This window comes from Agelaius phoeniceus, chromosome 5 (assembly GCF_051311805.1).
Source record: "Agelaius phoeniceus isolate bAgePho1 chromosome 5, bAgePho1.hap1, whole genome shotgun sequence".
NCBI lineage: Eukaryota > Metazoa > Chordata > Aves > Passeriformes > Icteridae > Agelaius > Agelaius phoeniceus.
Window position 1 is genome coordinate 4,033,503 of NC_135269.1, and position 228,125 is coordinate 4,261,627.

Below are 228,125 nucleotides of genomic sequence, written 5' to 3' on the forward strand. Positions count from 1 at the left end.
ATAGCGAAAAAGCAATCATCATTGTTACACACAACATTTTCTATAAGTTCAAGAGGCATATAATGTTAGATAGAGATTTTTAGGGGATGATTTAATGGTTGTCCTTAATTTTTTAAACTCTTTGTTTAATGCTTCTCCATAATTTTTTTACTCCTTGTTTAAAGCTTCTCCATAATTTTTTTACTCTTGGTTAGAAAAGTTATCATTGACCCTCAAAGCAAATAAAAATGTGCTTCTGATCCTTGTTTGAATTGAAAAAATAGCTTGAAATCTGAGTGATTCTGGGCAAAAGACTCAACACCTCTGTGAAAAAGAAAACCAGCCTAGGTCTGAAGTCTGTTTCCTATCTCCTGCCTGATTCCCCAGTAAATTTCTACAAAGAATGGGAGCTTAATTTCTCCTCACTCAAAGTCACACCCATTCCTGAAGGAATGCCTTTATTCCCATTGTCCATTTGAAAAGTCAGAGTGTACTGCACTGCCTAAAAATGATGTATACTTGCAGCTTAAGGAAAGAGGTTTTGAAATAGATCTAAATTAGCTTTAACCATCTCTCACACATCCCAGCCTGAAGGAGCACCCTAGCAACAACCTTCAGCATTTTGCAAACATTTGCTACTAATTATGGGTTCTTAGAACAATAATACAAGGCTCCATGCTTTACAGAAAGAGGCCAAAAACAGCCTCAAAAGTAAGCCTTAGGCTTTAATTTAAACCAGTGCCATACAAATTCTCAAATATACATTGCAAAAGCTTCCCAAAACACTGCTCTGATTAATGGCTCCAGAAACTTGTAAAAGCTCAGCTGTCAAGCATTAAAATGTAGGCTGAGAAAAAGCTCATGTAGAGCAGCTAAATAAAAATCCTTTGAAACAGCTTTTCCCTGCACCTTAAGCAATGGCAGCACAACAGAGCAGCCCACAGGCAAGCTCCCAAGAGCTGTGGGGCTTGCTCTGAGCTGGCTCAAGGGCTCCCATACCATTAATCAGACCCTGGCACAGCCCAGGATGCCCCATCCACCCCATCTCTGATCTCTCAGCCAGCCTTCCATGGCTCATCCATTCACATCACCAGGCACTCCCTAAATCTCCTCTGTTACTGCCTGAGCTCCTTTCAGCCTTCAAGAGCTCTTTACTTCCCTTGACCCTAAGCAGGAGACAGGCACAGAGGCAGCATTATCCTCTCCACATCCCTCCTGCTCTTATTCTCAGATATTTTTGCCTCAACAAGCAGCCAAGCAGTGTCCAGCCCTTCTCCTCTGGGTGACACCGCTTGGGCAAGATGAAGTTCTGAGGTTCTTCCAACCTCAACCCTTCTGTGACTCCCATTAGCTGGGCTTAAGAGACACATCTGCCACAGAAAGCTCAGCCATAACCCCTGAGAAGATGCACTGACAGGAACCCCTTTAGCAAGAGATTCTGGAAGATGCAGCATCTGCTCAGGATGCACCTGGGTCTTAAGAGAAAATAACATCCTTGCTGAAAAAATAAAGGGTCAATTTTTTTGTGGTTATTTTTTATTTGTTCTCTTCTCATTGTGTTCAACATTTAACTGTTTAACACACACTATTCAGCAATTCCTGGGTAATTTTTAGTTAAACAAATTTGTGACCACAGCCTCTGTGATGCATCTTGAGTTTTCTCTATGAAAGGAAAAGGAAGGTGTTACAAAATTGTTCTCTTTGTCTTTAATGCAAGAACTGCATTGGCTCAGACACTTTAAAAGCAGGATGACAGAAGAGAGTAAACACAATAGATTACTGGCATTGACTACCACATATTCTAACGATTTAAATGATGGCAGAATTACTTTTACTCATAGAAACTGAGAATATGAGAAACATCAAGGAATAAAAAGAGTTTGCTTAAATTGGAGCTTCCTTCCATGGGTCTAATGGTGGGTTTCAGCATCACAGGCTTTCTGTGTGTGGAGAAGCAGAAAGGAAAAAGGAAACAGCAGGATGGTTTTAGGATGTAATACATTGGGAAAGGAATGTCCCTGCAGTGAACCAGCTACTTTGTCCTGTGAGACTGAAGCTTGTTCATACTTTGCAAAACTTCCCACAGCAGACAAAACTGCCCTCAGATTTCCCTGGATCTGACAGCTGATTTACTGCCAAACATCCGCCACATCTCACAAAATTCCAATCTGTCCCTGCTGCCTGAAAAACCACTCCTGATATGCTGTGGAAAGGAGGGATTAAAGCCTTTCTCTCCCACTCCCAAGTACTGTGTGGGACAGCACTCCCCTGGCTACTTTACAAACTTACTGGAAATCCACTGTTTGTGTGAGGGAGGAGAAGAAAAGAGGAGCCAGAGGCCTCCTAGAGACACAGGTTTGATATCCCTATAAAAAAAAAAAAGCCCAGGGGCTTTTTCAATGTTTCATCAAAACACTGAACCTGCAACTGTGTGATCATTGTCCTGTTGTGCCTTAGGATTTTATTTGGAGGATTTGGGTAGCTATAGAGGTGAAGCAAAGAAAAAAAACACTGCTGGATCTGATCTTCCCCCAGGCATAAAAAAAACCCAAACAAAAATCATTGGATCTGAGTCTTCTGGAAGTTTGGGAAAAGCTAAACTCCAAGTGCTGCAGTTCTGGACAGTCCCCACCTAAAACTTGCATTATATTCTCACAGGTCTGGGTTATCATGAGATCACATAGATATTGAATTAAAAACTGCTGGGTTCGAAAAATTTGATAGTGATGGCAAAACAATGAATTTTTTTTTCCTTGTGCTTCAGGGGGAAAAATGCATTCCAACAAAAGTAGGCTTCTACCCAAAGGCATCTCAAGATTCCACTAAATTATGGGTTCGGTTTATGAAACAGAAGAGTGTATTTTTAAATGGCAAGAATTTTTGCTTTGTGTCACAAAACCAGAATATACATTATACAACAAAAGTGTCTTGCTGAATTGTTTGGAAATGGCAGGTATGTGTAACTCTCTGAAAAACACTGCTGATAAACTCCTTGCATTATTACCTTTGTGACAGCCAGAAAACTGGCCTTTAAAATGAGAATTTTGTTAAATTTCAGCAGTAAGTGTACTGCGTGCTATGATTTATCATTAGACAAAGGCTGAGATGACACAGCTGCTACAACGTTGAACAATCCAACTAGAAACATGAAAGGGGACAACGTTTGCCATCAGATCTGAAATTAATGATAAACACACCTTTTTCCAGTGCACCATTTAAAACATACCTGGTGGGGCTAATTTTTGAAGATACCATAGTAATTATTTTAAATTTTGGCTTTTGAGGGGCTAAAACAACAGCAGAGCTTCTGTTGCCCAGTCTGCTCTGCTGCTCATCCACATGGCAGCTTGGGATTCACAAACAACTCCTTGTCCACCTCTGACATCCTCCATCCTCTGTGTTTGAGAAGACAGTGCTTCCAAACAGGTCAATATTCAAGCTGTGAGGCTTCCTGTTATTTGTGGCTCTTTGCATGTCTCTCCCAGCACTTCCAGGGGCTTTTCCTAATTAACCCAGCCTCAGTCCCTGCAGCAAGCACCAGCATGTGTTTTCCTGGTGTGATTCATGCCTGGCTGCTTTGCAGATGACATGAAGGCTGGAGATACAGCCCATAATACTGAAGCCAACTGCAAAGCAGGGCAGGTGCCATTAAAGTATGAGTCAATAAAGAGGGATGGGACATTCGTGGCTCTCACATCCCCCTAGGAGGGAATAAAAATAAACAGCCCACAATGGAGGACAGCTAAAAGCAAGTAAAGGCACTGAATTATTTAAAGGGAATAATTTCCTATCTGTTTTCTTTCTTACTTTCCGAAGTTTTGAAGCTGTTAATTCCCACAGGTAATGGACTCCTGTTGCAATAATGCAGAAGGTAAAGAGAAGTTCTTCTGCTTGAAACAATTAATTGCTCTTTTCTCTTGCAAGCCGGGGCTTAGGGTGCAAATCAGGGCTCATGTGTGTTTTTTGGGTCAAGTACTATCTTTCAGTCTCTCTCAAGCTACAGAAAAGGTTAAAAGGGAAAACCCCCTTGCACTGTTGGAGTGGCATTGTGTTAAGGAGGTGAACTGTCAGAAGCAGGAGAAGAGGACAAAACAGCAGCACCTGTTACCTGTTGCTGGGTCTAATTATCACCATTACCATGTTCTTTTTGCCTTCTTTTACAAAGAGTTTATACCTGAAGAAGGGGCAGTGGGGTCAGCAGATGACCCATGTGGATGCTCTACAATGGGCGATATGGCATGTCCCAAAGCTTCTAAACATTCAAAGTTCCACTGCTTTAATTGTAAAGATGTTTTGATAATTATTTTACAACTCTGTGGAAGCTCAGCCCTACAGCAAGGCTCTCTCCTAGTTTTGATGTCCACACAGCAGCCACATCCCCAAGCATTGTGTAGCATTCATTTGTGCATCAGAGTGGGGAAATAAAGCTTGTTAATCCTACAACTGCTCAACACCAGCAGTCAACAATTGAGATAAGCAAGAAAAAATAAGCAAGAAAAACTAAGTCTAAACTAACCCTTGGACCTTGGTAAAAATTCACAGAGGAGCACATTTTCCTTTGGAGTGCACATGCTATTCCATGTTTTCCACAAGTTTTACATTGCTGGAAACACCTACCTGGCTTGGCCAGTCTGCAGGTAAATAAAGATCCTTGATGCTATCAGCCCAATGCATCAAAACTTACACTTTTCTATTTACTGGGAGAAAGTTACCTGCAAATAAACACCTTTTGGTCAGAGTTTTTCCCTCAGCAACATACATTTGTTCAGAGTGAGACCTTAAATGAAAATATATTTCCATGCTATTTTTTTTTCCTGGTGTAAGAAGAGGAATATTTTTTTCAGCATTCTTAAAATGGAAGCAAATGGCCTGGCTACAAAGTTTTCTGCAGCAAAGGTTTTAGTCTTACTAGCTGGAGTATTTTGAAACTTCTTTTACATAACAAAGACAGGATAAAAGGAAATGTCTCAATATTATTAATTTAGGTGAAGTTACTGTAGTATTTTATAGTGTGAAGTTATCTCAATGTTTTGCTTAAATTTAAAATTTAACAAAAGGAAACTTGGGTTTGGGGTTTTTTCTGCCTGCTGGAAAATTTAAGCTATCTGTACTTGGAGAGATTTATATGAAGTGATTTTGTCAAGGCAGGGAGACCATGGGGGATTTCCAGATTCCAGAAGCAACCTGGGACCTACCAACTCACAGACACTAGAATTTTACAACTGCTTAGAGCCCCTAGTTAAAAGAGAGAGTAAACAAGGCCTATAAATACTTAGTTCAATTTTTGGCCCCTTCACCTGCTTCCATCTTTTTGTGCTACTATTTACTATGTATTTCCCCCGGTGGAGCTCCTCAGCTCATTTAAAACGTGCTTTTCTTCACACATCCCCAATATTTAAATGAATTGCCATATCAGAATCCTTAATAAACAATCCATCAGCAGTGCTTAGTGAATTTCACTTACTTTGACAAGCGAAATTCAAATAAATGGCAATATGAAAAACTTACAGGTGAAATGAATCTTGTGTAGATTTCCTGCCAGTTCCAGCTGCAGCTACAGAGCTGGATTTGTTCTCCTGTGAGGAACCAGCCAAAACCATAAATCTGCAGCACTCCCAGGTGGGTCACAGGGGAACAGAAGCACTTGGCTGACAGGAGCACGAGGCTTCCATTAGCTTCAGTCCCACGACTCGGAGGTGCCATCTTCCAGCATCTCTGACAACTTCTTCTGACCTGCAGCAAGACAAAAGGAAAACTGAATATAGAAGTCAAAGGTTTCCAAATATAAGTGAGGTGAACACGCTCGAGTGCTTTTTCAAAACAGCAGGACAGGCAAACACAAAAAATGACCTTTTCAGTGTATCCCCTATGGATGCCAGATTATTCTTCTCTGCTTTTTCCTTATGTGCTCCAGTCAGACTTGAAGAATAAGGCAAGATGGATTATACAAGAACTTTTTGGTGTTAACTCCTCGTGCCTCTTTGTCTCCAGCATGCAGCAAGCCCAGAGGTAACAGGACACCAGGAGGAGATTAAATAGCCATCAGTCTGAGCAAATGCATCTAAAACACAAAGGGGTGATGAAACAGGGGGAATGTCAGTGCAGATTCAGAGTTTGGGGCTTAGGCAACAGAGTGGGGGAGCAGCAGGGGTCATGCCTCACTCCTGGGTCACTGTTCTCCAAGGATTTCCAGCAAAGGGGCTGCTCTGTGGGGAATCCTGCAGGGTCTGCGGGGCTTGCAGGCACACGCAAAGCCCTGACCCCACAGACCCCATTGTAAGGGGGAGCTCTTGGAGACAGTTTTGTCACAGCCAACCCTCTGTGCAAAAGAATTCCACCAGCTCCCAGGCAGAAATGACCCAGCTGAAGGGATCCCAGGGAAAATAACAGTGGCCAGATACTTTTATATAAAACATGTAGTGGCAAAAATAAAAGTAAAATCGAAGAATGGATTGCCAGAGGTGAGCACTGCCACATCCTCACAGAAGCAAGAGAGGCAAGAGAAGCCATGCAAAATAAATCTCTGCACTGACAGGACAGCAAAGGACTTCAAAGCAGAACTGGCAACACACAGAGTGGGTACAAAAGGAGCTGAAAAATAAAAGAAAGGTCGATAGTGGTACAAAAGTTTGAAACTTAAAAAGGGGAAAATGCACTGAACAATGCAACCCTGCAAAAAACAGCTGAATTTAAGTCTCTGAATGATGGGGATGAAGAATTATTTTACAAAGCCCTGTACCACAAACTCGACGAAAAATAAGGTCCCATCTTTGTATTTCCTCAGGATCCCTCTGGGTTTGGAAAATAAAGTTGATCTGTGACAGGTGTGAAAACCAGAAAGTACAGACAATCTTCCTCTTAGTCACAACAAAGAGCCATTAGACAGGAGGCCCTGCTACACATCATGGTCTCTATTTAGTGTGAGGAACTGTTTGTAGGTTTTGTGGTATTGTGTTGAGTGTGGTTTTTGTTGTTTTGGTTTTTAAATGGTGACTTTTTTAACAAAAAACCCCACAAAACCACATATTTTAATGGCCAAAGGGAAGTAAGTAAATAAATTTAAGTAAGGTTAAATAGAGGAATTGAGCTTGATAGATTCCACAAAAAAATCAAACTCGTGATCTTCCTGTGAAAAGGAAAAACTGTTCATTGGCTTTATACACCTGAGCAAATTAGAAAATTGCTGAGTTATGCCTCTCTTGAACCAGCACCTCCCTTCTCTCACCCCTTTCTCACTAACAGCAAAAAGTTTAAAACTGTGGTAAACTGAGAGACTCTTGAGCAGAGTGTTGTCATTCCTGCAAAACGCAACAATAAATTCAAATTCTGTTTAAACAAGTCATAACAGAGCCACTAACACAAAGTACAAATCAAAAGTTAGAACAAAATCCTGTGTTTTTTAACAAGAAAGCTCAGTGAAAACATGCATTTGAGCAGACTTTGGGGTGACCATCCATAAGCAGGGTCAGACACACAGCTACAGCAATGCACACAGATGTGTGCAGCTCCCAGACTTATCAAATAGTGACATTCCACCTCTCCTCACCCCACTTTTAACTGGCAATTCCCACTCTCAGAGGGGCATGGCCAAAACGTTGCTTCAAGTCCTAAGACTGCATTGAAAAGTTAGGTTTCTATGTACCAGAATAACTTTTTAAACACTTGGGACAGACCCAAGTCAAAGAAGGCTGTTGCCTTATTTACCTCACCCCTGTGGAATTCTGAAGTCTACCGAGGTTATTTATAGACAAATATTCATTTTGCTATTGTTCAGCATTTTTGCAATCCAAGTGTTGTCTGGTAGTAGCCCAACTTCCAAAATCCCAAGTGCCATACTCACAGTTAGATTTCCTGACAAACACAATCATGTAATTTTGTGGTGGCAGTTATTCCAAAGTAATTTTTTAATAACGACCAGGAAATGTGGGAAAGACATAAAATAAATAGCATATCACAGAATAATAATAATAATATGAATCACACAGCACATTTTTTTTATGTTAGCAATGTGTAAATGATCCAGTTTAAAGTTTAGCTGAGGCTGCTGCACTCTCTTCATTTTAACTGATCTGGAGCACCACCAAGAATAACATGTCCTGACTGTAAGTCAAGGTGAGACAACTTATGTAAAGCCTTAGATGTTATTCCTGTCCATGATTCTCCTTCTCTTCATCCCTGGCCCTTTTGGATCCTGGGGGTTTGTTCTGGCCAAGGAAAAGTTGTTTTTTCCCACCAGCCTGCACTACTTGGGTGGGGACTGCCGTGTCCTTGCCAAGCAGCCTGAACCCTGGGGTTTTGCTCCAAGTGCACCAAAGCTTTCCAAGAGAATATCACCTCACCATGAAGCTGTTTCCAGAATCCTGTAACAGCAGAAGATAAAGGATTCTCAACTTCTTCAGCTTCTAAATGTTATTTGAAATAAGCCGATTTCATTCCAGAAGCCAAACCATCTCAATTTAGAATATTCTCAGCAATTACACATTCAGTCACTTGGTTTAAACTTAAGCTTGTTAGAAAACAAGGCAACTTAAAATATCAGTATTTGGAGTTGGTGGATGAACAAATACATCAGGAAAACAGGAAATGGTCCTAACACTTGCTTAAAGAACATTTGTCTTTGCACCATGGCTGGAAATACATCACAGAACTGTAACCTTTAATGATAAACAAAGGTTAAAGTCTTGCAAGATGCTCTTCCATACTTTTGATTTTGTGAAAGCCCTGTTCTAAGACTCACCTGTTTCCTTTGTTAATGCACAGGACCCAGCACTGCTGGTCAGGGATTGATGCCCCCCTACTCCATCTTCACTGCTTCCCCACATGAGCTGCAGACCAAAACCCAACCCTGGCTCCTGGCAGCCCTTAGAGGTACAATCTTATATTAGAGGTATAATCTCCTGAGCATTTTGAGAATCAGAACACCTGCAAAACATAACTGAGGGACACTTGAATTGTGAGGCAAGGAGGTGAAAGAAACCTTCAGCTAATTCACCTCACTGGCATGCCTGAAACCAACCATAATATCTCTTAATTGGTGCTCAAGGAAAAAGTCAGAGATGCTTGAAATAAATCATAGACTTTTTCAAAGGTTTACCCTGCAACTTTTAGTTAAATATTCAGCCTTACTGTTGACCTTGTTCATGTTCTTGGTCTCCATTACTACTTGGCTTTCTTTCACCTAATTACTTGCAAATAGACACTACAAGCTGAAAAAAAAATCAGATATCAGAGGATTAAAAGAAAAACACAAGAATTGTCTATTTTATACTCTCTTCCTCTTGTTTCTGTGATAATGTTTTACTGGTAACCTTTTACCAGCAGAGAAATTAAAAAGAGCTTGTGGCAGGACCTCAGCTGTGGAAGAAAGGGAGGGAAATGTCACTCAAAGCAGCAGCTTCTGTGTGCTTCAAACTGCTCAGAGACACCCAAAGGGAGTGGAGGAGCTTCCCCTGCCACCAAGGAACACAATCCACGCTGGAGGAATTATAACTGATCCTATTGCTCCTGCAAACACGAGGGGAGCTGATGAATGGAGCTGGAGCTCAGCAGCATCCAGGATTTATTTTCTAGCATTGTAATATGTCAGGTGAAAAAGCCAGACAGACTCTGGTACCTATTACAGTGCTAAATGTCACAGACAAGCTGAGTAAACAGGGTCACACCAGGCATTTCTGGAGGTAAAGACTCCTCTCCTTCAATTTGTACATAGTGCAAGAGTGGGCTTGACCAGAGATGCTCTGGCTGCCTTAGGACTGCAAAATCTCCCACATCTGCTCTTCCCACACCCTTAGTGAGTCCAACAGGCTGCTTCACCAAATTCCCATCACAAAATCCAACCTCTCAGTAAAACCACCAAGTACTCACAGAATCTGTGACATCTCTTCATGGTTCCTACCTCCAGCATTAGGACAACGTATTTTTTCCATACTCTTTATTTTTCTCTGAGGAAAACAGAGAGGCCCAGATGAACACTGATTGTCCTTTGAACTGCGAGGTGGAGGGAGAATTTAATTTTTAAGAAAGGATTAAAAATATTACAGAGATATTTTATTTGCTTCTTGAGGTTCCACAGGATATTTGTAGAACAAGATAAAGATACAGGGAAGCAAGCTAAATTTGCTTACATGTTTATTCTAATTAGTGAACATAGTGGGATAAATAGCACATGTAACAAATATCTGAGCATCATAAAATGGCAAATCTAAAGTATATAAGGAAAAATACCTTAACTATTGACTTTTTAATTTTACCTCATTTTCTGGGTCTATTTCCAATATTAACAGCTCTGAGTTACTTATACAAGGCAGTCATACATTACTAAAGTACCCCTTGTGTTTTTTCTGTTTTGTCAAATCTAAAGCAAGAAAATCTTTATGTTCCATCTGAGAGCTGCATTTTTACTCCTCACAGCTGAGCACAATGTCATGGGCATATATTTCCCCAGAACCAAAAGAAGGATCTAGTAACACCTGCAGCTCTTCATGGAGCAAATCAAAACACCAAGAGCACAGATGGAGATGCTTCTCTGTATATCCACAGCACTAAACAAATTCGAGCCTGTTTTGGTTGGCTCAGTGCTCTTGAAATAAAAAGCAGCTCTAAATTCAGATCTCAAGTTACAGACAAGCATTCAAAGATTCTCAGACTGTGACAAAGTTTAATTTTCTGCAGGGAAGGTAAGATGGGAAATAGGGTTTCTGGAAAGAAAGGAAGTAATGAATGCTGAACTAAAGATGTGAGCTGGGGAGATCAAGAAAGGAACCTTAAAACCAACATCATGATGGATTGCCAGTCTGGATTGCACACCCAGACTATCTGAAGTGCTGCACATGGGGAAAACCAAACCAAAGGGCTGGGAATGACCCCTGCTGCAATCTGAGCATGGAGAAACTGGAAAACAGGCTCCCAGGAAGGTGTGGGATCATTTTGAGCATTACAAAGAACCTAAGTACTGCAAACCAGTTACTGCAGGCAACTCCCTGATAAGAATGAACACCCCACTACATTTTTGGAAGGATTTATCCCTTTGCCAAGTGAGATGCACTCAGGTTCAGGAGGGGAATTCAGGTGATCAAACTCCAGCTGCACAGACTTAGTTAAGCAGACCCCACCTGACAGCAACCAGCTTGCACAGGTTCTTACCTACAGGTCAGGGCTCAGCCACCTGCCCTAGGGTGAGGTGAATCACCGTGGGGAGGGAGCTCTCATGGCTCTTTTGCCTGCCAGAGCAGGCTGTATGGGTGGGTGAGATGCACCATGAAGATGTCTCAAAGCACTTGCACCGTCATGTCCCATTAATCCCTGCACTAACTGGGTGGCACCAGCAGCATCAGAAGCCAGGGTGGGCAGGACATTTTTGTTTTCCTTTCCAGGGACAGGAGCCAGCTCCCACCCCAGTCAGTGTAGCTGTCAGCTGCAGAAACCCAGAATTATAGCTGGTTTAAAATAACCCCCCTCCTCTCAGGAGCTGGTGCAGCATCATTCCCCACTCAAAAGCTGTTCAGCAGCTTTGGGAAAAGAGCAAGGCCTATTTGCATCAACTTTCAGAATGCAGCTTATATAATGCCTCACCAGCCTTTTTGAGAGAAAGGACAGCAGCTGTGGAAGTTCTGGAAGTGTTTTGCAGCATGCACCAGGTTGGGAAGAAGCATAAGGGAAAGCTCCTCTTTTAAGAATTCTCTCCTTCCTTTCTGCCACAGTGACCATGTCAGCTGAAATCAAATTAGGAAGGTACGAGCCAGATCCCACAGGTGGGGAAGTTCAGATCTGAGATGATGATAGGCAGTTGCAGAGCTGAAGTACACCTACAGAATCAGAAAGAAGATTAATGCAGCAGCATCCATCCATTTGGCTTACTCTGATCCAGGCTGCTGTCAGGGGATATCTTTAATTTATAATCCTCATTAAAGATTGCAAGGAAAAAAATAAATAAAAGAGAAACAAAAAGAGAAAGAGAGACAAGGCAATCTTCCCCCACAGACAACTCAGCCCATCACTTCAATCCTTTCTTCACAACTTACTGCAAGTCTAAACAACTTTGGGGCTTAAATAGAAAAAAAAATTAAAAGGAAGAAAAAGAATCAATATGTTTCAATATAGCTGCCTTTTGCTCCTGTCTCCATTCTGTTCTCCAGTGAAAGGCATGGAAGATGTGCCAAAATAACACAAAATTACTGTTCTTCCTCCCATGCTCCCAAGGAAGACAGGAAACACTATGGCCTCATGAGAATATTTTTTAAAAAACAACTGTGGCTGATCCTGCACTGAGCTCCATGGAAACAACAATGGAACTCATTGCTGGACTGCAGCCTAAATCTGGGGTTTAGCTCCATTTTTTTTGAGTTTGTTCTCATTTTGTCCAAAACAGCCTACAGATCTCTGGTACAGCTCTGCTGATCCATGAGGAGCTAAGCTGAGCCCTCCAACTCCTTTTTAAAGAAGATACCAAGCAGCCATGAAATGGTAATGACTTTGAGTACTTGGCCCAGTAACCCACAGGAGGAATGCAGGTAAAACTTGGTTGACTAATGCTGCACTATGTAAAGCCAGGATCAGATAAGTGCTGATATTTTTTTCTATGCTTGCCACAATAAATAAAAGCACACAAAGCTTTATTTCAAAATATAAATGAGGTTGGGCTGAACAATTCCTGTAGCTCTTTTAAAAATTAGGCAGTTGAAAAAGAATTGTCAATCAATTTTATAGGGAACAATGAATGCTAAACCTCATTCAAGCCTGTTTCTGTACTGGTCTTATTTTCCTAGCATAGAGTGCATTTTGATCCACATATCAGATGGTATCTTTATACCCTGCTCTTTGAATGATTTCATCTTTTGTGCACAAAGCCACAAGAGAATCCTGAAAGACCTTTTCAATTTGTTGATCTGAAAGAGTGTTTGAATACTGGAGAAGCCCAGCTATTCTATATCCTTGACTTCATTATTTTTACAAAGTACAGCAACATGTGTTCCACTTTAGCCAATAAGGATGCCATTGAAAAGTAGAAATATGCCACTCAGTATGCAGGGCTTTTTTCCCTGGCTGCAACAAGATGTTCTGCCAACTAATTCACATTTGCATGACATTGTAATATTTCCATTAGCATGGCTGATAAAAGTTTTGAAGGTCTGCACATTCTGGCAACCTTCACCAATTTTTTAAGAAACTTCTGCCCTAACTCTTCTTGAGGAAAGGAAACAACAAAAGAGCCGAACTAAAGAACTAAAGCAAATCATCTTGACTTAGAAAAACGATGGGTTTACTTTAAGTTTTATATTTGTTTTAGGTAGGAAAGCAATTCCATTTTTTAACATTCTGCTGTTTTAAATGTTTTGAAGAAATTGGCATCACAAGCAAAACAGACATTGAGAAAAGTTGGGCATAAAGCCAGAACTGGTCACACTTGTGAGTCAGTGCAGTCCAGAATTCTCCCATGCACAAAGACATGAGTCAAACACTGAAAGCAGCCAAAGGCCAGAAGGATGAGATAAAGGATAGCAAGGAGATAACTTTGAGCAGTTCCTACTTTATAAATCCTAGGAGGAGTTGGCAGACCTTGTCCAGAGAAACCCAACCTTGGATGAGCAAACAGGGCCCACAAAAAGAAGTCGACTCCTTCAAACAGCAAAAGGCGAAAGCACCAGAAATTCATGCAGCACAGGAAAGAATAAATAAGGAAATAGATATTTCTGATGGAAAGTAAGCAGCCAATCAGGATGCTAAAGCCTCTGCTGCTCTAAGAAACAGGGGTCAAAGAAATCACAGGGGGTCATTGCTCTGTTTGCATCCTCAGACCCCCTCATGTCACCTGAGATGGGCTCACAAATCCTGCTAGAGGGAAGTTATTTTTTCTTCTTTCCATAAATAAAGCCAACTAAAATACAAAGCTTGAATAAATACGGCAAAAAGAATAAATTCAGCTCAAGAATATTGGACAAGAACCCAGACAAAGAACACCAAAACCTCCTTTCTCCTCACTCAGAGCTTCAGACGCTGCTGCTGGGGGCAAGGGGAAAGAACACAATCCCTAAAAACCTCACAAGTTTCCTGTTGTGAGGCAACATTAACCACCTACTTTAATACACTGAATAACCACAGATTGAGGCACTCAACTTCACTATTAATTAGCTCATCAACATCTTGCAATCAGTAGTGTGCAGCACAAACAATTCCAGCCCTGCTCCACTCAAAGCTAACTTAATTCTGATGAGTATTTTGTGCATCACTGATTGTAAGTGTGAGCTCTTTTCAGAACTGATAATTGAAGTCTCACTAAGTGATGGAGCTGGAGCATTAATTTTTCTGGAGTGTTTCACAGGGGTAATATTTGGGGCTTCTAGAACCATCATAAAGATGAGGAACTCAACCTATTCTTTCATGACAGCATTTCTTTCAACATGGAAACATTCATAAAGTCTTTTTACTTACAGTCTACACATTCATAACGTCTTTTTACTTACAGTCTGAGCACACAGCGCTGCAGGGCACTCATTACCTGTAAATTCTTGTGCCCATCTATTGCCCCACGTAACACAGCAGAGTCTCACACCAGAGCAACTCAACCAACTCAACCAGGCTCTATGTAAGGCAATATCTTAGAGCCTGAAGTCATGTTTCTACTTAAGAATTTTAATGCTCTGCAAAGGTCCCTGGCCAGTGGAAGAAAGCTGCTTTTGCTTCTTTTGCTCTTGGTCTGCAAGGCAGACCTTGCCCCCGCTGGAAAGCCCCAGTTTTCACTGGGATCATCCCAGAGATTACACTGCTGCTGCTGCATTAAATCCTTTCTTAAGGAGCAGGAATAAGGAGGAGCACATTCCAGCAGATCTCTCATTTGTGGCCACGCAAAAGTTCTGGTAGGAAGCAGTTTAGAGGCCCACATTCATCCCCCCACTGCAGGGCAGCACGATGCTCCTGTTAATTTGAGTCAATTTAACCTTTGGGTTTACACTTCGTCATGATTTTGCCACTAATTTGTTCACACTGTTCTTATGAATTGAAAACAAGCCTTTGAGGGACCTTTTCAAATGTCTTTACATGTCCATACCATTAACTCAGACCAAGAATAGCTCCAACCTAACTAAATACAGCTTTTAACATCTCCAACAGCAGTGGGTGAGAAAGAGCTACACCTAATGAGCCTCAGCCCACCAGAACATATGTTTGTCACTACTGCAGATTGATGCCAGGATTTATTATGTAAATTATTACACAACCATTTCTTGAGTCTCCACTACTAATGTCTTGCTGTGAAAATAGATCATAAACAGAAAAAGAAAATCAAGAAAGAAACCACATTATTCATATCTGAGTGTTTTTACTTCTGCCATCCATTTCCTAGCCAGAGCAATTCTTGAGATAAATCCTTTAATCCACTAGTGACTGCCAATGAGTTTCTGTGTTTGTGTCAGCAAAGGGGCCTAATAATAGTACAGGCAGTGTGGTACACACTGAGAACCAGAAAGGGAAATAACAGAACCTCTGACTCAGAAGATCATCTCACTTTGTACCCTTTGGATTCCATAAGGAAGTATGTTTACACAGCTCATTAAAGATCTATTTTTTTACAGGTGATGGTGCCATCCATTCGTGGCCTAATGTTTCAATGACTGCTGTTCAGAAACCTCCCATTTAAAGGTACAAATTCTGCATAATTTTGAAATTGTTTGCCAGAAAGAAAGGGTTAAAAATGTATGCTCACAGCAGCACTCTTTCCACAGGTGTGTAACACCTGCCATGGAAGCAAAGGCAGGCAACATGAAGCCTGGAAAGAATGTTTTGTAGTGCCTCAGCTCCTTGCTGTGGAGCTCACCCTTTCCAAAGCACCAGTCAAAATTCCACATAAGTGAACATTTACAACCAAAACCATCCTTTCCTATTGTTTTGATTTTTATATCTGCTCCAAGTCCCACCCACTTATTTTTTCTTAGTTAAAAAAAACCAATTCATTCTGACCTCCTCAGAAAGAAACACATTTCAAGTCAACAAGCTACCTTTAAAACATCTCTGCTGCAGTCTTAAAAGTGATTGACAGATGAGCAGTTCCCAGTCCTCTGCTAACTAATTTTAGACACTTAACTGCTGTCACCCTAAGCACTCTAGGAAACAGCAAGGCACCTCCTGACAGCAGCTGAGATCATGGTGGGGCAGGCTGCTCATTTCTCTCTCTGACTGCAGGGGAGACAGCACAATTATTTTCCTAACTGAAGTGCATTAATTATATACCTAAAGCTATCTATCCAGGCTTATGCAGACATAACATTCACAGAGAATCACTGCTCCTAAAGCACTTCTGTGGAGAGCTCCTTCTTTCTAAGAGTTTTTAAAGCCCCTGATACATCTTCAGGTACGTCATTCCCACTGAATTAACTGGGAGCTGGTAAACACCACTTAATGAAGACCTTTCCCCAAAGCACCTGTGAAAACCTTTTCACCTGTTTTGGGAGTCTGGGCACAGCAACAGAACAACAGAGCACCTAAGGAGAACAGGTAGCAGGTGATGGGAGTAGGAACAGCTGGGGAAGAGAGAAAATTGAGTTGCCTTATAGGCATTTCCAGCACCTCAGAGGTTCCTGGAGAATCCTGCTGGCTTTGTGATTGATGTAATTCGTGAAGGTCAAGAAGGCAGGAGCAGCAGCTGTGGATGGCACAGCTGACAGTGCTGCACAGGGGCACAAGGCAGTGACAGCATGCACAGTTTCCCTCCGTGGGATGCAGCACTTGAACCCTTCATTAAAGCATGCTAAGAGGGGGTTGGTGCGTTTATCTGCAAGAGAAAATCATCCTTTTGGCAAAAATAAACTGTTACAGCCCAAACAAAACTTGTTGAAGGTAAACAGAGAGTTAGAGGAGAAAAGCAGCGCACACACATGAAATTGGCCAGGCTTATTTAAGCTTGCAAAAAGAGAGCTGAGGATTTACCAGAGCAGATCTGATAACATCCCATATGTAATTAGAAAAAGGAAAACAAATGCATCCTACTGTATCTAGCACATCTCCACTGTGTGTTATGGGAAAAAGTGCAATCTCCTTCTGCCTGCTGAAAGGGGCCATTTAAACCAATCAAAATATGTCAGCTGGGTTTTAATGTGTATTTTCACACTAATAAGAAGCATAACACAAAATACTGAGAGGTGTAGGCAAAAAAAAATTGGGAAGGAACATCCAGCTCCACACTTCCTACAGCTTCCAGCATGCAAAGAATAAGATGGAATATCAACTCAATCATGCAATACCAGCCCATCCTTTGTCATTAATGACTTAGGAAAAATAATGAGTTAGGAAAAAAAGTGTTATCCCATTGGTATGAATTTCAACTACATCTCCAGGTGATCTGATCCTTAGCTCTAAAATGCCCAGCTTTCCAAATGCCAGACTCTTCAGTTCAGACACAGCTGACAGAATTTAATCTTTTGCTTTAATACTAGGATACACTACAAAGCAATGTGCAACCTAATGTGAAAGGATGATTTGACAACCTTGGGTCACTGCTGCCAATATTTACTTGTGAAAGTGGTAGATAGAGGTTTTCCATGGAGAAAAGCCAATTCTTTACTAAATAATTTGTCACAAAGTGTAACATAATCCATTTAATTTTTCTAAGACACAGCAAAATATGTTGCACTGGGCATGCTCCTAAATGGGGTGAAGGGTGGAATGGCCATACCCTTCTAGTTTAAATTATATTTAATTATGTTCTTTATTCTGGCTGAGCCAAATGTCTGCATTCAGCCATGAAAAATGCTGCATCAGGCTTCCTGATCCTGCAGCTGCAGGTGAATGTGGTTTATAGAAGCTGAGGTAATATTGGAAACTCCTGTCAGCACTTAGCTGGAGGAAAAAAAAAAAAAAACTTCAGGGCAAGGCTGCTCATTGTATTAAATAAAGGCTGGATTTTAAGAAAGTTGTGGTCCATTTTCTTCATTATAACACATGTGATAGCTGGGCCCAGTAAATAAAAAAGCTTTGAACAATCTCTAGCCCACAGCAGGTTATGTTTCTACAGCAAAAATTAATGACAATATCTAATAATCTCTGCAAATCTCTAAAATTTCCTGGACCTAATAGCTCCCCTCCATGAAACAGATTTGACATGTATTACCCTCACACAAACAACCTGATGATGAAAAATATTTCTTCTATCTAACACTTCTTTCAAGGAAAAAGAAGTCCTTAAAAAAAGATTAAAAACCTGATGGGTACATGAGCTTGATGGAAGCTCAGGCACATTTTCCCTCATGAAGAGAAGACACGAAACACCTGCTCGTATGGGACACAGTAGGGCCTTCTGGCCTCTCTTTGTAAATTCGCTCTCTGCTGGAAGCTGGAGGCTTTTTAGCTCTTTGCCGAGGTTTGCGGTGGCCTCTAGTGGTGTCCCTGGGAATGGGACACTTCCCTGTCCCGGCTGCCGGCACATCCCAAGGAAATCCCAACCATCCCTGCTCCGAGTTCTCCCATTCTCCTAAACGGGAAAGGTGTGAAAGAGCTGATCAGGAAAGCTCTTCCATAGTGTACGCTTTGGGATGACCAATACAGGCTCCTTGAATGTGAGTAAATAACTTGATTTGCTCTCTGTCTCTTTGCAACAAGCTCAGCAAATCCTTACTTTAGATATCTAAATCTTTTATCTTGGTGCCACAATTGAATTAGTCCTCTTCCCTAGAGTTTCCCCCACAGTCTCCAGGGCCTGTGGTCCTTAACATGTACCTGACTTCACCCTCAGTCCAGGGATAAAGAAATCTGGGGATGCTCTTTCCTGACAGAGACACAGGTGAACTCCCAAAACTATTGGGACACAGTCTGACTGTGCTGCAAGAATGATAAAGACAGATTTAGAGTCTGACTTGCTCCCAGGAGAAATGTTTTTGAACTTCATTCCTTAAGCTGTCTTTTAAACATTCCTCAGGTTGATTTCAGAAGCAGAACACTACCCTCTGCTGAGAGAAGCAAACACATTTTTCCTCACACCATGCAAGGAAACATTTCTGCATACACTCTCAGGCCTCAATGACTTCTTTGTCAGATGTCATTTATCATTTCTCTCTCACCTGTCTTAAAATCATCCTCATGAAAAGACTTAATCACCCAAACCCAAGTCTCTGCTGTACCACTGCAAAAATCTTTTTGGTTTTTCTTCTTCCTCACCTCAGACCTGCAGTAGTGAGAGGCTCTAAAACCAGCATGAATTTGTAGCAGCCATTTCACCGTTCACTTCAGCCACCACATTATTTAGTGGCTCTGAGACAACTTATTCCCAAGGCACTTGCTAGCAGAAATCAGGAGCACAGAATGCTGTCAGAGGTGTTTGAACTAGATGTGCTGGGGGTGAGCCTAATGAAAGGTGAATTTTTCCAAAACACACAGAGTTGGGTTTTTTTCTTTTTTAACTCTCATTTCTTCAAGGGCTTACACAGAACTCATTCTGTTCAGCTTTTCATTTCATCTGAAATATAGAGCATTGAACAGACAATTTAATAATGAGATGCTGCCTTTCAGCAGCTCAGCCAGGCTCCCAGAAGAGCCAGAAGCCCCCCTGGAGGAGCCCAGGGAAGAGCTTTGAAGTGAGGACTTTTGTGGGCTGGGAAACTGAGTCACAGATAGAAAAGCACACAGATAGAACGTGACAAGGTCAGAAATAAACTCCAATTTTCCCAGTTCCTAGGATCCCATCCTAATCCCTGAACATATTCCTCTTCTTGAGATGGTTATTTCATAATGAAGCCTTAAATCCCACCACCGTTCTCATCTTCCTCTGGCCAAATGGTATCCCATGTTGCTTTCATTACTGGTTTGTGCTATATGTTTGGCTCTCCTGCTCCACTCCAGATCACTTGGCTTGGCCCACAATCTTTCCAAAAGCACAGTGCAAGTATTAATTCTGTTCTTTGCAAAGCTTGCCTAAATTTGTGGCAAGGAAAAGGCTGCAGAAGAACTGTATCGTGTGACTCCCAAATGAAACCAGCTGCCTGTGATTTCCATGGCTGTAACTCTAGACCAAATTCTGTGAGCTGGAAAGCCAATCTTTGGCCACCCTTTGACAAAGGGAGTGTTTATAATTCTTTTTATTTACATTTTGCACTGTTAACATGGAAATTTGATTGCAAATGTGACCTTGTTATCATCTCCTCTCACTCAGCCAACTTTGCTGCTGAGCTAATTACAATGGTATGGAAAATTTGCCTTAATGGGTCATTTCACTGTAGCTGTCAAGTCTACTAATAAGAAACCAAAATTCAGTGGCACCACCTCCCATAGGTCATTGCAAAGCTCTCCTGCAGTCCTTGCCCTGCTTCCTGGCATGTTGTCAACTTTATTGCAAAAGTTCCGTACCTTCTTGGTGATTTCTCATGTGCAGCTCCTCACAGCACTGACTCCTTCTTCTTCCCAGCACAGCCAACAAACTCCAACTCTCCCCTCACCCAGCTAACCCACTCCTTTGTAGCACTCATCTTCTTATTGGACACAGCTGTGGCCCATAAAGGGCAGGGCTGTTCCTAATCTTTGGTGATCAGTACAGCTGCAACTCCTCAGGTATGAGATTACCTTCTGCACTACCTTTATTTTCTTACATTCTATCCCTCCACACTGGCAGGCTGTGAAGACTTCTGCCAAACTCCATGCTACTACAGACCATCCCTGTCTGTAACCACAATGACTGATCTAAAATTAAATTGGGGTTATTAGGTGTAATATTAGACCAGAGAAGGATATTGGCACCATGGACTCTCTGAGAGTAGCTGGGGGTCACTATTGTCACACACTCATCTACAAATATTCTGAGTCTTCCAAAGAGCCGTTCTCTCTCTCTCAAACAGACAGCTAATGCAGGAACTGTCCCATGAAACATTATGGCCAGAAGTCTGAAAGGTGTAAATTAATAACTTAATTCTCTCTGTGATTATTAAAGCACATTGTTTTCTCTTGAGCCTGTATGTTAATTTCAGCTGCTAGAGACGAGTGCCTTATTTCACCTCAAGCATCAAAACTTCAGCTCAACCTTCAAAACTTCCTTCTCCTAGTTTCTTTATGCTTGTGGGGAGGCAGAGATGAGAAGAAATGGATATTTTCCTCATTTTTTCCCACCTTACTTCCTACACACTGTTCTTACTCACTTGTGAAATATGAAATCTTTGTCTGCCATTGTCAGCAATCTTGCTCTGGCTCTGATTATGATCTGAGCTGCCGTAAAAATTGTTTTTGGAGATCTGTAAGGATAAGAAAATCCATTTGATTATCAGCAAAGGATCTCTCATTGAGGTGTCCCATTGAAATATGAGACCATGCAATTGCATTTTTTCTCCCACAACTGCAAGAAGAAATGGCTGTGGCATCACACAACTACATGCTTGTCTTTGTTGAAGGGCTCAGAAACTTTCTCAAAGGCTTCTTGGGCCTCAGGTGTGAGGGTTCTGGGTTTCTTCTGCCTGAGGAACCTGGGTTCCTTCTGCCTGGGGTCTTGCAAGGACTACACCTGAAAGTAAACTGACACTGGTCCCAAAAATGACACTATTTCCCAAAGTCAGGCTCTGGCAGTTTGAGGATGAGTACATGAAACAGCTGCAACAGAGCCCTAGCTAGTGGCTTTAACCAAAATTAAAATTTCTGCACACAGGAGCTGCATCTCTTAAGGCCCTGAGTACCAAAACCAAGCTGTGATCCACATCTCTTACCTCACTGCAAATGGTCTGTGTCTACAGCTCATCTGAACTGCATGGACTTCTCTTTTTTGTGCTTTTTCACTTCTTACCTTTTCAGAAGCCAAAGACCCACACAGTCAATGCTCAAAATGGCTTCTGCAACCCAGTGAGAGATAGGCAACCTGAATGAGGCAGCAGATTTGTAGCAGACAGAAATAACAGAGGACATGAGATATTTTACAGTATTCCAAAGAAGGAAGAAGGTATCTGCCACTGGTATTATGGGAAATGTGAGTGTCCAGAAATAGAAGGTGGTGGAAGCAGGATGATGCCTCAGTGCCAGGCCTGAATTGCTATGGTCCATTCACAGCCAGCACCTTGAGGCTCCCAGTAAATCCTGCAATATATTTCCTTCTGAAAAGAATTTATGGACAGGAAGAAAGCTGGCTAGCAGTATGAACTCATTGTAAAACAAACACATGCACAAATCCTGCTACTCTTCAAAGGGTAATAGATTCAAATTGACTTCCATCCAATTATTTCTTCATTTTCAGAGGGCACAGTGGAATGAAAGTGTTCAGAGGAATGAAAGTAGTGAAGCTTTATCTTAACCCTGCCAGATCTGCATAAGAGAATGTGGTTTATAGCTTAAGGCAAAAACACAGTTATTTGTAGAACCTTTGGCTTCCTGGCTGCATATCCCACAGGCTGTGAGCATCCCACATCCTCATCCGACTCTAAGTCTCCAGTTCAGCAGATCTCCAGCAGAGCATACCAGAGAAAGTGAAAAACTCTCAGTTACCCAGCAAGCAAGGCATGCAACAAGCTCACCATCTCTTCTGACAACATGAAAGTGCAGAAGATGTCCTTAGCATTCCCAGAATAATTATCTTTAAATTTCCAGAAAAATAAATTCAAAAATAAAAACATCTAAGTTGAGAACAGCAGCAACAAAACCCAGATGTGAAAATCCTAGATCCTATGCTCACAGATTTTGCCTTTCAGAGATAACTCAGAAGAAACTTCCCAAATCTTCATGGTTCTGCAGATTTCATTTTCTTGCATAGCTTTGCCAGAGTTTTAGGGTTTGAATGTCAGCACATGACTCTCTGGAACATGCTAAGTTATGAAAGTCAACCTTGTAGTTCTAAATTAATATATGCACATATTTCTTAGATATATATTTACCTAAGTATCAAGCTGATAAATATGCTGATAAACATGCAAACAAGTTCTGGAGTGTGTAAATTATAGCATGCTTCTGGCAGAGTCAGTAATCATTTGGATGGCTATTGATTTTCAACCCCTTGCTCTTTCTTATATACTCACTGCTTCTAAAAGCTTGCTTGTATTATAATATCAGCACTGATGGCTGTTTTACTAGCACCTGCAGACTAAAGCCTCTTACTCGTACATCCTGTGTGCAGCAGACAGGAATGCTCTGTGATTGGTTTTAGAGGTGTCTCTGAGCTCTTGACGTGACCATAATCCAACTGAGCCACATGGGCTCAGCCAAGCCCCAGCTCAGACAACCCTTCCCACTGCCTCTGTGCCCCATGCAAGGGACAGGAGCAGAATCCTGCCAGGATTTTGGCAGTTCACAGCACCTAGAATACACATGCTACTGCAGGGTTCACAGATTATTGTTAAGGCAAATTCCCATATGCTTCTGCTGTGATTTCTTCTGGCTACAACATCTTCAATCATTTAAGCTTGCTTACACTTAAAACTAATTTTCTTCATATCTTTTTTTTTTTTTTTAGTCTTGAAAAAAAAAGATCATAGCAATTCCTTTAGTTAAGCAATCCACACTAAAGTGGCTGAAGCAAAGGTATTTTTTATAGAAACTTTGCAATGAATAAACAACTTGAAAACACCTCCCCACCACCATCCCTCTTTCCTGACAACTTTTCACATGGGATTGTTTCCTACTGTGGAGCCACCTTCACCTTATCCCTTTGGATATGTCAGGTCAGCCCCAAAACAGCCAGGGAGGCTTTTGCAAAGATGAAATAAAGAGAATAGAGGCAGGCACAGAACAGGTAACTGCTGCTGCAATCCAAAAGGCAGTGCTTCAGGAATAAAATGTAGCCTGAAAATATTCCGGTCCTTCTGCTTTCCCACTAAACTTTCAGAACACAGCTAAACCCTCTAAAGTGGCAGTGCTGGACTTGCACCCAGCTCTGGGATACCCAGCCTGAAGCTCCAGCTTGCACAGACAGGGTTTGCAGCCCAGAATTACCACCACAGCAGATGAAATCCAACCTGGTCTTGGTGGACACAGCCATCACAGTGTTCCCAGCACCGTTACAATATTTCATAGGGGAAAAAAAATGTTCCCAACAGATCTGAAGATTTCACTCCTATGTCTAACCCTAGACACCACTCTTGGATTCTCTTGAAAATGGCTTGCTCCACAGAGCCTGCAATTATGTGTTTTCAGTCTTGCATTTTTATTATTCCCATCTTATCCTTTCAATAAAGTTAATAAATAGTAAAATTTAACAGTACAATAAAATTTTCCCTCACTGCTTCAGTTAGTGTCTCTTCAGCCAATCTCAATATACAAACTTACTATAACCAATGCAACATGAATGGAAGCTTATTGAACACTTGAACAGCCCATTTGAACAGCAGAAATTCTAAACCAAATAAGACTCTTTATAAAGGTTTGGGAGTTTTTCTGTTTTAGAACAAATGCAGGAGTTTGCTCCACTGTTTTCAGAGTCACTATGACCAGGCTCAACATTTCTGGCCCATCAGGCTGCAGGACCTGATCCAGCCACTAAGATAATTTACTCTGTTAATAGACCTAATTTCTAAGCCTTAACTCACCTTTGACACAGCAGATTAAGTGCTAGCAAGTGCCAAGCCATGTGGTGCTGTGCTTTGCTGCTCCTCACAGGAGAAGCACTTATTTTTACCTTGTACAACAATCAGAGTGATGATTACAGGAGGAAGCTTCTTATTATATGGAATTACAGGCTGGGGATCTAGACTGATTCTCTCCACTTTTCCCTACATGAAAAGAAATCGAGTTCAGCTTGGGCTGGGTCACACTGCAAGCACTCAGAGGCAGCGTTTGACCAATATTGACCACAATAATTCTTGTCTGCACCTTCTGATCCCTGTTATCCCAGCCACAGCAACATCTCATCTCAGAAGAGACAAAATATTAGTTTACTAGTTTCATCCAGCAATTTGCTGTAAATCATTTAACATTCTCAAGCTACATTGAGGCTGAGAGGGTGTAAGGCTTCAAACATTTTGTTCCCTTGCCTCTGACTCCATGTTGGTCATGACTAAAAAGACTCATTTAACTTGAAAATAAAGATATTTATTAATAATACGCTACCTCATTAAAATGATAAATAAGATGGACAAAGTAAGCCTCTTTCACAGCTCTTGTCTCTAAGTGAAATAAGCTGGAAAAATGATGAGGCTCTGGTTGAAACTTCAAAGCACCTGAAGGCCCCCACTGACTTAATAAGGCCAAGTATTTTATCATTTCCAATTTCTTACTTTATTATTTTTTCCTACTTCCCTTTGAGCATACAAAACTAATAAGTATTTTTTATCACAGAGAAATAAAGTAGCACTGCTGAAATCTGCAAGAGCAAGTGGGCATAGAAATGCCTTCTTTTTTTTTTTTATTAAAGCTTTAATAAAGATGTATGTATAAGCCTTGAAGCTCTTCAGTAAAAGCCTGAGCCTGCATGATGCTACAGACCTCAGCTTCCCCTGAAGTTGGCAAACTATTTCACAGGAAACAATCTTGTGCTGGTCCCAAGGCAATGAGCAATATTGTCTGATATATCTTTTCTATCTTGAACTTCTGTGGTCAGGTCCTTAATTATATCAGTTGGAGACTATTAGGAACAGAGGAGAGTGGATATGCAGATCCCAGGTATTTTTTCTCCTTGTACAAGAGGTGGGGGACATACTCCCAGTCTTTCCCAGTGGGTGCTGGGGGAAGAGAAAGCTCCCAGGGTCCCCATCCACTCTGCCCTGCCCTGTGCTGCTGCAAAAATCCTTCAATTGCAGACTCTGGTGTAGGAACGTGGCAGCCAAGGCCTTGGTGGCCAACAGGACTTGCTGCTACACAAGGTGTTAGGAACCAGGAGCCAGGGATTCATTAAATCATTTAGGTTGGAAAAGAGCTCTGAGATCACAGAGTTTGATTTACCCCAGCACTGAACCACATCCCCAGGTGCCACATGTACACTCCTTTTAAATCCCTGCAGGGCTGGGGACTCGACTCTGTGGCAGTGCCAGTTGTTGGTTTCTCTGGGTCTGGATTGAAGGCACTTGAGACACTAATTCATGTTGGGACTCAGGTGTTTATTATTTATCAGTAAAACAGCCTCACTGCTGTGAGTTCTGCAGCAAGGCACAAAATGGCCAACAGTCTCTTGTTCCAAGGTCTTTTAAGACTAAACTATCCAATTAAGAACTGACACTTAGATTATTTTCCCTTTTAACCCAATAACTGATCCCAAAGAGCCCCCAGTGCAGACTTTTCTGCCCAATCACAAAATGCCACTCAAACCCATGGAGAAGAAGCATGAAGAAGAAACCCAGGACAACACCCTGTGCCCTCCATCTTGCTTCCACCCACAACCCACTAAAAACCCCAAAACCTCAATTTCTCACCAAGTGATGCACCTACACTGCTGTCTATAATCTATTTCACACTTTTGTGGGTTCCAGTCTATCTTGAAGTTTAGGAAACTTTCTCCATGAATGAGGGTCAGAGTCAGTGCTACCCTGGGGGTCAGGGCACCCCAGAGCAGACAGAGAAATATTCCCTGTGCCCTGGGTTTCCACACCACTCCTTGGAGACTGCTCCAGTGCTTGACAACAGTTTCTGTGAGGAAATTGTTCCAATATCCAACCTAAACCTCCACTGGTGCTACTCCAGGCCATTTCCTCTTGTCCTGTTTCTTTTCATTTGGAAAAAGAAACCAACTCTTAGTTGCAGTAAGCAGTGAATATGTTCCAGGAGGAGTATCTCAAAAATAATTTTGGAGCCAGTCAAATTGATATTTTTTCAAAGTAAAGGAATCAATACCGGTAGCAAGAAATTTCTGTTTCAAAAGGGAAGATTTGCTAAATTGGAAGCACCAGTTAATAAAATTAACTAGGCTAGTCAACCAGACAGAGAAACCTGGGGATCTGAATGCCTGCCTGCAATTTCTGCAAGTTCATAAAAGCCACATAAACTCATAAATTCACAGCAAGTTCATAAAAAGCTTTATAGCACACACTGCCTGTGAGAGCAAGGAAGATCTTTCCCTCCTCCTCCCAAACCATCCCTCATGCTCCAGCCTCTCAAAGGGACTCTCAGACCTCACTGGTGTCCAGCCACCAGCTCAGGCACAGATATCCTCAGCACAAGGAACAATTCTGGCTCCAGGCCAGAGGAAAAGCTGGAATAAAATTTTGTTTGTCTTGTTTATGGCTTCGACACACTCTGCTCAAAACGGAACTCCAGAAAACTCAATTTACATTAGGGTTTTTGAGAAACATCTTATTTGTGTTTGTATTCAAAATTGTGCTCAGAGCTGATTTACACTGTAATAAAGAAGTAATATTCCTCTGGCAAGTATTGCAGCTACTTAAATATTCCAGTGAGAGCATTTTAATGAAAGCAGAAACAGTAAGAAAAACAGACAAACAATTTTCTCTGCCTGTTGAACTGTGACAACAGTTTTACCTCCTATCAACCTCCATTAACAGGGGGAACAGTTTTATCCAACAAGTATTTACAATAAAACCTGTAGGCAGCTCCAAGTTTGTGGAAATCAGCACTTTGAATTTAATTGCAGAAGCTTTTTAGTACAAAAAAAATTAAAAAATTAAAAATGGAAAAAATTAAAAGTTGTGTGCTACAAGACACATCCAATTAAGGAATAAGCAGATTAGTTATTTGCCAGAAGAACTGATTCTCTTTTAAGGCTAAGTCACACTTTACACCACTATAAAGGGTGCAATACACAGATTTACAGATGTGGGAGGCCAGGCTGGAGGTATGGAATAGAAACAGCATCTGAAAAGATGTCTCCTTCCATGAATCACTCTGACAAGACAGAGAGTTCTACTGTCTTTTACTGTTCTACTGTCTTTTACTGACATCTTTTTCAGATTGCAGAAACACTCAGAGGAGCAGGGTATGTGAAACTGAGACAATGATGAAAATGGATTTTAGTAGCAACCAGCCCAGACAAGTGCTGCTGTGCCACAAACAGCTTCACTTGGGTTCAGGTAAAACCAGGAATCTGCAATTCAGTACTTGAACAAAAGTTAAATATAAGGTATTGCTGTTACAGCCTGCTAAAAACCATGGAAAATTTACAGAAAATTTAATTTCTGAGGCTCAGGCATATAACATGTCAACACACTTCTCCCTTGTGCCTCAGTTTTACCATTGCTACCAGATAACCAAAAGAGCCAAAACTGCAGAGTTCTTCAAACTTGGCTTTAATCCTCTCTTTTGACACTTATAGAAACTGAACAAAAGGTGAGCACTTCAGAACACTGGGCAACAGGACAGAAGGCACAAAACCCAAAAAGGAACTCCTGATTCTCCAACTACTTAGTGTCACTTTCAAGTCCAAGAGGTAAAAGGTACCAGCAAGAAAATGACAACCACTAAAACACAAAAGCTGGGAGCAGAAAATCTCATGCATTGTATAAATTGAATAATAAGCAGCCACCGTAATTATGGGCCCTGAAATGTATAGAAAAAATAATTTGTAGGTATGACACTATAAATTAGTTTTCTTCTTGAAAGCAATCTGGATGCAAAATAAAAACTAGATCTGTGAGGGATTGCTGAAGAAAGGCAGAGGAAAATAAAGGTTCTAATTTGCAATCCATTCCAAGCATGCTGCCTCCAAGGGACCTAATTTAGTAAAAAATCTAGATCTGTGTGTAAAGACAATCTGGATGCAAATCTAATCTGGATGCAAATAAATCAGGTATTTACATAATCTTTACATGATCATAATCTTATTGCTACAGATTGTGCATAAAAAACTCAAGTATACTTAACTGCAGGCTTTAGGAATAAGGGGGGAGAGAAACAATAAAACAGAAAAGAAGCTGCCCATGTAAAAGCCTTGTCTAGTGTGAAATTTTATGAGCACAAAAAGCTTGCCTACCTTCTGATTTTGGGATTTCCACAGCAAAGCTCACCACTTGGACACCCACCATACCCAGTGCCTGCATGGGAGGATGTTCTTGTTGGATTTTTTGGGGGGGATATTTTTTTTTTAACACAGTGGGTCAGCACAGAGTATAGGAAAGTTATAGCTATTTTAGAGGGGAAAAAACCCAAACCAATAACTGAGTTATCAGTATCCTGATGGTATCAGGTGAACTCACTGTGTCTGATCAAGCCAAGTCACCATATGCTCAAAGAGGGAGTGTAAGAAAAGCCAGGTGAGGCTGCCTGGAGCCATTAAGGCTAATTTGCATCCACAGGGTCCTGGCCCAAATATCTCCAAGTCTCTTTCTCCCCACATTTTGCTTATCTTAAGATAATTGCAAAGGAACAAGCAGGGTATTGTCTTCTCTTCCTGAAATGCAAAATCTGCCCTGTGTTCAGAAGTGAAATCCAGGTGTTGTCCTGGGCCAGAAGTTCAATTTAGTATCAGAGTTAGATAAGAACACATTTTCACTTGTGCTGCATGAAAAAACTCCCATGACACAGTCACTTTTACAGCCCTGGTGACTCACAGCAAAGGATGCATAAATTGAGGTAATCTGGCTGTTCAGAGCCACAGCAACCAACTGAAAGGAAAACTGTGCCCACTGGAGACCCAGGCAAGTGATTTATGTTTAGAAACATTTAGCTTTTCAAATAGATTTGAGCCAAAAAGCAGCTAATTTCTCAGGTGTTGTCAGGAGTGCAGAGAGAAGGAGAACTTGAATGTGCTAGAAAAGAGGAGAGGTCACTGGCTGCTTTGAGCAGAAGGACAAGGATTTGACTTCTCCAGACTCAATTCTCCAAGCATGGACCTCTCACAGTCAGGCTCATGGCATGACCATCTCCCTACTGTTATTTTTTTTTTTAATTTATATGTGGTAGAGTACCTGCCCTTAAGAGTTTAAAATGGGGAAGTAGATAACAGCAACAGGAAAAAAGAGGGGAACAAAATCCAGCAAACAAACAAAAAACTCCAAACTACTGTATGCAGTTCTGGCACTGCTGCTTTGAATTAAATCAGGGGAAAAGTGTTACAGAAATTTTCATTGTGGGCAGAAACAGAAGGCTGACTCCATGACCAAAGCATTGATTTGATGCCACACCATATAAACCTTATTTTAACTGTGCTTTTCGACAAAGCTAAAAGAAGCAGCAAGTCCAGCAACAAATGAGACTTTAGAGGAGATGAATGCAAGCAGGAGGAGAAGAAAAGGGAGAGGAGCTGCACAGCAACCCAGGGGGAGTGTGGCAAAGGCTGCCATGGTAAGAGAGCCATGCAGCTCATGGGAACTGACTGCAAGTGCAGGCAAGAGACATTCTAAAGGCACCTCATCCAGCCAGCTGAAAAGCTCTTCCTATCTGCTTTGGAGGCCCCATTGTGAAATCCTCTACACATAAATTTCCTTTGGCTGGAGAGTGCTTTCCACTTGTAGCAGCTTTCAGAAAAGCTTCCAAAAAAAAAAAAGCACTAAAGGTAAGCATCTCATGGGACATAAAACAACAAGGAAGAGCCACACACAGCTGTGGGACCAGGCACTGCACCCTACATAAAGATGATCAGACTGCAGGCTGGTATTTAGATGAAATTATCAAGCCCACAAAACAGAGAAATGTTCTCTACCATTAGCAAACCAGACCAATATTTCATTCAGCTCTGGGTGCAGTTTCCTCAGAGCAGTCACAGGCTGCACCTCCCACAGAATGCTGTTACTTAACAGAAATTACAGATAACAAATCATCCTGTTTGCTTTGCTTGTAATCTTCACAGCATTATCCAATTAAGAGCATGAAGTAAAAGAAAAAAATCAACAGGAAGACATGATGCCATAAAACAGAGTGAAAGTAGCCTGGTGTAAGTGCCAACATCCCTGTTCCCAAGGATCATATAAAGTCAATCCTTCCCTCAAATTAAATTTGAATATTTTTGAGGGGGACTCTCCTGTGTAAAAGGAAAATGTTCTGAGTGGAAACTATAGGCCAAGCTGTATTACCATGGATCTAGAGGTCAAGAAAGACTCTTGTTAGTTGAAGTCTTGAAAACTTGTTAGTTGAAGTCTCAGCTAGTCAAGAATAATTTTCTTCTTCCTTATCCACCTACCACACCAGTAGTCGTCACCTCTGCAAATAGCTGATAGTTGTGTGGGGTAGTACAACAAAGGCTGTCATCTTCAGAAATGAAAATGCACAAACGTTTCTCCACTCTCTGTGGACCTGATTGCAGCCTGTAAAGATTTGGATGAGAGGAAAAAGAAAAATAATCACATGGTAACACATATCATGAGTTCTTACAGGAGTGCTGGAGAAACCTGACATGATTTTCAATAGAGACGTGTTAGCATTAGAGAAACTATTCTGAAGCTGACAATTGTAAGGAAGACTAGATAAATATTACAAGGCTACTTTGTGCCATTGGCTCAAAGAAATATGAATTAGCCAAGAGAGAAGATTTGTGATTTGTAGTGATATGGCAAGGATTTAAAAATCCACCAGAAAGATGGGAAAGGAAGAGAAAAAAATAGCAATTTCAAAAGTTTCCATAAAATTAAAAATCTTCCTTTGTGACTATGAGGAGGTGTCAACTAAAAAGGCTAGAGAAATCAGTGAAATTGCAAATGTAAAAAGGTATTTACAGCTAAGTTACAACAGCAGAATAACAAGCACAGCTGTGATGGTGTGGTCAGAACTTCAGAATCACATTAAAAGAGACTCCGTGCCCAAAATGACACACCAGTCTCTAACACACCTGACTGTATGGATGTTTTCCAGCATTTATAACAAAACACTTTGATGCAATCAGGTATTTTATCTCATCACATTTTCCTGTCATCTTCTGTGGGTCAAATTAAAATAGGCTTTGTTTGCAAATCAGCAGCACAGGAGAAATTAATTCCATGCATAAACCCAACAAACGTGAAATAAAAGACTGTATAACAAAGCTTTTATGAATCTGCATCCAGCATTTGGGGACACTAATTATTTATGGAAAAGATAGAGGAGCTTCTTCTCAAGAAGTCAGCAAAATGACATTTGCAACGCTCTGATAAAACACGAAGAACCGTGTCATCTTCTTGAGCCTGCTGGAGTGTAAAATTGCAACATCCATAAAAGTCATTAGAATTTCAGAAGTGGATTGTTAAGGAGACTTGTGATTTTTTTTTTTTTTTCCCAATTGGTGTTAACATGTTAACAGCAAAATGGAACTTCTGTAAGTTTCTGTCTCCACCACTAAGCCAGAATCATACAAGGAGAAACATCAGAGAGTTTGTGATGCCAGCCTACAGCAGCAGCTCAGGAGAGACAAATTCTTCTCAGCCTTTCCAGAACACACAGCTGAAATCTCCCACTCAGGCTGATCTTCTGACTATCAAGGAGATCAGCAAGGCACTGAGCAAATCTAAATATTCAGATCATTTGCAGTAGATATATTGTGCTTATTCTTATTGCCTTTTGGTATTCTGGTTTTTGGTATTTTTCCCTGCTGCACAAGAAGTGACCAAGCAAATGGCTTCTCTTTTACACAGTATTTAACTTTGGAATTTCTAAACTGAAAAGGAGAAAGATGATTGCTCTTTTAATAACAGCAATCTATTTTTAAGATGTAGTGAATGTTCAAAGCCCAACAGCCATGAACTTCTGTTATTCAGAGAGGACACAAAGTACCTGCACAAGTAATGAGGGTTGCCTTAAAAAGCTCAAGTTTTCTAAATGTTTTTTAAGAAAACATCTCAGTGGGTACAAGTACTACTTCTGCTGGGGAGAAAAAAAAATCAATCAGCATGACACTTAGAAATAAACATGCCAAATGCCCTTAGTTAAAGGCAGTACAAAGAGTTTATCTTCATTAAGCTATAAAATGTTTCATTCTAGAGAGCTAATTCAGTGTAAAAAATCAGCAAAAATTAAAGCCTGTGTTGTTTTTATGTGAGCTATTTAGTTAGGATAACATCTATAAAGGACTGACTGAAGTGAAAACTACCATCTGCTCTGCATTAGTATCTTACCACCCAGTCTTTCTGAAGTTACTTTTTTATTTTTGAAGTCACTTAGCAAATCCAGTGCCAAAGGATTTTTCTGTCTCCCTGCTCTAATCCAGTTTGCTTCCTCTCTGTTAAATCTGTCAAGCACTGAATGGTTGGTACATTTCTGTGCATGTTTTAGTTCAGCTGGTCGTGGCAACAGAGCTGACACCCACCCACTTTTGGGCTACTCCCTTTTTGAAAGAGCTGCTGGGGAAAAAAAACCTACTTTGCTCAAAAGCTGTCTTCACATCAACTTTGGATTAGCTTTTCCTCCCTCCCTGGCATCAATTGCTCCAAGCCTGTGGCTCCAGCTGCCATTGAGAACTCCAGTGGCAGCAGCACCTGCCTTTCCATAAAGTTGTCCTTCCCCATCTATAAAAAAATTCCTTCCCTTCACAAACACAAACATTCCCTGTCTTTTCAAATGGCAAATTCATTGCAGGAGCACCACTGGAAGTACCAGAAACGTTCCAGGTTTTATAAATTATTTCTTGCAATAAGAGATTTGTTGCTGAATTGAGTCCCTTGGAGGCAGCATGCTTGGAATGGATTGCAAATTAAGACCTTTATTTTCCTCTGCCTTCCTTCAGCAATCCCTCACAGATCTAGTTTTTATTTTAGAATTCTTATTTATCCCTGTTCCCTATTCCACTTTTGACGGATGTCAAATTACCAAGTTCATATGAACCTCTATCAGTTTCCTTAGTATAGTAAGTTTTTAATAGAAAAATGAAAGAATCAAAAACATCAGCAAAAAGGACTAAAATTAATGGGGTTTTTGTTCTCTTATCAAAGCTCTCTGTCAATTCTCATGCCCTAGGATACATGGAAAATAAAATTAACACTGCAGCCAGATTTCTAAAAGTGTCAGCTGATAATAAAGAATGTAATGACAATATCTGGAAACAATAAATTGTCCTACAGAGAATATTACCCAAGGATGCATATAATCCCTCTGGCTTCCCCTTCTTACCACTCTGAGCTTAATAAAATATTAGTTATTGCACTGTCAAAATAATTGCACTTCTCCACTCAGGCCAGGCTGGCCTTAAAATTCTGGCCTGGAGCTGTGTCCAGCTGAGGCTGCCACCAGCCACCCACACTTGGGGCACAAAGAGGAAAGAGAGGAAGAGGAAGAGGAAGAGGAAGAGGAAGAGGAAGAGGAAGAGGAAGAGGAAGAGGAAGAGCCCTGGCTGCTCAGAGAGGAGATTCTCCTCCACGCACATAAATAAATCTCAAGGCACTGTTTCATCTTCCATCAGGTGTAGCTCTGTCTGGGCCCTACAGAGGCTCTCTCATGCACTCCTGTGTATTTTTCATTAATTAACAAAGAAACCTGCAGAGTAATTCCCTGATCCTGAGGCCTCCATCACCTAATGTGCCATGGACTGCTATAAGCTCCAGCACCAGTGTTTTCCCTGCCCCCTTCCTGGCTCTGCATGCCCTGGGAGGAACTGAGCATTTTTACAGCTGGGAGCCCCCACCTTTCCCACCTGTTGTATTTGTGGGGTTCCCAGATGAAGGGAGGAACAATGGATCTGACTCCATGCTCTCAGGAGGCTAATTTATTATTTTATGATACTATATTATATTAAAGAATACTAGACTATACTATACTAAAGAATACAGAAAGGATACTTACAGAAGGCTAAAAAGATAATAATGAAAACTCGTGACTCTTTCCAGAGCCTTGACACAGCTTGGCCCTGACTGGCCAATAAGTCAAAACAATTCACATGGAACCAATGAAACAATCACCTGTGGGTAAACAATCTCCAAACACATCCCACAAGTGAGCAAAACACAGCAGAAGCAAATGAGATAAGAATTTGTTTTCCTTTTTCTCTGAGGGTTCTCAGCTTCCCAGGAGAAAAACCCTGGGCAAAGGGATTTTTCCAGAAAATGTGACTGCCACACCCACCCAAGGAAGGGCCACCCTGCAGCTTCTCACACCCCTCTCTCTAACTTATTAAAATAGAAATATCACTGTTTTATAGCAGAGCTGCAGATGGGTACATAATAGGCCCCAAGCCTTGAATCTTTCCTTTGTGAAGAGTAGCACTTCTCCTCCCTACCAAATTATATAATGATGCTGTGTTCTTCCTTGCAGGTCTAAACCTTGCAATTCCTGGAATTAAAGAAGACAACAAGATTATCATTATGATGTTAATACAGCTACTGAAATACTGCCCTAATAATGTCTTCAAATCAAACAATTTATTTACAATTAATCATTTTCATCTTAGAAAACTGCATCCTCAGACTTAATCAGAGTTATTAAAAATCTCCAAATAAAAATTACACTATCTAAGCAACTCCTTTTGAAACTCCTGACCAAAAGACTTGCACTGGGTAGGAATCAGAGGCAAGATGAAATTTTGCTACTGTTTTTCAGCAGAATCAAGGCCAGCCTCAAGGAAGGTTTTCTGTTCTCTCCAGTATCACCATCATCTGCAGCCACTGAGAACATGAGGGTCTGTGCTGGGCCTTGGCACAATTTTGCTTCTTGACCTCCTTGGTTGATTTTATATTTTTTTGGTTGATTATTTTTTGGTTGGTTTCTTCCCCCATCCACCCAAAGATGAGATATAAGCAGATCAATGCAAACGAAGTTTTTGTTACAGCCAGAAAACTAATGAACTTTGCCTAAAAAGAACCCTACAAAGAACTTTGGCCAAATACAGACACCCAAATTTAAGTGCACATTCATTCCTACACAAAGGCTAATCATGCAAATCCCACCAATCTCCAACAATATTGTAACCCAGCCCTTTCACAGCTGGTATGAAGACTATGAATTAAAAACAAAACACAAATGATCAGAAATAAACAAACTGAAAAAAAAATTCCTTTTTATGAAACAAGGGAAGTTAGACAAGTTAGACAAGTTTTACCACCACACAGTAACAACTTTCTCTCGCCCCTCCCTTGGCAGGTATTTTAAGTTTGAGGGATTATTTCCCTAATAATACTGCTCTAATTGAGTGGTAGTGAAGCATTTGTTTTGATTTGCAGAACAGAATGACTTTCTTTGAAAGCAGAGAAGCTTTATCCCAGAAACCCCTACACTTTAAAAGCAGTTTTTTGGCCCACACTTCCTCCCATTGAAGACCTCTGCTAAAACACTGAAAATAAATGAAGAGAAATAATAATAATGTCTCAGCTAGTTTATTCTGTTGTTCTAGATACTGCTGAAGTCATGTGAAAGTAAAGTGTGTAACCAAAGCCATGTAGTTTATCACTTACCTCCACTGTTTCCATGACATGAAAGAAACCACTTAAAGATGGAAGCAAGAATTCCATCAGAAACTGTTAGCCAGAAGAAATACCCAGGTTAAAATCAACCAGAAAGCAGAAAAACAGAGATGATGAAGAAGAAAGCATCCTGTTAGGGAAAGAGAGAAGAAGGGACTAAATTGCACTAAGCTAGAAAGAATTTCTGAGCACTAGGTGCAGCTATTGAAGACTAAAACACTTCTGCCAATTAAATGGCAACAGCCCTAATTTCAGTAATAAATGCTTTTATCTGCATTTTTGTTACAACGACATTTCTAGAGATGATCTTGGTGCTGATGAAGAGTTGCTAGAAGTTACCAGAGAAGCAAAATGCACCAGGAGAATGAAATAATTCTGCTTCTTCTAAGCAAAGTGGAGATTTTGCACCCTCTGCAGGTCCAGGAAGATATAAAGAACCTAGAAATATACCATCCTGTAGTAAAATGCATTTTATACTTTATTTATCAGTGCTGCCTTGCTGTGGCAATGTCTGTTTTCCCCCTTTAAGACATCCCTGAGTGTTGTCCTTCCCAACCCAAGCCACACAGGATATTTCTTTTTCCCTTTCTGTTTTGTCTCTAGCTCAGAGCACTTCCCTGCCAGCTGGGTTCAGGGCACTTGCAGGGACCACAGCCTTCTTTAGACAATGTTCTTTTCTTCCCTACTTGGAAATATTAGAAGGAAGGGGTTTTAAATGACCAAAGGCTATGGTACACATAGCCTCACCTAAACATGATGCACTTGTACTCCACTGTATGTTGGTTATTTTCTTCATGTTCTAGTTAAGATTCTTTGTGCTTCTCTGCATGAGACACTTTTGACCACACACAGACTGAAAAAACAGCAGTCATCACACAATTCCTTGTAGAAACAAAATTATTTCAGGTAAAGTACACCTTTTCCCAGAAAAAAAAAAAGGGACCAATTTTTTTAAGTTAATATATATCAATTTAATAATTTAATAGAAGTTCACTGTGTAAACATCATCTAACCTAATACACTGTCACAAAATATCAATATAAATAGATATAAGGAATTCAATCAATGGACTTTGAACTTTATTTCCTCAAAAGCAAGTAATCCTCTAAAATATTAAAAGAGAAAAATCTTGACAGTGTCTGAGAAAAAAAAAGGAAAATAAATAACACTGTATTTAAGATGAAAGTGGGTTTGATGGATTTGGTAAAGCCAGTTATATATTACTGTGCACCCTTATCTGATACAGCTGCTCCAGTACATGTCCCACTGCAGCAAACATAAACAAAGCCAGCAATTGATGATTAAAATTTGTGATGAAAAGACATATTGGACTAGTCTCAAGTATATTCCAGGGAAAAACTCTACACCACTTTTCCTGATGACTTCAACGTGTGTTTGAAGCAGGCAGCTGCTTTCAATTGCCTTTGAAACCTCCATTGACGTCAGTGAGAAAACAATGTCAGCAAAAGATCTATGATAAAATAAGATGAGCTTTAAGAGCAACTGTGCTTTTGGTTATTTATTTTTAAAGTACTTTGTTGCTTCCAGCGGGACTCAGATGAATAACACATTTACTTTTAAGGGTATGACTCCCTTATTTTTCCTGCTTCTCTCCCTTTTGGATCCCTCATTTCACACCCGGCACCTCCTACACAGAAGCTGTTCCTAAGCCTTCCCCTGGTTTCCCCACCAGTTACAATTCCACTTTCCTTCCAATTTACTAAAGATCAGCAATAAATTTGTTCTCCTAAAGCACTGTTATCAGGCTTTATAGAATATCAGCCTAAGGAAGAACTAAGAAAACTTAGAAAAGAATATGCACGAGGTTTAAACACTGCAATTTAATTTTCACAGTCAAAAGACCTACAAGTATAATACTTTCTTATTAAAAGTCCACAGCTGACATCCAGGTAATGCTAATGTTCTATGGGCGTCACATAAATACATTAGGAAGGTTGGAACACATCTCCAGCTAAGGGAATAGCTTTAAGATTAAGGGCAAAATATGCCAAAATTGAAGGATGAATGGCAGCACACCCTGCCCACAATCTAGGGAAAGGTGGGGCCTGACATGTTCATTCTTTTATAACAGCAGCCAGGTTTGCAAGCTTTCTTACACTTTTAACAGTGAAAAGAAGGAAAACCCCCTTTTTTCCCCCTCTTTTTTACTTAAAACATGGTTAAGTTGGCTGGTTTTCCTAAAGGTATTTAAAAGGTGCACTCTTTGTCACAGGATTGTTAGCATAGTCCAGCTTTGCTGATAATTTGATTTTCTGAACAGAAGAAAATAAAATTGTCACTTTACCTGCCCTGAACTGGTTTCAGCACATGGTTGTCTTCTCTTGCCAAAGAAGTTACAAAATTCCATTTGGAAACTGATCTGCAGGCAGTTACAAAAACCCCTCCTTTTTACCCATATGCACCAACCATACTGAAAACTCTGCTGTAAAATACAAGAAGATATGTGAGAAAAAAAAAATGTGAACTTGAAGTGTAGCAGTGTAATAAAAACAAACAACTCTGTTTACATAAATGTGGTTACTCACCATTTCTACATGTGTGAGTCAGCTGGGACTGCCACAAACTCAGAACAAGAACACAAAGAGAATGTTAATTTCTGTCACTTCACCCAGAGGGGGATGCTCGAAGCAGCACCTGGGCAGAGGGACAAGATGAAAAGGCAAAAGGCAAAAAGGGAAAAAAGGCAAAAAGGCAAAAATCACTGTTAAACTTTGTCCATGCTGGAGGACCACTGGCCTGCTGTTCACACAGGTTTTTCAAGAATTATTCCCACTGCAGGGTCACCTGAGCATATTTACAATCTCCAGTCTTCCACTTTTAGCTCACCCCTCCCAAGATGAGTGCACCTCCTTCTTGCCACAAGAGCACCTATTTTAATAAGGCCATTAAAGCTCCTTCCTGGGATGTGACACTTTTGTTTAGTCCTGGTAATCTACAAGAGCCTGCACTTGTTGCAGCCAGGCTGCAGTATCAGGTTTCTGTCACAGAGTTCAGAAATTCAGTTTTGGACATTCCCCCATCTACTCAAACTCAACTATCTGCTGCTTCTTAGCATTTACAATTTAAGCTATTTTTTTTTTAACCATGACTGTTATTCACTTATTCTTGTATCCAACCAAAGTGGTTGTGGGTGCAAAGTTAGTGAGGTGAGTGTGGAGAAGGATGGGCAGAGCAGATTGTTCATTAATGTCATCCCCAGGTGGACATGTGGGGACTGCAGCAAACTGTGCCATGCCAGGAAAGAGCCTCAGAGACCTTCCTGCCCTTGCTCCAGACCAGGACTGATGTGTCCTTGCATCAGTGCATTTTAGAGAGCTGCTACTAAATGAAAGAAGCCAAATAGTGTTTACATCAATATCTACTATTCAGAGCCAGTTTTCTTTTTTTATTTTGCTTTCCACCCTTTGGATTTCTTTGATTTTCTCCTTGATTATAGAAGCTCCAATTAATAAAAGGCTGACAATTCTCTTCTAGCAGCAATGACAACATCCACCCTATTTAAAAGTCCACTATTCCCAGTTAGTAAATGTAAATATCTTCTCAGGGATGTCATCCTAGCGTATCTGTTTGTTCATATTCACAAACAAGGGCCTCTATCAACACTTCAGAGTGCAGAGAGTTGGATTCCTGCCAGACCAGTACATTTCCTCATCCATCACAACCTTCCTACACTCTTCTCCAGGAGCAGCCACCCCCGCTTCCTTTGTATGGCTAATCTCAGGTGATCTAAGCTGTCAGCGTTCTTATCTGGATCAAAGGTGTTGTCTCAGCTCTTTTCAAAAAACTGCGATGGAAGAGATCCAAGATTCAGAGGGGGAAAGGCCCTAAAAAAGCAAGGAATAAGCAGCAATCAGACTGTACAACTCGAGAAAGCCCTTACAGGATTTAACTCAAGGCTCTTCTGAACACAGTTAAAGTGTGTGCTTATGGATGTGGCAAATGAATGTGTTAGGCTGCTTAAAGGTATTAGTGAAAGCAGGTTTTAACATAAATTTGTAAAGATGAAATTTAACAGAGCTCACTGGCAAAACTGACTCCATTACTTAGCACACAGGTGAAGCATACAAAGGAAAATTGCATTAGAATCAGTTCAGAATAATTTACACGGGGAGCAAAAAAGAAAAGGTGCAAAGGGTAATGGTGCAAAAGGGTAAGGTGCAAAAGGGCTTAACAGCACTTAGTCATTGACTAATTTAATATTTATAAAGTGATTAGACAGGATTTATTGCAATTACTAGAATGACCTAGTTACAGTTTCAAGATAGCACCATTGCTACTGAAGGGGGTATTTTAATTAATTCAGAGGCATGCATAAACAGAGATACCTATATCTATCTGTACAAAGGTACCAGTTCAAAATTCCCCGAGTGCAGTGGAATACTCACATTTGATGCCTTTGCATCTTTCAGGGGTGGAGGAATGGAGTTATCAGCCCAGGCCCTGTCATCAACTTTCAGCAACAGCCTTCCAAGGATCAGACTTAAGGGCTCATGAGCTCTGACAGGATTCCTACTCACAGCAAGGTGCTGGCACAGCCCACTGTGGTCCAGGAGAGCTCAAAAGGCCTCACTTAGGGCCTAACAGGAATCCTAAAGGTTGTAGAGCAGCCCAAAGGAGAGGGGAGCAAATGCACCACCACACTGGAGAAACAGGACATAGCTCGGGATTCAGTGGACACAGCTCTGGTGATTCTTTCCAAGGAATTTCTAACCCTGCTCTCAGAGTTTTGGTGAAGCGTTTCGCTTCAGTGTTACTGAAATTGGTGTCTTGCAACCACTCCAAAGGCAGCTGCAGGGAAATTATTTCAGTAAAAATGCACAGCTTGCTGATAAATGTGGGTACTGTCCATTGCACTCACTGAGGAGGGAATCAACCATTTTACAGATGTTTCTCTCACACAAAAACCTTTTTCACTGCTGATGCACCACTTCCTACTGACATGGTCAGATCCATGAGCATGATGTTGTGCAAGTAAGAGTGACAGTAGATCTGTCTCAGCAAGAGCAGACCTCTCCTGCTCTAAGTTACTGGGGTTGGTTTACTTTTGGTTTTAGAGACAGGCTGAGAGCATGCACCAATTCAGAAACATGCTGAAGACTGGGACAGAGTATAGCATGAAAGGGAAAAATTTGGGTGCCACAGGCATCTCCAAGAAGGGTCTCTGCAAAATGGTCATCTCCTGCACAGTGCCAGCTACACTTGGCACAGCACTGCCCCGTTCACCCTGCCCACACCCAAAGGCTGAAATTTGGGGGTGCACAGGGCTGGGTGTCCCAGGAGGGCTGCCCAGGGCATGACAGGAAGGTCATTCAGGCAAAGCACAGAGAATTAATTAATTCATTAATTAATTAAGGGATTAAATCCTCCTCCTGTTAGGAGAGACTGGGAGAGCTGAGGATCCTTACTCTGGAGAGCAGAAGGTTCAAGGGGGTCTTGTCAATGTACATAAATACCTGAAGGGAAGGTGCAAAGAGGACAGAGCCAGGCTCTTTTCAGTGGTGCCCAGTGTCAAGATGAGAGTCAATGGGCACTAAGTGACACAGAGGAAGGTCCCTCTACCATTACAAAACATTTTTCCACTCCAAAGCTGACTGAGCATTGGCACAGTTTGCCCAGAGATGTTGTGGTGTCTCCATCTGGACACAGCTCTCAGCAACCTGATCCCAGTGGCCCTGCTTGAGCAGGGAAGAGGTTCAAGATGAATTCTAGAGGTCCCTTCCCATCTCAGCATTCTGTGATTCTGTGCTATGTCTCAATCTTCTCTACCCATTGCATATCCTGAAAAGGTGCCCAGTATGCCTTTAGATTCACAGGAAAAAAACCCAAGTTTACTAAAATATAAATAGTGATACTTACCTTCTTAGCAGTTAAAAAATCACATTTCTTGTTTCACTGTTGTTGCAATCAATACATTGCAATGTTTTGTCAGCTCTGCAGGAATAGACATTTGTGACAGGCTCCTTAGTTCAGGAAAATAATGCAAATTGTTTCACCAAGGAACCTTATCAGCCAGGCTGACTCATGTTGGGACTTTCTACCTAAAAACTTTCGTGTCTAACAGCTGGACCTGATGGTCTGGGAGATATTTTCCAGCCTTAATGGTTCTGTGATTGTCACCATGATATTTTCTGAAAAATCCCTTCGCCAGGATTTCTTCTCCTGGGAAGATGAGAAGCCTCAGCTTCTCCATGTTTTGCTGCTCTGGAATGTGATTTAGAGAATTGTTTACCCAGCATGTGAATTGTTTTAACTTAATGACCAATCCCAGTCCAGCTGTATCAGGACTCTGGTCTGTCACAGGTTTTTATTATTCATTCTTGTCCAGCCTTCTGATGTATCCTCTTTCTTTCTTTAATATAGTTTTGGTATAGCATTTCTTTTAATATATCATAAAATAATAAATCAGCCTTCTGAGTACTTGGTGTCAAATTCTCATCTCTCACCTCATCCTGGGGACCTCACAACACCACATATGATTCTGTCTAGACAAAACACTCCCATTGCACTGCCCACGTAAGAGATTTGCCTTTTTTGCCTTTCATCAAAATCTGCTGATGAAGGAGCACCATTACCCTCTAGAAAAGTCACTCCAAAGGAGGGACAGCTCCAAATCAGACACAGGTAAATTTCCAGTCAGGTGGTAGCGACCCATGGGCATGATTAACAAGGTTGTGGACAAGTCACCACCTGTACCTGCAGGCTCTGATTCATTAAATATCATGGCAGGGTGCCCGAGGGAGCTGCCAGGCTCTGCAAGGAGTGAAATCACCGTGACTCAGCTAAAAAGTTGAGGTGAGTGGCCCCCAATCACCACCCATACTGCACCCAGCAAATAATAGCAGTTAGAAAACAATTAAAGCCTTTTAAACCTTCATAAAGTCATGTTTTATGTGGCTTTGAATGATGAGTTGCCTTTCTCCATGCAGATAAAGAAATCAGAACAAAAATGTTGGAGCAGAAAAGCCTGTACATGTAACAGAGTCCTTCTAGCAGTTCTCCTCTGCCAGCCCATGCTGGGGCTGAGCTGCCAAAATCTCTCCCTGCTCCTCCCTGGCCTGCAGGAAGTTCACTCCAAAGTCATTAATGTCTTCAAATAAAAATTTATAGGGAAGGAAAATTGTTGATGGCTCTGTTAAACAAGTGGAAAAAAAAAAGGCAATTATGTGGGGTTTATACCTTCCACACCAAGATTTATTGCGATTAAAGCAATAAACAGCAATTAATAGCTCCATCTCAGCATTTCCTAGTTTAATCTGTACATAATTTTAATCAGTTCCTATTGCTGTTGCAATAGGAGCAAGCACCCAAGTGCCTTTGATAAAAATTAGGTAATAGGGATATGACATAGCCTTGGTATAAAATCTTTTCAATATAATTGGAGATCAGTGTAAGAAGAATAGTGTGGTCCTTTCTAGCCTCAAAAACAATGTACCATCACTAAATTTATAAAAATCTCAACAGACTTTTCTATTTTTTTTTAACATCTTTCTTTTCTGTCAAATTCATCTCATCTCTCATAGTAGTTTTGTCTTTTTCTTGTTTTGGGTGGGGTTGTATGATCTATGTGTTTTTCATATTTGTTTTCAGTACAAGACACCTCCTCTCGCTGCTCCAGTTTGACCATACTGGAATTATCAGCCACTTTGAAAAATCTGATTCCCTGTTTCTCTGTCTCTACTTCATATCAGTTTGGGGGTTTTTTCCCATTCTGGAATGTGTGATGACATCCAAGGCAACAGAGAGATGACAATAAAGCTTGGTTACGCCAATGGCTTAGAAACCAGGCCAAGGAAACCAGGAAGAGATTTTGTTTATATTTAAACCCAGAACGTGCATTTGCTAGCCAACTGAAAATACTGTCCCATAAAAGGAGTTTAAATAATGAAAATGCACATAAATTTTAACAAATCACATCAAACATCACAGTTAATGGCTCAATACTTCATGGTTGCTTCTACATTTTGGTAGGCAAACATTAAAATCTAAGTATAAAATGTTTAATTCTCGCTTACACCATAGAAGTCACAAGATGACACCAGTGGAACTTCCACAGCATTTAAGTTGGTGGTCAGGGATCAGCAGTGAGCAAGTAGGAGTTTTTAGCAATAAAAGGAAAAGAAAAAAAGCAGACTCAAGCAGCAAAGCATCCCTGCTGTGACAACTAAACACAAAGTCTCTGTGACATGTGAGATGCCTAAGGTAGGGTGTTGAACTTACATCAGCTCCACGGTGTGAAGCATCTTCTCTTCCAGACAGCTGCCAGCCAAGCAGCCCAGTCCCCCCAGGCTCTGCCTCCTCATTTCTGAGGCACTGCACTCATACAGAGTCTCCTGCCAGCTTTAAATATCACCTAATATCACCTCTTGTGGAAGAGGTTTTACAGCAACTTCTGTGAGCCGCAGGGAAGTTTGATAAGAGGATCCATGTTTACCCCTGAAAGCATTTCCTACCAAGGCTGTTGACATAGAAATCAAGAAAGAAAGAAAGATAAATAAGAGAAACCTGCAACTGTCTATTCCAATAACCACTTTTTCTTTCCTGACCAATGAGTAAAGTGTAAACTTCTGAGTTTTGTAAGAGTGTATAAAAACTATGCATGTTATAATAAAAATGGGTTTGAAAACTTCTGAAAATGGAGTGTGGCTTTGTATTGTGACCATCTCAACTAAGACAACTCTTCACTCTATGCAAAAAATCAGGGGGGTTTTTTGGACTAAAGCACCCTGTGTTGACAAGCTGTAATCACAAATCCCTTGTGCAGCATCTGACACCCTACCAGGGCTGGGTAAAATTTTAACTGGGGGTCAGGGAAGAGATTCCTTCACACAGACTGATGGTCCAGCAGGGAGCCCAGCCCTCTGCAGAGACAGGGAACACAGAAATAAGCTCAAAGGTAAGGCCACTTTGCCTTTTAATGAATTTCCTCTCTGAACAAAAGGCAAGCCTAATATTTTTGAAGAAAAATATGAAAAATTCAGTCCATTTGCCACCACTGGAGAAAATCCTCCAATGTGCACCCATTGCCTTGGGAAGAAATTCTCCTGGCAGCCAACAGGCTTTGGCAGCTGTGGTGCCATAGAGTGATCAGGGCTGGAAAAGACTCCAAAGTAATTGAGTCCAACTGGTCCCCATCACATCTGCCACCAACCCACGTCCCCAAGTGTGGATGCCATGGGACAGAGACGGAGAAACAGCAAGCGTTTCTCACAAAGGCTTGAGAGAATGTTTAGGGAGTTGTAAGGATGTGATAACCTGTTAAGTATAAACAACCTGCAGGTGGTGTTTTCTACTTCATCTTTCTGTTCTTCTCAAGGACAGTGAAGAAGATGGTTTTTTAGTTAGCCAATCAGACTCTATCATATCACTCTATAAAAACCATGCGGTTCTCTAGAATAAAGCTTCTTTGCTTTTTCTACAACACTGCCTCCTGCCTGCTCCTGTGTCATTCTCAGCACAGGAGTGGCACCCAAGTGCCACATCCATGCACCTTTTGAGAGCTTCCAGGGGTGCTGATTCTGCTGATTCTTTGCAACAGAACGCATGCAAAAGCGTGCCAGCTCGGCTGCTGAGACGTTTTGCTCTGGGTTTGCTCATCCCTGCAGCCTCAGAGGCTGACGGGCATCCCGTGTGTGTCGCCGGTGACGAGGCGGGGAGGGGCGAGGCGGGGCCGGGCCAGCTCCGGTCCTTATAGCGGCTCCGAGCGACGGACGGACAGACAGACGGACAGCGGCAGCATGGCCATCCCCTGCGTGGAGCTCAGCAACAAGATGAAGATACCCGCCCTGGGGCTGGGCACCTGGCAGGTACCGGCGCAGGAGAAAGGCAGGGAGGGAGGGTGGGGATGCGGCGGGAGATGCCGAGATGCGAAATGAAGTTAAAGACAATAAAATAGAGAAGGAACCAGTCCTCCAACAGCGGGATCCGTGCCCTGCGTGAGCAGGATACGGCCGATGGCGGCCGCTGCTTGTGTAACCGGGCGGGATGCCAGGAGCGGGGCGGGGGGAGCAACAGGCGAGGGGAAAAGGCAGAAAAAAATATAAATTAGGGGCTGGAGAAGGTGGAAAGAGGTACAGAATAAAAGAAAGAAACCCAGCAAAAAGAGCGAGCGGCAGCGCTCGCAGCCCCGGGATGGGGTCGCGGTCGGAGGGGTCTGGGCCCGCCCCGGCCGGGAGGATTTGGGGAAGGCAAAGTGGCGAAACTCCTTGGGCAACACAGGGAGCAAAAAGGGGAAATGGCAGCGGAGGCTGCGCTGCTGGCAGTAGCAGAGCTGGAGGTCTTGCAGAAACAAACTCCTTCCCTGCAGGAACGCTGCTGTGCCTGCAAACTCTGCCGGGTTCCAATTAAATGCAGGTGATGAGCAAACGCCAGGAGCAGATGGAAAAGGGGACTGTGAGGTGTCGCAGCACCGGGACCTGCCAGGGGGACATGGCAGAGCTCATGGCTGGCTTCTGTTTGCTTCCAGGCTCCTCCGGGAAAGGTGGAAGAGGTGGTGAAGTTTGCCATCGACGCTGGCTACCGCCACTTCGACTGTGCCTACTTCTACCAGAATGAGAATGAAATCGGAAACGCAGTCCGGCAGAAGATCAAGGAGGGAGCTGTGAAACGGGAAGACCTCTTCATTGTCACTAAGGTACAAGGATGCAGGATTATTGGGGCATTTAGCTTGTCTTGCAGAGAAACCCTTAATGTAGAGCTGTAAAGTCACATAGGGACCTATTCCCTTCACTGACATTCACTTCAAGGTTTTCTTGTTATGCATTTGCATCTCATCCTGTATTTGCAATTTGGACTTGGCTTTATCAGGAACTGCTGTCAACTTAGGAAAGATATCACAGCTATTACTGATCTAATAATTTCCTGACATCGATTAAGTCAATTGTACCGGATGTTCAATTGGACACACCCAAGATAAAGGGGGAAAAAGTAAAAAAAAAAAAAAAAAAAAAAAAAAAAAAAAAAAAAAAAAAAAAGGCAAGATAGTTGTCTGGATTCATCAGTGCTAAGCAAGACATTTGTAAACTCTGTCATGTAAAAATGTTAATCCTGAAAGGGAGAAGAAATCAAAGTATTTTATAGGTGTTTTCTTCATTCCTTCTGTCATCCACTTGTCCCAGACGTGCTCCTTAACAAAAAGAACAGTTCAGCTAACAAACTGGGGGGTTTTCACCAGCAAAACCAGGAAAATTTGAGTATAACTAAGATTTCCCACCTTAAACTTCGTTTTTGTTAAAGCACATGGTTTCTTTTAATAATACTTGCTCTTCAATTTAAACAACTTGAATTCTGATTTCAAAAATGAAGCAAAATTGATAACTGTCCTCAGTGTGGACAGTTAAAAGGGACAGAAAGAGGTGCTCAATAGTCAAAATTTAGGCTGAAAAAAAAAAAAATTGTAACACTAGCAGCTTTGCTGTGTCAGGTGCCAGATTGTTACATTCATACCTGAGAATATCTTCTCATAAATGGGAATCCTGACTCCACCTTCATGACAGTTGGCTTTGGGGTATGTTTGTCCTGCCTTAACAGTGAAATGTTACATCCTCACCTTCAGCACGCACTGACTTCAGTGGGGAGGGAGTTTTCCTCCCAGACCTCCAAGTGAGAAGCTTCTGTGCCCTGGTGTGCGCTGTGGGAGCTGTAAAGCGACAGTCAGGCTTGTCCTCTTCCCACAGCTCTGGAACACCTTCCATGAGAAGTCCCTGGTTAAGGTAGGGTTCCAGAAGAGCCTTGCTGCCCTCCAGCTGGACTACCTCGACCTCTACCTGATGCACTTCCCCATGGGATTCAAGGTATTCCTGCTCTCCATGCCTTTCCTCCTTCCCTGCCCAGGAACACGCTGAGTTCTCTCATCTTTGCTGTGGCCATCTTCGTCACACAGCTGGGATTTGGGGTTCATTTGGCTCTTCCCTGATCCCTGTGGTAGCAAGAATTAGGTGTATTTTATCACAGGGGTCTGGCTTTGCATGCCTTTTGGAATGAGATGTAGGTGTGAGCACCCTGGGCCCTCTGGTAACCAGCACAGGTTATAGCATGAACATCTAGGTTTTTGGGGATGTTGGCTTGGCCTGAAGTAACCAGCAGTGAAAAATGAAGCATAGCACAGAAGGAGTGTGTTTCTTCCCCCAGTCTACATCTGTGTAAAATAAATAAGAAACTAGAATAAAGGGGCTGTGGAATGTCAGTTCCCTCCTATCCAGGCCTGCCAAAGTTACATAATTATTACTAATCCCCACACTCTTTGCACGCAGGCACTGATTTTGCAAAATATGGCCCTCATCCAAAAAAGAATACTAATGGACAAGAATCATTTTTAGTTATGCAAGATGTTTAAACAACCTGCTAACTTGCTGCCAGTAGATGCAGTCCAAAGTGCAGGCACACTGTAGGCAATTACACACTTTAAAAAGTCTGTGTATTACCTGCCTTGGTTTTACAGGCTGGTGAAGAGTTGCATCCCCTGGATGACAAGGGGCACAGTATTCCCAGTGACACAGATTTCCTGGACACATGGGAGGTAAGTCACTATTTGCCCTTCAGAGAAAGTATCAGCTCTAAAGATGGAGCAGAGATCTGTGTGCAAAATGAAACTGAGGGATATGTTTGGGTGTGAAGGACAGCCACACAAAATTGTATTTCAACCTGCTGGTATCTCTTGTTTTGGAGAGCAAGGGGATGTTTTTAGTAAGGCTAAAGAGAAGGAAGCTATCAGCTCTGTAGTTACTGTTCCTAAAACATTTGGATACACACAATGGTAAAACCAACCCTTCAGATTAATCTAGGTGTGGCTGTTAATTTACTGGGTGTTCATACATTAGGATTCTATTTTCCTTTATGAGCTGAGATACTTTTATGTAATCTAATCTAGAGTGAGTTGTTTGTTCATTTGCCACAAGCTTGAGAAAAATAAAATAATGTAGTTTGACAGCGATACCACCAACTCACACCCACCTTGGTTGTCCTTACTCATTAGGCCATGGAGGAGCTGGTGGATGCTGGCCTGGTAAAAGCCATTGGAGTCTCCAACTTTAACCATGAGCAGATTGAAAGAATCTTGAACAAGCCAGGACTGAAGCACAAGCCTGTAATGAACCAGGTGAGAATTTTTTCCTTTCCTCAGCTAACCTTGGAATCATAGAATTGATTAGGATTGCAATCATAGAATGGATTAGGATTGGATTGGAATCCATACTTTAAGGATTGTCTAGATCCCCCTTCCATGAGGCTGAAACCTTCCACTTAGAAGTATTCCTAAATATATTATGTGTGTGTGTGTATATAATCAGAGTATACCTAAATTCATATAATATATAATATACATGTTCTATAAATAATATAAAATAGATATTTAAAATAATATATAATAATATATGATATAGAAATATATATTTAGATATATAAATAATATATAATAAATATTTAGAGTAATCTTAAATATATTCAGCAAAATCCCCACTGGAAGTTTCTGCATCAGCATGGGACTATACAGGGATGCACAGGACTTACTCATTTTTCAACATAAAATAAACCACTCAGCTTCATTATAGAAAGGAGGTTGAAGAGTACAATTACATAACAAATTCTCACCACATACCTCATGAATGTAATCACAGGACAGCAGCAGCTTAGGGACCTTCTGATTTTCTTCCATTTCCAAAACTCTTTGCACGCAGCTGAGGGTGCTAAATGCCCATCTCTCCCAGATGGGGAGTACCCAGGGCAATCCCCACACCAGCTAGGTCTAAGTTAACTACTGTACATGTTTTTTATGTCACCACACCTGCTAGTGAAGCTCCAGTGTTAGAGACAGCTGGGTGTGGGCACAGGGCCACGTGAGGAGCACAGACACAGCCCCGTGGCCATGCCATGGCTTGGGCAGCTGAGCAGCATCCCCATGGAGCTCCTGTTGCTTTCAGGATATCTTAGACAAATATCTGTTTGCAACATGAGCTTGCTTCCTTAGGGTAGGCTCAGATCATCTCCCCAAGCTTCTTCAGGAATGAGAGAGGCTCCTTGAGGCAAGGAGAGGTTGGGTGCATCAGAGCAGAAAATAAACTTGAGGTATTCTGAGCTGCCCCTCTGACGATGCAATCCTGCCCTGCAGTAGCCCAGGAAGGCTCATTTCCCAGATTCCAAACAGATAACACTCTTCTCATCTATTTCTTGCTTTCTGTGGGTAATACAGAGCATGAGAAAGCTCTATTCTCTGGTAGCCCTCTAGATACTGCTGTGACTTTAATAACTTTTTTATAAGATAGATTTGAATCATGATACTGGAAGTCAAGTCTTCACATTTTCTTTGACACAAGAGGATTTAAAATTTAATGCTCTGCAGCTCAGTAAGGTCTGCCTCTTTTATCAACCATCTTTCTGTGCTTGCAGGTGGAGTGTCATCCATACCTGACCCAGGAGAAGCTGGTCAAGTACTGTAAATCCAAAGGGATTGCTGTGACAGCCTACAGCCCCCTGGGCTCTCCTAACCGCCCGTGGTAAGAGAGCACCGCAGCCTTTCTGAACACAAAACACTGCGGTAGAACTAGGAAGATTATTGTTATTGTTATTGGTAAATGATAGAGTTAAAATGAGAAGTTCTGTTGTCTTGATGCAGATTGTCACATGATGTCACAATCCTACAGGGAAGCCATCACCTTTCTCCTACCACCATCTCTATTTTTTAACAGGGCTAAGCCAGGGGAACCCACACTTATGGATGACCCCAAGATTAAAGACATTGCAGCCAGACATCATAAAAGCCCTGCCCAGGTAAGTTCCTCCTCCTTGGATGCTTTACAAGCCAGTCCTAGCAGATGCTGCTTTCTCTAGAGCTACATTATAATGTATGACTCTTCGTATTTGAAGAGTCTCTTCATATGTGAAGAGTCAAATTAATGACTCTTCATTCTGCCCAAGTTCTTAACAGCATTCATAAAAATTATCAGCTATTTTCAAGGAGGTCTTGAGTGCCAAATTTTGGGTTGGACTGATCAGCAATAGTACATGCTTACCTCAGGTGTTCACCTTACTAAATTTTTATTCCTTTCTCCAGCTAAGTTAATCTTCAGTAATTTGGAGACATATTTGATTGCCTCCAATCTGCTTGTGTTCACAAAGAATTATTGAAAGCTGCTTGATTATTTAAGAATTTTTTTTCTCTATATTAGTTTGCTAGTCACACAATTTAGTTGTTGCCTGGGGTGTGCAGAGACTGCACTTCAAACAAAGCCACATGTTCACGTGCAATCAAAGACAATCATATTTTAAGACAGGTAGAGCAGGATGAAAATATTGGATGCAACAGTTGGGGTTTTTTGGTAGGGGAAAACTTTTAAATTCTGTAAATATGTTTTTCCTTTTATGGACTTCCAAAAGCGGAACCTTTGTGAGTACTTACCTGTGAGCCCAAAATAATCTGTAGTGTCATTATGCTCATTGAGTCTGAGCACTCACGTAATACAAGCCAGAGCATCATCATTTTTCTCCCCTTGCTACTACCCTAAACAAAACCAAACCAAATCCTGCAAAAGCCACAATGTAGAAACAACATAGGCTAGAAAAAAATTATGGACTTGCAAGTCTTCTGTCAAATACATGAGCAAATCCTGAATATCAAACTCCTGTGTGCAAAGTGGTAGTCTTCCAAAGAGTGAAAAATAAATTGTAGACTAAAAGAAAAAAAAATCCACAAAATGTGTTTGAATAGATTTCTTGGGACCTCAGTGTTCATCTCCTCCTTGTTCTTTCCTAGGTCCTGATTCGATTTCTGGTGCAAAGAGACATCATTGTCATTCCCAAGTCTGACAAACCTCACCGTGTTGAGGAGAACATGAAGGTGAAATTCCCTTGGGAAATGCTGCTGCCTGGTTTTGTGCAGGATGGGCACCCACACCCACAGCCCCTCTGTGTTTCCAAGCAGCACCTGGGGCACTGGAAGGGTGGGAACAGATTTGAAAATCTGGGGAAAAGTGCTTTGTACCTGCTAGGAGAGAAATGGGTTACACCAGGGCTGTCTGAGCTGTGCTGCTGCAGAAAGGGAGCCCCAGGTCTGGACTTGCCCTTGGGGAAAAGGTTAACAAGTCCTTAGGGTGTAAAGGAACACGCTGAGAACAAACACCAGACCTGTTAGAGTTTGTCTCACTGTGAGGCTGTGGCTCCCCTTGGCAGTGAAGTTTAGCTGGATGTTTGCTCATAAGGTGTGGCATCTTATACAATACCTCTGTATTGCTTTCAATCCATGGTGAGAGGGTTTGGAGTTATTTTTCCCATGAACCCCTATCAATAACTCTTCAGATGATGACCTGTGAGGCAACTATTTGCAGTGGATACCCAGTAGACCTCTCTGGTAGCAGAAAATTTACCTCCAGTTCCAGTATTTGTGACACATCCTGAGCACCTAAAGTCTCTGTGTGCATTACAACACAAAATGCAGCCGTGTTGGAATTCAGCCACCCAGAATTGTAAGACCTTGGTATGAGCAGCACCTCAGAAACAAAAGGACTGTCTTGATGACTTCAAGGGTTCTTATTTGCCTGAGAAATAAGAGGATTGCTTAACTGTGCTTAATGCATTCCTACCCCAAGTCCTAAGTGCATGAAGTACACTTAGGAGCTAACTACTCACAAACCTCACTAAAAAGAGCTTCTTTTTTTTTTTTTTTTCTCTCTGTCCCTGATAGGTGTTTGACTTTGAACTGTCCAAAAAGGATATGGATGTCATCCTCAGCTTTAATAGAAACTGGAGGGCAGTTCCAGTGATCCAGTATGTTCCTTATTATCCTTACTATCCATTTCTCCTATTTCTTTCTGTATTTTCACACATCCCATCTTGAAAATGCACATGACCAAAACCAAAACTTTAAACTTGAATGAGGCATGTCCTGGATCTTCAGGAGGGAGATTTATTTGGAGTGTTCCCTCCAGCATGTTGGTGTTCCAGGGGCTTCTCCAGGCCTGTGTTCAGTTTATTTACAGCTGCAGAGTACACTGGCATTTGGGGAGGGAGGCTGCAACAGGGAAATGCTGCCCAGGATACTTTCTCACTGCTTGAATAACAAACTCTTTCTCTTTTCAGAGCTGTCAACCACAAGGACTACCCATTCAAAGCAGAGTATTAAAATGCAGGTGGTTCCTGCAGGACCTCCATTTACCTCCTTCCAGATTAGATGTGCTCTGCAGCTTGATCTTCATTTCTTCTTCTGTACTTGATAATTGTTATGACCAGTTACTTTCTCCTCCTTTTTTTTTAAGGAGGAGACCACTAACTGATATAAGAATGCAGCAATAAGGGTGGGGTTTTTGTAAAGATGCTTAGCAGAAATCTGGTTTTGGTTAGTAGTAAAAAGAAAATGTTTTTCCTTTCCTTTTTATCTGGTCTTCCTTAATTAGAGACATGCTTAATAAAAAACCAGGAACTTAAATGGAGTTTTTTATATGTTACTTCCAGAGGGGTCAGTCATACTGGCTCCTGAGTTACTGTCAAAGAATGCTCTAATTGCATTGCTTTTTATATATTTGTGATTTTCATAGTGAATTTCTAATGCTTTAAAATTTTATATGAATAAAGTTTATCAACCACAAAAGTTGATCAGTGTAGTCCTTAAATTGTTTTATATAGTTTTTTCTAAAGTCTGGGGTTTTACAAATTTGAAATCAGATAGACATAAGTTTCTATAATTTCTGTACTAGGACATACAGATCACTTTGTGGCTTATTCTTCAAAACAGGATTGTGCTCTAGGTAGGACCCAAAGAACAAAAGTTGCCTCACACAACCTTTCCTCTGAACACCTAGAAACTGAACTCCTGTGTGATTCCTGGGGAAAGCTGAAGGCAGCATCGTGGGCAGGGATAACTCACAGTAAAACCCAGCCAGCTGAACACAAGGGCTGCCTCCAACATCAGACTGGGAGTCTCAAACATGAACTTAGATTTTTGCAGCTCTGCTGGCAGCACCCAGGACATTACACTCAGACACAGGCTGGCTTTATCTAAGGAAAGCACAGAAAAAACTCTTCTTAAAAATCACCAAAGCAAACCCTGAGACAGCTTCACAGTTAATTGCTCTGAAATATTTTCATATTCAAATTCAAGTACTGTCATATTCAAATTTTTTTTTTCAGATTTTGCTAGGCCAAAGCCAAGCTAGTTTGTGGCATCAGGAGGGGCATCCTTAGGGGTTCTTCACGTTATCTCACAGGGACTAATTCCTACCCCACTTACAACAACTGCTCCATTCCTGCTCATTAACAAATGGGGCTGCTGATGGAAATATTACATTTATCGCAGATGCAGTTTCAGAATACATTGTTTGAACAAATGGTTTTTATTGCAGCTATCAGATGTATTTGAAAGACTCAGAGGAGTGTTTACAAAACCCCCAAACAAAAACCATGACAACCCACAGACAATGTCAGGCACAGTTTCACCCCCTACAGATAACTTTGTGCATCCCTAGATGTAAACAAGATGTTTCAGCCAAGCAGGGGAGCCCAGCTTTGGGTTGAAATAGAAATTTACACTTCTTGAGGAAGAAGCCAGATGCTGTAAGACATGGAAGTGGTGATGAGGGAGGTCCTGGGGGTTCTGGTGCACAACAAAGCTCTTAACAACATGCTCAGGGGCTGCTTGAGTTGCTCAGTTTATGCCACCCGTACACTGTAGGATGTAAGTGCTAAACTGTAGGGCATGTAAATCCAAACCAAGCTGACGTCCTAAAGCCATGTGTTTGCTATATACAAATGAAAACATCTGTAAATAAGATATTCAGGGGAGAGAGGTAAAAAGAAGCGTCACAAAGATAGAGGTTTACTTCATTTTCTCTGGACCTGGTGTAGGGCACTGATGGATGGCACAATTTAGTGTACAGTCATTTGAAACAAGCTCCAACTCTGTTTACATTTTTTTCTTTTTAATTATGGTAGTTTTATATAAATTAAACTACAATGTTTTATACAAGTGACCTATTTTTGACCCTCTATACCCTTACCTTTTCCTCTTTTAAAAACTATACTTTCTTTTTAATTACCCATTACTGGGCAACTGACATTTAAATTTTTTTAATACTTATCTCACCATACCTCTAATGACAATTATGAAATCTTACTATTAGAAAAGTGTGTGATTTTGTCTTTATTTTTTTTAAGCTGTGATATTGGCTAATTATGTATGTTTATTGCTAAATATAATACTCTAGCACATATTAAAGCATTCTACCATTAGTAGTGCCTTTAGGCTAAACTTTGTAAAGCTATGTGTGTATATATATTCTAGATTGCATTCAATTACTAGTCACTAACAACAAAAAGAAATATCAGTACCGCTGTCAGCTAACATAATCATCCAAATTTAGGTATTAACTTAAACTAGAATGGAAAAAATTGATACTTAAAAAAAAGTATAAAACAAAAAAAAAAATTAAAACACGTTATTGATGCAGTATTTCTCATGACATGGGCAACTTACAGAAAATATTACATTGTCAACTAAAGATATTTCTTCCATGCCTTAGTCTAAAGTGCAGAAAGAAAAAGACTTCTGTATTACAAAAGTAACCACTGGTTTTATAGGTTTACTGCACACCTTTCCCAAGCAACTTCACTTTACATGTGTTTTGGGTTGACCTCTAATGCCAGCTGAAATCACTGTTCAGATACATATTTATGACTTTCAGTAGGAGAGTCTATATATTTCACAGCATGGGTTTCTTTAGGAATAAAGGCTCTTGTGCAAAGGCAGTACTATTCTGATGAATGTCTAGACTGATTATTAAATACAGTGCTAATATACATGGTTTTAACTGGGATAATGCAAAAAAAAGACATTTTGGTAAATAAACATAAATATAAAAAGAACAATTTAGCACTTTTTCCTTTTTTTTTTCCCCCAAACTGATTGGTCCAGCGTCTTTAGTGGCCTTCTAGGGTTCTTTCTCAAATTGTCTCAAACCTGCTGAGAAAGAGACAGATTAAATATGGCTTGAAACCACCCAGACATCTCTAGAACAGAAAAGGCACATCTCTCTAGTTGAGCATGTAAGAAGGCAGGACAGAGCTGGGTGCTGCTCTGCTCCTGTACTGGCTTTGTCCCCAGGAGGACAAAATTCAGGGTTTCAGCCTCTGGGGAGAGGCTCAGCAGTGTCCAAACCCCTCTGCCAGGACTGCTCCTGTGGGTGGAGAGCACCTTCCATGGGAGCAGGGCTGCACTAACCCTGAGCCAGCCCAAAACCCCCTCTCCTGACACTTTGGTTTGAAAAAGGACAAGAGGAGCAAAACAATTCTGCTTTGCACGGCTCTCAGCCAAAAAGCAAAGTTCACAGGTGCACCATACATCTGGATTCACATAAAAACACTAAAAATGTGTGGGCACACATTAAGGTGTAGAAAACCAAGAGTTTTTCTCTATTTGATCATTTCACTCTTAGCAAAGAATTGAGAGATGCTGCAAAGCATCCTTAAAGCTATTAAAGTGGTCAGTGAACTTCCATTCTTCCCCACCGGTTCTTAGCCATACAATTAGTTTAATTTGCTTTATTTGGAGTGCTTTAAAATAAAAAATATTTTAAAAAATAAATACATATTAAATAAAATTTAAAATAAAAATAAAAAGCTAAGAGGGCTATTTTACTGACTTCTTTCAGTAAAACTAGGTCATGTTTCACCAACCAGTGGTTTCAAAATGACAATAGCATAACTATTTTTGCTCTGAAAAGACTCCAATGCACAGCTCCAGCAAAAGCAGTTTCTCAACCATTCGTGTTTCAATGATATTTTAATGGAGTTTTTGAAAGGCAAAGGCAAAAAGGGGTTTCTGCATGAATGTGAACAGCTGCAGAATTTTAAAACACAGGTACACCTATGCAAAAATGTGGCAAAAGAGTTCTGTATAATAATAGGTATTACAATGTTTGCATTGTATTATTATATGTACATCAGCAAATATTGTATCATTTTATTAAATATACTTATAATATATCAATAGCAATTAATATTAAGTATAAAATATATTAATTAAATTACTACATATTAAAATATTAATATATTACTATTGATATTTAAATATGTTAAATATCCTTTAAATAGTAATTTTTTATTAAATATATATTATTTTATTAAATATAATATATTAAATAGTGTATGTTAACATTATATGCATAACATGATTATAACTATATATATATATATATGTAATAATATGTATTAAACTATAGAAACAGGTGCAATATATGATTATGGCACTACTTACCATTAGTCTCTGATTTTTTCCCTGTAGCTGATACCTGTTTGAAAAAGCAAAAACACATTTTTAAAATCCCATATAGGAGAAAATTGTTATTTATAACAGGGAAAAAAAAAAATCAACAGATGTCCACACATAACACAGCTCTGCCAAACAGGAACATAAAAGTGATACACTGCTTTCTGAACCTCATTGTGCTTTCTTTTATAGACAATAAGGTGGGTTAGCAACAGAATATTATCCTCTAACTGCTGCTCAGAAGTATTATTACCTTAGAAGCAGCACCTGGCTTCTCCACTGACTGCTTCTCCCAGAGATTACGTTTGCCAGACACATCTCCTGGTCTTAAATCCTGTATTTTTAATGTCAGAGAACAGAAACCAACATTAGTTCAGGTTTATTTTCACTTGTTAAAGAAAAAGTTAAAATGCAACTTCCTCACAAGAGAAACTGAGGAACACCCACCAGAGGTAAACATTACATTGTCTATCAGTTATAAAGAATTCTATTTCATAAAATAACTCCACACATATCCATGTTTTAAGACAAAAACCAATCCTGTTTCATCTATTTCATACGGCACAGACTGGTCTTAACTCAGTATGTTCAATTTAGGGAGTGCAGAAAAGAGTTACTGCACCCTCAGATTGTTACAAAAAAACCAAATCCAATTTTTTGGAGAAAAAACCCCACATTTTTAAGGAAAGTATTTCTGCTAGGGAGGAAATCAAAAGTAGCTTTTCTTGGTTATTTTAGATCAAAATAAAAATATTTCATTTTAAAAATTTTTATAAGAAAAGAGTTAGAGTTTTTATGCAACTGAAGAGCAGATCATGCTCTACATCCTTAAATACAGATTTCAGCACTTAGCACTGTAATCCTTCATATCCATTTAAATTTCAATTGCACCCTTTGCAACCTTAGGATGTGCCAATCACTAGCCTGATAGGAAAACAAAAAAACAAACAAACCCCAAAAAAACCCAAACAAACAAAAAAAAAACAGATAAGGTAAAGTGATTAAAGAATAGAATAGTAGTAATCTCTGAAAATGAGTGCATTATTGAGACTTTAATCAAAATTCCATAAAAAAGTCAATTAGCTTCTTGGGGAAAAGGAGGGCTGCAAATGAAAATGAAAAGTGCTGGGCAGCTGGATTGATTCTACCTCTGTGCATGGCAAATAGGAGACTCAAACATTTTTGGACACAATTACTCTCCTTTTCAGCAAATATTCAAGTCCTGCATGGCTTCCAGGATTTTCTACTGCCCGTCCATAGGGAGATAAGTTTTCTGCACATGAGAATTTCTACCCGTGAAATGCTCAGTGATAAATGGAAATGAAATTCCTGCAAGGGGTATTTGCACCCAGCAGAGACCCTCTAGAACTGATTATAATTTGCAGCCACACAGGGTTGCTGATGTTTAAAATTTGAAGGCAATTCTGCTCTTTAAAATGGCAGTTCAGTAGTAACAGAGGAAGGAAGAAAGCAATTTTGACCTTATCACAAAGTCATTTGCAGGGGACATCATCACAAATCCATTCCATTATTTCCACAATCCTGAAATAATTTGGGATCTGTGACTTTGGTTCACTGTAAAACTGAAACCTTTGCTCTGCCTTGAATTCAATATTTTTCTAAAATCCACAAGAATCTTGATGGTCACAAAAACTTTGAACATTCCATTACTTTGGTGGAATGTTGTTGATGGGGGTGAGAATTTATTTGTTTAAATAAGAAATTCTAGGCTTCCCTTCGATTTATCCTGATTAAAAAAATAGTAAAAATCACACATTATAGATGTATATAAACCTTCATAGTCAATTATAAACAGGTTTACCTGACCAACTTAGCAAACAGACCCCCAAAGAAGAAGAATAGGAGGAGGGCGCGTTCCTTCAAGCAGAGACATTGAAAGAAGAAAGAACAATCTATTGAGAAAGAGGGAAATCAAGACATAGATAGAAACAGTTGGCTGAGGGAAAAACAAGAGATTAGTTTTACATTGTCTAAAAGATGCAACTTAAAAGAAAAGAGAGAAAAATCTGGAGGCAGATTCCATAGCGGACAATGCTGCAAATTTCAAACTCCTCTTTAAGACAAACAGGAGTGTGAATTGAGAAAGTGTTTTTCAGGCTGCACTTTTCATAAGGGGCAGCTGAACTGGCAGAAAAACACTGCAGAAGGATACAGGTAGAAATCAGGTCTTTAACAAAATCCTGAAGTTGAATCAACATCACAAACAATTCTCCAATATGGATATTTAGGTTCCTCATCCTTACCCTTCCCCACCCCACAGTTACCTCTTCCTGCTGCTTCCCACATTCCCAGTTTGTAACCTCAACAGCATTTTCTGCTCTGATTCTTGCTGAACTAATGGGCAGGCTAAAGGGCCTTCATTAGGAGTTACATTTAGGCTCATAAAGGACTAAATTATTTCAGTTGTGCTTTAAAACATACTTGGAAGATTTTTACAGGGCAAGGGCCAAACTCCAAGTGTGTGTAAGTGTGCAGCCTGGGGTCTGTGGCTGGTAATTTCTAAATTAATGGTAAGCCTTTCACAATAAAGGCTTACCAGTAAATAAAGTCATCCTCTACCAGAGAAGTGCTCTCTGAGCTTTAAAGTGAAAACTGCTCTGTTTCCTCTCCCCATTTTCTGACTACAAGGAGCCAGCAGCCAGAGGGCTGGGAGCTGCCAAGAGGACACAAAGCAGAGTTCCTCCAAAGGCCATCAGCTGGTGGAGGAAGAACCCCCTGCCCCAAGAGAGCCCACCTACTGAAGAGATGGCTGTTCCAAGTTTACTTACAGAAGGTTTTGGAGCAGGGGATTTGTTGCCCTCTGGGGTCTTGGTCAACCACTCGTTGATACGACTGGAGACACCAACCTTCAGCCCAGCAGTTTCCTGCAAAATGATAAAATTCAGTGAGAAGACCTTCAGAATGGCTTTTTGCCCTGTTTACCATGGTTTAGATTTAAAAGCAAAGCCAAGCCTGGGTTTAATAGAGAGGTCCTCACTGAGCCTGTGGCTTGCTCAGAGACAGCCTGTGTGCTCTGAAGGGTTTGTCCCTGTGAATTACACAGTGCTGCTGCCCCCTAGTTTACAAAAATAATATACATGGACTGACAAAAACATCTCCACTTTACTGCTACCCAAGTAATAAATGTCAGACATAAACATGCTGTTTCTACCACAAGCCCAAACTCCAAAAGTCTTTAGCTTAATAGAAGAGACATCAGTTCAAATCTACTTCTTTCCTCTTGTTATACTAATTTTTTTCAAAAGAGGTACACAATAGAGAAGCAGCCTAAAATTTAAAACATTAACTCTTTAAAAGGCTAGAACAAATTATTAAAATTTAATTATTATCTGTAATAACCCACTTCAACCCACAGCTCATCATTTTGCCTAAGATAAATGCCCAGCAACTCACATCAATTTATAGAAAGAAAATATTGCTTTAAGGATTTACACAGAAAAGATAAAGGTCTCACAAATACTTCTATGAATTATCTAGAAAATATCATCACTATCCTGTCTATTCAAAGCTCTTCTGTTCCCCAGAAGAATTTTGCCCTACTTAAAGAATTTCTTTGTACTCTGCTTGAATGGCCCAGATGTATTTTTCTAAGATATCTGATGTGGCTCTGGAATGTCTCATAACTGAGCTCAGTAGGTCACTAAATTCTTCCATTATATTCAATATTGCAGCCACACCATCTTGTGGCTTTCTGAGGCCTTCAGGATCCTTTGGGATATCCTTCACCAGTGATGCCAACAGGAGCAGACAGGCTTACTCACAGGAATATGAACGCAAGGCCAGGTCCTTAACAATAAGAGCACAATTCTTTACAATCACTAGGATAATTAAACACATACCTTATTTGGTGTTCCTGTCCCAGAAGGTGATGAGAAAACATTCCCTTTCTCCCACATGCTCTTGATATTACGGACGCCCTCGGCCGGAACGTGCAGGTCGGAAGCTTTAGGTCTTGAAGCCTTTGTGCCCTGGGGAAAAATTGGGGCCAGTTGGTGTTTGGCATTGAGAGCTGGATTTACAGGGTGGTTTGACTCTGGGGAATGCAGCATTTCCACGTGGCTCTAGCACTGATCATGCAAAGATGAGCAGGAGTACCCAGCTCAAGAAGTGCCACTGAGACTCTCTCAGCTTTTTGATTTGCAGTTTCACTCTTGATACAACCAGCTGTGAAAGTGGCATTCCCTTATTTTTGTGTTATTACCTTTCTAAAACCCATGGCAAACCTTAGGTCTGCGCACAACTTCTCCAAGGGTTTAAAATCTTAGCTTCTACCTGGCTCCTGGAAGCCTGAGCTAGGGAATCCCTTTGCAAGGGCAGGGGGAAAGGCTGTTCTGTCATTCAGCATCAGACTTCTCCATCTACCCCAGACAACAGAACCTCAGCATTCTAGGTTCAGTTGTAATCTCAGCAATCACAATATGTTTGGAAAAAGGTGGTCTTTTGAAGAGTGGAGAATTGGGTGGGAGTTTTTGGCTGTTTTTTGGGGCAAATGTGTCTTTTGCATGGTTACTAAAAACACTAAGCCAAATTTGTCCTCTTTCTTCTTTTCAAAATTCTTGTACATTTTACATATCATAGATTGGATGAGAATAAGAACCTGTATGAGTGATGCTTTGCCTCCCTCATTGCAAAGCAAAGCAGATTTGGCAAGTTCTGGACAAATCAGAAACTCAGCAAAGGAAATATTTCAAGTCAGATGGCAGCTGGATACTGTGGTGTCAATCTCTTCTTTTACCTTGGACTATGGACAGAAAAAGCCCTCAGTTCTGGCTCTTAGGGACAGTTCTCAAAATCACCCGGGGTCAAGTTCTGCATTTTAATGTGATTTTGATTTCCCTTTTGTCACTGCTTAACTGATTCTCTGTCTTTGCCAAGGAATTTCACTGTCGGGTGGCAGCCAGCAGCACAGAGCCAGTTCCTTGTTCTCCTAAATCAGCTGCTAGGTCAGATCTGCCCAGGATAACCATCAGCTCTGTGCTGACAGGTCTCTCACCAGCCAAGCAGAGGATGTGACTGCCACTCGAGATGCTGGCTGAACCCTCCAAAGCTACTGCCAGCTTACAAAACAGTAGATTACAGCATGAAAGCGAAGACCCAAATCTGAGGCTTTGTTTAGATGCATCTCTAGATGTTGGTTACACATGTGCCTCAAGCACTTTGTTCTTGAAGTCACATTAAAGAAGAGTTTGTGATCAGAAAACCCTGCAATTCTTGAACAGCAAAACAAAGGCTGATTAAAGGCCCCAAAGCCATTAGTAACCAGATCCATTTACTGGAATTTACTTACCCCAATTGCACTAGTGTATTGCTCAAGTCTACTGTCAATCTTTGAGACAACTGCTGTTGTCTGGGTGGGCTTCATTCCACTGTAGGAAGTAGGGAAGAAAAAAAAAAAACAAGAATTATTATTCCCTCCACTTAAACACTGCTGTTTGAACACAACTTACTGTTTCTTTGATTTACCTCTTTTGAGCAGATTTGTTCAAAAATTCTGTTCGCTCCTCTATCTAGAAAAGAGAGGAACAAAAGCTTTAAGTTTAGAGTTCATAAAGGGTCAGCCTGTGCAAGGCTAGCCTGAAATGTCATTTTAAATGTCAAAAAAGTCAATCTGAAAGAGATGCATTCCAACAGAAATTTCACAGACCACACAAAGGTTTTATAGACGGGAGCCTGTTATGCTACAGATTCATAAGAGTGGATGTATTTTCTGCATGAATGTTTGCATCCTACACGTTTCCTCAGTGCCTCATATGTAACGAGAATAAACGAACAACACAGAAAGAAGGGAAGAAGTCTATCTCATGGAAGGGACTGATATGCACAAAAACCTATGTCACCCTCACATCTCCCACACAAGAGCAAGTATGTATCTCGAGACAGACAATAAAGTTTGTATAAATTAAATAAAGTTTTTCTGAGCTGAGGGATCAGACTAGGCCAGGTTTGGAGCTCAGCCACAAAACCTCCCTTACTCACGTGTGTTTGGAGGACACGATCAATTTAAATTTGGGCTCCAAAAACCCATCAGTGTAAACCCTGCTCATGTTCAGGCAGGGTCACTGCTGAATCTGTATCTACCAGCTGTAATTATACAAACTGGTATCTGACATTTCATCATTATTTTCTACTCTGTAAATACGAAAATATTGTGACGTCTCCAAGGAGGAAGACTCATGAAAGTCTCATATGGTTTCTGTCAAATCTCTCAATACTTCGAAAACAAAAAACTCGATCCCTGAATAAAGCTTTAAAACATTTCACTCTGGGTGGTGGGAAGATGGGGAGTGTGTGCATCTATTTGTATTCAGGGTCAAGAAATATTTTCATCAAACTTCCTCAAGTCTTATCAACATTGCATTGTTCCACTTCTCATGCCAGGCTCTACAGTTTCACTTAAAAGTAAAATACATGCAAGCAGCTCCAGGGGATTGAAATGATTAATAATCAGCCTGGCTGGATTCCTGGGGATTCCCCACTCTCAGCAGGGGCTCTCCATTTCCAATTTACTTTAACCGTGACTGCTCTGGCATTTGTGCCTTTAAGACAAGGCAATGACAGCCATTCCTTTAAATGGTTCTCTTCAGTGCCTTTAGCATCCAAGGCTATGCCAGAATACCAAATCCCACAGCAATCCCATCAAAGGGCATGCACAGTTTATTTCTCAAGCCCTTGCAAGCAGGCAGTTCACTTGAGCACAGAATTTGCCAGAGGAGCTCACTGGAGGAGCTCCAGCTACCACCCACCCAGCTCAAAGGCACCTTGAAACTCTAAAACATACATACAATTTACAGAGTCATTTCCATCACCAGCTTTAGCTGCCAAAACACGAGCTAAAAGCAGTCCTGAGTGCAAAGATGGGCTTTGCCAGGACAAATCCCCTGTTTCAGTGGAAGGATGTCACAAGGTGGCAGCAAAAGACCGGCAGGAGCAGGAGCCCTGCACACCCGCAGGAAAAGGTCACAGCTCTCTCACCCAGAGGAGCTGCAGCTGGCAATGCCACAAAACCAGCAGGGAAATGGCTCAAAAGTGACCAAACAGATCGAGGATGGTCACTTGAAACACATGGCCTCACTTCTGCTATGGTACAGTAGGAGTTTCCCCAATGCTGACTTCTGGGTCATAACCAGCAATGCAGGAAAATGATGAGTTATTCCAGCAAGAGCCTCCAGCTTATCTCCAGATAAACATCAGTGAAACCCTGGTGGGCAGCAAGGACAAATAATATGGACTCTCTCAAAGATCCAGGACTTATGGCAACTGCCTAATAATTCATTTATAGGATCTTCTCACTCTTTTTATGTGCAGGCAGGGGAGATGCTGCTGCACAACAGGAAAACCAGGCTTGAGTGGGCACTGGGGGAAGAGTTGGGAAGGAACAGGAACATTTTTCTTGTGGGGGTTGTTCTTTACCTACTAGTAACAGCAGTTCTCAGTTACCAGTTATCACTGTGTATTACTCAGTTATTACTCAGTTATCGGCTGTGGGATCAGGAAAAAGTCAGGGGTTGTTCAGAAGAGGAAAATGGAAAAGCAAAACCAGAAAATAAACAGAAAAGAGTTAGGAAGAAACCCTCAGAGCTGAGCAAGGCCCTCTGGCTGGGGAAGCATGGAGGGATAAAATACCTTTTGCACATTTATGTGAGGATTTATTCTAGAATATCCCCCTCAAAAGATAGCAGAAGCAGACATTGAATACATCTAGGGCAAACAAACCTCTACACATGTGTATTCAACATAGAAGTCTAACACATTTAGACTGCACAGCAACATCTAAAGGTCATTTACCCACTGCACATCACACAAACTCCATGCAAAGAATTTAAACCGTTTGGCACATACAGTAAACAGTATGACAAAATAGATCTGTAAAAGAAACAGGCAAAGCAAGGTGGTTAACATAAAATTCAAGATGTTTTCTCAGTTTTCAGGAAATAATAATCTTTTTACTGCATTCATCTTATCAGAATCTTGTTAAATAGCTTGGACTATATTCTGTGACCATGGAATACTTTCAGAACACACATATACTCAAAAAAGTCAACTCTAATTAAATTATGACCAGAAAGAATGAGTTAACACACAATATGAGACCATGACTTGGGAAACAAAAATCATTGGATATTCCCAGTAAAACTTGTTTCAGAAAAAGGTATTACATTGATTCATAGGAGTTTTAAACTGTGTATTGGATATTATACAACAGAAAGTTGTAAATTGACCTATCTCCAAAAAAAAAGGTTACGGAGGAAATGGAATAAAAAACAAACACGGAAAACCCTGTATTTTAATTTTGCCTCCTATCCAACATGTGGAAGGACCTAGTGGAAATCCTCTGGAGCAGCAGTCCCTGGGAGAGGCTTCTCCTTATCCCCCCCGAATGGCTCACTCAGCCCCTTGCTTCACTAAGCACAGCTATGCTTTTCCCTGCTGTCAGCAGCACCTGAGCAGAGTCTGCCAATTCAGCTCAGTTTACCTACCAGACTCCAGTGCTGCCATCAGCGTCAAAGACTGGGAAAAGCAAATGTCACATATCCTGTTCTTACCATTCTGTTTTCCCTCTGCCTCGAGAATAGCTCATCTAGGGAGAACTGATTGTGTGGAGTTTAATTCTTTCCAATACCCCAGCTGTCAGGTACTGAGAGCAATAATGAGATAAAATAAGACAGGTCTTTAAAGAAAAAATTTTTGTAAAGTCCCGTCTGCTGGGTTAGCTGTCAGCAATGCCTTGCAGAGAGTGCTGGCTGCCACATCAGTCCCTGCTTCCCAGGAGACATTCTCTCCAAAGACAGGGATATCCCAGCCTCCTGCCATTGCTCCCTCCCCTCAACACCTAACTGCTTTTGCACTTCTCTAGTGGTGGTGCTCATCCCCAAGAGGAGACTTAGTATTGAAATATCCTGTACTCTCCTGATTTACCCAGAGAATAGAATAAAAAGACTCAATAACCTTCCTTCTCAAAAAAAAAAAAATATGAGGAATGAACTTTTCTGAAGAGCAAAATGATCAAAGATTTTTCAGGAAACGACATTCTTTGAATGCATCATGTTTTGCATTAACTAAATTAGGCAAAGGACAAGCTAGAGGCAGATGGGAGAGCAGCAGAGCTTGTTCCAGGCTTTGTCCTTATTTAAAAAAAAACCAACAAGATACAGGAGAGAGGTTGAACAGAAGTTTGGTACCACTGCAGACCACAGGGTGTCCACCCAGCCCTGAGAAATGCAAGCTGCTTCTGTCCCTGAGCTAGGGATGAACTTGGCCTGCATTTATTAGGCTTGTTTTCTTTTCACTGTACCCTCAGAAGGAACCAGCCCTCGAGCTGCCACTGAAGGACTCCACACTGTGGTATCTCTGCTGAAGTGTTGCCTCAGGTTTGAGGGAAACTCTGTATTTACCAGTTAAAACAACAGGAGCTGTCAACACTGATTTTTAGAGGCCAGACTAGACAATCCCAGCAGGTTCTCCTCAATATAAGCACATATGTATATTTTGTCCATGTTCATGTATGCACATTTACATTTGGGCATCCATGAGCTGTGTCATACGTGGGGAGGAGCTGCACATCTTGGTCTCTCAGTTCTGAGTCTGCAAGCCAAGCCAGCCCATGGCCTGCCTAAGGACAGATGCAGCACCCATGGGATGGCAATATGCCACCCTGCTGCTCAGTTAGGCTCCCTTCTTCCCTTTGTTCTTGTAGTCCCCTTGGCAATCAGCACCACCCTCCTTCCCTCATACTAGCCACTCCTATGAACTTCTTCTTCTTCTTCCCAAAGCTTATCACATCAGGAAGGACAGGGAAGGAGCAAAAAATGTGCTTTGCCGGATTGTTACCCAGGAGAAGTCAGAATGTGCACATGTATCATGCATTAATTTTACACAGAGCCTCCCTTTTTTCAGTCTTAATTCCAACCACCCACCCACCACTGTGCATTTGGGATTCTCACATGACTCATGGCAGATCTGAGCTGATACATCCATCACAGGAGAAAAGCTGTGCCAGATGCTTTACAAATCAAGAGATAACTTGGGCAGTGCAGAGCAGACAGTGAGAGAGCTGCATGCCAACCAGCTGAGACCAGCCTGGGAAGTCAGTCCAAATTAAAGGTAACAAAATAGACTGCCTTCTCATAACTGGATTTTGACATCAAGTTTCACATCAGGTTAATAAACTCAGATTACACTCCCCTCAGCTCTTGACCACAGGATTCCAAGAAACAGTTTGGGGTGTGAACTTCTACAACATTACACATCTACACTGGCCACCCACAGACACTGGGCTGGAATCTGCAGAGTATCACCAATTTCTCAGAGACAGAAACAGAGAAAGAGGAAAAAATGTGCAGAGCTCCATATATCAGGTTTTGTAGCAAACAACTTCTACCTAAAAAGACACGAAACCCAGCATTAAAAAATGTACCTTGCAGCCTAACAACATTTTAAAAATGTCAGCTTTCCTCTGAAAATACACTTAGAATAGTTTACATCTGTACAAAAGGTATCTGAAAGCTTTCAGCCTCCTGCCAAGTCCAGTGTTTTTTCACACTTTCCCCAAAACTAGGACCTATATCCTTTTTACTTTGTGTGTTCAAGTACAATTTCCTCCATTCTGAGCCTTCTGTGAGTCAAAGCTCCATATGTATGTCATAAAAGGCATCTCAATAAACAGAAGAAAAGGAAGCCCGCCCAGGAGGGCTGGGAAGAAGCTGTACATTTATAGTGTCTGTTATAGACATCATCTTTAGCAACCAAAATGGCAAGACCAGGTTTAACTAATCAGACTAAGTCATGAAGCTTTGCAATCTTTGTTTACAACTGTGTGCATTCTCTCCCAGTATTTCAGGTTCAAATGGTTCAAATCATTTGGACTCGGTATTTGCTAGAACTGGACCCAAAACAGACCCAAATCCCCAGATTGAATCAAAGTGTAGCTAAAACTAATTTTGTCCAAATGCAATTTTTCACTCAGTAGTTACAGTTTTAATCTCATGGAGATGCAATTTATGGTTCAATGGGCTCCTATCTGATTCTTTTCCCTCCTATTTCCCACTAAGTGGCCCTTTTGACAAATGTTTTGGATTCTTAAATGACTAATGACACAAAATGCAAAAAGGAAAAGAACTTTGAAAACATTAATAGATCTGCAGAGCTGAGAAATTAATAGATTTGAGCTGAGAAAGCAACTAGACTGAATTCCAAAACAATACTCCCAATAATTTCAGTGGGGCCAGGATTCCTCTTCCATGCTGAAAGACCATTTAATTGATTTATCACACTTCTAATATAATATAGGCCACAAAAGACCATTTAGAAATCCTGCAGCAACAGAAGGGTGAGGTTTGTAATTTTTGTTATGTAAGAAAATGAAATCCAGCCCAGTACTTCTAGATGTTATTTTTAGGGGGATTAGACATAAGCTAGAATTCCCATGCAGGTCAGTTACAATTAATGATGATTAGGCTGAATATGCTTAAGGACAAAGTAATCTGGCAAGCAAGACAATAACTGTGGATGTGGAAGGAGTGAGAACATTTGTGACTTAATGCTCTTAAGAGATCTTTTCCAACCTAAATGATTCTGTGATTTTACTCCAGTTCACAAAGCACTCCTATAATAAATTTAAAACAACACAGTATTACTGCTCTAAGTTTCAAAAATAATTTTCTCATGGAGGTGAAGATCCTTTTTGGAGATTCTTCATCAAGAAGGGACAGTTGCCAGTCTATTCTCTATTTCTAAGCAGGAATTCTAATTTTCAATCATCCCAATGAATGAAGTCTTTCAGCTAGAGGTTTCAGGCTAAGTCTATCAAAGCATTTTCCTGGGTTTGATTACAAGGATTTCAACATTGCTTTTGATGTTGGCCTGTTGGTTTGGACTACAAACTCCACTGCTTCTTATGTCCTGTATAGATGCTAGTGGAGAGGTTACCTTGAGAGATGAACCTTTAGGACTGAGACATTTAAATGGCTTCTTGTCTTCCGACACACCCTCTTCTGGCATCTTTTGGCGTTTCTCAGCAGCTTCAGCCCTTCTTCTTTCGATTTCTTCCTTCATCCTCCTCTTTTCCTCCTTGAAAAATATGAATGTTTACTCATTCTTTCAGAATCTACATCACCATCACAGGGCTGTGCAGCCCTGCAAATATTTACCAGATTTTCTAAAAACAGGTTTTTATGCCCGTTGAAAAAGTTCAGTGATCTGCCTGAAATTTATAAAGGTGTTAATGCCAATCCATCAGTGTTAAAGATGCCAGAAGACAATTAGTATGGGCTGTTCTAGTGCCTCCTCACAGTAAAGTCACCAAATTTACTGTCATGGAGCTCCACTTAAACAGAGAAAAAGGCTCAAGCTCAGTTTCTCTGTATTCTCATGTATCTCATTGGTATTGTTCTTCTGTCCTTCTACTCTGACATTTATTGTGCCAAGGTTAATATTTAACATGAAAAAATCAATAGGTGGCCAAGAAACCCAAGATTAAACGCTTTCAGATCTCCCTCCAGAGATGAGTTTTGCTTCACAAGCTGCAAGTTAAACCAGGAGCCCTTAAAGCAACACCACTGTGAGCACTGGTCAGTGGGGTCTGACCAGCAAGGCATTGTGCAATCTTGGCATCTGCTGAGTTCTGCTGTAAAGAGCTCAGAACATTAAAGGAATTGGCATTCAGCTGCCAGATACTATCAGTATTATTCATTTACCATTTGTTTTCCAAACAACTAGGATTCCTAAATGATGCACCAGAGACTTGGAAATCCTATTTGTAGAGTCCCTTGGCAGAGGAAGTACAAGAAAACAGATGTGTTGGATACTCAATATTTAAACAGACAAGAATATCTCCCTAATGAGATCTAGCCCATTGTAACTATATATAACATTAGCATTCCAGCCCATCTGCAGCAGATAAATTTTGACATGCACTTTGTAATTCAATCTGCATAATGTATAAAAAAAAAATCTGTGGCTATAGCACTGCCCCAAGATTCTGAATCCCCAAGAAGATAAGAAATTTGCAGCTATCTCAGAGGAAATCCTGACTCTAAAAAACAGATTTTAGAGCCCTGTCTGTCCTAAGGCTAGAATTAGAACATTTTTTCATGCCCTGGATGTTGTGGTGTGTTTTTACTCTTAATGGTATGTTCTGTTATTGCCTAAATTTATGGTTTGGTCCAAATTATCAATCTACCCTGAGTTCCCTGTCAATCCTCCCTGGTGCCAGTACCCTGGCTTGGAATTCCCCTTCAGAAATCCCCTAAAGTAAGACCTCCCATTAGTCCATGTGACCCAACCTCCCCTCCACGTCCATGTGGGGTCCTTGTGGCCCTTCCCTCATTGGAAGATGCTTTTGTGAACCCTGCCCTTTCCTCCTATCCAGGATTATCTCAGATTAGCTGCTGATTTATCCCCTCCCCTAGAACCGCCCCCATTTAAAAACCCCTCCACACCTATGTTCTGTGTCTTTGGTCCCTGACCCTTCCATAGAATAAATCCTTTTGGAAACCAACCTAAAGACCTCTCCCTTGTCCTTGCTCCTGCTCTTGAGGATTATCAGCTTGTGCTGTAGAGATAAAGCCCCACAGCTGTATCCCAGACTGTGCTGCTTTCTGGGAACAGCCCACCTTTGGCATGGAGCTGTGAGCTGGCTGGGGAAAAGCCCAGCACCACATCACCTGGATGCTGCATGTTTTACCTCAGGTCATCACTAGACAATGCTGCAAAGAGCTGTTGACTAACGCAAGGAGAGTGAAAGTAAAATAGTAATTGTTACTATCATATTTTCTGAAAAATCCCTTTGCTAGGATTTTTTCCACTGGGAAGATGAAAAGCCTTAAAGAAAATGAAAACAATAATTATTTGATTTGCCTTTTTTTGTGTTTTGTTGCTTTGGAATGTGGTTTAAATACTGTTTACCAACTGGTCATTGCTTGATTAGTTTCATGTGAATTGTTTAACTTTAATTTAACTTCCTTTAACATAATGACCAATCACAGCCAGCTGTGTCGAGGCTCTAGAGAGTCACAAGTTTTCCATTAGTATCTTGTTAATCCTTCTGTAAGTATCCTTTCTCTATTCTTTAGTATAATTTAGTACAACATTCTTTAATATAATACAATAACATCATAAATTAGCCTTCTAAGAACATAGATTCATTTCCTTCCTGCCACAGGGCACCCTAAAAACACCACAAGTAATAAATGGAATAAGCCCAAGTGCAACACTCCGTACTTCACACTCACCTCCTCTCTGATTTTCCTCTCAGCCTCCTCCTGCTTCTTCTTCTGCTCCTCTTCCTCCAGGATTTTCCGGCGCTCCTCCCGCCTTTTCTTCAGCTCGTCCAGCTCTGCTGCCGCCTCCTGCTGCTTCTCCTTCAGCTTCTCCAGCTCCTCACTCTCACTCTCGCCCCGGCGGCGCCGCTGATCCTCCAACCTCTTCAGCGCCTCCACGCCCGGCTTCGCCTCCTCCTCTGCGCCCTTCGCGCCGGAGCGCCTGGGAAGGCAAGGAAAGGGGAAATGGTGCCATGTTGTGATTTCAGGGTTTACCCCAGAACCTCGGGTCCCTCCCCTGAAGATTCCCTCCCAGGTGTATCAGTCACCTCTCCTTTCCCCTCCCTGACCCCTGCTGAGCACTGTCTGTCAGTCCTGGAATTCCAGAAGGGTGTGGAGTGATTGGCACATTCAAAGGATGCCCTCTACCCCTGGGGGGACATTGGGCCATCCAAGTGTCCTTTGTCCCTTAAGACCTCCTTCTATGTACCTGGTTGGTGGCTCCCTACCCTTCCCTCTCCCTGGGGTTAAAAGGAACAGCAACCACGAGGTTCAGAGAGTTCTGTTGGAGCTGTTGCTGCATTCAGAGGCCTCTGGGCCAGAAATAAAACTCTGGAATAAAAACCTCCATCAGAACTGACTCCTTTCCCTCACCATCGCCTTAAAGCTTCTCTGCCAGAGGGAAACCTGAGGAGCTGACCCTGTTATGGGGGAAAGCTCCATCCCAGAGCCACCAGAGCTCCTGCAGGCCTGGACTTGTCTCCAAGTGTCCAGCTGCAGCACCCAGCCAGCCAAAAGTGTCTCTGGGGTGAAACACCACAGTGCCAGTGTTTGGTTCAGCACCAAGGGCCAAACAAGCTCAGGCACGTCCCATCCAGCTATATTGGTAATTATTCCTATACATAGGAACAGGGGAAGGAGCCAATGGGGTCTAACAGCTTTTTGAGGGAAGCTTCTTGTGTCTCCCTAGACCAGGGAATGCGCCGCACCCCCCCCCAGGGTCTCCACAATTACCCATTTTTTATATTATTAAGAAAGCTTCTCTGAAGGATCAACTGAATCAACAAAATGACAAAACAATCAAAAGCGCACATAAGACAATTTTCAAAATGCAAACAATTCTGTGTCCCCAATGTCTAAACAGATTTTCTTAGAGCTGGCATGGCAGGAGGGATGCGGGGTTTTCTTAGCATGGTTTATCAGGAAACCGAGTCAGGAGAAGGTTCCTTCAGCAGGGACTGGTTCTCTGCCACCTGAGGCAGTGTTGTTGGCTGTAACTGGGTCTGTACAAGGTACAGAGTGGTGTGTCTGCTGGAAACTCCATCCTGGGGGGCCATTCCCTGGTCTAGGGAGACACACACGGGAGCAAGGTGCTGCCTTCTAAGACTTCTTGCTCCTTGCAAGCTGTGGCTGGCCCAAAACGTTTCCATTGGGAAAACAGAAAATGGAGAAAGAGGAAAGACTGTGTAGAGCTGAATATGTCAGGTTTTGTAGCAAACAACTTCTACCTAACAAGATAAAAAAACCCAGCATAAAAATAAAAACAAAATTTACTTTGGATGCTTAACAACATTTTTAAAATGTCAGCTTTCCTCTGAAAATACACTTAGAATAGTGTACCTGTACAAAAGGTACTTTTGTACCTTTTGTACCGAAAGCTTTCAGCCTCCTGCCACATCCAGTGTTTTTTCACACTTTCCCCAAAACTAGGATCTCTATCCTTTGCACTTGGTGTTTTCAAGTACAATTTCCTCCATTCTGAGCCTTCTGTGAATTAAAGCTGCTGTTAGGCTGGGATATTACAAGGAGCACCTCTCCCATCCCTGCCAGTGAGGAAGGAATCTCTCCCACACACACCACTGTGCCTGAGAACTTGTGCCACCCCTCTTTTGTGTTCTGTGTCATAAAGGATGCACTAATCCTTTCCTTTCAAGGGCAAATATTTTTAATAAACCCTCTAGAAAAAGACAAGTATCTTTGGGGACAGAACAATTTACTCGACTTGGGGAAAACAGAAGGAAATAGAGAAGAGGGAGTTTTCCAGTTTCAACAGTATTTAAAAAAAGAAAAAAAAACTAAAAAGATTCCTATCTCATCTATAACACCCATCACTCTAACTCCACCAGCATGTATGAACAGAAAGGTTCATCAGATCTTTTCCTTACATTTTCTAGGGAAAATATGACATTTTAGTAAGGAACTGGAAATTATTAATGGTAACTTTCCACAGGAGAAAAACAGGAGTTTTCCAAGCAGCTGTAATACATGAGACAGAAAGAAAGAATGCCAAAAAAAATCCCCCAAACCTAAAGAATTTGCACAGGTGAAGTGCATGCTTCCAACAGAGTCAGATAGCATCACCTTGTTAAATAATTACCACATCAGTGTTTAGACAAATGTCCGTTCCTGAAGTGTGTTTAATGTTCCTGCTGACAAGGAGATAGGTACTGAAGATTTCTAAGTGTGCTATTGACAAAAAGACAGAAGATGAATGTATTTATGGAATTAAAAATAAAAAAAACCTTTCTGCATTGTTGGCATCTTAAAAAAAAATATATAAATGACTTCATTAATGCAACCAGAGTGCTGCAGAGTATAATACCACAAGACAGTATAAATCAAAGATTCCAACAGTAACTGTTAGAGAGATGACAACGTAAAAAACAAATTCCATATAAATTTGCAATCCAGTCAATCACACCCAATCCAGCAAAGATGCTCTTCATTCAGACAGATGTCTCCTGCAGATGGAGTCAGCCACATAAAAGAGGCTAAATTATTTGTAGTTTCTATATCATAATAAAATCTACTAACACAGAGTTCTCTGCCCCCACATGATCTCACCAAATTGAATGAAATTTGGTTCTAGCACAGCACACATGATTTAGGAACTGTATCACTAAAAAAATATATGACAAGTTAATTTAAGTGGCCACAATAAGGGCTTGCATCAGGTAGTGATGCCAAATTACAGTAAGGAGCTCCTGCTTTTTTAAATGAAAAATACATATGCAATTGATGTAGTAGTGTGAGAATACATTGGAAATTCAATTTGAAATCTCATTTAGCCTTTCAAAAACAAAGGGAAGAGCAACACCTGAGGTGTGATTTTGAGTGGGTGCCCAGCCTGGAATACCCCCTGGTTGAGTCTGCAGAAGTACTGAGAACCCAAAATATTCCACAAGCCTCTCCAAGGCACTATGTAATTTCCAAAGATCCAATGCAAAGGACAAAAGAAATCCCTGGGTATCTTAGGGCTTTCCTCTTTCATTGCAAGGTTGTAGCCCCTCCAGCAAACAAACTCAGGAACCTCAATTTTTTTTTTCCTTTGCCTCTTGGTCTCTAAATCTGTGTTGCCACCTCACCAAGACCTGCAAGCTTTGGGCCCAGAGAAGGTGCAAGAAGTCACATCAGATGGACAAAATGATCCCCCTGGCAAGGGCAAACATTTGGCTTTCAGAATGAAGGGAATGAAGAATGTTTGCCAAGATTTTGCTGAGGAAGAGCCACTTCATCAGCACAGAAGGAAGGTAAGCCCTCAGTGCAGTGAGACTCAATGAAATCAGCAGCTACTCAGCTGATTGAGCCAGTGGCAGAATTTACCCTGAACATTCTTGCTTGCAGACCTTGGGTGATTGCTTTGGCCTCCTTAAAATGAAGGATATTTTAAGTTTTGAAGTTACTTTATTCTTAATGCTGCTCACAGCTCTTCCCTGACTAGTTCTGCATAATCCAAAATAGCAGACAATACACTGGCAGTAATAATCCTTATTTTCCTCCACATCCAACTCCTCTGTTTTCAACAGATTGTGGGAAAATCTGTGTTCTCTGCTGTCAACATTGGGAAATTAGTATTGAGGTGCTGGGTGGAGAAAGAGTTTTGTAAGAACCTCTTTGGTATTAAGAAATGAAGCTGGTTGCCAGATTTCAGACAAGGAGGAAAAGGAAAGACGTGGCCTGTGGGAGCCAAAAACATCAGAACAATGTGAAAAAACATGTTACATCACATTTAGGACTTTTGCAGTCCTGTATGAGAGTAGAGAGGAAGGCAGGTGGGAGGGGAGATGGGAAGGGGAAGCCATAAAATGGGATTTTATTCTGTATTTCTCTTACTGACTGACGTAGGCCAAAAGAGAGAGAACACTTTTCTTTAGCCTCCACTACCCTACTTTGTTCTCAGTTCTCACCACTGAAAGTTAGCCAAGTTATATTTTTTCTAAATAGAATCTGATGTGTGCATTAAAAAAAAAAGGAACAAAGGACAGTTCCAGACAAAGCCCAACTCTGTGGGGGCAGTTCATTAGAAAATAGCCCTAATTGATACCTAACAACCCAACAAACATTGGCACCTCTGCTGATGCTGCCAACCCAAATCTTCTACTCAGCTGGTAAAAGGTCATTGAACAGGCTTCTTCACAATTTCATGAAACAGAAGAAGAAAAACAGAAATAGAAAAAAAAACAAGGAGTGGAAACTCAAATCTACATTTTGCCACTAATGCCTGTCTCCCACAGGAAATAAAGCAAATGAAAACACATCAAAAATATTTTTAGAAAATCATTCTTGTTATTGATGATGTGACCCAAGTTTTGAGCAAGGCCAATTTCCTGCTGTTCTATCTCCATCACTGTCTGTCTTTTGGCCTTAGGTCAGGGTGTCTCCAGGGTCTTTTGAACTGCATTTTATTTTGAGAAAGTTTGTTCTTCCCGGCAGAATCATGAGGGGAATGCTGAGATACAATAGCAAATCCCATCTGCCATGCTCAGATTTCTCAAAATGCCTGGAGAGCTTAACCTTTCCTTTGCCTGTGTCAATGTAAAAGAGGAAGAGAGATGCAGAAGGAGAAAAAATTTGATTTCTAACCTACTCATTCCTGATTTCCTGCTAAAAGGAAGAACTTGATTTCTATTTCATGTATCCCATGCTTTTAGCAGGCAGGATCCTTTTAAATAAAATTTTCACTAGAAAATTGTTACCTTCTTTGAATTTCCCAATATAACCACAAGCCAAATATTTCCTTTAAAAAAAAAAAAATCAAACTCTGACACAGATTATAAAAAGGAAGGGGGGAAAAAAGGAAAAAATATTATTTTGGCTAGGAGAGGTTTTTACCTAACTGGAAAAACACTTTTCTACAGAAGCCATTAATTTCAATGTTTGCCTTGAAATGAAGAGGGAAGCTCTTTCTAGAGCTTCTCTCTTGGACATTTGAGAAAGCACATAAAGCACAACTGGATTGTGCTTTATTCTGTTGATTAAAGATAGGTGGGTAATTGGAAATAGGTTACTACAGTAAAAGTTGAGATTGGACTAAAAAAATTAGAGAACACAAAATATAGGGTTTTCTCACTATTGGTCTCTGTGTAGATATTAGAAATAAGAAAGGAAGTAAAGCTACAGCAGAGCAAAACCAGGCCTCTTGTCTCTGCTAGGGGAGCCAGGCCATTTCCAGCTGCTTTCAGAACTTGATGCTTTTCCTGCAGCAGAGTGGGGACAGCTCAGCAACTGCAGAACTGCAGCCCAGCGAACACCTGAGCCACTGCTGATGGTGCCAGCCCAGCTCCTCCACCCAGAGCCCCAGAGGTGGCCCCTGTAGCAGGAGCAAGCCCAGTTCTCCCTTGGCACTCACCCAAAAGCATTCTCAGTACGTTTCAGTTTGGAGGCAGGGGGCTCACGCTCCCCGTTCTGCGCCTTCTGATCAGGAACGCCCTTCTTGCGATCCCAGACACTTTTCATTTCCTCTTTGGGGGCTTTACCTTTGTCATCCTGTTCAGAACACAGCACAAATCACAGAACAAAAGACAAGACACACCAAAAAAAGAAAAAAAAAAAAGTCAGAACGAGGCATTCTAAATAACAGCTGAGAAATACAAATTTCTTGGGGAGATTGGGAACTGCCTTCAAACTGTTCATGTGCTGTAGGACAGGAGTGGTCTACAAAGCTCTAAACTGTGATCAACTGTCACTTTGCTGTCCTGATCTGAATTCCAGGTCAAAGCATCTTGAAAATAAGATTATCAGTCTTCTGTGAAAGTTGGCTGTGACCATGGGACTATGACACCACACTGCTTCACTCTGCAAATGCACCCCCAACTCTTCCTCCCACTGCAGCATCATTCACCTCTTGCTTCTCAAGATTGTGGGTTGCTAACTCTCTGGGACTTGCCAACACATTTTTGGTACCAGGTTTAGGGCATTGGTGTAATAAAAATAACACAAAACCTCCAACAAATGTCAAGTTTGTGTGACAAAGTTTATGCTCTTTTCAGTGTGACAGCAGAGGGAAACTTCATTACTGCAAGAATAATGGCCAAAACACAAAATCATCTTGATATCAGAGCAGAACTTACTCTGACAAAAAGCACAGTCCTGGCCTGGGGTTGGTCATGGGTAGCATTATCAGACATAAATATTTAAACCTGTGAAGAAGGAAATGCTCTGGAAAACACGAGTAAAAATTCCCTTTATCCTTAAAAAGTTTTGTCTTATGATTCTTAGTAGTAATAAAGAATATTTTGTGCATAAATTTAATTCTCCAGTATCTCTTTGGAGTTATGAGCTTGAAGTATTTATCAATATCACAGATGGCATGACCCCAGCATGCTGAGTCATGGCTAGATGCTGGTAAGGGAGAAAGTGAACTGATTTAAGTTATGCATCCTCAGGTAGAAATATTCTCTGTTAGTTAAGACCACCAGCCAAAACCAACTTTCAACAGCAGATGAAAAATTTACCTCCAAAGTATTTATTTGCTTTCCCCAGCTCTGCGCTGAAGGAAAGTTCTAGCTGGCAAGCAAGAAATACCTTCTGTGTAGAATTCAAATGGAGACCTTTCAAGAATAAATACTTTGGAAGCCTGCTGCAATCCCATTTGCTAACTAGAAAGATAAAGAACTTCTGTAACAGTCCTGTGTGCAACACAGCTGCTCTTAAAGGTGTCTTAAGATGCACCTTGAAATGAAAAAGTAGCACACAGCTTCACACCCCAAATCAAAAGAAATTTCTGTTCTTCCTCATCAAAGAGGAAGAACATCCACCCATCTCAACTCCTGGAGAAGCAAAATCTTTACCTACAAAGGATGAGTTCAGAGCCTTCAACGCCAAGATCCTCCTAAGGCTGGTGCAGAGTGAAGCCCCAGAGTCAGAGCCCGACTCTACCTGAGGCCAGTTTGCTGCCCAGAGGAACTGAGCAGTGGATGCCACCATGGCAGCACACATTAGAAGTGAGCACAGGATGCTTAAACCACTTCAGCAAATTTGCTGCTGGTGGGGGATGTTGGGCACAACCAACAGAGGCATTTGCTCTGCTCTGAGAGCAGATTTTCCCACCCTCTCCTTCCAACCAGGCCTGGCAGCAGCTCCCTGAGGGACAAGAGGGGAGCTTAACTTCCATGGCTGTGCATTCTTTGGCCATGATGCTGCAAGAGAGGGCCTCAAGGAATGGTCCTGCTGGGCTGAGACAAGCAGGGCTATTCATTTATCCTGCTGAATGCCACCAGACAGCAGGATCATCTTCTGGGCCTTCCCAACTCAAATGGGTGACCATGTTCACAGCAGCAATCTCCCAACCCTTGAGCCCCACTCAGGGTGATGCTGAAACAGGCTGTGCTGACTGGTGCAAGATTCCTTGTGCCAGGATGTCTGTCCTGGGGTTTTGAGAGCATAAGATTTCCTTTGCTGAGATTTTCATCAAGACCTTCCTAAGTCTTCTTTAAAAAGCCAACACTTCCAGCTGCCTCATGGATTCAGGTCCACTGGGGAGGGTTGTATCTCTTACATCTTAATTGAAATCACTGAGAAAACTAATATTAAAACAATATAGTTTAAAAATTATAAGGTTAGGAAATAGCATTTCAGAAGCCAGTATGATTTATGACAATGTGTCTGCATTTGAGAAAGCCATTAACGCAGCTTGGCCTCTTCATTCAAAAAGATGGTAAAACAAGATATTACAAATAAATTTCACATCTTTTGGGCTCAATCCTTCTCCTAGTAATTTAAATACCAAAGCAGAGATTGATTGGCAAAGAAGCAGCATCCTTTGTATTTCATTCCAAAGGCAGGCAAAAAAATAAGTTCTTTGCCTTGTCTCACTGCTTCCCTAAATTACAGACTAATTCAGCTTCTGCTGAATTCAAAAAGGACTCCACTTGGAGCAGACAGGTGATATTACCTGAATTGAAATAGCTCACCTGTGCTCACATGTGGCAAAGCTCACAAATCTTAATATCAAGCTACAACATGACCAAAGGCATGTTTCACAAATTTCCAGCTTTATATTTGTATTTTTATCTTTTTCCATACTGCCTCTTTTCTGTTTGATTTTTATGCTATTATTTGAGAGCTGAGATTTCTGAATCTTGAGCTTGAACACCTTCAGACTGAAGCAAATCAGTTACTGAGGTTGGGGCCCATCTGGGGCCAAGTCCTTACTTGGGCTCAGTTATTTGGGGAGTTAAAAGCTGTGGGCATCTGGGTCTGGGGCTCCCCTGTAGAGTCAGCTGCCACCCCCAAACACCATGAGAAAAGCAACTGCTGCAGCATGTCTGGCCAAACTGGAAGCAGGAAATACCAGGAGTCTCACATCATGAGAAAGCTTGCTCTTGTGAACTTCTCAGGTCACTTTCAAGAACGAAAAACTGTGCAGAAGTTCAGAAAAAGAGACAAATTTTTTCTTGCCAAATTAATCAAAACCTGAACTCTGAGGTCCAAAGCAAAAGCAAAACCTGATTATGCAGATACATTCTGTTCCCTCTGGGTCCTGTTCATGGAACACTGGCATCCTCTTAGCTGCATGCACATTCAGAAAGAGACCTCACTGAATTTTTGTGTCCTGGAAAGTGGGGGGGAGAAGTGGAGCCTGATCTTCCCTGATCATCATTTTTGTTCACAAGTAAAGAAGCAACAACTGAAATTTTCAAGACATTTTCAATGCTCAGGATGGGTATTCAGCATTGCACTAGAAGTGGGATTCTATTAAGTTCTCTCAGCTTCAGCATCCAAAGATGGAAACACTAAAAATCACAAGTAACTTTTATAAGTCTTGCCAATTTCCTGGAATAATCTAGCCCAGTGGGTAGGGCTTAAAAGCATGATGAGATCTCCAGGGAGAGCTGGCCGAGCTCTCCCTAAGAACAAGCAGGACAACTGTGTCTCAAGTTCCCACAAATCAAAGTTTGTGGTCAGCTACAGACTCCTCTTTACATTTACTTGTGATATTCAAAGACTGCATGCAAAAGTGAATAGTGGAAATTAATTTTCTGTCTTCTTAATATAATCCATCCCTTTTTTTTTTGTGCAGCTATTTCCTCACTGCTCTGTGAGGGTAAGCTAAGCATGTTCCAAACTCATCTGCTAACTAAGGACCCTGGAGTGGACCCTCCCCAGCCCTCAATGGTCCCAATCCACCAGACAGAAATCTGTGCTGTGTCTCCCTTTGAGCCACACAGTCTTGCCTGAACCCAAATGTCTCCAAATTTCCAAGGCTCTGACCAGTCTCTGAGCAGTCTCCCCTAACCAGGATCAGAGGCTGGTTTGAAAGCTGCTGCACTGACCCAAAACCACTGCACAGCACTGAGCATGGCTCCCTGTGTCCATCTGCACCCTGAAGAGTAAATGGTCCCCAAATCTTATTTACTTACCATACAGTAAAACACCATGGCACCAGCTCCTGTGTTTACAGTGGAAATGCAATGCAGTAATTTTGGTGGATTTTTCTCTTTAAAACAAAAGAAGAATCTTGGGTATGCACAGTTTACATTATGGGGTGTTGCAGCTTGCAGGGGAATTATTAGTTGAGGCAGTCTGCTGGCCAAAGGGCCTAGATTATTATTATCATTATGATGATGATTATCAATTATCATGATGATGATTATTAGAGTAGGTTTTGTTCATAGGGGAAAAAAGTTCACAGTAAAGTGAGAGGAAACCAGAGAAGGATGATTAGTTGATACTGTCCTGAAAAATTCATCCCCAGAGGGAAAACCATACTTGTGTTGTTGACTGAACTGAGTTTCCTGAAATATTTGTTTTAAGACAAACAGGAATTGGTCCTAAAGCCCCAAAAGAACAAACTACTTAAGAATTTACTTAATTTTAAGCACTTAAGGAGCTTCATCCCTATTTATTTCAGCAGGATTACCCATGTTCTTGAAGTGGAACACAAGCTTAAGTACTTTGCTGAAGAATCAACATTCACTTATAGGTGCCTTATCTGTTTTCATATCTCAAGTTTCCCTATCACATCTAAATCAGTGCTTTATGAGTTACCTGATCTTGTATGGAGGTAGCTTGGAGCTTCTCTTCTGGCAGCTTTTCCTTTTTAGCTTCCACTTTTTCTTCCTCCTTGGTTTTTGGGTTTTCAATAATTTATTTTTAAAGATAAAAACATCGCACACCTGTTTGCATTTCTGTTTCTCCACGCTGTGTTCACGTACCAATCCAGTGTGCAGCCACCACTCCATCATGTGCTGCTGTGCCCACACCTCTGTGTGCAGCTGTGCCCCCTGCACCCTCTCCAAATCCTCCCATGCCCACTCCCTCCCTTTGGGCCTTTCTCCCTGGAGTGGCATCATGCTCACGTGTCCCAGTACAGAGCCCTTTCCTGTGACTGCACTTAGCACACAGCATTCCTCACACACTTCAACAGGTGCTCATAATGTTTTCTGCCAAGATGTGTGTGCCTCCACCTCATGGGTTACTGCATTAGGCCAGTTTTTATAGCAGCTGATGGGGGGAAAAGGCAGCAAAAGCACATGCAGAGGTCTGAACATGCAAGGTTTTCTTTGAATGATGGGGTGAGGTCAGGCCCATTGTGCACTGAACTATTGGTAAGCAGGAGGGAATTTATTTTTAAAAATAGAGAGCAACAGCACAAGTATTAGTAACTTCAGTACAGGACTAGATCTGTGAGGAAATTCCAATTCAATCTGTTCTTGCATTACATTCCACACAAACCACAGGTGTCTTATTTTGGTGCAAAATGTTTACTGTACCTGTTTTTTTGAGACAGCTGCTTGACGTTTTTCATCTTCTATTTTCTGTTCTTCCATCTTTTGTTTTTCCTTTAATTTCTCTGCTTCTAGCTTAGCCTTTTCCTCAGCTGCCCTCTTTTCCTCTTCTGCCTTTGCCCTCTCCTCAGCTGCCCTCCTTTCCTCCTCTGCTTTCTGTTTTTCCTCAGCTGCCCTCCTCTCCTCTTCAGCTTTAGCCCTCTCTCTTTCCTCAGCTGCCCTCCTCTCCTCTTCAGCTTTAGCCCTCTCTCTTTCCTCAGCTGCCCTCTTCTCCTCTTCTGCCTTAGCCCTCTCCTCAGCCGCCCTCTTTTCTTCCTCTGCTCTCTGTTTTTCCTCAGCTGCCCTCTTTTCTTCCTCTGCTTTTAACCTCTCCCTTTCTTCTGCTTCCTTCCTTTCTTCCTCAGCCTTTTCCTCATCCCTGAGCTTCTCTTTATCTACAGCATCAGTTACACTTTGCGTCCCTTCTGGCACAGCATTTGTATCATTCTCTGCTTTGTGTTCCTCTGCATTTACAGTTACTCCCTCTTCTTTATCAGTGGATTTTTCTGCTGTCACATCTACCTGATTTTCCTCTATGGTTTCCTCCTTTGGTTTCTCCTCCTCCTTGTCTTTTTCTTCTTTTTTCCCCTCTTCTTCCCCATCTTGCCTCCAGTTGTTCCTTTGGTACGACTTGGTAACTGTTTCTGTCTCCTCAATCTCACAGCGTCCTCGGCGTGTTTCAGCCTTTTCCTCTTTGCCCGTGGTCTCATTCTCTTCCACGTTGTTTACTTCTCTCCTGCTGGGCACTGACAAGCTCCCATCTGTGATCGTGGGGTCCAATTCCTTCTGGCGTTCCAGGGCCTCCTGCAGGCGTTTCTGGCGCCTCTCCTCCCGCCTCGCCAGCCTCTCCAGCAATGCAGCTTCATCATCTGTGGAGCGCTTGCTTTCCTCTCCTGCCACACTGTGCAAAAGGGACAGGCTTGCATTAAAAAAAAAACCCAAAAAAATCTTTCTAACAACATATGCACTTCACTCTTTCTAGGAAAAAAGCTTGCATCATTGTTCAACGGTTGGAAAACTCAACAGGTTACACGCTTCAAAATTTAGCTGCTGCTTTGATCTCTCTATCCATTCTCCTTGCCTTAAATTGCTTCTTGTGCTTGATATCACTTGCCACCATAATTTTGGTTTATTTCTATCAGCTATGGCCAGTGGAAATCTGGGTATACTGTTTATATTATTATTTATAGTATTATTATTTATGTGAAACTAAACAAATGATGGACGGACAGGAAGGCCATCTCTGGACAGACAGGGAGGCCACTCAGCTTGTGACAAGTGGGTGGTGATAGCAGTGATATGGTGTAATGCTTTAGGGGCTGCAGGGGCACTGCTGGGTTGATAGTTAGACTTGATGATCCTAAAGGTCTCTTCCAGCTTGGATAATTCCATGATTTCAAGCGTCACCTCCTTCCATGAGCTTTTCTCCTCTTTATACCTGCCTGACCCTGACAATGCCAGGTGAGTTGCTGGGCTCTGGAGCTCACACCCAGCACCTTGCAAGTGTGTTGCAGCCACAGCTTGAGGACTGGGTGCCCCCAGTGCTTTGGCCCCACGGTGCCATGACCCCTGTGAGCAGAACCAGAGCTGCGGTGTTTTGTGAGGCCAGATGCACTCATGCCTGAGAGAATCTAAGAGCCTCCATGAGCCTCGGCTGACTTACCCCACAGACAGCCTTGAGAACACCTGGATATGTGCCATGAGCCAGATGTGTGATGCTCCCACCCTACTACATAGACACAGCCAGGCTGATCCTCACTGTGTGAGGTCCTTCTTCACTTTAAGGATGGCCAAACTCAAACACCACAGCACTTCAAACTCATGCACCACAGCAAACCTCCTCCAGGCACTTCTCTGAACAAAAACTACCATTGGCTTGTCAGTAAACAACATCAGACATTTACCTGTTCTGGGCATTGACCTCAGATTTGTCTGTTGCTTCTCCTGAGAGATCTCCTTCCTCCTTTTGCCTCAGCCTCTCCTGCCGAGCCCGCCGGCGCCGTTCCCTGGCAGCTTCTTCATCATCATCATCGTTCCTCTGGTAGGACAGCCTGCAACAGGGACAGGGAAACATTGGTGCTATGGCATATTGGACACTTAAAAAAAATCACATAAAGCAGTTTTCAAGAGCAAAGTAAGTATGGCTACAGCAGCTGCTCCATGTCCTATTGTGAAAATAGGCTGTGAAATTGAGACACATAATTTCAAACCCTGGTTTTCTTTTGTTTCTTAGAAGAGAACTTGAGAAAATAGTCCCTGTGAAGATAGCAGCCACACCATACTGGCTGCTGGCTCCTAGAAAACACCAAATCCATAAAAGCCCAGCTCTGTAGCTGAGCAAACATTCTGCTAGCCTGCACCACAGTCCTGTTGGAGCACTCACAGCAGCATTTGAGCAGAGTTGATCAAACCCATACAACTGAAACTGGAATCAGCAAACCAGCTTTCCATCAGTCTCCTCTAAACATCGCATGCTGAAAATGGTGACAAAAATCTACATTTTAAAGACTAGAAAACAGGGAGACACAAGTATGACAGCAGCTCTCAGTGGTTGGCTCTGAGTGTCAAACATCTGACACTCACAAAATTTTTGTGAGCCCGGAGCCCTGCCAGGCCAAATCACACAAGATCTCTGCTGTGATGAAAGCCTACAGCTGAGAACCCATTGTATTCATCTGCCCCAACAGATGATTACATTTAGTTTCATCCTGCTTGAAAAGGAAAGCAAGACCTTAAAATCCTAATAATCCTGTGTCCCATTCAAATCTTTGCTGAGGTTATTACTGTGGGAGATAAAGGGAGACGCCTGCATTCCTCTTATCTTTTTGAGCAGGGAAAGTGAATTAGGAAGCCAACATGTGCCAGACCCAGTCAGGACATTCATTTACTTTGCTTCTGGCAGTGGTCTGAGACATCATGGTTAAGAAGTCTCCCTTTTTTACACAGTCACATATTTAAGTTAGCAGTGCAGCCATGAACATAGAAAAAAAACAGAGTTCTGCACTGACTAAAACCAAGTACAGATAATGTTAGTTTTGCAAATATTTAAACATTAAAAGCAACTAAATTTGGTTTAGCCATTAATCAGACTCTTTGGGGGCAAACCTCTCCCATCACCATGTTTTGATGCTACTTTTCTCCTTTGCTGAAAGGGTGAAAGTATAGGTTCAGCAGGGATTCAGTACCCAATTTTGCTTTAAAAATTTTAAGTGGAAAACATGGCTGAGCCACTTGCCAGAGCTAGAACAGCATTTTCATCCTCAGTGCACCAAAGGTTTTAATTTGCTACTTTCATGCTTTGCTTTAAGAGGTTTTTCTTTGTAGAAACAACTCTTCTCAAAGAGAGCAACCCATGAGCAGCAAGGCCATGAGGGAACACAGTGGGGAATGAGGAAGAAAGGAAGGAGCTGAGTTAAAAGCACTAAAGGTGTGATGCAGGGAAGGCAAGGAAAAACACTTCCTGCCATTTGCAAGCAACTTCAATGGGTATCAGCATTTCATGTAGGTCTCCTGTTCTGAAAGGTATCCTTTCAGAACAGAAAGGATATGAATACAATAATAAACCAGTGGGGTCTTTAATTTCCACAGGACGGAGACTCTGGAATAAAACTGCATTAGCAAACTGACCAGACACCCCCCTCATTAGTAAGATGTTCTGGCTCCAAGAAGCCTGTGATCTTTTCAACTCTGAAGTCCAGCTGTAAGGGCACAGGAGAGGACACACTGCTCCCAGCCTGGGGCAGCTGGACAATGGCCACAACTGAGTCAATGCCCAATGGCTATAGCTCAGGATTTGTCTTTGCAGTGAGACCACACAAAGATGAAGATGATTATTCCACTCTCTCTACCCACACAGAGTACCCCTACATAGCAAGGAGAACAACTGCTTCTAAAAGCCTCTTTAAAATGCCTTTTTTAAACCACCAGTTGCTCAGCAAACTAAAAAAGGAAATAAAAAGAATACCCTAAGCAAAAATTCCCACAAAATCTTATCTATTAAACAGATATGTACTTCCTGTCCTTGGACACTTATCACATAGATCATCTGTTAAGAAAGCTGAAAATGTCTCTTATTATGATTCTAAACACATCCATGGCCTTGCTACATATCACAGCAGTTTCCTTCAGTGAGCAAGTACACCAGCTACTTTCACCTTAAGAATCCTTAAGTATTCATTTCTGTTCACCAAAATTCCTGCAATCTGCCCAGTAATCAGGAAACAGCCATAAGGAACAACTAGTTGCAGTTTTTTAGGAGATGTGTTCCTTGTTTTCCTTACAATTGTGTTAACATTGCTTACAGTGTAAGAGGTGACCCTTATTCTCTCATTGCAACAGATCTCTGTAGCAACCACCACAAGCAAAATCAATTTTGGAGCTCGCCAAAGTTTATCTTCCAATTGCCTATATCTTCTGACATCCTTCAGACTAAGAGTAAATAAATAATAAAAAGTATATCTCCAAGATTTCCACTCTGTTTATCAGACAGATGGAAATCTGATGATGCACACTGGCCTGTGCTGTTTCTCCATCCTTGGAGAGCAGCCTTGCTGCCCAGCACACACCCAGCAACTCAATTAAACTGAACTTCTATCCATTTGTCACCCTCCACGTGGCTTTGCAGGCAAGTATCTCTCCACAAGCAGCTGTTCCAGCTGTCTCAGGCAGTGAGACCACAACACAGCATGATCTCCAAGAGGTATGCCAAGCCTGCTGATAACACTCCCTTGGGGAATATTCAGATCACAGAATATTCTGAGTTGGAAGGGACCCACAAGGAACATCAAGTGCAGCTCTCAAGGACTGAAATCCCAGACCTGAAGAACTCAACAACAAATCTCATTAACATCTGAGTAAGTGTAAAAATGTGGCCCTCAGATTGAATGGCGGGGATTTTGAGTGAAAAATAAATCTGCTGCATTGGGAATAGAGGAGATGTGGCCATCTGCTTCAGACCTTTTTCAGAGAAATACAGCCCCCTGTATTTTACACCAAATACTGAATTTATGTAAAGTTATAACCCAGCAAGAAACTTGGTAATAGCTGGGAGGATCATGGGGCTGAAACCATTTAATACAAGCCAGCTTTAACTGGTTTCCACTTGAAACCTCAAATCAGCCCAAGCATTATCTAAGGCACTTTGGGTTTGGAGTTCCTTGCCCAGTACTAGTACATTATTATTATTTTCTGAATTATGACAGCACTGAAATTTCCTGATCAAGCTCATGGGCTTCTACACTAGGCAATTTATGAAGATAGGGCAAAATCTGGTCTCCATTCTAAAGAGTGTGTATTCTGATTAAAGAGAAATCTTATAATTTGTAGCACAATCTGTCCTCAGTGAGTCCAAAATAAACCTGATGAACCTAAATTCTTTTTTTCGTTTTTCACAGGAGTAGAAAAAAACCTGCCTAATTTGAGCTGGATCCCACTACTCCATTCTAGAGGAGGCGGGGAGACAGAATTGCTGAGGGTCTGAACTCTGACTCCATTTCAAGAGTCAGAAATACATGAAAAAATTCCAAACAGAACAAAAGCCTTTAAGATTTTTAAGCAGTTCATATGTGCCTTTTCTTTCCTCCATGGTTCACTCAAATATCAGTCTGGATTTTATGCCTGCAGAAACACCTTGCATCCTCAGCAGTGCCCTCACAACAGGGGCTCAATTAGACACAATTGCACCTATTCAGCAAGCTCTTTCCCACACTGCTTTGTTATCCTGGAGCTCTTACATGTATTACAGATTGAATTTGCCTGTGGTCCATCCCAAGAAATGAGATCATCCATCCTGTACCAAACTGCTGCACCTCCAGCTTGCAACCTAACCTACTTCTAAGACCTCTGCCCTTTATTGCGTAAGACCACAGCAGCTGAGGTGATATCTGCTGATTTGTGTCTCCAGATTTATGTCAGATGGAGGATGTCAGTAAAATGTCCTCAATGACAGATTTCACTGCCAGACTCAGCCCATAAAAGCTGAATTTGTTGGCCTTCTGTGCTCTTAGAAAGTCTTTCTATTTACCCAGGCTCTTCCTGAAAGGATGGGTGGGGTGAGGATGGACTTTGTTAAAATACCCACTGGGGAGTGCTCTTTGTGTCACTGTTGACATTCAGTCCCATTTTATTTATGATGAAATATGTTTTTAGTCTTTTTATTGTTTGCTTAATTTGTGTTATGATAGCACACTTCAAAACCTGAATATAAACAACTGATCAATCTTCACCTCAAAATAAAAAATAAAACCATAAGAAGGATAATGCTTCCATAGAAGGCTGTGCCTCTCTCTTCCAAGCTTTGCGTGTCAATCTCAGCTGTATTTCATTCAAATCATACCTAAAAATGTGCTGAGTGTTGGGGGGCAGTTGTGGGGAAAACTGTTTTTTCTAATCATTCCTCCATCATTCAGTGAGAGCTGCCAGCATTCTGCTCAGACCTGCTCAAGAAGATTCATTTTTTTATGAGGGAATGAGCAGAATTTCAGTCCAAAATGTTCATGCTTCAAAAAGATGTGAGTGAAATTAATAATGGTGGAAATAATTATGGATTATGGTGGAAACACGCAGCCATGCCACCACAGTTCTCAGTCCAATGTTGTGCATGAATGCTGCTATTAACACCCATATTTTTCACATAGTTCTCAATTTGACATGCCCCTTTTTTTTTTCCCCACATTGAATGTAGGAGAGACAAGTGGATAAAATTAACCAATGGCTGGGAATGAAACCCAGACAAATTAAAACTGGAAACTAAGCACATGTTTTGAACAGTGAGGATAATTACACACACAACAAATGATGGAACATTCATCTCTTGCATCTCTGCATAAAGATGGAAGTTATACTGCAAAATAATACTGATTTTTGGGTTCATTGTAGATAGCTTGGTGAAATTCCACCAACACTTATGTATAGGAAGTTAGACTAGATTATATGGCAGCACCTGCTGGACTTAAACACTACAGCCTTCCATTTCAAAACAGTACATGTTTCTCCTTTTGCCCACAACTTATCTCTGTCTCAGAAATATTTTTACTCTGTTTATCCATCCATTCTCCACAAGTACACAGCCTGTTCTTCTGAGCAGGCAAATTACCCAGATATGCCCACAGTACTTGGGCCAAAACAGACACTGATGCACCTTTCAGTGTATTATATTCTCCTTCACTTCATTTTCATACTGTGCTCCTGATACTTTCTTCTTTTTCATAGCTCCAAAGATTTCAAGGATTATTGGTTTTTTCTTATGAAATACGTTTTCAGAAGAACATTTTCTACTGTCAGATCTGACGTACCTAATTTCCTACTACACCTTTAGAAGCATTTCCTCTACCTTAAGCCTTGATCTAAAATACCTAAAGGCTAAAACTTTTTGCCACTTTAAGAGCACTTTTTTTTGTTTCAGCTGAGCAAAATCTTTGGATTATTTACTTGGGTTAAGGACTTGGCTAGGAGATTGTTATTTTGTTTACATGACAAAACAGTTAAGCATGGGAAAGAAAAGGCCTTCTGAGAGGTTCAGTTTGTGAATTTTTTTTTTATGGTTTCTTTTTTTGATGTTTTTGACATTTGGGTTTTTATACAGGTAAGGAAAGAGTAGGTGCATTCATCCCTCTAACAGTGTGATTCTGAAATCTAAGGTGCAAGCCATCCACACCAAAGAATGAAAGATAAAAAGTGACATGCAAAGTAGAAACCACAAGGAGAAAGGACTCCATAGCGCCAACAAAAATCCTTGGTGACTATCAAGTAATTAATGCCAAAACCATACAGAGATTTGATTTCTTTGCTGGGGATGGTGCTGAAGCCTCTAGGAAAGTCCCTGGCTTCCCAAATTACCGGTTTCCATTGAAAATGCAAATTTCAGTTTTGTAGATGTCCAAGATTTCCAATGCCCTGTCTCTTTTCCTTTTTCCTGCTCATAACAGCAGAGTCCCTTTGGCTTTAGACTCAAGCCCTAAACCTGGGCCTCGCAGTTAGATCCATCTGTACCATCACAGCATCGCTCTGCACAAAGGCAGAATGACTCATGCACCAGCCTATTTTTCTTTTTTTTCTTTTTCTCCCTTTCCTCATGGCTTAAAACTGATGATCTGTTTCATAATATGAAATGCAAGCAGATTCTGCAACCACAGCCACATAGCTCTGGTAAATTGCCTCTGAGCACCTCAGCATAAATCCAACACAGGGCTGCAAACATGAAGGGTAAAACCCTTCCGCTACCAAAACAATGTCAAATTTGCCTCCAACGTATATTATATTTAGATAAAAGTGCTTGCTGGAAATGTACCAGGGGGAAAGCACATAATTCTCTCAATATGTGAAGCCTAATGCTCTGCAGTTTTACTGCATAACAATAGACATGGCATTGACCTGCCAGTGAGCAGAGCAGCTTATCCAATCCGTTCTAATTTAGAATTTTCACATGGAAAAAAAAAAAGAAAACAGGAAAAAAAAAAAGAGCAGAAAACAATAATTAGCCAAGTGCCTTCTACCTGATAATTTTTTACTGTTTTCCTTGAAGCTTGGTGGAGTTCACCCAGATCTCTGTTTCCCTGGCAGAGATGGCAAACATGCAAAAAAAGTGTACAAAACAAGCTTGCTTTTCCAAACGTGAAAAAGTGGGAGCAAATCCCAATCAGTGTGCATACCACTGTGGTTAATGTGGTATTTGTTGACTCTGGAGCAAATTGCTTGCTGCCACCACCTCCAGCTTCTAGTGCTTTATTTCATATAAAATCCAAAATAATTTATGCCACAGCCTTACCCAGTAAGTAATATTTCAGGCACATGACTTGAGAACAATGGGCATCTTGCCTAGCTGAGGCATAAGTCAGGCTTTACAGGATTTGCCCTAGAATGCACAATCCACAATTTCTACAAAGACAAATAAGAAGTTTTCTTTCTTGTGGTTTTGGGCTGCTATATTTAATATGGCTTTCAAGGCAATTTTATATGTCAAATTGCTAGCTTACTGATTGCATCCAAAATCAAGACCTGACTCAATGTGCATTTTAGCCCAGTAGCTGCAGCAGGCAATATTTTTTGAAAATATGTAGTTTCAACTTAAAAAAAAATAATTTCTGGTGTTACTTTTTTTATTTTTATTTCAAAGTTGCATCCTGAGAAATTAGCAAACAAAAACAAATTGATGATTTCAGGCAAGCACAAACTGAACTACAATAAATCATGTATGAATTCCTGACCTGGAAACCAGCCTTCAATTTCATCTGCTGATCTACTTTCACCCTGTTTACCAGTTTTGAAGGCTTCTTTAATGCAGCACTCTAGGAAATAGAGAAACTCTTAACAAACCAGCAATTCCACTTCATTTCCTCCACAAAGATTAATAGGATTGCTGCATTTTAAGAGTGCTGTATTTTAAAAGGAAATGCAGGACCATGAGGATAAGGTCTCATACACACGAAGCTTCTTTAATTTCAACCTGCTCTTGCTCCACTGAATATCATGTAAGGACAAAGACTAACAAAGTTAACTCAGAGAATCACTTATTTGAGGAATGAAACATTAATATCCAAACCAACCTCAGTCACACACCCTAATCCTCCATCACCATGCCCAATCTACTCACAATCAACTTCCAGCATATATTTATTCACCATCCACCCTGATAAAACAAGAGATTTGTGAAACTGGAGATGGAACAAGGCTGTGGTTTTCAAAGATGACAAATTTCTGAGCAGAACTGCCTTTTGCACTAGTACAGTTTCTTCTCTTTGCAGGGTATAATGAAGGACCACAAGCCAGAACTCTACAGAGGGCAAGTGCTGAAAGCATCCCCTGGATTGATATCAAGGACAATGCCCACCAGTAGTGCTGGAAGCACCCTGAAGGAGGTTTTTCCTCTATCAGTGAAATGCTGCCATGCCTGGGGTGGATCAGATTGTGGATGGCTTCATGCCCAAACCAGCTGTCTCTGATTTAGGACTGACCCTGAAATTCATTCTGGATTTGGGACAGAGATATTAAGTGGGGCAGGAAGGAGGAATGTGGAAGCAGGACTAGCAGGCTAGGTCTGTAGCACAGGAACAAGAAATGTCCCTGGACTGTGGGCAGGGAGAAAGGAGACAGACCACAGGAAATGGATCAGGAGCCTCCATCCCTGCAGTGGGGGGTGGAGAACATTGATAGAGAAGTACTGGGAGAACAGGGAAAAGGGAAATAGATCCATAGATCCTTCCAGGAATAGCAAGGATAGGGCAAGTGGCTGTCACCAACATCCAGCCAGCTCCAGAGGGCTGTCCAGGGCCTGGAAAACCAAAACCTTCCATGACTGGTGGAAGGGAAACTGTAACACTGCAGGTTTTGACTACCCAGGTTACACATCACTCAGTAACCTCAGCCTGGACTGAAGTGTTCTGTGGTCTGAAACACCTACAAACAGCCAGAGCCCAGCATTTCTGTTGCTTGCTCCATTGAAGGTATGGGTGTTAGCATTAGTCTGGTCTCTGTGAAGCATCAAAACTGCTCTGTCTTTCCCAGGGGACTAGAGATTGTCATTAAATGACTATTGCTCAGAGCCAGACAGGTCCCTGGGGATGTCTGCTGCAGCTTTCAGAAATACACCAAACACTGTGCTGACCAACAAAGTACAAGGCATGTACAGGGAGTCTGGAAAAATAATTTTACCAGATAATTCTTCAGATAATAATAGAATAATCTTTTTTTATCCACTCTTCCCAGCATAAAATATGCCCTAGGAGGACAGGGCCTTAACATAGCACAGCAGACTATTGAAATAAATGCCACAAACAGGATAGCAGACAAAATGCAAGGCCAGAACATGCACCAAAACAGAGCAGACTGTGAACCCTTATGCTAACTCAAATAAACCACTTGAGGGGAAATATGGCATTACAAATACATCCAGTGCTGCAACATGTGGTGAATGGAAAAAAAAAATTAATGAAAATCAGATGTCTCAACATTTTCTGGTACTGATTCCCCACGCACACAACTCACGGATGCTGTGCAGGTGTGGATTTTGTTTCAAGGGAAATTCATGGCTGTTTGCTTTTAGCATGGGCAAGCATGTCTCTCTTTCTGAGGTGTTTAAGAAGCCTACTGTCAACAGCCAAGGTGATTAGGAGACACTTTCAGTGAGGCAGCAGAGGAGTTATTAGTGCAGATCCCGTCATTTGCTAACAGGATTAGGGGCAGATGCATTCCATGAATCCCTGTGAAAGCTAATCCTGATGTGTCGTTCACCTTCATGAAAGGTAAAGAACCCTTCCATAAAACAGGCCTGTACAGATCTGCAGGGTCATGTACAGCACTTGGAACAGCACACTAATGGTACAACAATTTGCAGACATCGTATAACAGCACTGTGCAAATTAAACAGCTGGAGGTTTGAAACGTAGCCATTGTAACTACACCCACACAAACACAATAAAATATCCTGGCTTTATCCTTTCAATTAGTTTTCCCTTAGATGTGCTTGTTCTTCTCATATTGCTTCACTGGAATCCTTATTCCAGAGATGTTACTCGTAAGAAATTACCAAACTCAGTACTGGAGACACTGTCTGGGAAGCTGACTGAGCTCATGAGAGCTGATTAATCACACTGCAAATACAAATACAAAAGCCACTGTTCTTTGAAAAGTGGGGGTGCAGGGGGGAAGAACAAACCTTTTCACAGAACTCTAGCATCCAACAAAAACCTATTCCATTTCAAAGACTCACTAACAAATTATCCACAATTTATAAGCTGTTCACAGAAGTATCCAGATAAAAACTAGGAATCACAAGAAAACAACAATTTGCTTGCCCTAAAAGTGCCCTCAGCTTGGACCCTTCCAGAGGGACATAGGCAGCTATAAAGAGGCACCTAACACAGAGAAACTGCCCTGTGGAGATATGGGGACAGGGTGCAATATTCAGTGTGATTTCAAACCACAGCAGTTATTATGGCACCCTTTTTGTTGTTGCTGCTGCTAATTTCAGTTTCATTCTGGAACAGCAGCTCCACAAAGGAAGCCAGTCAGCAATTGTAATAGTTTCAATAGCCAGTCAGTTGCAAAATGCTTTACACAGGTGGGCAACAAGACAGGAAGGACAGCAAAGAGCTGCTGTGATAAGAAAGCAATACAACCACTGGAAACAGACTGCAAGGGCTGCCAAAAGAGGATCTGATCCCAAAGATGAGAGGAGACAAGCCGTGATCATCACCAGTTTCCATCACCAAGAAGCAAAGCTGTCCAACAGATTCAACTGACATTTTTACAGAGAGGGTAGTAAAGAAATTCATCATTAAATGTACACACCCACAGATGTTTAAAGCAAGGCTTCTGGTATAATCCATTAGATTCCAGAAGTGAATGCAGACTGATGGCTATTTCCCCTTTGTTATCATACCAGTTCTTGGCACTGGTTAAATTCTTTCCATCAAAAGATCTCAACATGTTTTACAAATGTTAAGCAATCATTGCAACCCTTCTGACTTCTGTGTGGTGAGAACCATGGCTGTTATAATGCCAGTTTATGGAATGAAAAAACAGATATATGGATGAATATACTACTTTTAGCCTAAACAGAGCAGTTCTGGCTCTGTTTTGGCTGCACTACTTCACACCTGCTCCAAAAACTTGTTGAAGCTCCAAGGAGCTCTTCCAGCAATTTCTGAAGGGAGTGGTTGTGGGTGTGGGGACTCCTTCCTCCCAGCCCCATCTCCAACAGCTGCACTGTGCTGACTTCCACTGCTGCCCTGACAGAAATTACCCTGAGATAGATATTATCAGAATACCCATGTCCTGATCATCTGTCAGTGAAAGCCACTGACAGAATTATCCTGAGATGTCTTTTTCTGGCATACTGAACAAAAAGACATGCTCCCCTGAGCTCTGTCTGATCAAGTGATGGCCTGGCTCTCCTCTACATTTTAAATAAAGCCTTCTGTTGCTAGGTATTTCCAAGTCAGTAGTCTACATTTTTTAAGAAAGAGGTTTGCCTGCTGGGAAATAGGAAAGGAAGGGCCAAAAGCAAGTTTAACCCAGGGGATCCTGTGGCCTTGTCACTGCAAAAGCACCTCAGAATTTCACAGGGGTCAGCAGGGCTCAGCACAGTCTGGAACCTTTTGGAGCACTTGGTTTTGAACTGAGATACACTTCAATCCCTGAAAGTATGAAAGAAATGGGATCATCATTGGGAAACAAGGAGTGGAAACAAGGTGTGACCTGCTGCCACACCCTTCTGCTTCTCAAGCTTCTACAGGTACAGAAAGCTCAGTAGGACTTTGTGAGGCAGGACTCCCAAAAGCTGGTGGAGTGAGAAAATCCCTGCTCTGCACCAGAGAGGTTTTGGTCCTAGAGAAACTGCAGGAAGACAGATGGAAATGCTTCTGTGCATTTCCACAGCTCTCAGTGCTCCCTCTCTGGTCCCACAGGGGGGATGGGACTGACCTGAATTCCAGCCAACCCTTCCAACACCAACTCTTGCAGGATTGGTCTCGATTCAAAGTCAAAACTTCTCCCCTCTCTCACCTGGACTGCAAGACAGAGTGTTTTGGGGTGTCACTGAGACTTCTACAACATTTTCACATCAGATGGATCCCATAAATAACACCAGAGAGCAGACCTTACATTCGATCCAGCCAGGCACTGCTCATCCGAGTATCCTCTTCCCAACAATCCATTGGAGCCATTCACAGACACACACCAAGGCCATTGCAAGGGAGATGCAATTCCATCTATCCTTTCATCAAAGTTCTCACTGAATTTAAGTCATGCAGCCTGAAAGGCACTGGGAGAGGCCAAACCACAAGCACTGGATAGTAAATTTACATTTAATATACTTTTGTGAAAGTACAACATTTGTAAAGCGAGGATTTGGCAGCGTAAAAAGACAAATACTTGGCACAACAAAGAATTAAGAGAAGTGTAACAGAATTTGAATTCCTACTCACACAGAATGGAGTAGGAATACCACATTTCAACTGAGATTACTGAGTAAACAAGAATATGGTCATTATCTCTCTGAAGAAGATAACCTTTAACAGCTACAAGGTAACAAAAAGGTCTAGGGATCAGCAACACTCAATTGGAAAAGTAAATTAAGACTGCTCTCAATTCAAGCTATTTTAATTCCCAATTTAATTTAATTCTTAATTCACGCTATCTTAATTCTACCATGAGGTGCTCTTGGATGTACTTAGGGGCGTATCTGCCAGCTCAAGATGAGCAAGAGACAGATTGCCAGTGCTGGTGCACAGCTATAATCACACACAAACAGGTTTTCAGGACATTTGACCAAAGTTTGCTCAAAATACCACCACCCAAAATTGTTCAGGGGCAATAAACATAGGGCTGGGTGGGAGACACTGCCTCCTACCTCAGCACTTCAGAGGGTGTTGGGTGAGTTTGAAAGACAGAGAAGAATTCAGGGATTCAGGTAGGTAATTAACCCCATGGCTTTCCCAAAATGCCAAAGGACCAAATGCAGCTCTTAGAGATGCAAGAAAGTAATATTTGTTCCCAGCTGAATGGGCTGCAAATTATCACTAATGCACATGCAGTCAGTGAGAAGATTTCACAGCCATAGAGATAAGGGCCATGGGAACACCAAGATAGCTCTGCTACAGCATTAAGAGAGATTTTTACCATTACTTAAGTTTGGTAAGCCTTGAGTAAAAGCTATGTTTTCAGAGAACAACAACATTGCTTTGCTACAGCCTTTATGGCAAATTTGATGCAGGAGCAAGGAGAAAATTATTCCTCAAACTTCATCTTTCTAACTAAAGTAAAAATTTAGCTGGTTTTGGAAACAGATGTGGCCTCTGGTAGTAAGGCTTTTGGGCTTTTTGCAATCCTGAGAAAGAAAACTGCTGATATGATGTGTCTGACCACTCCTGTTCCAGGAGGGGGGAGATGACTAAGGCCAAGATGCACAACACCATCTTACACACCCAGAGCGCATGCCAGTGATTTTCCTCTTGCAGGACAAAGAATCCTAAAAAAAAACCTTCAGGCTTCACAGAGGAAAGATGAGTGTAACACAGAATACACACCCTGATTTAAAAATGGGATTCTTTTATAGACATCAGTGTGCAAGAGAATACAGTAAGGTTAGAACACATTTCATTTGGGCTTTGCAAAATAATCAAATAAAACACAGAGATGACTGAAAGGGAAAAATAAAAAAAGGGGGGAAAGGAAACACATAACAATGGAGGATGTCACTGTAGCAGATGGGAGGTGGAAAGCCAGGAACAACCTGAAAATGACCCAAGAGACTGCACAGGTTCCACCCCAGCCATCAGTTTGTGATGATGGTGGCACACACCATTTATGGATGCTGAAAGCCACAGCGCATTGAGCTTGTGAGGTTCACCCATCCCACAATCCTCTTTCTGAGTCACAAACTCCACTAAATCAGGTACAACAAAAGAAGTACAAAAAAACAAGCAAAAACAAACTCAAAACAACAAAAAAAACCCCAAAAAACAAAAACCCATGATAAGGCAGGAGCCAGGACAGCAACAGTTGTGATGTTAAAAGGTATTTCTGTAATGACACCACAGCAACTCCAGTGCTGAACGAATTGCAGATGCAATCTGGCAAGCCAAAAACCTCCTGTTCAGAAACATGTAATATATTTTTATGCTTAAAAAGGCCTGTGGGCAATTTGGCTTCAGCAAACCAAACAGAAGCCAGAATTTTACATCCTGTACTGTCAAGTGCATTGGTCTCAAGGACACACCTCTAGGACAGGCCTCCACATTTCCAGAAGAATCGTGGGAAGAAAAACAAATGTACATGGATGGCTTCTCCAGGAGCCTTTTTCTTAATTTTTTAAAATACATAGCACACAATATAGGAGATATTCCTCAATCATGTTCAGTCTGGAACCAGAATCATCTTTTATTTTTTTGTTCTGTACTACAGCAACATCTGCCTCAAGGACCTGCTGGAGGACCAGATCCTGCTAAAGAGAGGAATAAAGCAAATTGAAAGCGATCTGAAAAAGATTCAGTGAAACTTCTTGCAGGGAGTTAATCCTCTCCACTTGGTAGGCCAGGTTCTGCTGGAGCCAGTCTTGCTCATGAGAAACTGAATATTTCTCACTGTTGCTTAGTCAAGGTATGTGGAAAAGTGATGGATGGAAATTAAAAAAGAAGACAAAGTTAGCCAAGTTCCCGATCTTCAAGAGAAATGCTGGCTGAGGAAGGGTCTGAACACAAACAGGCATCTTGTTAAAAAAAAAAAAAAAAAACCCAAACCCACCAATCCCCCAAAAAAGATTGTTTATTAAGCTTTTGGGAGTAGTCCACACCTAATGGTGTATCTGTATATTTTGCTTAATGTGAACTGGTACCTCCAACCCCTGCTACTAAAGCTGTTTATTTTCCTTTTCTGTTTTATTATTATCCATTTGTCTTTCACATCGTTTCCATACAGTAAGCTAACCTCAATTATGACAGGATATGTACTCTAGGATTACCACGGTGGGGAGCAGAGGAAAAAAATTGCTTCACAAGTGATGCCAGCAAATGTACAGCATTCAGAAGAAAATAAGCAAGAGAGTGACAGAGAAAACTGGGTATTAGTTACTAAGTTGACCATTATTCCTCCTACAATCAAAGAAACACACCAGAGCACCAGGTGGAAAGGGGGCAGCCACTTTACATCCATGTCAGTCTCCTGATGCAGCACAAAGTGAATTTAGGCAGAGCCAATACTTAGCTTAGTATTCTTTTACCAAGAGATAAACAGAGGCTGAGGAACAAAAAAACGCAAAACACCAGCTTCTGCCCTCATTTGAAACTTTGTTCACCATAATTCAGCTTAAAAGTCAAGGAACTACATTGAGTTCAGATGTGAAGCCTGTACTTAAGCCTGGGATGTGCAGCTCATCTCTGGAATTCAAAATGCACATTCAAAGCAATTGGAAGGAAAAAACAGATGAGCCATCAACTAAACCTTGCAGCTAGTACTTTTCTTCAATAGTGGGTTTTGGAGAAGAGAGAAATTGTATTGAAATACTTTGGAGTACAGTGTGATTTTTCTGACAGCTTCAAAAATGGCTCAAATGCTTTAGAGGTAAAAAAAAAGCCCACATGGAAAACAGTTTTCCAAAGCGCTTGCTGTTCCCCAAAAAGGTGATTACAGCATTGCACTGCTGGACTCACAAAAATGTCTCATTACCACATCCAGCTTGAGTGTCAGGGTGAGACTGCACAGCAGCAGCTGAGCACTTGTGAAAAGGAGAAGGAAGAAGGGAGAGCAAGGCAAAAGGAGGAGTGGGGGAAGCCCTCCCTGCCTGCTCTGCAAAGGATTTGAGCTGCAGAAGAGAGGAACCGTGTCAGCAAATGCCAAACCAATGCGGTACCTGCCAAACCGCACCTTATCCCTCTCAATCAGCAAAAAAAAATTATCCACTGCCTGATTTCTCTTACCTCACCAATAAAGGGCTGGTTTTTTCCCTTATTAGGACAGTCTCCATGCTGTAAAATTCCGGCTCTAATAAGTGCCTTTAACAATATGTGCTGCACATCAGCACAAAAAGAAAGCAGCTAATAAAAGGAAAGCACAGAAGGAGAATAAAAGGGCTGAGTCCTAAACTAAAAAGGACAACATCAGCTTAGCTTGGGCTCCAAAATTTGATCATAGATTTTATGGAATGGAGAATTAAAATTGGAATGGATAAATGTATGAAGGCTAACATTATACAGATATATAATTATAAACTTGGCTCTGCAGCCACTTATACATGCAAGCTGCCTTACTGAACTCAAGGAGACTTTTTCACCACATTTAAGAGCTTACACATCCCAAAATATAAATCTAATAGTCAGGACATGAAAATAGTGCAAGAAAGGGTTTTTCAAATGTTTTTTACAAAGTAAAATGTGGGTAGAGTGAAAAGTTACAGTAAGTTGAGCCTCTATGTTTCAATTATTTCAATGACTGATGGAAGTATTTTTCTTGGTTACATTTTTAAGCATTGGGTTTAATTTACTGGACATGATTGACTTCATCTGCTTTATATGGAAATATGTACATATATATGAACTGAGAAGCAAAGAGGGCCTAAATTAATCACCAGAGAATTTCCCTGAGTTTTTCCTGTTTTACTCTGAGTTGGGAAGAGGGTGGAAGGGCAGTGCAGGTTTGGCAGGAAAGGGGAAGGCAGGGGTATGAAGAAGCAGAAAAAAGCTCTACCACCCCCATCCTCCACTGGTTGAACACCTATGCCAACAGTGTGGCTGTGGAGGAACTATCTGGATTTAAGATCTGCACTAACAATGAATTTTCTAGTTTTGCTGAAGCAGAAGCAAATACCCTTGTCAGGGTGAAGTGATATGGAAAATGTTCAGGGCTGGGTTTTTGTTTTGTTTTTTTTTTAATTCAGCCTGGAACAGGAAAGCAAATCTTTCATATACGTTTTTTTTCTTTTTACTTTTCTCTTTGAAAGGTAGGTCAATTGGAATCAAAAGATTTTTTAAAAGCAGATTTTTTTTATTTAGAAAAACTCACTAATTTATTATGTAGAAGGTGTAGAAAAATTCATTAAAAAATAAAGTATTTCCTATTCTTTTAATTTAGACAAAGCCAATTTCAGAAACCTGACATGAACTCATAACCAGCTCTGCTCTGAACCGTTCTGAAAGGGCTCTGGCCAAAACTCTCCCATATTTTCTAGGTTTTACTAAATTTACCTTTCATCAGAAGCAGTTCTCACAGCTCATTTCAGGCATTTGGATTCACAGCAAGTTCCTGGCCTGAACCAAGGCTTGCACAGGGTAGAGAATTTAGCTCAGAATTTTCATGAAACTCTTCCAAGTCACTTGTTCTCTGACAAAACTTTAGATGCTTGATGTTCACAGTCTCGAACTAGGACTGAGGTGGATGCTCCAAACTCCACTCCAGCTTTGTGCTCCTGAGAGCTTTTCTTAAGCTGAAAACATTTTTCACTGAGGCAAGAAGGCTCCAAAATCTCAGATGTTTCCCTATAGACCTGTCTTTTCTCTGCCACACAAACTCCCAATCGAAAATGTCCCTGCTGGGGAAGAGCCACTTTCAGAAATTGAGACTGGGATTCTTTGCTTCCAAACCAGAAAAATATCCTCACTACAGGCAAACATCTTTGTGCGTCATTTCTGTAGTTACATTATGTCCTTCTTGTATTACCTCAGCAATGTGAAAAGGCTTTTACAAATTAAGGATTCAGGCCTTTGCCCACTGGGGAACAGGGATGAAGAGGATGGTCAAAAGAGAAGACCAGAAGAAGAAGAATGCCTCAAATGAAAATTATCAGCATCAATTTTTGGAGCAGAATTAACCAGATAACACAGTGCCACCAACACCACTGCTATCTGTGGAGGAGTCCTCTTAAACCCTTCTCATCTCCTAAAAAAATTAGCTGAAATCAGTCTTGAACACCCAGCCAAGATACAGAAAAGATAACCTACACTACAAAGAAAATGCTGCAAAAAATTGAGCTTCCAACAACCAAACTGGAGTTTGAACAGAAGCTACCATATGCTGGAAGAAAATATTCTACCTGTTGGCAAAGAGAACTTCTGTTTTCTCTAGGAACTTGCACAGTAAACACTTTAGTGTCCAGCACAGCAAGCCAAGCCAATCCCTATACATTCATTAAACAGACTTCATGTTTTCAGGCCAACCAGAATTTCTTGGCTCCACTGAGAGCTTCTGCTTTTAATTTCTAGCGTATCAAATGCTAACAGGATTATATTCAGCTATCTAGCAATTACAGCATTTTCTACAAATACCACAAGTCCACTGAAAGCACAGAAAATATCTTTAAACAACGCAGATGAAATGATCATATAAAGGGGCCATTAGAGGACATTTGCAAGAAGTTAACAATCACCTTGTACCTCATTCAAAATAATGCAATAACAGCCTCCCCCTTTTCCCTGGAGAGTCTCCAGAGAGTGGACTTATAAGGATTTTAATGCTCCTTTTCTTTTCCCCTGCAATGTCCTGAGAAGCCATGAGCCCCTGGAATGATTACGTTATGCCTCAGCCTGGGAAGGGCAGTATTTCATCATGTATTTCTCTGAGCAATGCTTTGAAGAAACCTTTGTGGGTAATGCTAAAGGTGTCTTCCCTCTTTTGGCCTGAGGTCATGGAGATGTTTGTTACAAGGGAATAAATCAGTTTCCAAGTTCTTGCCGCTCATTTGATTTCTCTTCAGAGTCCTTGCCAAAGAGAACTTTGCTTTTCTTCCCCAAGCATGTTACTGTGAGTCTTGACAAAAGAAACCCGTGTCTGGTTTTCAAGGTGTGTCTGCTTTTGTTAGAAGCTGTTACAGGACCCAGGACTCTCAAAGTACAGGAAAACAACACTACAGTAGCTACCCATACTCCAAGAGAAAAGGATTGTTTTCACTAAGGCATAATTTCACTGATTTTAGTGAACTCCACACTCAAGCTAAGGCTTTGCTCCCAGCTTTTACTCCCCCAACACATCAGATATGCCAAGCTCACAGGTGGTTCCCTCTCCTGCCCAGAAAGGACTGGAGGAGAATATCTCCCAGCAAGGATATCCAGTGGCCCTCAGTATTTTACACAAAACAGCCAGACCCTGACATCTCACTAAACCAGGTCCAGCACAGACTAAAAAGGACCCCAAGGTCACCTCAGAGGTCCAGCCTGGACTCAGGGCCAGCTCCCCACATCAGGTATCACAAGTCAATTATATAATTATATATTATATATATATATATTATTATTATATAAACACTAAAGTGTCCAAATCTCACCTGCTTTGCCCTTTCCCCTCCCTTGCTTTCCCCTTGCACTGAGTGCAGAGAAATTGGTGCTCCCCCATGGCTGCTCCCTCTTCCCATACAGAACTATGGGAGGGCTGGCTACTGTGGCTTGTGGCTGTATTTCACCACAGAACAACACACAAAAAATTGTCATCTGACACGCCCTTAGTTAAATTACTATTTTTTTACCCAGTTTCTGAAATCACAATGAAGGATTTCAGATTCCTGGAAGGGACTTCTTGGAGGGGCTGAGTTTCAGAAACCCCTGAGCTCCCTCTCCCTCCAAGAGCACAGGATTTCATGCTGGAAACTCTAAAAACAGGCAGAGAAATCCCAGTTGCTCTTCAAAACCTCTCCCAATCTTTAAACCAAACCCTTATTTATATAAGTCACAGCAATTTAGAAATATAGCAGTGTCCTACTCATCAACTTGTAAAGCAGACCAACAAAACAATACAAGACAGGATAAAGCAGATTATATTACTGGCAATATTACACAGGCTAATTGATTTTCTCCTCTTGCTTTCCCTTCCACATTCAGGCATGAATGTGCCATGAGGACTTTATTTACTCAGTGAATTAAGCAATCTGAGTTATGCGAAAGCTTTCACACTAACTATGAAACTTCTGCAAACTTCCCACCAACAGAACTCCCGTTAGCAGCCAGTTCCCCCAACATATCCTTCTACCACTGAACAATTTGAATTCTGCAGTTCAGGTAAGAGAAATGCATGAATACAAAGATTTTAAACAACAGAGCACAATATAGCAAAAAAATAAGAAAAAAAACCCCAATCTATTGCTTATTTCCCAGTTCAAGCAGCTTCCCAGCTGCTCTGCTCCCCTTGCCATTTCCACCACCCCAGCACCAAAAGGATATACCAATCCATACAGGTATAACAAACTGGCCACTCACTTGGAAAGGCTGGACAAGTTCTGCCTGCAGTGTGATCTGCTGATCATGTCTGCAGAGGATGAATCAGTGCAAGCTGCTGGCAGCTCCAGGGAGCAAATGGACGGATGATCAGGGCGTGGAATGAGATAATAAAAATGCCATTATCCTTTCAGGCATGTGAGACTCATTGGATGCTCTTTCCAGCCCACAGGTTAACCATTTGGTTGGTCCTGCAGCTCCTGGAATGACACTCTGTATTTGCCTGTTGTCAAGCTCATTATCTCTCTTGTATCCCCCTCCCCTCTGCTCTGTGATCCTATGATTATGTTTTTTACTGTATTCTCTCTAATAGAGCCTCCTCATCATTTCTGGGACCCCAGTTACAGAAATTCCTGCAGATTCCTCAGCTGCTCAAGCTGCCTGACAAACTCTTGCTTCCCGTTCAGCTTTCATAAGAAGGGATTCTGCTCAGGCAGCTCATCTGAGCAGCCTCAGCACTGCACAGAGGTGCCTTTGCAAGCACTTGCTCATAGGAAAGTCACATTCCAGCCTGCTGAGAGATGAGAGCACCCAGATACAAAATAATGGTCCAGGGAACAGTGCTCCCTTTTGATAGCAAATCACTGCCTAAGCATTTTGCAGGCACTTGCATCCAGTCTAACTTGTGAAAGGTCAGGCTGGATCAGACAGCTCAGGACTGAGGGTGATTTCTAAACACAAACAAACCCAAGGAGGTGGGGAGTTGCTGCAAGCTCAACTTGCAGTCGAGGTAAAACCATCTTTTGTTTGACAACAGGATTAAAACCGGGGCTGGAGCTGAACGCAGCCTAACCGACTGTCCTCAGTGTTCTTCCATGTGATCCGGTGAGCAGGGCAGGAAATTGAAATGCAAACAGATTTCAATGGAGGCTCCATCAGTTACCAGTCTCACATGCTTGGCTCTCATATCCCTTCCCCTCAAAGCCCAAAAATGTGAGCAAACTGAAACAACTCACTGTGCAGTCCTGCAGCTCCTCCACCCCAGGCTGTGACCTTGTTACCCCTCATAAATTACTGCAGTGGGTGTGGAAGGATCAGTGCCCCAAAGGGAAATAATCTCTGCTGTGAGCTCTCCTGTCCGTGGGGAGGAATGTGTGGGTTCAGCAGGTGGCACTCTCACCTTGGAGTGACACCCAGGCCACCCTCTGCACAAAGCCACGGACAATGCTGCAGGGCCAGGGGAGCAGCAACCCTGACTCCTTTTTCCTCGGAGCTTTCAAGAATCCAACAGCTGCACTTTGCTCAGGACACTGATATTAATTTATGCTCTGCTGTAGTTCCATAGGCAATAGCTGGACCTTTTTTCCTCCCAAAAATTCTCACTCAGTTTTTTATTACATAGATTTTTTTTTGTGAAAAGGTAACAATCCTGTGCTTTTTAGATAACTGAATGATTCCCCTGTACAAGGGCTTTTTTACAGACACACAGAAACATGCCTGCAGTAACCCATGAAGTTGCTGTTTATTCATGCACACCTTCTGTAGACCCAGCCCTTTGTTCTAAAGTACACCAAACCCCCCATTCTTTTGCTGTATAAAATATACTGGAATTCTGGTCTGCCAACCCACTGCATGAGGTGAGGAGCACAGGGCCACGTGGAGCTGGGATATCCCACAGGAGAGCAGGGTGGGTGTCCTGGGGAGTGCCCAGGAGCCTCACCCAGCTGCCCTCAGAGCTGTGCCCATCCTGTAAACCATAAAGTCCATCCAGCTGAGGAAGATCCCTGTTTCAACAAGAGCTCCAGGGCCATCTGACCATCCTATTTGCAGCACCCAAGGAGGGCTCAGCCAAGGCAATGCCAAGCATTCCCATTGTTGAGGGCAACGAGGCTGGAGAGGGGCTGGGAACACAAACCCTGTGAGGAACTACTGAGGGAGCTGGGGGTGCTCAGCCTGGAGAAAAGGAGACTCAGGGGTGCCCTTACCACTCTCTGCAGCTCCTGAAAGGTGCCTGTGCTCAGCTGGGGCTGGGTTCTGTCTCCAGGCAGCACCAGAGCGCACAGCCTCAAGCTGCACCAAGGGAAACACAGGTTGGATATTAGGAAAAAGTTTTTTACAGAAAGAGTGATAAAGTTCTGGAATCATCTGCCTGGGGAGGTGGTGGAGTCACTTTAACAAAGCCTGGGTGTGGCACTGGGTGCCATGGTCTAGTTGAGGTGTTGGGGCTGGGTTGGACTCGATGGTCTTTAAGGTCTCTTCCAACCCAGCGATTCTGTGAATTCTGTGGATCCAGCAGCTCCCTAAGCTTGCAGCAGTGCAGAACTGGCTCCCCTGAAAGAAGCTGAAACACATTATGCCATGCTTGCAACCCCTTGGAAAAGCAGGATCTGAAGCAGCTATAGATCCTTGCATTTCATAATCCCTTTAATATTTGGAAGCCAAATGTTTGTTGTTTACTTCAGTACCTTAACCAAGAGGGATACTTTCAGTACACTGTGGCCCTGAGGTGAAGATCTTGCATATGGAGCAGCAAGAGGCAAATCACCTCCCAGATAATCTCAAAAATTCACATGGGTATCTAAAGCACAAAAAAATGATGGGGCAGGAGACGTGTCTCAACCTGCATTCCTTGTATGTCCTGATGCTTCAGAGATCTAGGACACCAGAACCCCTAAGGAAGACAACCCTAAGAAAGGGAAAAAAACCTAGAGCAAACAAATGCTAACCACACTAGAGCACTTGTGAGGTGTTGTTCATGCCAATGAACTCAAGGCAAATGGCTCTAGCAGAGAGTAAGGTCATCTATTGCAGCAAGGAAACGAACTACAGGGCCTTTCCTACTTTCTGAACATTAAAAGCAGTAAAATGAGGAGGAGGAAGGAGACATGAGAGCTTTCCAAAAAGGAAATTATTACTGGGAGGTTCCAATGTCTACTCATACTAACAATAAGAATGTCCAGAGGTCATCCAGAGAGCCACTTAATATTTTGTTTGTTATTTTTACTTTAACCATTCCTGCAGGCAAGGCAGAGTTTTCAGTGAGCTGATCAAAAAAGCCTGTGAATCTTTGTTTCTTTTGAAATGACAGTGAATTTAGAACCCAACAGAGGCACAGACCATTACTTTCCATATGTACCTTATTCTTTTCTGTACCTATTTGCCAACAGGGAATTCTCTGTGATGCTCACTGTTCTTGTCCTGTTATTCAAATACCTTCATGTTTCTTTAGCTCTTTGGTCCATGTTGAGGCAATTTTAAAACAGGCAACTTACAGAAGCACACCTGATTGGTTTCAGAGACAGTAAACAGCTCTCCCTGCACTGCCCCTTCCCTGTGCCACAAGTCTGAAAGAAGCAGGCAGACTTGTAGAGAAGTTTGCAGAGCTACTGGCATTTTGCAAGAGAACAAATGTTTTTTATGAAAATCCATTCTAATGACATTAACATCTGCTCCTTATTTGAAGAATATTTTTAACTGTTCCCTCCCTGGGAAAATGAAAGATGCCACAGTTTCTTTCATGTTCTCACGGAGCAGACAAACTGCTGGTTTTTTTAAGGTCTGTTCTGAAATGTCCCAATAGAGTTCACTGCAGGGAACTCAGTGGATGCATCTCACAGGGCAAAAAGCATCTGCATTCACCATCCTTGGAGATTTCCTTCTAGGACACTGGCATGTGAGCAGGGAATTTATTTCACAGATGAACAACACTTTGTGTATTAAATCACATGCTGAAGGTAAAGTCTGGCAGCTCATACATGAGCTCTTGGAGTGTATCTCTTGAGCACTTATAAAAACAAGATTTTGTACTTTGTCATCAAATAATGCTGAGCTGTCTCTTACTGTGCATTTTTTTTCCCAAGTCAAGCTGTAAATATCCCAAGTAAAGGAGATTCTGCTATTTCCCACTCGTAAGTTTTCCAGCTCTTTCAGGATTCAAGACTAAGAATCCATCCTACAGCTAGGATATCTCTTCTTCCCTTCATTCTTTAACTCTATCCCATATTTATAACTACTTGGGTGCCCATAAGAGCAGCAGTGTCAAAAAATTTAATGTGTTCAATGAAACCTGTGAGTACCCAGCTGCCAATAATGTAGATGTAAGTTCTCTTTGCCCCAGCTGTTCCTGGTAATAGTAATTTCAACAACAGGTTTTATATGAGATTATTGTTATTTTTAAAATATTGGAGGCATGCTGCAAAGATAACTATTCACTTCAAGCTTGGCCACAAAAGCCAAGCTCCATCAAGATTCTAGATTAAGAATCCATCCTACAGGTATGATATCTCTTTTTCCCTTCATCCTTGAACTCTATCCCATATTTATAATTACTTGGGTGCCCATAAAGAGCAGCAGTGTCAAAAAATTTAACGTGTTCAATGAAACCTGTGAGTACCCAGCTATTTATGTGGATTTATGTATTAAAATACATACTCAAATTGAAATATGGAGGTTTGGGCATCTGCATGTGCAAATCATGGAGCCACACACAAGCAGAATTTGCATGTTCACACTGACACATTACCAGGTAGGAAATGCCTGATCAGAAGATAGAACTATTTGCATAGACAGGTTCTGCAGGATTGGGAGCACAAGCCTTGTACATTATAGAATGCAAGAGCTTGCAGCCCACAATTATAAACACTTCCAAAATATGTAGCTCCAGATAAAGATAAGACCCATAGAGAGTCCATGCAGCATTCAATCCTATCTGATGCCTGCTTTGCTGAGACAGGATGGACTTTGATAGTGCAGGCAGGAGTAAGGTCCCCAATGGGGAAGAAAATTTGATTTTCTATGGCTCTCCTCAGTTTTTGAGGTAATATTATCCTGCTTTTCACATAGAAAAGTTACTGACTGCATGTATGGCTGTAACAGTAAACAAAAACTCCATGACAAGTGTTAAAATCATACTCCAAGAAGAGCTATCACTGTAAATTGAAACTTGAATAGAAAAACATATTTGCTGGTGTTTCCATTCTCTATCAGTCACTTATGGGGAAATCCAGAAATAAAGCAACATCATATTTCCTGAGTGTGAGAGACCATTTCCACCAAAGCACAGCTTTTGTTTTATATGTCATGCTTTCACCTCTTTCAAACAAACATGGAGATCCAAACAACAGTCTCCATATAACCACCAGGATACAGATAATTTCTGGTCACCAGAAAACTGGAATGGAGGAAAGTGTGAGAGGGAAGCAATCACAAAGGCTTTATCACTTCTCCCTGTGCCCTGGCACTGCCACAGGTGAGGGACAGACTCTGGTGCCCTCCTGCTCTGAGCAGGAGCCCATTTCTCTCCCCACTCAAACCCATGCCCATTCTTTTGTGTTTTATGCATTTCAGAGACACATGGCAGTTCTCACAGCAATAAAAAGCAATCTGTTATTTTGGCTTTCCAACTTGAAAATTTGCTGTCTCTCATTTATACCTGAATCATAATGGCTATTAATAAATTTCAGCTTTATCAGTGTGAAGGATAACACTCAAAGCCCAGACTTGTAGGACTTCTGCTCACAGCCATGTAGGATAATACTTGCAGAGCCCACAAAACAGAAAGCTGCATAAAGCTGCCAATAATGCAGATGTAAGCTCTCTTTGCCCCAACTGTTCCTGGCAATGGGTAATTTCAACAACAGGTTTTATATGAGATTATTGTTGTTTCTAAAATATTGGAGGCGTGCTGCAAAGATAACTATTCACTTCAAGCTTGGCCACAAAAGCCAGAAGGAGCCACAATGTGGTAGGTGTGATACAAACACAGATGATAGATGCATCTCCAGGCAAAACAGGCTCTGCCTTGATTTTACTGCTGAGAGGGCATGGGTGGAGGCCTCAGCTACAGCTCCTTAACAGACAGATCAGTAAACAACAGCAAGCTCAGGGTGTGAAATGTTGGATCTGTTCACCCCTGTGTGGCACCACATGCCAGCAAGAGCATCCAGCGTCTTGCTCCAGTCTGAAGCCAGGGTCTGAGCCCAGGCTTTGGGCTTGATCCTTCACTGCTGGGAGAGTTTATATGAATGTGTGCACACAACTCTGTGAGGAGAAGAGCTTTTCCTGCTGGGCCAATTTATCGAGGCCTTCCTGTACCTAAAGCTCCTGTCTTATGATACTCTGAATTTTACTGGTGAGCAACATCCAAGCCCCAGTCAGGATCTCACTTCACAAGCAACCCCATAAACTCAGCCAGCAAAAGCCATCCAAACTCCACCAAAGGCACCAACTGTTCAACAGCTTATGCCACTTGAACAGCTCAGAGGTATTCAAAACGCAAACTTGACCAGAAACACTCAGTTTGGACCTTTGTTATCCCTGAACTGAAAGTGGATCCTCAGACCAGGCCCCTGCTCCATGCAGGTTAAGGCTCAGTTATGCCCCTGTCTGACTGGACCAGTCATTTTTACTATCTGGTGCTGGCCCTTGGGTGTTTTAGAAGCAGCTTTGTTTCACTGGCTGCACAGGGATTACCAGCTAACCGGATGCTCCCAGGAATTTTTGGAGAGCAAACAGTGTCAGTTTATTTAATAACTTTCAAAGTGAAACTAAAATCTTGTCCAAATCATGTCTCTTCTGATTTAATTAAAAGGCACCACACATACTGCACTGCTCTGTTAATCATTAACTAACTTAATTCAAGACAGAAGATGAGTCTTTTCTTTTCTTTCCTTCAAAAGCCTCCAGCCAGTGGAAAACTTAAAAAAAAAAATTCCAAAAAAAGACCAGTACAGTATGATTTTTGTTAGAATGGTCAACACTTCAGTATGCTTTTCCCCTTTCTTCTGTATTTCTGATTCCTACAGGAATGCATATTAAAAGAGAGGGGTTGGGTTTTTTTCTCTTGCTTGGCAAAATACCTTTCCTAAATTTTCTAAATATTGCCTGGTATTTGCGTCAATATGACAGTCATTGGGTTTGACAGGAATCAGATTGCTAAACCCACACAAAAATGCTTTGGAAATTAGGAGCTAGTTGTACATTCAATTTCATTCAAATCCTCTTTAGCAAACTGGCAGAGGGTGGATCTGAACTGTCTCTGTTACTCCTTCACTTCCATGGTTCACAGCAGAGGTTCCTTCAGCACGTTCATCTCCACACTGACTCCGAGACTCACAGCTCCTGCTGTCTGATAAACCTCCCCAGCACTCCCATCCCAACCCATTTTCAGTTGATAAAGATGAGCTAGCAACACATCCAACTTACTCTCCCTGTGCAGCAAGCCTTGCCAGCTTCTGCCAGGGAGGAGCCAAACAGGGCATTAAATGGTGTTGGAAGTGCAAGACTCCATGGACGACTCAAGAAGCAGGATACATCTAACACCTACTTTTCCAACAGTTGTCCTTTCTTGAAGGAAACCAAAACAAAACCACATGCACAAAAAAGATTTCTTTCCTTCCTTCTCATTTTAGGGAAACCTATACACGAAATCTTCCAGTCTCATCTGTACAATCTAACAGAATTTCCCTCTTGAAAGTAACAAAGGGTAGGGGCTGAACACTTCCACAAGTCGTGTTGTATCAGATCAGGACTCTGCTCCATCAAGGCTGGATTCTTGCCTCCAGCCATGGCTCACACCTAACATTTTAGAGGAAAGCAGTGGGAAAAGGAAAAAATGCAAACCCACTGCACCTGGCCCATGGAGCAGAGTTCTCCCTGCAGAGCAGAATTCCTCTCTGCCTGCTCTGCTGGGGCTCTGCCACATCCAGCCCTTACAGGCTTTCAAAAGAAGAAAAAAGTGATTTATTTCATGGTAATAGACATAAAAGGGCACCAAGAAATTAAAATTGAATCACCATAGCACAGGACATAGTCTCAAGCTGCAGGAGGGGGGTTTAGGTTGGACATTGGGAGGAATTTCTTCACAGAAAATTGGGAGAAATTTCTTCACTGATGAGACCCTTTCTGTGATTAGACAATTAGAAAGGTGGTCAGCATGCAGGGAGTTGGTGGAGTCACCATCCCTGGAGGTGTGTAAGAAAAGGCTGGATGTGGCTCTCAGTACCACAGTCTAGTTCACTGTGGTCATAGGTTGGATTCGATCTCAAAAGTCTTTTCCAAATATAATTTATTCTGTGATAAATGTTCAGCGATTGCATCACAGCATGGGCATCAAGGGCATAATGATCTGAGAGCTTAAATTACTTAAATTTAGTGCAATAAAAGACCCAACTCTATTTTTTCTTTGCATACTCAAGTGCTAATACTTATTTCTGCACTGAAGTACCTGAAAGCTGTTATAATTTATAAAAACACCATGTGAACTACTCTGATTTTAGGCACTCCATCTCTGCTTCCTAGCTTCTCCTGGAAAATGGCTCTCTGGCCATACCTGACACCACCAGGACAGGACAGGTCTGAGCCAGCTCTCGAGCCCCTGGTTTCTTCCCATCTGCAGTGACAGATGACAGCAGGAAAAGCAGCTGTGAGTGTTTAAGGGAACTGGAAAATGCTGAATTACTTCCTTCTCAGCATCTTTGTAACCCAGTGGCTTGACCACTCTCACAAGGATCAGCATCCCTGTGCATCTCCTGGGCCTGCCACATCACTGCACTTTGCCAAATTTGCACTACCCTGTAGGGGTTCCTGGTGTGCTGCAAGAAAGGGTCTGAACCCCAGCTGTTATTTTGCTCCTCAAAGAATTGGAAAATCCCCTTTTCCACCACTAAATATAAAAGAAATCCTTGTCAGCTCTCACTGGCTGGGACGGGTTTGCATTCTCTGCAACTTGCCACTAATCAATATCCTCCCTTTAAACTCAGCTCCTCATAGAAGCTGAAAAAATTGGAAAACCTGACAATAAGAGGCTTAAGAGAAATGTAGGCTTCCCCAGAACAGACAGACTTGTCTTCAAGGAGGTTTAAATAAAATAGCTATCAAAAGAGTCAGTAGCAATCCAGGATGCAAAGAGAAATATCAACCACTGGCTACAAAGAAAAAAAAAATTCCTTTTTCCAATGGCAAACGTCCCCTTCAAGATCTGCCAAAAGCTGCAGCCTGAATTTTAGAGCTGTGGCTATACTTTCATGCCCTGATGATGTTTTGTGCCCTGAGACATGGCTTCAGAGTGTCACATTTTATGAATAAACCTCATGGGATGGGAAGGATTCCAGGAACTCCTCCTGCAGGGGCTCTTAAAGGATTTGGAGGTTCAGGACAGATTAAAGCATATGCAGTATTACAAACTTCCTCCTAAATTTAGACATTATAACAGGAACTTACCCTTCCAGTCTAAAAAACTTACATCCAGAAAGTGAATTTTCTATCATTCCAAAGCACAGGCAACTGAAGACAAACCTGTTCTTAAGGCATTATCTTCACACCTAGAGAGCTTCTGACATTTCAAGGCTTCCACAGGAATAATTAGAAATATCTCATTAAAATGGCCACCTGACATTTTAGTTCACTAGAGCTCTTCAAAAATATTAAAAACGTGTTTAAAACAAACATTTCAGAAAAATCTGAAAGAAAGAAATCAGAAGCATTTTCAAAAACTTGGCAGGATTTCAAGCATTTCCAATACTTGAGAGCAATTTTTTTTCTTTTGGGAAAGGTTTGCAGCTTTTTCCTCAGCATTCATTTATTTACACCAAAGCTGCTGTGAAATTCTGACCTTAAGACTAAGAAAGGATTTCAGAATACAAAGGAAATAGAAAAATCCCTTCAGCTCCAAATGCCAAGGTAGAACCTAAAAGCAGGATGGAAGCATTAAACCACTTGTTTAATTCAAATTCATTTTGGTCTGGCAAAAAGTAAGCTAACAAGTATTGATGTGATGTTCAGTGATTTAACTTAGCTCTTTTTTAATGTTGTAAATGCACAGCTGGGAGAAACTGGAGCAATTCCCAGAGGAGATGCCCCCCCTTTGGCAGTGGGAAGGGACCAGCAGCAGGTCCTGCCTCTCTGAACACCCCCATGGACAAAGGCTCCTGCATCACTTGATGCAATTTAAGTTAACATCCACCTCACTTAGGAACTTGTACAAAAACAGCTGACCTGGACCAATTCTGAACCCAAACATTAATAGATAGTAGATATTTTGAGGGTGTAAGAAACTGTACTGAAAAGAAACAAGTGTAGATCCTTTGCTGGTATTTTATTCCTATCAGCATTATTTAAAATGCATTCTTCCCAAATACAGTCTTTTTTCAAAACCCGACTTTGTCCACACCCTTCCATTTGAATCCCAAACACATTTTTTAAAAGTGTACTTCTTAAAAACACAAAACCCAGACTATATATGTCTCAAATAACCCAATCAAATTGTGGGATGTTTTCTTTCTCCATTCTTCCTTAGTAGGAAAAATATGAATAATAATATTCACTAGACAGGAGACTATTTTTATGTTTACATTTTTATAATTTACAAAAACAAATCAGGGACAATTTTTCAACCATTATAACCTTCTGTTATGTTTTTGTCCTCTAAAATATTCCCTGAAAAAGACTTCTCACCTATGATAAGATATGACATGCAGAATTTCAGGGGATACAAGATTATTTGGAGAAAATCAAGAGGAATGGATTGAACTGGGAAGATAAGCCCTGATCCTCAGCTGTAACTTAGTTACTCCTGGTGCACAAAACAAGGCTTAAGAGGTTAAATGTGGCTGTGAGAGGAGCAGGGTGCCTTTTTGTTTTTAGAAACACCACATTTAATTGAAACTGGAGATAAAGAAAATGATCCTTTGATGAAGGATGAGCGGGGTCTGGCTTTAGGCATTTTCTTATCAAGATGGACATGTTGAGAACCCACCCACCAACATACCAGAAACCACAGTTGGCAAATGCTGCACGAAGGCATTTCCTGCCTTCTGACTCTCTAGCTGAGGGCCAGATGCTTCACAATCCTTCCTTAAAAGCACAGCTAAAGGAGTGGGAGTGCAGAGCCTTGCCCAGTCTTGCATGGAGTATGGAAAGGCCAGGCAGCATCCCAGCATCAAACAGGCCATGGTTCCTTCCCTGATCCTCAGCTCCCTGTCCTAGTGGGATCCTGGGCCAAAGAAAAGCTTCTTCTACGCCATCACCTCCTAAGTTACAGTTTACCATTTGAACCTGCTGAATTAAGTAGTAATTAATGTGGTCCCCATCCATGTGATGTTCCGAAATACCACAAAGAAAGGAAGAGCAAACATTGTTAAACAGAGGCAAACAGCAGCTGAAGACTAAAGTGAGGACTGTGGTTTACCTCAACCTACAGCTTGCTCTACCTACACCACTTCCAAAAAGTTCCTTTTGGGCTTTCTCTCCTCTTATCTTCAACATCTAACAGAATAATCACTTATGTGAAATTCTCCAAAAGCACTTACCTCACTTGGAAGCGAAATGCTTCCAAAGGCAGGAGCTAGAACCTTGTACAATGGTTTCCCCAACCAAAAATTATCACAGAGATTCTGAAAGTTATAAAAAAGTATTCAGTTCCTGCCCCCCCCCCCAAAAAGGAACCAAAACAGGCACAGGCTGGTAATTTCAAATCTGTAAATACTGAATAGATGAGGGTAGCTTCCATCCAGAGGTGAAGAACACAAAGCTCAGGTGCCATTTGTATGTGCAGCTCTCAGCCAGATCAGAAATAATTGTAGTGTGTCTGGCTAGAGATACAAGCAGCTCTTTTCATGTACACACACAAGATCCATGCTTACCATGATAACTTCTACTCATAAAATCCAAATTATTTTGTGTCAATCCAGCACATGCCATTGGACATGACTGTCTACTAAAATCAAGCACAAAGCAAAGGAGAAAAACCTCTTACAGGTAGAATATACCTTCAGCATGCCAAAACCAGATTGCCAGAGCATCCCTAATTCTCCAGGCTTGGCCCTGTGTGTTACAGTCCTTTGTAGCTTCATGAAAGCATGATGGTTTGGAAAAAATCAGTGATAAGGGAAAAATCACACTTTCAGACATGGTTCCTATATCCATTGTCTTCTGTGCCAGTGTCATTTAGGGCACTTCTTTTACACTTACCTCAAATCAATAGCTTTTTTCCTATTGACTTTCAGATAGCTGAGATCAGAAAATAATACATTTTCAACTGTGGCAGAAAGATCTAGAAAGCACATGGGGAATGCCTACCAAATTCTTTAACACAATTAAACTTTAGGTAAGGAAACTAGGAACTCTACATTAAAGAAAATGGTTTTGTTCCCATCTTTTGAATGCATCTAAACACCAAGATTTTGTCTACATACTTTTTCAGCCAAGGAGAGGATTCTAAGGGAACTGCCTGAAATGGTCAGTCATTACCTGAATGTCTTCAGTTGTAGGAATTATGCCACTGAATCAGGATTAAAGGAGACAGAACCAAGGTCTAAACACTAAGCATAATCTCTGCTACCTTTTGCTGCATCACTCCACTTGCTTTCTCACAAGAGGTTTAGCGAGGTCATGTAAATTAAGAAAACATCCATTACTTAAAGTGGCTTTAAACATTTCTTGATATTCTGCTTTTTCTTTCTTCATTTGTTGTAGCTGTGATATTTTCTGAAAAATCCTTTTGCTAGGATTTTTCTCCTGAGAAGCTGAGAGGCCTCAGGAACAAAAGGTAAACAATGGTTATCTGCTGCTGTGGAATGCAACAGGTGCATCTGCAATTGGTCTCATGTGGTTGTTTCTAATTAATGGCCAATCACAGTCCAGCTGTCTCAGACTGTCTGGTCAGTCACAAAATTTTGTTATACATTCCATTCCTTTCTTTTGCTTTGCCTGCTATCCTTCTGATGAAATCCATTCTTCTGTTCTTTCAGTATAGTTTTAATGTAATGCATATATCATAAAATAATAAATCAGTCTTCTGGATACATGGAGTCAGAACCTCATCTCTTCCCTCTTCCTGGGACCCCTGAGAACACCACCACAATTTGTGACCAGATGGGAAGAGAGACTGCTTGACTGTATCAACATAAACGACCAGCCACACCCTTCCATGTGCTGTGATTCTTCCCCAAAAGGATAATGGCATTTCCAATCCAACTCTCCACCATACCACAATAATATCAGATGCTATGCCTTGTTTCTGCATGTTTACTACTTCTATATCTGATGAGAGCCCCCCTTCAAGAAAACATAGCAACTAGCAAATGAATAATACATTTCACAATTTCACACAGATTATTTGTTTGCACCACTTGCCAGCTGAATCAATCTATGACAATAAAAGATTGGGACACATTTTGTCCCAATGAGTCCCAGAGCTCATGTGTAGAGCTACTGCTCACTCTGCAGACTCAGACTGAGGTCTAAGAATAGGAGCCAGGGTTCTCTGGCTCTTGGCATTTGTGGCAGGAAGAGCAATGATAGCAGCTGCTGCAAAAGGCAGCAGAGGGATGGGCTCATCACCCACAAACCTGTGCATCAGCTCAAACTCTACCAGCAATGGGGTGGCTGAGAGCAGTCCCAGGTGGATTAAATTCTTCTGGTTTGGGTGATAGATGTTCCCACTTCCCAGGTGTTGATTCTTTAACTTTTATGCCACTGTCAAGGTCAGGATTGAAGCACTAGAGATGATATTTCATGTTTGGGCTCAAATGTTTACTACTTCTTATCTATATCACAGTCCTACAAGTTCTGAGTTCTACAGCATTCTACTAGCAAGCTACAAAATGCCTATCTTTCTCTACTAGGTCTTTTAAGGCTAAATACCCAATTAAGAAATGACACCTAAATTATTTTTACTTTTAACCCAGTAACTAATCCCTCGTGACCTGCAACATGGACTTTTCTGTCCAATTACAAAACACCACCCAAACCCATAGAGAAGAAGGTGAAGAAGGACCAGCCACTGCCCTAAAACCTCCATCTAAGCTCCACATACATTACTGTATTCTAAAACCTTAAACTCTAAGTTTTCTACCCTGTGATATTACACACTTCTATTCAAACCACACACCCATAATCCCAGTACTATCATTATATTTTGGAAACCTTTTCCACGGCCTCAGGTCAAATGCAGTGTTCTCTTGAGGGTCTGTGCCTCTCGGCACGGAAAGTTTAAAATTCTCAGCATCCAGGGTTCCAACATCCCCCCCAAGAGCTTTGTGCATCCCCGAAAACACACACAAAGAATTTTATTAATTGATGTCAGATCACCTTGCAGTTAAGAGGTGCTCCAGCCCTTGTCTGTGGGTCCATTTTAGCCTCTTTACACCAAATGTCCTCCTCTATTTATCCAGGGAGCCAGGTGCAGTCCACACACCCAGCAGATGTGAGTGCCCCCAAATGATGTTCTCAGAAACAAACATGACCTGGTGTTTCTTTTTTCCCCTGAAGAAGGATGACAAATGTCCCCAAAGGAAGTATGGTGAGAAGTGACCCAAACTTGGGATCAAATTGCCCTCTTGTAGCTCCAGAGGAAAGAAAATGATCCTTTCCTCTTCCTGCTTTGGCTCTTTTTTTTTTTTTCTTTTTAGCTAAAGTATTAGGCAGGCAGACAGAGCAGGTTATGATGGACAGGCAGATATTATTCTGTTATTGGTTTTTGGCCACTTTTGCCCTATACTGATCTTGGTTCCAGCCATATTATAGCTATGTTAAAAAGAAGGAAAAAAAAAAAAAGAAGAGTTAAACAAAGAGTCTTTAAATACTAGCAAAACATTTGGATTCAGGCTCTCGTTCATGCCCTTTAAAGCCATTATTTTAAAAAATGTTTATGCAGCAGGGGCATTTCTCCTACACATAAAAATTCTTGAAAAACAGGAAAAGGAAATTAATGCTTCCTTCAAAATTAACAACTATTGGCACAGTCTTGGGTCTCTTACTGTGATTCTCCATAGTGCCCTTACCTTTGTCCATATTTACAAGACCCTGTGTTTATTTTGAAGTTAAGATCTGAACATTTTTACTGATGTCAAACACTTTTCCAAGTTATTTTTAAATTAGCACCAAATTACAGGAACACTATAAACAAACTATCATGCTTTCAGAATTACAGGCAGAATTTCAAGGAATTTGCATTGTCCCACCAAGGCCCTAGGATGACACAGTCAGGCATCCCTTCAACACAGACCAGTTAGCAAAATCTTGTTGTTCTGGCAGTGTTTTTCCTCTGTAGCAATTTCCATCCTCTGCCTTGCATGCTCTCACCTTGCTGCGTTATTGGGAAGGCTCCCCACACCTCAGGTGACCTCCAGCCCACCTGTGCACTACCAGAAATCACATGCCCTCCATACTTTCACTGGTGGAATTGCACAGGGCCTGCCTTGATGGAAACATGCTCAGTTGAATAAAACTTGAGTCTAATCCTGTGCAGATTTCCTGCAGAAATGCAAGGGGGCACTTCTAAACCATCCAGGCTGCAACACAGCAAAGCTCTTCAAAACTTCCTTAAATCCTGCTGACAGCAAGGAGTGTGTACAAGTCCAAGTCTTGTAGCCCACACAGATGGATTAGAAGCCACCACATAAATTTTGGAGGCATTCTTACCCAGGGAAAATGTGGCAATGATATTGATATTCTGTGACACACGGCAGTCCACTTCTGCTATTAAAGTGCTGCATTTTTGCAGCAGTCAGAGGCTCAATCGGGATTAAAAACAGCAACGACAAATTTTCAGCAGACTGTGCTGAAGGGAGCACCTGCCATGCTGGCAATGGGAGCGCAAAGGATTGCAGAGATATCCCCTCAAGCTATTACAGCTCATCCTAAAGAGATAACACCAACCAAGGAAAGGAGTGCTCCTTGCTCCTCCCCATCCAGACTGGGCACAGTCCTCCCACATAAGAGTTGCATCAGCCATTACCAGGTCTAACTGCTTTGCAAGACTTTAACAAAAGGTTTGATCCAGCAGTGCCTGTGTTTCAGCAGTGCCTATGTGATGCCTCAGGTTTAGCTTTTTTTTTCAGATTCTGTGCTACTTTAGTGTGTGGGTCTGGGCTTCATATTAGGGGATGGTGAGCTCTCTGCACAGAGCAGGGAGACAAAACAATTCCTGCTCCAGCTGGGGACCAAGGACAAATGATCCAAATCTCAGCCCCAAGAGCACAAACCCCATGGGCTGGAGAGAGAAAAACAAGCAGGGTGGGACTGCATGGGCTAAAGCTGGAATGGGACAAGGAACTGCAAGATGCAAATGGAGCAGAACTGATCCAAGGGAGAGACCCCGTGCCCAGTCGTGCATTTTGGGGCCATTTTGGTTCATCTTGGGTGCAGCCCTGGCTGGGCTCTTGTTCTGCCCAAGGTGCATCCATGGAGGAGATCCTTTGAATAAATCCCTGCTTTATTCTGGAACTCTGCCCAGCCTCTGTTCTAGGGCAGCCCTCTCAAGGCATCAGATGTGTCTGCTGAAGTCACCCCTGGCAAGGAGCTGTGCTAGACAGCTCCTGACAAAGATCAAGCCAAACTCCATCCCAGTGCAGCTTCACTGATGACAGAGCCCCCACAAATCACATCCTGTGTTTACTTCATGGAAGGGAGCCCACCAGAAGCACCAAATGACTGGACAGACACATCTCTTTGTTTACAATAAACTTTTCAATACTGAGGGCTCAGTTGTATTTTCACATCAGAAGACACTTGAAGAGGAGATCCCTTTGGCAACAAGTCATTCTTTCAGTGAAATTTGCACCAAATTTCTTGTCCTGGCACTCTGAAAATTATCACATATGGCCTCACAGTTTTCAAAGAACAAATATATCCCCAGACATCCAGAACAGAGGAAAAAGACTATCAGAAATAGACAAATATGAATGAAGAAAATGACAAGAGTTTTACAGCTGGTCATCTTCCCCCCGGGTCACCATTCCTCCACTCACAGTGAAACCACCAAAGGCACATTAAAGCTTTTCCTCTGACATGAATAGTTCCTGTGAGGATGATTGTGAGCTAGAGCTGAACAGGGAGGACACAGAGGCAACACAAGAAATAATAACACAAAAGGATCCTGGGAAAACCCTGTACATCTATAAAAATGCTGATTTTTAATCATATGACACTTTGGATTTAAAGCCACTTGGTATACATACAACACCAATATCTAAAAATTCTGTAGTTAAAGTTTTTCTTTCCTTAGGCTCTGGGAGAAGAAGCCCAAAGGCTTTTTACTTTTACCTCACAACTAAAAAATTTAGGATACTAAACAGCTCATTGCAATGGGCCTAAAAATGGCGTCATCTTTCATGGATCAAGTCTCATGAATTATGTGTGCAGTAGCAAAATCCTGCAAAAAAAATCTTCCCAGGGCATTTTCATTTCCATGACCACAGTCCTAATAAGTGAGGTAGATTCTGTTGTGATTACTGTGACCTTGAATATTATATAACTACAGTCTGGGAGAGATTTTACTGTTGAAAAAAGCTTCATGTAAAAAAAAAAAACCTAAGCTACTAATGGTCATGACAGAAGGGAGAAATTTGATCTGGTCACATTCTAGACAACCGAGAAAGGAGGAAAATACTGAGATTGAATAAAGCCATGGTTTCATCAGATAAGAAAGGCAAGGTAGCAGTGAAAGAAATCATTTGACTGCATCCCATAAACTGGGAATGTAAGAAACTTGGAGGTCTGCAGCCAGGTTTTCCTGGACTCATTACACCTGGCACCCTTGCAAGCTCACTCAGCAAAGCCACCTCTGAGTCAAGGCTGTGGCACATGCAGAAAACTTCCATTTGGAGCATACCCTGCCACCTTTGGCTTGGGAGTCAAGACATCACTGTGGCTACAATCCATCACCTTTCTTCTTGCTGACCTCCAGTGGTTTCTGGCCTCCCTGCTGGAATAACACTGAGAGCCAGTACTGACTCTGCAGTAGGGCACAGCACCAAGTCCTGCTTCCATCTGGTCGTTGCTTTTTCTCCTGGGTTTTGCCTGCCCAGGGCCAGAGACCCCCCAGAGTAGCTGAGCCTACCGCTTATTTCATATTGTTCTAATCTGTGGGATCTCACCCTGCTGAGATTTTTTAACTCAGATGCTTTTCCAGAGGGATTTGGCCATAAACCCTGGCAGGCAGGGCACTGAGGGGAGGGGACACCTGACCAGGCCACAATGGGAACTGTGGGTTCTTGGGAACCAGTGTGCTAATAAAACCTTCCTACATTTGGTCAAGTTTCCAGTTTTTCTTCACTGTTGGTCAAGAGATTTTTCTTATAAGGTCATGATCTAAGTTCACCTTTCTGGCTGGATCTGTGTCCCTCTACCTGACTGGGTTTTCCTTGCCCCCAGGGTCTTTAGGAATTTAGTCTCTGTACCTACACCACATTTGTTCCTTTCCATTATTAAAGTTTTTAGTTTCTGGCTAGCTCCATTGTTCCCATCCCTCTTTATTAGCCTGCTCTTCCCAGCCAAGCCCAAGCAAAGGGAGCACAGGGGGCTTCAAAGCTTACACTTATCCAGGTGGGTTCTTGATGGTTTTCAGCAGAAACCTTCCAAGACTACAAAAAAAACTGTCTGGGGGAGGTCATCAGCTGCCTTTGGGCAGCAGGTCCTAACCCTTTTGCTGATCTCCTGGGTACAGACCACATTTTCCCCAGCGAGGTCTATCTGAGCACTCAGCCTCTCTCCACCCACCAAGCTCCTTTCTCTAACATTTGCATAGCCTGGAAAGTCAGATTTTCTGTTTAGTAGTCATGTTTAATAACATCTAATCTTCAGGCAAACAACATTACAGATGGAAAATTAAGCCCTGATCTTTGTGATCATGACATTGCTCACTCAGCAGGCCAAACAGAGGTACAGTCTGCAGTGAAGGGGCTTTTTTTTTCAATTTTCCTGCCCTTACAATTAATTTTCTTTAACCATTAGTGCAGCAAATGAGCTGTGGGGCCACCAGCCCTTGCCTCCAGCACAGCAGCATTTCAAAGCTGCAGGGTATGTGTGCACATCTACCTACACATTTATGTGGCAAACACAAATTAAATAGTCAAATTAACAGTAACACAAGCTGTCAAAAACAGAAATGCAGTTCCCATGAAGTCAACAGCACTGTTTTACAAACATGGGCAGGTAGGTTACAGGCCACAAATCCTTATCAACTGTGCAGAGAAAGAGAGGTTTAAAATATCTTTTATCTTCTAAAAAACCACCATCCCCTCATGCAGGCTAAAAGATGCTCCAGGGCTGCTGGGAATAGCAGGGAGCTTGGGTGAGGTTCTCAAGAGCACACAGATTGTCTTTTGTGCAGCCCCATGAGATGAAAAGAGATCACAAAGGCAAATCTCAAGAGGTATTGAAATACCTTTTAAAAATTGGACTCTATGTACAGGACAGACCTCACATATTTTTTGCTGACAAATAATCCTTCATACTGACAACCTAGGTTTCCCCTGTCTAGAAGGTACCCAATTCCCATTAATTGCTAGGCTTTGCTGTCACTCTCTTTGAAGACTAAAGAGAATTGTGAAAAATAAAAAAGGTCTGACTAGATTGCATCACAGGTAAACAGTGAACTTCTCTCAGAGGCTGCACATCAAATTGTCTCAAGTTACATCTGCTTTAAATTTGGCCCACAGCCTGCACCTCATTTTCAATTTAACACATATTTGATGTTTTTGTAGATTGAAATTACGTATTGGCTTGTGTAAGAACAAACTTTGTTATGGACAATATTTTTAAGTTGCAAGTCTAGTTCAGCATAATGCCTTTATTTTTATTTTTTCTTCTGGTCCAGCATTAAGTATTGGTACAAGTAGCAGCTCTCACAAACTTGCCAAAATAAAGTGGAATACTTTCTGTGGGAGTATAAAATAGATTGGCCCCTGTTATTCTAACAAGCACATGAGTTCCATGCAGGAGAGAAATAGAAATAAAGTGCTCATTCATTACCCAATTTACGGGGACAGCCTGGTGAGATATCCCGTTTACATTCTGATAGCCCCATGAAATGAACTCAATTCCCACACAGTCACAAAAGGCCAAAGTTAGCATTTTCCTTTAAAAAAAATAATAAACTCAAGTCTGCCTCTGGAGCAGATTGGCTGTAACCTTGAACCTTAAAGGAAATAAGAGGGAGAAAGAGCGAGCGAGGCACACACCAAAAGAGGGGGTGGGGAAAAGCTAATGGCACTGGGAATGGAAAATGTGGGCATTAAAAGAATTTCCTATTCTAAACAATGTGCAAAGTTAAAAATATCTTCTCCTGAGATTATCCTCAGCATAAATACTCACGACAGCTATTTATAGCTGTCTGGTAGCCTCCAACAAAGATTTTTATTCCAACAAAGGAGCTACATACAAATGCAGGACCTGTTTAAAGAGTTATTAAAATGGAAAATAAACCACTCTTGCGTCAGCTAGCCATACTGGTACCCTTTTCCAACTCAGTCTAAACACAGCTTTCCTGAATGCTGACAATGGAGCTTTAAGTACTCAAGGGAGGGAAAGAAAAACCCCTTGGTCCATTTATCACAGGCCAAATACCCACTGCCATAAAGGCTGACACCTGAGCACTGCAGGGCGAGGTGCTGAGCTGAAATAAAGAGTGTGCAAATGTCTCAGGCCTGCCTTGACTGCCCAGGAGCTCTCTCACAGCAAGAGTCTGGAGCCAGGATGGCCTGGGACAGTTCAGGAGGACCCCCACACCCTGGGCATGCTCCTGCACCACTGGGCAACCACCTGGGGCAGAGTCATCAACTCAGCTCATGGGAGATGCTTTAAAAATTTCCTCTTCCTAATGAGTTCTTCCTCTTTTAAGTCTTTTAACTAGCCTTGGTCTGATCGCTCCCAGCACTTGCCAACTTCTTATTGTTTTGGTTGCCTTCAGCCTTGAACAAGGAAAAATAAAATTGCTTGTAAATATACTTTTAAAATCCATGTGAGGCTTTGTTTAGATAATTCATGATAATGGATTGCAGCCACTGTTGGTATGGTTTTTTAGGACAAGGTACACCCATGATCCAAGTGGGGTAAGGGATCCCCACACCTGTACATGATAAAGGACCTGTGCCCCATTAGATGGGTCTAACAGGGTCACAAATGCCCCACCTTAACTCCCCCAAGGAACTGTGTCCTTCCTTTTTGTCTCAGGCAAGCAGCAACATCTTGGAGTGTAGAAGTAGGTGAGAGATTTTGCTTCGTTCCTTTCTAGCTCTTCCTATAAAACTCATCTTTCAGTGCAATCCCCGTGTCTGGGTCACATTTGCCAACAACTCCACAGTCAATCTGATGAGTCCTGACCACAGTTTGTGTTATCTGTAATTGCCTGCCTCTATGTTCTGCCATTTCACTGTCAATCAGCTGTGCACACCCTATGTTAATTAAGACAGCAAGAATTTCAGAGCAGAGGCTCTTCCCTTCACTCCTTCCCTTGCACATGTGTAAGCAACTTTGCAGTAAAATTCTGCTCATAAAGTTCAACTGATGTGCACTTTTCAGCTTAGCTTTGGTTTGGTTTCAGTTTGGCTCCTTCAATTCAAGTTAACATTTGAGTTTTAAAAAGACTTTTAAAAGTCATTTGGACTGAGTTGCTGTTCAGGAAAAGAGTAACAGCTTAAACAAGTTTCAAGGTCATATTTAGTTTAATTTTTGATGTTGGTTTCCAATTTGTGACTCCAAATAATACTGAAAAACACTGATTTGAAGTACAGCAAAAGAGGAGTTACTAAGCACAATTTAGGGACACCAGGATCACAGTTCAGTGAAGGCAAGGCCTCTATCCTTATTTCTCAATGGAGCAAACATCAGAGAATGTTCTCCATCTGGAGAAAACCAGAGCTGCTCATTGTCACCTTGCAGGAAATGTAGAATTTTTCCCCCTCCCCTTTTATTTCATACATGAAAAAGGGTTTGGGGTAAGCATTCCCAGTTTTCAGCACTCTTTCCTAGCTCCCCACCAGCCATGCAGGTTTTCATGGAAAACAAGCCTACAAGCATTTAATCCAGTTTTTGTAATGAAGTCAATTAGAATTTTGCTGACAGCAGGAGCAGCAAACAGGCACCTTGGAGTGCCTGAGTGATAAAAGTCTCTTCACTTGCATGCAACTCTCAGTGGAAGCAAAGTCTTTGCAGCAAAATAAGCTGGTTTGAGGAATTTAAATGGCAGTGTAATCTTTCACACACAGTGTAGCAACGTAATGAGGAGCCTATGAACCCCACAAGAGCTCCAGACTGACATCCACATTTCAGTCATACTGTATGGTTTTAGACACAGCAACAGCCATGGCTGGATAGTGCAGAACATTCTGTTCTACCAATGGCAACTCGACAGCATCCTCTACATCTGCCTCTCATTCTTTCTGGAATCCATATTATAGCTTTTGGAACAGGATAACAACTATTACCCCACAGCCCCCTTCCCCGATTTTGTGGTCAACAGCTCACTACTCCCAGCATATTTAATTGATAAATAATGGGGAACCAGGCTAGGGAGGAGGAAGTCTAACAAATACAGTTGGGTTACATAAGCAACCTCTTTTTTCACACCTAAAATCTTTCACACATCTTAATTTATTATCTGTTCCCAACATTTCACTAAATGCACAGGCTCAGCTGCCACACTCCCCTCTTCTGCCCGAACAAGGCTGCAGGCAGTTCTGTGCCGACTGAGACTGCTCTTTGTCACAAGGTGAAGTGCCCCACTTTGTGAGACCCAACTGCAGCTTGCAAGCAAACTGCAGAGCGGGCTGCTCTGTAAGAAAGGCCCCAGCTGTTCCCTGCCCTGGAGAGGCAATGTGGTCCTGTGGCTGAGCCATGCCTTCTATTCCAGGGTCTGCCACTCAGTGATTAAAGATGGAGCTTGAGGTAAAAGGTGTTATGGCAGCCTAAAGCCGTGATGACAAAGGCACATTTACAGGAAACAGTGTTGTGGCTCTGGTGAAGGAAGGGAACGGGAAGGAAAGACGGGAACGGGAAGGAAAGACGGGAACGGGAAGGAAAGACGGGAACGGGAAGGAAAGACGGGAACGGGAAGGAAAGACGGGAACGGGAAGGAAAGACGGGAACGGGAAGGAAAGACGGGAACGGGAAGGAAAGACGGGAACGGGAAGGAAAGACGGGAACGGGAAGGAAAGACGGGAACGGGAAGGAAAGACGGGAACGGGAAGGAAAAGAAGGGAGAAAAGAACGAAGAAAAAATACAAAAACAGGGAAAAAATACTATCTGATATGGCCATAGCTGCTGTCCCAGATGATGAATCCAGTTCACAAATGGCAGAAGAGCACCTCCAGTCAAAAGGTCTGGTATTGCTCCTGCCCTAATTTCTGATTGCTTGCCCAAAAATACAGCATCATGTTTGTTAGTTTTGGACAGAATAAGTTTCCAGATGTCTCCCACATGCTCAGCAACATTAAAGTGCCCTGTGCACTGACCATTCAAGATGTGACTCTTAAGCTCACACAGGCATTTGAAAGACCCTTCAGTCTCCTCAAACAATACCTGTAGAGGTGAAATCCCACAAAATCCAGGTGGAAAGGGGTTACAAGGAGGCGTTACTCCTCTCCAGCTTCTGAAAAGGAAAATTAAGAGCACAGCTGCTCCATAAAAGCCCTGCAGCCCATGCAAATCACCTCATGCCATCTCAGTGCCAGCCACCCAACAGCCAGTAGGCCCAGCATTATCAGGCTATCCACCTTATCAGCCTCCCTTGCCAGGAGAAATCATCAGCAGACACACTGCAAGATCTCCCTATCAACATCCAGGAGCCAACAGCCAGTGGCAGAGATAAGCAATGGCTCCACATGCAATTGTCCCTGCCATAAAACATACACAGAGTGCTTATTAGATGTAACAGAGGCGGGCCAACCTTCAAAGACCTTAAAACTTCTGGAGAATGATTCCTGAAGTCTGTGGCCAAGGCTGCTTTTCATGGCTTCTCCTTCTAAAGGTGGCCTGTACCAAAGGACAGGTGCTAAAAGCTGTGGGCCTGGATGATTTGCACATCATTCTCCAAATTCTGCAGCCTGGAGAAGATCTGGTAAGCACAGAGGCAAGCAAAAGGCACTACTACATCCCTTCTGATAGGTTTGTGGCTGAGTCCCTCCTCACTCCCCATTTGGAAAGCTAAAGGAACAGAACTACCCTGCTGAAAGGATGATACATATATATATGTATCTACATTTAGTAAATAACTGAGAAAATGCCAGAAGCTCTGGTTATAGAGGTGTACAAAGCAGCTTTCATCATGAGAAGCACTACAGTGCTAAAAGCAGTAAAAAATAGCATTACTATTCCCAATAGAAGGAATCACTTTCAGCTACCTTTTAAGCAGTCTGCTCTGGCCAGATTTCTTTATGTTTATTCTTACATCCTTACTTCATCTAATTAAGCATTTAAGCTTTAAAGAGTCTGAATTCTAACTAGCAAAGAGGTTGTCCTATTAGGAAAGTCTCAGTTTTAAACCCATTCTGCAACTCTGTTTATCCTGTGCTGCAGAACAACTTGAAGGCACTACAGAAGCAGGCCACGAACACAAAAACCCTTTCCTTGTGGAAGGTGAGAGTTCACATGATAACAGCTTACATTTACAGAAGCATCTCTCACATCAAAAGTGCTTTACAAACTATAGAGACACACATCTCCAGCAAAATGCAGTTACTGGTGGTGTAAAAGGTGGCAGCCTACAAAATCATGCACTCCAATGGGACAAGGAAACATTTTTAGCTGAGAACACTCCATGTTGCCCATTAAAATGGCACATTCTTTACCTCAGAGCACTGAAGACCCCAACATTTACCATATGCAAAGGCAAATAAAGACAACATCCAGAATATTTTGATTAAAAACAATTGTCTGGAATACAAACAGCCAAATTTACAACGTGTTGGGTTGCTGCCGGATGTCAATAGAAAATGAACACATGCTGTAAATTCAGTGCTGGCTAATTAGGAAAATCTGTACGTTTCCCAAGCCTGCTTCTCTGTAGGTAGGACTAAAGGGCAACATTATGTCATTTCCATTTGCGCAGGGACTCCCTGTTGACTTCCATAAAGAATTTGGCTTGGAAACTGATGACAGGGTACAGCCCAAGCAGAGAGAAGAACAACCAATAAATAAATGAAGATGGGCTGGTGATGGAAAAGTCATTGCTAGTCACCAAGACATCTTACCAGAATTTCTGCCAGCAGTAGAATGAGGAGAGGGCTGATGAACCCTGCTGTCAGTTACACCAATCCCTCAAATCCAGAGTAATTGTTAAACATGCACAACCACCAAAAGCAGGATCCAGAAAGAAAGGAGAGCAAGCCTTGAAAAAGAATGCAATTTAACATGGGATAACTTTGAATGTATGACATGGCCTGTTAAATGGGTCCTCTGAGTTTAACTGGCAGCCAAGCCTTTCCTCATAGATCTACCCTGCTTTAAAACATTTTCATTTCTATTCGCTTGAATTTCAGAATTCTTCTCTTATCTCCAAGCAAAGAGAGGAGTTTAAAAGCTTTCATCAGCTAAACTGTATGTTTTGTGGTCTTTGCTCCACTTCTGTGCATTTATGCCTTTATCTCCTCAAAGCAAGATGTTTTATCCAGCAAAACCACACAGCCAACAGATTGAGAAGTCACATTTCCTCCAAAGTCAGCACAACCACAAGCATGTAAGACCTATGGTGATATCAAAGGCAGCACATCAGGATCTCATTGTAAGGATGATGTGAGCACCGTAGGTGAAATCAGGATGGAGCCAGCAAAGAGAAACAGAGAAACAGATGAAGAAAGTTAGACTTGCAAGATATGAGTCACCAAAACACCTTCAAGCACTTCTCTTCACTCAGTGTCAGAGCTGGTGACACAGCTGAAGTCTTTCATTATCTTCATAGTTTATTAGGTACTGTATTAGGCCATCTGATAATAATCAGTAAACTAAAAATTAGATTACAAGTCCATTGGATTTGCCTGAACATTTCAGGTTTGCCTCGAAGACATATTTTCTTCATTCAATTTATGTATATCCTCCACTTATATTCAGGCCTGAAAAAACACAATGATATTTTCATTACTTAGTAGGAGGTTTTCTCATATTAATTTAATCACCAATATATTCCTTCTCATTAGAATATTGAAATGAATCATCCATGCCATCAGAAATTTGGGCGAGAAATGAGAATATAGCCCTGAAGGAACTTACTCAGTCCTCCAGTCTAAGATGATTACATGCTAATGAGAGAAAAGACTCTCTAGCTTGTACAAGAGAGAAGGGGAAGGGGGGGTGGAATTAAATATTTTCCTTAAACAAATTCCTCTTGTGGCATTCCAGCACAGACAAACCCTCCAGCTACCATAACTCACTGGTTTGAAAAGGTCATTAGCACTCTATCTCATTTTGCTGGGAGAAGGAAGAGCCAAATTCACGGCCATGACATGAAAATTTGCCCTTGGTATTGCTGTGGGATGACCTGATCCCTGAAATCCTGCAGAGGACATTCTGAGGGATGTTTTTTTGTGAAATAACAGCAGAATCATGATAGTCACAAATCCATCCATCCTGCAGCCCCAGGGAGAGCAGCAATAGCATCAATGCAAAATACACAGAACTCCAGGCCCTGCTTTTTCCCCTTCTTTCCACACTTCCCTACCCAACTATTTCTTTCTCCTTCTCAGAACAGCCTGGATGTGTGGCCCAGACACATGATGCCTGCACTCAAAAAATAAGCAGCAGTTGGGAAGCACTTTATTATCCCTGTCCTGACCTTCAGAGGAATACCCCACTGTGCAAGCTGGACCATAAAAGGAATCCATGTGTAGCCAGTGTTTAGAAAATCCATCTCCTTGTCCTTCCCAGCTCTGGTACTGCCTTATTAAGACACTGAAGTAGTGGCTGCTGGAGAATCTCGGGAATGATCCGAGCAACAGTGCCCAGAACAAGCTTGTCAGCTTGTGCAGGCTGAAAATGAACTTGAAAAAGCTGTAACTGTTCAGCTTGGTGACCATAAGCTAGTCAAAGAAACCTATTCTGAAGAAACTACATGATCCTATTCCTGTGGAAATACACCCAATTTTCTTAATTTTCTTTTTTTTTTTTTTATTTCTAAACAAGCATTTTCTATGTGGGAAAAAGGGACAAAACTCACTGCAGGTTGAAGACTTTGGGATGGCATGATGTGACATGCCAATACAATGATATAATGATCTCATGAGAGGGGGCACAAGGACAAAAAACCCTTCTGTTTATGGATTATGGAAAGGGCTTTCCTCTCTAATCTCTGCTGTGCTCTGGTCCTCTGAGGAGATGCTAGCACTGAAAAGTGGGAGGTATAGAGGCAGCCTTTTGTGGTGGTTCACATCCCAGCTGTAAGAATCTCTTTGAAAATCTGATGGCTACGTTTTGAGTAACAATTCTGGATTTCAGGTGAAGATCAAGAAACAAATTTGTGAGGTTTCCTGCTTGTTGTTTTTCCCCTGCTCCCAAAAGGTTCATTTCATTTAAAGCCATTTATACCATCATATTTCTTTTCTCTGCTAAAAACCACAGATGGAAATAGTTTTATTCTTTTCATTAAGTAAGCATTCTGCTCTGGAGCCAACTTCAGCCCTATATCTTTCTCACCATTGTAATTATAACTTTGCCTTTCAGAAATTCCCAGGATTGATACACTGAGTATCTGATTTTCTCCCTATCACTAGAGGGCTGACAGTGTTATAAATGAAACCAGCTTGCTGCTGTTAACACTGTCTGCTCATTGGAATTCTGCTCAAAAGCAACCTCCCAACCTCAAAAGATATATTTCTCCAAATTAATCTATTACACATAGGAACCTGTCTGGTGGTGGGAAGATGTGTCTTGTGAACACATTACTGCATGTGTTCTCAGTGATTTTAGAAGAGCATCACAGCTAGAGAGTCCTTGCTTGTGCACAGAAATAGAGAAAATTACCTCAAACCTGGTTTGAAACCAAGTGCATTAAATCTGTGCAAACCTCCCAGTGCAAATGTGACTGTGCTCACCCTCCCAAGCTGTTTCACAATAAAACCTGCCTTGAGAGAGGCTCAGCTCACCAGCAGTAAATCCAGCCATGGTGATTTGGCTTCTTTCCACTCTGTGCACCTAATTGACTCTAAAATTTGCCATGATATGCATGCATCAGGTCAAAGAGGTCTCACTAAGAAGGGAATACTTGCTCAATTCAATCAATCTATACACCAAAATGTTGCCCACACCAAAATGTTGCCTCAAGCTGGTGGAAGAGGGAAGTATGAGTATGGAGAAGTAACTTCACCAAACCTTTGAAGAAGCTCTGCTTTTGGGTACCAATTTAGAGCACCTCTTCTGCTCCCAGCACAAGAACCGAGTCCACCTAGAGGATAACCTTTGCTAGAGCAGTCCTTGCTGTCTGCTTCAATTATGTCTGCATTGAAAATGGGTCACAACCCACCTTAAAGAAAACTGAGGCATGTTTATAGGAAAATGTCAGAGAAAAAAACCCCAAAAACCAAAAAGATAGTCACAACTTGCTGTTGAGTTGCAGACTTCCCTTGATTTCCTGTCAGCATGACAAACTTGCTGGCCTTTTACTCAAGACTATCTAGCAAAGACTATTAATAAACAAGTTTATTAGGACCAACCAACAAGTTTTGACAAAAAAGGAGCAAAACAGCATCTATTTATATTTCCTTAATGTCAACCAACGTGAAGCTAACCTTTCACTGTCACATACACTACCCACTGGTTTATACTTTCCAATAAACAAAACGAAATGCATCCTGCTTACTTTTCCACTTCCCATCACCCTCGCTGCTCCCCAGGAAGAGGAGGGCTCAGCTGCAGCACCAACACAACAGCTACTGCTCCTAATCTGTGGCTGCATCCCTGTGTTGACCTGACCCTCTGCTCAGGCTCCTGGGGACTCTGCTGTCACCAGACTTCTTTCCCAAGGTCTGGTTGCCCACTGACCTTATTTCTGGCCAGGAACTTGTCCTGAGCTCTGTGCTGATGAATTAATTAGCCCAAGAAGCACAGCCACCTGATGAGTTCCTTCATGCCATGAAAGACCTTGATCAGGCAAGGACAATCTGCTGGCAAGAGGGATTTTCCTCGTTTAGCACAAGCTAATAAGTGGGCTACGATGAGAGAAATAAAGCCGCTTATAAACATTTATCTTCGGCAATTAAAAACTTGTTTAAAGGCACAAAGCCAAAAATGCAGAAGCTAATTGACCAAATGAGATGCTTCTGCAAGTTGAAATCAGTTTGGGGTTTCATTTGTAAATCACATTTTTCCTCTGTGGTTCTTTGAACTGAGCTGTGAAGGGATGGTTTTGCCCAGGCTGCCAGCAATCTGATAGTGTTTACATAACTCAGCTTATTCGTGTGTAAAACTTGTTAGCATTTGACTTCATTTCATCTATTATTCCTGTAAACCAGTTGGCCTCAGCTTTTTAAGGGGAAATCTCATCTCCTGATTATCTGGTTTAATTTCAGATATTAGATCATAAAGACGTTAATAAAATGCAAACTCACACTGAGCAGCAGATGCTCCTAGAAATACTCTGGCTAAATTTATTTTCATGTTAATCCTTAAAGAGTCTTACAAGCTGGGCAATAACTGCAATTTCTCTCATGTCTGATAATTTCTATCATTATGAGCCCAGAATACCCTGAAAAAAGTAACATAATTAAGCAATAAATTCAACAATGTTCTTGTTCTCTTTAGAAGAAGGCATTTAAATGTAATAACTAAGAGATACCATTCCAAGTCTGCAAATTTTCAGTTTTAAAGGTTGACATTAGTTCTTCTTCTGTCCAGACCCTTGCAACACACATATGCAGCCTACAGAGCACATTACTGCAGGTAAATATATCAAACATATTTGCCTGAAGAGTGTTTTTTAAACTTTTCCTAAGACACAGGGATATTCCATCAGCTTCTTCTGTATGAGAACAACATCAGTATTAAATATAAGACCTTATTTAGTCAAAGAAGGGTTAATGTAGATTTTTCAGCCAGCTCATTTGTAAGCACATGCATTTGTGTGATGAGGTAAACGTAATCCTGTGGCGTGAGAATGCTTTATAAAATGAATTAAATTAACTCTGCCACTTGAACTAGTTGTGGATATCAGGCACATGGAAAATGACTAAGCAGTTGAGAGCTGAATTACATCCTTATTGTCTAGGAAGAAATACAGAAATAGAGGGATTTCCCTGCCTAAGAGTCTGACAGAAGTAGAACAGGGACCAAGAACAGAACCTTTTTTAACTCTGAGTCAGTTGAGGGCAATGCCTTTGTTCTCTGCCATGGGGAGTTAACAGAAGTTAAGCTGTGTGCCCCAAGGTGGATGGCACAGGAAGTTTGAAGCCTCTGTGCCTTCACAACTTTAGGCCAATGTTCATTGACACAGCCTTTTTGCATTTCAAGTACCTGAAATGTTTTGTATGGGAAAATTTTGGTGGCAGATTTGACATACACTGTTTGAAGGGGCAGAGATGCAAGAGTGCTGCAGTCTGCCCTGGCTTAATAGACTGCATACTGCCAACTTGCATCTAAAATACTAAACAGATGTAATTTTTCATAATACATAAACATGGCAGGAAAGCCATTGACACTTAATTGTACTATATCAGCTACATTTCTTCAGACTCATGATTTTCTTTGTGCAGTACCTATGTTTTGGTCTAATCCTGAAAATAATGATAAAATTCCATGTTATATTGCTCCTCACATGGTGCTCTCTTAAGCAGGCATGCTTGTCAGAATTATCAACAATAAACACAAAAATCTGTGTCTCCATGCCTGTATTTATTAGATATTTAAATAAGATCCAGCTCATGAGGGACATCAGTCCAGTTAAAGCTAATAAATTTACAGTAGGAAACAAAGGGCAGGTTTTCCATTGGCAGTAGGTGGGTTACCTGATTACAGGATTGGAGGGGACTCTTTTCACCCAATCATTCCCAGAATTTCTTGATGTTTGCAAGAGATGAACGATGGGGCATTTTGCCAACTGTCAGGGTGCTAGATTGGAGCTGTCCTCCTAAAAGCTTGGCTGGTACTGCACACTTAGTACCCAGATTTCAGAGTGATTTCAACACACTATAATCCAAAATCTGGATTATCGTTTGAAATACTAAGGACCTGATTTTGTTGTCTGTTTAGGAATTGCAGTGGGTTCAGCTCAGTGAAGTCTGTGCTCTATATATCTAGCTCTCTGGAAGAACAAAACTGCTTTTATGAAACATTTCCCTTGCATTTTAAAGAAAATGCAATCTGAAAAACACAAAAATTCAACCACTAAATCCTACCAAGCTTTCCATACATCTGATTATTTCCTCCAGGGCATTTGAAATGCTGCAATAGCAAAGATTTGTTTAGTATCCACTCTCACTTGAGAGTGGCTGCAGTAGAGAAGGTTTTAATGAGCCACTGGGTCATGCTTTTCTGCCTGGGTTAAGAATGAACTCCAAAAACTGCACAACAGAGATTCAGTGTGAAAGGCCAAACCCACCTCAACCATCCAAATATGTCCTGTCACTCCTGGAATTCCAGGCAGCTGTGAAGACAGGTTAACAGCTGGAGCACTCTGCTTCAATTTGTTCTCAACTCTCACGCATCTCTAATCTTATTTATTCAGTGCCTCGATATTTAACTCCTGGGCAGAAGATGTCATGTCTTGGCTCTAGCAAAAAAGTGAGTATTTTACAGAAAGACAAACAGAAATCCCCAAAACATTTGCAACTTCAGGATATATGAAGTTCATGGAGAGATAAAACCACTGTAGGTTTTTTTCTAGTGGAAAAAGGGGTTTGGAATAGGCAGGAGCACAGCCCTTAGGAGGGCAGAGGCTTAACTTTTGGGGAAATTCAATACTGAAATAAAACACGAACATTGGGAAATTACATGGAAGACACATGCAGCCAGATTCTCTTATGGTCAAACATGCACTCACTGCAAACTTGTATTAAGATCATATTCTCCTTTCCTCAACACCAACCTGAATTGAAGCATAATCTCTGAAAACTCTTCATAAAAAACATAACCAGATGCTTGAGAACAAGAAATGGACAAGTCCTAGCATTTCAAGAAAAAGGAAACCAGAAAGGAACAATTTTTGTGTAATTCCTAAACTCTGAACTAACATTTCTCGCTAATGTACACCCCATACCAGGGCTAACTCCACTGCAGGAATGAAAAACAACTTCAAAAGTTATTTGTGGTCATTCAACATTGATCTGACATGGACACACGCTTACCCTCACTGTCCTGGACAGGAAAAGGGCATTTTTTTACTTCCTGTGGCTGGCAAAGATGACACTTCCTTGCTCTCCAGAAGCATTAAGATGCTAGGGACAAAAATGTGCCCAGTGTTAACCTCTCCAGAAGATAAAAAATGTGCTTCTCATTGTCCTGCAAAGATGCACCCTGCTGGTTTGACCTTCTTAACTGGGTGAATCAGTCCTTTGTGTGCTACCTGAGCTACAGCAGGCTCAACAGGAACAGCAAAAAGCACCTGAAAAATCTTTCTGGTTCTCTACACACCTTCACAGAACCAAACTGAAATTCATTTAACTTCTTTTTCAGTTATAGCATGTTGGGATTAACCACATGTCTTGTTTTAGCAGTTGTTTTATTAAGCAATTTACGAACCCAGGAGATTTTTAGCCTCCTGCAAGGCTGCTGCCATCCCCAACCTGCAGGATCTTTTCTTAAAAAATAAAGAAATCTTTAACCACTGCCTTTAGAAATTAATGCTATCAGGAACCATACAGCTTTGTGGCAGTGTTTTTCTCTATGTCCTACTCACATAACCTTTTTTAGGGTGAATTTAGTAAGAGTAATTACTAGTAAATAAAAAACTAGTAATAGTAATTTATCTAGTTAAACCCTTCTCTTTGCCACATTTTCACAACAGGGTGACCAACATCTCTCCTTCCCCATGATATGATCTGCAATCCCTTAAGGAAGAGCATGACAAAGGGCAAAACTCTGATTCAGATTCAAATTTAGGCTTCAGCTCAATGGAGGCCAGTCTGACAATGACCCTAAGACCTTCCTGAAGTCTGCAGCAGTGATGATGGAGCAAATTGGATCAACTTCCTAGTATAATTTTTAAAAAACAAACAAACAAAAAACAAATATAAACAAAACAACAGCCACAAAGTAGAAGTGAAAATTCATTGCTGGTACAATGCCAAGTCAGCCACTTGTAAATTTGAGGCTTTTGTGCTAAATAGATTAACCTGAGAAATATTCTTTAGAAAGTTCAAGGGGCGTATTTTTGCTCTCAGTTATGCTGAAGTCAAGGAATTAGGTCCATTGTCATTTCAAGAAGTATTTCACCTCAGTTTTTCAGAGCAGCTGCAGCAGACTGAAGTGGACCAGCAAGACACTCAGAAAGCACCACCCCTGCAGACACACACGAACCCTGCCCAGCTCCAGGCTAAATTCCTCCAGCATCAGTTACAACATCAAAATGACAAAACCCGATGGTTTTGTTCAAGAGAACATCTTTTACTGCCTAGGAAGAGGCACAAAGCAGCAGGTGGTATTTGTTTTTTCCCCTTGCTGAAAGAAGTCAGTCCCCTGTGCTCCAATTCCACATGGGATTCTCTTCCTGTCAGCTACGTGCAGCTCACTAGTGTGACAGCCCTGACACTCCAGCACAGAATGTACCCTGTGTCTTCACCGAGCTCCTTCCAGGGCTGACACTGCCTCATAAATCAGCTGGCTGGAATAACTCAGGTGGGGCTTAATCCAAAGGCCACTGAAATCAGTGCAAGGCTTCCCTCTGGCTCCAGGCTGGTACCTCAGGGCTTTATAAAACCCAGGCACAGGAGTCCCTCTGCCCTTGGGGAGCAGGACAAAGCCTCAGCTTTGCCACAGAGCAATTAAAGACGTAGCACATCCCATCATCCCAACAGCTGGAGGTTTTCCTTTTCTCCCTGACCTCACACCAGATACAGAATGCTGCCAGATGGGCACAAGTTAACACTGCCATACTTTGTCCTGGCTTTCCCAGGCTGTGCCTGAAAAGTCTCCTTCCCCCCTGAGGTACCTGAGCTGCTGGGTCCCTGCCAGGCTGAGCACATGCAATAAATCTGACAGCCTGGGAGAGAGCTGGACAAAGTCCCATATGTCTGCTGTTGGAAATGTGCCCCCTAGACAGGTCTGCAGTGCTGCTCCAAACACATTGATAGGCCTCCAGAGATCCAGACAAATATAAATAGTTTAAAAAAATAACTCTGGCTGGACAACATTTCTGGGTGGGCACAGTGAGCCTGTGTGGGGAGTCCAGAAAGTCTGGAGTACCTTGAAATTATAAAAACTTAAAATGCAAAAAAAACCCCACCACTTTGTTTTTGAGTTGGTGTCAATTTTTATCTGAGTTGCCTCTGCATGAACTACTAGCCACAGCACATACCAGGGGTGAAATGCAATGTTGGTCTTTAAAAGACAAAATGAGTCCTCAGGATCAGTCTTAAGCATATGAACCCAGAATGCCAGGGCTACACCGCACAAAAAAAGTATCATTTCCAACATGGAAAATGGACAAAAAGCCCAAAACACAATGCCTACCACCAGACCTCAAGGACTAAGTTTACACTAAGCTTCTCCTAATATTAAATAGCTGGACTTGAGTGGCTCCAGCATCACAGACACTTGGGAACCTGACAGCTCACGTATCCTCACCCCTCCCAAGACAGCCTCTGCCTCTGATGAAGCCATGATAACACCAAGCCACTTGGGCATGTGGTGCAGGAGTCCATGCTGCTACATTTTCACCCCTCAGTCCTTCTTGGGCACAGCACCCAGCTAGAAACACAGGCTTCCAATGGACATTTATCCCAGCAAAAGGCAAAATGCTGAGTTACAACACTGCTGATGGGAATGGCTGCTGGCATTTCTGGCTTTGCTGTTCTGCTCAAAGCCTAAACAGTATATGGGAGACCTGGCAAGCATGTTACAGCCTACAGAGATATCCATCTCTCCATCTCCCAGCAGAAATGCCTTCAACCAGTGCTGGATTCCCCACAGCAAGGCTACAGCCCACTGATGGGAGGGCTGGGGAAGTGGCCTCTGCTCAGAACTTATCAAGGAACTTTTCCAAGCTCCAAGTTGTGCTTTAGGACTGCACAACCCACTTCATAAAACACCTGAAAGCATTCAGAGGCAAGTCTGGCAAGCAGATTTCTGCAGCTTATGACATGTGAACATGTTGTGGTCGTATTATTAAAGGCAAAGATGATCCCCAAATCCCTAAAAATCTGAATTCGCCAAAACCAATGCAGCATCACATATTCATTTGTTAATAACAGCCCCAGTGCTGCTGCCCTTCCCTCTGTGTGAGCCCTGCAATGGGGGCAGATGCTCAGCTCAGCTCCTGCCCCATTTGCCCTCTCTGGGGCAGGATTTGGGAGGTCCCAGCTCCCGGAGTCCCATCCCAAATTGAGAATCAGGCTCTGTTATTGTTAAGGCAAACCAAAAATAAAAAGTCCAGACTAAATTATTTTTAAGATCCTGAGATTTTTAAAGCAGTCTTGTGACTTTTAAGGGGTCTGAGTCATTGTGCTTGAATGCTCGAAGCTGGCAGCAGCAAAGGGAGGACAGCAAGATTTAGCGTACAGTAATTTATTGTTGAAAGCCTTCAACTGTGTGGGAAAGGGCATGGAGCACATCTGCAGTGATTAAGGGAAAAAGGGACACAGGCCCAAGCCCTTCTCCTCCAGCCAGGCTGCCACCAAGCTACCCTCCTCCATGAAAGCACCACACTAAACCCCAACAAAGCACCCCAGACATGGAAAAAACACTTCCCATTAGCAGGATGGGACACAGGTGACAGCCTAGGTTTCAGCCCCAGGGATGGCAAGGACAGAGCCCACTATCCCCAATCCTGGGGCTGTCCCTGCCTGCCCAAACCAGCCACACCACGTGGCTGATGCCCAGGTCACCCTGCAGCCTCTGAATGCTCAACGAGAGCCTGGAGGTCTTCAAAGAGAAGTCAAGTGGCATTTTTCTACAGAAACTCCCAAATCACAGCCCCTAACATCCTCCACAGACCACCCAAGGCCTCTATTCCCAGCAAACCCCAAGGTCTTGGTCTTGTCTTTAACAGCTTTGCTCAAGGAATAAAAAAAAAATTAAGTCCCTATTCAGAATTAAGTGCAAAAATGAGAACAAAATGTGCTTAAACCTAGCTTTTTTTTTTTTTAATCAATGCAGTGTTAATAAGCGAAATCAAATACTTTTATCACTGAAGACATTTCAAAAATAAATGGAGCCTTTCTCCCTGCTTATACTGGTGTAAATCATGAAATTTCATTAAAGCAAACAGCACTGTACAGGTGTAAAATGGGTTTAGTTAATGCAATGTCATTGCTAGTATTTTCCTGGTATTTCTTTCATAAATTGACATCATCATACCCACATCAAGTTCTGGTCTCATTTCACCAAAGTAAATCTGTGACAACTGACAGCAAATGCTGCTCTTGCTGCCCACATAAAGTGACTGTAAATGAATAAAAAGCAACAGGCAGTACAAACACAACAACTACTGCACAGGAATGGAAGACAATTCACACATGTACTACATATACCAAGTGTATCCCAGCTTTCAACTTATAACCTTACCTTTAGTATATATAATATCTGATATATAAATACCTGGCAAACATAATCCCTCCTGCACAGCACTCACACAATCTGAGGATGAGCTTTCCCTTCTCTGATTTCCATGGAAATCATAGAAATATTGCCACCTTTGCTGTTAATATTTATCTGTATAGCAAAATAACTAGGAGCCAGACATTTACAGCAGTCTAAGGAAATTAGACAACACAAAACCCACAATGCTAGCTAAAGCTGATTTTTTGGCACATATCTTTAGCTCAAGGACTCTTTGGAAGTTAAGGCAGAAATTCTCAGAGCCACTGCTAACCAAAGGCCAGGCACCAGCACCATTTTCCAGCTGCAGTAACTCACCTCTCTGCTTCCAGGCGCATTTCCTCACGCTTTTGCCTCCTGAGCTCTCTGCGGCGTTCAAAGTCATCCATGGTGGGTGTTTAAGAGTTCCAAGCTCTGGGAAGATCCAAATCTAAAAGGGAGATGAGCACTTAGATGACAGTGAAAACACAAGGGATGCATCTAACCAACTGAGTCCATTTAGTTTTGTTTTGCTGCCTTAGCTTCGCTGTAACTATTTTGGTTTTCCATCAAAAAACTCAACTTCCTCGGTATTGTTGAGATAAACAAGATTAATGAAACGTCTTGTAGGATAAACATAGCCCGTGCCTGCATTTAGTTTCCTAGTTAAAATTAAATCAACATGCTTCAAGCAAGGACTGTATACATCTGCTAGCCACAGACTAGCTATTTGTAACGTCACAGGTCTTTTCCACTAACAAAAGCAACAATTCAGCAGGATTTTTAACTTCCAGCTTCCAATTTTTCACCGCAAGCAATAAAAGCACTGCACAAGAGAGTTCTTATTTTCTTTAGCTGCACAGATAATTAAAAGTTCTGCAGAAGTTAGTCCCCGGCCGGCTGTTCCCACCCCCACCTTCAGAAACGCAGAAAAAAGAAAGCAAAGAGAAAATGAGAGAAGAAAGAAAAAGAGGGGAGAAAAAAAATAAAAAAGAGAACAAAAAGAGAAACAAGAAAAATAAGCCCCTGCTTTTAAATACCAGCCAAGGGAAGTCAAACTATGTACAAACCCTGCTCAAAGAAGGAAGAGCAGCAATACTTTTTTTTGTAGCTGAATCCGCGCGTTTTGCCCGTGCCCTACCTTCTTCTTTATGATTTAGTCCATGAAGTATTTTCCCCTTTACAGTTCTTCATATACAAAGCCTTCCCAGCCTCGGTTTATATCCCATCAAGCCGACTATTACAGAATTCCCCTGCAGCCCCCAAACCAAAAATGACTACCAGAAAAGGGAAAGCTGTTCTCTTTTTGTCCCTGCTTTGTTTACAGAGCTGTCAGTGGTTAGTTAAACTCTGCCTGGAATCTGGCATTTAAGGCCTGCTCTAAGATTGCTTCCTGTGCAGGGCTGGAGGCCTCAGCTTCCTCTGCAATCCCAGCCCCGGCGCTGCACTCTGAGCACTCCCACCCCCCAAAATCCACTTTTCCCAGCCCCTCACCCCACAGGGAAAGCCCAGAACTTCCAAAGGTGGCTCAGGAGCTGCCTGCAGCTGGGGGCAAACCAAGCCAAGGTGCATTTGGGCATTATTTGAAGGGCTCTGTTTGCAGATGGAGATCTGTCTCGTGGCTTTATTTATGTTCCTGCCCACCGGGGCAACAGCCAAGTGCCCTCCCCATAAAATCACTGGCACCAGCAAAGCCTTGCTTGGCTTCAGGGAATTCGTGGCTTTTTCTGCCCCCTGTTTTGGATTAAAACACTGCTGAGGGCAGGGGTTTTGTGAAGGTTATTTTATTAGTTTACTTTCCCTGGGGGTATTTTCTTTTTGATTTGTTCCCAGATTGGGGGATTTAAATTTTTGATGTCGTTGATGTGATTTTCCTCGCATTTGTCTTGGGTTGTTTTGTGGAGATTCAAGGGAAAGATTAATTTTGCAAATCTGATAGAGACATTAAAATTGCTGCCTTTTTATAAATTCAGTTAGACCATGCATCTAAAAAACAAGCTGTAAACAGAATTTTTTGCCAATCTTGTGTTTACTGTTAGTGCTGGGTACCCCTTGAAGAGCCCAGAACAGCAAATCTTCCATTTTCTCCCAACAAGTGCTTCCATCTCAGCCCACATATGCAGCTAAACCTGGCCCCAGTTTCTTTACTGGAGGACTGTGAGTTGCAGGGCTGATGTGGTTCCCCCTGGCTGGGAGACAAGGATCAAAGGAGGAATGGCACACTACAGAACAAGTTCAAAGCAGCACGCTGGGTTTCTGTGCAATGACAGTGTCCTCAGGAATTAAGACTGTACCAGACAGCAGCATTTCATCTGTGGAGCACAGTCACCATCAGGGATTTAAACAAAGATTTGGCTGTTAGGATGACAGCTCACATGCTAGAAACAAGAACCCCAAAGCTTTTTGCTGCTTTGCCTCCCCAAAGCAGACATGCTTTGATATCTTTGATTTATGTGCACCTTCATCACCTCCTACCCAGCCAGGCACACCCCTCTCTGCACCTCTCAAGGCACTGATTTTCCTTCTGGGTTGCTCAAGGCTCTGTGCACCAACATTATCCCCATGCCCTCTCCACATGTCCCAGCCCATCCTCCACATGGTCCTCAGCACCACCTCTCATCTCCAAAAGCTCAAGCTCTTCCTCACTGAGGAAGTCTCTGGAGGATAATAACAACAACCCAGAACTATTTCTGCTCTTCCTCCCCTCTTTTCCTCCCCAGGAGCACTGGGGAGATTGCCCAGAAGTGATAAGGAGTTCCCTGATGCAGCAAATTTTCCCCATCCTCAGGATACTTTTTCTGTGGTGCAATGAAGATTAGATGGATGGATGTCTTGGGAGGATGTCAAGGGTTTATCCCAGTGTAATTTCTCCTCTCAAAGGACTGAGGAACAGCCACTGCATGACATTCAGAAAGTTTTCAATCCAAATCTCTCTTTCATAACTCAGGAAGCCACTTGGGAAATGGAGTTCAGGTTAACATTTTGACCTTTAGCTAGCAAAGCTATATTAGTGCAAGAAAAGGAGGCATCAGCCAGAAGGTTCACTTGAAGAAGTCAGCTATTCAGTGCTGTTTACTGTCTCCCCAGAAATGACAAGATGCCTTTCACCTCTGAGAACCACTTCACAATAACACCTAAAAATTCTTCCCATTTCCAAAAAAATATGTAATATATAATACTCTTTTTTTATACATGGTATAAAATCTAAGATTCTCAGAAGACTAAAGAATTGCTTTACTTATTGATGTAGGTAGCAATTATTAGAAGTGTTTGCTATAAGCCATATTTTGGAGTATGCACATTTTAATGCTTCTTTTTTAAGATTAAAATTATTCATGAGTAAAATCATCCTGGGACAAAATGTAACACTCCACCCAGCTCCCCTCCATGGCCTGCCTTCAAAGCCACTTGGGAAAATGTCTCTCTGCATGACCTTCCAAAGTGTGCAAAGACATTTCATTTTTCTATTTTTTGATTGCATATTTATTTTCCTGTAACACTTATTTTTAATAAGTTGGTGTCAAACCAAAAAAGTTTCACTTTCTGAAAAGAGGAAAACTATCCCAAGAAAACATTGTTTCAAAAGCAATGTTTCATTCGACCTCAAAATGGAAAATTCCTTAGTTTTATTTTAAATATAAAATTTTGGGGCTTCAAAATATTTTTATATGTCAATTTATTTTTTTCCAAATTATTTTCAGGTATGTTTTTCATCAAATTCACCTAGACACCAATAAATTTTAAAGAAGCATAAATATATATATATGTATTTATTGAATAAATGTGGATGTCTGAAATTATTTGACCAGTTCTATTCCCTGGCATCCAAACCTACATGCAAATTACTGGAAGATGGGCTACTCTTGCACTGTGGAAAGATCCACCACTTACTATTTTGTTGTTTCTACTTCAAAACAAGACCCTCAGCATCTTTTCAGCTTTTGCACCACTGAAATAATCTGAATTAAACTTGTGGGGGTTTTCCACACCAGGTTCAAAAGAGAGACCTGTGGAAAAATTTACCTACACTGCCACGTTATTTGAATCAGAATCACAGCAAAGTATGTGCCCTGAAAATGTCATCTCTCCCAAAAACATCCTTCAAAAGCAATACCAGTCCCTCCCTCCCTCTCCATACCTCGCATAATGCCTTTAATCTTCAGCTGACTAGGGTTTATTGCTAAAATTTGTTGAGTTTTTCATTGTCTTGCTAAAAAGTATTTTCTTCAATGACAGCCACATTTAATCCCTCCCAGAACAAAGCACACACGTGCAAATCCCACTCCCTTTTAGGCCTCATCCCATGAGAGAGTTTGAAAATTTTGTCTTCTTTCTTCAAGCTTTCATCCAGGTAGAAAACCAAAAGAAAGCACATGGTAATTGCAAATATGTGACAAAATATTTTACTACTGCTTGGTGGGAATATGCCTTTTGAAAGCAAACAATAAATTGGCTGAGTAGAAATACACACACACAATACAACCATATAATTGTATAATCCAGTATGGAGAGCAAAATAACCTCCTGCTCTGGCTCAGATTTAACGCTGTCCTCACCCTATTCCCAGCACTGCTTTCAGTGACAACTCAGCATCCAGGGGGTCTTAAAAACAGACAAGCCCGTCTGGCAGCAAGCAAAATGCAAGCTACTACTAAGGTCTTTAACAAGAAATGTCTTTCAAGACCTCCCAGTCATTCTTTCCATCACAGTGCAGAAGCTCCCAGACTCCGATGTTTAGGCTGAACTTCTACACCAGTTTCAACCTGGCTGGGCCGAGAAACTTCAAACAAAAGCAAATTCCCTGAAATGACACGGCCATGTACTGCACTGATGCCTCAGGTTTAGTTTTTATATTTTTCAGATTCTGTGTTGCTTTAGTGTGTAATTCTGAGCTTCATATTAGGGGATGGTGAGCTCTCTGCACAGAGCAGGGAGACAAAACAATTCCTTCTCTAGCTGGGGACCAATCCAAATTTCAGGCACAAGAGCACAAACAACGTGGGCTGAAGAGAGAAAAACAAGCAGGATGGGACTTCATAACCTAAAGCTCTATTTGGACAATTAACTCCAAGATGCAAGTGGAGTAGAACTGATCCAAGGGAGAGACCCCATGAGCAGTTGTGCATTTTGGGACCATTTTGTTTCATCTTGGGTGCAGCCCTGGCTGGGCTCTGGTGCTGCCCAAGGCTGATCCCTTGAGGAGATCCTTTTAATAAATCCCTGCTTTATTCTTTAACTCTGTTCTAGTTCAGCCTTCACAAGGCATTAACACAAGGCTCTGTGCTGGCCATGCCTGGTGACTGCATCACACAAGCACGTTCCATCTTATTTCCCTCTTAGTACAACAGCAAATTTCCCAATTTCCTCATTCACCTGAAGGGAAGCAAGAGGATTTGGCCTAAGTTTCCTTGTAACAAGAGAAATCTGCTGAATTTCCCATCATATCTCAAGACCTCTGCACGCTGTGCCTCAGGTGTGTCCCCTCCCTTTCTGAGCTCAACAAACCTCTCAGGATGGTGAATAAAGGTGGGCTACCAGCACAGGCCCATCCTGCACAAGAATCCCAGTTCTGCAAGAGCTGGTAGAAATTTCAGGGCCCTTCCAAGTCCAGCTACACAAAGGTTTCCCATTGTCATGGTTTGCATGCAAAGCTTTGCATCACTTCTCTAAATGTCTCTCATGCCAAACCATGACACCCATGTGCTTGCAATTAAACATTTGATTGTCCTCTGACCTGTCCTCACTGCAGGATCAGGTGGTGACAGAAGACCTAAGTTGTTGCTGTCATTGCCCTCTTTATTTTTCCTAATACTACCACCAAAACCATCACATTTCCTACTAAATTTTGACTTGAACCAAGACTGCATGCAGCTTTGTGACTTGCACTCCATTAATCCAAGTGTCCCATTTTCCCATTTGTGTCCACCTCAGGTGGCTCAAAGCCCCAGCATCAAACCTTCCAAATGTCAGCAAAGGACCGGTAGTGGGAAGCACAAGAGATATTTCACATTAGCTGGCTAAATGCCATGACATGTACTGTATCCCTAAGACCACCACTGCCCTTTCTTTCTACCTCCTCCACCTCAGAAGTGAAAACATAACCTCTCCATTGCCCCTTTTGAAGCTAAAAGCAACTCAGCAAGCAACACTCATTGTCTAAATGTGACTTGTTTAATCTGGCACCCGTGAAATGCAGGTATGACAAGCATTCTACTGCAATAACTGGGAGAATTAGAGTTCCTTAATCTATCTTCAGTCAAAACAAATAAATGTGTTTTTTATTAAAATCTGTCAGAAAACATTTGGAAATTATTTTCATTGCTCCCCTATTAAGTCTGCTTTAGAAGCATTCAGTGCCACTCAGGTCTTTTAGAAACAGGTATGACTTCATTGAAATCAAAAGGTGGAGTTCAAAGGATTGAATTCTCCTTTGTCACACCTCATGCATGCTCCTTCTTTAATCCAAGATGTTAGATATCACTGGAATCATATATTACCACCAGTAAGGCTTCATAAATTCATTTTCAATGTTCCTTTCATGCAAAACCACATCTGCAATTGTTTCTGTAAATTTGGCCAAGCATTCATGTTGACTGCAGAAAATAAACTCTTGTACATATACATATATGCACACATACCCACAAACCAGTGTCAAGCAGCTTTATTCCTTCCCAAACAGAATAGCTCATTTGGGATTTGAGGCAAAATAAATATACTACAGTTTTATTCCAATTCCTTGTTTCATCTGACCACGCTTCTTAGGACTTGCAAGGGCAATTCATCAATGGAAAACCAACCTTAGGATAAGAAAATCAAACTTTGGTGTTTTCTCAAGGTCCCTGTTTCAGTTCTTCGAACATTTCACTTCCAGCCACATGAGTATTTCCAAACTGACTTTATGAGAAGAAAGCAGTCAATTACAAAGAATTTCAACAAGGAAATCAAATCCCTCATCTAGTAAAATCCCTGCTTCTGATATGAATTACATTTTCCATCTCATGTTCCATGGGAGTGAAAGAAGCTCATGTACATTGGTGGGGCATTTGAAAACCTGATGAAGAGATTAGTGAACACCTCTGTGGCACCCTGAGCAAAAAGCTGCAGTGATTACACAGAACAGAGATCCCCAGCTGGTCCTTTGCAAACTGCTGGTGGCCCAAAGGACCAGGCCATGGTCCAGAGCCTCAATTGAAGTAGGTGCTGAACAAGTTTCACCAACCCTGCCTCCAGCACAGGCTACCAAAGTGTACATCACAAATGTTCTTGAAGGTGCCAGGCCCTGTGACAGCTCCTGCTGCTACAGAACCCCATGAAAATGTTGACAGGGAGCTTTTTATAGAACTTGGTTCCTGCCAGAGTTCACTCCTTGGGTTGATGCCTTTTCAGGACTACCTACAAACAGAAGCCAGACAAAATAAGAGAATAAAAAGCAGTTCTATTTATTGAAGGGCCTTCAGGTACTTTTAGGGCAGACAAAGCCCCACAGGGGCTATACCCAAAAATGGATGATGGGTCACAGTCTTCATACTTTTATAAATTGGGTCCATTTGGATATTGGGGGTTAAACTTCTAATTACAGCTTCAGTGAAGGAATGAAGCTGTTTCCCCCAAGTTTGCTCCCCACTCCCAACTTACTTTTCTCTACATTTCTTGGGGCCTGACACAGTGAGGTGCCCTTGATTCCCAGGCCTGGAGAGGAATTGTTTGGTATGACCAAAACGGGAAGACCACAGCCAACATTCTACATGGAGTTTAGAGTTAAGAATTGCAGGATTACAAATATATGAAAACTACAAAAGCTAAAATCCTAAGGCATCAGGGTCTGCAACTAAAAGATCCATGGCTGGTCCATTTCTTGTATCCATGATTAATAAAGCTGCACTGCCCCAGAGGTGAGAGCAAACATTGGTGCTGCTGCAGCAGCAGGAGCTCTCATCTCAGAGCCAGCCAGTTGCAGTGGAATGCAAAGTCCCCATTTATCTTTACTCCCTTAAGCAGGCTGATGGCCATTTCCACTCCTCCTCCTTCCTTCCTCTCCTTTTCTCTACTGCACACTGACTTAAGGGCCAGGCAAAGCTTTCTCTTGACATTTGGATTTGCATGTGCTGGTCCCACCCCGATCTCTGTGACATTTGTCTATCATTTCCCATTAGCAGAAGAAGGAAGAAACAAGGCATAGCTGGAAGCTGCTGGCACAGCCACTGGTTCTCATGGTAGGAGGATCGACCCTTGACTCTCCCCTCCAAGTGTCCTCTGAATTATTTCAAATATGTTGTCCCCAAAGATCAGAAGGTACTGAAATATTATTCATATGAAAGCTAGAGTTGAAATCTTGGTCCTGTTGGAATCCTTGGCACAATTCCCAGAGACTTCAATCAGGACTGAATTCCACCCTCACAGGCCAGAATGCTCTAATAAGCACAATGGAAGTTCCATGGGCATACTCTGCATGCCAGAAGCTGGTGTAATCTCAGATTTTGCCAATATAGGTTGCTTCATGCTCTTGTACCTTTCTGCACACACATGCAAAGACAGAATTGCTTTTACTCTTACAATTCCTTCTTGTGGGAAATGAGTTATTTTGACATGTACCATTACCACTGAGGAAACACTCAGCCTTTGCTGTAGATACACAGTGCAGTGAAAGCTTCATTGCCCTTTACCAGTGTTTAACCATAAGTGAAAATAACCCAGGTAATGTCAATGAGGCAAAACACAAAGAAACAGAAGGGATTTTGTTGTCCACAAAACCATTTGTCAAAGTGCTTCATCCCCAAATGAGCTCTGACTTGTGTTCACTTTTTCTGCAATCAAACACTTGGAAACAAGCTCATGGGATATCATCCCCTAGTTACCCTTGCCTTTTATCTGCTTCTACCAGCAAACATCTTCATTTTGCTAATTAATCACAAGATTAGCGTACTTCTTGCCCTGTTAAATGACAATGCCAATTTCCCACTAATTTCTATTAGGAAAAAAAAAAGAGAATAGAAAAGAGTATCACACAGACAGAAGCAGCTGCACAACTGTGGAGAAGCTTCACCAATAAATTTCCTGATTGTATTTGTTTCTAAGCAGGTTTTACAAATGTTTTAGCATTCTATTTACACACTTTCCCTGTATCTTTCACGTCTTGAATTAAAAGGCTAAGGCAATGCCATTAAAAATAATGAAACGTTTGAGCAAATCTTAAGGTGAGGTTCCAACAGCAATATTCACTCAGCCAGGCTTCAGACTCCACATGTTTTCTGGAACGTGTTTCAAAACAGAAAATCATGATACATTAAGCTACATAGTCAGTCATAAAATAGTAATAGAAAATAATATGAAGGTACAATGCAACCAGCTTACAGTGGCTTCAGTTTTGTGTTTTCAACCCCTTTTTGTGCTAAAACATGCAACTCCAGGATCCAGCTCTAAGATCAACTCTAATGAGAGTTAAGGGACTCTGTTGCTTGCTCTATTGAGCCAACACCAAGCAACAATACTAGGTTTTAGACATCATCCCAGCATTTCTAAAGAAAAAAGAAATACTACCAAAAAAACCACAACACAACTAAAGTTCTTTGGTTTGCTGATGCTTAACTAGTTTTCCCCTAAGAGACACTGAGTATTTTGAATCCAACCAGTTCCTCGAAAGAAATGAATCATAAATTTTCAAGGTGTTGCCAGTTGCTTTTAAACTTCAACTCATCTTCCCTCCCAATATCTTCACACTTACACCAAAACAACACACGTCACCATGATGGGCACATTGCAGCTGAAAGGCCAGGTAGTCCATGGCAGAACATCATGGAAACCTGTGGAATTCCATACACAAAACACATCACCATGACAGGCACGTGGCAGCTGAAAGGCCAGGTAGTCCATGGCAGAACATCATGGAAACCTCTGGAATTCCACCTGGCATGGATCCAGCTGCAGAAATTTCTGCTGGGCCTTTCCAGCTCACACTTCTGGTCATCTTTAAAAATGAAACCCAGATTGTTTCCTGACAAGTAGGTCTATTAATTTATCTCTAATGAGCAGCAGTTCCGTGTCATTTTGGTTGAAAGCTGAAGCAGGAGGTCAGTCCTGGCTTGAAAGAGGTAAAGCAGGGCACCACAAGCACAAAGCCTTTCAACATGACCATGCAAACAGAGTATCACAAAATAGATGTGTATCCCTCAAAGGCTACATCATACACCTCCACTATAGGCTGAGCTTAGCTGAAAACAAGGAAACACACAGCCATGTCACCAAACCAGAAGACCCAACAGCAGTGAGGCTTTGGCCTGGCTCAGAGTCAAATAAATAAGACAGATGAGACCTGGCAGTGTCCTGTGCCCACAAAGTCACACATAAATGCTTTGTATTAATGTGACAAAAGAAAGTTACACTTGAGCACTGCATAAAGGAAATAAATTTTCAAATTGTTTCCATCACTTAGGAACAGTGCCTCAAATATCTGTGTGGTCCAGAGGAAAAAAAAAAAAGAAAAAATCCATCAAAGAAATAGGTGAGGGAAAAAAAAAATCATTTCTGTACTAAATGTTACCTACTACCATTCCCAAAATCCTCTTCCACAAGTTTCCAAAACCCCTATGGGCTCTCCTCCAGCCTCTCCTGTTGCCATGTAATTCCACCCAGCTCAGACATGAGCACACATGACTGCTCACAGTCTAAGTTCTGGGCACCAAAAGCCATGAAGCCCCTTTTTCACAGCCACAGGGGGTAGAGGGATGTGTACAGAGAAGAATCAAACCAAAGTCACAGATGATAATGCTTGCAAACTTGAAGGATTCTTACAATCTATACTCCAGATTTACAAAAAAATAAAAAACCAAAACACACTAACCTGAAAATAGCTTGCACCCTTAAAGAGAACAAAGAAAATAACATCCATATCTAAAAATCATAAATAAACAGCCAGATTTTTCAATGCTTACCTGAACCAAATAAAACCTTTACAACTTGTAAATACTGACAAGTGTCACTTCAGATACTGTTAAAGGAGTCCCTTAAATATAAAATATAGGTTGCTCTCTAGTTAAATCCTTTCTTCCTTGCTTTTCCACAACTGAAAGTAATTGAAAACAGAAGACATGCATCTTGGTGCAGCCTAACTTTTCAGGAAGTATAAATGTAATTATTTACACAAACTTGCACATCAAGTTTGCTCTCAGTTGCACCCATCTACCTTCACACAAAGCCAATTAAAATCCAAATGCATCAACACTTAGAGTCACATAAAATAAATGAACCTATTAGGTGCTACCATTTGCAAGACACCCCTAATAAAATCCACATAAAGATAGCACCAGTTTTCTTATCCAGGGAGTGGTGCACAAGACACAAATTCATAATGTGCAAACTCACAATGTTACTTCAAAGAAAATGGTGTCACAAACAAAATTATAAAAACATTGCCCAAACAAGGTGTTGTATAGGGAATACATGTTATTTCAAAGTCTGAAGAATGTGCACATACCTCAAAGAGGGCACACCCAGGGAACAAATCTGAATTTTTACTATCTTTGCTACTGCTTTAAGTCCATACTGTTTTGGTATTTATATTAAAAAGGAGACAGAAATATCTTTGGAGATGACTAAGCAGTTTCTTGATTTCTATTAAGTACCAAAAAGCAGCCTTGCCAATTTATCCATATTTAAGTTTCTACAACTTAATATAAACTCACTTCCAAGAACTGCATAGGTCTTCTTAAAGTATGTGCAGCAAGAAGTCAATGCTGTGCCAGCTGGCAGATTAAACAAGCCATTAAATAGGCTCCTACTGAATTTAAAGGATTGTTTTTCATCTTTTCCCTCTCTTCTCCTCCACATCCAGATGTATTATTTAGGGGCTATTTTCCAGTACCAGTAGAAAAAGTCAAAGAAATGCCCTTGGCACATAATGAGTTTTCCCTCCAATGTGGTCTCCTGCTGCACTTGGAATTTATTCCATTACTGTATGGCTTGCAATGGTCCCAAAATATCTCTGACTATGTGAAAAGATGGGGAAAATGTGTTTGGGATAGGTATGGTTCTTCATTTGAAAGCAAGGGCAGTCTGGGGTGATGATTTCACTCAGGCCATCGCTGTCCCAGTGTGCCATCCCACAGCCTGCAGCCCCCTGTGCAGGAGAACACTGTTGCTCCCTACACATTATAGCTGAGTAAGGCAAAACCCACCAGGACTAAGGACAAGGCCACCAGCTTCTCCTTAGGTTGGCAGAGAAGCTCATTTCTCTGCAGTTCCTGCAGGACTTCAGGGATGAGAATTAAAAAAACAGCTGTGGTCAAACCCTTCATAGGACAGAGGTCTTCAGCATTTCATTCTCCCTTAGAGATTCAATCTTAAACTTATCTGATGCAGAGGAGGTTTTACAGAGACCTCTCTGAGCCAGGGGGAAGTTTGATAAAAGGATCCATGTTTACCCCTGAAAGAATTTCCTACCAAGGTTGTTGACATAGAAACCAAGAAAGAAAGAAGGATAAATGAGAGAAACCTGCAACTGTCTAATCCAACAAGCACTTTGTTTGTCTTTCCTGACCAATGAGTAAAGTGTAAACTCCTGAGTTTTGTAACAATGTATAAAAAGCATGCCTCCTATAATAAAAACGGGTTTGAAAAAATCTGAAAATGGAGTTTGCTTTGTATTGTGACCATCTCAACTACAACAATCTGAACATCGTGATCCAGCAGCATTCAGAGCATCAATGAGCCTAGAACAAACATAGATATTAAACCAGCCCTGGTGTCATCTACAAAGAAAAAAAAAAAAGAAAAAAGCTAGATAGCATTATTTCAGATTAAAATGCCCATATTTAAGTTTTCCAGATAAAACATCCCAAAAGATCTCAGCTTCAAATGAAGGAGCAGCAGTGCCTTCTGAAATGCCTGATAAATAATTTTACAAAAATTGAAATTTTCAGGCCTCTCTCAGTATTTCAGTTTCCAGGCAGTAAAAAGGAGCTCAGCCCCATAAGCCCGCTACTGAACAAGAAAACCAAGAAGGGCTTAAAACCAAGTAGAGGTACACAAGGAGAGGCTGAGATAGCCAGCACTGGAACCTGCCCATGGCTTGGAGCATCTCCTTTCCCAGGGCAAGCAGCCCCTCCCGGCTGGTCCCACAAGGGGAGTGAACCCCTTTGCTCCCAGCCAGACCCACAGAACATCCTGGCCCCTGCAATGACTTCAGCATCTGGCTCCAGCGGGGTGCAATTCGCCAGAATTGTTCTGGGGGTCATACACATCCCCCTCTCCCTTCTTGAGGGGTAGTTTAGGTATTAATTGCAAAAGCTGAAGTGTAAAAACCTGTGTCTTGCATGTATTCTTTGTTTCTAATCCCCAGTATCCGTAAGGGGACTCCCTCACTTGGCTAGCAGTCGGGATTCATTAGACCTTTTATGATGATTCTTTCTGTTGTGCAGATATATGATGAATCTCAGATGTTTAAATATAACAGCGCTCCATTGACCTTGCTGAGTACAGTTGGAGGGGAAAAAAGGTAATTTTCCTCAAAGAAATGTTAAAAATGTGTCTCCACTACAGCACAGATGCAGAGGATAAAGAAACTCCAGAGGGATTAAAATATTTTAGATTAATTTGGAAGAAGGCCACATTGTGTAAAGCCTGGTTAGTTTGGGCCTTTCCAATTCCACGCCGTATAAACAAACCCATTTAAACTGCATTTGTTAGAAGGAATGTTTTAGAGGAAAAAAAAAATCCCCCAAAGCAGTTGTAACTCAAATGACCTCCAGTTCTGTATTCTCTCCTTACTGCCTAAAGAACAAACATATGTACAATATATTCTAGCCAGAGTTTGTGCAGTTGCTGCATGATTCATACTGCTTGAAAATTAAATCATTTAAGTAAAGGGATTCTGGCTCCCTCAAGCAAGGTTTTAAAACTGAAGCAAGGTTGGTTTTGGAGCCAGCTTCCATGCTTTGAAGAAGACCATTGCTTATAGATTTTTGCTTTGGGCTGGGTGGAAGAAATTAAAAGATGAAAGTAAATTGAAAGCAAGAAGTGGAATGAAAGGGAAAAAGGGGGGGAAAGAAAAGAACCTGTAAGATCAATACAAATATATAAGAATGAACCTAATGTTCAGCATGTCACTGACTGGCAGGAGCAAATCCTTAAATGTTTACTCACTTTCAAGGTCAAATTTGACCCATTTTACTCCTACAGAAGAGAGCTTTTGCTCCCTCCAAAGGGAAAAATCAGATTCTAAATAACCATAACAAATAAAGATTTTCTGACCCTCACAAATTAATCAAATTGAGACACAAATGAACGTGAGAGTAGCAGCCAGAGGGGTAACAAAATGAAACACCCACACTTTAGTCATTTTTGAATAATCAACATCTTCAAGACAGTGGGAACTTTAAATAAAGGAATTTTCCTTATCATCAACCATAAATCCCAGAGTAACTCAACTTTAGGAATAACCTATCTGCCATGTGGATAAAGAGGCTTCTCCAAAAGCCCGGGCCTCCTTGTGCTGTGGAAATGGCAGCCAAATACTTCCCTGCAACTCAATCACTGCACAAATTCCTCATCCCATGGAGGACAACTGGCACACCTGAGTACAAAATGTTGTCTTCCCTCTCCCAAACACCCAAAAGAGCCATTATTTATTATTTCACCACTGTCAGCATCTTGGAGAGGAATATGGCAACTTGAAGCTCAGAACAATACAACTCAATAGTTTGGAAACTCAAAATGAGGGGGAAAAGTTGTTTTCATTAAAAGGAATGCATTTTCAGATAACAAAAAGATTAAATTAAATTCTAGGATTCGGGGGCTAGCATCCCTTCTTATATCTCATATCATGGCCATAAAACTCATAAAACTGGGATGATGGCTTCTGCAGGTATCACACATTTGTTAGAACACAATTTTCTTGCTAAAATGCTGCCTGTTTCAGTTCTCCATGTCATTTTTCCTCTTGGTTGTTTCTTCCCATTTGTGATTAACACATTTCTCCAGCATCTCACACACATTTTCACTTTGGCTGCTTCTTTAGCCAGCCCTGTGCTCCCATACTCAGCCTCCTTGCATGGATGGAAGGGATACATTAAGCTCTCCTTGGAGATACTCCAGGCTTGCAAGGATATAACCATAAGGAGAAAGCTGGCTAAGGGGACTCTTACATCAACAAAAAAAATCAAGACAGAATGTGGAACTTCTTGCGGTTGGGTTTTGTTCTTCAAATGTCATGTATGGACCTTTGTTTGTTGACATACCCCTCTACACATTCATGAAAACAAGATGTTCTCCTGTCACTTAGACTATCATGGTAAGACATTTTAAATAAATACTTCACATAATTTCAGAAACAGATGTTAGACAGTAAAATTGGATGTTTGCAATAGAAATGGCTGAGTCCTATTTAGTAGTGCTTGGAATTTTCTGTTTTATGCTTCATATTATCACCAGCAATGCATGAAAACTCAACAGCTATTACATCCTCAACTTTTCTTTTGAAGTGTATTTATCTTTAAAATTTACTCCAAGAAGTTCACAAGTAGAAGTGAATATTTTTCAATACACTTAACTCTGCCCTTTCACTCACATGCCTGCTACAGTTCTACACGCATGTATTTTTTATTTTCTGCATCTTCAGTAGGAGGTTTGTTGGCTCTACCATCTCTCACAGAGGCTAAGAAAGTGTAAAAGATACTCAGCCTACATTTTGCTTCTCTGGGCAGTTCTAGCCTCAGTGTTACTCCTTGTAGTACTCTTGGTTAAGTATTTGTGTACTAATAACATAACTCCACTGTTAATATTGCCCTTCCCTGACTGATTCAAATGGAGAATGTCTGGTACCTGTAGTAATAAACTTTGAAAAATTGCTGGCCCTTAGTCCAGTGGCAGAAGTAAGATTAGGTTGATTTCTTCATAAATCCCATTGTTTCAGCTTATTTACATGATACAGCCAACTTTTTGTGGCCTGAGTTAGCCAGGATCAGTGTGGTGTTAAGGTCAGAGACACAGCAGGGACACAGACGTGCAGTGACATCTCAGTTAGTGCTCATTGTTACTTTTTCTAGAGACTACATAGATTTTTATGGAATAAAATGCCCTGAAAATTCTGGTAAGAAAAAAAATGAGAGAACAATTAATAAAAATGACTAAATCAATTAAATTTTATGTTGAGTTTCATAGACTTTGCTCATGTTTTGTCATTCAGGATTTTCTTTGTGCATGTAAGGAAAACAGCACTTAGATTATTCTCACCTTTAACAGGAGGGAAAGACAGAGATTTGTGTCTCAGTGATAAAACTAGCAAAAATAGAACACTTAAGATAACCCAGACTTTGAAAAACATCAGTAAAAAGCCCCCTGAGCTCCATGAACATGTTGCAGACTGCACATGTCACATAACTACGGACTACAATTTTTTTGCCTGAGGCTCCCACATTTAACAAAGGGAAACCCTGCTTTCAACAAAAGATGCTATTCTAGTTATGTGCCCTTTTACCCTGTCAGAGGAACAGCTGGTATCATAAAGTCACAGCTAATTTGTATCATATCTGCACTAACAGTCAGATTTAGTTTGTATCAAACTTTCAAAGTTGGACTTAATGCCAGTTGATGGATGACAGCTTTTCTTGCCTCCCCCCTTCTCAAAACATATTTAAACATCACCTCCCATATTAAAAAAAAGCCCTCCCAATATTCAAAATACAAGCAGTCTCTAATATGCTCACATAACCGAAATACATGTTAAATATAAATCATTAAAACTAGCAAATTAAAAAATCTTAAAGAAGGGTGCAAATGCTATACCAGCAGTTCTGAAGTTCAGTGACAAATAAACAGCACTTTAAGACAGACACGTGGGTACTAAGTGTAATGGAAAAGAATTTTATCCTAAAAAGAAGAGCAGAAAAAACCTTGCCTCAGGTAATCTTTTGAAGTTTGGGGTATCTGTTCTCCAGATTCCAGTCTGCCTGCAGAGACTGTAAGAGTTTTTTCAAGGTCAGCACTCAAGAATTTAGGGAAGACCAATTTCACTTATTTTTTTAGGGGACCTGTTTCTCATTTAAGCTATTAAATGTCATCTACTTTCATTTTAATACCCCTGTAGCAGAATGCCTTAACTGTGTAAAGGGACTCTAGTGCAAGTGAGAGTCAGGCCAAAGACTCAACAGTTCCAAACCCACAGAGCTCACGTGAGAAAAAGTTGCAAAAAAAAAAAATTTAAAAAATTTTTAAAAAATCAGTTTCTTGTTGGAAAACAGGCATGGGGAACTTCCAGAGACTGGGAGTTCAAGCTCAGTTCATACCAACCTCTAACAATGACAGTGTGCTGCTGAGGCTATCCCAGCACAATGCCTGAGTACACAACATGAGCTGGAGACAAGATACTCTTCAAAATTTCAGCTATTTCTCACTTCTGTATTATATAGAAATACTGGGCCAAGGCATATCATGATCTGCAAGCATCACCAAACTGTGGGCAAGGAAAGTCTGCAATGCTGCACAATGTAATCATTATCAGGGTTCTGAACAATTGGCCCCATTTATCAGAGAGAGATTGGTGTGCTCTGTGAAGTTACACACACCAAGCCAACAACGGCCCTGGGAAGTCCAAAGCAGCAGCAACAGAAATGCAGGTTTTAAGTGACAGGAGAGCTCATTGTGATGGAGCTGAGAGAGAGCAGTTCTCAATGAAGACTGAAGAACCCCAGCTCCCAGCCTGTCTTTCCCTCAGCGCTTGCACTGCCTGACTTAGAAGGGCAATACTGCACAGAGGACAAAGACACAGCTTCTGCTTGTCACTGCTCCCTGATGGACTCCCTGCCAGTGAGCAGGGCCAAAGTGCAGCACATTCCTGCCACCTCCTCTCCAGTGAGCTGGATCTGCTCCCTACCTACTGAGAAGATGCAAATCATCAACTCCACTCTCTTCACCCCAAGCACAGCAGTGATTCTGCCCTTACATATGATCCTTCTGCTTGTTCAGAATCTTTTTAATATTTTTTTTTTCAAATGTTCTTAAACCTCTGACAAGGCACAGTCTGTCAGAAGCAGATTTCTCTTCAGCTACCCAGTGTGTCCATTTTACACTTCCTAGGTGGTGTAATTTCTGGAAAACAAAACCTGTTCTTCATCCAGAACTTGGGATGAGTCACAACAGGATGACTTGTTTGGGTTTACCTTTAAATGAAGAATAACTTTTTATATCTAAATGATGCTCTGGCTTTGTTTACAGTCACTCCAAACAGTTGTAACACCACCTCAGCCACACAAAACCCACCAGGCTCTCATCTCTCACAAAAGAGCTTTGCCCAAAAAATGCCCCAGCTGTACTCAGAGGTCACTTGAGGTCCGAGAAGTTACAGGAAAACTTGGGCAAGATTGAGTTCTGCCCCTCCTTTTCCAAGTAGCAGAGAGGATGGATGAGAGAAGGAAGACCCTATGTCCATCTAACTTTACCACACAAAGCCATAGAAAATATATTCAGAGACACTACAAAAATGCTTTTCTCCTAAATGGTTATTTAGGAGAAGCTGACCAAACCCATTGTTACACAATGTTTCCTAATGGCAAACATCTTTCAACCAAACAAACATTTCCAAGGGAAAATAAAAACCAATCATCCCTACCCAGTGACTCTGAACCTTGACCTTTGAGGGTAGCACTTATTCTTGAAAGTAATTCATATAAGCATGTCACATTGCCTTCCAAATTCAGGTTTGACTGTACTCAAAAACTAACAGAAGACTTGACAGGACTGTCATGATAATACTAAACTGTTGCTGCCCTTTATATTCAGATAGAAATGTATCTCATTTCTAGCACAGAGATAATGCTGGTTTTTTCCTTTCCAAATGAGTGTATTGGTCCACAACACTTGCTTTAATGATTTTTTAAAGGCAACTAATGACCTATTCCATGGTATTTTTAATTCACATCCCCTAAAATCCATCCCCCTGTTCAGCCAGCTTTGCCATGTGAAAGTGGAGGTTAAGTATGGAAAATATTATCAGATTTTACTTTACTTTCTTGTGACAGAATTCTTTTGTCACCTTGACAAGTGCTGGGCAAACACCAGAGGGACTTCATCATGAGAGGTGACATTCACCCTGCATCCTACACTTGGAGAAGATGACTCAGTCCCTAGAGAACAGATTTTCAGATGCAATTTATGAACCAAAATAAGGAACCAGCCCCAGCTCAGCCTCAGTTTTGAGGGATTGAAGTGCCTTCTTTCAACACCTGTCTACAGACACAAATCCAACTGCTGAGGTATCAGAAACACTCTGGAGGGCAGTCACTGCTCTCTTTGAACATCCCATCCTTAGCATAGGGAAAAAGGACTTACATTTATGACCCCACTTGCTTTTGAACAGTATGGCCTCCTTCGCCTGGCTTCATAGTTTTAAGGAATTTAAATACCTCATAAACGCACTACTTGTGGAAGCATATGGGAACTTTAAGCTAGACATCTCATGGGAAGAAGTGTTCCATGGGAAATTCCACAACAGTTTGGCTGGTTCTGAATTGAAAAGAAATCCTAATTTTGAAACATCAGCATTTCCTACAACTGGAAATACCAGATTGCATCTGGCTTCAGTTTTAAACACTCCCCCCACCGAAGGCTCGAAAGTAACACAGAACTGCAAAACAACAACCAGGGCAGAGAACAGCCTGCAACGATTATCAGCCCATTCAGCACTTGCACAAACCTTCCCAGAAGTGCAGACAAAGTTAAATTTGCTTCCCCAAGGATGATGACAAAACCAGCTGAAATGGGCCCAGACCCAGCAGTCCTGATGGGGAGGGAAGGCTGCTGGAGATGAAAGGCAAGGCAAGCAGTGTCCAGCCTTCTGCTGTGTGTGTCTCCTCCTCCACACTGCTCTTGCCAAAAAAAGAGGGGCAGAGGAGGCCCAGGCACAGAAAGTGGTCCCCCACCAGTGACCAGCAGCTCCTTATACCCTGAATTGACTGAAGATGATGGTATTTAAGGGGGCTGACTCAATGCTGGGGCAATATTTCTGACCCATCATTCTGCTGTCACAGGCACTGCCTTAAACTTTAGAGCCAGTTCAGAGTTTGTCTCCAGCCTGGAATTTCCGTATATTGAGGGGCTAAAGTTTACACACATTATAAACACTTCCTTTAAATGGTTTGTGAGCCCTCACTTGTTCTGGCAGTGAAAGAACAATGTTTGTAAAAAAAAAATGTCCAAGTGTTCCATGTTGTAAATGGTCAGTAAACACAGTTACTTGGTCTCTCACATACTTCTCAGAGACTGCTTGCTCTAAAAAGAAGACACAACAGGATAGCAGCACTCCAGCATATGATCATAACACAAATAAATATGATTTTAGACTCCCACTGCAAGAAAAAACTGCTAAAATCAAGTGGAGAAACAACTTTTAAAAGAATGGCCATACACTGACAAAATAATTACTGAAAAACACAATTATTTTTGAGTTGAAGGTAAAATTCCACCTGAAATGCTTTAAAAATCTACTATAAACTCTGAACAAAGTAGTCACTGGTGTCAGTGACACCAGAGGGACAGAAGCCAGGGGTCTGCTGCAGGGTTCTCCACTGATTTTCACAGGAATTTGGATCAGCCTCCAAAGAAATAAGAAAACACACAAGGAAAAAAAAGCCTCAAATAAACCTCCCAGCTTCTGAATACCACAGGAAAGGAAGTCTGAGGTAACTTCTTTGATCATACTCACAGGAAGGCAATCAGAGGAAATATTCTGAGCTTTTCAGTAATAAACCAGCTGCTTGATGAATCAAAATGACGACTCCAGAAAAACGAGGTGAACTCTACACAAAAATAGAAAAAGAAAGAACCTTATTTAGCAAAGGCATAATTACTCTGCATTCTTCATTTTTCTTTGGTAAAGTCTTCTTTAATGACACTCCTAGAAAGTCAGGTGTTTTTTAGGAATGAAATAAAACTTTAAAAGCTTTAAGACACCAAGAAAACCCACTGTTCAGAGCTCTAGAAATTACAATTTGACAAAGGAGATTTTGATTTCCCAATACCTCTTAACCAGATCAGTCACTAAAATATCCTAAAGAAGTGAAGTTGATACAGATTGTTGTTGTTAGAACAAGATGAAGCATCTTGTCTGACCAACAGTGAATTTTCACAGCACAGACAGGTTTCCAGCCCACCCCCCTAAGGATATAGGATATTCCCTGCAGTATAAGACACATTCAAAAAAGTACTCTGCAGAAGCAGATAAACAGTAAGATGACAGTCTGTAGAGGATACAAAACTATTCAGTTTAACCAAACTTAAAAGTCAAACTGGGGAAAGAGTTCATAGCAATTAGTTTCTACAGGCAAACTGAATTCATCTTGCAGAAGTAAAGGTACAGGAGGGAAAAAAGAAACCCTGAGATGATTATACAAACAGCAATCAACTTGAAATGAGCCAATGACACTCAAAACTTCTTGGTATGTGAGGAAGAGCTCCCTGAGAATATTAGGTGGCTCCCTAAAAGGGTTGCATGCATTGGAATAAGCTTCCCACCCTGAACAATCTCTGGGTGACCTGGTAGAAACCCACAACAGACACCAGAAAATGCAGAAAGAACAAGATTCAGTGAACTGGGGTATTTTTCCCTCTGCATTCAGCTACTTCTTTGGTAGAGTACAGACACACCAGAGTAAAAATAAAAACTGCAAGCTTTCTTCAGAGAGCCTCTAGTGGTCTGTTCTCTTTAGTGCCCAACACCTTCATGTTGAACATCTGCTGCCAACAGAGGAAACGGATTATTTAAAAATCAACCTATTTTCAGTCATTTTAAGATAATAGCATGGGGCTGGTACTTGCATTCATCTCTGGTTATTCACTGGAAACTCAGATTTTTGAGGACTCACTATAAATGGCTCTTCTGTAATTTCAACAACAATTTTACAGTCTGGTCTCTAAGTTTTAAGACACCTATCACTAATTCACATTATTGCAAAGACTGGGTGGCCAAAGGCAGGAATTTGATCCCATGTATTAGGAGTTTCAGTACTAGACTCAAGAGATCTCAACCCCAATTTTATGCTGAGCATTACTGTGCACATCTCACCTAAGAAAAAAGAACAGTGTAAGAAAACAACCCTGATTTTCAGGGTTGAAAATAACAACAAGAACTTTAAATCTTCTTCTTCCTCTCCCTGGTTACACCTGCTCACAGCAAGAGCAGGCCAGGCTCTGTCAGTCCAGAGCTTCAACTCATGAATAACAAGGCCCTTCCAGGTCACTGAATCAATTCTAACTTTTCCACTAAATTGAAAATCTTACTTTGCTCATTTCTATGGTTTAATGTGCCCCATTTGACTCTCAGCAGGAATAACTTCAAGACATTTAGATTATGCTTTTGGAGGGTCCTGGGTCCAAAAGCCCTTTTCTGCCTCAGACCATTTGTTCTCTTTCAATCTCTTCAAGATTTCTAAAATGGACACAACCCCCAAAAATATTTCCATTTTTTTCCAACAGTCATGAAGACTTTTTCTGCTGCTCTCCTTGTATTTGCTTTGTTCTAAACCAACACTTTTCTGAATCAAGTTCAACATAATTGGTGCTATCAATAAAATGACTGAAATATTCTCTCACAATGTTTGCCTTCCAAAAGAGATTGTCTCCCACCACAATTCCATTGTAAGCTGACTATGAAGGGTTATGAACAATTTAACAAAAAGGTAATTTCCATACAACTTCAGCGTGAAGGAAGTTCAGGCCCAGGTCAAAAAACAGACTCCATAAATCCAAACCCTCCAATCCAACAAACATCCCTCAGGTTTGGACACACTTTGGGCTGTAATCTTCAGTGGTAAAATTGGCACCATTTTTCCTTATTCTTCAGTCCTTCGAATTCCCCTGACCATAAACTTTGGGTTCATGTTCTGCTCTCATTTGTGCAATGGCATTAAAAGCACCCCAAACCTTGGCACACACCCAGCACTGCACATTCAACACTCAATTTCCAGCTAACATGGGCACTGTTATCCCAGTGGGAATTCTGGGAATCATAGATTCTCAGATAACACAGGACAGTAGTCATTAAACACAATTTTAATAACTGAACTGCTTTTATCAGAAGTTCTTAAAAATGCTTCATCAGAAGTACTTTGTGGCTTAAGAAGTTCAGGAATTGCTGCTCCCTTGATTATAAAAACTGAAGAAAACAAATCCTGTCCAAGGTCACTCAACAGTTGACCTGTGACATTCAAATGTGGGTTGGGGAGGGCTATTAAAAATTTACGCATACACACACAAAGAAAAGCATGATTTCACTCCCCCCTGCTCTGTTAATGAACCTGGTTCCATTACACCTGGCAGTTTTGGATGGAAATAAAGTTACGGGGCCTAGTTATCAAACTCTGTGTTGCAGGTATTCCATTTTATCCAAGAGATCCCAGCAGTGATCAGTATCAGATGTTTAGAGTAGAACACAGGGACAGGGAAAGTATATAATGGTGCTTCCCACACATACTCTACGGCAGCTTGTGACTTCCAGAATGCCTGAGTCAAAGGTGGAATCCATATATTTACAGATCTCCATGGCAGCCTTTTTCCATTAGGTTCAGCAGCTGCCAACACTGAAAAAAAAATCCTGTGACACAGTCCTCACTCACCTAGTGCCCAGCTAGCTCTGGTATGCACACAAAGCATTCAGCATTGCATCCCATACAATGGAGCAATCCCAACGCTGACAGCAAGGTGGTTAAAAAGCTGTCTGGGAAATAGCACACCTGGGTTTCAGTCCCACTTAGGAAAATGAAATTAAATCAGTAGGAAAGAGTGGGAACATAAAGAGTAGTTGAGAAGTGCATTTGAGTATTCTTTGTGACAAAGGAGGTAACCCAGTCTACCTACTGCACTCTGAGTTTGCAACTTGTTAGATAAAAGGAGTCATCCTCTAGTCAGTAAAACAGCAAATATTTCACACAATCACGGAATAGTTCAGGTTAGATGACACCTCTGGAGATCACCTAGTCCAATTCCCTGCTCCAAGCAGGCTGCCCCAGCACCAGGTCCAGTTGGGGTTTGAGTATTTCCAAGGATGGAGACACCACAGCCTCTCTTGGAAATCTGTTCCAGTGTTCATCTGTCAGAGTAATAAAGTTCTTCCCTACATCTAAATGGATTTTCTTTACTTTCAAGTGCTGTCCTTTCACTGGCACCTTTAAGAAGACTCTGGTTTGGTTGTTTTTATTGTCATCTGTCCCCACTCCCATGGTGACAGAGTCACAGTGTGTGACAGCCATAGAGTGGCTGTTAAGCTTGAATCTCACCCCAGTTACAGCTAGGAATTTTTATCCATAGATTTCAATATTAGCTGTTGTGCAAATTATTTCTTTTCCCTTGAGTCATGAAAATGACAGCAGGAAACCACCTTTTTTAAAAAATAATCTAGGTGAAATATTTCTTTGAATACCCACTTCTTCCAGAACTACTTTTCTCCTTTTGATTTTTATGTTGTCACTGTTGTCATGTAATTTATTTATGTTGGGAGACATAGAGGGAGCACTTAAAGCTTTTCCTTGGACATGCTATGTGCAAGAAGAAGGCTTCCAATACAAAATTTGGCAACTGAGTGTTGCCAGCAGAGAGGGGACAAGAAGCCTCAAACTCATCCATCACTAGGATACCCAAAAAAGCTGCCCAAGGAATTTGTCTTCTATCATGACCTAGAAAGGGGAGGTGTGCTCACACCTGTGAGCTGCTCACCAGACACTTGCACACAGCTTATCAGCACAAAACAACAGTTCAAAGTGAATAAAAACTCCTCAAGCAATATGCTTGAGTTAAATTAAAAAAACACAGTCAAATCCTACTGGCTTCAGGCTAAACACACATTTACATGCTCTGCTGAACACAGTTTGCTGTACCTGAGCTCCACCTCCCAGAGGGGTGCAGCCACGTCCTGGGGGAAAAGTTTTGTGAAGGAGAAAGCAGTATGGCAGAAGGGAAGGGGAAGATCTAAGATCCTTCTAATAAGAAACTCATCAAAGCTTCAGAAAATGACAAATTTCCCCTCCACCATCCTAAAATGCCAATTATCCTTACACTGACTTGAGTAGTACATTGACAGTAGCAGGACACACTGATATTTTGCAGGAAAGTCACTGCTCTTACATTCACAACGGTACTCTCTCAACAAAAAATGAGCATCTTTCAGATACAATGACTGCCCTACATGCAGGGTTTCATTCTGCACATCCTGGCAAGGAACAGGAAAGAAAGCCAAGTGCTTCCTGAGGTTAAGCACACCCAAAAGGAGGACTAGGTACAGCTGATACTGAGTGAAAGCAGATTGTGAGATCTGTGCATGGCAATTCCTGAAAGCAGAGGCTAACAAATAAGCAAAGTATGTGTGCATCTGAGCAGATGTGGGCTGGAACAACATCCTTTGCCATGCAAATATAGCACTTGCTTCCTTCTTTGGCCACATTTGTGCTACTAAGCAGAAACCATTTGCTAACCACACAGCAGTGGCATTCACATTAGCAGAAAACCAGACTCCTCATCTCTTCCTGCTTTGCTCAGCACTTACTGACCACAGGAATAAACAGAGGGCTGTGCTCCTCAGCTGCTCCATGCAGGATCTGCTGTTCTCACAGGGACATCAGTGACAGCAGGAGCAGGCCAGGCCTGTTCCAGAGCAGCCCTTTGTCCTCACTAAACGTCGCTGCCAACAGAGCAGCGACACGCACAGCAAGGAAAAGCCAGCTGAAGGGGAGCACTCCCCTCTCAAACTCTGTGTTTGCAAGAGAAAACATTTTAAAATTTAAAAGCCAAAGCTGGTGATATCCCTGTTTTTAATCTGGAAATTGAACATGAGCTCCCCTACATCACTGGCAGTGGATACAGGCATGTCTGCTACAGAACGTGCTTCTGAGGGGAACTCTTTACTGCTCATAAAAAAGTCCCAAATTCCTTGCAAATTCGCTGTCCCTTTCAGAAGAGGGTTCCAGAAAGCTCAGAGCTCTAATCCAAGTTGTTAATAATCCATAAAAAATACGGCATAATAATTCAAAAATAGTCTCTTTCAACAGACAGTAAATGGAAACTGCCTGCTTTAAAGCATATTTTGACAGCTGCTAGCATCATTCGACATTTCAAATAAAACAATCTTCTCAAAAGAAACAGAGTAAGCTAAAAAATTTGAAACAACAAAAAGGTCTCTCATGAAAGCTGTGATTTTCTCCTCTTCTGTGTCATCTTCAGCTATTGCACGGAAACACACTAGTGGAATGGGAGAGAGCGGGCTGCAGGGAAAATTCTGTGAGCTGTATCCTTTTCAGGGAAGTTTAATTAATGGCATTTCTGAGAAGAATTTTGATTGACAGGATTAGTGCCAGCACTAAAAGTTTCTATTTGTGGATCCTGGAGCTCACAGCTCCCATAAAAAATAAAGAGTTCAGAAAAGAGCTTTGTGCAAATGAAGGCATTCCCTCAGCAGGGAAGGTTCATGTGAACCTCTTCTGTGGCTTCCCTTCACATGGGTTTTTCTCTGGAGATAGGGTAGCAGAAAGTCCCCGGAGAACACCCTCCCCACGAGGCAAAAGGTTTGCTTCCAGTTTCTAGGTTGGTCCTCGGGGAAGGTTTCTAAAAGGAGTCAAAATTAAACCCTAAGAATGAGTGCTCCCAAATTTTGTGGAGGGAAACATTTGGTTCCACTTTCTTTTCTTTTGGATTTATTTCAGCTTTTAGTTCAGACTAACTTTTACTTTCTAAATTCCCACCTCCTTCCTGCTAAGACAATCTAGTGTTTTCCCAGCATCACTCAGCTCAGAAGATTTCAATTCTCTAATCACCTATAAAGACATTGGACAAATGATTAAGTTGACCACAAGCATTGTGTTTTATTTGATAATTGTCAAATCTTTAAGTACTATCTCAAATAAGCCATCTTTACACGGGGTAATGCATTACATTCCAAAGGAAGAAATTGGAAATGAGCCAATGCTGCTCCATTGCAAAAAATAGGGGAGGACACAGCATTCCAGTTCCCACAGGAAGCACACACCAGTTTGCTGTACCATCCTCCAGAAACTTTGAAATGGAAGAAGAGAAGAAGGGGAAAAAAATTATCCTCTTCACTTTCTACATCCCCTTCCCTAGCACCTTCCTCACAGGATAAAGTAGTTCAGATCCACTTACTCCATCTCAGAAGTTTTTGTGCATCTTGTTTGCATCACATCTGGATGGTTTTGCCCCATTTTCTCCTCTGCTCTTCTCCTGCTTTCCCTCAACTCTATTGTTCTCCACCTTATTTGCTCACTCCTGTTCACATTCTCGCTATACCAACCCTTTAAGGCTGCAGCATTACTATCTCAACTTCAATTACCTTAAAAATGCCTGCAGAAAGGAGCAGATAGCCCTGAACACTCAAGAGCCTCTAGATGTCTACACAAATACTGAAATTTTAGTCTGCTCAGGAGAGCAGACTGATTGTTACAGATGGGCACCATAAGGACCCAGCTTTGTCACCATGTGCTGAAAAATGGATCATCACCCTGACTTCTTCCTGTTCTGCCCCATGAATGGGGGAAATGAAGCTGCAGGAGAAGGCATGGCAAGCACTGTCCATTTTCTAACTTTTCACTCCTTGTGCAAACAAAACCTGGCAGTTTGCAATCCATCATCTAGAGGAAAACCACCAAGGCTGCCTGTCAGCCTTCAAACACTACCTGTGTGCTCAGTGATACCTGAGCTTTGCCAAACCCACTCCATTTATTTTAATGAACTACAAGTCATAACTTCAAAATGCAGTTTTGAATCTCTCCTCATATAAACAGCAAGGAATGTGCTCATGGAAAAAAAGTTACCTTGGTCACACCTATAACTTTTCCAAAAGGAAGGGCAAGCTCAGGTACTGCAGATGAAAATCAAGATGACTGAGCCCCAGCTACTTGTTTAGACTGTTAGTCTTGCTTTCAGTGGTAGGAAATATTACATAAAATCCATGTAACACATACAAGCTAAGTGCAAATGATGAAAGAAATCAGCAAGGGAAAAGAGGCCAGAGAGCTGTTGTGATGGAAGAATAGCAGCTGGGAAAACTGAAGTCAACCCAGCTATGTTATTTTTTAATTAAAAATAAACATAGCCTTTGTTGCCAAGGGATTGGTTAGCATTCCATTAAAAAAAAAAAAAAGGAATTTTATTTTACTTCATTCTCATTCCCCTCATAACCTTCCTCCCCTCCCTGTCCCCTCCTCCTCCCTCCAAAAAAGTATTTATAGATTTTGCAAAAAAGAACATGGTCAAAGTTTAGCTTAATCTGCAGCACCACATAGAACCACCTATTTGTAAGGCATTCTCTTTCTCTCACAGCAATGCCTCTTGGATTAAAAACAGACTACAATTTAATTTTGTTCATTATTTTGTCCTCTGCTGCTGAGGTCCATGTTAGCTGTACAAATATGCATGACTAAAGTGCACTAAAGTGTGAAGGGTAAAAACCCTGTCTGGACAGCCCTTCTAGTGAAGGTTTCAGCAGAGCCATGTTCATCCTTCCAAGTTCAGCCTTGCTTCTCTTTAACACTAAAGCAGCTTTTGCTCACATCTGGTTAAGGGTTTGTGCTACTTTTTATGAAATTTGTGTCCAAGACCAACAAAGATCTTACATTTTTTCTTTGCAGTCCTCATTTCACAACAGAAGTGTGGAGTCACTTAACAGAGAAAAACCAAAGCATCCAAAGACTCAGTTGAGCATTTTCACACATTCCAAGGACTCAAAGGTTAACTATTTTTAAAGGCTGGCTACCTCATTATCCTCTTTACCCACAGCTTTTCATTCATTCATCTTTCACATTTCTTGTGTGCTTTTATTATGCCTGACCTCAGAGAAGGTTTCTGCTACCAAGCTCTTCTCTACACAGCTTCCACATCACATTTCAGAATCTTATCAGGCATAACCAACTCCTATTTTCTCATTCACCATCTGCTTTTCTAGTTACACATTTTATTTAAGATGTTTTAGGCCATTACTCATATGAAATACATATCCAGAGGCAGTTGCAATTGTTCTGATAAAACACATAGGAGTCGAGGGGGCAAACCTCTCCAAACCAGACCAATGATATGCATGTTTTCTGTAGAAATATCCATCTTCAACTGAGCAAATACATCAGTTCTAGTTGAATCAAAGAAAGAGCTATCTAATAATTAGGCACTAAGCTAAAGGGTGAGAAAAGAGAATTAAGGTGTAAGTAAAAATAAGTGCATGTACATCCTGAATCTCAGGTAAGTACCATCACATCATCAACTTAAAGGGTGCTCAGGAGTGGGATTGTTTCCTGCCTGGACTGTCTGGAATCACTCCAGCTTCCATTACAAGAAAAAGGGAAAATTATTATTTAATTATTCATTAGGTGCAGAGCAACTATAAAGAGAGTCATGACCAGCAGCAGCAGAGTACAGGATAGCAAATGCACTCACATATTCACAAGAGAAAGGCTCAATATTCACCCCCAGCTGCACAGAGGGGCATTTCAACCTTCAATCTTGCAAGGAGATCTGAAAATAGATTAGACTGGAAGTGTGTCTCTTTATGCTTTTCTATTTAACACTCTGCTTCTATGCATCCCAATGAGTTTTCAGAAAGATTTTGAATTAATGAAAATATAAAGACAGAAATCATTTTTCACCCAGCTCTGGTCAGTATGTGCTGACTCACATCCAGATTCCTCCAGTATTTGAATCTTCCATTGACTCCAAAGAAAATTTGTGGTTGACCACAGAGCAAAAGCTTAGCTAACTAAATACCATAATGCATATTATTTGCCATGCAACACTAAACACAGGAGAAAGAGGATACGAGCTTGCAAAACCTTTTTCTTTATGCTTTGCATATTTTTTGGAATAGGAAAGATAACCACATTAGGCAAAGCAATGTGTTTGTTTTGTCTCAAGGACATTGGCTCACAAATAAATGTTACTGCAACTAGTCAGAGTTCAAGTCATTGGTGCCCAAACTATAAAAGAAAAGAAAGAAAAAAAGAAAAAGACAAGGCCTTTGGAAATGAAATGTTATTCCTCATCTCAACAAAACATAAATAACTCAACAGTTTAGTGACCAGCAGTACACAACAGAATGAATTCTGGTTATCCAAGCATCAAAGCATGACTCTGAAACATTCTATGAACATTAACTCCTATGTGGCAACACAAAATGGGATTAGAAAATAAGAGAAATTCAGTGAGACAAATAAGTTGGCACTGGCAGACCCTACCCATGCTAAGCTTCAGCCTCCCTGAGTTTTACACCAATTTCCTTCAAGAATAGATTTTAGTTGAATTACACACGATTGGAGGGATGGTTTTATCTCTCAGATGGTCACTTGCTGCCAAAGTCTAAGGGTTACATGAAACATGGAGAAGTCAGAGAGGCTTCTCAGTTAAACTTTCTTTTCTAGGTAGGGTGACTCTGACTACCAAATTAGAAACTTCCTAATTCTTCCTACTGAGGAGGATTCTATTATCACTCTCACAGCGTTTTTGTTTTTCTTCAAGGCTTCCAACAGCTCAGTCTAAAAAACCAAACTCAAGCAAAAGCTTTGGGAGGTTCCTTCCATCCCCTCTCAAACAGGAGGGAGGGTACAATGATGAACTCTGAGCAGGACAGGGGAACCAAAATAAGCCTCAAAAGTGCAAGGGGAAGGCAGAATATCCTGTCTAGAGGGAAAGAGTTGTAATAAACTAAGAAATGCCATCTTCTTATTCAGAAAAACAGCCACAGCAGCAAGAATAACAGTGATTTTGCTGTTTTAAAAGACTGGGAGGCTTCTCTCACCATATAACAGCACTACTTTGTCTTTTAGATCTCAGACCAAGCAGCTAAAGCCACTGAAAATGCAAGCATGTGCCAAAATGGGCAAAACATTCAGAAGCATCCACATGTCCCCTCTTCATCTGGCAAACAGAAAATGCTATTTACAGCCCTTTGATATTTCTTTGTTTCTCATGGGAAACTAGTTGATGTTGTCTACTGCCAGCTCCCATTGTTAGCAACACTCACAAAGAGGTTATTAATTTTGTGTCTTGATGCCATTTGTCTAAAGCAACCTTTCAATAAGGGTCACATTAGATTGATAAACAGCAAAAGTATCATATGGACATCAGAACTCATTCACCAAGTGGTATTCAAGAAGATTGATACGTAAACTTTATGTATTTCTTATTTAAAAACAGAAGCCTCTTGTCAGGCAAATCGGGATTTCCTTGATCTTTAAACTGTTGAAATACACAAAACTAAACAATAGCCACCCACTCCACTAATTTCTCCTATTCTGCAATACACAAAACCACAGTTCAAAGCACATTTCTATTTGAATATTCTCCATCTTCCTTTCCCAGCCCTGTTGAAAATCTGTGAATGAAGCAGAAATGCTGTCTGTATTCATCCACACTGTGGGAGCCAAGTTAACACTTCTCCCATCTGAGAGCAGGATAACTTTATCTGGAATGGCAGAACCCTGCTCCATCAGAACTGCCCCATTGTGACAAGGACATGAAGGTACCACCAGTTTAGGTTCATTTCTTTTGGTCTAAGTCACAGAGAGGATCTCTAGTCTCTGCAGACCCCAATGCTTTTAAATTTATTAGGTCTCACCACCTATCACAGCTTAAATCTCCTTTATGAATACTTGAAATAACATTTCCACCTGTAGATCAGTGAAAAAAGCTGACAGGAAGAATAAAATCTGCACTGTGATTCAGATAAAAACACACCCAGAACACACAACACAAGGATGAAAGAGAACCTGGAAGATTAAAGCAATGGAAAGATGTTAAAAACAAAAGAGAAGCAGTGACACCCAGGCATCAAAGAAGGTGAAAAAGATGGGCAGAATGATTGGCACAAAGGGAACAAGACAGATTTAGCAATACACTTGGGTAAGTCCATTGCACCAAGGCCCAGAGCAGCTCTTACAGCACCTCCAACTTCATGGTGTCACTTCAAGGCATTATGACATTATTCTTTTATATTTAGAATATATATTTAGTACATACAGGATCCTCAGTGATGCTCATCCCTTCTTCAGGCACCAAAAAGGCAGATAATCTGCACTGCATGATTTTGTGACTTCTAAAGAGGCCCACACACCAGCAGAGAAGGATCTCTGTTGATGAACTGTCAGATAGGAGGAGTGCACAAAAAGCCTTATGGTAACAAATACTTCTTGCAACAGGGCTCATTCTACCTGTGTGTCCAAAAACAGGAGATTAAAAATAGGTAATCAAAGGGGGGGGGGGGGGAAGAGAAGCATGAGGGTTTGAGAAGTTAAATGGCTGGTGCTGCAGCTCTGAGTTTAGTCTACCAAACAGCTTTCATCAGAACAATTAGATTGTTCTCCTCTGGGCCATTCATCATCTCAGATATTTTTCTAATTTTGACTACTACCCCCCAGAGATCAGAAACCTTCTAAAAAAATTATCATCATCTAGGGATTCCTCCAGTGGAATTTGGACTGGCCTCCATCATTCCTCCTTGACTCTTTCCCATCGAGCTCAGTGCTGCAGAGCAATGCCTGGAATGGCAGCTCTGTGCTGCAGGAATTGGGCAGAGCACTGCTGAGAGCAGTGGCAGCTCTGGCAGCCCTCTTAGGCACAGGGTGACCTCCAGTTCATGTCTGAATATTCTGAATTTTCCATCCAGGGTGTCAGAACTGGACAGTAGTTATAGTGATCCTTCTAGTAGCAAATCCCCAGTCCCACTCATGGCTTTGCTCTGTGCATATTTGAGGGAAATGAAAAGAGCTGCATTCCAGCATGAAGAAAACACAGCTGAAACTCCACACAGAGAAGGCTTCAGGTAATACTTTATTAGCTCTTCACCTGGCTAAATCTCCATGGTTCCTTGCATTACACAATCACAAATATATTTCTCCTCGCTTCTAGAAAACATTCAACCACATTGCAGTTTTTGTTTCTGTCTGTGGTATGCATAGGATTCCCACTGCAATCATGAGCGATTCAAAGTTTTCACTCTCACAATAAACCTGTGAAACAAGGAGGGATTTCTGTTCTCATTTTACAAAGGGCTCATTATTAAAAAAAAAGAAAATAACTTCTACAGCCACAGATATGTTCTGTGACTGAAAAGCTTACATGGGGGCCTCCCAGTGCGTCAAACAGTGAAACAGCTTTTTTGGTAGTATTATTTGGTTTTCTTTACAGGAAAAAAAAAAAGGCCACTTTCTCTGAAAGAAACAAATTATTCATTTCCTAGAAACACAAAACTGGTTTCTGTCAAATTCTTTCAATGGTATGCTCTGAAAAGGGAGAGAGGGCAGTGACAAATGTGGCAGAAGATGATGAACTGCTGCCTTCTCCAGAAACAGCAAATCCATGGGTGTCAGCTTCCTTGCTTGAGCCAGAACCAAAGCACACATTTTACACAGGCTGAAGGGCCTCTTTATACAGACATAAATGACAACTAAATCATTTAAAATAATGGAGGGAAGAGGAGGCTATAGAAAACAGAGGAAGCTTCAGACAAGTCCCAAGTATTGTCTTGTTCTCAGCCCACAAAACAGCAGGAATATCTTTGGTGTCCCTCTAGAACTGCAACAAGATCTCCTGTGCTTGACCAAACATCCCTGAAGGTAACACATGAACATCTCCATGGAGTTAATGCAGACACAGGGATTTCTCAGCCCCCAAAGAGTTTGCCATTCTTCCACCTTCAAGCCAGATCTAACAGAATTTCAGACAGACATTCATGAGAGAGCTGTCTATCATAAATTTCTAGTTATGTGACAGATTTGTCTCCATTTGTAAATACCTGCCTCAATACAAAGGCAGACATAGCAGTGGTGGGCTGGTTTGCTCTCTTTGGTACCCTGCACACCTTGGTGACGTGTGCACAGCCAAACAATAATGGATCACACCATCAATGTAAACTTTGGGGCAGAAAAAGGGGGGGAAGAGAAAATAAACGAAATAAACAAAAAACCCTAAACCAAAAACCTCACGCATATCATTTCACCAGTTCAATCCTGCCTTTACAACTGCAGCCTTTTGGCTAATAGACAAACAGCTTCTCCTAGGAAGAGAAAGTTGCACTACTTCAATGAGAAGTACAATGCTGAACAGATGCAGCTGAGCCCTGACAAATCCCTGGGCAGATAGTGTTATTTCAGTTTGTGAGCTTGGAGTGTGACTGGAAGTCCAAACACTTTGAAGATGACATAAATCAAAGTAGCCTCTCCTTCAACATAGTGATTTTCTCTGCTTGGAATCCCTTCCATTTTGAGAGAATGGATATAAACTGTTCTCTCAAAGCCATACACACTGTTCACTATGGATTATGTGAAGTACTTTTTTCAAGAAGAGAAAAATGAGCTTTTTTCCTCATGTTTGCTTGTACAGCCTAAAATCTTGTTACAGTGACATGGTGCTGGTGACTATTTTGGCTGTAGAACAATGACAGAAAAATCAGCTTTTTTTCCAACTTAAATTCAGAGGGAAATCTCAGTACCATGGCATGAGGGAGGTGTGGTGACACAGGACAAGTCCTCTTGTAGTCAAAAGCTTGTGCCAATGGGGGTTTCTGTTCATTTTTGAGCACTACAGGCTATAGGATCCATGGTGAATTTCTGCCATTTCTCCCACCTCCACACCAGGAGCATTAGGGCAATCAGATCATTAGCTCTGATTCCTTTGGGATGTCTTTAGATGTCCCATGTGAAGGTAGCCAGCTCAGTTACCAGAACAGAAATCTTTTCAAGAAAGTGAGCAGTGAGATTCAGCTGGAGAGATGCTCAGGCTTAACAATACAAACTACCATGGCTGTGCAGCAAAAATCCTGGGGTCACTCTGTACCAGAGAGGAACTACAGGATTATGCCTGTCCAGCTGGTCTGAAGGGTGAGAACACCTCCTGGATCTTGTTCTTGCAACAGTTTTCCCTTGCCCTTTCTTCTACTGAAATACCAAACACCACAAAGACAATGCAACATGAGGCTTTTCACAAGTTTTGCACAATCCAAAGACTGATTCCCAGCCTCCAGACTATAAATTGTCCACAAGACATAAGCTGAATTTAATTTATATAGCAGCATCCCCACTGGGGGTATTGGTTCGCCATGAATTATCATATTCACCTCTAATAACTCCAGAGAAAAATCCCTGTTTGGGCCTACAGATCAAATAGACTTTTATAGACACATATGATGGAACAATATCTTGGAACAGATGCAGCACAAAAATAGTATGCAAACATAGACACCATACTATCTTCCATAGTCTAAATAAAGTACAGCAGAACAGTATAAACTTTTCTGTAGAAACTAGAAAAGTACACATTAATAAGGTTTTGCTCTAAAGCAAGACTGAGGTTAGACATTAATAAGGTTTTGCTGTAAGTTTAGGGAGGTTAGGGAAAACACACATTAATAAGGCTTTGCTCAAAAGAATAAGCTTCAATGGCACACTGATAAAAATGCATCTACTGGAACAATTATCTTTAAAAACTCAGCATCTTACAAGGAACCGCTCTAATTGCTGCCTTAATCAACATCATAGCTTCTAATACAACTTGCAATTAACATATGGTAAATAGCATCTGCCAATTAGCCTATGATGTGCACTGTACATCTGATTCCTGTTTCCACTGGAATGCAGCTATTAGTGCTGGAACTTGTCCAGGGTCTCTGCTTTGGCCTCTAATGCTCTGTAGATGAGCAACCCTCAACTTCATGCAGCAGTTAAGAGGAAGACAAGATTCCTGCACACATGAATTAGGTCATAGATATGAACCTTGAAAGGAGGTTCATTAGTCATTTTTAGAGCTCCACTACTTTAAAGCAGAAGAAAATAAATCACAGAATGCATCCACTTCATCACTGCATAGTGTCATCATGGACAGCAAAGTTAAAACTGTATTAATCACACATATCCCACCATTTCTCCCTTCCTTGCCTGACCATCCTTTCCCTTTTCCTTTGTTAAACTTCATAGACTGGAAAATAAACACAGATATTTTATTTAATTGTTCAAGATCTAATCTCTACTGTTGTCAAGTGCCCTCTATGGATGGCTAAGGATTCACAAGGCCACCTATATTTGCTCAGCATCTGTAAGGACAGTTTTGCACAGAGCCCATAGTTGTTGCTCCTGATGAAGCTGCAATTCTCAAACACACAATGCTTAGCAAGTCATAGAGATAAGAGATGTGAAGCCCCCTAAACTTCTTGCACATTAAAAAAGCACAAGACAATGAGGGATTCTAAGTAACGGCATGATCAAAGCTATCTTAAAACTTCCATAAGTGTTGCTTTAACTTTCTGAAACTAAAATAACTCAGAGGGACACGGTCCAAACTTAAAAAAATAATTAAAAAAACCATACCATGGAAAGCCTATGCTTTTACCTGTCTTGGTAACTCATTCTAGAGTGGCAAGACACTCTTTATCAAAAAGATTCCACAACTGGTGAGGGTGACAAATTTTGTCAGTGTTCCAGAGATAAAGCATGCCACAAATATCAGTCAAAGCCTATTTAAAAACATCCTTTTACCAGCAAGAGAAAGTTGTGACCGAGGACTCAAGACGAGACTTCTCTGCCTAACTCTGTCACATGATTTTGGGGTGAGACTGGGGACAGGGGTTAGCTCAATGCTGCTTCTTCCCCTGCTGCCCTTTGATTCTCATCTGATCAGATTTTAAGTCTTTGAGGCCTTGGAGTGCTTTTCAACATAAACAGTGCTTAAGCTCCCTCTAAGTGTGGTATAAAACTATTAATACAGAAAATAGAAAGTGTTTTGGTTTCTTCTCCCAGGGATAGAAAGAATACCAATAGAAAGTCAAAGGAAGCACGCAAAATTTTCCACACTATTCTATTGACTGCATGCTGCAGAGTCAAGGTCCATTAGGAGCAATGTGGGTCTTGCTTCAGCCTGAAAGCCAAAGCTCAGTCGTCATTTCCATCTGTGCAATGTGCACAGCACAGGTTTCTGTGCACCATTCCATCATGTGCTCCTGTTGCTGTCAAATGCAGAAAGGGAAGAAAATGGAAACATGAAGCAATGAAGCAATTTTCCTTTCCATATACAACCTCAGGCTGAGATGATGTCAGGCTTCACAAGCCAAGCCAGTTGGAATGACAGCAACATTTGAGAAGAGAAAATCCAAAGGAAGCCTATATTTTTCAAAAAGTGCTTCTGCTGATTCAACAGGCAGCACCCTTACTGCAAAGTCTGAAACTAATCAAGACTGTTTGTTACACGTGGATGTCACTTTGGCTTTCACAGATTGGGGAAAAATTGCCCAAAAGCTATACTCTCTTCTATGCCAAACAACTCCTGAATGGATTATAAGGCTGGTTACCTTCACTCTCAAGATATGCAACTTTCTGCTGAACCATAAAAAATTGTATTGGTCTAGAAACTGCTGTAATTTCTGAGAGCTCTCAATCATCTCTACTGAATTATGAATCATACATGAATAAAGAAAAAGCCCAGGTCCCTTTGATCCTCTTACTGGAATAAAAATGAGAAGGGTGGACATGGTGGGAGGGGGCAGTCATGCTGCCATTATTATAGCAGCACTTGAGGTGCTGCTCCTTCCAGGGCATTTCTCAGCAGGATACCTGTGGTTGGACTGCATCTTTTTCCAGGTGCCAAAGAGGACAAGACTTGGACTGAGCACATAACCCTCACTCTTGACCTTTAGTCACTGCTGAAAGTCACACTGTAATTTTCACAAGAGTAGTAGAAGCACTTGGGAGAATTCTAGAGTGAGGGGAACTTGCATTTGTCCCCTCTGTAGATTAAGATACATGCATACTCTACCTAGATTTATTAGCTCCTGCATAGCAGGATTCATCTGGCTGTATCAAAACATGGATCTGCTGCATTCCTCTTTCCTCCTCACAACCAAGCAGCCTTTAGCAAAAACAGCGATTGGAGAGAACAAAACAATCTGCTTTCCCCACATTTCACTCCTCTTGCTCCTGGCTTGCTGCTATTTCACATGCCCTACTATTCAGGACAGTAGCCTCCATTTGAGGAAGGATTTGAAAAAGATGAGGGGAAAATTGACCCATTTTCCCCCCCTTGCATATGGCTATTTAGAAAGACAGGTGAGGAAGGTACATGACACTTCAGCTGATGTATTAGTGACTCCTGTCATTTTGGGGTAAGCTTAGACTTGGGAAAAAAATGCAGCAAGCTTGAATCACATTAAAGCCCTGATTTAGCAAAGTGCTCTGAAACACATGCTTATAGTTAAGCCTGTGCCTAAATGCTTTGCTGAATTAGGACCTATGTTGGTAAAGGGGGCAATTGATTAATGGCTTCTGACAACCACCAGAAACTAATGAGCCACAGACCTCTGCTTTTTCCTCCAAATGACTGTACTTAAACCCAAAGGAAATTTCATTATGGAAACAGAAAACACTTATAAATAAATCATATGTGTCTCCTTCACAAATATTAATTTTTATCTGCAATTAGTGGTAAACCCAAAACTTCCTTCCATACAGTAATCAGAGACAGTGCCATTTGCCCTACGAAGCTGGTTATTCTTTCAAACCCATAAATTTCTCCCTAGAACTCCATGGTTTACAGAAAGCTCTGTGAACCCAGCTAAATCAACCATGAAATATGCAGGATCCAAGAGAGGAACCAAAAGGTTGCCTGAGACAAACTCCAGGGTCAATCATGCCAGCACTGCACAACCCACCTGAAACTGAGAGAGTCAGCAACATGCAGAAATCTACTTCATGCTTCCTCCCTCTGAGACACATCAAACCCCAGGGAATTCACATATTTGCTAGCTCCCATATGAGAGGTGGAAAAGCTATAGAATAGTGAGAAGATAACTTCAATCCTCAAAGATCAAATCCAGCTATTTGCCAAGTGTTCACCATTGTGGAGGTTTTCTGAGTGGCCACGTGTCCTAGCTTTTACTTTGGTCGTATTTAGGGGCAGGAAAATCCTCTGGCACATCCACAGGAGCCATGACATTCAAGCCTAATGCCAGCCTTACCTAAATCTCATTAAACAACTCAACTTGTTTTCCCTAGCAGCATCATGGCAGCACAACGCTGACACCTCTCCAGCAGGATGAAAGGAATCCCGTCTGTTAACACTGATCTAACAGACCCACCTAGAAACTTCAAGGTAGTAAAAGCTACAAAACAGGGACAACAATATCTGAGGTCTCATTGTTATCACTCATAAGGTATGCAAAAATATTCTCCCTTTTCCCATTTTTGCATTGGTGTTTTAGTCATCTAAATCAGCTTTCAAGAGTAGGTAGATGTTATGGAATCAAAACACAAGAAATACACAATTGATGCCATACAAGACTTCAATGGGTGTTTACAGAGATTTCAGGGCAGAGATGGAGTGGCTTCCATGCCACATGGGAACTGCAAGCAGTTCATTTTCTTCATTCACACCCTCTTTCTTGAAAGAGCACTATTTCACTTGTAATTTTAAGGATAACCAACTATGAGCCTTCATGGACAATTTGTCACTGAATCATCACCTACTGATGAGATGGAGACTTCAGCTGCCACAGTTTTAGTGAAATGTTTCTCGAACCTCCATTATGGCCTTTGTAACAGGGATGAACTCTTAAGGGCAGCTCTGAGGAAAGAAAAGTGACATCACTCACTAGCATTCCTGAGCCCTGGGGAAATTACCAAACCCAGGTTTTGTTGGGGTTTTTTTATTGGTTTTTTTTAACCAGAAAAAAATTCAGCTCCCTAGGATCAGGTCTCTATGGATCAGACAGACTCTAACAATGCCCCAGAGGAAAGGGTGGGGAGGGAAAAGGAAAACACTTGATTTTTTTTTTTCCACAAAACTACAAAAATAATATATTACATTACTAAGTAAATGCTCAGTGTTTATATTTCTGTTTCACTGTGAAGAGGAAAATAAATATCTACCTTTGCACAAGTGACTTATCAATGTGTTTATTGTAATGCAGATCCTGCCTCAAAACATACTTGAAAGTCTATTTCATGTTTCCATGGACTTCAATTACCATTTTGTAAATGCACAAACAGAATTTTATAAACAATAACTAGCAGCCACCTAAGGCCTACATATTCACCACAGTGCCATGCACAAAATATTCCTAAGGTTCAGATAGAAAATTTCCAGCAGTTTCAAAAGAAAGACAAGGTGGTGAGTTTAAAAACATATGTCCTTATCCACAGAGTGCATGGGAAAGTTTCAAACAGCAGGTATTTCCTTTTCCTAGCCCTGTGAAAATGCACAGTGTATCAGTTATCACCCTCAGAGATTAGCTCGGATATTTCTGAAGGTGAGTGCTGTGGCTGGGAAGTCACCAACACAATAAAGCTCATCCCTTTAGCAAGTCTCTTTTGAGAATCTTGGCCAGATTCAGCTTTGCCCACATTGAACCCATAGATTTACACCACTGATATCTGGCCCCATTCATCACACCCACACCTGGACAAATAATATAAAACACCCCTTGTATTCCTCAGGGGATTAGAACTTTTCCTCTCCTTCATTATAGTGACAGATGCATTGTGAATTATCACCATTATGCTCCATGACAGTAATGAGTCCAATTTTATATTTCCTAGGCCTTGTATTTCCAAAGCTGTTTTCTGTACTGCATATTTCCACTGACAGGCACACTTTTTCATTGCCCCTCTCAGTGGAAAAAGCTGGCTTGGACTGAAAGAACAGCTTGGCATTACAGGACAGTGATGAACCCTTCCCTCCAAATGTGCTGCTGTGAATTCAGCTGGCTCAAACCCTGGCAATCAGGTGCTAGGAACTGACAACCTCATTGTACACCAATGTAGGTTTTCTCAATTTACTTCCTCAGGGAATTTATAAGACCTGTTCTCTTCATTAACAACCATCTGAGCATTTAGGAAGCCAGGCTGGAGGAGATCAGGATGATCCCCCCACTGCTTTGGGAAATTTACTTCAAAGACTACCAAGTCCTAAGTCATGGTGTTGCAAGAGGGATTAGAGGAGCAAGCACCTTGCTTTAAGCTGTCCCTCTTACATGGAAAGATGTGGCTTCCATTTTAATAACATGATATCTTCCCCAGGACTCACTCCACTTTCAGCAAAATATGTTTGTTCTTCTGTCATGGCATTACCTCTTCTTTCTCAAGATTTCTAAAAGCAGATACTAAAAATTAATGTGAAGCACACCCATAGGTGTTGAAGAAACTTGGCTCCAGATACATCCTGCTCTCCCAAAGTGTTTCTCTAATTGCTTTTCTAAGCACTAGAAACCTCACTGAAGCATTTCATGCATGCATTTTCATTCCCCTCCTTGCTCTTGGGCTTGCCTCCCTATTCCAGTCTATTTTGTGTTTCAGCCTGACCTATTCTGTGAAGTCTGAATGTGGCTGATTATATCAGGCAGCCCAAGCCATTGGCCAGAGAGATCACTGAAAATATTCATTGACACAAATTTTGCTATTAATAGCTTAAAAAAACCTCATTAAAGTTAAGAATTACAAGTGAAGAGACAAGTAGCCAGAACATGCAAAATTAGGCCATTTTCAGCTTGGAGCATTCTCAATTTGTGGGTTAAATGTCTCCAAAAAATATAATAGTGGCTTGGTAATTGCTTTCACAAACACTAGGAAATGTTTCACTGAGGCAGTAATTGACAGATAAAATAAAAAAAAGTCAAAAAACTCTAACCCAGGGCTGGTGGCAAATCACACTCATGTCATACGTTTGGAAACACAGCAGCTACAAACAGCACTCCTTCCCTCCTGGGTACTGCTCAGTTCCTGGCTGGAAACCTGAATATATCCACAGGTACACACTGCTTCAGGAAATAGGGGAACTATTGGAAGAGAACAAGCAAAGTTTCCAGAGCTCTAGGAAACATAGTGTCTGTGGAGAATTTGGAAGGGTCAGGCTTGCCAAGCCTAAAAACCAGTGATTTTCACACATGTATTGGAGAATGATAAACCCTTCACATTCCCTGAAGGCAGGAGTAGATGCAATGTGCTTAAAATGGAGCAACAGAGATTTTGTCCCTTAATTTCCCTACCAATTAAGAACCTTGGGAAAACTGTGTAAAGGAAAGGATAATTAAGCACTGTAACAGGTCACGTGAGGCAAATTGCAAGGCTCTGCATGGGACACTTCCAGAACAAAATACACCACTCAAAAATCATTTTAAATAGTAAACTCTGCTCTGGGCCAATAGAATGAACTGGATTAGACACCAACTTTTTTTTCTGCTCTATATTATTAATATTTCTATATTATTTAATATATCTTTTAATACTACCTGCCATTTTCAGCCCAAGTGCTGCCTGTGTGTGTTCACAAGAACAGCACAGAGGAAGTGCATGGTCATCACCTTCTCCACAGAGACACCTGCAAAGGTTCCTAAGGATTCAACTAGCAAGACAGCAAATCCTCAAGAGCCAGAAGGCATCAAAAATCGAGGACAGATGTAACAAAACCAAGACACTTTAACTGTGGACATTGTTGACCATAGATAATCGACCCACCATACAAAACCCCAATCTAAAGCCAGATTGGGATGCCTAAGTGTGATGAACTCAAGATGCAGATTATTTTTTTGCCAAGCATACTGTTTCAAAGTCCATTAATTCAATTCCTTTTCCTTAAAGTAAAATAACCTGAACATTTAAAGAAATACAATGGACAGATACCAGCTTTGACTTTCACTGAGTACCTAATTCCCTGTCCTTGAAATTCTCCCCTTAACCACTACTGCTTTCACTTGAATTTCCCCACCTGTTTAACTTGTTTATGAAATTCCTTTTCCTATTATTACAGAGCTCTGATCTGTTACACTTGTTTGGATCACAAACATAACATAAGTTGGTATCAGCTACAGCTGCTGCTCTATCAACATCAGCATTCTGTCTCCAAAAATGACTATAGATATTTATAAAGAGATTAAAAAAATCCACAATTTACCTATCAAATCATGCAATTAAAACAGGATAAAACAGGAAAATTCTTTTGCTGCATCCCTTAGCATTCAGCTTACAGTCTGGAGCATGAGATGCACTTTTAACTTCACATGCACATCTACACATATTATTAAGAGTCATAAAACAAGCTTTTTTTATATCCAAGCTACTCAATCAAATTCTTGGCAAGGTGATTAAAGTTCTGAAATAGAAAGGATAGGGAGTGGGGAATAGGGGAGGAAAAATAGCAATAAGGAGGACTTTTGTCCTCAAAACACAAGTAAATGTAGCAGTAACTCTTGAACTCCCTCTGCTACAAGCCACAGGCATATGGCAGGAGGCACATAGGAAAAAAAAAAGACATCCAAAGCAACACCATTATTCTGTCCCAAGGGCAACAAAGGTGGACAATAATTTAGCAGTGCTTCAAAATAGCTGCCATTTATGCACATAAAATAGGAGGCAAGATCTAGAGCACACCCAGATGTGTTCTTCACGTCTAAGAAAACAAATCAAACCCAAAAATCTCCCATTGGGTCATTTAGAATTTCACTGAAGGCTTTGAAGTTTGGGTTCAAGCTGTAGCCAGCTCATCCACACTTGTGGTTGGATTCCCTGAGTTTGGGCTCTCTGTGAGCCCAGCCACACCATCCTTCCTGCTGTCTCAGCCACATTCATACTCATACAGGTGAACCCTTCAGCAAAGTCACCTGGCCTTCAAAGCCACCACCTACAAGGGTCTGAGATCCTCAGCTCAAATCAAAACTCTTCTGCCTGCAGGAATGCCATTGATATTTAGACCACAGCAGGATTTAGCAAGTCAGCCACTGGAAGTCTTTTCTGGAGACCAGGCTCCTTAACCCTGACCCTCTCCTTAAAGAGAATTTAAGACCTCTAGACAAGGCAGTCCATGTTTCTGCTCCCTCACTGCACAGGCCTATTTTTGGGTCAGTTGGAAACACTCCCTTGGGCAGGAATTGCATTTAATTAAATATTGATCACTTGGATGTCTTTCTGACATCCAAATGCACCTCAAATAACCAAATTCATAACAGAACCTAATCAGGTTCTCTCAGGTCAGCTTGTTCCAGATGGGAAAACTGAGGTACAAAAAAAACCAAAGCATCTTGCTGAATATTCCTGTATCTGCCCACAGACCTCAACCCAGTCCTGGTGGTTTAGGATTAAATCTGGGAAAGGTCCACATATGCAGATGCTAAGTAATTCAGTAATAAGTGAATTAGCTGTGGCAGAAAGAATTTCTGCTAAGGCTGCTCAAAGCCATTCAAACCAGGCTGTACTTCCCACAAGAGCAGTGTGGGTCACCTTTGTTTCTGTGCCACGTTCCCCTGCCACAATCTCCCCTCTCACTGCCCTCTGCTCCTGCCTGTGGTTCAAAATATATCTTAGTCTAGTCAAACACAAGTTCTGTACAACCTTTTCTCTTTCGTGTTCTATGTAAGGATTCATTTGGGGGGGGTTGCTTGGTTGGGGTGTTCTTCTGTTTGAAGATTTTATGTGCAAGTTGGACAGCGTAAAGAGGAGCCATTTAGATCCAAATCAGAGCCTCCTCTGTTCCTCTCCTAGCTCAAGCTGGATCAGACCTCAGATGAAACAGTGCCAACATTTCAAACTGCTCTCAGAAGATTTTTAGCTGGAATATCTTCTGGACAGTAGCTGTTCTTGGGAAGTCCACCTAATGCCAAAATTCCATAGAAAGGCTTCCTGCATTGAATTACAGCCCTACAGCAGTCCCTTTTGTAATGGATCTAAAATGGAAAGCAACAGAAACGTTTCCTTCTTCATTTCCCTTAAGTGGATTCAGTATTGAGGCTGCATTTCTATTTATTTTGTTTGTGTGGTTTGGGCATGAAAAAGCAATGCAAAATTCATTCCCTCCTACCCCAAGAGCTCATGCACCTTTGCATACCCTCCTTACAATTATTAAATATTTCATGAACCTTTCAGTCCTCATCCAAGGCTCCAGAGAAGCCTTCACCTGGGCAGTAACTTTCACACAAGTAGTTCTGTAACCTTCCAAAAACCAAATTCTACAATGCAGTGGAAAATTGAACTACCACTAAGAAAGATTCTTTTTTTTCTACAGCTTATCCTCAGCCACCTCTGAATATTCATTCCAAATATAAATTTAGCTTATTAAAACTGTCAATGGTGCATGGCTTTGTAAACCTCAGGGACCATCACTGCAAATTTCTCAGCTCACAGAGGTAGTACTGGACCTGGTTAAGAGGACTGCCCATGAGTGAGCCTGGATTTCAGATGTGTTACAATACTCAGACCCCCTCATCATGTATACATCACTAAAAAAGCCCTGGTCCTCACAAACTAACATCAACTGAATGCAGGTTCAGTGGTTTTAAACCTGGTAAGTCCATATGCTGTGCCAGAGAGGGGATTTACTAACCTAGATTCAGAAGAATAATTTGTGATGTGCCTTAATTTACATGAGTTCAGAGTATATGTAAAAATCATCTTTTATTCTCTCCATGCCCTGCTACAATTACTATTACAATTACAAACACAATTACTACAACAATTACAAATTACTCCTAGCTCTGCTACAATTTTATGATATTGCGTTCATTTTGTGCTGATATCAACATGCCTAAATAAAAGATAGGCTTGCTTCCTCTTCCATTTGTGTTATTCTATCAAACCTGCTAGTTCTTAAGCAAAGCAGTGGCTGCCTACTTTATAAAATATGAGCACAAGCAGCAAGTCCATCCAAGGCTGGCCAATTTCCACATAGCCTAATATGGTTAAGAAAATGTTTGAGTGGAGCCCAGAGCAGAGTGCCAAATTTAACAGCTCTGCAGCGAGCAGGGTGCCACAGAGCCCTCTGCTTAGGCTCACTCCAACTCCAGCCAGTTTAGTTGGGCAGCTGGTTCAGCCTACTGACATGGACTAGACCATAATTGTACTTGTGCACAGTCACAGAGCCCAGAGCCTTTGTTCTCCCTGCCCTGGCAGGGAAGGTTCAGGCTCGCTGCCCTACAAGGCTTTCAGGGGCAGCAGCTCAGTGGAGTGTTTCCCTTCTTGGGCTAAATATATTGAGGAAATCCTGGGTATCCCAAGGATATAAAAGAACATGGACTGCATGAGGCACTCTGGGTTTGTGTGAAGAGCAAGGTTTTCAAGGCCTCCAATACAAGACCTCTTTTTCTTTCACTTTCTTCACTTTTTCTACTGCTAATGTACACATGAGAGATTTTACAATATCAAGCCTATATAAAGGGTAGGTTCTTCCTTGCAGTTTTGCTACTACTGCCCTTTATGAAGCATGGCATGGTGCAGGCTGCTCACCTGCCTCTGAGCCCTCTGCAAAATAAACCTTGCTCACTTGTGTTGTGTGTTTGCATTTCACTCTTCCAGATTTCACTGGGTTTAGGATTTTTGAAATAGCTGAGACAGAGGATGACAAAGTAAATGAATGACATTACTGAGGTCAGACTTCAAATCACACTTCAGTCTTGCCACTTATTCTCCTTTGTAATGCCACCAAAATCATTGCACAGCCTGATAGTATAGATTTGTTGACAGAAGAAAAGGGGATTATTGAGTTTATATCAGTGAAACAACTCACTTTAGGCATTAAAAGAACAATGCTACCTTGATTATGCAAAAGGGTTAGCTGGCCTCTCCCAGATCATTTCCTATGAGATCATATGCAGACTTGGAAACAGAAGGGACTGGTTTCAGGAAGTTTGAAAGCCTTTTATGGATGATATTAACAAGGCACAGGATGTTCCCTAAAACTGACTGTACATCAAATTCCATTGTAGCCACATGCCCTTGGTTGGAATGCTTCAGCATATATGATAGTACCAACAGCCACCAAAAAAAGCAGCAATTCTGTCATTTAATCCCTGTGTCTTTTTCCTTTTCCTTTTTTTTTTTTTTTTTTGAGTACCTGGAATTAATTTTGATTTTTTGGGGTAGCGCTAGCATACAACAGGTTACAGTGGGAAATGTCTTCAGTTCTCCAAAGTTTCAAGTATCCTACAGAGCACAGATACAACTTTTCACAGAGTTAAATACCTGTCTTACATCAGTAGAAATAAATGTTCAACTGCAAGATTTTGGAATGATACCTAATAGCTATCAGTAATCAGTTTTATTTTTTCTTCTCTGACAAGTGCTAGCAAAAAAGCCACATCTGCACAAAAGCACATCAGTGTCTGAAAAATATTTTTTCTTGCTGTTTGAGGTCTCAGCTACTACCAAACATTTGTTATTTAGTATTTACTGAAATAGATTTTCCAGTCAGTTCAGTTACTGTACATTTAATCTTGATACAGCAAATTAGAAAGCAAATGAGAAACTGCATTCCTTTTCCAAGAAATAATGCTGTACGTGTTCTGATTTTTCAGAATTTATCGGTCCAGCAGACTCATGAGCCTGCAAAGACACCTCAGATGCTGTGCTCCTGTTTGGAAGTGTCACAGCACTTCTGGAGGCTCTGGCCTCCAGGCTCCTCAGCAAGGCTTGTATCTCATTTGGGTTTCATGTTAGCTCTTTGGTGATGCAGAAACTGCATGCTGAACTTTACAAGACCTACACTGTGAGAGACTGAGTTTCACTGTGGGAGGCAAACTAACCTGCTAATGGAATTAGGTAACACTCACCTATTTATTAGCAGTGACACCAAGCAGGTTTAGCTTTCAGTGGAAAGCAACAACATTTTCAAACAGCTTCTCTCTAAGGAAAGTTATAATCTCCCATCCTATTTACAGGCAGGAGAAGAGAGGAGTGCATCAATGAAATGTAGCTCCCTGTCCAAGCCCAGCTGGTCAAGGGCAGCACCTCCTGCACCCCAGGCAAGTTCCTGCCCCATAGGGTTTGCACCTTCTCCTGCCACCTCTCTGATGCCATGGCTGGAGAGCCAAAACATTCACCATGAACATTCCCCCCAGCACTAAACTTCCATCTCTTACTGGAAATAAGAAACATTTTGATTCCTATTGGGACTGGAGAGAAACAAGAGAGGAGTGAAAACCTCAAATTTATTGTAATTATTTGCTGTTTAGTAATGGTGTTCTCTGTGCCAAAGAAGATGGAACAATTAAAAGACAACCACTGCCTTTGCTTAGTTTGGGGAATAACTATCCCTGATACAATCTTCCAGGAATCCATCCTTAGAGCCTTGCCCATCACTATTTATAACTGAGTAAATATTAGAGGATTCACTTCTTTTGCCCAGAAAAAACAAGACCTTTGGCCTTAACATACTTTTGGAAAGTGTTTCAGAGAAGGCTGTTGCTCTGCAGCAATGTTTCCTTCCATTAAAATTCCCACTTAAAATATATGGCCCAAAGGAGGAACAGTAGACCTCAAATATACCACAAATATGGACAAGTCTGCCTGCAGGCATTTGGAGGCTGGGAATTTGCCCAAAACATTATCCTTCAAGAATTAACCAACTCTCTGTCAGCACAGTTAACAGCCTCAAAAAACCCCCAATTTACTTTGACATGCCTTTGTCAGGGCAGCTCACTAATTGAATATTGCACTGTTTATCACTGCTTAAGGTTTAATTATCCCCAAGGACTGAAACTGGAGCCTTTATAGATCCACATGCAAATAAAAAAAACATGTTTGGGAGCCACTATTGCCCAACAAATTCACTTTTAGGTTTCTATCCTCCTGGCTTCAGCCCAGCTCACCCTGCCTCTTCCTTCCCTCATCTGCTGACACAATCTGTGATAACCAGGGACCAGAAGAGCAGGCAGGGTGACCTCAGGAACTCTGTGCTCAAGACTTTGCTCTGCTTGGCCACTTGAACCTGCCTGTGAACATCAGAAATGAGAAAAAAGATACTGGGGAAAGATAACTCAAGAGGTAGAAACTCCCTAAAAGTGTATGCAGACAAAAACTGTCAGCTCTATCACAGGCGTGGCCATAATTCCTTGGGATTATCCTCTGTAAGGATAATTCCTTACAAACCTTGCCCTTACAGGACAAGTCAGGATCAGACCATGCAAACACAGCCCCTCCAGACTGGTGCTCAACAAGCACAGAAACCCTTCAAGGCAAGCCCTTTCCTCACCTCCTCATCAAGGTTGGCTGCTTCACTTAAAGTTTGAATCCTCCTCGTTTTCCTTAGTTTCCACTACTGAAACTGAACTAACTTTGCTTAGTTTCCACTACTACATCATGTCACTATTCTATGTAAATGTTCCATCCTTTTGCATCAGTGAATTTGCTACACATGACATCATAACCTCCACCTGTGAATGATGGAGTGTCCTCACTCAGAGCAATTTGGGCTAAACAGCAATTATAAACCAAGTGCAGCCTAGGAACATTTATTATTATTACCATCATTGCTTAGCAGGACTCCTATCAAGTGCTGAATCTTTTGAAAGGCAAATTTTCTCCCACCTGGCAAGCAGAATTTTTGTTACGTGTCCCTATCAAACCAAAACCAGAACACCTGGGGAACAGAGAGTCATTGACTTGGCTGACATATTCAGCAACATTATTATCTTAATGACACATAATGGTCTCCATATTCATAACCTTTCACCAAGGGCAAGCCCAGAGTGGCTGTTGGGCTGACTTCATTCCCTCAGTGTGCAGCCTGTGCATGCAAAGATGGCCACATGTAGGGTTAATGACAAAGACACAAGAGTTCAACCTTCCCAGGGGAAAAACACCTCCTTCCCATTCAGGTAATTTCCAGGAAGCAGGAGATTAATATGGAGCCACAACATGGAAAAATTTCTCACTGTTTTTGAGAGCAAAATTACCATGCACATACTTAGCTATAATCCTTAGCATGCAAAACAGTAAAAAAAAAAAAAAAAAGGAAAAATTGGGGTGGAAAATTCCCAAAAATACAAGTAATTTCTGGCAGTCAGTTTGATCAAGGGCTACCACAAGTTGTCTTCCAAATCAGGCTGATCACTAACCCCAAACACCCTTTTCCCATACCAGACCTTAGGTTTCAAAGGAAACTAAGCTAACACTGAAGTGCAGCTCATGATAGAAATTGTCTCAACTGAACATGAAAAAAAACCCTAAACAAAACAAAAACCAAAGGCATAAAAAGCATCTATCTCACCAGATATGATGCCCCTGAGCCTGGAAGATGCTGCCACTTCAGCTCCCAAGGGATTCTTTGAGTAAGGCAATGGTTACCACAGGCACTGCAAAGATAGAAGTGTTTACATGGGGGGGGGGGCTGAAGAAGGCACCAAAGGCAGAAAAAACTTTACATTTAGGATGATCTAGAAAGCAAAACAGATCTTGATCCTTGCAGCAGTTGCTAGACACAATTTGACCACTGACTAAACTCATTTGCTGCTCCTTTTCTTTTTCCAGGGACAACTCTGTGGGAAGAAACTCCCCAGCAAGCAAAGACCAAGACTACTCTGTGCACCTGAGCCCCCATTAGGGGAAAAGAGTGGCTTCCACTTGCAAGGAAAACTGCTCCATTCAGTCACCTGTCCTGCTGCCATGACTGCAACCCAACCACAGCCCCATGCAATCCCCAAAACACCCTGGGAAGCACCAGCCACAGAACTGACAATTTTAATATCCAAACTGCGCCGATTAATATGGAGCCAAACCTGATTATGCCCTCATTAATCACTTCAGAGAAGAAAAAAATAACTGAGGGAATTCCCTATTTCTTTTGGCTGTAGACCAGCACAGTTTCTTGATTGCTGGCTGCCTCGAGTCAAAGATGCAAAAAACTTCTGGCTGTTTGTGCATAGCTGCTGGATTGCATTTCCATGGGTCTCAGTGACAGGTTGTTTTTGTCTGCTGTGCATGTAATTTGACTGCAACAGTGGTAGAACAGCCACCTTCAAGCAATGGCTGGGACAAATGATAACTTAGCATGTGGTGAGAAAAAATGGCCTCTGAGCCATGCCGCAGGGGGAGAGCTGGGGGCAGCTCTTGGGAGAACAGACTCAGATCTCCAATTTGGATAACCTCAGCCAGCTGGGAAAGCTGCTCAGGGGCTCTGGTGACACCCATCCCCTTCCAGGTACAGAGGCAGTAAAAAACACAAAACTTTCAAATGTTGATATACTCAGAAGACAAAAGGCTGGAATTACAAGGTGCAGAGAAATTTTCTTTTATCTGTTAAACCAGGTGAAGAAAGATACCAAAAACAAGCTTGCTTCACAATCAGCATTTGATTAGGCAAATGAGTTTACCTTCCCACCTAATCAAGACAATCAGCAGGTGGGTTTAAAGAGCATTCATTAGACTCACTGTGTTAAGCAAGAGATGTGAATAAGCCCTGAAAAAATACATCTTTCTTTAGCAAGTGGCAGTGCAATCTTACAGGATTTCTCCTAAATCCATAAAGCAGTAGTGTCAGGGGCAGGATTTGCTTATCTTAGAGAATTTTGAGGTGTACGTTTCAATGTCATGCTGCCTGCCAAAGGGAGTTTTTGAAGGTGGTGCGTGATGAAATGGGGAGGGAGTCAAAATCTCCTCCACACATGCAGCACTGTGCTCCACCGTGGCTAAACACAAGGGGTACCCCGTTGTTTTACAAAAACAACAAACACCTTGGCTGCCCCCCAGAGCTGCCAAGACAGAAAATCACAGCTGTGACCAGATAAGATGGCAGCTCCTCCAGGAAACCCCATTCTGAACTTGCCAGGGCTGTATCTCACTAAATGCTGAAAAATGCAGGTTTTCCCAGATCCAGCAGACCTGGTGAAAGGAATGCAGGTCTTCTCTGTGCAATGCATAAATCCAGGTTACAGGACTATCTCAGCCTTAATAAAACTCCCATTAAAGTCAATTGCAGTTGTAAGTTCTAACCCAGAGAAAACCCAGATCTATCCTTCCATCAATAAAATGCCAAACTACTCCTCATCAGTCACTAATAAAATCCAATGTCCTTCAGGATTCATGGAGCTACATGAAGTGATCCAGGTCTTTTAAGCAGAAACTCTGCTTAATTTACTGTAGCTGTGAGAAAAAATGCCTCATCATTTACATCCAAAGAAGAAAATACAAATTCAAAGGTACAACACAGTACAAACACCTTGAAGTTGTGTAACCTCCTGACTGCTGAGATGTTTTGCAGACAAAGCCCTGAAGGTGGACATCAGTGTTAATCAGAAGAACATCTTGTTTTCTTCCTAAGGCTTTCACTGAGCCTTGTTTCCTGTGATACCTTAACACCAAGTCCTTCCTGAGTGCTCTCATTCACAAGGTACTTAAGTGTTCTCCTCACCAACCAAACAAGATCACTCACCTTCTTTAAGTTAGGCTCAGGTTTGCCGAGGCAGAGCCAAAACACACACACACATTCCTGACATAATCCTGACCAAGGACATGTTTTTCTTTCTTGGGCTGTTTTTACTCTGTAGTCCTAAGCACAGTACTAAAAAAAAAAATTAAAAAAAAAAAAGAAATTCATTTTGCCAAATATCTTCAGGAATTCCTTATTGAAACAAAACTCACAAATATACTTCAGACCTTTTCCAGCTCACACCACTCTATGATTCTGTGATCTATCAAGTGAAATACCATGAATGAGCAAATGCTGACAACCTTGAGCCAGAGGAATTTTTTAATCTACTTGCTGATATAATTTTATAATGTTTCATACCACATAGCCTGCAAAATATCAAAGTCAAGGGCACCAATAACTAAAAAGCTTCTATAAAAATAATTTATTTGGTTCATACTCAAGAAATCTCTGGCTGACACACACAAAGGAAAGCTGAGACAATTATCTTGCACTTTGCTCTTAAAAGGAGTACTAAGTGCAACACAAATTAATTTACTTTATTTACCTCATTATTTCTTCAACCTCCTATAAATCATCCCATCCCTATATTTACTTACATACTGATCAACTAATTACCAGGTGGGAGAAATTGAGATTTGAGTACCAAACCCAAACAGTTGTGGAAATAAAAACTTTCTCTTCAAGGAGTCAGTACTGTCTTGCTTTCATTATAACTAGAGATAGCTACTTCTAAACAGAGCAATAGACCATTAAGCATTTTATAATCAAAATAAATTATGTTTTTCCATTGTTCTTTTACAATGGGAAACTCTATTCTCTGTAGCAAGGGGAAATGATCATTTCCAGAAATGTTTCTCACACAGGGCAATCCTCAGGGCCCATGGGATTAAATATGGGAACACTTGGATGGTAAAGCCTGCATTAACAAGCAAAACCAACAGCACTGAGGGCTACCTATTTCCAATCTACGGGAGAAAGCTAGATCCTCCTTTTCATAACCTAAACAAAGAAACAAAGTGCCTTCTTTCATTGCAACACCCTGGAAATGGCAAAGCCTCTGAAGTTTTGTTTGACCAAAGTGCTGAGGACAACTCCCCCCATTATGGCACAAACATTTAAAAACCCACAGAAACCAAACCTGGATTTCTGAACATGTTTGGAGCCCTGGCTCAGGGCTATTAAAGCAGGAGGCAGGAAAAGCAGCCAAAACACCCATTGAAACCATCTCAAGTATGGCACTGATTCAGAGGAAAGCATCAGATGTGCTCAATTTCCCTGCTTCCTAGCATTTCTGGTAGCAAAAGTTCCCAGGGATTACTTGGCCTGGTTTTATCCAGCCCTTAGGATCAAGACATTACAACCCAAGCAGATCTGAGCTGCAGGCATTTTAAAGGAGGCAAATGGAAAAAAAAAAATCTTCCAGTGCAACCAGAAACAGCATCTTCCATTTACAATCACCTGTAGAGACAACATAAAAACCACCAATCCTAGACAGCAGCACCTCCTTGGTGTCTTACAGCAAGCAACCCATACATTTACAAAAGTACATTTGAAATGCTCTATAGGATCATCCTCTGATTCAAATTCCCAACTCTCCCAGCTGACCAGGCTGAGGACTGACATGTGACAGAAAGGAGCCACAGACTTCTTATGTGCTCTTGAAAATCTCCCTTAGGATGTCTGTTTTCATAAGACATAGAAAGGAAATTCTGGTGTTTTAGCAAGACAACTTCTTTTACACTTTCATTTTACCTATAAAACTAAGTCCCTGAGTTTCTCCTCTAACAGCACTTAAAGACCTCAAGCAGTTTTGTCTATTACTTGAACTAGGGCAGCAGTTGTTTTTTCACAATACTTCTCACCACTGCTGAGAAAAACCACAGTTAGGCAGAAGCCTCGCTCCAAGTACAGCTTTAGTTCCCTTGATGACTCAAATATGAAGCTGAATTTGACAATTTGTGTTTAACAACAATTTGATGATAGCCCAATGTGTGATATTCCATTAGGTAACAAGATAAAAAGGCAGGTTATGTTGTTTCTTTGTCAGCATCCAAAAACACAGCATACATGTGAATGCTGCATGTGCAGACAGAACCCTCTCTTAAAAACTTGGTTTAGATATTTTTGGTTAATATTTCCACCACCCATCTGTCTATCCTTCTGGATAGACAATCAATTCTGGAATCAATCAATCATAAACCATGGCATTTTAGAAAAAATCATATCATTTTTTAGGACCCTTTAATTCCTCCATATATATAGTGCAAAGAAGGTCATGTCCTGTTGTACTTATTTTTTCCCCCCAACATTTTTGCTTCGTGTTTTTCTTTACAGGAGACCAAAAGATAGAGATTCTGTACATTTTTGTGGGACAACTACATTGGGCAGACAGCCATTTCCTCAGCCAATATCAGCAGTGAATTTATAGCTCAGAGAGAACTCTGAAGAGACAGAGGTTTGTGGGACAGAGGTTTTGTTTGTTTGTTTTCCTTAGACCTGCAAAACTCTTTAGACAAGTTGGTCATAAAGAAAAGTAGAATTTAAAGCCTCATCTGCTCTGAAGAGTCTCTGGTACCATGCTGAGCACTCACCTACACCCCAGTCCCTGAGGTGATGAACCCCAGCTTTGGGACACACCACCAGACCTACTGAGTGCTCCCTTGAAACTATTGGTAGCCTAAATTATAAACAATATAATTCTTACTCCACCACTCATTTCCTTAACTTAGTTCTCTTCAGTTTCAATGTGTGTGGATACAAGGAATAAAACACAAGCCAAACAACACTTTGCTGGACTCAGACTTGGCTACAAGGCTGAAATTGACCCTTTAAAAAGAAAAAAAGTTTTGAAATGAAGTTTTTCTGACCAGCATCAGGAGGACAATTAGAGTTCTAAGTGGAAAATGTACTGAGCATCAAACACTGAATTTTGACAAACGCTGTGTTGACAGCACGCACCCAGCACAGCTTCGTGACAGGCTGAGAGTTGGACAGGGCTGGAGGTTGTGTGGCAATATGAAGGCACAACACAATCACAGAGCTGTCAAAGCCACACATTTAGACATAAAACCCAAGATAAGGCAGCACACAACCAAAAAACTGTGTGCCAGAAACATGGGAGAGAGGAAAACAGAAACCACATTAATTAACAAAACTCTAACCCCAAATCCAAAAACTGTAACAAGTTTCTTTTGAGACATTTTTAGTTGAAATATGTTTGGGAAAATTTTGGAATGAGCCACTTGAAAAAACCACAGTACCAACAAAAAATACTGCATCTTTTTGATTTGTTAGGAGTCCACTTCATTCCAAGATTTTGAGACGTGTTTAAGATTCCATAGGTTTGGTGTTACATCAGTGATTGTTCATAATGAAATTCCAGGCAGTAGCAAAGAAAAGATTTAATGATAGTACCACCCAAAATATGGATATGCTGCTTTCTTTGAGCAGATTTATTGATAGGAATATTGAGTATGGGTTAAAACAACAGAGTTGTCTGGCTCACCTGTGCATGCTAAAATGTCAGGTGACAGAGCACAAGTTATGCCATTTCTTGAATCTCTCTTAAGAAGTTAATCTAATTCTAGCCTTTGCTGGATTTCTCAAAAGATTTGTCATTTGCTCCAGCTCTATGATACTGTCAGCTGTTTTAAAAAGTATATTCCCTGTTTTCATATACCATCTATCTCCTTGAGGAATAATATTTTGATTGTTTTAGTAAGATGTTGCATGTTATTTGGACTGGGAGATTAGTGCCCTTCAAAGCACAGCATGACTCAGTGGACAAAGCACTTGGCTGGCATCACATCCAGTTTGGTGCTGTCACAGGAGTCATTTTTCTTTTTTTGTGCTTCATTTTGTCAGAGAGACAAAAGGGAAAATTCTGCCAAACTCCTCTGTAAAGAACTTTGAGATAGACACAGAAAAAGCAGTGCCTGGCAGCTTGATCATAAAACCATTTTACACTACAGAAAGAAAGTATCTTTTAAAGATTTCTTTAAAAATAAATACCAAGGAAGCCACCTGACACCTTGCGGCTAACACAGGGTTGAAAGTAATTCAGAATCATCACCTATTTTCTGCAGGTAGATAACCTGAGGCTGGGAGAGATGATCTCCCAGAACAATCTGGAGATCCCAGAACAAGTTGGAGTCCAATACCATATAAACAGGCAGTCTTTGTACAGGAAATCTTACAAACTCCAAGGTATTCACTGCAACAACACTTGCTTTGGGACTAAAAGAGAGTTTGATATACTATCTCCAACTGCTGCTTTCATAGCTGCCCAAGAAATAATTCTGATTAGAGTTGTTCAGTTTCATTTTTTTTAATGCCAGAAGCAGATAAAGAAAGCAAAACACTGCAGAAAAAACAAGTTTAAAAGAAGACTTTGGAACAATGCATTTGAAGAATCACCTTTGAAAACGCACGACAGAACTGTATCAGATTGGAACAAGCCATGAATAATCCCAGGCTATTTGAGGAAGAGAATAAAACAAAAGAAACAGCTGAGCAGTTGAAATTCTCCTGCTTTGAACACAAGGATGTCACCTGCAGGTCACTCAATGATCCATGCCCCAGGTATCAGACAGACCTGGGCTCACAGCAGCCTCTCCCTTCAGGAGAGGGGAAATGAAATTCACAGCCAAGAAGGTGCTTCCACCCAGTGGAGCTGCTCCTCACCTCTGGGAGACAGGGAAGGCACACACCCAACCTGGAAGCTGCAGCTCAGGCTCCCACAGAATCCAGCTCTGAATTCAATTTCATGTATACATAAGAGAGAAGGAACCCCAAGCACAGAAACAAATTTCTGCTACAGAAACGTGTGTGGATGTGCATGAGAACAGAAAGGAGAACACAGCAGACCCCATCTTTTGCTCTTCAAAGGAGACACTTGTGTTAAAAACTGATCTAAGACAGAAGATATGAATCCCCTGCTAAGCTTACAATTAGTGCCTTGCTGGTTTGTGCAGCTGAACAAAACTGTATCTTTTGATGAATTTTTTTGGAACGCTTTTAATGACTTTGGCTGCCTGTATTGAGCTGCTGCAACATTTGATTTCCAGGGTAATGACAGCCAGGTCTAAAATATCCTAATCAGACATCCAAGAATCAAGGCCTTTCAAAAATAACTTGGAAAAAACCCTGCCCTTTCTTTGGCATCTTCTCTTTGACAGAAAGTGTGTCCACTTGCCAACTTAAGGAGAAATATGAAAGAACAAACAGGCCCTTGACCTATAGCCAGACTATTGTTATGCATTCCATGACTGTGTGACAGTGTAAAACATGGACTTAACAAGACTAGCTGGGAGCTCTCTATTATGCATGCACACTCATTCTGGTGCATATAAACATTTTTATGAGGTTTTTTTTGTTCAGCTGGTCCATTTTACTCTAGAAGAATGCAGGGGTTACATGAAAACTCACCAGTTTCTGTGCAGAGTTCTCCCCCCTGCCAACAGTGACAAGTCAAAATAAGTAGGTCTGAAATATTTCTCTATTAGAATTACTTTTTGCTGCACTGATTGACACAGCATTCAACTGGAATCAATCCAAAGCATCAGGCATACCAAGATGTGGAATGAAAATGCTCTGCATTTGTGTCCTAAACATTCACACAGGATTCACAGACATGAACTAGCCTAGGGCACTGGACATCCAGCAAGCTGGTGTATTATGGCCAGAGGTTATTGCTAAAAACAGTCAACAGACAGAAAACCAGAGAACCTGCCAGATCTGAGGGCTACAACTGGGTAGGAGAGAAGCTTCATCATCAGTTTCAGCAAGGCCAAAAAATCAGCATCTGTTTCTTACATGCAAACTTTCACTTTTCTTAGAAATCACCAGAATGGCTTCATTTATTGATTTAAAGGAATCACAAACACTTATTCCAACCATATTTTTAAAGTCTTTTTATACATATATAAAGAGCCTGGTCTCCAATAAAATCTATTATTAAATCTAACTTCTGTGGTGTTTCATAGGCAAACTGTTTCATGATCTGATCCAAAACTCACTGAAGACTTTCCATCAGGCTCCTCATTGTGTGGCTACTGAAAACAAGTGCTGCTCAATGACACCCTGTCATCTTTGTTTCTGTAAAGCATCCAGAACCATCCATGTCATGGAATGAAGCTCAAGGACTTCCCTGCTCTGTGGAGCCTCAGACTCCAGCTTTCTTAACCTGACAACAGCTCCTTGGAGGACTGCTTTCCATTGGAAGTTATGAAAATAAATGTAAAGTATATATGCTTGCACATCATAAAAGTGAGGGTTTGTTTCATTTTAGACTACAAGATTTAAAAAAATTACGCCATGAAAAATAAAATGGAACTTACAAACCCCTAAACAATAAAGGGTTGTGCACTATTGAGCTGTTTCTGGTCAACTTCTGTCATAAAAATGAAAAAGGCATCAAAAAGTACAAAGTCAGCATCTCTGATATTTGTAAATGTCTCTGAACCCTTTCTGAAGCAGCAGTTGGATATGTCAGTGTTGTTTCCCACTGTTTTCTTTCCAAAAGACCCCAAAATCTTGTCAGGTAACTAGCCCACTAGTCATGAATCAGGTTTCTAATTTGCCCTCTCCCATTTCAAGAGTAAATTAAAACTAAATCTTCATGCTCACTGTCCTTCAGTCTTGGCAACCCAAGTGATACTTTCAATGAGCCTTAGCACAAAACTCACTTTGGAAAGATCTTGGAGACCTTTCAGATCAAGTGCTTTCACACATGATTAATTATTAAGGACACTTCACCAAATGTAAAGTCTCATTTAAACATGAGATTATTTTTACTTATAAGTGACTTGTTTTTCCAATCAGCAAACTAACCATGTACTTGAGAGGGTGGGATCATCTTTAACTTCTGATTCCCAAATTTCTGAGGATATTTACCAAGTGGCCCAACAAAACTCTCCATTACGTTGCACACCCACCATGGCACCAGACAACTTTCCCTAAATTACCAAAAACACGTGTCAATATTGAACTGCCTTACTTCCAAACCAGCAGAATTTCTATTTATGTATAAATGCTAACAGTTCAAAGGGAAGGAAAGCACAATTTCAACAGATAACTATACCTCAGTTTACTACAGTGATGGTCTGCTCAAGAGAAACTTTCATTCTCTACTTGTACACTGAGCTATCCATTAAAAATTCCATCTTCAAGGTACTATGACAGTTTTTCTTTCTTCTCTGTTTTTAAGACAATTCATTCTGGCTCTCCACAAGTGAGAACTTCCTGCACTGTAAGAAAAGGTCTCTCTTGAAAAAATGAGTTCTTGCTTAACTGAATTCACTTTGTACAGCAAGAAACTCCCAACAGGCAATAGAGCATTTTCAAATTCCAGGGCCACAAAAGGGTTATAACCATTCCAGGGTTGTAATTGTGGCTCGACCTCTGTGTGTTATAATGAACCCAAGACAATAAAATCACCCCCTTGGCAGGGAGAACAGGACTGCCCCATGGCTGAAGGAGGATTCATCACTGCTCTACATGCATGGAAAACAGCACCAGGAATTCACAGGGTAAAACAGCAAAGGGCACACTCAAACAGAGAGGATGAAGCCACTCTCTCACTCCCCTAACCCTGCAGCCCTGGCAGATGAAATATGGTGCACAAACTGGCCAGCAGAGTTAAAATTCACCTGTTTCCTGGTGTCAGAGCTCAAACAGTGGACCCCAGGAGACCCCTCTGCTTGGTGCCTGCTGCTGGCCAGCCCGGCTCCTCCAGGGCTGTTCCCAGCAGGTAGCAAGGTACCTCAGTGCCAAGGAAGGGCAACCCAACTCTTGCATTCAGTCACACCCAAAACATCACCATCATTACAGCCACCAGCCACAGACTTCAAACATTTGAGTCCTAGTCATTTGCCAGAGGATACAGAGGAAAATTTGCAGGGAATGGTGAGTCTGCCAAATTGTAGGCAGTACTTTACTCATTAGATAACCCTTTCTCTCAGATCTCTTTGTTATTGCATCTGGGGGAAAGAAAAAAAAAAAAACATTTCGGCAGCTTTAGTGGTACAATTCTGCCTCTGCTATCTCAGAGATGTTAATGTCACACATAAATCTCCATGTTTTACTAATGGCATCATATATCTTCCCAGGCATTTCTAATTCACCCCTTGTTGTGCTATCTGTGTACTTTATCACACAGGGTTACTCTCTGTCAGGTATTAATATTAAGACATTGTGCCTTGTCTTTTGTAGGAAAGTACATGCTCTTATCTAAATTGCTGAGACTAATAACTTGAAATATTGTCCCTGCAAACATACTTGAATGGTGTATATTCAGATAACCAGAACTTTCTTTTCCTTCTCCCCTTCCCTCCCAGCAAGTGAGCATAAATTAAATCTCCACAGGAGTTAACCCAAGCTGTTTTCCCAATTTGGTGGCAGGGAAGGATGCTGTCCTGTACCCAGGTAACTCATGGACCACACCCCACACCAGGCAGGACTCCCAAGGGTGGCACAGTCCTTTTACTCCCCAGCAAACCCCTGCCTGCAGAAACACGAGCTGGGAAACTGAGCTGCTTTCCCCCTGGAAATTTCTTCTTTGCAAGTAAACACTGTTGTGCACAGTCCCTGTTGCTTAATCCCTCTGGTGGGCTCTGTGCCTTGGAACTTGGATACCTGACAGCTAAATTGTTTTCAACTGATAACTGGCCTAAGGATGCCCCCTCTGCTTATTATTTCTTTGATCCAGATAAGCATTTGGTTGTTTAATCAGTCACAAAGCTAAAGCAGAAAGAGAGAACATTGAAAAGCCTTACAACCCCACGTACTTAATTTAGCCTAAAAGTAATTTCTGGGCAGAAAGGGAAAATTTAATTAACTCTTGTCTATAAAAATGCATAGTAAGATGTGTAGCGAGATCTTATACATTCCTTTGAAGTTTGTCATACATTCCTGAATACCTTTGACAGCCTAAGAAGTTATGTGTCTGCTTCTGATTAGATAATTGAAATAAATCTACACCAAATAAATTCAGATCTCTTAAAATAAACTGCAGAGGTACATGAACTTTGTAAAATGCATACAGTACTTCAACCAAAAGGCATTTCTGAAAAAAATCAGCTATCATGAAGGAATTTATTTGTCTATTATTTTTTTTTATGCATGGCGTACTGGTACATGGACTGGTACAACTACTGGTACATGGACTGCAAACCACTGCAGCAGAGGGAAATCATATCTTTTACACTCACTACTTTCTCCATTTCACACCTATCAGTTAGATGCTCATTAAAAATGACAGATAGCACTGTGTCAGTCACTTGGAGTAAGTGACTCCAAGTCCAGTAAATACCTGCCTGCTAGTTCAACTTGAGACAGCACTGAACCTACAGGGAAGAGCCCTGCTTCACGAGGTCCATTTCAATTCACTGCTTCCAACCCAACAAAGCCAACAACCAATCCATGTTGCAATATTGTTTTGGCCAGACTACAAAGCCTGGAAAGGTGTGTGTATGTGTGTGTGTAGATATACGTGTAATAATATATATTATAATGCAATATAATACATAGACCCAGACATATTACATAAAATGGAAGGTGGCAATAAAATTGCATGTATTGCTTGGCAAGGAGAAGGAGAATTTAAGAGTACAACTGGGTAATAAGTGGTTAAAGCCATGCAGCTACCTGAGACTCAAACAGAGCACACAGACATCAAAGCTGAGAGTGACCACACAAACCTGAGTCATGCTCATCAGATGGATCTTATCAGACTTGGCAATCAGGCAGCCCTGCCAATCATTGTGAAATGCCCTGCTGAAACCACAAAGAGGATGACACACACTGGATTCAAGATGGATCATCCTGATAAAAATCCTCATAAACAGTTTACAGCACGATGACCAAACAGACACAAGAGCATGCTGCAGTTCCAGCTGTGTGACAGATCCTGCTAAAATGGTGAGATGCTATCACACTGCACGCAGCCAGGAACTTTTTTGGCAACACATTCTCCAGCTCACAGCCATGGGGAGATAATATTCCCCTTGTCCTTGATCCTGGGATTCAGCCAGACCCAAAAGCAGGCAAAGAGGGCAAGTTTAGGCAGTGGGCTAGCACAGAGCAAGGGCTGCAATCACTCAGCCATCTCCCTGCACTGCTCAGGAGCAGGTCCAGTCCAAAGCACAAGTGGTGATGACAAGACAAACACACTTGCAGGATATCCCAGGCCACCAGCCCTGCATGAAGGTACATGAAGTCAGGGAGGTGCTGAAGTGCCTGACATTTACAGGGAGACATCTGAAAATGGTGATGAAAGATGCATCAGAGAAGCCTATGCAAGCACTCATTTGGAAGTGTAACTTCGAGTCACAAAAGAGCAAGTTAGAAATGTGTCCTGGAATCCTACTGAGAAGTCAAGACTCAAACTCATGAGCAGAGAAAATGGAAGCAAAAGCACTGAATACCCAAAAAACATGAAGAATTCTACATTAAACCCGGGTCTGTCTCAAACCAACCCAGATATTCAGGTGAAAATTTCCTTCTAAAGGCTCATGTGATGGCAGATGCACCTTCTGTCATCTTCCATGAGGTTCACAGTGAGCCAGTTAATCACAGAGCAGAAGTCTGACACTCTGCCATGCTGTGTCCTACCCAGGACATCAACTCTGGAACACCGACCCGGGGCCAGAGTCATAGCATTACATTAAACATTTTACCCTCTACACATTTTAATGCTTTTCAACTAAAAAAAAAAAAGGCAGCATGCTCCTAAAGGGCACAAAAACAATGTTAGCAACCTTTTTAATTGTTTGTGCCGACCAAAAAAATTTTTAAAAAAGGTGGAACTGCAACCAGACCTGTCACAGAAGACTGCAAGTCAATACTGCCTACATACAGCTGACAGAGAAATACAAGACAAATCTGTTACCAAAACACTGATGGTGAGCAGGAAGATAGTGTGGATAGCCATCAAAAACTTCTGGAGAGCAGAGAATTATACAAAAATTATCATGTAACATCATATGTTGTATGTATATTTTGCACTTGCACTATTTTTTTTCCCCCGAGGACTTTAAAGTGTAGTTATTTGCTTTTGGGGCATTGAAATACATGGGGAAGGGGGTGGGGGTGGATTTTTCAATCACTTTTTACCATCAGATATGTGAAGTGTCCATGCTAAACAGGAAAAAATTATTTTCCACCAGATGGAGCAGTGCCACAATTAACAAAATTGCTGCTACTAGTCTAAAATATACTGAATAACATCACACCTAAATGGAAATTAAACAGCCTTCAAAACCTGTGTTAAACAGTTTGTCACCCCCAGCAGTGCCCAGAGCTGGTATTTCTGATTTCAGTTCCATTTCAGTATCATTCCAATCACTTCTAAGTCTTCTGTTCATCCCTTCTTACCCCTTTTTCACAGCATTATTTCAGACTGGTCCTTTAAAAGCCTGCACCCATCTTGCTTGTTTCTGTCTGTCCCCTCTATCCCTTCTGACAGCTCTGCCCTCCTTCCTCTCTCTAATCACAAACTTTCAGATCCAATGCCATCTTCATTTCTTTCCTTCGATTTCCTCCCAATTTCAAGTCTCTTGCTAAATTCTGTCATTTCTCATAATTCTTTTCTCTTAGCCCTCCTCAGGAATATTAATGCAAACATGGGAGGAAAAAAAAACACCACCACAACAACAATAAAAAGACCCTAAACCACAGAACTCATAAAATTTTCTGATTCTTCCTAATACCTGCTTTACTTTGCAACCTTCCCAGTTACTTGGGTGTATAAATGCCACAGAAGAAAAAGTCTTTCACCCACACCCATTTTCTCATCATATCACACTTGAAAAAAATACCAAAAAACTCATCCACCTTGGCTTCTGCACAAAAGTAAGCATGTGAACATCCTAAAAGGAAGGGGGCTTGGTTTCTAACTCAGGTCCCCAGTGTCTTATAAAACTGTTGGTCAGCTGTCACTAATTTGATCTCTTGATAAATGCCTAGTGGAAGATAGCATTTCTTTCTTCCTAAAACTCTAAAAACAAGCCTAACATGGAAGGCACAGATAGCTCAAAGTAAATTCATTCCACCCTGCATTAGTTATATAGAAAGCAAGCATTAAATAACATTTTCTTGTTCTGTTATGTCACTGAGGTGCCTACTGTCTACTGACACATTGAGTGACCCAAGAACACATTTAATACCTATAGCATGATTAGTTATCAAAACAGTTTGCTCTCCTCCTGGTGATGCAGCAGAGTATCTCATTTTTCTCCAGTGGATGTGAGGCATTAATGTGAAATTAAACCTACAATAGATTCCAGCCTGAAAGAACTGGAATTCAGAAAAAAAAGAACCCATGAAAGGAAAGAACCCATGAAAGAGCCCATCCAGAAAAGCCTCTAGAGTGTGTGCCTTGCTGGTTACCCCCAGTTTCTGCTTCCTTAAGGGGACCTCAAAAGCCATTTTGCAATAGTCCAACAGCAGCCTTCATGTTTGGTGTGTAGGAGCTCATTTTCCACACATTTTATTTTGTGTTTCTTGTCTTTGCAGACATCTCTGATCACTTTTCTGTGACAACTCCAGACAGGCTCCATAGCACAGTTTATTAACCATTGTAACTAAGTTATTCCTGTTGGAGTTTTAATTAACCAAGCTCAATAATGCTGCTGCAATAGATTTGCACATCAGGGGTGGTCAGAAAAGTGCTGCTAGACAAAGTTGGAACCTATGACTCTGTGCACAAATAGTCCCCAAATCAGTTTATAGATAGAACTCAACGGGACTTCTGAACAACAACAAAATGTTTTAAAAAACAACCCCAACTGTGGGCTCTGCGACATAAGGCAGATGTCACATTTTCTTACCACCACCAAGAGAAGAATCGACCAAACATTGTTCTTCCAGTGGTTCATCACCCTGAGCACAAAAATGTGTGTCTAATTTACTTGTCTGGTTTCAGATTCCAGCTATTGCACAGGATTTTCTCTGCTAGAATCACAGAGCCAGTTAGTAGCCAATATCTGTCCCCAAGGAGGTACCAAGATTTGATTTTTATTAGAGTCTTCTATATTGTTCATACACAGAAGACCCAGTCCCTCATTCCATTTTTCTTGTTCCTTAATATATTGATTTTGGTTTTGGCTGCATTACAACAATTTATCTGAACAGAGTCAATTTATAGAATGCTACAGATTGCACTCTACAGCTGTCTTATCTTCATCACTGCTCACTATCCCCCCACCCTCCTGATCCTGGTATCCTCTGTGCTTTTTATCTGAATTCTAAGTAGTAGCAGCTGTAATATCACCCAGCAGTGACTCTCCTTCACTTCTGCTCCTCACTTCATATTTTTTCCCCGAGTTTTCCAGTTCTGGAGCTCTGTAATAACAATTGTTCAAAGAGACCAGCGTGCCTGACACACATTTCCCAAAAATCACGTTGGAATTCCACAGGGACCATCTGCCCAAGGATCACCAGACAGAAACACTGACAGAGAGGACCAGGCCTCCCCTGCTGACCCATGCCTCAGGGATAATCCCAGAGGAGCTGGGGTATTTTCATGTTGCAAAGGAGTGTTTATGGGAGTTACACATTACAGGAGTACAGCCACAGTATACCCTGTTGACCTTGGAAATTATCCCACCATTGATTTTATGGACAAAGCTTGCAGGCCCTGCTTCTCCCACCACCCCCACACTGAAAAAACCTTGCCCTTACATGGGTAAGGAAATTTTTTTCTCTCCTTGTTACAGTGTGTTAATTTTTCTTCTTTTTCTGATTAATTGTTTCAGAAATTTGAAAACTGACAGCTAGAAAAACAGCAACATTTTTAGGAATGGGACAGGGCAGACCACAGAATTTCCACAGCCACTGAGTAAGTTCAAGGAATCTCTAAAATATCATTCCTGCATGTCATTTGCAAGAATGTGGATAAATGCAAATATTTGATAAGTACTTGTATTTTTCCCTAAGGCTTCAAACACAACAATGAAACTGGAAGCCTGGAGAACTTGGAGCATTCCCAGTACCAACTGGACACACTTAACCTCTAAGCTCTCCACTATATAAATGTGTCATGGGCTTGCTGAGTAGATGTTTATATGCACTTCCTGTTCCAGTGCTAACTTTTTCATTACTGGAAAAAAAAAAACCAAAAGCTCTCTAACCCCTTGGGAATCATTTTCCATTAAAGAGGCTTTAGATAGACTATTTGTTTTTACAGATTTGGAAAGAAAACCCAAATGAATGTGTATTTTGAGTATCTTTACTCATTTTACAATAACAGTCCAGGGCTGTATGGCTGGAAAAATTTGCAAATTTATTTTTACTAATCTACCTCATGACACCTGATGAGGCTTTGCACCAATGGAACACAATTTCCTTAGACAGGACCCTGACAGTTTTTCACTTGATCACACAAACAGTTGTTATAAATGAGCAGCCCTTCCAACAGCCTGCATAAAAAAAGGCCAACCATTGTGTGAGTATGAACCCTGCACACATCCCTTCCCACTTCCTAACAGCTGGGCTCTCTCAGGGCAGGAGACAAGTCTGATAAAAGCTTCTGTTTGGGCTATTTCTTCTAGAAAGCAAATGCATTTCAACACCACTCATCCAGTACTTCTAACAAGCCAGCTTCCAATAAATTATATTTTTCAAGAAACAGAACATGAAAGATCATGCCAGGTACTGGGGTACCTCACCATTAGCATGTTTTGTCATGATAGAAATTAGAGGACATGAGACAGTCAGGAACTGAATAAAAGAAAAGCTTCTTTAATACAAGTAGAGACTTATTTTTATTACTGCCCTAGACTTGACAGTAAAGGAAAATCATTGCAGAAAGAATTAAAAACCTAAAAAGACGTCGGAAGGACAGCAGTAAATCAGCAATCTAAAATAATTCAGAGGACACTATTTTAAGGAAATATTCCAGATCACAGCATTCAGGAAAATTCTTAGGTGACCAGATTTCAAAGGGAGGATAAACTGAAGGAAAAGAAGAGAAATTAAGACATGGGTTAGTGATTTAAGCATCCCCATCTGGACCAATATTCTGTCTCTACTTATTTCACTGCAGCCAGAGTAAACTGTTTTAAAGCATGCATCTGGATTTCTACCAGTGAAAGCTAAAAAAAGAATGTCTGCTTGTCTGAAGTGTGATCTCTGAAATACCCTGACTTCACTTCCAAAATGCCACTTCACTTTAACTGGTTCATGCTTTTAGTGGTGCTTCCAGGAATAACAGTATTACCTTCAGCTGGCTCACATTGACACTTTCACATTTAAAAATCTGTACCAATCACCTGTCAATCATTCACTGCAGCCTTTTTGCTTTAGATTTTCTTTGCCCTGCTAGCCACCATTGTGCAATTTCTCAACACCTAGGCAGAAGAAATAGCTGAAGGAATGAAAGTCTCAGATAATATTTGAATATGTTTAGCCAAATGCAAAATTTGTCCAACAATGGCAGATTCAGCATTTAGAGGAATTATTCCAATCATTCCATGAAAACAAGAAACAGTAAGTTGCTTCAAAAGTAAAGAAGCCAGATGTCCTATACAACCACAGCCATGTCTAAATATATGTATTATAATAAACTCTTTTCTCTCTGGGGGACCTCTTGAGTTTATGTCACTGTTTCACAGCAGTAAAGGCTTCACTCTTTCAGCAGAACATTGCAAACACCCCTAGTGAAGGTGACTGTGAGAGGCGACTGCAGCTTAAACTGAGGGAATCCAGGGCTGGTGAAAGATGCTGGCTATGAAATCCTCTATTTAGAAAAAGTTACAGCAGACACTAAGCAACACAGATTTCATTATGCTTCCCTAAAGACACCACTAAGTCCTGAGGAGCAATCCACTAAAGATTAGAATGACTGTACACAGGTGTAGTGGGAAAATATGTCTTCAGTTCTGAGCTGAAGAGCATTTCCTGGACACTGCTGGAATACATTGCTTTGTGTGCCTTAAATCACTGTGAAGCTGTCAGACAGCAACAACTCTCAGTAATTTCTGACTTCAGCTGGATCTGACCTTACAATTCTGCATCACACTGTGCCTTTCAGTGCCCAGAACTTCAAGTCATGTAGTCTCATTTAGCAGGTATCTCTCTGAAAATGAGTCAAAGTAAAGGTAGAAACCCAAGCCAAACTGAGTATCCAATTAAGTATCTAAGCTCCTGGTATGTTTTAATAATTTTTATTTAACCCAAGTCTTGATCTTTTTCAAGATCAAGAGTCATCAGAAGACAAAAATTCAAGAGATTCTTTGGCTAGGGAGAGCTCTCAATTCAAATGTAGGACCTCTCCCTGAAGAAAAACAAAAAGACACAGCTTCCACATTATTGAATGTGCTACACTTCCCTATTGCTATTCCTGCACCTTAAGGATTTGCTCCTGCTTTAGATAAAGTCAACACAATGCAGTGCAAACAATTGCCCGTGTCCTTGTGAAATGGCCCCAGAGCAGTCCAGTTTCACCCTCACTGTGCAAAAGGAGAAAGGAAATATTGTCTGGTACTTATCTCATGGCAGAGACAGGCACATGATGCCAAGCAGCACTGGTTGAGCCCAGGGAGCCTGGAGAAAGCCACCCCTGAGACCCTGTTAATTCCCTGTTAAATTCATTTCACCACTGGCTTTCCATGCCTCCCACCCCTGAGGTAACAAATGGGTAAATATGTGGTGTTTAATTCAAATCTATTTTCCACAGGAAAATACAGGAAATATTTCTGTTTCTCTTCTCTCATAAGAGAAATAATTCCACAGTGGTCAATCTCACTCTGTGTGCAACCAGCACCACCCCAGCCTCCCCAATATAATTATCTGACAACACCTAAGTGGATCAAGAAGGACTTCCAGGGGCAGATGAAGCCTCTCAGGCCAACACACAGAGCCATGGTGGGGAAGGGTGGTCCTCTGAGGCTTTTAATTCCCAGCAGCTGCCTCCACACTGCAGTGAAGCATTTTGAACTGCATCCCTTATCAGCTTCGAGCCACTGTTCATTGACTCAAGGACAGAACATCTAAGGAGGAAAAATATTCCTCCAAGTTGTTGGGGTTTTTTAAAATCAATTGAACCATAACAGTCCAAAATATCTATTTTAATAGTAACAACACAGCAAAATATCTTCAAGATATTTCTATGAAGGAAAAACAATTAAAAACCTACAAGTCTAAATATCATCTGTTTAACTTTTTAACACACCACATAACCCTATTAGGCAGTGCATACTGCTGTGTGACTTATGGTCATACTTATTTTTAAGACATTCAGCCTGACAAACATTCTTATTGTAGCTCCTCCTTTCTTTAAGAGTGTTTGGGGTCTTTTAGAAGTCAGTTTTCCAAGGGGACAGGCAAAAGGGGAGTTCACCAACCAACAATAGTCCAGCGTCCTCTTACAGGATCTACATGATACTAAAGATTGCCCAAATCAAAGGTTTCAGGAGAACAGCCTCTCAAAATGAGACTTTCTCATCTCCCTTCTTCAAAGCCTTGCCAATGCTCATATAGGATGACTGAGAAATAAGCTTAAATCCTCTATAATTCTTTCACAACTTGAACCCCACACCATTCCAACTTCTGCGAATTAAGTAGGCCAAAATACCTTTCAAATTCACTTCAAAGTTTACTCTTCCCTGCCTCCAGTGAAGCCCTTGCAGCCCATGTCCATTCTGCACTGCCTGCACATAAGTTTCCTTTAGTACCTGCAAAAGGTATCCCAAAAAAGGGGATGAACAAACACCTGTGTCAGACCACGACCTTTACATGGAGCCTCTCACTGGGATAATAGAGCATGTGGGGGTACCAGTTGTGGGTTTCTCTGGGTCTGGATTGAAGGCACTTGAGACACTAATTCATGTCCAGACTCAGGTGTTGATTATTTCTTATCAGTAAAACAGTCTCAGGACAGACAGAGAAATATTCCCAGTGCCCTGGGTTTCCACAAGAGCAGGGTTGCACATGACTCACATGCAGGCTAACTAAAAGAGAGAAAAGACCCTTTACTGCTCCACAGCACCACTTTTAATCCTGCAATAGTGGGACTAGATCTACTGAGCTTCCTTCAACAGATAGCACAGAGTTTATCCTCCTTGCTGTTTGAATGTATTTTTCACATTCTTTTCAGATGGGAGGACAAAAAGGGAAATAAAGTATCTATGCTAATGTCACTTAACTCATCATTTCCAGTCTCCTACCCAGAAAATCTATTCTCTCCAGTCACACACTGGCATAGAAGCAAGATGTGTGATAAGCAAACTTCAATGGACCCACATCAGTGCAGAGAAATCATGGATTGATTTGATCCAGGTCATGGAGGCTAGATATTGCCACACTTGTTCATTTTATTTAATTTTTTTTAAGTCAATGATACCCACTACAAACTCTCATACAGAGACTCCAAGCTACTGCCCATCAATATAACTCCTATTCAAACCCCATGCTTTCATGCATCCAGAGAAATTAGGTTTGTGTAAAATAAAAACCAAAACAGATGCCCAAGAGATGTAAATCAGTAAAGACCTACTGATGTTACAGTGATTTATAGAGCCCAGGAGCTCAGCTTAGCGAGGCTTTCTGCATTTGGCACTCTCAGAGCACACACAATTCTCTCCCTTCCCCTCCTCAGATTCCCATCAAATGCAGCCCTTTAACACAACTGTTCTTTTCCCAACTTGGCTTCAAGTCATGGCTGCAGCTCTCAATAGTATATAACCTGTCAAGATAAAATATGTTTGGGGACATACAATCTCTACTGAGCATTTTATTGACTTAACTCCACCATTTCTGAAAGGCAGCCAAAATTCTTTAAGGTTTTTAAATGACTTTGTTTTCTAAATATTACCCATGGACAGATATAAGAACACAAAAATCCTCAGTTGTTTGTGTAATTTGACTTATGTGCCGTGCATTGCCCATCATGATATATTAATTTTCTTTTTCAAGCAAACAAACCAAATCCCAGCTACAAGTTGCTTGGGACATACACAATGCAGAGTTATCCTGGGAACCATTCAGAGCAGGAATTTTGCCCACATAATAGCTGCAGGTCATTCAGAAACTACAGCTTTGCTTCTTTAAAAAAAAGGGCAACCCAAAGCAAAACAAAAAACCCCACAAAGTTTAGGCTTTCACTGCAGCTTTTATTTCCAGATGCTGCATGAAGTCCAGGATGGTTAAGATCAAGATCTTAACAGAGTTGTTAATGATGCCACAAAAAACACTCCCAGTAACATCTCACAGGAGAAAAATGACTCTTGGAAAGACCAGAGTATGTGAGAACAAGAATGAGGTCACCTCTCAGGAAGATCTCACAGGTACTCTTGTCCTGTAACATACCCTGGCTACTCAAGACAGTTGTTCCTAAATGTTAAGCCTCCCAGAAAGCAATCCTAAAAACCCCAATGCTCTAAATTGAGCCTGAAACTGTAAACCTAATAATTTGCTCCAGTTGTTTGAATTAGTGATTCAAAAATCAGTTGTTCCCCATTACTTCAATAGGTGTTCTTTGTGAGGAGGAATTTAAAACTGCTGAAGTGGAAGAACTAGAAACCTGCAAGATCAAAGAGCAGGAACAGAAAAGCTTAGCAGTTGATGATAGCCTTATCTACCTCTAGTTCTTGGTAGGCATCACTTGAGTTAATAACATCACAGTGCACTTGTCACTTCCAGGGCACCTTTCATTAAAGACCTCTAAATACTTCCTGGGCCCTAATTAAGCCTCAAGCCACAGCATTCCTGTGAAAAATAGTTGTTGAAAGGTCAGGAAACAAGAGTGCTCTTGTGGCAGATTAATAAAGTTCTGTCCACAAGAGGAAGTGAAACCAAAGTCAGGAGAATAATGAAGAAACTCACACCAGTGCAAGCAGTGCTTTGTGCCAGTGCCCTGACCAGAGAGAAATCTTGCACAGCCTTTCATGATCTTATTTTTACCATAGAAATCTCTGGCCAAAGCTGAAAAGCTTTGCTGCAGTCAGCCTTTCATCTCTCTGCTACTGCAGAAATCTCAAACATGTTTGCTAGATAAGTAAATAAGGTAAAAAGGGCAAAAATTCTGCTAAAACAAAACCAAAGCAGCAGCAGTGATGGAGTGCAAGAGTCCCACCTCCTGCTCTAGCAAACTGCCACCTTGAAAGAGATCAGTCACAGCTTCAGATGCTCAGGTGTTCTTCTAGATTTTATCAAGTGTTCAATTTTGAAGCTGCCCACTTAACTAAAGTTTTACCCGAGATTTTGAAATTTAAAAAAAAACTAGTCTCAGCAAGATGCTTTAAACAGAAGAAAATAGCAGGAAGAAGTGCCAGAGGTCAGATCTGCAAGTCTGTTTGTTCACTTTAATGTACACACAGAAGAATGCAAAGCAATAATTTTTCTGCTCCGTTCTGCCTGCAAAGCAGAGCTCAAGCCATCACCTCTGTCTTCTGACACTGGGCAGCTATAAGAAACAGGTACCTTAATGTCAAACCTGGCCAGCTGTAACACATTTGCTAAAGTAATTACATTTATTTTTACAGATTACATGGGTTTAGGTTTCACTTACTGATGTACTAGAAAATCAGAACTTGCAATTCTGCAGCTAAAGTTCAGCACTGTTATAATCAAAGACAGCACCAAGTGCCTAAAGCTGCTAAACATACGCACATTTTAGGAACTGAAATACTGCAGCTAGCATGTACTACAGGATCTATATTTCTTATCTGATGGCTGAAAGTAACTTATATCCTTTTCTCTTTTTCCTTGTCACATTACCAAGGCTATGATAATTAGACAGCAATTACCTAAATGTTTAAATCTTTGGTCTCTGTCAATTGAAGTCTTTCTCAATCTACATAAACTTATGCACAAGAAATGATGTTATTCTGAGGCTGATGTCAACAGCTGAAGTTCCTAACAAAATCAGGTACTTCTGGCCATGGAGCAGTGACTGAGATGTTTGAAGACAGAACAGCATTCAGAAATAACATTTCAGGTCCCCTCAGTGAGCACAACTAGAATCTAGGAAACGTGAAGCCACTGAATGGATTCAGATGGGTCAAAGTCAAGGGCAGGCACACATTTCTTTGGGCAGTCTGCATCAGCTGTTAGCAGGAGAAAAAATGCTAAAATAATATTGAACAGAAAAAATTGACAAAAATCCCCACAACAGCCAGAGCTGCTCTTTAGGAGAGTAACTCCCAGTCCAAATGATGACAATTAACAGTTCCTAAGAGCACTGTTTCGGGGAAATCCAGACTATATTGTGCATGTGCCATAGGACAACCCAGAAGAGTAATGATAACTTTCATTCTGGAAATTGACATTTATATTTCATTCAAAGCTGCTGGAAATACCATTCCACAGAGTACAAACAGGAGAGTGCCTGAAACTTCTGATGTGGAGCTCCTCTAAAGCTATTGCACTGCCTGTAAGGGTAAGCTCTGAATATTGGGCTGGGGGTTTCCAAATCAGACATTTTTCTCTAAAACTCTTCATTTAGTACTCTAGTGAACACAGAAGCTTTTTTCAGTCTTAAGGGAGAGAGGAAACCATTGCTTTTTTTGCACCACTTTCAGATCTATTCTGTAGAATGACAAGTGGTTAGAAATTAACTTCACCAGAGGTAAACCTGGACATAGATTGCTTGGGTTTCAATGAAATAAGCAGTATATTGCCTCTTATGCCAGCATGGCTGGCACACCCCAAAGTTTTGAACTGGCACCCTTGCCCTGATAGGAAATAGAGAGCCAGCTGGCTCCCCAAAAGAAATTTTAGGGATTGCTGAATGGAAAAGGTGAATATTGGGTGGTGAATTGACTTCACACTTCAGGATCTTCAGTTCAAGATCCAATCCCTTAAATTTGCAGGATCACAGCTTACTTCTATTTGGTGTCCTTTGTTTCTATCCCTGAAACCAAAAAAAAACAAAACCACAAAACCAAAAAAAAAAGTTCCCAATATCACCTAAGGAGATTAATTAAACTTGACAATGCTTCTTACTGACACTGGGAATTTGAACTTAAATTGGCCATCCCAGTCAGAATTTTTTTGTACAATGCTTATTGTAGGTCACATTAAAATGGACTGGAACAAGATTCAGCTGGTGCTATCCATATAAACATTGTAAACCACTAATTGCATTTTTTTTTTTAAGAAAAAAAGTATAAACAAATTCCACTTGCAGAATCAGTGATTTCAGCTGGGTGGAATTCTCCAAATGCCTCTCCTCATCAAGCAGCCAAGTTGGGTAGCCACTGGTGTCTTTATGAATGCTGAATAGGGGCATTATGTCCATACAGAAAATGCATGTGGGGAAAGAGGACAGGTCATCTTTCATGCACACAGGAGCACCAACACAAGTGGAGTGTGTTTGTTTTCTACTACTCATAGAAACGTCAAAAATGTAATTTATATCTAAGATATAAATGAGACATTCTGTCTCATCAAAATGGCCTTTCAGTTGAAGCCAATTGCACCTGTATAAATGCAAAGTCACATGCAGTACATACAGACTTTTCTTTCTGGTACTTCAGAGATGCTTCTGTGCTCCTTTGGGCAGCAGGCAGCACCAAAGCTGGATGAGAAACAGCTGCTCCTAGGTACCCTCCTTTCTGCCATAGAGGTGTTCCAGCAGAAAATTCTGTGTGGGTGTCCCAGTCATTGGTTTCTCTGGGTCTGGATTGAAGGCACTTGGGACACTAATTCATGTTTGGACTCAGGTGTTCATTATTTCTTATCACTCTCACTACTGTGAGTTCAGCAGCAAGGCACAAAATGGCCAACAGTCTCTTGTTCCAAGGTCTTTTAAGGACTAAACTATCCAATTAAGAACTGACACCTAGATTATTTTCCCTTTTAACCCAATAACTCATCCCAAAGAGCCCCCAATGCAGACTTTTCTGCCCAATTACAAAATGCCACGCAAACCCATGAAGGAGGAAGAAGCAGCATGAAGAAGAAACCCAGGACAACACCCTGTGCCCTCCATCTTGCTTCCATCCACAACCCACTAAAAACCCCAAAACCTAAATTTCTCACCAAGTGATACACACACCTACACTGCTCTCTATAATCTATTTCACACTTTTGTGGGTTCCAGTCTATCTTGAAGTCCAGGAAGCTTTCTCCATGAATGAGGGTCAAAGTCAGTGCTGCCCTGGGGGTCAGGGCACCCCAGACAGACAGAGAAATATTCCCAGTGCCCTGGGTTTCCACAATTCTGGTTGCTCATTTCTGACACACTTGTTTCCACTCTCGCATCGCTTTTGGGCATGGCAGAAATGGGTGCAGTCTGATCCTACACTGCATTCCAGCATTGAAGCCCAGCTTAATCTCTGGCCATCTCTTCTCCAGGCTGAACAAACCCACCTCTCTCTCTCTCAGCCTTTTGCCATAGGAGAGCTGCTCCAGCCCTCTAATCCACATGGTGACCTCCTCTGGATTCCCTCCAACAGCCCCACGTCCTTTTAGTGTTGGGGACCCCAGAGCAGGATGCAGCACTCACAGGTGGGGTCCCCCAAGAGCTCAGGGGCAGAATTGAATCCCTCCCCTGCTGCCCAGGACATCTCTGGCTTTCAGGGCTGCAAGTTCACACTGCCAGGTCATGTCCAGCCTCTCCTCCACCAGCACCCACTCCCAAATTACTGCAGAAAATTAATCCTATCTTGGCCAAAACTTGGACACCTATGGGTATTATTCCCTGTTGTGACAGCATATTTTAGACCTTGCTGTAGGAGACACAAGTCCCAACCTCTGCCCCTCTCTTCTCTCACTGACTTTCCACACGACCTTGGATGTTTTTGTCTCAGTTAAAGGACCTACAACATGCACAGTGTTGTTTAGCACATACAAGGCAGAATTTCAATTTGCTAAGTGCTGTTCAACTAAAGACAATATTAAAATAGAAATATGGGGTGGTTTATAAGACAGAAGAATGCTGGAAGCAAGCAGAAGAAAAGGATTTCTGTGCTGTATTCAAACATGAGCTCTCCCACTGGAGTTTCTCTCCCAGCAGCATTGAATTTCCTCAGGGGAAAGATCTAGGGACAGCTAAAAAATCTCATCTCGAATGCTTCCAGCAAGAGGCTCTCTACTTTGTGCTACCACTGTGAAGCTGGCAGGACTCATTTCTGCCTGGTGCAGAACTGCATCTACGTGAAACAAGTTGGTGATCTCACACCAATTATGTAAGAATGCATTTCAGCATCACCACTGGAAATAATTAGCAGTTGTATGAGCCACAGGGACCACCAGCTTCTGCTGTGCTTTTTCTGTGGACAATATAATTAGCTTTGGCTCAGACACTGAACACTTAGAAACCTGTAATAGGCTGAGAAGAGGCTTGTAACCCCACTCCCTAAGAGCTCCCTTTAAATAAGCAGATAGGGCCATTTAAAACATTCCCTACACTTTATTGCCTTCTCCCCCTCAATTTTGGGCTACAGATCAAGCTTAATTACCATCATTCTGCTTTCCTTCAAGTCCTCAAGGAAAGTAAAAATGAACGTTTACACTACTGAATTCCATGGTCTTAAAACATTTTCCCTCCATCACAGGGAGTGCACAGCATCAGCTGCAAACCACATTACAGTGAAACTCTACACCACACACCTGAAAACATCACTGCCTCAAACACTGAGCAAAGCAAAAAGCATCTGAAACCAGTGTTTAGACTGGTGGGAAATCCTGCTAAAATCAATTCTGCACCTAAAGCACAACATCTCAAAGCTCTCACCCAAGAGGCTGCAGGCCCTGGCTCCAGGTGTGCCTGACCTCAGGTGCTGCTGTACAGGAGAGCAGCAAGCAGGGATACCAAAACATACGGGGAGCAACAAACCAGGACAGAAAAAATCCCTCTCCTGTGTCCTTTACTCACTCTGAACCAATGCCTGTCACATCTTCAACTGCATTTCCTCACTCCCAGAAAAACAGCAAAGCCCATGCCACAGCTGCAGGCTGGCACTGCAGCACCAAAATATTCCTCTTAACTAACACCTCTGCTGGAGCTGAACAAGTTTTAAGGTTCTTCTGCCTTTTTGAGACCATTGCTACATTTTCAGAAGAGCACAGCCTCCTTCCTCCAATTCTGCAAGATTTAGCTGAGCTTGAAAGAAGATGCAATATTGCCCAATTTTGAAGAGTTAACTCAAGAAATATACAGTTCTTATTCCACTGCTTCCTCCTGTATTTTCAAGGCAGAATAATGTGGTGCTTTTGTCTGAACTGGTTTCACAATCAGCACAACTTTTTTTGATATGGTTGAAAGTAAGGAGCTAAAAACATGAAGCTCCCTGAGAGCAGCCTAATTTTGCTGTATTTTCTAGCCATCTAATCAAGGAAACCTGAGAAATACAGTAAGAAAAATGCACTCTAGCACTCAAAGAAAATTAGATACTCCTTTGGTCCTCCCTGGCACATTTTCCCTGCAGTCCATTTTGAATTTACACAGGTGCTACTCAAAGCAGAACTTGGCCTCTTTCTCTCAGGTGGCCTGACACATTTACTGCAGCATGCAGATATGCCCATATATTTTATATGCATGTAAAGCACATTTCCCAGACTAAAACCCTCTCCCAGAGAGTTTCCCTAGGTCTCTGTCTGATTCTGGCTTCATTTACTCCCTTGCAAATGAAAAGCATTTCCATTGAAGCCAGTGAGGTAACACTTGTCTTAAACGTGTGTGAGATCATGTCAGAGCCATGGTCCATAATAAAAGCAGCTGCTGGTAACTCTTCTGCAAGTTTCCATTCATTAGGGTTTTGGGGTTTTTTTGCTTGAATTCACATGAGCAATATCCATGGGCCAAGAAATACATTTTAGAATGATAGCTATTTCCCCTTGCTAAAATCTAGAAAGTGCAGCAAACTATACCAGTCCTCACTGGAGAAAAAAAAAAGAAAAAAAAAGGTTGATTGTATTTTGTTAATAAACAGAGGTGTTTATGGACAAAACATGTGTGAATGTACTTTTGGGAATTATCCTACACTGCCTACAGAATAGGGACAAGATGACCTATATAGGGCTTTCCCAGCTTTTTGGTTTTGTGGAGGCAGATTGGTGTTGGTTATGGGGGTTTTTTACACCCATAGCTTCTGGTATTTAATTCTAAATTGGGAAACGCTGAGTGTACCTATTTAAATTCAGCCTCAGAGATCTGCAAGCATGGAACCAGGACCAATGAAACCAGCTCTGTGCCTGCTAATGCCAACAGCCTTTCCATCAGTGACTTTCCACTGCCTTGAAGGGTCACAGGAGAGACAGAAATAACCTGCTCAGATTATAATGTTTTTTCCAGTTCATCACACCAGTCTCCAGGCTTTCAGAAGTGTATAACTGTATTTTGTCATGTAAGTCAGACTCATAGCCTGTCACCACTTCAATCTGTTCATTTATAACAAAACATATTTCCTACACATACAGTAAATTCCTTTCATTTTTCACTAAGATGAACTGATCTTTATCAGATACTCTGACACAGAAGGCAAACACACCATTACTCCCTCTCCACTTGTTAATAGTAAGTTTGCTATATATTGACTCCAAGAAAGGAGCTCTCATCTATTTACAGATGATAGTGAGCAGAAGGGGGAAAAAAACCAAAACAAAACAAAACCTGCCTATTTCAGAAAAGCAGTTATGTCACTATGGCAGATGGCACAAGAATGACAAAGTAGTTTTTGGTTTGACAGGTGAAACAAACATCTTCACTGACCATGGGGACAGTGCAGAGCAGCAGAGTTAAACACCAGGAGCTGCTGCAAAGCTTCTCCACAAGTAGCCAGAAGGAGATTGCACAAACACTGAGCTGGGTCACAAATCAGTTAGGGGAGAGAAAAACCAAAGGAAAAAATACTCCAAAACATGCTTTGTTTACTCTTCCCTCTTTTAAGAGGTAAAAGAAAGCAGTCTCCCCTCTCCCTTTGGAATCATGAAGATGGTAAAAAAATGAAGAAATGAAAAGCATTTTTGACCATGCAATAATACTTATTGCATTCAATGTGATTATTGCTCAAGGACCTTTTCCAAAGGCTGCAGATGCCATTTAAAAAGCCGATATAATGCAGAGTTTCTCCCAATCCAAATCCTGAATGAAAAAACATGAATGAGATTAGATAAGTAGTTATTTTGGTCTCCAAATTGGCTACCCCTGATCCTTCTAAGAGCTGGAAAACAGAATTGTTCATGTGCTACTATTGCACTACCCAAGAGTCACAACTTGACCGTGCTTCTTTTGGCCACATGAGAGCTCCTCAGTGGGCAGGTCTTAGCATGACTTTGAGATAATGGTCGAATGCCACCTCCTCAGAATACTGCTGGCCACAGATGAAAAGTATTTGCTGTTCTCAAATGCAGGCACCCTGTCCTGTGGCTGACTGTAACACCCATGTCCAACATGGCCATGAAACATGAGCGTGGACTGAGGGGAAGTCTGGGAAATCCAATTGATCCATCAGCCCTCCTGGCCACAAAGATGTGTGTTTTCAGCAAAATTATATAGGAGATGTCAGAGACTCTCTCTAAACCAATATGACACAAACTACGTATTTCTAAGATGGTCAATGCAAAACAAACAAGGAAAACTCCAGAAAATCTCCATCAAGCAAAGCACATCTTGCCTTAAAGCACATTATTGCACTTAAACTGCCTTTCTCCATGTGAAATGAAATCCAGCTACACCAACTACTTTATCCCCATGATTTTGATGGCAGGAGTACCAAACAAAATGAGCTGAAAAGCAAGAATGTAAACACAACTGTGCTCCAGTGACTTTGCATCTCAGTGCTGTCTGTGTAGGGTTTCACTACCTGGAAACTGATGTGGTGGAAAGGAAACCCCTGAGAGCTCTGTGGAGCACTGGGGAGCCCTTCTGCAGCTCCCATCCAAAACACATTGCTCCCTTCCTCCCCCTAAAACTCATCCCAATTTACACACACAGGTATTTGCTTCACTGCTGTGGTCCCATCCCTGACCCTGGAACACTGGCATTTCATCATTGCTTCCCTTAAAGTTAGTGCTTTACACCTAGTGAGAATGAGAATCCACTAATCCCAGTTTTTAGCCATATAAACGCACACTAGGTGCACTGAAGACCAAGGAACCGCATTTTTATATGCGCTGGTAAAGGAAATGTTCTTTTCTTGTTTGGGTTATACGGGGGGGAGGAGAGGAAATAGGCTGGCGTGTCTGGTTTTAGAAGGAGGGTTAAGTGGCAAACAAAACTGACTGAAGTTTACAGGGATCTAAATAAAGGAACAAGGAAAAAAACTGCTCACAAAGCTTCTAATAACACAGCAGAGAAAGCAGACTACATAGAAAAGTTTCTGGTTTTCCTCTTTATTGTCAATCTGCTCCTTGATTGCATACTGTGTCCAGTGAATAAGCCATTTACTATTGTGGTTGGAGTGAATGAAGCTCAGACCTTTCCCATATATGGCAGGGCCTTTTAATCACCAGGGAGTGAGGAGCAATGGAATTTTCCTGGTTTTCTGGGTTTGCAGTGCCCTCTCTTGTACAAAATATCATTTCCCAGTGAGTGCTTGTTACTGGGATTTTGACCCAATTTCCTGCTGTCATTGTCCTTCAGGGGATGTGTAGAAAATCAAACAAAAAGGGCCAGCTTCTTGATAGCAAGCAGCTCACAGGGAACTCTGAATTCCTCTAACTCAAGGAAATCAAACTAGATGCAATGTATATTTTTAAAAAACCCTCAGTATCATTTACATCACTAACGTATCCCAGTACAGCCACTGAAATGAAGTTCAGATTCAGGCCAGCTAATGCCCAGGTTCTCCCTCATTTTCCCCAGTGCAGCAGAAAAAGAGATTAGTGGTGTTTTAAATTACTGGGACAGCAGTAGGGAAATTCTCAGCTGGCCTGCTTTTGTCAGTATAATATACATTAGCCACAGAAATGCTTGGCTCTGGATCATCTGGATTGCCTAAACCCTCTCGTTCATATTTACAGCAATTAAAATGCTGCACTTCAGTCTTTATAATCCAAGCTCTGTTTGAAGTGGCAAAGCAACAGCTGTGGCTTATCAGACATCTGAATGAAACTCCTCATTTTCATAGGAGGGGTGTGGCTCTGCACATGGGGATGTGCTGTTCCCAAAGCCAAACAAAGCAGCAAAACCTCTCTCCTCTCTGCAGAGCCAGGGCTGCAGCCCTCCAAAGTGGTGCTGGCTGGAGGCATCCTGCAGCACCAGAGCAGGTTAAGCTGTGCAGGTAAATCAGAGCTGACCAAACACTTCTCCAACCCACTCCTATTTCCACACATTTTAGCCAAGCTCCTGGAATTTCTTTTCCAAACCTACGAGTTTTAACTAGACCAGAGCAAAGCCAAATTCTCCCCAGCTCAATGACTGTTGAAATTGCTGAGAGCAATGAGGTTATCATGAGGTCATTAGGAAGGTGCAGATAAAATCCCTTGCCTCCTCCCTCTGCAGCTGAACCTACTCAGACTGAGAAGAAATTGTCCTCAGTACAGCTGATACTAGAAAGCAATGGTCTGGGCTATCACACTGGCACTGCTAGGTCCTCTGAAACTGAGAGGAATCATAAAAGGTCATGCCTTTGTGCTTCTGCGATGAAAGATTTTACCAGGATGAACGCTGTGGCTCAAGGGGGGAAAAAAGACACTAAGTGAGAGCCATTTCACCATTAGAGAGCTCACTGTCAAAGAAAAGAATGAAGTGGGAAAAGGGTAGTAACATGCCCTGTGGCAGTGAGAAAGGCAAGAGAGAACATCAAAGCCTTGCAAATAAGCAACAAACAATGGCCTGATCACAGACTGCTTCATTTGGGCAGAGCTGCCTTTGAAGATGACTGGAATCCAAGGGGCACCAGCCTGCAGAATCCAACCTTGACTTCTGAAGGAGCCCAGGAGCCGCTGCTGGGTGAGGGTTTGTCCAGCCCTGCTCTGCTCCTCCCTAGGCAGAGCCAGCTCCTTTGCACAAGGACACAAAACGAGCTGCCAGCCCATCTCAGGGCCTTGGTTTGCATTGCTGTCACAGGTTCAGGCTGCCTTAGCCATTGAACATCACAAACACCAGTTCTTCCTCACACCAAGGTATTTCACTTTCAGAAGCGACACAGTGATTTCCATGCCCCTGAGGTCCCCACAATTTTGGGGCAAGATTGGGAAGGTCACACATACATGTGTGTGCAGTGACACTGTCCTCCTGCATTTAGCAATACCTTTCCTCTTCATATCTATTGTCCTACTCTTCTGAATAGATCCCAAACCAGGGCATTTACAGCAAAACTTTATCTCCACAAATCTATTTATAACCCTCCTATGAGCTAAATTCCACAGATTTTTTTTTCTTTGCCATTTAAGGACATAAACCAGAAAATGTGCAAACGGGTGGGTTCCACTTTGCTTCACACCCTCCACAGCCACTCTCGAGGGAAAATGCTCTTTATTTGTGTTCTGTACACAAGAGGGTGTGGAAACATGTAATGTTTCCATTGCCTGAAATCCTTCCCTAATATTTTCCCCACTGCAGCTTGGCCTGGCCCCAGGGGTTACAATTTCAACTGCTCTCATCAACATGAGACTGAACAAGCAGATAAGGTCCAGCAGCTTGCTGAGTAGTTTTGCTTCCAAGCTTATGACACTATGGTGGATCTGTAAGCAAAAGCTGCCTTTGTGCATTTTTGGAGCACACATGACAGCTTCACAGGCAGACTGGTCCAGATGCAGCACAAACAATTCCATCTTCAAGCACACAGGAAATGCCCTCTAGACATGACAGCACAGTCACCACTGAGCCTGGTCTGCCTTCACCTCATTCCCTGGGCTTCAGTGGTTTCATACCCTTAATCTAGAAATCTAATACATATCTGTGTGAACACACCAAGGAAAAAAAGTCTAAGATGATCTGGGAAACCAGTCAAAAATAAGGTTTTAGGCAGTGCCTAAACTTGTCATTTTGGTATTGCAAATTCTTTATAAACACTAATGAACTAAGCCCCAGCAGAGCCATGGGCTAAATACAGAAAGGTACAGCTTATCCTTGACTTGGAGATAGAGACACAGACACACAGCCATTAAGTGACTCACCAGGTATTTATGACCACAGGAAAAAATTCAAAGGAGAAATTACTCCAGTGGCTTAAGAGGTTGCTGCTTTTTTCCCCTTTCTTTCACCTGCTTCCTCAGCTATTTGGTCCTGCCCTCGCTGCAAGCCAGCACGACAGTCCCCACAAGCAATTCTTCTGGTTTCAACACTGAAGATTTTCTGATCAGGAGGTGCCCCTATGCTTCATGGACGGAGTTTTCCCCTCTTGAGGGGCAGGAACAAGGAAAGAGACATCAGTTTGTGGTGAGGGTCCAAATGAAAAATGCATGGAAAGGAGCACTTCCTTAAAGCAGGATGTAAAGCACACAGCTAACACACCAGCTGAGTAACAGTGTTACATTCCCTAACCTTTCTGGTTGATCCAATTTGTTTCATGAAACATAGGAGCAAGCTCCCCCGGGGGTGGGAGGGATCCCAAATTAGAGAGTGCTGAGCCTCCTTCCCTGCTGGGCCAGTTGAATGCACAAAAGCATCAGGAAAGAGAAAAAAAATCTATGTTCTATAGTTCAACAGTCCTGTGACCTTGGTGTTTCATCCAGAGAGGTCAGATCTAATATGACCTCCAAATACCTCTGAGTCAAATTTCAGCCTCAGCCAAAGCCTGGACAAGCAGCAGCTACACCTTCCAAGCAGCAGCAGCAGCACCCCAAGAGGAGGTGCCTACACGGAGGGTAGGTGATCTCCTTCCAGTGCATTGCCCCCACATCCATTCCCACCCTTTTGACCCCTCAGCAGCTCTGCACAAAGCCAGCAAACCATCCCCTGCACACACACCTCTCCCAAAGCAGAAAGGCAGCAGCTTCCTCCCTGCAAGCTGCCGGGGGGAGTTGCTAAAAGGAGACAATTTTTAAAGAATGAAAGCTTGTTTGAATGCAGGCTCCCACTCCCTGCACTCACAGGCCTGTGTGCCTCAGGCTTTGTGCACCTGGAGCCCAATCCTGCACACTCCCCATACAGCTCCTCTCAAAGGCAATGAAATGCTCTCAGGACTGCACTTCCCTTCTGCCCTGTTGCCTTTTTTGGTGCTTTCTCCCACACCCAGGAGAGTCCAGACAAGCCCTGCAGATGGACAGTTATGCTCTCTTGGCCCTCTCTTTCCTAGGCATATATGGTTTCCTGTCCCTCTGTGCTCACACACTGGGATCAAATGTTCCAAGTGCACCCTTGGCAGATAAGGGTTAAGAACTCCACTGATCTTTAATACAAAGCAAAACCCAGTCAGCCCACACGAATAGGTCTCATGTAAGCAGCTACTGAGAAATCAGAGTATTTTCCACAGTCCCAGGACATTCATGCCCTATTTGTCCTGCAGGCTCTCACTTTTCTGCAGTGAAAAGATCACCCCCACAGGCAGGGCCGCTCCAAAGGGAAGTGTGAAACAAGGAGGACTTGCAGTGATGCTCCTGATGGAGCCTCCCTGGCATCTTCCTCACACAGAAGCCATGTCCTAGCAGGCAGCCATGAGAAAAGCCTTGCCCTACACCTTTGTGGTCTCCCCACCTGGAATAAGCAGCACTGCTCCCTGATCCTGGATGGGACTGAGCAGATGCTCTGTGCCACATGTGGCCCCCATGAATGAGATCAATAAAAAACCTTCCCATCTAAATGCACTTGAATTTTCCCTCTAATGCCAGCCAGAGGAACTTACACCCTTCCCCACTTTCCTTTCAAATCTTTCAGTGTCATTATTGCATTGTGCATATCAGTGTTGGACAAGAAATAAAAGCACAAGGGAAGTGACCCCTTTCTCTGCTCCATGCCAGAATAATGTTGTGAGTATAGGAAGAAGCAGTTGTAGAAAATCCCTCATTCTCCTAAAGTCCTTACATCACTCACTGTCAAAGTGTATTCAGAGTACAGAGGACCTCTAAGTCCATTAATGATGGTATTGATTTCACCAGGACTAATCCTGTGAATGAAGGCTGTGGAATTGATCCTCTTGTCATTGCAAGTGGCAACAAAGAGGAGTTCTCAGGAAAAACAAATTATTTCAATTGAGTCTCTTGTTCACAGTCATGTCATCTGGTATTTCTTCCCTCCCATCATAACTTAAGAGTCTACATTAACATATGCAGTTTTTTTTAAGATTGCCTATTAAAGCCGTTTCTCCAGGAAAGGCAGACCTATCATTTCTTCAAAAATATTGAGAAAATAAGGTAAAGCAGGGCAGAACTTATCAATTACCTTTACCTCATGACCAATTTAATAAAGCAAATAGCTAAAATCTTTGCTCCATTTGTAATTTATGTTAAGAGTCTGTTCTGTTGATTTTGGTGTGTGTAGTTTTAGGGTCCCATCCTGTTTAAATGGCAGGAGAGAAAGATGAGACTTGCTGCAGATGAGGACTTATTGCTACATTTAATGAGACAGAAAAAGAAGAGGGGCAGAGTCTGGGGGTTCTCCAATGGCAAATCATACAAACACAATCATTCACAGTATGGTATCTAAAATAGACAAATTATAATAAATGCATGGTTCTTACAAAAAATCCCACTCTGCCTCCTTATTTTCTTTGAGCTGCTGCCAAGGAGGGAATGTGTTATTTTCCCAAATTATTCTCCTGTCTGCCTTTTAGCAGGGGAAGCCTTCTCAGGCAGAGTTGTACAAAAACTGCATACTCTGAAAAGAAATTCTCCTCTGAAAACAAGTACTCCATAAAAAAGCCATTTTAAAACAGTTATGTTTTCATTCTTCCAAACAACACTTGACATATGAGACCAATCTGTTCCATCCCTGCAGGTCTGGCCAGAGATTAGCAGCTTGGTCAGTGTCTGCAGCTACCAAGCATTCATCTGCAGCTAACTTCCTCCCTCCCTTCATTTTCCCAGCCTTTTCCCTGAGAAATTCCCTGCTATGCAAGAATATCATGCTATCAGCAGCCAGCCTTGCACAATGCCTTCCAACTGTCCCAACATGTCAAAGGAGCTGGGAAGGGAAGCCTGCTAGCCAGCTCTCCCCAGCAGCACTCTGACAAACACAGAGCCAGACTTCCAAGAGAGCTCCAGTCCCACCCAAGCACATTCTTTAATCCCCCCCTTTTAACAGGAAAGGCAACTTCACAAGAAACATTCTGGCAACGCGCTGCTGAGCATGTTGGAGGCTGAAAACAAAAACTGATGCCATCTATTGTCAACAATCCTCCTGTGAAAGGCTGCCATGAGGGACATCTGCTTCAGTGAGTATCAGATCACTTACATTAAGCAGAGTTTCTCTGTGTCTGTATCAGTTACACCCCAAGACTGCCCTTGCAGTGTGGAAGCCCACGGATTAAGTTGCAAAATTAAAAGCAATTCAGCAGACCTTAACACACTAAGAGGTTTCTCACTGTAATGCCTCCATTAAAAAAATTAAAAATAGGAGGAGGGGAATTAAAAAATAAAGAAAAGAAGGGTTATTAGAACGGGTTACTGCTACTAACGAGCCCAGCAAAGGATGAAGAATGGAGTGGTGGGACCAGCACAGATCCTGCCCTGCACCTCCTTACTGAGGTCCAGCAGGATGAGCAGACATGCATCCCCCCTCCACCCCAGATCTCCCTCAGTTCACCACGAACATCTGGAAAGGGGGGACACACAGAGAAAGAGCAGCAGAGCAGAACCAGCCTCCCACAGCCCGTTCAGAGCCCGGGCTGCTCCGTCTGCAAGGCAAAGCCCAGGCAAACCCGTCCCGCAAGCCCTTCCTTACCTCTGGCTGCAAAGCTCTCAACTCTAGTAGGAAGGAAACGAATAACTGGCTGCTTGGGCAGGAGCACAGCGAGAGAGGCACAGCAGCAGCCTCACACACACACACACACACAGCCCTATTCAATAAAAGTGCAGCTTTTCCTTGGCCCCTCCCAAAAGTCAGTGCTAAGTGAATACATATCCCTTATGTTTACAATTGGCAGGCGGCGGAATGCATTGTCCTCAATTTATTCCGATGGGCAGCCAATGGCTGTGAGCAAGCCAAGGTGGGCTCAGCCTGCCTGCAGAGATGCCTGTCATTCCCCAGGCATGCTCAGGAAGCCACTCATCAGAAAACCAAGACCTAAAAAGCTCCGAAAATTCGTGCGAGCTGCCAAAAGTGTCTTGCTACATGCCCTTTTTTGGTTATCCTTAGCAGGGCCTCTGAAAGTAAATCCTCTGTCAGGAACAATCATAAGAAATGTTAATCTTGGAGAAAGAGGCTGTCTTGTTGGACACAAACGGAGCTTAAAAAAAGGAAATGCTCTGAATGGATAGGGAT

General features: G+C 41.5%; 2 protein-coding genes across 11 annotated transcripts; one reads left to right on the forward strand and one right to left on the reverse strand.

Moving 5' to 3' along the window:
- The first annotated feature begins 45,595 nt into the window (after positions 1-45,595).
- LOC129119315 (aldo-keto reductase family 1 member B7-like) lies at positions 45,596-53,691 on the forward strand. The gene is made up of 10 exons (XM_054631251.2): positions 45,596-45,919; positions 46,579-46,746; positions 47,789-47,905; positions 48,553-48,630; positions 49,087-49,209; positions 50,496-50,602; positions 50,795-50,876; positions 51,859-51,942; positions 52,786-52,868; positions 53,181-53,691. Exons 1-10 carry the CDS (start codon positions 45,851-45,853, stop codon positions 53,221-53,223), a joined length of 954 nt encoding a protein of 317 aa, XP_054487226.1. The 5' UTR covers positions 45,596-45,850; the 3' UTR covers positions 53,224-53,691.
- A 720-nt stretch (positions 53,692-54,411) lies between these two features.
- On the reverse strand, positions 54,412-227,837 carry CALD1 (caldesmon 1). 10 transcript variants are annotated; one of them, XR_013182254.1, is made up of 18 exons: positions 227,586-227,837; positions 190,718-190,802; positions 161,433-161,526; positions 141,083-141,194; positions 84,589-84,735; positions 82,631-83,585; positions 81,906-81,980; positions 77,266-77,402; positions 71,610-71,859; positions 69,307-69,447; positions 62,845-62,888; positions 62,669-62,747; positions 61,221-61,349; positions 60,150-60,245; positions 59,183-59,238; positions 57,614-57,694; positions 57,349-57,382; positions 56,032-56,052 (listed from the first exon to the last, which is right to left on the reverse strand). XR_013182254.1 is itself a non-coding variant. In XM_077178137.1 (17 exons), the coding sequence occupies exons 4-17, from the start codon at positions 141,151-141,153 to the stop codon at positions 56,024-56,026; spliced, it is 2,271 nt and encodes a 756-aa protein (XP_077034252.1). In that variant the 5' UTR covers positions 141,154-141,194; positions 161,433-161,526; positions 190,718-190,802; positions 227,586-227,837; the 3' UTR covers positions 54,412-56,023. The 10 variants fall into 10 exon arrangements, 8 of the variants coding, with proteins under 8 accessions (XP_077034252.1, XP_077034256.1, XP_077034254.1 ...); XM_077178137.1 differs by lacking the exon at positions 59,183-59,238 and having other exon boundaries at positions 54,412-56,055; XM_077178141.1 differs by lacking the exon at positions 59,183-59,238 and having other exon boundaries at positions 54,412-56,052; positions 227,586-227,836.
- Positions 227,838-228,125: the final 288 nt, after the last annotated feature.

Coding starts and splice junctions, on each gene's coding strand:
- LOC129119315 (XM_054631251.2), top strand. CDS start 45,851: ATGGCCATCCCCTGCGTGGAGCTCAGCAACAAGATGAAGATACCCGCC. Junction 48,631..49,086: donor ATTTCCTGGACACATGGGAG/GTAAGTCACTAT, acceptor CTTACTCATTAG/GCCATGGAGGAGCTGGTGGA. Junction 52,869..53,180: donor AGGGCAGTTCCAGTGATCCA/GTATGTTCCTTA, acceptor TTCTCTTTTCAG/AGCTGTCAACCACAAGGACT.
- CALD1 (XM_077178139.1), bottom strand. CDS start 141,153: ATGGATGACTTTGAACGCCGCAGAGAGCTCAGGAGGCAAAAGCGTGAG. Junction 84,736..141,082: donor ATGCGCCTGGAAGCAGAGAG/GTGAGTTACTGC, acceptor TCCCTGTTGCAG/GCTGTCCTACCAGAGGAACG. Junction 71,860..77,265: donor CGTACTGAGAATGCTTTTGG/GTGAGTGCCAAG, acceptor TTGCCTTCCCAG/GCGCTCCGGCGCGAAGGGCG.